This window comes from Homo sapiens, chromosome 20, assembly GCF_000001405.40.
Source record: "Homo sapiens chromosome 20, GRCh38.p14 Primary Assembly".
NCBI lineage: Eukaryota > Metazoa > Chordata > Mammalia > Primates > Hominidae > Homo > Homo sapiens.
In genome coordinates, this window is record NC_000020.11 from 56,338,466 (window position 1) to 56,620,355 (window position 281,890).

A 281,890-nucleotide genomic window follows, 5' to 3' on the forward strand; every position below is an offset into this window, starting at 1 on the left:
CATGGAAAGAAACAACCGGTACCCACCACTGCAAAAACATGCCAAATTGTAAAGACCATTGATGTTATGAAGAAACTGCATAAATTAATGGGCAAAAAAACCAGCTAACCTCATAATGACAGGAATAAATTCACACATAACAATATATTTTTTTTTTGAGACGGAGTCTCACTCTGTCACCCAGGCTGGATTGCAGTGGTGCAATCTCGGCTCACTGCAAGCTCTGCCTCCCAGGTTCACACCATTCTCCTGCCTCAGCCTCCCGAGTAGCTGGGACTACAGGTGCCCACCACCACACCTGGCTAATTTTTTGTAGTTTTAGTAGAGACAGGGTTTCACCGTGTTAGGCAGGATGGTCTCGATCTCCTGACCTCGTGATCCACCCACCTCAGCCTTCCAAAGTGCTGGGATTACAGGTGTGAGCCACTGTGCCCAGCCACACATAACAATATCAACCTTTAATGTAAATGGACTAAATGCCCCCAATTAAAAGACACAGACTGGCAAATTGGATAAAGAGCCAAGACCCATTAGTGTGCTGTATTCAGGAGACCCATCTCACATGCAGAGACACACATAGGCTCAAAATAAAGTGATGGAGGAAGATCTACCAAGCAAATGGAAAGTAAAAAAAAACAGGGGTTGCAATCCTAGTCTCTGATAAAACAGACTTTAAACCAACAAGGATCAAAAGAGACAAAGAAGGCCATTACATAATGGTAAAGGGATCGATTCAACAAGAAGAACTAAATATCCTAAATATATATGCACCCAATACAGGAGCACCCAGATTCATAAAGCAAGTCCTTAGAGACCTACAAAGAGACTTAGACTCCCACACAAGAATAATGGGAGATGTTAACACCCCACTGTCAATATTCGACAGATTAATGAGACAGAAGGTTAACAAGGATATACCAGACTTGAACTCAGCTCTGCACCAAGCAGACCTACCAGACATCTACAGAACTCTCCACCCTGAATTAACAGAATATTCATTCTTCTCAGCACCACATTGCACTTATTCTAAAATTGACCACATAATTGGAAGTAAAGCACTCCTCAGCAAACGTAAAAGAACAGAAATCACAACAAACTGTCTCTCAGACCACAGTGCAATCAAATTAGAACCAGGATTAAGAAAGTCACTCAAAATAGCACAACTACATGGAAACTGAACAACCTGCTCCTGAATGACTACTGGGTAAATAACAAAATGAAGGCAGAAATAAAGATGTTCTTTGAAACCAGTGAGAACAAACACACAATGTACCAGAATCTCTGGGACACATTTAAAGCAGTGTGTGGAGGGAAACTCATAGCACTAAATGCCCACAAGAGAAAGCAGGAAAGATCTGAAATCAACGCCCTAACATCACAATTAAAAGAACCAGAGAAGCAAGAGCAAACAAATTCAAAAGCTAGCAGAAGACAAGAAATAACTAAGATCACAGCAGAACTGAAAGAGATAGAGACACAAAAAACCCTTCAAAAAATCAGTGAATCCAGGAGCTCGTTTTTTGAAACAATAAAATAGATAGACCGCTAGCCAGACTAATGAAGAAAAGAGAGAAGAATCAAATAGATGCAATAAAAAATGATAAAGGGGATATCACCACCAATCCCACAGAAATACAAACTACTATCAGAGAATACTATAAACATCTCCATGCAAATAAACTAGAAAATCTAAAAGAAATGCATAAATTCCCGGACACATACATCCACCCAAGACTAAACCAGGAAGAAGTTGAATCTCTGAATAGACCAACAACAGGCTCTGAAATTGAGTCAATAATTAATAGGCTACCAACCAAAAAAAGTCCAGGACCAGATGGATTCACAGCCGAATTCTACAAGAGGTACAAAGAGGAGGTGATACCACTCCTTCTGAAACTATTCCAATCAATAGAAAAAGAGGGAATCCTCTCTAACTCATTTTATGAGGCCAGCATCATCCTGATACCAAAGCCTGGCAGAGACACAACAAAAAAAGAGAATTTTAGACCAATATCCCTGGTGAACATCGATGTGAAAATCCTCAATAAAATACTGGCAAACCGAATCCAGCAGCACATCAAAAAGCTTATCCACCATGATCAAGTGGGCTTCATCCCTGGGATGCAAGGCTGGTTCAACGTACGCAAATCAATACACGTAATCCATCACATCAACAGAACCAATAACAAAAACCACATGATTATCTCAATAGATGCAGAAAAGGCCTTCGACAAAATTCAACAGCCCTTCATGCTAAAAATTCTAAATAAACTAGGTATTGATGGAACATACCTCAAAATAATAAAAGCTATTTATGACAAAACCACAGCCAATATCATACTGAATGGGCAAAAACTGGACGCATTCCATTTGAAAACCAGCACACGACAAGGATACCCTTTCTCACAACTCCTATTCAACATGGTATTGGAAGTTCTGGCTGGGGCAATCAGGCAAGAGAAAGAAATAAAGAGTATTCAATTAGGAAGAGAGGAAGTCAAACTGTCCCTGTTTGCAGATGACATGATTGTATATTTAGAAAACCCCATTGTGTCAGCCCAAAATCTCCTTAAGCTGATAAGCAACTTCAGCAAACTCTCAGGATAAAAATCAGAAGCATTCCTTTACACCAATAACAGACAAACAGAGAGCCAAATCATGAGTGAACTCCCATTCACAATTGCTACAAAGAGAATAAAATACCTAGGAATCCAACTTACAAGGGACGTGAAGTATGTCTTCAAAGAGAACTACAAACCACTGCTCAATGAAATAAAAGAGAACACAAACAAATGGAAGAACATTCCATGCTCAAGGATAGGAAGAATCGATATCGTGAAAATGGCCATACTGCCCAAGGTGATTTATAGATTCAATGCCATCCTCAGCAAGCTATCAATGACTTTCTTCACAGAATTGGAAAAAACTACTTTAAAGTTCATATGGAACCAAAAAAGAGCCCGCATTGCCAAGACAATCCTAAGCAGAAAGAACAAAGCTGGAGGCATCACACTACCTGACTTCAAACTACACTACAAGGCTACAGTAACCAAAACAGCATAGTACTGGTACCAAAACAGATATATAGACCAATCGAACAGAACAGAGGCCTCAGAAATAACACCACACATCTACAACCATCTGATCTTTGACAAACCTGACAAAAACAAGAAATGGGGAAAAGATTCCCTATTTAATAAATGGTGCTGGGAAAACTGGCTAGCCATATGCAGAAAGCTGAAACTGGATCCCTTCCTTACACCTTATACAAAAATTAATTCAAGATGGATTAAAGACTTAACTGTTAGACCTAAAACCGTAAAAACCCTAGAAGAAAACCTAGGCAATACCATTCAGGACATAGGCATGGGCAAGGACTTCATGACTAAAACACTAAAAGCAATGGCAACAAAAGCCAAAATAGACAAATGGGATCTAATTAAACTAAAGAGCTTCTGCACAGCAAAAGAAACTACTATCAGGTGAACAGGTAACCCACAGAATGGGAGATCTTGGTTCACTGCAACCTCTGCCTCTCCAGTTCAAGCAATGCTCCTGCCTCAGCCTCCTGAGTAGCTGGGATTACAGGTGCCTGCCACCATGCCTGACTAATTTTTGTATTTTTAGTAGAGACGGGGTTTCACCATGTTGCCCAGGCTGGTCTCGAACTTCTGACCTCAAGTGATCCACCTGCCTCAGCCTCCCAAATTGCTAGGATTACAGGCATGAGCTACCACACCTGGAGAAGATTCTATTTTTAAACAGGACCAGAGATCATCTTGAACAAAGGAACTCACCCACTGGTACATATCTCAAGAGGAAAGCATAAATACACTGATGCACTTTGGCATCTTGAATTAATTTTTGTATAAGGTGTAAGAAATCATTCCATACACTCACATTCTATTAGTATTTATTCATTTACTAAGACTTACATATGCCAAGATTGCTGCAAGCAGCCAAACGAGATTCATTCCATTCTATAGACTTTATAGCAAGCTTGTCCAACCCACAGCCTGAGGGCTGCATGGGCTTTGAATGCAGCCCAACACAAATTCATAAACTTTCTTAAAACATTATGAGTTTTCTTGTGATTATTTTTAACTCATCAGCTGTTGTTAGTGTTAGTGTATTTAATGTATGGCCCATGACAATTCTTCCAGCGTGGCCCAGAGAAGCCAAAAGATTGGACACCCCCGCTTTATAGCATTGTTTGCAAACTGGTGATTGCCAGGGCCCCATGCAGCATTCAGAAATATTTGGTTTGACCTGTGGATTTTCTTTTTAAACTCACTGCCAACATTTAAAAATCAGGAGATTTTACATTCTTAAAACCCAGATATTCAGCTTGGATCAGTTAGCATTTTCTGTGTAACAACCAACCATTTACTCTCTCTTGTTTTTGTCATTCAGCAATTTGGGCTGGGCTCAGCCAGATGGTTCTGCTGGCCAGGGCCAGCCTGGCTGATCTCAGCTGGGCTTGTCCATGGGTTTGTAGTCAGCTGCCAGATCAGATGAGGCAGGCTGGCCAAGGGTGTCCTCGGCTGAGATGCTGTACGTGGTCTCATCTTACAGTGGACTAGTTTCTAAAGACAAAAGCCAAAGGGTGCAAGACATTTTGAGGGCTGGGCTCAAACGCACATGCCATCATTTCTGCTGTATTCTATTAGCCAGAGCAAGTGTTAGGCCAGCCCAGACTCAAGGGGTGGAGAAAGAGACTCCACCCTGGATGGGAGGGAAAGAATTTGTGGCCATTTTTGCAATCTACCATACAGTTATCTTAAGAGATCAGTGGATGTGGCCACCTTAGGCCACATGGCCAGCGGTATCCATGTGCTAGAGCCCAGAAGCAGCTTCCTTCCTTAGACGGGTGTGTTTCTCCTGCACAAGCCTTGTCCTCGCTGCTTCACTCATTTATACGACCATCTGGCCCCGTGGGCAAGGGAGGGCTTGCCATTCCTGATCCCAGAATGATCTCCCTCCTCAATGTATCCCAAAGCCATGCCCAGCCATGAACGCAATTGTTGTGCCATACCCAGAAATCACTTTTCACTTCTCAGAAAATCTCTCCCTCTACTTCCCCTATTTCCTTCCCCTGCCAATAGCTGGTGGAAGAATCTGCGGGAGGAGTAGGGAGAGGTTATTCAATAACCTGAGGATTTAGAAAAAGGGCAGTTTGGGAGCCAAACAGCCTTGGGTTCCATGTTGGTTCCACTCCACTCATAATCTCTCAGTTTCCCCATCTGTAAAACTACCTGCTGTGTTGCCATATTCCTCTTTGAAGATATTGTGTCAAGTCGTACGTAGTGCATAAATGGGGACTCATTTTGATGTAATGGAAAAAATTAAGAAAAAAAGAAAATAGAAGAGTAGTTAATGTCAGTTGCCTGTTTAGCTCTGCAGCGCCCAAGCCTGATGAATTTACGACAAGCTTCCAAAAAAGGCAATTGCGGCTTGCGGAGGGTCTAGAGGCTCAGTTGCCCGAGGCTGTCTTGAGGAGCTGCCTTTGGGACTCCGCGAAACCTCGAAGTCTTGGGCTGCGCCTCCCCTTGCGCGGTCGGAGCCTTGGCAGAGCCTGCGGCGCCACCTCGTGGGCGAGGCCGCCTGGTGCAAGGTCATCCGGTGCCGGGACCCGCTCCTCGCCCCGCCAGGACCCCCGCTCACCTCCAAGCTGGACGCCCGCGGAGCCCTGATCCCCTAACGCCCGCTTCCGAGGCCGAGCTCTGCAGCCCCCTGCAACCATCAGATCCAGATTGCCTTCCTGCACGAGCGCGCAACTCTCAGCCTCGGAGCGTGCTGGAAATGCTGATGGGAACCGTTTGAATGACCGGGCACGGGTCTGCAAGAAACTCAGCTCCCAGGCCAGCCGTGGCTCAGGAAGCCTCCCACGTCGGGTAGAATCCCAGGAATCCACCCTTGCCCCCATCCTCCCTTAACTTCCCCAAGCCTCAGTTCCTTCATCTGCAAAATCGAAATGGTGATAATTCCAACACCAATAGGGGTGTGACCATCTGCACCAAGCACTCAGAGCCTGGCATAGAAAGTGCAGCTCTTCTTATTAATTAGGCCTGAAACTCCTCTGCATAATAGTAATGTAATAATAGTAATGTAATAACAATAATAACAAATAGTAGTCTTCACTGTCATCATAGTAAATGGTAGCAGGTACATGGGCTATGCACTTATTATCTCCCAAGCACTAAGACTCTTCCGTGTATGGAATGTTTTTTGTTTGTTTTGTTTTTTTGAGACGGAGTCTTGCCCTGTCACCCAGGCTGGAGTGCAGTGGCACAATCTCAGCTCACTGCAACTTCCGGCTTCCAGGTTCAAGCAGTCCTCCTGCCTCAGCCTCCCCAATAGGTGGGATTACAGGCATGCACCACCGCTCCTGGCTAATTTTTGTATTTGTAATAGAGATGGAGTTTCACCATGTTAGCCAGGCTGGTCTCAAACTCCTGACCTCAAGTGATCCGCCTGCCTCCCAAAGTGCTAGGATTACAGGCGTGAGCCACCGTGCCCGGCTGGAACGTTTTTAAATGTCAAGCATTCCCATAAATTCAAGAACAGTGTTACCTCCATTTCACTGATAAGAAAATAAACTCAGAGATATTAAGTAATTAATCCAAGGTCAACTAGCAAGCAAGCAGGAGGACCAGAACTCAAATGCCAGGTTTTCTTCTTGGATACATATTGGCAGACCAAATCTCTCCCCACTTCCTGCCATTTTTCTTGGTTATCTATTAAAAAGGAGAAACTAAACTAATCAAGTGGCTTTGTTTCTTCTCCACCTGTCCCACCACTCCCGCCAACACCCTTCCATGACGTTCCTCATTGCCACGCTGGCAGGGTGGCCCTGGGTATTTGTCCCCATCTTATAGAGAGAACATGGAGAAGCTGAGTGGGGCTAAGGAGTTCAGATCACTCACTTGCCACACCCAGAAATCAGTAAGTTGTTGGGGAGTGGTGGGGGTCGAGCTGGAATCCAGAGCTCCAAGCCATCTCTCTCCCCAACACAGACCTGGGTCACAACCCTTGTGATCAAACCTGATGCTTTCCAAGGTATTGCCCTTTGCAACCTTGTGAGGCTGACTGAGGGAGGTTGCTGAGCAATGCTTCCAAATTGCTGAAGGATAAATGGGAGACAGGGCATACACACACACACACATGCACACACACACAGATATACACCACTCCCTGGTCATCTGAGAATCAACATCACCTTACAATGTCCCTGTGTCTGAGCATTGGCCCACAGTGTTGAGGAGCTGACTAGGATGTGATTTTAGAGAAGATTGGAGCCCTGGGTTCTCACCTGTTAGCTGCCTCCTGACACGTCCGCTGATGTCTCACACCAACCCTGGAATACAACTTGTCCAAAGGGACAATCTTGATTTACTTCCATATGGCAGCAATTCCCATAAATGCCTGACCATCCAGCTGGGTGCTCGGACGTGAAGTCTCTAGGGCCTCCGTGGGTCCTCCTTTCCTCGTCCCACCTCCAGGCCATCAACATTGTCACCACTAGAGCCCAAGTCACATCCTCTCTCACCCAGAATTCTGCACAACCCTCTCAATGGGTCTCCCATTTCCTGTGTTGCCTCCTCCAACTCATTCTCTACCCAGCAAGCGTCATTGGATTGTGTCATTCCCCTGATTAAAACCCCTCAACAGTTACCCCCTGCAGCTAGGCTGAAATCCACATGGCCATGAGGCCCTGCAGATCAGGCTTCTGGCAGTTTTTCCAAGCTGTCTCATGCTTCTTGCATCATTGCCACGCTGGTCTTCCCAGAGTGCTGCCCCCACCTCCCAATACGCCAAGTTCTCTTCTTCCTTTGGAAATGCGCCATGCCATCCCCATTCTTGGCAGCCTCTTCCCACTGCAACCCCTGTGCGCTCCTTCTCCCGCTGCACACAGCAAGTGCATCCTTCTGGATGAGGCCTTTCTGATCACCCAATGCCACCACAATTCATGATGCTTTCCTCACTTGGCTGTTAGTTTGTTGTGCATCACCCACACCCAACTCTAAGCTCCATAAGAGCAAGGGCCAAGCTGTCCACCCCATCACCCAGCGCCTGGCATAGCGCTGGGCAAATTAACAGACTCTATAAATACTTGAGGAGCGAACTAATGATACAACAGCTACAAGCCCTTATAGGAGAATCATACGTGCTGACAATCAATAATTCTTAATATATTTTATAATAATAATAGCCAACACCAATGTAGGCCTGCTCTGAGCCAGGCACTACCCTAAGCACTTTACATGTGTAAATGCATTTAACCCTCCCAATAACCCCATCATGTACCCAGTATTACTATACCCACCTTGGATATGGGGTGCTGGGTACATGATGGGGTTATTGGGGGGATTAAAGGCGTTCACACATGTAAGGAAATTGAGGCACAGGTTAAGTAACAGGCCCAGTGTCACACAGCAAGCAGGTGGTGCAACTTGAGTTTCAGCCCGAGCTTCACTCCAGTGTTCATGCCCTCAGCCTCTAGGCAACAGTGCCTAAATGTTCATCCACTAACGAAAGGGGTGAACCAACTCTAGCACAATGCAGTGCAGCCATGTAAAGAAAGATTAAGCTGCCGGGCACAGTGGCTCACGCCTGTAATCCCAGCACTTTGGGAGGCCGAGGCGGGTGGACCACTTGAGGTCAGGAGTTCAAGACCAGCCTGGCCAACATGGTGAAACCCCATTTCTACTGAAAATACTACATATATATATATATATATATATATATACACACACACACATATATATGTGTATATATACACACACACACACATACACACGTATATATGTATATATGTGTATATAAGTATATATACGTATATACATATATACGTATATGTGTGTATATATATACGTGTGTGTGTGTATATATATGTGTGTGTATATATATATATACACGTATATATACGTGTATATATATATACGTGTGTGTGTGTATATATATATATAGCCAGCCATGGTGGTGCGCGCCTGTAACCCCAGCTACTCGGGAGGCTGAGGCAGCAGAATCTCTTAAACCCAGGAGGTGGAGGTTGCAGTGAGCCAAGATCGCGCCCCTGCACTCCAGCCTGGGCGACAGAGCAAGGCTCCATCTCAAAAAAAAAAAGAAAGGAAGAAAGATTAAGCCCCTCTGCCTTTACCAGCATGGACAGATATCCCGATAGGACAGTGGGTGAATAAGCGAATAGAGATCAACATGTTTTAATCCCATTTGGGGGAAAAATCAAACAAAGCAACAACCAGGTATGATTGTTCATACGTAGCAACATGGCTGGAAACACACACCGCAAGCGGCTGACTGGCCACTGCTGCGGCCTCCCCTGGACCCTCCCTCCAGGCTCTGGGCAAGTGGTGCTCGCTCTTCAGTGAGACCCCGACTGCCCTTCAGAACATCTCCTGTCACGCTCCGGGCCTTTGCTCAGCTTCCTCATTATAGCACATATTTATTTGTTTAATTCCTGTCTCTGTAAGGGTGAATACAAATTGCGAAAGAAAAATAAAATTTTCTCTGATGTAAAAAGAGAAAAAGACCCCCTCTTTCTGTTAGAGCATTTCCTTGAGAAAACATGTAATTATCCATTCTTCCTCTGGCCTTTTGAGATGTAAATCTCTTTAAAGGCTAGATAAGCCTCTTGCAGGTTTTACAACCCAGGAATGTTTTTCTTACGGGTCTAAGAGCCTTCACTTTGAAATGTGAACATCAAGGAAGGTCGTCCTCCTATCTTCCAGTCTAGATGAGAATTAAATTTAGGTGACTAGCTGCAAGTTATAACTATGTCCTTGTCACAGAGATATAAGAAGTTTGTTATTCCTTTGAATAACGACAATTAAGAAGCACAAATCAGCCACCCCAATTACCAAGTGAATGTAAGATAAACTATGTGTGATAAATGTGCTGTCAAATCCCCTTGCTTGAGGGTTGCATATTGTTGATCTCGGGAACACGGATGTAATGGGTCGTATCTGCTTGGCTACATGAAAGGGTGAGATTTCTTGCTGTCTTTGCAGCTTTTGAGCAGATTGCCAGTGACGTGCATTGCATTCTGGCTTAATATTTACTCACTGATAACACTGTGTTCTTTCTTTTCTACTTTTGTGGAATGGCTTCCTGGCTTGGCAGGGGATTTTGTCTTTCATTATATTTCCTCAACATCTCTTCCTTAGTACAGCATAAGATCCATAGGCTTTTTGTCCTTCTTGTTCACAGCCGTCCCCAGCATTGTGCCTGGCATTGAGTAGGCATTCAAAACATGTTTATGGAATAAATAAATAAACCAACTCCCAATGTCGTTTGAATTTTTTCTTTAACAATGAGCAAGTCTCACTTATTATAATAAAAAAAATTGAGCTTTTAAAAACTCTACAATTGCTAATAGAACAGGAACTGGTTTGCTTTACAGATCAGGATTTCATTTCCTGTTAATCCCCATGCTTCTCAGACACGAGTCAGTATGCTTCAGATCGTTATTAGTAACTACTTCAGACATTGTCATTAGCAGCCTCTGCAGACATCATGCAAAATAAAGAATACCTTCAGAACTCACACTCCCAGTTACCTAGGTCCTTTCTAAGTACTGAGAATTTATCCCTTTCTATCTCAAAAGCACTGCAGAGAAGATTCTCAGAATGTTCAGTATCAGCACCTCAATCCTCCAATAAGCTACCAATTTTCAATTTTCACAGTGATGGGTTGTTTTTTTGTTTTTGTTTGTTTGTTTGTTTGTTTTGTTTTTGTTTTTTTTGTTTTTGGGATTCTTTGTGTTTTTTTTGTTTTTTTTTTTTGTTGTTGTTTTTTTTTTTTTGAGATGGAGCCTCGCTCTGTCACCCCAGGGCTGGAGCAAAGTGGAGCGAAGTGGCCAGTAGCGCTGCCCCGGCTCACTGAAGCCTCTGCCTCTCAGGCTTAAGTGATGCTCCCATCTCAGCCTCCCAAGTAGTGAATAGCTGGGGATTATAGGCGCCTGCCACCACGCCAGACTAATTTTTTGTATATTTGGTAGAGACGGGGTCCCGTCATGTTGTCCAGGCTGGTTTCAAACTCCTGAGCTCAAGCGATCTGCCCACCTCAGTCTCCCAAAGTGCTGGGATAACAGGCATGAGGCACTGCGCCTGGGCCACAGTGGTGTTTTTATAAGTAGCATCTCTCCCTGAGTGGTCTCATCAGATTGGACAGCTCAGGTCCTGTGCACTGCACCCCTGCACCCATCCCAAAGCCTTCCACACTCTTCTCAGAATGAGTGGATGAAGAAAACCAAAAATGGTCATAGCACATTCTATGGTTAGTTTCCAGAAGGCAGTGTGCACACCAGGCCCTGTACCAAGCACCTTAGGTGCATTAACTCGCTTAATTCTCACAACCACCCCATGAGTTGGGTACTATTAATATCCCCAGTTTACAGATGAGAAAACGGAGGCTCCAAGATGTTGAGTGACTTGCCTAGTCACATAGTTATTGGAGGCTAAAGTGGGGACACACTCTAGATGGCCTTGACCCCAAAGTCTCAGCTCTTAATCCAAAGCCATAAAATGCCCTTAGCCCCAAAGCAAGGAAACAAAAAAGAAAAAACTCAACCAGGCAGGAACCTGGCCAAGAGGAATCAGAATTTGTCTAAGTCACATTTTCTGAGTTCCTACCAAGTGCCAAGCATTAGCCTACACACACTAAAGATGTCACCCAATGCGAGCCACGCAACAGCACTGAGAGGTGTGTACTATAACCATCGTCATTGCAGAGAGGGGGCTACGAAGCTGAGCAAGGGAAAGGGATCTACTAGGGCATCACAGTGAGTTAGTGGCTAAGGCAGAATCCAATTCAGGTCTGTCCCTGTGGCCAATGTTCTTAGCCGCAACTCTCCCAAAGCAATGAAGGAAAACACAAATGACCATCCAAATCGGTCCAAGTTCAAACAGGGACAGAGCTCCCCCAAGGCAGGCTGCGAGGAGAAAGGGGTTGTCCTGAAGTGGGCGGTGGTAGTTATCACTGGTGATGTTCTCCACACCAGCTTAAGGGGCAGAGTGAGTCCTCTGTCCTGGCAATGGAGAAGCTCAAGGGTTCTTTTTGTATGCCATCTCGCGGACAAGGGCCACCGGCCTGTGTTCCTGCTCTGTCTTCTTTTGTGCCCAGCGCCTTGCAGATGCTCAATTAATAGTTGCTGAATTGCACACTGACCACAAGGAGGTGAAAAAAAATTTTTAAAATAGTTGCCGAACAAAGGAATAAATGTACATGTTCCCTTCTACAAGAGACCTATAGCTGGTGCTTCCACAGTGGCCAACTGAGAAGTGGTCTGAAGGGGCCTGGAATCCAGGTGTCCTCCTCTGCCCTCCTCCTTTCCATGTGGCCTACAAGGTCATTTGTGTGGAGAAGGATGAAGTGGGTCAAGGAGGAAAGCCTTGTGAGTGCTGATATCCTGCCTGTCCTGCACACATATGGTTGCTTTTAATCCTTGCAGGAAGCCACTGAGGCATTTGTCATTATTTGTATATTACAGAGTAAGAAATCTGAGGTTCAAGGAGTTTACATCATTTCCCTCTGGCCACTCAGCCAGTAGTTATGCCCTCTGGAAGGCAACTCTGACCCGTTTGCCTCCAAAGACCCTGCCAGTTAACCACAGAGGGAGAAGAATGAGTAGGTACTGCGTGATGGACACAAACCACACACATGATCAGCACACAGCAAGTATGTGGTGAATGAATGAATAAATGAGTGAACAAGAATATTTCAAGAAGAGGATTACTAACAGGATTTGTTATTACAAAACGTCATGAAAAATGGAGACTGGACAAAGTCTAGTAGATTTGACAGTTAATTTCAACTTACAGTAGCAAAAAAAAAAAAAAACCTGAGGAAATCACCTATATATCCATCTCCAGGAGATTAGATTAATCATGGTGTATCCATATGACAAAATGCTCTACAGATTTTAAAATAATGTTCCACAATTACGGTTTTGACAGGAAACACATTCGTGATCTTTAAAATGAAAACAGTGGCCGGACGCGGTGGCTCACACCTGTAATCCCAGCACTTTGGGAGGCCCAGGCGGATGGATCACTTGAGGTCAGGAGTTGGAGACCAGCCTGCCCAACATGGGGAAACCCCATCTCTGCTAAAAACACAAAAATTAGGCAGGCGTGGTGGCATGTGCCTGTAGTCCCAGCTACGCTCAGGAGGCTGAGGCAGGAGAATCGCTTGAACCTGGGAGGCAGAGGTTGCAGTGAGCCAACATCGCACCATTGCACTCCAGCCTGGGCAACAGAGCAAGACTCTGTCCTCTCTCCCAACTTAGCAGCTTGAAATGACATTTATAATCTCAGCTTCTGGGAGTCAGGAATCCAGGCATGGCTTAGCTGGGTGCCTGTGGCCCAGGGTCTCTCACAGGGTTGCAATCAAGGTGTTGGCTAGGACTGTGGTTATCTCAAGGCTCACATGGTTGAGGGGAGGGTTAATCTGATTAGCAGCTCACCTGAAGCGGCTAGCAGGCCTCCGGTCCTTGCGGGCTATTGCCCGGAAGCTGCTCTCTGTTCCTTGCCACATGGGGCTCTCCATGGGGCAGATCATGGACAAGAGAACCAAAGGGGGTGCCCAAGACTGGAGGAGCCACAATCTTTTGTAACCTCATCACAGTAGTGGCATTCCATCACTTTTCTGTATTTTATTTATCAGATGCAAAGATCTAGGCCCAACCTTGACCCAAGAGAAGGAGATTACACAGGTACATGAACACCAGGAGCTGAGAGTCACCAGCTTTAGGTTGCCTGCCAGAGAGCTCTGCCGGGCCCTGGATTTGGCATTAGCCTTGAGTGGGTGAGAGTCAATGGTCCCCCTTTGAATACCACTGAGAGTCCATCTGAGAGTTCAAGCCAAGCCAGACTCCCTGACTTCCTGGTGCTGATTGTCTGACTTGGGAAAATGATTTTCTCTAATGAAGTTTTCATGTTGCTTCTGTAAGAAAGAAAGTTGATTACCACTCTCAGCCATTGCTCAATTGCATTTGTGACATGGAGCTAATTTTCTTTGATGACACATTATTCTCTCACTGCCACGCAAGTGTGCTTCTCATTTGTAAAATGCTGTCACCTCATTACTTGGCCATTAGAGGGTTTTAAAAGTGGCTTTCTAGAAATTATATTTCAGTTTCCATTTCAAGTAAAAACGAGCTTAAGCATGAGACTTTAGTGATGCTATTTTCATATGCTTCTTTTGCCTTTCACCTCTAAAAGTCTTCCCAAGCGAGCTACATGTACTGCCTACACCTCAGTTTGGGTCAGTAGTTCTTTATTTCCTCCTTACTTCACCTTCCTCTCTGAGTCTATGTTGGACCAGATGCTGGGCAGCTGCAGAAATCTCATAGTATTTTCCTACATTTTTTCCAGGATGACACATAAAAGCCCAAGAGCCACGTGGATAACACACTTCCAGATACAGACAAAATAAGACACACACAAAATTACGGGATATAGTTCTTAACCACCACAGCAATAGTTCTTAACCACCACAGGCATTGATCACACATCAATTACAGATCAATTACAGATGCCCACTACAGGGTGCAGAGAGATGAAATGGCACATGTGGGTGTTATGGGCATGAAGTCTAATTGACCAGCTTCGTGGTGTATGAGCAGTCAGGATTTTTTTTTTTTTTGAAACTAAATTAAATCACAGTCATCTAATCTGTAATGGCCAAAAATTCCATCCCTGTACCATGCACCACCCTCCATGGGTCAAGCAAAGATGTTGGGGTTTCATGCTGGACAGAAGATTCTAGAATGATTCTGTCTGGACTCTACACCAGTAATGGTGGCACCAAGGGGTGATTTGAGATATGGGGGAGCTAATAGGTGTCTATTTTGTTATTACGTATATCTTAAGTATACACATATGCTATACATTATTTGTTTTTTTAAAACTGCATCATAAAATGTTAAAATTTTAAGATCAGTTACTATTTCAAAACCTATTATCCCATCTAGGTCCTCAGAGTCCCACCACTGTGCCCCTCAGCAGGTGCCCGCACACATGCATGCACACACCCACGCACACACACGTGCCCCTGCACACCCCCGGAGATTCAGCTCTAAGAAGTGAATAAGCCACTTCCCACCACTGTCCCTGCCTTAAACTGGAGGAACCCACCCCCTCCTGCTGCTCCTGCTTCTCATTCCCCAAAGGCACTGCCCTCTCTGGCTTTCTCCTTCCAAGACATCTGGAGTATTCTCCTCAATTTGCTTAAACTGCTGCAAAAGATAGCAAGAGGGACCATCTGTAAGCAACTTCTGCTTTTAGCTCCAGAACACAAAGAAGCTCAAAACTGAAAACTTAGACAATATAAAAGACTAGGCTGGGCAAGGTGGCTCACCCCTGTAATCCCAGCACTTTGGGAGGCTAAGGCGGGAAGATCGCTTGAGGCCAGGAGTTTGAGACCAGCCTGGCCAACATGGTGAAACCCCGTCTCTACTAAAAATACAAAAATTAGCTGGACATGGTGGCACGTGCCTGTAATTCCAGCTACTTGGGAGGCTGAGGCATGAGAATCGCTTGAATCTGGGAGGCAGAGGTTGCAGTGAGCCAAGATTGTACCACTGCACCCCAGCATGGGTGACAGAACAAGACCCTGTCTCAAAAACAAGAGACTAAATGACTACCTAACAAATAAGGCTTTTTCATGGCATGTGTCAGTATAAGTCTTAGAACTGACAAGAAAAAACCTTTACAAATGCACGAAGTATTTCAGCAGAAATTTCACAGAAAAATAAATCCAAATGGCCAAGAAATATACAAAAAGATTCAAGTACATAAGTAATCAAGTATGGTAGACAGAATAACTTTCCCCTAACAAAAGATGTGCACGTCCCAATCCACAGAAACTGCGAATGTGTCATGTTACAAGGCAAAGGAATGAAGGTTGCAGATGGAACCCTGTGACCTTCAAAAAGTTCCTTTTGGCCTGGCACAGTGGCTTACTCCTGTAATTCCAACACTTTAGGAAGTCAAGTCAGAAGGATCGCTTGAGGCTAAGAGTTCAAGACCAGCCTGGGCAACATAGCACCCATCTCTATAAAAACTAAAAAAATTAGCAGGATATGGTGGCATGCGCCTGTAATTCCAGCTATTCAGGAGGCTGAGGCAGGAGGATTGCTTGAGCCTTGGTGGTTGAGGTTGCAGTGAGCCATGATCATGCCACTGCACTCTAGCCTGGACAACAAAGAAAGACTCTGTCTCAGAAAAAAAAAAAATAGAAGGACACTGTTAAATAGGCAGTAAAAATCACCATGACAACTCAAGGGAGAGAGATTACGAAAAGAAGAAAACAGCTTCATATTTTAATACCTTGAAAGGCACTTCTTGCCTGCTTTTTTAATTATTATTTTTTATTTTACTATTTTATTTTATTTTGAGACTGGGTCTCACTGTCGCCCAGGCTGGAGTGCAGGGGTGTGATCATAGTTCACTGCAATCTCTGCCTCCTGGGCTCAAGCAATCCTTCCACTTCAGCCTCCGGAGTAGCTGTCACTATAGGCGCTGTCACCCCTGAGACAGCAAGAACAACCTTTCCTCTTCCTTTTCCTCCTCAGCCAGCTCAATGCAAAGATGACAAGGATGAAGACCTTTTTTTTTTTTCTTAAGATGGAGTTTCACTCTTGTTGCCCAGGCTGGAGTGCAGTGGCACGATCTCGGCTCACCACAACCTCCGCCTCTTGGGTTCAAGGGGCCTCAACCTCCTCCTCAACCTCCTGCCTCAACCTCCTGAGTAGCTGGGATTACAGGCATGTACCACCACACCCGGCTAATTTTTTGTATTTTTAGTAGAGACTGAGATTCACCATGTTGGCCAGGCGGGCCTCGAACTTCTGACCTCAGGTGATCAGCCTGCCTTGGCCTTCCAAAGTGCTGAGATTACAGGCGTGAGCCACCGCGCCTGGCCTTATATGGCTGCCTTTAATGTCAGATTCTCAAGTTAAGATCATAAAAGTCAGTCCTACATTTCTCTGCTAAAGACACCATTTAGAGTCGGGGTAAATAGACACTCTTGGCCAGGCGCAGTGGCTCATGCCTGTAAGTCCAGCACTTTGGGAGGCCGAGGCGGGCGGATCACCTGAGGCCAGGAGTTTGAGACCAGCCTGGCCAACATGGTGAAACCCCGTCTCTACTAAAAATACAAAAATTAGCCAGGCGTGGTGGTGCACTCCTGAGGTCCCAGCTACTCAGGAGGCTGAGGCAGGAGGATCACTTGAGCTTGGGAGACAGAGGCTGCAGTGAGCTGAGATCACACCACTGCACTCCAGCCTGGGTGACAGAGCAAGATTCCATCTCAAAACAAACAAACAAACAAAAAACTCTCATTTGCTGTACTCTGCAACCTTTATGGAGTGAAATTTTGCCATTTATTCAAATTTACAAATACACATATCTTCTCACTAAGCAATTTCACTTTGAGGAATTTATTACACAGGCATACTTAAACACGGCAAGTGACAGAAATACCCGCTGGTTCATCACAGCATGGTTTATGATCACAAGGACTGGAAAATACCCTAAATACCCTAATGGTCCACCCACAAGGGATTGGTTAAAGCATTACAGCACCCTGGAATACACTGGAATGCTAAGCAGATTTTAAGAATAAGGAAGATTTTTGTGTACATATTCAGAAAACTCTAAAATATAATGGAAGCAAAAAAAGTCCAGGTGAAGAACACTGTGTATACTATGCCCCACTTGGGTAAAAACAGCAATGAAAACCGTTCATAGGAATTTGCCTGCACACATGTAAAATTTTCTAGAAGGATATGCACAAGCAACGGGTAACAGTGTTTGTCTCTAGGGAGAAAAAAATGAGGAGAACTGGTCACTGGGATAGGAAGGAAGCTTGTCATTGTGTAGACTTTTTGTACCTTTAAAAATCTGAACCGTGAGAACACATTATCTATTCATGAAAATGAAGAAATTAAAATAAATATAGTTCATGCATGAGCTGCTGCTCTAGAGAGACAAAGAGAGCTGACACAATAAGAAAAAAACAAAACTGTCACAAGTTCAGGCAGGCAGCAGCTCCAATACATTTTGTTAAAAGCAAAAGTTTCTTCACTTTTAGAAGAAGAAAAAAAGAACCTAAAGTCTATAATTACAGTATTATATTTACTGTCAAATTTAAAGGGAAAAACAAAATTACCTTTTTCTCTTCTCTAATAAGCATATAGCATGAATCACAAACTCAACTGCCCATGAAGCCTGGGCAGGAAACTTAAATGAATGAAGAAGGCCTGGTGACAAGAAAATCACGGGCGCTTTGGGAGGCCGAGGCAGGAGGATCACGAGGTCAGGAGATCGAGACCATCCTGGCTAACATAGTGAAACCCCGTCTCTACTAAAAATACAAAAAATTAGCCAGGCGTGGTGGCGGGCGCCTGTAGTCCCAGCTACTTGGGAGGCTGAGGCAGGAGAATGGCATGAACCCGGGAGGCTGAGGTTGCAGTGAGCTGAGACCGCGCCACTGCACTCCAGCCTGGGCGACAAAGCGAGACTCCATCTCCAAAAAAAAAAAAAAAAGAAAGAAAATCATGGGAACCATGAGGAAGTCGAGATCAGATGCCATCTGGAGGTGGCACTGTCACCGGGTGACAGAGGGGCTTCAGGCAAGGCATCTCTACAACATCCCAGCTAACGTGTGTGCCCTCTCTGTGCACCAGGCACTGAGTGAAGCCCTTTCCAAGAACTGTGTCAAAGAATTATCTCAACAATCTCATGGGGGAAACTATTATTATCTTCATTTTACACATGAAAAGACCAAGGCTCAGAGAAGTTGAGTCACTACTTCCAAATCACACAGCTGGACTTCTAGGGCCAACCTGACAGACAATCTGCACCCTTAAGCACTCTTCCCCAGCTTCTTGCAGACACTTAAATGGAAGGATTCCCATCCAGGGGCACTTTAGGACCTCCCTCCAACAGACCCTGTTACTTTCACAGCTATAACTCCATCTTATGTAATAAATATTTTTTAATGCATATGTGTTTAATATCATTTCTGTGCCTGTGTAAGAGCTTGGTTGAGTTGAATTGCAGTTGACTAATAGAATATTACATCTTTTGTAAAATATATTTCTTTTTCTTTTTCTAGAGAGACAGGGTCTCGCTCTGTCACCCAGGCTGGAGTGCAGTAGCACCATCGTGGCTCCCTGAAACCTGGACCTCCTGAGCTCAAGCAATTCTGCGTCAGCCTCCCGAGTAGTTGGGACTACAGGTGCATGCCACCACACCAGGCTAATTTATTTTTATTTTTGTAGTGACAGGGTTTCGCTATGTTGCTCAGGCTGGTCTTGAACTCCTGAGCTCAAGTAATCCTCCCACCTCAGCCTCCCAACGTGCTTGGATTATAGGCATGAGCCATTCCACCCAGCCAGAACATCTTTATTGAAGTATAATTTACACAGCATAAAATTCATCCATGTTAAGTGTACAGTCCCACGAGTTTTAGTTACACAGCTGTCACCATCCCTACAATCTGGGTTTAGGATCCTTCCCTCACCCCAAGACGTTCCTCCCACTCCTTGGCAGTCAATCTCATTTCCCACTCCCAGCCCTAGGCCACCACGGATCTGTTTTAGGTCTCTGTGATTTTGCCTATTCTGGGCACTTCATGTAGCTGGAATCCTCCAGTGTGTGACTTTTGTGCCTAGATTTTTTCAATTGGCATAAGAGCTTTGAGATTCATTTATGTTGTGCATGTATCAGTAGTCTGTTCCCTTTAATTGTTGCATTGCGTCCCATTGAAGACTTGTGCCACAGTACGTCCCAGTTTATGGGCATTCCTAATTGTTGACTAATATTTATAAGATCTCTACAAACATTGGTGTCTTCACATTTTAGTCTTTGAGTGTCGAGCCTTTGTTTCTCTTGAGAAGCTACCGAGGAGTGGAGTTGCTGGGTTGTATGGTTAGTGTATGTCTAACTTTTCAAGAAACTGCCACACCATCTTTCGCTTTACATTCACGCCAACAATCTATGAGGGTCAGAGGACTTTTTATTAAACATGTACTAATATCAATTCTCATATTTATTTTCTTCTTTGGAGCTAACACGTAAACATATCTATAATTTTTTTTCAGATTTCACCCATTTCTGCAGGGAGAAAAGCTCATAAGCCACGGCCCTACGCCCACCTTTGTGCCCGCAGAATAAGGAAACCCGCCAACTACACACCACAGTTAGAAAGCCCAAGACCCTGAAAAGACCTGCACCCACCCCCAAAGGGGCGGGGCTGGTGGGCGGAGAGGAGGCGGGGCGCGCTCCTTCAGCCCCGCCCACCAGCCCTGGACTCCGGCTCCCGAGGAGCGGAGCTAGCGGGTGAGCCAAGGGGATGTGCACAGGCCTCCTCAGTCCCGCCCAGCGCGCGCGCGCGGCGGCGAAGCCGGCGGGCGGGGCCGGGGAGGGCCCTCGCCGGGTCAGCTCCGCCCACCCTCCCCGGCCTCCGCCCGCCTCCCGGGTCAGCGGCGCGGGTGCTGCGCCTAGCTGCGCACCATGGCCGGGTTGCTGGCGTTGCTGGGTCCGGCAGGCAGGGTGGGCGCCCGGGTCCGGCCTCGCGCCACCTGGCTCCTGGGCGCCACCGCCCCCTGCGCCCCGCCGCCCCTGGCCCTGGCCCTGCTCCCGCCCAGGCTAGACGCCCGGCTGCTCCGCACGGCGCGCGGGGACTGCCGCGGCCACCAGGTAAGCACCCCACCCCGACCCTGATCCCGGGCGGTGTCCAGGTCCCCAGACGTCCGCAGGGCCGCGCCGGGGTCCGGCCGCCTCCGCCAAGGACGCCTTTGCACTTGTAGCTGCCCGGGACCGAGCTCTTCCAGGGTCCCCGAAACCCCAAATCCCTGCAAGCCAAGGAAGCGATCCTCCTAGTTGACAGCCAGAGAAACTGAGGCTCGGGAAGGTGTGGCGCTCTGCCCAAGGTCGCGCAGTCTTCGGCCGAGCCCCGGGTCTGCAGAGCCTCAGCCAGGCTGGGGCGCAGCCGACTGACTTGGTCTGAACTTCCACACGTTGCCTGCGGAGTTGTTGTCCAGGCCTTCTGGCTGGGTCTCGCTGTGTTTTGAACACCTCCCGACGCTCGCTGCTCCTCCCTTTTCTTCTGAGTGGAAGAGCAGGCGTCCTCAGGGAAGCCGCGGGCAAGAAACCCACAGTGCTGTTTGTTATGTTTCATTTCCGTCACTTTCCATTGGTGCTAAGTGAAAACTGGTTTTCCTTCAGAGCAGTCATACCAGCTTTCCTTTCAAGAAATCTATCACTTTCTTCCAAGTGAGTCTTTTTAAATAAAAATAGTAGTAAATGAAGTCTGGCGGTCCAGGAATGGCAAGCCCAGACACGCGGAGCCGGCGTCCAGCCCGGAGCGCATCCGGCCTGGCAGTCTGGAGCCTCTTTGTTTGCCTGGGTGCAGACAGGGCCCCTCCATTCATCGCCCGGTGACCTCAGACCGAGTCCTGAAGGCTTTTGAGCTTGTTTTCTGACCTTTAGAGGGCCAAAAATAGCACCTTCCCAGCAAGAGTTTGGGAGACAACTCCATGAGCTGGTGCAGGCCTCAGCGGAGTGCCGCCGGCCCAGCGAACATCTCCTGACCGTTTCCTAGCTTTTCAGTAAGGAGCGGATGGGGATTGGACCCAGGCTTTCATCATGCCTCCTGCCCAGATCAACTTCCTTCCTTGCCTTCTCCAGTCCGACAGGTGGCACACAGGTCTTGGGGATCCTCTCCAGAGTGGCACCTTCTGCACACACCGTGCCGCCTCCTGATGATTCTTCAGGGCCCAGCCCAGCTGTTCCTTCCTCCGGGAAGCCCTCTCTAACGACCTGTGAGGTCTCGGATGCCTCCACTGGGCCTGCTTCCACCCCATGGCTGTGGGTCTTCTCTGCACTCATCTGGAATGGCCTCTTGTCCTGCCTGTCAGCCACATTGACCTTGTCCCCAGCTCAGGCCCTGGCACTGGAGCGGTGTGTGTGTATACAGTGGCAAAGAGTTGGCCTCAGACTCCCTGGATTCCTCTCTCTACTCACTTGTTGTTGACTTTGATCAAATTCCCTTCTCTCTATCTCAGGCCCCTCATCTGTAAAATGGGACGTTAATAATTCAGACTTCATAGAATATGAATGTAAAATGAGATATGTTCATACCTGGCATCTGGTGTGTCCTAAATTAAGGTTAGAAATGACTATAATTGCAGTAAATATATACAGTCACAAGGCCCCAGGGCCCCGTGAGCTGTCCTTGTTTCTTCTGCACCGTGGTAAAATCGGCAGAAACCCAAGTGGGATCAGAACCTCAAAGGAGATTAGGACAAAAGATAACTCATCTGCCTGAGAAAACGCGTCCCCAGCAGGGCCTGGGAGCAGTGCAGGGAGGGTCTGGGCTTGGCCAGAGCCCAGAACCTCCCCTGTCGTCTGTTCTGGCCGCCCACCCTCGTCGGGAGGTAGGAGTGTGCTGCCCAGCTGGGCTCTCCAAATTTGCCAGGTGTTTAATTAAGAGCCAAAGAGGCCCACCCACGCTGCCTTGGCAGGGGGTCTCTGTAAGAGGGGTAGGGAAAGCCACAGAAGAGACCTGCCTTTTTGTCTTAACATGATTCCATGTCCTGTAAACCGCCTAGCAGCCCCGCCTGCCTGTGCCACTTATTCCTTCCAGGGACGTAGGGGGAGTTCAGGCAGATGACTTGCTCTCCCAGAGCCCCAGTGTCCTTTTGTCTCCGTCAGTTCTGGTTCCAGTGGCACCTTTTCAGGGAGACCTTCCCTGATGGCCTTATTTAACATTCCTCCTACTCCCTGTCTCCCGCCCCATTGGTGTTTCTCTATGGCACTTGTCACAGGTAGCAGCCCTGGTATTTTACTCTTCTGTTTATTGTCCCTGCCTTCCCATAAGACCATAAGCTCATCGAGGGTGGGGTTTTGTCAGTTTTTTCCATTGCTCTGTCCCCTACACTGAGAACAGTGCCTGGCACAGAGGAGACACTCATGAATACACGAGGAGTAACATAGCATGGTTGTTCAGAGCAAAGGCCCTGGACCCAGACTCAGCGAGTTTGGATCCCAGCTCTGACAGTAATCCCTGTGTGATCCTTGGTAAATTACTCAACCTCTCTGGGCTTCTCAGATCCTCTTCTGTTAAGTGGGGTTGACAGTAGTCAAGGTTGTTGTGAGGATTATATGCATTAATATTTCCTTTTTTTAAAATTAGAGATGAGGCCGGGCGCGGTGGCTCACGCCTGTAATCCCAGCACTTTGGGAGGCCAAGGTGGGTGGATCACCTGACGTCAGAAGCTCGAGACCAGCCTGGCTAACATAATGAAGCCCCGTCTCTACTAAAAATACAAATATTAGCCGGGCATAGTGGCACGTGCCTGTAGTCCCAGCTTCTCGGGAGGCTGAGGCAGGAGAATCGCTTGAACCCGGGAGGCGGAGGTTGCAGTGAGCCAAGGTCGTATCACTCCACTCCAGCCTGGACGACAGAGCACGAATCTGTCTCAAAAATATAAAATAATAAAATAAAAGATATGTTGGCCAGCTTGGTCTTGAACTTCTGGCCTCAAGCAATCCTCCTACACCTCAGCTTCCCAAAGTGTTAGGATTACAAGCATGAGTCACCGTGCCCAGCCAATATTTTCAAAGTACTCAGAACAGTGCCTAGTACAGAATATACACAATATAGTGTTTATTATTAATATGATTTCTCAAGTGGAAGAAAACAGGTGTCACTCCAAACACTGCGATCGGCTTGGCAAGGTCCTTGGCTCATTCTTTAAACCTTCCTACCCCCTCTCTATTACAGGTTTTTGTACTTTAAAAAATGTTGGGGAGAGGCAGAAGGGGCATCTCACACACACACTGTCTCACACACACTCTCACACACATGTGCATGCATGCTGAGTACAGACAGAAGATGTGTCACGCCGTCCTGTGCATTCAGGACAGTGCCTAACACATCCCGGGTACTTACGGCAATGTTTCACGAAGAAATGAATGTCTAAAAATTTTCCATTGCCTGCAAGTCACGCCCTCATAAATTCTTTTATTTCAGCTTCTTTAGTCTCCCCAAAGGTTAGGAAGAAAAATGCGTGGCTCACAGTGCTTATAGATGGGTGTTTTTATCAAAACAAAAGGAATAAAATTGTCCAGTAACTGGGTGTTCTCTAGAATGTCAGAAGCCAACCGTGGTGCCAGCTAACCCGAGATTGTCCCTGTGTCTGAATGTCTTGGCCCTACCACAGTCTTGCAGTAGATTCTGCTCAGTTCTATAGCTGGAATCCTGGCTGCCTTTTTATTTTTATTTTTTGGCCAAAAGTCCTTTTGCCAAAATAAAGACTATAAAGAAGAGGGCCCTCGCAGAGACAGCTGCAGTCGGTCCAGTGATTGGACAGAATGGGGCCAGGTGTCAAGGGCATGGGTGTTTGGCCCTGCGAGGGGCTGTAGGTGGCCTCCTATCAGTCCCCACCACCTGGCTGCTGTCCCCTCTGCAGCCTCCCTCAGCAGCTGGAGGTGGGTGGGGCTTGTTTATCAGGAAGAACCGATGCCCTCCACAGCCATCCTGGCCGGGGGTGGCAGGACTAGTCAGAAGGCTTCAAGGAAACGGGAGGTCACATGTGCTGGCCAAAGAAAGGGGGGCTGATGACATCTTCCCTCCTCCCCTCCAGAGCCTGGACATTCTGGAAAAGTGTCTTCCTTTAAGAATGGTCATTCTGGCAGGACAGGAAAGGGGAGCCTGCTGAGTACCACAGAGGCTGAGGCCTGGTGGTCACCAGCCCAGTCACCAGTCCATGCTGCCAGTTAGCCGTCCCTCCCTCCTGAGCCTCAGTCATCCATCTGTCAAAACAGGAGCGACAAAGGTTCCTGGGTCATGAGGCAGTGAGGGATTTATGAAATGACGCCTTTGAAGTGGAAGCTCAACTCCTGGCTCAGCAGAAGGGACCTGTCATCGGGACACTGAGGGTTTTCCTCAAATGTTCTAAAAAATCTTATGCCTCTAAAAATAACAGGGTAAAAGTGGGCCAGCTGCAGAGCCCATAACAAGAGCTGACCTCCAGCCAGGTGCGCATCACCTGCCGGGACAAGCCCCAGGACTGTCCTTAGAGAAGTCTTTTGATTAAAGTGCTCTGTTATTGAGAAGTGGTTTTTTTCCCTCCCCTAATGTGGGTGAGGTTGGTATTTTTGTTTCTCCCACACATTCCAGGCTTGGTAGGTGCTCAGTAACTGTTAGCAGATGTCCCATGCAATCCATGATTTCTGTACAAGTCCTGGTAGGGCACTGTGCAAAAATCGCCCCCACTTTGTGTGTTTCAGATGTCAGGTGTAAATCTTGATTCTAGGAGTAAATCTGCCATCGCTTTTGCTGCATTAATTTTGTGCGCACCGTCCTTTTTTGATGGCATATAACATGGTTGTCACATGCTCAGGCTGTGGCCTTGGAGGGCCTGGGTTCTAATCTTGGTGACATCAGGCCAATGACCTCACCTCAGCAAGCCTGTGTTGCTCCTTTGCAAAGTGGGAAAAGCAGTAGTATCTACCTCTGAAGGTTGGCATGAGGATGGAAGGAGAAAGGGTTGGAGGACCACCTGGCTCAGAGAAAATGCTTGATAAAGGATCATTGTCCCCAAGCTTGTGAGCCCTGGTGTTTTAGTTACTATTGCTGCTGTAACAGATGAGCACATAACCTGGTGGTTTAAAACAATCCACATTTATTATCTTACACTTCTAGAGGTCAGAAGTCCAAAATGGGTCTTAATGCACTAAAGTCAAGGTCTCAGCAGAGATGGGTCCTTCTAGGGGCTCGAATCCATGTCCTGCCTTTTCCAGCTTAAAGCCGCTTGCATTCCTTGGCTCATGGCCCTTGCCTCCATAAGCCAGTAGCACCGCATCTTCAGCTCTCTCACTCTGCTTCTGTCCTCACAACCCCCTCCCCGACACTGAGTTTCCTGCCTCCCTCTCTTCACTTATAAGGACCCTTGTGATGACGTTGGTAATAATGTAGCCCAGGTAATCCGGGATCATCTCCCTATCTCAAGACCCTTAATCACATCTGCAAAGTTCTTCTGCCATGTAAGGTGACATATTCACAGATCCTGGGATTGGGACATCTTTGGAGTCATCATTCTGCCAGCCATACCTAGTTCCAGGCTTGCATTGCACTTAGTGACTAAGTTGGCTCAAACTCGGCTCACTGAGTAGGAAAGGGGTAACTGATCCACGCCTGTAATCCTAGCACTTTGGGAGGCCAAGGCGGGTGGATCACCAGGTCAGGAGATCAAGACCAACCTGGCTAACACAGTGAAACCCCATCTCTACTAAAAATACAAAAAATTAGCTGGGTGTGGTGGCACACACCTGTAATCCCAGCTACTTGAGAGGCTGAGGCAAAAGAATCCTTTGAACCAGGGAGGTGGAGGTTGCAATGAGCCACAATCATGCCACTGCACTCCAGCCTGGATGACAGAGTGAGACTCTGTCTCAAAAGAAAAAGGAAAGGGGTAACTGATCTCTCATCCAGCAGGAAAGAGTATAACATTGCATGCGTGTATAAAAGCCGGTAATGACTGCCCGTGCCTGCCCTAAAGCACCTCCTCTTCTCTGATTTGTACACAGGACCCCAGCCAGGCCACGGGGACAACAGGCAGCAGCGTCAGCTGCACAGAGGAGAAAAAGCAAAGCAAGTCACAGCAACTGAAAAAGATTTTTCAAGAGTATGGCACTGTTGGCGTGTCATTGCACATTGGAATCTCATTAATTTCCTTGGGCATATTTTACATGGTTGTGTCAAGGTAAGATTTTTGACAGTAATTAATATTTGTTTTTTACTGTCATGTAAGATTCTATGTGAATAAGAACGTGTTTGCTAAGACTTTTTTTTTAAGACAGGGTCTCACTCCACTGCCCAGGCTGGAGTGCAGTGGCATGATCACAGCTCACTGCAGTCTCGACCTCCCTGGGCTCAAGTGATCCTCCCACCTCAGCCTCCCAAGTAGCTGACACTACAGGCATGCACCACTGCACCCAGCTGATTTGTTTGTTTGTTTGTTTTGGGGGACGGACTCTCGCTCTGTTGCCAGACTGGAGTGCAGTGGCGTGATCTCGGCTCACTGCAAGCTCTGCCTCCCGGGTTCAAGTGGTTCTCCTGCCTCAGCCTCCCGAGTAGCTGGGACTACAGTCGCATGCCACCAAGCCTGGCTAATTTTTGTCTTTTTAGTAGAGCCAGGGTTTCACCCTGTTGGCCAGGATGGTCTCAATCTCTTGACCTAGTGATCCGCCCCCTCGGCCTCCCAAAGTGCTGAGATTACAGGTGTGAGCCCCCGCGTCAGGCCGATTGTATGTTTTTTTGTTGTGTTGAGACAAGAGTCTTGCTATGCTGCCCAGGCTGGTCTTGAACTCCTGAGCTCAAGCGATCCTCCCACCTCGGCCTCCCAAAGTGCTAGGATTACAGGCGTGAGCCACTGCACCTGGCCACTAAGACTTTTATTCATTCAGCTACTTCATTACATTTTTTAAAATACTGTAAATCTTATAGCCAAATCAATTTCTTCATTTAATCCCTTGCTGTAATAATTGTTTTCTTTGCTTCTTCCCCCCTAGTGGTGTGGACATGCCTGCAATCCTGCTGAAACTCGGATTTAAAGAGTCCCTGGTACAGTCAAAAATGGCAGCAGGCACAAGTACCTTCGTGGTGGCCTATGCAATCCACAAGCTGTTTGCGCCAGTGAGAATCAGCATTACGCTAGTCTCTGTGCCCTTGATTGTCAGATATTTTCGAAAAGTGGGATTTTTTAAACCTCCAGCTGCAAAACCTTAATGAACTCTTCAGTCGTACACACTGAAAACCTATTTCTTCTAAATTACATGATTTGGATTGGTTTTAGGGTTTTAGGGTTGTAGGGTTTCTTTTGGAGAGGTAGGGGGCTAATTGCTATGTTCTCATGGATAAACTTTGCCAGCAAAAATCAGGCTTTTGAACAATTTTAATTTTTTGCCTCATAAATTTTGTGAATGCTATTCATTATAGGGCTTGTATATATAATCTAAAATGTCAGCAAGGCATCGGAGATGGGTTAACATCTCAAAACAAAATAGCCTACAAATGTTCCTTGTGGGAGACTTTGGCGAGGGTCTGTGGGTAAAAGCACCAGGGGGTTAATCTTGGCTCAGTTTCCTAAAAAGCATTGATTAATTTAACTGGCTTTTAAATATCCCCTTCCGCTGATATTTGTTGTCAGCTGCCTACAGTTTAATATGCAGCGTTCACAAAACAGCTGCCAGTGCTACAATTAATGAAGCAAAACTTAATATGTAATCACAATCTAAATTAGCATCAATACTTTGACATTCATTACATTGGTTTGGGGGAAGAAAAGTAGTTCTGGTATGTTTCATTGATCCCCAGATACCTTCCAATCTGGACATGATGGGGCTGATTCCAGATGGTTTTTCTGAAATTTCATTAAGGTAGGTCAGCGTCATTTGTCTCTGTTTAGGTAAAATATAAAAACCCTGCCCAGTAGCAGTGGCATCGCTTGGTTCCTGATGCCCATGTTCCAGAGGAATTCGGATACCACAAACAGCTAAGACAATCTCAGCTTTTCTTAGACAATCTTCTATCTCAAACTTCAGACATTCCAGAATTGTCATGATGTTTACACTGTCTGAGTTAAAAATCCTGTTCAAGAAAAAAAAAGATTTTGTATCACTTCTTAAAAAGGAATATTCATAGCACTTGTCACAAATAGAAGGCAACCATGAGATAATACAAGCCAGGGAGAGGCTTGTATTACATGACAGGTGTAATTAGTCTGCTGAGCCAGCTTTACCCAATGAAGGGCATATGTGTTAGAGAGATTAGCTAAGAGTAGAAATTCGAGCATAGAGGCCAGGTGCGGTGGCTCACGCCTGTAATCCCAGCACTTTGGGAGGTTGAGGCAGGCGTGTCACTTGAGGCCAGGAGTTCGAGACCAGCCTGGCCAACATGATGAAACCCCGTCTCTACTACAAATACAAAAATTAGCCGGGTGTGGTGGCACACGCCTGTAGTCCCAGCTACTGGGGAGGCTGAGGCAGCATTGCTTGAACCCAGGAGGTGGAGGTTGCAGTGAGCCAAGATCACACCACTGCACTCCAGCCTGGGCGACAGAGGGAGACACTGTCTCCAAAAGAAAGAAATCCCAGCGTAGATCCAAACTGAGACACTGAGGCTTCGTCCTTATAGTAGTCAGGAGCAGGCGATTGAAGTAATTCTGTCCTGCGGGGTTCAGCATCATGCACGTTCCCCCTGGGCCATTCTCTGATGCAGGGCACTTGCTCCACACTCTGGGAACCCAGATTCACCAGTCTGCCCTGTCACGTAGTTGAAGGAGTTGCATTTATCTTTCTGGCTCCTAATTCCTTTAAAATTACATTTGTTGCAGAACCTCCACAAGGCTAAATAAAATTACATTTGTGACCATCAGAGAACTGAATAAACCATTAACTGGCCATCCTGGTTTTGCAGAGATCAGGTTGTTGACAGTTCCTGGTTGACCCACAGCTACCCATGTCAGTTATCTCCACTAACATATCCAAGAATCTTTGTAGGACAATTTCTCCACCTGCAAGGTCTTTCAGGTAGAACTCTTCTTTTAAGGCAATTAGCCCATTGCCAAAAGGTTTTACTGTCTTAAAGCTGTCTTTCTGAGATCTAATTCCAAGGACTTCTCCACAGCTAAGTGAGATGCCTCACACCATTAGGTGATGCTTTGGACAGAACAGAGTATTTTCATCTTGTGTTTAAAGCAATTCCTTGGCTTCGGCTCCTCACCACTTTCTATGCCAGTCTCCCATTTATGTCCCTAGTAATGCCTATGCAAAAAAAAAAAAAGAAAAAAAAGAAAAACTGATGGTGAAACCTACAGGTTTAAGGGCTTAAATCTCAAACTTTGTTAGGAGTAACAGGAGCGTGCTGAGCGGGCAAGCAATAAAACAAATCATACCAAAAAGCCACATTGCTCTCTCCTAAGCCCCAACCCCACTCCACTCCTGTGGCCAGGGGTCCAAACAGAAAATAACCGGAGAAGACAAGGAGGTCAAAGGATCAGGGAACTAAGCATTATGTGAATTCACCAGCAAGATGTACAGAACGCCTGTGTTTACATTGTTTTTATGGAACTAGCAGAATAAAACATCTATTTTAAAAATGAAAGCCATTGTTTCTCTAATTTATCTGACAAAGTGAGCAGCTTAAATTCTGTGAAACATCTTTATAGTTTATGAACTTTTTTATATTCCTTCTGGTAAGCCATGGTTGTTGCTGATGATGAAGTGGCACTGTGACCAGTGTATTAATGTGCTACTACAATGAGCTTTTTCTTTGCTTGTGTGGGATTGTCTGGGGAAACGTCCCAAGTCTCACTGGTGTCACTGGGAAAGTCAGTCACGTGATAATAACTATAGCTTGGGAGGGTGGCACATGAACTATTTGGGAAGGTCAAAGTCAGTTCAGCTCAAGACTATGAGAACCAGAAGCCCCTTTGTCCCAAGGGGGCTGGCAGCTGCAGTTTTACTGAGTCATGTTTTTAAGTTTCTCTATATTGGCCACTTTGTTATGACATATCCTGACATACCTGCTGTCCAGTTTCTTGCACTGAGCATTGGCCATGCAAGCAGATTTCTCTACTAGCTCTAAGTTCAACACTTCTACTTTTCCTTCATCACAGTCACTTTCACCGTATCTTTAGTCGATGGACAGATGACAAAGATATGACAAATATATAAACAATATATATAATGAAGTATTAGGAGTACACCCAACAGGAGAGACCAGAAGAGGCAGGACTAGATGAGGGCGAGACCTGCTCCTCTCAGCCCCTGCTCATTTCCAGGCCAACAATGAACAGATGGTGGAAAGAATTACACAGCACTCCACACAGACATAGATACTTATTTATTTGCATATTTAAAGTTTACACACATGCTATGACTCCAATGTTTTAAAAAAATAAGCCCTTAACAGCTCTGAGACACATGGCCTCTTCTGTATCCCAAGCAAATCCCTAAATGGAGGTAGAGCACGTGTTCCTATTTTTCACACTCTCATATGGGAGATAAGTGGTTAAGGAGGACTAGAAACCCAATCAGGCCTACCGGGGTGCCGGACAGACACACAGCATTCCTAAAGGAATGCCACCAGAGAAAAAATACAAGTCTGTACATATATCTTTATTTTCATACTTAAAAAGAATCACATACTCATTCCAACAGCTTTACCAGGCTTCGCCAACCCAATAAGTTACACACTCACTCAGGTACTAGGAAGGTTATTGCACAGCTCCTTAACTGATCGGGGTCAGGGCAGAGTGGTCACTTTCCCCACAGCCAGGCTCTGGATTTGCCTCCTGTGAAGACACCATGCCTAGCACAGGCTGACGGGGCGGCTGCAGTCGAACCTTGCCTCCAGATTATGAACCAGTATAAGTAGCACAATTCTCGTGGCTACTTTCACTTCAGAGTGTCATGTTTATTGATGTGGAGCTTTCTGAATAGGGAGGTTAAGGCACACCTGCTGAGTAAAACAAATATTTCTTGTGTAGCGTTCTAGATTGAGGGCAGCAGTCAATGGTAAAATAAACTTCAGTAGCATGTTCCTGTCAGGTTATATGGCAGCCCTGGCTCAAGGATTTCTCCCCCTGCACGATTCCTAAGACTGTTTGCTAGCTGATTCTTTGTTTTGGCAATTTGATGGTTTTGATGAATTTGCTGTGATCCAGGGGTGTTCAAGTACTTCTCTGAGCATTGGCCTCTGGCTGGGATTATGCTTCAACAGTCTTGAAATGAGGTCCCTGGCTCCCTCTGTTACAAAGTCAGGGAATGTGAATTCAACCTGGAGTACAACAAATGATAAAATATCACAAAACACAGGTTAGAGAGATCAAATAGTATAGATGTTCGGATCTTGGCCTGCAGTTCAGGCTGATAAGGAAAGAATTCCAGCAGATGTGCTGGGTCCTTTTCAGTTGCGTCTTACCCGTGATATTCTTTTGTAGGTCTCTTGGTATGTGTTTGCCTCAAAAGGAGGCTTCCCAACTAAAAATTCATAGCAAAGAACTCCAAGGCTCCAGAGATCCACCTTCTCATCATGCATCCGACCTTCAATCATTTCAGGGGGCAGGTAGTCCAGGGTGCCACAGAGAGTGGTCCTCCTGAAAACGGAGGGAGGCTCAGGTTGATGTGCTTCTCGTTTTATGATCACAACAGCTGCTAACAATCATTAAAGAGTCCACTAACACTGAGGTCTTCCCCTGGGCCAGATCCTGTGCCCTAGGAAGTAGCTACTATTATAAATTCCCATAGGAAACAGATGAAGCGAGGTGTGTAAGGTCACACAGCTAGCCATCAGGCTTAACCCCAAATCTGTCCAACTCCAGAACCTCCCTGAATAATCTAGAATGTAAGAAACTGAATGTATCACTACCATATAAAAGCTGCCATGCAAAGTTCTCTGTAAATACGATTTGGATTCTACATCTGCATGTGGATATTACAGATATGCTAAGAATCTTAAAAGCCTGGTCGCAATGACAATACACTAGAAACTGTCCCACTGTAACAGCACTGGGGTGGAGATGTAGACACATGCTGCCTTGTGATAGATACTTGGTACGAGTGATGCTGAAATTTTGAGGGTGGCCTATGAAGTACTCTTGCCAAAAATATTTAACCTGGCTGGGTGCAGTGGCTCATGCCTGTAATGCCAGCACTTTGGGAGGCCGAGGGAGGCGGATCACGAGGTCAGGAGATCGAGACCATCCTGGCTAACATGGTGAAACGCCGTATCTACTAAAAATACAAAAAATTAGCCGGGTGTGGTGGTGTGCGCCTGTAGTCCTAGCTACTCAGGAGGCTGAGGCAGAAGAATGGCGTGAACCCGGGAGGCGAGCTTGTAGTGAGCCAAGATCGCACCACTGCACTCCAGCCTGGGTGACAGAGCGAGACTCTGTCTCAAAAAAAAAAAAAAATTTTCTTAACCTGAATCTCTTCAGGACCTGAGACCTACATTCCAGTTTTCAGCAAATACGGGGAATAAAGGTCCAAGTTAAGTGGCAACACAATCAGAAAAGTCCTCTTTAAAGTGGGAGACTGGTCTGGCTTTAGACCACAGAGACAATCCAACCACAGAGACAGTCCAACCACAGAGACAGTCCAACCACAGAGACAATCCAACCACATAGACAGTCCAATACAAAGCATGGGCTTTGGTTGAGTTCTGATTTTACAAACCAGCTATAAGATGTCATGGACAATAGGAGAAATCTGAATGTGGACTAAATATTAGATACTGACAATGCTGTTAATTTTCTTAGGAGTGATCATGGTTCTAGTTATATAGGAGAATATCCTTATTTAGGAAATGCATTCTATTATAGTGCTTAAGGTTGAAGCATCATGATGTTTGCAACGTATTTTCAAGTGTTCACTAAAAAAGCAGATGCAGCCCTTCTGACTAAATGGGAAAAACTGCTGAACGTAGGCACTGTATAGACAGGTATGCCATCAACTACCAATTCCGCATTTTTATCGGTTTAGGTTTTTTTAACGAAGGTTGGAAAAAAGCTGGGAACAGCAGACAGCAAGCCAGAACAGTCTGTGTGGGTTCGTGTTGCTTTGTTATCAGCTGCTCTTCACCATGGAGGCTTACGTGGTCACAGCCCTGGTGCTGTGTTCAGCCAGGCCTGGCACCCACTGAGCACACAAACAGTCACTCACCACTGAATTGTGACGTAGGATTAAGAAGCTACCACTCTGGTCATCTAACCCCTCCATCAGCACCGACGGACTGAATCGGGGGTTCTCAAACTGAGGCAATAACCAGGAAATGATGATGATTAACATCTGGGATTTGGAGTGAAGTGACTATCGGTTATGTAAGTAATCTTTTCAAAAAGCAAGAAGCCATCTTTTCTATCACAATTCAACCGGTTAAGATACAGTTTAACTCTGCGATTCCATGAAGCCTGTAAGTCTTTATTCTGGTTTGTCTCACCAGATAACAGCTCCCACTAATGACAACCAGTTTAAAAAAAAAAAAAAAAAAAAAGACTGCAATAGCAGATTCAGTGCATTGCTGGAACAATTAGAAGTGCTCTGTAACAAAAGCAAAGGTTTTCTCCCTCATATTCTATTTTAGGCTATACTTTTTTTTTAACTAGCTTGATTTTTAAGTCATTTGGCTATAATTTGAGTCCTCCTCCAAAGTTGACAAAACTTCATCGGTAGATATATGTTTTAAAATGCCCCACTTCATGTGAAGTTTCAAAGCTTATTTAAACTCAAATTTAAAACAGTAAAGATATTGTAGTTCACTTGGAAAGCTAAGATTTGAATTGTTTTGAGACTGACATCTCTGCTTCAGCTGTGACAGGGGATAAGAAAGGACTATCCCTACTATTGACAGAGGCAGACTGAAGAGAATCTCTCACCACTGCCCTCAAAGCACCACCAAACTAATTTAGTGTTTCAAGTTCCCTGATATGGCCTGCACTCTGAGCTCTAGATCTTTGTCAGTGCTGTCCTCTGAACCATCTCCCCATCTCCTCATCCAGGAAGCAGCAGAGGTGAAGAGTTCCTCCCACTCAACATGTGGGCACTTCACCTCTGTCATATACGTGTCCTATCTGTTGACTCATTCATCCCTTCATTAGCCTCTAAGGACATTAAGCATCTTCAACCCTAGGCCTAGAACACTGCTAATAGCCCCAAATCTCCACAGAATAACACTTTCTTGCAAACCCTAGTTTATTATTAAGCCTAAATTACTCCAAAGTACTTCTGGGTTAGCCACCTACCCCTCTTACAGCACAAAATCTACACTGAAATATTTTACATTTAGCTCACGGTTAGCTCCCAGGGCTTTGGTAAACCAAACAACTTCCACCTCTAAAGTTACATACCTGGAAGATGGAGCATGTACTGACCACCCAAAATCTGCAATTTTAAGCTCTCCAGCTGATCCAAGAAGTAAGTTCTCTGGCTTAATGTCTCTATGAATAACTCTCTTCGAATGACAGTAAGACAGGGCATTTGCCAATTCTGTTATATACTGTTAAAACAATATTGAAAGCCTATGTTTTAGATTTTATATAACACAAGTTAATATTAGACATCTCTTCCGAAAGGAACACAACATAGATTTAACATGGTTTGCAGGTTTTGGCCAGGCACAGTGGCTCACACCTATAATCCCAACACTTTGGGGGACTGAGGTGGGAGGATCACTTGAGCCCAGGGGTTCAAGACCAGCCTGGGAAACATAGCAAGACTCCATCTCTACAAAAATTTAAAAATTAGCTGAGCGTGATGGTGCATGCCTGTAGTCCCAGCTACTTGGGAGGCTGAGGCAGGAGGATTGCTTGAGACCAGGAGGTCAAAGCTGCAGTGAGCCATGATCACACTTCAGCCTGGGTGACAGAAGGAGACCCTGTCTCAAAAAGGAAAAGACAAAACAAAAAATACATTTTGCAGGTTTTAAAGCAAGGATTGTAGAAATTATATAGGAGTCTACACACACACACACACACACACACACACACACACATCAACTGAACCAATTTATAGTGGTTAGCATGAAGTGAAATTACCCAATGCTTAGTCATCTCTGCTAATACAGCTGGTGTGATGTTGAAAGTCAGAAAAGACATTCAGCCAGTTAGAGCTAGCTCTTAGGCTGGTGCCATGTCAATGCAAAACACAGTTACTTTTGCACCAACCTAAAGTTACAACACCATACGGCAACAAATGGCCCTGCAGCCAGGAAGTAAGACAGTGCTGAAGAACTGGTACAAATTAAGGATTCAGATGTGTAAATACTGCCTTTTTCTTTTTTAGAAAAAAAAAATGAACTTTGCAAGTATAGTCAATTCCCTTTTTTAAAACCAAGGTCATTCTGTGACAGAAGAATTTGTTTAAAGCTAAAAATTTACTTCAAGAATATCAGGAGAAAAAATTATCCTGAACAATAAACAGAAACTAAAAAGCAGTTGCACTGACATATTAAATAGCATGTTAAATTTTGGGTTACACTAAGTCAGCATAGAAGTACATAAGAAATCAGTCCTTTTGTTAATTTTATTTCCTTAAGTTACTATCTTTTTTTTTTTTAATAGAGATGGGGGTCTCACTATGTTGACCAGGCTGGTCTCAAACTCCTGGCCTCAAGTGATCCTCCCATCTCAGCCTCACAACGTGCTAGGATTACAGACATGAGCCACTGCACCCGACCGAATTACCATCTTGTAAGAAAAGTTTTCCTGGCCAGGTGCAGTGGTTCATACCTGTAATCCCAGCACTTTGGGAGGCCAAGACAGGTGGATCACCTGAAGTCAGGAGTTCGAGACCGGCCTGACCAACATGGTGAAACCCTGTCTTTACTAAAAATACAAAAATTAGCCAAGTGTAGTGGTGCATGCCTATAATCGCAGCTACTCGGGAGGCTGAGGCAGGAGAATTGGTTGAACCCAGGAGGTAGAGGTTGCAGTGAGCCGAGATCATGCCATTGCACTCCAGCCTGGGCAACAAGAGTAAAATTCCGTCTCAAAAAAAAGCAAGAAAAAGAAAAGTTTTACAGTCCCTATCGCTAAGATTTAGCAAACAAGTCCAGTATGTATGTATTTACTTATTTATTTTTAAGAGACAGGGTCTCACTCTGTCACCCAGCCTGGATTGCTATGGCATGATCATACCTCACTGCAGCCTTGAACTCCTGGCCGTAAGCAATCCTCCCACCTCAGCCTCCTTCCGAGTAGCTGGGACTACAGGTGTGTGCCACCATGCCCAGCTAATTTTTAATCTTTCTTTTTTTTTTTTTTTTTTTTGTAGAGACAGTCTCCCCATGTTGCCTACGCTGGTCGCTAATTCCTGACCTCAAGTGATCCTCCCACCTTGGCCTCTCCAAGTGCTGAGATTACAAGCGTGAGCTACCATGCCTGGCCCAGAATTTATTTTAACATACAGATAACTGTTTGAATATTGAAAAAATATATTTAGCTCTGCCTAAAGTTTGAGAAGAGTTTGCTTTCTACAGCAATTTCTAGACAGGATTGAACATTATTTTACATCAAAAAGGTTTACTAAACAGATGAGTAAAAACCAAATGTCACTGTCAGAATAAACACTTTTCATTCTTTCAGCCCAAAACCGGAGATCAAAATTCAGACCACAATAAACTGAAGGCAAATACAAAGAAAGCTGCTCTTCTGACCACCAACTTTGAGTTGCTGATGCTTTAATTGCACACATTAAAGTTTGAGAGGGCAATGGATTTCACTCCTCAAATCACTTCCAGACAAGAAGCTATTAGTTTCATGATAGCCCTCTGGCACTGCCACTTCCTCCACACCTCACATGTTGTTAGATTGCAGATATGGATAGGTCACTGACATGTCACTACAATTAGTTTTATTTGAATTCATCTGAAAAGGAAAACAGGTACATGTGTATTCATTCTAACTGCTAAGGAATCTAGACAGAAATGATCTTTCATTTTCTTTCAAACAGCTATCTGCTTACACCAAAACTCCATCTAGATTGAAGCCTTGGGTGTAAGGAGAGAAAACAGAGAAGTAGTATAATGTGTAATTTTGTAGTGTTGGTATAAGGTGAATCTTTTAAAGTAGGATATCAATATCAGAAACTGAAGAAAAAGATTAACTGACCTGAAACAACAAACTACAACCCACCATAAGCAAGATTACCAGGAAAAAAACCAAGGGTAAAATGTGAGTACCTGAGGTAGAGTCACTACCATTAATGAGCATAGATTTACTTATTGATCTGTAAGAGAAAGTTGGCCCAAAAGATGAACTCAAAGAAATATTAATTGCCAATTAAATAAGAAGCTGATTTGTTTAGCTAATATTTAAAAAAGCAAATTAGAGATCTATTTCTACTTAGGAGAAGCACAAACATTTAAGATTAAGTCTTTAAAACAGCATGTCATTGTTGCAGAGACAAGACCAAAGAGCCATTTGTCCATAGTAGCATGATTTCATCAGATACTGAAAGTAAAATTACTTGAATTTAAATGCCATTTACATCAATGCCAAAAAGAGAACTAATGTCCACACTACCCGGAGATCTCCACCAAGAAACAGAAAAAAATCAAAGTAACCACCATTCAACATGCTTTATCAAGCTGCCAATCCAATAAGAAACGGCCCAAACTAAGACTCTTCAACTTCTTAAAACAAGTAATTTTAATCACATAAAAAAGGAGAAGCAAAAAAGCACAATCATGAAAGAAAAAACTGACACATTTGGACTTTTATTAAAAATACAGCCTGGGAGGCCGGGTACAGTGGCTCATGCCTGCAATCCCAACACTCTGGGAGGCCGAGGTGGGCAAATCACCTGAGGTCAGGAGTTCAAGACCAGACTGGCCAACATGATGAAACCCTGTCTCTACTAAAAATACAAAAATTAGCTGGGCGTGGTGGCTCATGCCTGTAATCCCAGCTACTCAGGAGGCTGAGGCAGGAGAACTGCTTGAACACAGGAGGTAGAAGTTGCAGTGAGCTGAGAACCAAGATCACGTCACTGCCCTCCAGCCTGGGTGACAAAGCAAGAATGCCTCAAAAAAAACAACCTGGGCAACATGATGAGACCGTGTCTATACAAAAAATACAAAAATTAGCTGGGCGTGGTGGTACCCACCTGTAGTCTCACCTACTCAGGAGGATCACTTGAGCTCAACAGGCAGAGGCTGCAGTGAGCAGAGATCGCACCACTGCACCCCAGCCTGGCTGACAGAGTGAAACCCTTTCTCAAAAAAATAAATAAAAAACAGCCTTGTGAAAGACACAGATAAGAGAACAAAAATACAAGGCACGGATTGGGAGAAAATATTTGCAAAACATGTGTGACAGATGACCTGCATCCAAAATATACAAAGAACTCTTAAAACTCAAAACTCAAAAAAAAAAAGAGCAAAAGATTTCAACAGGTGCCTCAAAGACGATACACAGATGGCAAATAAACACATAAAAAGATGTTCAAGGCCGGGCGCAGTGGCTCACGCCTATAATCCCAGCACTTTGGGAGGCCGAGGCAGGTGGATCACAAGGTCAAGAGATCAAGACCATCCTGGCCAACATGGCGAAACCCCATCTCTACTAAAAGTACAAAAATTAGCTGGGCATGGTGGCACGTGCCTGTAGTCCCAGCTACTCAGGAGTCTGAGGCAGGAGAATCGCTTGAACCCAAGAGGCGGAGGTTGCAGTGAGCCAAAATCGCACCACTACACTCTAGCCTGGTGACAGAGCGAGACTCCGTCTCAAAAAAAAAAAGAGACGTTCAACATCAAATGTCATTAGGAAACTAGAAATCAAAACAATGAGATACCACCACATGCCGATTAGAATAACTAAAATGCAAAACAAGAGGCCAGGTATAGTGGCTCACTCCTGTAATCCCAATATTTTGGGAGGCATGAATTACTTGAGACCAGGATTTCGAAACCGACCTGGGCAACAAGGCAAAACCTTGTCTCTACAAAAAAATACAAAAATTAGCCAGGCACGAGAGCACATGCCTGTAGTCCTAGCTACTTGGGAGGCTGAGATGGGAGGATTGCTTGAGCCAGGGAGTTTGAGGTGGGTGATCATGCCATTGCACTCCAGTCTGGGCGACAGTGAGACCTTGTCTCAAAACAAACAAACAAAAATCCAAAACACTGACATCAAATGTTGGCAACTATGAGAAGCAAGAGGACCTCAATTCATTGGTTCCGATACCACATTACCGTTGTATAATGGTATCAGAATTGTTAACCAGCTGCCCCACGGAAACCAACTTTATCAATTAGAGTGCTTATGTGCACTTCCTTTGGCCTTTGTCTTATAGACTCCACTCATCTCCAAAGCTGCTTGGATCAACACTTTACCCTCATGCCCTTTAGTAAGGTGATTTCCTACATTTGTAATGCAATGTAAAATATAATGTAAAAATCACTTTGGAAGACTGACAGTTCCTCACAAAGCAAAATATAGTCTTACCGTATGAGCTGGCAATAGCACTCCTATATATGTGCCCAACTAATTTGAAGACTTGTTTCGCAAAAACCTGCATGCAAATGTTGACAGCCAAAACATGATAACTGCCAAAAACCAGAAGCAGCCAAGATACCCTTCAGTAGACGAATAAACTGAGGTACTTCCATATAATGAAATAATGGAATATGATTTTGTGATAAACAGAAATGAACAAGCTCTCATGCCTCCAAAAATACACAGATGAATCTTCAATGCATATTGCTAAGTGGAAGAAGCCCACCTAAAAAAGCTACATACTGTTATGATTCCAATTACATGATATTCTGGAAAAGGCAATAGAGACAGTAAACAGATCAGTGGTTGCCAGAGATGGAAGGGTTGGAAGGGATGAGTAGTTGAGACACAGGATTTTTTTTTTCTTAAGAGCAGCGAAACTATTCTCTATATCATAATGGTGGATACATGGCATTGTGTATTTGTCGAAATTCATAGAACTTTACAGCAAACACACAAAAATCAATCTCAGGATATGAAAATGTAAATGATTCCATCCTGGGCATGCAGATTGTGACAAAAAAATCTCATTGCATTACAAATGTAGGAAACCACCTTACTAAAGGGCATGAGGGTAAAGTGTTGATCCAAGCAGCTTTGGAAATGAGTGGAATCTATAAGACAAAGGCCAAAGGAAGTGCACATAAGCACTCTAATTGATAAAGTTGGTTCCCACGTGGCAGCTGGTTAACAATTCTGATACCATTATACATGTATATTGGAATTGAATAAGTAAAAGGATGGTGGGCGGTGAAATCCAGGTTTCACACTTTTGGAGTGGGAGTTTACAGGTAAACAGGAGGAAGTTAGAATGAAACGTGGTAATGGATTCAAGTTGAAGACATCAGTATGAATTCATGGTATGCTTAATGAAGAGATAGATGGATAAATCTATACACAGATTACTATCCACATATATTCCCTTGCTGTGTCAGCTGAAAGCCTAAAAGTAGTGACACCATAGTAGCAATGAGTACACCAAGTGCCCAGAGCTTGGTTTCTAATAACATTCTCCAAGAAAAGGAAACAGGGCTCCTTGGAGAAGTGGTTCGATTCTAGGACTGGAGCAGGAAATATACACGATGAGGCCTGAGCATCTTGTATCAGAAAGTAAGGAAGTACAAGGCCAGGCGTGGTGGCTCACACCTGTAATCCTAGCACTTTGGGAGGCTGAGGCGGGCAGATTACCTGAGGTCAGGGGTTAGAGACCAGCCTGGCCAACATGGCAAAACCCCATCTCTACTAAAAATACAAAAATGAGCCGGGTGTGGTGGTGCATGCCTGTTAATCCTAGCTACTCAGGAGGCTGAGGCAGGAGAATCGCTTGAACCCAGGAGGTGAAGGCTGCAGTGAGCCAAGATTATGCCACTGCACTCCAGCCTGGGCGACAGAGTGAGATTCCATCTCAAAAAAAGAAAAAAAAAAAAAGGAAGTGTAAAAACAAACCAAAAAAAAACCACACACACGCAAGACAAAACTGCAATGATTTTCCCAGGAACCTGGTAAAACAAAAAGAGCAGGCCGGGCACGGTGGCTCATGCCTGTAATCCCAGCACTTTGGGAGGCTGAGGTGGGTGGATCACAAGGTCAGGAGTTCAAGACCAGCCTGGCCAATATGGTGAAACCCCGTCTCTACTAAAAATACAAAAATTAGCCAGGTGTGGTGGTGGGTGCCTGTACTTCCAGCTACTTGGGAGGCTGAGGCAGAAGAATCGCTTCAACCTGGGAGGCTGAGGTTGCAGTGAGCCAAGATAGCGCCACTGCACTCCAGCCTGGGCGACAGAGTGAGACTCCGTCTCAAAAAGAAAAAAAAAAAAAAAGAAAGAAAAAAAGTTCCCAGTGGCCAAAGTTGCAATGATCTGAACCACAAAATAAAGTATTGCATTATAGCTCAAGAGATAAAATAAATACCCAGGAGTCTACATCTTTAAATAAATAAATGATTAAATAAATAAGGGAGAACAGCCTTATCTCTGGCACAGAATTCCAGATAATTTATGGCAATACTCCATCCACTCTCTACTCCTTAAGTGTGGGCTATTCATAGTAACTTCCTTTGAAGAAATACAGCACGGAAAGGGGAAAAAATAGTAACTTTACAGTGGAGAAACCAGACAAACACTCTCTGAGTCAGAAGATCAAGCTGACATCCACAGTTAAAAGTCATAAGAGTTTACATCCCTGGTATGTGATAAGAATGCACTTTACCTCTGATCTCCCTCTCAAAAACCCATAAGCCCAATTTAATCATGAGAAAAACTAAGAAAATCTGAATAAAATGTGGACTTGAGTTAATAGTTATATATCAATATTGGTTCATTGAATGTGACAAATGTGCCATATTAATGCAAGATGTTAGTAGGAGAATTAGTAGGAAATTCAGTGTGGGGTATATGGGAACTCTCTGTACTGCCTTCACAATTTCTGTAAATCTAAAACTATCCTAGCCAGGTACAATGGTGTGCACCTGTAGTCCCAGCTACTCGGGAGGCTGAGGTGGAGAATCACTTGAGTCCAGCCTGGGCAACATAACAAGACCCTGTCCCTTTAAAAAAAATAAAATAAAATAAAAATTATTCTAAAATAAAACATCTATTAAAGAAAATGAGGGTGACTATCTATATACATTATATACATTTCCATAGAAAACAGCTGTGCAAACTAGGCACAAAAGCAGATACAACATTCTACCTGGTTCTAGACTTTATCTGTACATATGGTACAACTAAGCTATTTTGATTTTTCCACTTCAAATATTTGATATTAAGCTATCCTTACGTCAAGACAAAACCCACTCTACTATGATGAAAGGTACATTGCTATGGAGGACAGGTATAAAGGAAACACAATTAGCCTGGACAATAAATGAACACTTACAGTAGCAGTTCTCTGCTCATCAAACTTTGAAAGTTTCTGAAGTTCTCTATAAACTGTTCCAAGTGGTGCATATTCCAGAATTAGGTAGACTCTGGTAGCATCATGGAAATAACCATACAGTCTAAGAATATTAGGATGCCTGCAACAAAGGATAAACATTCTAACACTTGGTTTGGAGCTCACAGAAGACTATGTACAAAATGTCAAACAAACTCTTCATGTAAAACCAGTGGTGTTTCACATGAAACCACACTCCAAACCCCACTTTAGAATCTGAAACTATAAACCCACTCCAAGAAAAATACATACACCCACATATCATTTTAAAAGCACTTCACAGTATTAATGGACCTCTGGTTTAGTTAAGACTATTTCCTTCCTTTAGGCACCTTTATTCTTAGGAGGAAAATTCAGCTGAATATTAATTATCTACATATTAAAAAAAGGACATGGCCGGGCACAGTGGCTCACGCCTGTAATCCCAGCACTTTGGGAGGCCGAGGCGGGAGGATCGCGAGGTCAGGAGTTCAAGACCAGCCTGGCCAACATGGTGAAACCTCGTCTCTACTAAAAATACAAAAATTAGCTAGGCTTGTTGGTGCATGCCTGCAATCCTAGCTACTCAGGAGGCTGAGGCAGGAGAATCGCTTTAACCTGGGAGGCAGAGGTTGCAGTGAGCTGAGATTGCGCCACTGCACTCCAGTCTGGGCAACAGAGCGAGACTCCATCTCAAAAAAAAAAAGGAAAAAAAAAAAGGACATGGCATTGCCACAGTAGTTTGACACCCAGACACTGTGACAGATAAAAGCAGTGATCAGTAATGGCAGTAGATGGGTGCTGAGCAGACTGGGCAGGTGCAGACTGTGGCCAGCGGGAAGCAGGCAATGGGAAGCACAGCCCATGTGAGATGCCTGCCCCTCCCAGCCCCAGCCAGGTGTTGCCAGGCAGAGACACACCAGGCCTGATGTGGCCAGACTTGAAGTATTAGCATCTGATTCAAATTTGAAAAACACTGAAAGAAAAAAAGGAAAAACAAAAACCCACCAGCCGTAGTCAACCTGCAGGTAGCTGCTCGCAATTCCTGCATACCTCAGAATAAGGGGTGCCATTCCCCTTCACTGTCCACCAGAAAGACTTGCCCATATAAACTATTCTATTAACAAAACATTAAATCCTCAAGTGATTTTTCCAGGATCAGAGCACTTAAGTGCTCTTTGAAAGATGACAAATTTAATCATTTTTTGTGGTACTATGAAAAGCAGGCCCTCTAAAAAATAAATTTATACTTAAAAAAAAAAAAAGGAATACAATTTTATTTTAACATGCAGAGCATGGGAGAATCACAGGAGAATGCTTATAACCCAGTGCAGTACAGAAGCTTATCTAATCTTTTTCATAGGGGAGGGGGAGGTGAGGAACGGGGCCATGCATTTGAAGGCAGTGCCTCGTAAGAGGGAGTGAAGGGACCTGGGCAGTGGGAGGCTGACATTACAGGAGGGGGAGGGGTGCAGCATTGGTGAACATTCTTTTGAACATGAACCTGAAAACTCACCGAAGGTGGGACTGTATTTCTACTTCTCTTCTGAGCTGATGCTCCACTCCGGCTTTCTCCAGCTGAGCTTTAAATAACACTTTAAGAGCCAGAATAAACTTGCTTTGCTTTTCTCTTGCCAAATAAACATTACCAAACTTTCCTTTACCCAGAGGGCGACCAATTTCAAAGTCTTCCAAAGCCCACTGCCTCCTAGGAGGAATTTGAACACTTTAGAATGTGAAGAAAACAAAGCTTTTCTAACAAATTTTCAATGAGTAGCAGACACATTCTACAAATAATTTCGTATTCCAACTTCACTCAATATGCATCCTCAGCAAGAACCAAGGCAATAACCACTATCAAAGAGCTGCCACGACATGAAACCCTGACGTCCCTAGCTGCCGTCAGGTGTGAGAGTCAGTGACAAGGAGCAGTCTCGGGTTTTAGACCTGAAGCACTCTATGGGAAATGTCCCAAGCCCGTACTATGCTCAGAGGAACAGGGCCATGACAACGCTGAAGACCACAAAAAGGATAAGTGACCAGAGAGGGAGGAATGCTTCCAGACCATCTGGGGGCATGTTTCAAACTAACCCCAGCTGCTCCCTCCAGTCCCAGAGGTGCTAATTCTCTCTGGGTGGAGAACCACTCTGGTGGTGGAGACAGAGCCACTGTTACTAATGGAAGCGGGATGGAGCCCACAGGCTAGCTGGGGCATGAGAACCAGTGGATTTAGACTCTTAGCCTCTGTTAGACCGCTAAAAGCAAAAGAGTCTGTGGGTTCATTCCTCGCTCCTCCCGGTACATTCTAGAGTCCAGATAGTTCAGAGACTGAGAGGAGGCTTTTAGAAAAGCCCTGGGGAAGACATTACAGCCAACCTTTACAATAAAGAACTAAAACTATAATACTGTCAAAACCCTCAGTCATATATGAGTATATAGTTCTGCAACATATTCTATTTTTTAAAAACTTGCACTTTTGTACAATAAAAAAGTACAGACGCATAAACCATATGTAGTGGTTATTTCTAAGGACAGAGAGGAACTTCCACACATTTCTATAAAAGATTCATACAAGCTTTTTCTAAATTTGAAAGCCATTTTTTAAAGCACTTGAGTTCCTAGTAAAATACCTCATTACACAAAATTCCATTTTTTTTAAGATTGGAAATCTGGAAACATTTATATCCTCTAAATGCAAATAAAGGCCTCATTTTTTTCCCCAGAGTTCCCACAACGAAATTTGCAACGAAATAATATATTCTAGTAGAACAGTACAGAACTTTGTAAATAAGAAAGCTTACTTTTTTGATTCTTCATTTTTCTGTTTTGATGCCAGTTCCTCCTCAGGATTATTTTCTATATGGAATAAGTTAAAAACCTGTTTTTAGAATAACTATATAGGATAAGCTAAGCTGTGAATAGAGGTGAATCAAAGAATTGGTCACCAAAATATTAATGGTATGTCAAGAATGATAAATCTGTTTTTTTTTTTTAAAGTTTTCCTTATAGAAAAAAAGGACTACTACACCCTGACTTCCATCATGTGAAGCCTTTATAGAATTTCTAAAGATGAGCAGACGTATATATAGACAGGCCCTTCTCTGATAAATTAAAGGCAGACTATGCAGGCTCTTCTGAAGCCTCAGTTTCCAAAGAAGAGCTTTTGTGGCAGAAGTACCAATCTTCCCATGCATGACGAGCTGCCAACTCGTCACCTTTTTCCCCTTACTAGGTGGGCCAGCCAACAGTCCATACCCTACATACGAATTATCACCAACATGTAGCAAAACATAAGCCAGCCACCCTCCATTTATATTAGCTGCCAAGGGGAAATATAAAAATAAAAGCCACCAATTCAGCAAAATGCACAATGAACAGTTGTGCAGCAGAGGACTGGGGTAACTATTTCATCAGCCACAAGGACATATGAAACATTTCCACTGGTCTGTCTCCAACATAGCAAACTCGAACAGCACACAATGCTCTGCTCAGATATCTGGATGCTGGTCCAAACTCTTCCTCCAGATGCCCCTGTCACATGTGCACCCCTCAACCCCCAGGACACTCACTCAATTAATATCAATCTAATCACCATCCCTAACTCCTCTTTATTCATCTTTCAGGTACAATTTATTGCCCAGTTCTAATGAGTCTGCATCGTAAATGAGCTCTCAAATTTGTGTGCACCTCTCCATCCTGGCTTGTCTTTGGATAAGTTAACTGCTTCTGAGTCTTAGCTTCCTCCTCTGTAAAACTGAGTTAATAACTGGCTACCTTCATGAAGTGGTTACGAAGATTGAAAGAGATGACGTGGATGAAGCACGCACTTATCTCAGAGCCTGCAGGGAATGAGCACTCAACAGTTGGTAAATAATTGCATCCACTCTGCTCCACACAGAGCAGGTTATTGCCATCTCTGACCTCAACCTCCTTCCTGTCTGGTACTCCTAAATCCAGCGTTCTACTCCAATTTATTCAGTACTTCCACAGTAAATTTTTTTTTTTTTTTTGAGATAGAATTTTGCTCTTGTTGCCCAGGCTAGAATGCAATGGCACAATCTCGGCTCACCACAACCTCCACCTCCTGGGTTCAAGCCATTCTCCTGCCTCAGCCTCCTGAGTAGCTGGGATTACAGGCGTGCACCACCACGCCTGGCTAATTTTGTATTTTTAGTAGAGACAGGGTTTCTCCATGTTGGTCAGACTGGTCTCCAACTCCTGACCTCAGGTGATCCACCTGCCTCGGTCTCCCAAAGCGCTGGGATTACAGGCGTGAGCCACTGCGCCTGGCCTTCCACAGTAAACTTTCTAAAAGGCAGAGTTCCCTTCTGAGTTCAAAAAAGCTTCAGTAGCTTCCAAATGCCCTAGAGATGAGGCCCCATTCCTTAACATGGCCAGCAATGCCCATGGTGACCTCACCGCAGCCTGCCTCAGTTCACCCACTTCTCTGGATTTCCCCCACACTTTAGATCTCAGTCCCTTCAAGTCACTTACTGCAAGCACCCTACATCCAGACTCAGTAACAAGCAATCAAAAGGACACCAATTTATGCTGTGTCCTCCCTGGGTGCCCAACTCTTCCAAGAGGGTGAGAATCAGGTCTGTATTTTTAGCATAGGTCTGGCCCATGGGCAGACACTGTTACTTCAACCCAGACACCATATTTTCTCCCCATCCTCAACAGATATAAAAGCTAAGGCTCCAAACAATAAGTGCAAGTATATACACTGGCTTTTTTAGCAACGACGACAAAGAAGGACTATCCAATGAGTCTCAAAAGCTAGTTTACCAGGTGCCGATGGCAGGGGCTGCTTGCTCTTTTGGGTGTTATTCAGTGGCCTGGAGACAGGATGAGGTACACTGGTTGCCTGCAATTGCTTCTGCTTCTGATTCTGAACCGGCTTGTGACTGGAGACAAGCTTTTGTGCTTGCAAAGGAATGCGCTGGGAAGAATTTGAAGGACACAAGACCCGCTGAGCCTGGCCACTATTTACAGGTAATGGATTCTGACAAGGAAATTGCTGAGTCACGAGAACACGTTTTGGACCTCCAACTGGAGCTGTAGCCTAGAATGGAAGAGAAAATAAACTTTCTGGCATTCATGAAAGCAAAAGATGAATATATTGAGAATTTCACAAAGTTTGTTCTCTAGTATAGCAAAATAATGAATGTCACTGATAAGAGATGGAAGGTGAAAAGGTATTTTAATCAGTACCTCCAGAGGATAGTTAGTATGTGGCTAAGAATACCTGAATGATACCTTCTATCCCCTCCAATTCCTCACCCCTAAAAATCATGCTTTATTAACAAATATCCATTAATGAAGGAGACACTTTCTAAAATTTCTCAATAATTTGGAAATAGACACTACATTGCTATTTGGCAAAAAGCTATGATACAAAAACTTTATGCCAAAATCTCAGTTCCATTGAAATTTCTTTGATAATATACGTTTAAGAAAAAGACCAAAAAAAAATACGTCAAAACGTTCAACAGTGGTATTATCTTCATGAAGTTTTAGAAGAGTCTAAGTTTTCATATATCGAAGATTTTCCACAATAAGCTTATTACTGTACTATTGATTAACCAATGTTTCATTTTCCAAGTATTGACAAAATGGAATTGAGCAAAAAACTGACAAAGAGGAAACAAATGTAGACACTTCACAAAGTTACTACTAAAATGTATTATTATTATTATTTTTGAGATGGAGTCTTGCTCTGTCACCCAGACTGGAGTGCAGTGGCATGATCTCGGCTCACTGCAACCTCTGCCTCCCAGGTTCAAGCAATTCTCTGCCTCAGCCTCCCAAGCAGCTGGGACGACAGGCGCCTGCCACCACGCCTGGCTAATTTTTTGTATTTTTAGTAGAAACAGGGTTTCACCATCTTGGCCAGGCCGGTCTTGAACTCCTGACCTTGTGATCCACTCTCCTTGGTCTCCCAAAGTGCTGGGATTACAGGCGTGAGCCACCGCGCCCAGCCTTGAAATGTATTATTTATACGCCTGTAAGTACTGTATTACAACCTTAAATTGTTAAGTTAACTCTAACACCCTCAGCTAATCAAACTAAAAGGGGTAGGAGGGATGAGATTTCCTTCAGCTTCAACAGCTCATTGTAAGTGAGGGACAAGTGCTAGAAATGAAAGCCTCAAAGTCCATCCCCAGCTCAACGGTATGAGTGCTCTACAAAGAGAGGGTGTTAAGACTTCCAAATACAAAGTCAGTTACTCCTGAAATTAGCACACTGTCCACAACGCAGCAGGCATTCAGACAAAGACAAATAAAAAGAAACATTTTAAATATAGAGCAATTTTTTAAATGGCCGTTATCATAGGAACTTAGAATCAAATACAGTAATTCAAGGTAGCCTTTTTCTAATTATTTTATATTTATGGCCAATTTTAAAAGTTTTGAACTCCTGCCAGATGCATTATTACTATTATCCTGCATACAGTGGAGGGATATAGAAACTTAAGCAGCCGATTATAAGACAAAGCAGAACAAAAAAGCTACTCTAAGAAGCAGCAAAATGTTACTGAACACGAGAAAAGTGACTAATTCATATCCAGGATCACAGTAAGGGATCTAAATTTAAATCCAAAGTAAAGGCGGAAAGAATTCCCGACAAGACCAACCTCCATGTGGGTTTATAAATGTGAATGAGATTACAGATTATTCAATTTACCTTAACAGGTCCTGAAATGCAGTTTTCTTTAGATCGGTCCATGATGCCTGAAAAGAAAAAGAAGAACCTTTAATTTGAACAAAGCCACCTGCTTAAAGTGCTGTTGCTCGATAGGCAGCGTTACAGTTCCCCAATCAAAAGGCCTCCACAACACACCGGATTTTACATGTTTTGTCCAAATGAAGCTAATGAGGGAGGGACAGGCATGTGCTTTCCCTGCAAGGCCAACCTCCCCTTGGGCACTGCGTCCCATCCTCTGTCACGGAGTCTTCACTCCTGATGGTCTTGCTGCTCCATCATCTCTCCTCTAATGGATCACTTCCATCCCTGTGCAGCCTACTGGCATACCTGCTACCTTAAAAAAGTCCTCTTTAGGCCGGGCATGGTGGCTTACACCTGTAATCCCAGCATTTTGGGAGGCCGAGGTGGGCGGATCACCTGAGGTCAAGAGTTCGAGACCAGCCTGGCCAACATGGTGAAACCCCGTCTCTACTAAAAATACAAAACTTAGCTGAGCGTGGTGGCAGTCACCTGTAATCCCAGCTACTCGGGAGGCTGAGGCAGGAGAATCACTTAAACCCAGGAAGCAGAGGTTGCAGTGAGCTGAGATCACACCATTGCACTCCAGCCTATGGGAAAAGAGCGAGACTTCGTCTCAAAACAATAAAATAAAATAAAAGTCCTCTTTATTCTATTATCGTTGCTAACAATGACCCCCTCCTCTCCAACAGCAAAGCTCCAGAAGAACCGTCCACACTTGCCACCTCTACTGCTCCTCTCCCCTCCCCTGAGCCCATCCCCACCTGGCTTTTTTGTCTCCACCACATTGTCAGGCTCATGGCTGACACCTACTGCTGCCAAACCCAAGGGTCAATTCCACCTTCCCCGTACTTGCATCCTCAGCAGAATCTGACAAGGTTGATCACATCTTACACTTTTTTCTTCACTTCACTTCCAGGTTTATCTACCACCTAGTCGTCCTGTCTTTCCCTCCTTGCTGGGTCAGTCTCATTTTTGCCAGATCAAGGGTCTGGGGTGACTCAAGAACGAGTCCCTGGACCCTCCACTTCTCCATCTACACCTTCACCAGGGATCCATATCACCCAGTGCCTCAGCTCTAAATGCCTTCATGAGGACCACTCAAAGTGCGTCTTCTGCCCTAGTCTCTCCTTGGACTGTCAGACTTGGATATCCAAGGATTTGCCCAGGATCTCCCAAAAATGTCTGCCAGGCACCTCAATCCTAACATATCCAAAACTGAACCTCTTCCCTTCTCCACTTCTCACCTCCCTGTTCATGGGTGTGCCCTGAGCTCAGGCCTAGAATGACTTCTCCATCTCCAATTACTCCCTAGCCGAGTACATCCAGTCTCTTTGCTTTCAGTACCATCTACAGGCTGAGGACTCCCAAATATTCATTCTTCAGCCCAGACCTCTCCCCTGAACTCTTGATCTACATTTTCTACTTTCTATGCAACATCTGCACCTGATTATCTGAGCGGCATCTCCATTCTAACATGTCCCAAACAGAAGTCCTAATCTCTCCCCACTCTCACCTCCCCAAATCTAGTCTCTAGACATCCTCATCTCAGTGCATGGCAAACCCATCCTGTCAGTTGCTCAGGCCAAAAGCCTTGGCATAATAACCCTTTACGAGGTTCTCTCTCGCAAACCCTTCATTTAATCCACCAGCATATTCTGTAGGCTCTGCCTTCAAGATCACTGCTCACCACCTCTACTACTACCACCTGGTCAAACCATTATTCTCTCTCCCTTGAGTTTTTTCCAACAGCCTCCCAATGGCCTCCCCACTTCCACCCTTACCCTGTCATGGTCCATTCTTAACACTGAGGCCGGCAATCTCATTAACAAATCAGATGTGTTGATCCTCAGTTCAGAAGACCCCCATGGCTCCCAACTCAATCAAAACAATGCAAACTCCTAACCTGCATAGACAGGCCTATTGAAGTCTCACAGAACATGGACCCTAACTACCTCTCTGACTTCATCTCCTCTTCTTGTCAACCGTGTACCAGCCACACAAGGCTTTCTTTCTGCAAATAAGTCCCCTGCCATAAGCATTTGCACTTCTTGCTCCCTTTATTACGCTTTTCCCCCAGGTGTGTAGTTCAGTCTTTCATTTCACTGAGGTTTCTTTTTTTTTTTTTTTGAGATAGAGTTTGCTCTTGTTGCCCAGGCTGGAGTGCAATGGCGCAATCTCGGCTCACCCGCAACCTCCACCTCCTGGGTTCAAGCAATTCTCCTGCCTCAGCCTCCAGAGTAGCTGGGATTACAGACATGCACCACCACGCCCAGCTGATTTTGTATTTTTAGTAGAGACAGGGTTTCTCTATGTTGGTAGGGCTGGTCTGGAACTCCCGACCTCAGGTGATCCACCCACCTCGGCCTCCGAAAATGCTGGGATTACGGGCATGAGCCACCGCGCCCGGCCTTCACTGAAGTTTCTTATCAAATATCCCCGCACTCTGGCCTGGGCAATGGAGTGAGACCCTGTCTCAAAAAAAAAAATTAAGATTACCATTTTACAATTAAGCAAATAATTCCATGATGAAGCCAGGCCCAGACTACAGGCTGCAGCCCTTATAAAAAAACAGTGGGTAAGTAAAAGTTGATAAACAGCAACAAGGAAATGCACACTTGTGTTAATCAAATATTTAATTTCACACATGCTCTAATGCTTTACTTCCCTTACAATTCTAAGTAGCAGTCTAATGAGATCACATAGGCCTAACAACATTTATTCAACATTCTTCTGACAGAAGCTACAGGCATTTGCTCCAATTTATTCTACCTTTCTTTCTAGGGAAATTGAATAACAAGCAGAATGGAATAAGATTCTAATCCAGAATTCTGGAGACAACGCCAAGGAGACTGCCCTTCAGGTGACTCTAATCTGCAACCAGATTGAAGAACCAGATGACTTTCACAGGATCCATTCAGTTCAAACCAGAAGTCCTACTATTTTGAATAGAAAAGCTGTTAGGCTAATAGCGCAGGAGGTTTATACGGTTTATTCCTTCCTCCCTCAGACCTGTGCATGTCTGCAGAGATGAAGGGAAGGACGAACTGAGTAGGTTGCTGAAAAACGTTTAATTCAAGGGACAAGGAAGGTTACGGAAGAGGAAGAGACATTACGAGAGTTAAGGACAGTGGCTACGTCTACCTCAGCCGGATGGTTCTTAGAAATGGAGACTCTGAGGCCTAACCCCAGGTCTAAAAAAACAGATTCTGCATTTTAACGTCCCCAGACGATTTGTATGCACCGGTCTGCATCCCTAGTTCTCAATGAAACCTAAGAATCATCTGGAGAGTTTGTTAATAACTAGACACCTGGGTCCTACCCCTCAGAGATTCTGATTTACCGGGCTCTCGGTGGAGCTATATGTTTAACAAGCACTGCAAGTTATCCCGGTACAACTGCTCCAAGGTCTACGGTCTGAGAAGTACGGACCGGGAAGGCCTCTGCAAGGAGGTTCTCATTCATCAATTCACCCACTCATCCAGCCAGGACAAGGGCCTTCTTAGGCTATTCTATCTAAAGCGGCCCCCGTTAAACCGCACTCCTGCTTTTCCTCTGTAACACCCACCCCAGCTGCAAGTTCTCCGTACGCTTACCGTCTGTCTCCCCACCCACTAGAACGTGAACTCCAACACAGCAGAGACCTTCTGTGCTTTTCTTACCCAGGTGATCTCGGAGGACAAAATCCAATCTGAAGCCCACCCACCCCTCCCGCGCATGTCAACACCACTCAACAAACCCCTTGTACCTCTAGCTGTAATAAGTAACAAGCAGTATCCTACAGGGCGCCTCGGTGCCCAGGAGCGGATGCAAAGGCGCTGGGCGGGCACAAGGCAGCGCCAAGGACACTCAGGGACGGAGGAACCGACAGGGGACTTGACGCTCCGCCACTCCGACCAGCCGCCCCTTGTCCCCGCCGTCCTCGTCCGCCACTGAGATATCCCCCACGGTCTACCCACCCGTCGGCTCCCACCTGCGACCCAAGGACCCAAGTCTTCCAAGAGCTCAGCCGTTAGAATTCAAAGGTTCTTCTTTTTAAATAGGAGTTAAACCCTCTAGCTAGAAAGCCGATTGGCCTGCGCTCGAGCGAGGCTGCCTTGTGATTGGTTGACAACAAACCCGACGCCTTGAGTCGCGTTTAAGGGCGCACACCGCGCGCAGGCGCACTTGCTCCCTAAGAACCCGGAAGTGGTGGAGCCAACGGCCAGCCAGACCTGTGGCAGTCCCAGCCCCAGGGTGCTCTCCGCGGTCGGCCATTTATCGGTGAAGCAACAGCCCCTTGACGTCAAGCTTGACGCATTGGAGATAAAGTCCAAGGAGGTGAACTAACCTTTGAACGTGCCAGTAAGTAAGATGGCGAGAAAAGCAAGAGAGAGTGGGACCGATCGATAGCGCAGCGGTCGGCTTGGCGCCCTTTCAGCGTGCGCAGTGAACGTGCGCTCGGAGCGGTAGATTGGGCAGGATTCGCGCCTCCATTTTTCCAGGAGAGAGCGGGATACCAAGAGAACCGGACCAGCTGGTACTGGGACACGGGGAGAGTAGCTGGTGCGGTCGGCTGGGGCATTTAGAGAAAACCACAGAAACGACTGGGGCGAGACTGGAAGAGTCGAGAGTTAGCAAGGTGGCATGCGCCTCTACTTTGCGTTTCCTAAGTTGCCCGGCTTGGCCTGCACCCCTTCCTCTTCTCGAAGGGCCTCGCTTCCATTCCCACCCAGTCCTTAGTTCGCCTCTGCATCCAGATGGTCGCGGCGCATATAGTGAGGGGGCATCTGTGTTCTAGCCTTTCCAACTGCGATGTATCCGGTCCTGGATCGGGTTCTTGTCCTCGTGTGCTCACCTGCAAATTGGGGATAATTAGGCTTCTGTTTACCTGGCGAGTGAACGTTCTGTGGGAGTTGAGAAGTTAGGGGTGGGCCACTTAAAATATATATATATATACACACACACACACATATACATATATATACACACACATATGTGTGTGTGTGTGTGTGTATGTACACCCGGGATGTGCTCAGCAGAAGTGAAGAGACCGGATAGAACAGTGGTGTAGGGGAACCAAAAATGGCTTCCCTCCATCCTTCCAGGTACCTTATTAGGACTAAGAGTTAAATTCACATAAGACGAATTAACAGATTACTGCAGGGTAAACAGGATGTGCATGTAAAGCATTGAGCTAGCATACGGAAATTATTCGAGTCATATTAACCCAACGTTAACAGTAGAATCTCTCATCAACTTTTCTTTGCCAGACTACCCACTTGTGATTTTCATTCTTTATTGGTACTTAAGAATCTCCCATTTTTTTCGGGTAACTGAACATTGTCCATGGGAGAAAAACGATATTTAATTACGTACAGGAGTCCCACAAAATACGAGACTAAAAGTTGAAGTCAGATGATTAAAGCCTACATGGCATCCTGAGCTACTGAAAGGAATGAATAGAGAATTGGGGGCGGGGGGCGGGAAGCAGCTCTAACACAAGTTATGGGACGGTGAACGGAGGAAATGTATGGTGAATCAAGTTTGTTATGCAGACAGAATAGGTGATCTTCTGGGTGGTGTCAGCCTCTAATCTCTCATGTGATCCGAGTTAATCTTCCCTGGTTTATAAGGATTCGTGACAATTGAGGTATTTTTGGAGGGTCAGACTTTAGGCAGGTAAGGAAAGCACAGGGAAAGCCTCTTCCCGCCTGCTGTTCTCCAGGTGCCCTCAGTTCAAGGTAATCAGCCCGCCAAAGCATCTTGTTTTGGGCTGGCATTTCCTGAACTCCTTCAGTGGTTAAGCTCAGGGATCTGGAGTTGGCAATTCTGGTGTGCTTTAACCTTGGACAAGTAACTCAGCCACTTTTTACGTTGAGTAGGTGTCCTGACCTCCTTGAACCCATTTCATCATCTTTATTTGTGTCCCAGGATTTTCTACTCAAGCATAGACCTACTATGTTCATGTACTACTTCATATACTTGAATACATTGAATGATTTTATTCAGTGAACTGATGCTTACAAAGTACTTAGCATGACGGTATCTGGCATGCAGGAAGTGCTTAATGTTATTGGTTATTATTAACACCATCAGTGTCATACAGTGTGTAAGAAATCAGGCTCTGGGCCAGGCGCAGTGGCTCGCGCCCGTAATCCCAGCACTTTGGGAGGCGGAGGCAGGCAGATCACCTGAGGTCAGGAGTTTCGAGACCAGCCTGGCCAATATGGTGAAACCCCGTCTCTACTAAAAATACAAAAATTAGCCTGGTGTGGTGGCGGGCGCCTGTAGTCTTAGCTACTCGGGAGGCTGAGACAGGAGAATAGCTTGAACCCAGGAGGCGGAGGTTGCAGTGAGCCGAGATCGCGCCACTGCCCTCAAGCCTGGGCGACAGAGCGAGACTCCGTCTCAAAAAGAAAAAAGAAATCAGGCTCTGAGGTCACTTTTATTCTTTATTGCTGTCCCCAGACACCTGTAGCCTTTTAATCTTGGTCCAAACATACACATACATAAAGGCATTGATTTTTGGTAAGCAAATTATCATGTTGAACAGTTGGAGTTCTTTTTTGAATAAGCCAGAAACCATTTACAGTTTTTTGTCTCTTAAGACTGAAGGAAAACTTAGACACTTGTAAGTCAGTGCATGCACAATCCTTCCCGATTATTACTGTTTTTTTTTTCATTTTTATTGTTTTGACCTTGATTGGCAATATTTTATTGGGCAGCTCACCTTTGAGCCTTTCTAACGCATTTAACTCGGTTGGAGTTTTTGTAGTACAGTTGCTTTTTTTTGCTTCATATTTTGATTTACTGTCTAATTAGATTATATAATTACAGTAACAAGCTCAGTTGCCTTAAAACAGGTTTTGAGAATGAGCATAAAAGATTAGTAAACATACAGCTCAGCTAGTGGAACCAGCAGTCTAGATCTTGACAAAATAGCAGCTATCTTGCATATTGCAGGTACCAGTCAATGTTTAATTAACAGAAGTAATGGAAGATTCTGGGATAACAATAAAGAACAAAAATCATAGGTAGCTAGTTTGGTGGAGAAGAAAAGTTGGTGAGAGATTGTACCGTAAACACTGGCTAACATGACTTGAACAATTTCTGTATGCCAGGCACTGTGCTCAGGGCTTTATATGCACCACCGTGTTTAACTTCCAGTAACTTAACAGCTGAAGAACCTCAGGCTTAGAGAAATGAGGTCACTGACCAAAGATAATGCAGCTAGTAGAGATGGGATTTGAGTCCTGCAAGATTAAGTCTGACCAAAGAGTCCTATGTTGCTTCTGTGATTTACTAGAGCCTGTACCCTTCACCGTCCATTTTCCGTTTTTGCAGCTGGCAGGGAAACTGTCTTCCTTTTCTCCAAGATGTACAGAACCAAAGTGGGCTTGAAGGACCGCCAGCAGCTCTACAAGCTGATCATTAGCCAGCTGCTATATGACGGCTACATCAGCATCGCCAATGGCCTCATCAATGAAATCAAGCCTCAGTCTGTGTGTGCACCCTCGGAGCAGCTCCTGCATCTCATCAAACTCGGTAGATTGTGAACACAAATCCATACGTCCCATGGCAAGGTTTTAGATATTTTCATATGGCAGAATTTTTCAAGATTATTCTTGTTTTGTTTCAGTACCTAGTATGAGCCGGGTACTTCAGTAAGTAAGTAGTTCAGCATGAGTTCAGGAAGTAGCTCAGTAAGTAAGGGGTAAAGCAAAGTTCAGATTATGAAGACCTTAAGCTGGTTCTGGCCTGAGGGTCTTTGTACACATTATCTGGAACACTCTGTCAGACATATTACTGACTTCCTTCAGATTTTACATCAAATGTCATCTGAGTTCTCTTAACTCCTCCTAAAATAATCCGACCCTTTCGTGCATTTTCCCGGTTACCCTGCCATAGCGATCCCATTTGTTTTATAACAGTTGTTTTGAAATTTCCTTTATCATTTGGGCTGTTTCCCATGGGATCCTTACCTCCACACTTCCCACCTACTGCTGCCCCCTTGTCAAAAAAGACTACAAGTTGAGTAAGGATCAGGACCTTGTATTATTCAGCAGTATATCCTGGAGCCTACCTGGCTAATAATAGAAAGCACTCAATAAAATATTGAATTACCAAACATGTTAATACCCTTTGACTTGGCAGTGCCAATTGTGAGCATTTCTCCTGGGGAAATAAAATGGACAAACTGCAATGCCAACAACATGGAATTAGCTGTAAATTTTTAAATATCCATAAAAGTGAATACTATAACATAATTATATAGATGAATATTTATTAGCCAAGATACACTTTTGTTCTGCTTGATTAAGTGAACAAGTGAGTCACAACATGTTACACAGCATTGCTCTATTACTGTTTTGAAAAATAAAACAGCCGTGCACGGGGAAGGATCCCTAAGAATTTATACCGATACGTTAACAGTTATTATCTCTGGGTGGTAAAATTCAAGGTCATTTTTATTTTCTTGTTCATCCATAGTGTTAATTTTTCCTCTACTAATCAACATATTATTTGATTTGTCAAGTTATTTATAAATTTTAAATGCATATTCTTGATAAACCAGTTTTTTTTAAATAACTTTATTTCAAAAACATTTCACTAGCATTCATGTTAACAATGTAGCTAACTTAACGAGCATCAGAGCTGCTAATATATCTCAACCCTAAAAATATTAAAATTTGGAATGGAAAAAAATGGATAATTTAACTACAGAACTGCTATTTTTTGAGTTTCTGTAGTTGTAGATAAAGTAGTAAACTCTGGAGGCAAGAACCTGGGGAAATGACTTTGTCTATTGGAGCCTAACCTTCCAGCAACCCATGTGGCCTCACAGCGTGGTGAACTTTGAATAGCATGGGCAAAATACACAGTTTTGTAAAGTGTTAGGTGTCACGCGGCTCCAAGAAATAGGAGGTTGACACTGGTGAGCATCTTTCCAGTTTGGATCTAGAATTTTATCTTGGCCTTTTTAAGAAAAAACACTTGTTTTGTTACGCCCTTAATTTTGATTTCTTTCAGGAATGGAAAACGATGACACCGCAGTTCAGTATGCAATTGGTCGTTCAGATACTGTTGCCCCTGGCACAGGGATTGACCTGGAATTTGATGCAGATGTTCAGACTATGTCCCCAGAGGCTTCTGAGTACGAAACATGCTATGTCACATCACATAAAGGACCATGCCGTGTAGCTACCTATAGTAGAGATGGACAGTTAATAGCTACTGGGTCTGCTGATGCTTCGATAAAGATACTTGACACAGAGAGGATGTTGGCCAAAAGTGCCATGCCAATAGAGGTAAAAATTCCAGTCACATACTTATTGATTGCCTTCTGTTTTTCATTTTTGGAAAAATGAGAGTATGGTTGAAACCAGCTTTAGTTTGCTACAGTTGTGGATTGTGCACTTGGATTCAGACACATTCTGTGCCTTGAGCATCTCTTCTTGTTGGTCTAGGTCATGATGAATGAGACCGCACAACAAAATATGGAAAACCACCCAGTGATTCGAACTCTTTATGACCATGTGGATGAAGTCACGTGCCTTGCTTTCCACCCAACAGAACAGATCCTGGCTTCTGGTTCAAGGGATTATACTCTTAAATTATTTGATTATTCCAAACCATCAGCAAAAAGAGCCTTCAAATACATTCAGGTAGGAATCTTTAGAAAGGAGCTTTACATTTTTTCTTAAATACAATGAGCTATTGTACAACTATTCTCTTTTTAAAAGTAGTCTCAGTGATCATCCTGTAAGATGCGTACAGACCAGGATGCATGCCCGATGGCACATGGATCAGATTTTGTTGGCACATAGATCACATGCTATCATGTACCTGCTCCCTCTGGCTGGTCAGAGTTTATAATCTGACCCTTTGGAGGGTTTGGAATCCATATCACTCTCTAAAGGTTGTAGATCCCTGTTATAAACAAAACACGACCAGCTTCACTAATATATAACTTAGAGGAATAAAAAAAAAGTTCATTTGAAAGTATTAAGTATTTCCTGGCAAGGTGACATTCGGTACCCTATTTTGAATATGCATTGCAGAAATACTAATGTTTTAGTTGTGGCTTCTGTCTGTTTGATAATTAAACTAGGCTGGTTGCAGTGGCTCATGTCTGTAATCCCAGCACTTTGAGAAGCCAAAGTGGGAGGATCACTTGAGCCCAGAAGTTTATGGTCAGCCTGAGCAATGTAGTGAGACCTCATCTCTACAAAAAATTCTTTTAATCAGCTGGGCATGGTGGCACGCGCCGATAGTCCCAGCTACTCAGGAGGCGGAGGCAAGGATGATCATTTGAGCCCAAGAGGTTGAGCCTGCAGTGAGCTGTGACCATGCCGCTGCACTCCAGCCTGGGCGACAGAGCAAGACCCTGTCTGAAAAAAATAATAATAAACTTAATTTTTCACTCAATATTTGCAGCCCTAGAGCAAATTAAAGAAGCTCTTAGGTACAAGTTGTACTTCAGTTAACCATGCATGAATGTGTCATTGTCTGATAATACTCCATCCTTAGTTTACTCAGTGTTCATTTGTAAATAATGAAGCTCACTTCTGTAGTTTTTGGAATAATATAACCAGTAAATATTTAGTTTTGGAAATCTATTCAAAAAATACTTTCATATGTTCCAGAAAGCACTTTTTTTCTTATGATACCTGTGTAATATCTAATAATTGTTTTATAGATTCTTTTCATCAGCCAGATATTTTCCACATTTCCTCTGGATTTAATTGTTCACCAGTTGGTCACTTGTATTAATGTCTCTGTCCCAACAGGAAGCTGAAATGTTACGTTCCATCTCTTTTCATCCTTCTGGAGACTTTATACTTGTCGGAACTCAGCATCCTACTCTTCGCCTTTATGATATCAACACCTTTCAATGTTTTGTCTCTTGCAATCCTCAAGATCAACACACCGATGCTATATGTTCCGTTAATTACAATTCTAGTGCCAATATGTACGTAACTGGAAGCAAGGACGGCTGCATCAAATTATGGGATGGTGTTTCAAATCGATGCATCACAACTTTTGAGAAAGCACATGACGGTGCTGAAGTTTGTTCTGCCATTTTTTCCAAAAATTCTAAATACATTCTCTCAAGTGGAAAAGACTCTGTAGCTAAACTTTGGGAAATATCAACGGGACGAACACTGGTCAGATACACGGGTATGTGAGACGTTGATGTTACTTAACATTTCTGTAGTGTTTACACTTTCCAGAACTCTCTTTTAAGACCTCACAATAGAGCAACACAATATCTATGCATTGAGCAAGGCAGATGTTACCCTTTCTTAGATAAGAGGAAACCAAGACTTACAGGTTAAGTCATTTAGCCAAGGCTACACGACTTGGAAATAGAACGGTGCTTTCTTTGCTCTTCTGAGCACCTCACACCGTGGACTAGGGCTGGATTCCATGCAAGTAACATTTGAGAACCTGGTGATCCATTTGTAGACTGGCATGCCCTCTTCCCACAGAAATGTGAAAGCAATCCAGAGAAAAGTTTCCAATAGTAGATCTCAGTATTATTAATATATGTATTCATGAAAGAATGGCTGAGAGGGAAGATCTTATCCCATTCCTAAGAGAGCAGACCTAGCCCGCAAAGGAAACCACGTTAATTCTGAATGCAGATATAAAGTAGGCTCAGCAGACAGAAAAAAATTGCATCCACTGAATTCTCATTTATGTATGTTGGTCTCATTGGTAACAGTAGTGCCTGTGGAGTCTTTTTATAATGAAATCCATTTAAATTTATCCTATCACTAGTAGGGCCCAAGTCTGGTTATTTGATAATGAATGTTAAAACACTGTCTTCTGTTCCTTGTAGCAGCAAAGACTGTTGTTTGGTAGAAAACCTCCAGAAAATTTCTGATTGTTTCTTCCATTGTGAGATATGTTTGTATCATACACTAAAATTGGCATGAGCATAACTCAAAAAAAATCACAAGAAAACAGTATTGGAAGGGACTGGATTGTGTTTAAGTTTGCATTGAAGAGTCAGTGACATCTGACCCACTAGGGGGCAGCATAACTTGCCTTAGATTTGTCTCATTGTAACCAAAGTTCCCTTCCCCAGCCATCTTTCTGGCTTCTGGTACCACTAGCAAATCTTAGGAAGAGCCATTTTTATCATAATTCTTGGTGACTTCATTGAAACACTTGTATAAAGTTGTTCTGAAAAGTATTTATTATAAAGAACTACTTTATAATAGTTGTGTTTGTTGCAAAAAGAAGATAAAAAAGTGATCAGGGTAAATGTGAAAGTACTCCCCCTATAGAAGTTATAACTGTTTTAAGGAGTGTGCTGTATCTGGACAGATACACACCAGCCTACTGACAATAGCTTATATATTTGCTCTAGGAATGTTTTGGGTGTTTTATAATAGTATGAGGTTGATTGGCTTGTTTTAGTGGGGAATAGCAGTGTGGTTTTTCAAAAATGTGATTATGCTGAATTTATGCACAGATTCCCCTTTTCCTTTTTTCTCATTTCACAGGTCAAGCGCCTGTCATGTCAGCATGTTAAGATTTCTGTTCCCAGTTTTAATAATTAGTTAGAATTTGGGCCAGGCGCGGTGGCTCACACCTGTAATCCCAGCACTTTGGGAGGCCGAGGTGGGCAGATCACAAGGTCAGGAGTTTGAGACCAGCCTGGCCAATATGGTGAAACCCCGTCTCTATGAAAAATACAAAAATTAGCTGGGCTTGGTGGCGGGCGCCTGTAGTCCCAGCTACTTGGGAGGCTGAGGCAGGAGAATAGCTTGAACCTGGGAGGTGGAGGTTGCAGTGAGCCGAGATTGCGCTGCTGTACTCCAGCCTGGGCGACAGAGTAAGACTCCGTCTCAAAAAATGATAATAATAATAATTAGTTAGAATTCAGAGGGTTTTTGAAATGATGAAAAAGGAAAAACTATCAAAACTTTAGAAATTGGGATGCAAAAAATTAAAAACAATATAAATAACATACAGGACTGGGAGAAAATGGTTATAGCATATATACAGATGTTAGACATTGAGTTAACATCCTTAATCTATAAAGAGAACTCATATGGGAAAAAGATGAGTCCAAACTCGAGAAAAAAGGAGCCAAAGGACAGGGGGCTGCAGAAGAGAAAAATGGTCAGGAAATGTAAGAAAAGGTGGCCAGCCTTGCTGCAGACCCAAGAAATGAATATGGGGACCTGGTTTTGTTAATCAGATTTCAGGAGTCTTAAAGATTTATATTATCTACTATTGATAGAGATTTCGGGAAATCATATTTTGTTGGTCAGAGTCAGCTGGTAAAATATTTCAGCACAGTTTGGTGTCATATCAAAATTTTAAATACACGCTTTTTGACCCACTATATCTACTCTTAGAAATTCAACCTAAAGAGGTAATTGGACAGACATGCACATGCCCATAAAAGGATGTGTGTCCCAACATCATTTGGAGTGGCTGAAAGTTAGAAACAGCATAAATGTCCAATAAGAAGCACTGAGGAAATCTGTTACGCATCCATGGACAACATACACCTTTAAAAATAAGTATGCATGCTAACATGGGCTGAGCACTCGCACTCCAGAGCCTCCTTTGCATTCTCTTATTCTTAATCCTCACAGCCTTATGGGGTAGGTTCTGTAACTACTCCATGGAACAGATGAGAAAATTAAGGCTGAGGAATGTTAAGTAATTTGCCCAGGGTCACATTAGTGTTGAACCCACATCTGACCACACAGACTTTGTGTTTTTATCCACTAAGCTGTATTCTGTCTTTACAGATCTGCACTACATATGCTTGAATATTAATAGTATATGACAAATGCTCTGACTTAAAGAAGTTACAAATGAAGCCAGGGACTGTGGCTCACACCTATTATCCCAGCACTTTGGGAGGCCAAGGTGGGCAGATCATCTGAGGTCAGGAGTTTGAGACCAGCCTGGCCAACATGGTGAAACCCCATCTCTACTAAAAATACAAAAATTAGTTGAGTGTGGTGGCACATGCCTGTAATCCCAGCTACTCAGGAGGCTGAGGCAGGAGAATCTCTTGAACCCAGGAGGCAGAGGTTGCAGTGAGCCGAGATCACACCATTGCACTCCAGCCTGGGCAACAGAGTAAGACTCTATCTCAAAAAAAAAAAAAAAAGAGAGAATTTACAAGTGAGCACATAACACTTAGATATTTCGAAAGAGTATTCACCAAAGTATTGACTGTTACCTCTGATGGGTGCAATTATTAGGCAGTTTTTATTTTCCTTTTTATACTTTATTTGGTACTTTTAAACATAAAATATGTAATTTATAGTCATAAAAAGGCTTCCTTTTGGAAAGTAGATATTCATATACTTTGTCTCAGTAATTCTGTCTCTAGGAATTTACTCCTAAGGAAATAAAGCTTTCTGTACAAAGGATGTTCATTACAACATTACTTATAATTGATATAAACTAAATGTCAGGAAGTAAAAGAATTGTTAAACAGGCCGGGCATGGTGGCTCACACCTGTAATCCCAGCACTTTGGGAGGCCGAAGCAGGTGGATCACAAGGTCAGGAGATAAAGACCATCCTGGCCAACCTGGTGAAACCCTGTCTTTACTAAAAATACAAAAATTGGCTGGGTGTGGTGGTGTCCACCTGTAGTCCCAGCTACTTGGGAGGCTGAGGCGGGAGAATCACTCGAACCCAGGAGGCGGAGGTTGCAGTGAGCCGAGATCACGCCACTGCACTCCAGCCTGGCGACAGAGTGAGACTCTGTCTAAAAAAAAAAAAAAAAGATCACACACAAAAGAATTGTTAAATAAGTAATGGGGCTTCTAAACATGAGGCACTTTGCATCTAGTAAAAAACATGGAAAAATGTACTCAGCATAAAGTTGGTTAAAACTATAATAGAAAAATATAGTGGCAACAATTTTATATGTATTTTTAAAATGTGTTTTTTTATGCCTCAAAGTACATTAGGACAGTAACAGTATTGCTTCAGGTGATCTGGTGATCTCCTTTTTTTTTTTCCTGATGCAGTCTTGCTCTTGCTCTGTTGCCTGTTGCCCAGACTGGTCTTGAACTCCTGGGCTCAAGCAGCCCTCCTTCCTCAGCCTCCCAAAGTACTGGGATTACAGACGTGAGCCACTGTGCCTGGTTTGATTTTCTTTTTTGTACTTTTTTAGAGTTTCTGAAAGTGTACAAGGTGTATCACTGCAACAGGTTTAAAATGCTTTTACATTGAATGCTAGAACGTTCTGAGGGTCTAAGATGTGGACTTAGAAAGCTATCCCTCTTGCTCTCTGTGGCAGGCGCGGGTTTAAGTGGACGCCAGGTGCACCGGACACAGGCTGTGTTTAACCACACCGAGGACTATGTGTTGCTGCCCGACGAGAGGACGATCAGTCTTTGCTGCTGGGACTCGAGGACAGCCGAGCGGAGAAACCTGCTGTCGTTGGGGCACAACAATATTGTACGCTGCATAGTGCACTCCCCCACCAACCCCGGGTTCATGACGTGCAGCGATGACTTCAGAGCGCGGTTTTGGTACCGGAGATCGACCACTGACTGAGCCACCCTCTCCGTAGGGTTCTTTCTCGAGGACTCTACCCTCCTCCCCCACGTCCTGTCTCAGCTGCAGTCGTAAGTCCGTGCACCATCCTTGACGTTTTGCTGCCACCTCTGTCCACATTCTTCTTGGATTTGTATAAAAGAATCTTTTTTTACCTTGATGTAGAATCATGGTGGAAAAAGTTGGAAACACAGATCTGTGCAGTTCTACATTCACTGATTATTACAGTGTGATTTTCATCGGTTTTGTAAGTACAGGACTTGCCGTTTCTTTTGATCTCTTGATTGAAGGAGGATAGGGCATTAAAGTGCTTTTGACATGAGGAATTTTCATTTGGTTCTTCTGTCAACTTTCTTGCTTATTCTGCTGAACCCTCTGTGTATTTCCCTTCCAGGTATATTTGAACAGATAAGCAGGCATGCAGCTCTGAGACTCCTGAGTTTTATGCCATTATCAAAAGCATTTTCAAGAATCCCTCAATTCTATCCTGAAATGATGTTATTCTGATAATAAAGCTCAGATCTGCAACTTTATTGTTATATATTTTTCACTTCTGTAAAATTAATGGCCAGTTTTTCCTGACAATTTATAGGAACAGTATCTTTCAACATACTCCCTACATTATCCTTCAATATCTGCAATACTTGTCTTTAGTAACTGTATTTCTGGTAAGATTATGATTTCATGAGAAACAATTGAAAATATATCCGATCTAATTAAATTAGGTCAGCCTGCTATTGCTCTCAGGTGTTGCCTGTCTTCACGAATGATTAGTATCGATTGACCTCTTTCTTAGGTGGTTTTAAGTCTTCAGTTCTCGTCAGCATGAACTAACTTCTCATCATGGAGGCACATAGTAACTGCATTCTCAGAAGATTTATGCAGTTAACCAATTGATACAAGTTTTCTTTTTCTTGAATTTTTTTTTTTTTAATTGAGGCACAGTCTTGCTCTGTCACCCAGGTTGGAGTGCAGTGGCGTGATCTCAGCTCACTGCAAGCTCCGCCTCCTGGTTTCACACCATTTTCCTGCCTCAGCCTCCCAAGTAGCTGGGACTACAGGCACCCACCACCACGCCCGGCTAATTTTTTTTTTTTTTTTTTTTTTTTTTGTATTTTTAGTAGAGCCAGGGTTTCACCATGTTAGCCAGGATGGTCTCTATCTCCTGACCTCGTGATCCGCCTGCCTCAGCCTCCCAAAGTTTTGGGATTACAGGCGTGAGCCACCGCGCCCAGCCTTCCTGAAGCTTTTTAGAACATGACAGTACTTCTCTGGATTCAGCACTAGCAGAGTCAGAGAACTCTGAACTCCCCTTGTACAAACATAAACTTTGCTTTATATTTATCCCAAAAAACAAATACCTTATGATCTGCATAGGAGTACCTAGAAATATAATCTGGGATCATTTGATAAAAATAGTAAATAGATTGAAGTAAAAGTCATTGCTTTATATTATAGGAAGTTTTGTTTTGTTTTGTTTTGTTTGTTTTGTTTTTGAGACGGAGTTTCGCTCTTGTCCCCCAGGCTTTAGTGCAATGGCGCGATCTCGGCTCACCGCAGCCTCCGCCACCTGGGTTCAAACGATTCTCCTGCCTCAGGCTCCCGAGTAACTAGGATTACAGGCGTGCGCCACCATGCCCGGCTAATTTTGTATTTTTTTTAGTAGAGACGGGGTTTCTCCATGTTGGTCAGGCTGGTCTCGAACTCCCAACCTCAGGTAATCCGCCCGCCTCAGCCTCCCAAAGTGCTAGGATTACAGGCGTGAGCCACCACGCGCGGCCCCATCATACGAAGTTACTGAAGTTATTGCGTAAACATTCTGTTTTAGTCATCCTTGAGGATCGTTTTAACTCCTTGATCTGTAAAACTGTCTTAAGCATCTTAACATGTTACATCACAGGGTTTTAGCTCAGATTTCCAAAGAGCCATATTTTTTGATGCATATTTCCAGTTGAATTCCAGTGTGAATTTCCAGTTGTACTTTGCATTCTGATTCTTTGATATTTGAACTTGGCCATCTGTGGGTGCTACTCTCGTAAGACTAAAAGGCACCTACTAAATACGAACAAGGATAACCAGTTCTACCAAAAACATTACCAACCAAACCTCCCCTGTTCTTTTTTCAGACTTTCCTTTTGCTTTCAACCTCTTAAACTGTAAAGGAGAGATTTAATGTTTCCCTATTATTCTGCTTTGACTCACATACTAAAATGACCACATGGCACTCCATTGAATCTTTTCAGTTGTTCACGAATTAAAATAATGCCCATGTTTTACAGTTTTTCGAGTAGTCTCAGCAATGGATCTGTAGTTTCAGGACCTGTTTTTAAAAGATCAAGATACTTTTATGTGTTTCAGAAGTAGCTGTTTTTTCATTTTTTGTGGGTTTGTTTTTTTTGTGTTTGTTTGGTTGGTTGGTTTTTGGTTTTTTTGCTTTTTAAAGGTCACAGTGTTGTGAGCCTGGTGTAAATGCCAGGAATATTATATGGACTTAGTATCTGCATCTCGTTAATTGTACCACACAACACTCTGCCATTCAAATAATGAATATCTGGTCAGGATACGAACTTATACCCTCTGTGTGTTTTTTTTTTTTAAGATACGTGATTTCTGAAATAAACTTTATATACAATGATAAGCTAGTTTATTTTTTTTGGAACTTACTTTGAACATTTCCCACATTTGAACATCTGTTCTCAAACAGCAGTTATGACTTTGGTACTGTTCACCCTTTCTTTAGTGCTTTGTTCCAGAAGTCAGGTTTTTATAGCTGGATCACCTTTAGCTCTTTATCTTTGCTCCTCTGCTCTCTATGAATTTTTCTTTTTTTGAAACGAATTCTCACCCTGCCGCCCAGGCTGGAGTGCAATGGCGCGATCTCGGTTCACCGCAACCTCCGCCTCCCAGGTTCAAGCGATTCTCCTGCCTTAGCCCCCTGAGTAGCTGAGATTACAGGCGCGTGCCACCATGCCTGGCTAATTTTTTCTATCTTTAGGAGAGACAGGGTTTCGCCATGTTGGCCAGGCTGGTCTTGAACTCCTGACCTTCTGATCTGCCCACCTTGGCCTCCCAAAGTGCTGGGATTACAGACGTGAGCCACCGTGCCCGGCCGCTCTCTGTGAAGTTAAAGAACTTGAGTATAATTCAGTTTTTTGGCTTATTCAGAGAACGCTATCTTTGCTTACACTTTGGTTTTCCTTAGGAAGAGCAATGTGAGAGAGTCCAGTCTCAGCTCTGTTACTGACTTGGTAAGTAATAGGGCAAGTCATTTTTCTGGGATACAGCTTCCTTTTCTGCGATTAAAGGGCTTAATGAAAAAAATCTCCAGCATGCACTTCAACCTGTAAAGCTCTTTGTTTTCATGCCTGATGATACAAACAGACTTCAGGGAGGGAGGAAGCCATTGTTCCTAAGCGGGAGACATCTGTTTCTAAAAAGGTAACAAACCAGATATTTCCAGAGCCCTTTCAATTCAAACCTGGATAGAACTTTTTTTAAATCTCTAATAGTTAGCTGAGACAGCAAGAAAGAAGGAATTCCTGAGGGGCAGAACAAAGCACAAATCCAGAGGATTCGCAGTGCTGGAGCACTGAGTAGGTCAGTTCCTGTAACCTACTCATCTCTGAGCAGAAGTCAAAGCTCTGAGTCTTCATGGAGGAGGAACTTTGGTCAAGACCCAGAAAGCCTGGAACCCCAAAGGTGCCCCTTCAGTAAAAGGATGAACTTGACAAAAACCTGCCTCAGAGAAAGACGAGAAATCTGCCTGCTTGGTGCTGGCTCAGGGGTTTTCGGAGAGAGGGTGTCTGGTGTTGGCACAAGGGAGGGTCTCCTGAGAATTCGGTCCACGCACTGTTCCTCATGCAGGTTTGGAACAATTTACGCTACCTGTACTGCTCAGAGAAAATCAAATGGGGATCTTAAAGCAGTCTCCAACTGATGGTGGCCACAAGTATCTGGCAGAGGCCAGCACGAATTTTCTGTGCAAGAACACGTCTTAACCCCAGTCCTCCCTCTATCCCAGATAAACCTCTGAGGATCATGAACTCACAGTCAGGTACGTGAGGAAACAAGCCACCCTGATAAGAATCAGCAAAAATAACATAATCAGACTTGCAAGGACCTAGTGGAATTACCAGACACAGATTAAATTCAGAGAACTAAAACAGTAACTAAAATGGGACCAAGGGGCGGGCGTGGTGGCTCACGCCTGGAATTCCACACTTTGGAAGGCCGAGGCTGTGAGATGGCTTGAGGTCAGGAGTTCGAGACCAGCCTGGGCAATAGGGCAAAACCTCATCTCTACCAAAAATACAAAAATATTAGCCGGGTGTAGTGGCGCACACTTGTAGTCCCAGCTACTCAGGAAGCTGAGGCATGAGAATCGCTTGAGCCAGGGAGATGGAGGTTGCAGTGAGCCAGGATCAAGCCACTGCACTGCAGCTTGGGCAACAGAGCGAGCCTCTGTATCAAAATAAAAATGGGACCAAGGATTAAAAAACTTGCACAAGGCCAGGCGCCGTGGCTCACACCTGTAATCTCAGAACTTTGGGAGGCTGAGACCGGCGGATCACCTGAGGCCAGGAGTTCAAGACCAGCCTGACCAACATGGAGAAACCCCATCTCTACTAAAAATACAAAAACATTAGCCGGGTGTGGTGGCACATGCCTGTAATCCCAGCTACTCAGGAGGCTGAGGCAGGAGCATCGCTTGAACCCGGGAGGCAGAGGTTGCGATGAGCCGAGATCGCACCATTGCACTTCAGCCTGGGCAACAAGAGCGAGACTCCATCTAAAAAAAAAAAAAAAAAAACTTGCACAAGGGACTGGGCAGGTTTGAATTAAAGAATAAGACTTGTGGAAAACCTCCTATTGGAATGTTTCTCTAGTTTTCATCGTGAATTGCTTTGGCCTTTCCCTGGAGCTCTTAACTGTTGGCCTTCCTGCTCCCTGACTGGATATTTGACTCTATGAAGCCTCTTTCACAGGCGTCTTTTGGCCAAGCAACTCCTCGCCACTCTGTCTGCTCCCCAGTAACGACCGCTTGCCTGGGGCATCATTTTCTCTCTGGCTTTTTCTTGCTCTCCTGCCGGCATTCAGCCTTTCCCTCCAGCTTCCTGTCCCCACTCTGTCCCCAGAGCATTTCCTTTGCATCCTTGTTTTCAATTCTTGCCCTAATTCCTTTTCCCTCCCAACCTGGGGGTCAAAACTTGGGTGATAAAACTAATCACTAATAACTAGAGTGGCTGCAGATTCCCCAGCCCTCCCAGTATTATCCCTGCAGCAGAATATTTGGTGAATTTGTGGGCAATTCATGAAATTCTTTTTTTTCTTTTTTCTTTAAGACAGTCTCACTCTCGCCCAGGCTGGAGTGCAGCGGTGCGATCTCCACTCTACTGCAGCCTCCACCTCCCGGGTTCAAATGATTCTTGTGCCTCAGCCTCCCAAGTAGCTGGGATTATAGGCATGCACCACCACGCTCGGCCAATTTTTGTATTTTTTGTAGAGATGGGGCTTCGCCATGTTAGCCAGGCCTGGCCTCAAATGATCTGCCTGCCTCAGCCTCCCAAAGTTCTGGGATTACAGACCTGAGCTGTCTTGCCCAGCCAATTCATGAAATTCTGCTTTGGTCAAAAGAGCTATTTTTATGAGTAATCTTCATGAGATTACAGCCTGAAACTTCCCGCCAAGCCTTTAATGTTTTGAACATTGTAAGTCTGGTGTTCAGCTGTCCTTTATAATTCAAATATCGAGTGCCCAGTGTTTCACTACTACCAGTCAGGGAGCTTGATATTCACATGAAAACAACATAAAAGCATACAGAAAAACATGCAAAAGCAATTTTCCTCCCTACGCATGTATAAGGCACTATAGAAGTGAATTGGTCAGACTCACTTGTCTCAGAAAAGAAAATTCGGTCCAAACTACTGTTCTTGATAGCACATTTGCCAAGAGCATTAAGATTACCTCACTAGAGTCCTTCTGACGTAGTTCCCTTGAACTCCAGCTGTTTCAGCCTTCAGACAACCGGATATTATGCAAGCACCCAGTTTCCTAGACTAATAGTTCTTGCAATGTTTGTCCACATTAAAGGCTCATTTGCCTTAAAATACTAATGGATTGCAGCAAAATGTCTAAGGCAGTTTCTCACACCTTTCATTCAGAAAAACCATAGAGGGCTCAAATAACAGACCGAGAGGTCAAGTTCCTTATTCACAAAATATCAAACTAGGTATCTATGTAGGAGCTAGTTGATATAATTTCAGGGCCAAAGCCTATTACTTTTGTGTCTTACTTTTCTAGTTGAGGTTGTTTTCCCTAGAAAAAACAACTTGTGAATTATAGCATTCTGATCTGTATTATGAGCTTAAGGGCAGGCTCTTCAGTATAGGGAAGAATCACTGCCGGGAGTCTGCCAAGTTGATGGAAACCATCTGAACTTGAGTTACTGTGGAGTCTTTTCTAAGAGACTTGAATTCAGTTTCTGGGTCTGTTACTTTACTCTGTGACCTTGGGCAAGTTTATCCATCCTTCCTTTTCATTACAGAGAATTTCAGACATAAAAGTCAACAATACAGCAGAAACAGTGGTTTCCAGGGGCTGGGGGAAGAACAAGTAACTGCTAATGGGGTAAATGTCCAGGAATTGAAAGAGGATTACTTTTTGAAATGGTGGTTGCACAACTCTGAATGTACTAAAAACCACTGAATTGTATACTTCAAAAAGGTGCATTGGCCAGGTGCGGTGGCTCACACCTATAATCCCAGCACTTTGGGAGGCTAAGGCAGGTGAATGACGAGGTCAGGAGATCAAGACCATCCTGGCCAACATGGTGAAACCCTGTCTCTACTAAAATACAAAAAAATTAGCCGGGCATGGTGGCACGCACCTATAATCCCAGCTACTTGGGAGGCTGAGGCAGGAGAATCTCTTGAAACCTGGAGGTGGAGGTTGCAGTGAGCCGAGATTACACCACTGCACTCCAGCCTGGTGACAGAGCAAGACTCCGTCTCAAAAAAAATAAATAAATAAAGGTGAATTTTATGGTACCTGAATTATATCTTAATATAATATTAATATATTATTATTAATATAATTTATATCTTAATATCTCTATGGATCTCCTCCTTGAACCAAACTGTTCATTGCGTGGGGTCATTGTTCCCTCCCTGTTATCTGCTATCGCCTGCAGCATGCCAATTACTTGGCCCTGAAGTTAATTTCTAACAATGATAACATTTAAAAATGTGGACTGTCTCAGCCAGAAATCAGTCAGCTACTTCAATGGGTAAATACATCCTGGTGCCCAGACTTGTGGGGACGACACATGGGACAACCAGAGGACAAGACGCTAAGTGCTATCTGTTGAACTTGCCTCAGAGGTGTGGTAAAAGAAAAGAAAATTTAAAAATAAAAAATTAAAAAATGCTGTCTGACAAGAAGATAGCGGTAAGCTATCCCCCACAGCTGGTTGGGGATAGAACTTGAGCCTGGCTTGGAAGAATGGGCACCATTTTGTCTAAATAAAAATGCAGGCCGGGGCCAGGCGTTGTGGCTCACGCCTGTAATCCCAGCATTTTGAGAGGCTGAGGTGGGTGGATCACTTGAGGTCAGGAGTTTGAGACCAGCCTGGCCAACATGGTGAAGTCCTGTCTCTACTGAAAATACAAAAATTAGCCAGGCGTGGTGGCGGGTGCCTGTAATCCCAGCTGCTCTGGAGGCTGAGGCAGGAGAATCACTTGAACCCGGGAGGTGGAGGTTGCAGTGAGCCGAGATTGCGCCACTGCGCTCCCACCTGAGTGACAGAGAAAGACTCCGTCTCAAAAAAAAAAAAAAATGCAGACTTATTTTGCTCAGTGTCTGCTATGCTGTAGGTCCTCTCTAGAGATTGGATCTGAATTTAGGAAAAGTAAAAAGAGTTGGCAAGTGATGATAAACTGCATGAGCTAGCAGGGGTTTCAAGTACAACACACACGATAAGTTTATTTGATTTAAGAGAGAGAATACAGGTGCGGGGCTCAGCATAGCCCTCAGTGCAGAGCCAGTACCCAGAAGATGTTATTCATTAGGTACCATGAGCAAAGACCAGGAGATGAGCATGGGGTTCCGAGCAGGGTGAATGCACAACTGACAGGGTGGGTAGAGTGGAGACTGTGTCCTTTAAGGCAGCCTGTTTGACTGCTTTTATCCTGGCTGTCATAAGGCAAGTTTTAGGGAGCAGGAAGGAAGAAATGCTGACCGCTATCAGAAATTTGGCCTAGTGGCCTCTCATCAGGGAAATGAGCTTGGTCTGTTCGGTTGGAGTTGTTCCACAGAGTTCAAAGGACAAGAATGCTGTGTGTTCATACACTGAGCTCTTCGAAGTAGGAACTTCGCCCTATAAAGCAGAAGAGTGGTGTTTTTTTCTTCTTCTTCTTCTTTTGTGGTTTCACATAGCAAATGAGTGACAGTCTCTACTTACAGACAAAGTGAGACGTCAGGCATTGAGACGTGAGTGTGGCTTGTATTTCTGGTCCTCCCCTGCTTCACTGCTTTCATTTTACTCTTATCGTGCTTTCCAGAAAGTTTGCCTGCTGGGAGAGTCTTTTTGATCGTTTCCCATGTGTTGTCAGATAGCTCCATAGAATTCAGTTTCTGAGAACCAGCCAGAAGCATGCAGTGACATTGCACAATCTGCCTCTGAAGCTGGAGATACTAGCTGCAGAGCTCAGGGGAGCTGCTCCACATCACCGACATGAAGGGAACAGGCATCATGGACTGTGCGCCCAAGGTGAGTGATGTGGGGCTGTTTGAATGGGCTCTGGCGGGGAGCAAGCTGTGATGATTAAGGGTGTTGACCAGCTTTAGTTGTGACTTTCTAATAAAGGTTGAATACCAGTGACGTGTGAGTTGGAGATGGGAAAGTTTAACATAAGTTTAAGTGTGGGAAATAGATGTGTTGTAAAGCTCCTTACCAGTTTGCATCCAAGATGGGTGAAAATGACTTTGTAGTAGAAATCAGCTTACTTGGTTGACAGCGCCGTCCATCATTTTGCGTCCAGCAAACTCCTGAAGCAAGATGCGAGTCTGCCTCAGCCCCCGCTAATTCCTTCTTTCTCTGGACCCCAAAGACACTCAGTGCCACTCTAACTGTCCTATTTGGTTTCTGTGCTCACCTCCCAACAGCAGAGCCCAGACCCTTGCCTGCAGCCTCCCGTGCTGAGCCCACAGTGGGCACTTACATGTTATTTTCATGTTAACTTGTGCATTATGTGAGCAAAGCTGGAGCTTTCAGACAGACTTCATGCCTGTCATGAATCAAAAAAGATTCACTATTTAGAAAGGTGAAAGAAGCCAGGCACGGTGGTACATACCTGTACTCCAGCTACCGGAGAGGCTGAGGTGAGAAGATTAATTCAGCCCAGAAGTTTGAGTCCAGCCTGGGCAACATAGCGAGACCCCATCTTAAAAAAAAAAAAAAGAAAAGAAAAGTTAAAATGGCTACCATATTAAAAAAAAATTTACCCAGACATAAAGAAAGTGAAGCTCAAGGTTGTGTTTTCATCTTGCTATGCCCTTTTTAAATTTTAAGTAGAACAGGAAAAAAGAAATGAAACAAGCAGTAAATGGGGAGCTTGCTTATAAAAATCAATGCTTATTTTTCATTATAATAAAAGTGACTAGTGTGGCTGTCTGCGGTGGCTCACACCTGTAATCCCAGCACTTTGGGAGGCCAAGGCAGGTGGATCACTTGAGGCCAGGAGTTTGAGACCAGCCTGATCAACATGAAAAAACCCCATATCTACCAAAAATACAACAATTAGCTGAGCGTGGTGGCGCATGCCCGTGATCCCAGCTACTCGGGAGGCTGAGGCACAAGAATCGCTTGAGCCTGGGAGGCAGAGGTTGCAGTGAGCTGAGATTATACCACTGCATTCCGGCCTGGGTGACAGAGCAAGACTCTGTCTCAAAAAAAAAAAAAAAAAAAAAAAAAAAGTCACTAGTGGAATTTGTGACTGAGTAACCCATGACAGTCTCTCTTGTATAGATTATATGTAAATATCTTAGCTACCCTAGAATTTTGTCCCCAACTACTTACTTTGAAAAATTTCAAACCATTGGAAAAATATGGGAAGCGTGGGGGTTATTCAGTAAATCCCTGCATATCCTTCACCTAGATCATTGGTTTCTGGTACTTTGTCATATTTGTGTGCATTTATTTGTGTATATTTAGACACTGGAACACACTTCATTTTTATTGTTGTTGTTAAACTCTTTGAAAATAAATGGCCAATACAATGACGCTCCACCCCTAAACTTCATTATGTGTCTCCTAAGAACAAGGACATTCATCTACAGAACGTAGAAGAATATCTACATATCATCATACCCAAGAACATTTCACATTTATTTAATAATGCCTTTCTACTATTCAGTCTAATTCACGTTGATTTAATAATGCCATTCTACTATTCAGTCCACATTCACATTTTCCAAAATTATCCTTTTTAGCTTTTCTGGCTGTTGTTGTTTGTGTGTGTGTTTGTCTTTCTGATCCAGGTGGTGTTTGTCAATTCTCAGTTCTTAATCTAGAACAATCTACTACCTTTTTCTCTTTCATAACATTGACCTTTTTTCTAAACAGCCTAGATTTTTTATGATTTAGACTTCTTTTTATGTACTGCTTATTCTGCCTAAATAATTTATGTAGCGCTTTACAATTGGGTGGGGTTTTGTTATTTAAAAAAAATATTTTTAGCAATGGGGGTATCACTCTGTTGTCCAAGCTGGACTCAAATTCCTGAACTCAGGTGATTCTTCTGCCTCAGCCTCCCAAGTACAGGATTACAGGTGCACACCACCGAGCCCCACTGCAATTTGTAAATAACATGCATGTTTGCATAGAACATATAATTGATATTCCCAGCATCCCCATGAAATTCTGCTATTAATATTATACAGATAGGCCGGGAGCGGTGGCTCATGCCTGTAATCCCACCACTTTCAGAGGCTGAAGCGTGTGGATCACCTGAGGTCAGGGGATTAGCCTGGCCAAAATGGTGAAACCCCATCTCTAGTAAAAATACAAAAAAATTAGCTGGGCATAGTGGTGCACGTCTGTATTCCCAGCTACTCGGGAGGCTGAGGCAGGAGAATTGCTTTATATATATATATAAATAGTAGCCAACCCTTACCGATTGTCTACATGTGAGGCCCTGTGCTGAGTGCTCTACTTGCATTTTCTCACTATTACATCCTCACAACATCCTCATGAAGCAGAGGTATTATTCCCCTGTCACAGACGAGGAAACGAGGCCTCGCTGACTTGCCCAAGGCCATACAGCTAGTAGGTGGCAATGCCAGGAATCAACCCCAGGCAGACTAAGCTCAGAGCTCCATTCTTAGCTCATTATATTCTCTCCCTTGTACCAGGGGTTGGCAAACTCTTCATAAAGAGTCAGATAGTATTTTATGCTTTGCAGGCCAAATACAATCTCTGTTGCATATGGTTGTTTGTTTATGCAGTCCTTAAGATATGTACAGTCATTCTTCACTTATGGGTCATCCATCTAGATTTGGTCCACAGGCCCTTGTGTAGCAGCCTATGTCATCTCAGTTTACGTAGGCCACCCCCACCCACCCACGCAGTACCAGGAAACACCCAAGTTGTCGACACCTAGTTCAGAGGCATCCTCAGTTAACTGTTTCTTGGGTGTCCCTACAGAAACTATCAATGCATCTATAAGATACATGTTTTAAGGTTTTACACAAATAGGAGCTGTAAGTAAAGATCTGTTGAGCTTCTTGCCTTTAGCAACTACCAATACGTACTGGTGTTCAGTTCATATTAGTGCAGTTGATCCATCTCATTAATCTTAATGCCTACATTGTTGCTCAATTGCTTTATAAATGGTAGCACAATGCTTCAAGGGGTCATGTCATGTCAGTGGTCCTTAGCTTTGGGGCATTCGCCTTTAAAACAACCCTGCCTTTCATTCAGGGCCACCGCAGATAGCCTTTCAGACCCTGAAGTTCGCCTTTGTACATCGTATGGTAAACAGGGACTGTTCTCGCAAGCTGTTCCTAATTCTACCTGCTGGCCAGTAGCTCCGTTGCCAGTAGAGCTGCTTTCACCTTTGTGCATGGCAGATTTTGTGTAATATCCAGACTGATTTATTCTATTTTTTAAAAATTGTTTTATAGAACAAGGCGAAATTTTTTTAAAACACGTGATATTAGTGATAGGAAACACTGGCCTCAAAGGTGGTAAATTTAACACCTCATTCATTGGTTTGTGGAACTCTAGCCAACTAGTCAACTCCATTCAAGAAATACTAGAAATTTAGTTTTCGTGGGTTTTTTTGAGGTGGAGTTTCACTCTGTCGTCCAGGCTGGAGTGCAGTGGCATGATCTTGGCTCACTGCAACCTCCACCTCCCAGGTTAAAGCAATTCTCCTGCCTCAGCCTCCCAAGTAGCTGGGATTACAGGCATGTGCCACCATGCTCAGCTAATTTCTGTATTTTTAGTAGAGACGGGTTTTCACCATATTGGCCAGGCTGGTCTCGAACTCCTGACCTCAAGTTATCTGCCTGTCTCAGCCTCCCAAAGTGCTGGGATTACAGGCGTGAGCCACTGCGCCCAGCCAGAAATTTAGTTCTAAAAGAACTAAAATTGTCTAAAAGACAAGGAGGATAAGTGGGCTTATTATACGTAAGTTCTTATTTTGGATTTTTGGTAGTTTCAAGATGCCTTAGTTACGAAAATAGAGTCTGCAATGTACTTTAGTGATTCAGTCCTGTTTGCTATAAATTCTGTTTACTTCCGTGTGTGTGTGTGTGTGTGTGTGTGTGTGTATGCACACATGCCATTACAGGTAATATTGAAATTAGCATCTTCATACACAGCCCTTTTTTCCCCAATAACATGATTTTCTCACTGGAGTAAATGTCCAGGAATTGAAAGAGGATTTTACTGAATGAAATAAGCTTTGGCACTTATTTTCCATCATTTTCTGAGAATTTCTGATATTTGATTCTATTTTAAACCTACTTTCCCCAGTATTTTCTCTACAATCTGTACTTTCTTTTATAAAGACAGCTATGTGCTCATTCAGTTTTCTGAAGGCATTTTTCAAGCAAGCATCTTTACTATGTTACTGAAGAGTGGATGGTCCAATATTTATACTGTAAGAACATTTAAATGTGATTATCTTTCACATTTTAAATTCAGCCTCAATTAAAGAGCAAATCTTTTTTGTCTCTCTCCCATCTCAACTCTGAGTGGCATGGTTTTGGACCCACTCAAGAAGGATCAAGGTAAAAATGTAGAATTTTTTAAAAAATCTTCCACATCTCAAGGTTGGTTTAAACACGACAAAATGTGTTGGCTTGGAAGTGTGTACCACTTGCTGGGACTTGGCTTGCTTCAGTGCTTCTGGGCAAGAAAGCCTGGTGAGGCTTCGTTTGTGAGTGGAGAGCAGTTTTAGGTTCTCTTTGTACCTTTAGCAGCTCTGAGGTGGTGAGCAAGACATTTCAAACTCAGTCTTTGTTGAAGGGCAAATGGGATTGTGTGCAGAAAGCTGACCTGGCCCTTCAGGGCCCATTAGATCCCACTCCGAGCAGCTCTCCTGCCTCAGTTCCTTCCCCTTCTCCCCTGCTGTTCCCCGCCTTGGATTCTTCTCTCTCTAGCAAGCATCGCCTCACCCAGAGGCCTCTCTGGACCACGCTGTGCAAATCACTTCCCCCCTACACAGGCCCACCGCCAACACTCTCATCTATCTTACCTTCACTTATTAAGATCTGAAATTATCTCACTTTGTTTGTTCCTCTGTCTTCCTCTCTGGGAACGAAACTCCATGAGGGACAGACCTGGGCTTTCTTACTCAGTGCTGCATCTCCGGTGCCTACAACAGTGCCTGCACAAAGTAGTTGCTCAATACATGCTTTGTGGTAGTGTGTGAACGAATGGGAGCTTACAGGGAGTGCAGGTGGAGCCCTGGCTGCAGCCCCGCTGTGAGGATAGGAACAGCACTACTTTCTAGTCAGCAGGTGTTTGGCAACGGAGGTCATTCCTGACTCTCAGCTCTCTAACCCCTACCTGGCGTCAGCCTAAGCTGCCACTCAGCCTGTTCTCTTGACAATTGTCCCCCTCCTTGTCCATGGTCAGATGTTGCCTTAGATGCAAGCTGTTGCTATTGAAATCAAGGTCACAAAGACCTGTAGCCTCCCTCCAGCATTTCCCAGCAACTTCCTCCCTTCATCTATTCCACGAGGCAAAACAGCCCAGACACAACACCCAACTCGAAAACACAGCTCACCATCCATGCCTCAGCCATTCACCCAATGCATAGTTATTGGGCTCCGGGGGTTCAGGGTGATCAAGACAGAGCTGACATTCCAATGGAGTGAGCATGACAGTGAGTAAATAGACCCATGGTTTCAGGTGGTGAGAACTGCCAGAAAGAGGAGAAAACAGGGGGATCTGATGGAGGCGATGGATGGAAAAGGCCACTCTGAACACCCAAGAGATGGGAAAAGCTTTCCAGGAAGAGGGAACAGCAGATGCCAAGGGCCTGCAGTGGGAAGGTATTCAGCATAGTACAGGGCCCCTGTAAAGACCCATGGGGTCAAAGAAGAGTAAACCAAGAGAGAGAGGGGTCAGAAGTGAGATCTGAGGTGTAAGCAGGATAACATAGGGCCTGGTCGGCCGTGTAAGAGCTTTGAAGCCATTCTAATTGCAAAGGAAACCACCAGCCCACTTAAAGCAGGAGATGACATGATCTAATTTATGTTTTCTAGATCACTCAGGCTGCTGTGCAACAGATGGGCTGTAAGTAGGAAAGAGCAAAAGCTGGTAAACGTGGAGACTTCAGTGTAGGTGGCTTCATTTTCCACTGGGGTGGTACCCTGCTCTTCTCCATGGACACGAAGGAGAATCGTGTACTCTGTCTTTAAAAAAGTAGAACTTTTGATGTTTGAGACCGCTGGTCGCCGTGTCGGGTGGGGAGTGGTTGTGAGCAGAAAAAATAGTAAATCAAGGAGTAGATAGCTTCTATTTATGTGTGTTACGTTTGATTCAGGAACACAATGTACCTTTCATTCCGTCAACAAATATTGAATGCCTGCTGCACACCAGGCACTGTTCTAAATGCTTCCAAGTCCAAGTGCCTGGTCCCCTTTCTCCATATGTAGTAAATAATTATTATGACTAATAAAAAATCCATCACATACTCATTATTGGTTCCCCTGTTTAATCACCTGTAGTCTTTGAACATTTTATTTCCTATAGAGCACACTTGGGGGGAAAAAAAGCTAAGGAGAATGCCACCATCACCCCAAAACTTAAAAGGTCTGAGAATAGACAGGCATTGGCCGACACGATAATGGAATGGGGAAGCAACTGTAGAATCAAAACAGGGCCGTTTTGGAATTGCGATGACTAAGGGAGGAAATGACAGGGGCCTGAAGGGGAAATAGCTTAAAAGGAGGAAGGTGGGAGGCTGGTAAGAGAGCTGCCACGGAGGGGGAGATTAGAACACTCCAACTTGAGTTGCAAAAAAAGGAAATACATTTTTTAGGAACCATTTCCAAACATAACGCCTATGAAGTGTTTGTTCAGGGGAAGAGCAGCCTTGTACACACACCTACGAAAAGCATAGTCGACACTGAGAAGACTGAGAAGAATATGCGTGGCCTCTTGTTCCTGGGAAAGCATCCCCAGCTCTCAGTGTGGGAGATCCTGCACTTCCCCCACACCACCCCCGCTCAGGCTGGAGTACAGTGGCACAATCTCAGCTCAGTGCAACCTCAGCCTCCTGGCTTAAGTGATCCTCCCACCTCAGCCTCCCAAGTAGCTGGGGCTTCAGGCATGCACCACTGTGCCCGGCTAATTTTTGTATTTTTAGTAGAGGTGGGTTTTTTTTCACCATGTTGCCCAGGCTGGTCTCGAACTCCTGTTTTTAAGTGATTGGCCCACCTCAGCTTCCCAAAGTGCTGGGATTACAGGCGTGAGCCACCGTGCCCGGCTAGGCTCTGCACTCTTAAAACTCCTCTAGGAGGCCAGGCACAGTGGCTCATGCCTGTAATCCCAGCACTTTGGGAGGCCAAGGCAGGTGGATCATCTGAGGTCGGGAGTTCAATACCAGCCTGACCAACATGGAGAAACCCCATCTCTACTAAAAACACAAAAATTAGCTGGGCTTGGTGGTGCACGCCTGTAATCCCAAATACTCAGGAGACTGAGGCAGGAGAATCGCTTGAACCCAGGAGGCGGAGGTTGTGGTGAGCCGAAATCACGCCATTGCACTCCAGCCTGGGCAACAAGAGCGAAAACTCCATCTCAAAAACAAACAAACAAAAGAAAGCTCCTCTAGGAGATGAGTGTGGACTGTGAAAAAGTTATTCACAGGCAATTTGAGGCCACCTACCTGGCCACTCAGAGAGTTTCTCCACGAGTTTATGTTAGTGAATGTATTGTTCTTTTCCTTTGAACAACTGCTTCACCTTATCATCAAGAGCAGCTTTTGTTTGCTCTACATGTTCTGGACAGCCCAGGCAGTCTGTCTTTTGTGGGGTTAGGGAGGGACAGGGGGCAAAAGAGCAGTAGGGTCATCCCTGTGTCTTGGAGGTGTTTGCCATCTGGTTAACAGTAAGTGAAAAGTGCTTTGTGGAATGTTCACTTTGGGTTCAGAAATTTTCTTTTAGAGACAGGGTCTCACTTTGTCACCCAGACTGGAGTGCAGTGGCGTTATCATAGTTCACTACAACCTCAAACTCCTGGGCTCAAGCAATCCTCCTGCCTCAGCCTCCCAAGTAGCTGAGACTACTGGTGCACGCCACCATGCCCATCTAATTTTTTTTTTTTTTTTTGTAGAGATGAGGGGCTCTCCCTATATTGCCCAGGCTTGTCTCGAACTCCTGACCTCAAGCAGTCCTCCTGCCTCAGCCTCCTAAAGCACTGAGATTACAGGAGTGAGCCACCACACCCGGCCCAGGTTCAAAAGTGAGAGTCTCCCCACGGTTGAAAGGGGAATAGAAGCACAAGAGTCAGTAATCAATAACAAACAACTCAAGGTGCTCCTTCCTTACACTGGTGTTCCCCAAAGTGAGGTGAATTGCCAGCCACTGGGAGTCAGGGCCAGTTACATAAGACATTCTCGGTAAGCCCCCTTTGGGTATCCCAAATAAGGACTGGGGTGGGTTTATGTGTAGTCCATTATTAACAACTAAACGAACAAACCTAGTGAATTGCAATAAATTCACACCAACAGAACAAAAGAAGAAAAGCTTAAACAAAAGAGTGGCTCCTTGCTTTCCTGAAGCACCTCTAAAAATGACCATAGAAAGATGGAAAAGTTTGGTGAACAAGCCTGAACCTTCACTCATTTCTCTGTCATGCATTAAACAGCTTGAGCCAGCTTTGAATTCTTCCGGGTCAATCAAATGGAAGTGCCCTGACTGCAGGCATGCCAGAGGATTTCAAGTGTGGTGCACAGAACAGTTTTTGTACAATACTGGTGTATCTTGATTTGCATTCAAACAAACTAAAACTAGCTCATCAAACCTGTAATTTCATGGGTAACATCGCTGAGGGACAGTTGTTTTTTAATTGACTCAATTTGTTATTTTACCTAAAAAATTGTAGTGGCACGTGGATATGACAGGAAGCAGGCAGTTGCTAGACACAAAACCCTTTAGAAACACAGGCTGGGGGCTGGGTGTGGTAGTCCACGCCTGTAATCCCAGCACTTTGGGAGGCTGCAGTGGGAGGATCGCTTGAGCCCAGCTGTTGGAGACCAGCCTGGGCAACATAGCGAGACTATCTCTACAAAAAATTTTTAAAAGTAGCTGGGTTTGGTGGCTCATGCCTGTAGTCCTAGCTACTTGAAAGGCTGAGGTGGGAGGATCGTTCGAGCCCAGGAGTTCGAGGCTGCAGTGAGCTGTGATCGCGTCACTGCAGTCCAGCCTGGGTGACAAAGTGAGACCCTGTCTCTAGAAAAGAAAAGAGAAAAAGAAACACAGGCTTAGACAAAGTTTTCTTCTAATTGGTGTCGGCATAATTGCTTACGACCCATCAAATAACACAAAACTCCTTCTTTCTTTATGCCTTTCCTCACTTTTTTCCTTAAAAAAAGAAAAAAGGAAAGAGGGAAGGAAAGGAAAGGAAGTTAGAGAGAAAAGCACCTGCATGTTATTTTCTCTGTAATCCCTCAGATGGCTTTCATGAACTAAGAGGTAAGAGTAAGAGAAGAATTCATGGGAAATGTAGATTTTGCAGCTGGATGGGAACTTTGGCGATTGCCCTGGGAAGCTATCTCACTTTCAGGTGAAGAAACTGAAACCCAGAGAAGTTCTGTTACTTGCCTCCTCCTTCGGTGGGTTTTTCATGAGCAAGGGTGAAATTGTCAGCCCCTTGACTTGATCCAACAGTTCCCCAAACCAAATATCTTAAGCAATAACTCAGGGACTTAGCTGGCAAGGAATAGACTTGGCGGTGGCAGGCAGTGGCAAGGCTGTGAATGAACACACTACGATCTCTGGAGCACTTTGAGTTGGAGAATGCAGTCTGGTATGACATGGGCCCATCTTGGGCCACATCCATGATAATCAATTATGTGAAGGCCTGAGAGACCTTTATTGTTGCATCATTTCAATCCTGAGCTTAGATCAAGGAAACCAGTCACCTGTTCCCCCGGTGTATATTGTCAGACATACAGTAGGTGCTTGATAAATAATTGCCAATTCAATGAAGCCTTAAGTGCAGCTTAGCAAGGTTTCCATGAGTAGAGGAAGTATATTAAAGCATGTCGATCTGGGTAACACCCAAACCTGCTGGAAAAGCACAGTATTCAGGTATCAGGGAAGCAAATGTTTCATTTCCACTGGGTGGCTTTGGAATTTTTTTCTGGCCACAACCTCCTCCTCAAAGCCCCGTTAGTAGGCAGTGCCTCCTACAGCTGCGGAAGTTCCTTTAATGTGTGGCTTTTTCATCTGAATCATCAGGAAGAATTCAAAGCTGGCTGGGTCAGAGTTCAATGTTATCATGGAGAACCAGTTAAAGTTTGCGTTTATTCACAGCATGTGCCATTCTCCACGATTATTTTTAGAGGTCTTAAGAAAATAAGGAACTCTCTTTTCATTAAAGTTTTTCTTTTTCTCTCATATCCCTCCTCATATCCAAGTTCACCCGGTTCATTCACTTCTTTGTCCCTGGTTTCTCTGGATAAACCGGCCACAAAGGCTATTTGCATCCATTTGGATGGGAGGGAACCAATGGGAGTGTGGGAGAGAATGCGTTATGTAACCAGCCCATCCTTCCCCATGGCTGGGGTGGCAGGAAGGGCAGTGAGCCTCCCCCAGGAGCTTAGAGACCCACTGGCCAGATCCACAGGCAAGGACAGCTGCAGAGAAAGTTTAGACCCAGACCTCACAGCATTCCTGCACAAACTCCTACAGAAAGATTTCCCTTCCCAAGCGACTTCTGCTGGTGTTTTCCAGGATATGGATAGTACTTTTTAAAATAGTTTCTTTAAAGGATCAAGATGAAGGTGAATGTGAGTATCTGAGTTTCTGTCTTCTGACATCCATTTCCTACAACTCTTTGATTGTGTGGGACTCTGAGTTGACTATATAAAGGGGTCCAGAGCTTGTTATTTCCAATGCTCCCCACTATATTAAGGAAGTAGGTAATGATGGTTTCCAAATGACTGTCACACCATGGGAAACAATTGAAAGTTGCATCAGGTTTTGAAACCAAAAAGGGAGACCTTATATTTTTGTTTAGAAAGTTATATTCTATTCTATTAAGTTTTGTTTTAAAGCTTAAACATTACTTTATTTTATTTATTTATTTATTTATTGAGATGGAGTGTTGCTCTGTTGCCCAGGCTGGAATGCAGTGGCGCAATCTCAGCTCACTGCAACCTCCACCTCCCAAGTTCAAGCAATTATCCTGTCTCAGCCTCCCCAGTAGTTGGGACTACAGGCATGCACCACCATGCCCGGCTAATTTTTGTATTTTTAGTAGAGTCGGGGTTTCACCATGTTGGCCAGGCTGGTCTTGAACTCCTGACCTCAAGTGATCCGCACACCTCGGCGTCCCAAAGTGTTGGGATTACAGACATGAGCCACTGCGCCTGGCCTTAAATGTTACTTAAATATAAGAGTAGTTGGAAAAAGGGAGTTTCAATTCACACTTCCAGTTAAGTAACTTTCAGATCATTTTCTGCACATTCTGGAGCTTTTCATTCAATAATTTTCACCTTTTTCAAAAACGGGGCTGAAGCAGAAACTCAGTTCTTTTCCTAGCCTATTTGGCAAATTAATATTAATCACAAAAAAAGGCAGCAGTTTCCCTTCAGCATCTCTCACTTAACTACTTTGCTAAGTTTTTTTTAAACAGCTCCAAGAGAAACAACTGTCCTTTATGTGAGATGATGCAAGAAACTACTTAGCTATCACCTCATTAAAAGAATTCAAAATATTTCTGATAATGAGATGCAGATTATTGAAGCAAAGCTGTCTCAAGTTTAACAACCTCATAAACTAATTCTCTCACACATTAGGCATGACAAATTAAAGAGATAGTTTAATCTACCTGCAAATTCTTAAAGCAAGTTCTGGTTATGAAATATACCATTTTGCTATTTTAAGTGACAATTCCTCATAACTTAAGGAATTTTACTTTTAAATGTAAATATTGATATGGAAAGCCACTGCAATTCATGGGGGAAAAGAAAAGTTAAGATACAGCTTCGGCCAGGCATGGTGGCTCACGCCTGTAATCCTAGCACTTTGGGAGGTCAAGGCGGGTGGATCATCTGAGGTCAGGAGTTCGAGACCAGCCTGGCCAACATGGGGAAACCCCGTCTCTACTAAAAATACAAAAATTTGCCGGGTGTGGTGGCATGCACCTGTAGTCCCAGCTACTCGGGAAGCTGAGGCAGGAGAATTGCTTGATCCCAGGTGGCAGAGGTTGCAGTGAGCAGAGATCGCACCACTGCATTCCAGCCTGGATGACAGAGCGAGACTCTGTCTCAAAAAAAAAAAAAAAAAAAAAAATCACAGGTTCTTTCTTGGGTAACTATGTCAAAGGGGAAGGAGGCACAAGGGACAAAGAGAAGACAGGAATGAGCTGGCAAAAATGGAGGGAGGAAGGGAGAGAGAAATGAATGTTAGATGAGGGAGGAGGTGGCTGGTTGCCTGGTGCTCCCTTCTCAACTGCAGACCTCACAGCACAACTTCAGGAGTTGTAGGAGGTTTTCCAGGAGGAAAGTAGGGACATGGTTATTCTGAATGTTTTCCCCAACATCACACACATGCAACATGCAGCTACTGTGTCCTGATACTGCATATCCTAACTTTGGCCTTGGGGAACATGTCCCATCATGGGAGGCCCTCCTCTCTGGCCTGGGTCTTTGTACACAGTACTCAGATCATTCTGCAGCTGGCCAAAGGAGAGTTCAAGGATCACTGGGATAGCAGGAAGGGCAGCGAGCCTCCCCCAGGAGCTTTGAGATCCTCTCAGTGCCTCCTCAACTTGCCTGGACCAGGCCAGACAAATCTTTAAAACACTTTGAGTCTAAACTTCTGTGACTCTTAATGCACCTGCAGTTAGATCCCATTTAACAGTCATTCGTTGCCCTCTCTGTGTGGTTCCACTCTGTGGCCCTACTCTCAAGGAAGAGGTAAATGCTCACAAAATCAGCTAGTTCTCAGAAACCACTCAAGCACCTTTCAGCATCCTCCATGCTGTACACGGTCCAGGCCCTTTGAGGGATGGCCAGTGAGAAGTAGTTGACGATGTTTGGCATCCTGGAAGTTCAGGGAGGTAAGAAGTCTTCCTGCATGTGGCAAACTGCTTTTGGCCAAGATTAAGATGGACTCAAAGTCAAAATTCCTTTCTATCTAATCTAGGAGTAGAAAGGGCTTGCGTGGTAACGACAAGCAGCTGCTTAAATTCACCAGCGCAGGAGTCCTCTTCTTCCAATAGAACAGAATCCTTTGTAAATTAGATTTTTATATTGAAAAAGAATATTTACACATGGTTTTAGGAATTCCAACTGTACAAATGAACATGGACTCAAAGTGTTTTTATCTAATCCCAAACCTCTAACTCCCCAGACCCCTGTTTCCTACCCAGAAGGGACCCTCAGTGAGTGACATAATCTTCCAGAAAGATGCTATACTTATAAAAGCATCAATGCAGACCTATGCTCATCTTGCTCTTTTTAAAAAATTTAATACTACATTTTGGAGATTGTCCCGTTTCCATTGACATAAGCTCTACCTCATTCTTGTAATGGCTACATTGTACTCCATTATACAAATGTCTCCGTTTCTCAGCTTCATCTCCCTCTCCCAGGAGGCACTTTGCCATCTTGTATCTGCTAAGATGTCCACACCGTCTTGTGATAGAGTCTGTGCTAAGCAGAGTGGTTTGTAGGCTAAAAGAGCACACTCCAGACCCAAAACTGCCTGCATTCCAGTCCTGGCGTTGGCCCTTGATCGCTGAACTACCTTAAGCTACTTTCTCACCCTCTCTGTGCCTTGGCTTACTCATCTCCTAAATGAGATGTTAGTTATAGTACCTGCTTCATAAGGTTTTTGAATATCAAATGCGGTCATCAGTGCTGACTGCTTATCCCAGTGCCTGACACAGAGTTGAGAACCCGCGAGCTATCCTGATTCCCGAGGCGTTGGCTAAACAGTGGACAAGACTGACACAGTTCCTGCGTAGTTAGAGTGCGACAGACACTCCTTTCAGGGCGAACAGAATGGTTTTGTGAGGGGCTACATTGAATCTAAAAGATTAAAGAGGATTTTTCCCTCTTCTTCTTCTTCTTTTTTTTCCCCCTTCTTCTTCTTCTTTCCGCCTCCCCCTCCCCCGCCAAGACAAGGTCTCACTCTGTCTTCCAGGCTGGAGAGCAGTGGCACAATCCCGGCTCATTGCAATCTCCACCTAGCCCATGTTCAAGCCATCCTCCAGCCTCAGCCTCCCAAGTAGCTGGGATTACAGGCATGTGCCACCATGCCCAGATAATTTTTATATTTTTGGTAGAGATGAGGTTTCACCATGTTTCCCAGGCTGGTCTCAAACTCCTGAGTTCAAAGTGATCTGCTCACCTCAGCCTCCCAAAGTGCTGGGATTACAGGCATGAGCCACCGCACCCAGCCAGCTTCTCCCCCTTATTTGGTTAGTTATAGGAAAATAATACTAGCTGACACACACAGTGTGTGAGAAGTCTGTATTGTTATGTGGGGTTTGCAAAGTGAGGACACTTTCCAGATCATCTTTGCTGTAACTCCCTAAGCTAGGCATGGTGATGTGTGCCTGTAGTCCCAGCTACCTGTGAGGCTGAGGCAGGAGGATTGCTTAAGACCAGGAGTTTAAGGCTGTAGTGCACCATGATCATGCCTGTGAATAGCCACTGCATTCCAGCCTGGGCAACATAGCAAGACCCTGTCTCTTAAAAAAAAAAAAAAAAAAACCCTCTGTCACCCTTCTGGAGGTGACTTCACAGAATGTTGTTACCCACCAGAAATCCCTCCCAGAAGAAGTGTCTGTAGATACTTTGATTTTTCCTCAGGTTGTCCTTCCTCCTTCTCTGTCTTCCCTTTTTGGAGAATGTAGGTGGGAAAAATGTAGGTGGTGAGGGGATTTTTCTTACGCTCTTGGAAACTTTTTTTTAACATAATATCCTTTTAAAATGATGGAAAGTAAACATTCACAAGCCAACAGATAATACCCTTCTCTCTGCATTAATCTTTCCTAGCCTGTATTTGAATTTACATGAAATGAAATACTTCCAAGTACATTTGAAGGGAGACTATTTACTTGAAAGATGATCAAAGAGCCCTTTCTCCATTCTGCACTCTCTCGATGTTGAGTCTGGGCACAGCTACCTCATAAAAATGTATAACAGAATATGTCACTGATCTCAACATAAAAGCTCCTACATCCATGGAAATCCTTCATGAACTTCAGGGATTCACATTTCCCATGTATCAAAAGATCTGTGATATTTATAGTATATGCAGTTTTTAAAATGTGGTTTCTCTATAACTAACTATCCTTTCCTGGCCCTCAAAGGGGAAGTAGGAAGCATTCCATCACCTCGCCTGAATAGTAACTAAGAATTCTTGGAAGTAAGACATGGAATCAGTGAGAAGGAAGCCGAAATGCGAAACATGGACATTTTTCAAAGAAGGATCTTAGTAGAAGAAAAATGTCCTTCTTGGCCTTGGAGATCTACATCTTTGTACAGAGCAGGGGCCTAGACATCACTTACAGCTCTGGCTTCTTGCACAGTTACCATCTCCACCACTAGTTTGGGGAACTTCCTTATTTACCACCTCCCACTATGGACTGGTGACCTCACTGTATGATTTACCTTCCCAAAGAAAGAATGATATTCTAGGTTACTTGGATGGAAACGGTCTCATGATCTCTACTTTACTATCCCATAGTTACTACTGTTTTAATTTTAGGAGCATAAGTGTTTGGTGTCAGGCGGGCTGTGAAAGATAAAACAAGGAGGAAGCAGGATGGGGCCATGATGCTGCCCTGACCCCTGTGACAGGAAAGAGAGAAGGAGCTGGACAGAGTAGAGACAGCCTCAAACTGTGGGGCAGCTTAGACATAGTCTTGACAACTCAACAGGGGCTTTGGGGTAAAGATTGCCCATTCAGTGAGTCCTGCATTGGGCAGGAACACCCAGGCCCCCTGACTATTAACGTTGAGTTTGCAAAGGAAATCTGGATGGGGTCTCTAAGACCTCAGCTGCGGGCTGGACTCAGCAGCAGAATGCTTCACTGGGCCCAAGGAGTGATATTTTAAGATCTGCCTGAGCATGCCACAGCCTCCACCACACCCAAATGTCTTACGCCTGGCCTGTCTCACTCATGTATATTTCTTGCCCAGCTCCTATAATCCTTTGAGTTTGCTGCTTCTCCTTACAGCTGTCTTTAAACCAGCTCTTTCTGGATTTGCACACATTTGGATGTAAGAGTTAGCAGATTAGAGTAGGAAACAGACTTGGACTTGGAAAGGCCGTGCAGAGTATTGGCAATAGCAGGCTTCAGTCAGATGGATGCGAGTTTGAATCCCTGCTCTGCTACCTGCTGCTGCATGACCAGAGGCAGGTCATTAATCTCTCCTAGTCTTAGGTGCCACAAAGCACTAAAATGAGGCCAACAGAGCAATCAGTGTACCCCCCGACCTGCCCCCCAGCCCTGACATTCTTGAGTTTCTGCAGCTTTGCTCTTTTGAGTAAACTAAAGAGAAAGAAAATTGAAGGTAAAGCAGAGAAGCAAGCTGTGCATGTGGGCGAGTGCACGTGGGTGCAGTCACCCGGGCAGTGTGTCCACCCCGGCCTAGAGAGGGGATTTCCATCCCAGGAACAGGGACAATGAGGCAGCATAACTGAGGCTGCAGGAGCTGCTTCTCTCCCGGCTCATCTAAGCTGCTCCTGCCTAGAGCTGCCATGCCTGCGGATGTCTCTTATACCACCATGGATGATGAAAGTGTGCGGGCCAGTTCCCTCTCTTCTTCTTACTTTCCCTGGCCCATTCAGCAGTGCGTCCCTCCCTTCTCTGCAGTTATGCTCCTGCTCTTCTTCCAAGCATCACCTCAAGTTGCATCCAGTCCTTCACCAGCTCCTCCCCAAAACTAACAAAATCCAGCCTCTGCCCTCAGCCAAGCCACAGGCATCTCCCAGCTGGACCAGACAATTGACTTTGAATCGCCTCTCTGGCTTCCACTTGCTCCATGCACCCCATTTTCCACCCAGTAACCACCTATAAACAGCATCCGCTATGGAAATTAGGAGCCAGGGCCTTTGTTGATCTCTCTCCAGGCAACCTGGTCATTTTTCAGTTCCTCCAACTTTCCATGCGCCCCCAACACATACATACACACTCACTCATACTCACACACGCCCCCTCACCCACGCACTCCGGCCTCCACACATTCCTCTTCCTCTGCCTGAATGCTCTTTATCTGACTAACACTTTATCTGACTAACTCCTTATCTAACTCCTCCTTACCCCCAGATGGAAGCTTCCATGGCTGCTTTCTCAGGTAAACGTCCCTAAGCCCTCACCCATCACTACTTCCCAACTGCACTTATAATTTTTCATAACTTCCTGTATTTTTTCATAACTTCCTGTATTTTTTATAACTTCCTGTATTTTATTTCTCATAACTTCTTGTATTTTCTTTCCATCTCACTTACAAGAGATGGAAACCCTGTATTTATTTCTGTGATGATTTGATTAGAATTTGTCTCCTCCACTAACATGTACATGGCATGAGATCAGAAACAGTTTTGTTCACCACGATGCCTCCAGCAGAGCCCCTGGAATACACGTGATGCTCAATACAATCTTGGTGAATGAATGAATGAATGAATTGCTCCCCAGATTTCTCCAAGTGCAGCTAAGACCACTGTATCCTTGGCTGCTCGGGTTTAGATGAGCACATTGCACCTGCCAGCTGTGGAAAGGTCTCTGCACTGAGGTTATCATCAGCATGAAGGCAGTGAGTCTCTTATTCTTCACGTTTGTTTCCCTATCCTCCTCCTGTTCTTCCTTCCAAATGCATATTCATTTTCCTTTTCCCTCTCCCAGCTGTTGTATGAAGATGGGCATTTGGGGGAAATGTCCTTTTTGGAAATCGTTTAAGAACATTTCTTCCATTGTACCCAGAATCTAACTGCTTGTGTACCCACAAGGAACAAAAATGTGAACATACATCCTCCTTCACCTCTGAAATTTCTACACAAATATTTCCAAATTAACACTCTATTTAAGAATACCTTGTGAGTGGCCTCAGCAACCATTGCAATGGTTACTGGATGCCTTTGGAGTGGCCTGTCAACTGCTTCCATCTGTTATTCACAAAGAGCTCAGTGCAGCGCCAGGAACATGGGTGCAGGATGAGTGCTGGCTGCTGCTATTGCAATGTCCAGTGCTCCCTGCACGCCCAGCCTGACCATAACAGCCTGAGCCCAGCCAAAAGTGGGGTGGTCAGGGGCAGCCTCTGCAAAGGGGTGACTCGAGCTGAGACCCAGAGGAGGAGGATCTGGCGGAAGAGAGTTCTGGGCAGAAGGAACAGCAAAGAAAAGGTCTGAGGTGGAAGCAACCTCAGGGCATTTGAGAAAAGTAAGAAAACAATGTGACTGGAGGGAAATGAATGAGGGTAGAGCTGCAAACTGGGAGGCTGATCCTGCCTCGAAGCCACACTAGGAAGGTGACCTTTTGTTCTGAATGCAGTTCTAAGCAATTAGAGGTTTTTAAAATAAGAGACCAACAGGATCCAATTTTATGTGTATAAAATAAAATATTCTGGCTAGTGTCTGGAGAGTGGATTATAAGGTGAAAGAATGGATGTGAGGAACCAATTAGAATTTAAGTGACCTTGGACAAGTCATTTGATCTCTCTGACCCTCAGTTCTCTCATCTGTAAAATGGGGATAAGAAAGTCTGCCTCTGAGATTTCATAGAAATAGGTAATATTATGACTTCAGTGCATCCAACACAAAATAGGTTCTCATTCAGTATAATTCCCTGTTTTCCCTCCATTCCAGGTAAGGAACTCCCCAAGACTTTGCACATGCATTTCATTCGTCTTTTGTAACATTAATATTGATGGTCTTTGCTACTGAAACGCTGAGGCATAATTAATTGATTGCATGAGCTGTCCAGAGACACCCCTGTCAATTGTAATGAAACGCCATACAGTGTTTCATTCATATTGAGGGGAATCGTGTTATGGCAACATATTTAGAGTTTTCCTTTGCTGGGAGTTTACATCCTTTGAAGATGTGGTCTGCTGTCCTGAAGACAGCAGGTCAAAATTACAAAATAAATCATATATCAAGAATAAGACTGCTGCTATTCATCTTGGACAGCTGTGAGTGCCCAGTGGGGTGGATGATCATAAAAACCCCATTGTTCTCTGGGAAAAAGTCCTTACTTTTACAATAGGCAAATCCGCCAGCTAAGCTGCATTCAATCTGGACCCTTCAGGGCAGCTGCCATATTGCAACAACTGCTCTGTCTAAAGATATGCACTATCTTATTTCTAGACAAATGCAAGCACATTTCAGATGATCGGTTTTTAAAGATTGCTTTAAATGTATTTCATGGGAATTACGATGAAATATACCATAATTATTTCATTATAGCCTCTGCAAAGGCTTTTATTTTCCCTTTTGTTCCCAATGTAGATGGTTAAAGTACAGTTTTCAAAAAGGCAAAATTATGACTCTCATGCAAATATAAAATGAACTCATGTCAAAGATTTTAATCAATTTTGATCAATTAATAGGGAATCAATGAAATGTTAAAACTAGGTCAAAGATCGTTGAGGATACTTGTCCAACTTGAATGAATTTATTTTTAAAAAGAGATCATTGAGGGGCTAGGTAGGTATAGGCAATTTAATTAAGGCATATTAGAGTGTGATTGCAAGGCTAAGTATGAAACTGGTTAAAGTCCTACAAGATAATAAACCTTTCAGATTATTGTTTCAGATAATAAACCTTTCAGATAATAAAGCTTTCAGATTATTGTTTTTTACTGAACGGCAATTATTTGTCTATTTAACTGGAAAAAAAATCTGCAAAGTAGCATGTAAGTTTCATAAGTCCTTTTTTTTTTTTTTTTTTTTTTTTTTTTGAGAGACAGGGTCTCACTTCCTCACCCAGGCTGTAGTGCAGTGGCGCGATCTTGGCTCACTGCAACCTCCACCTCCTGGGCTCAAGCCATCCACTCACCTCAGCCTCCCCAGTAGCTGGGACTATAGGCGTGCACCACCACGCTGGACAATTTTTGTATTTTTTGGTAGAGACGGGGTTTCACCATGTTGGCCAGGCTGGTCTGGAACTCCTGGCTTCAAGTCATCCACACGCTTTGGCCTCCCAAAATGCTGGGATTCCAGGCATGCACCATCACACCCAGCCTAAGTCTTGACCTTTAATCAATACTCTTTATAAGACTCTAAAACTCTAGTCCCTTAAATACTTCATCACTGCTGGATTCTCCAAGCTCAGCACCCACATTCTTGTGAAACCCACTCCCAACACATTCAAGGGATAATGATTCCGTGTGCAGACTAGTTACGCCTTGAGGTTTATCTTCTGGACATGGCTGGTGGTCATTCTTACCGAAGGTCATCCAAAAGTGTGGGCAGGGGCGTCACAGAAATCTTCCCTCTTACCCTACTCCAGACAGAAATAGGAGCGCTCATCCTGGTGTTTGTGATTTCTTACCTCTTAAAGACTTGAAAATGGGGGCGTTATGTCACGCCTCTCTTTCATTCATTAATTCAACAAGTAGCTAAAGATCCCCTACTCTGTCCTGGATCATGGGACGCAGTCCAGAACAAGAGGGTGTGGCCCTCGCTCTCCTGGAGCTTACGTTCTTATGGGGAGACAGACCCTGGATGAGTTGAACCCTAATGTGACACGTACTGATGTGCAAAGGTGTTGGGCAGAAGTATGGGGAGAACTAGTTTGGTCAAGAGGGTGTCAGGGACCCTTTTTCTAAGGAAGTGACATTTAAGATAAGCCTGAAAGGATGTGTGGAATTTCACTGGGTGGAAAGCTGCTGACTGCTTTGGGGTAGAGAGAACAGCATGATGGAGGGACTCAAGCCCTCAGAAAGGGTGACACCCTGGAGGCCAGTGAGGAAGTGATACCTATGAGTCTGGAAGTGTGGGAAGAGGCAAAATCACACAGGGCCTTGATGGTTTGGGCACAGTTTGGGCTTTGTCCAAAGGGTAATAGGGAGCCACTGAAGGGTGGTAGAGAGGGGAGTGGCATGATCAAAATTTGTGTCCCTGAAAAACTCGAGGACGACAACAGTGCCATATGTAATAAACATTCCATAAATGTTTGCTGAATCTGTGAAGGAACAATTGGCTGACCCAGAAAGACACCCCATGGGATGCCTGACACCAGGAAGTACAGTCATTGTCCATCGGCTGTAGCTCAGCTCTCTGCTTTTCAATGTCATCTCATACACTCACTGGGCTCAGACAAGTGATAGCTTCATATCTTCCCTCTCACTTGAGGATTTCTGCTTCACCATGGAGAAGAGAGGAAATCTCTACAGGCAGGAATGCCCCTCACAATACACATGCCCCTAACTCCTTTGGGGACCTTTTTTCTATGGAAAAATGAGTTAAAAGTGGGTACAGCAGGGAGGTGACACATCCCCCGGGTTGCCTGCAAGTTATTCCCTCAGCGGCATGAGGGCTGCAGCTGATTCTGTAGTTTTGAGTAGTCTGGGTGTTGCTAAGAATGTGCTGGGAAACATTTCAAGTTTCCTTGACAAAGATTTCTAAACAAATACATCATCCAACAAAGAGGTAATGCACAGGGTAGATTAGGGTACAAGGAACTGTGCAGTCTCATTCACCGTGGGTGGAGGTGTGAATTGATTGAACTTTGCTGGAGGGCAACGTGACAGCATCCGGAGCCCTGATGGTTTCCACCCACCGACTTCCCACTGAAGAATTTATCCATGGAAATAAATAAGGGGAGTTGCAAATATTAGCTATAAAGATGATCATTTCAGCATTGTTTGTAATAGCTAAAACCTGCAATTAGCTAAAATGTCCAAAACCAAGAAGAAAAATTATGTTTCATCTGTACAATGGAAAACCAAGCCACTGTTTTAAAGAATATTGAAAAATGTTTATTGACACGGAAAGATGCTCACAATTTACTTATTTATTTATTTATTTGAGATGGAGTCTCACTCTGTTGCCCAGGCTGGAATGCAGTGGCACCATTTCAGCTCACTGCAACCTCTGCCTCCCAGGTTCAGGTGATTCTTCTGCCTCAGCCTCCCAAGTAGCTGGGTCTACAGGTGCACGCCACCACTCCCAGCTAATTTTTTTTTTTTTTTGTATTTTTAGTAGAGATGGGGTTTCACCATATTTGCCAGGATGGTCTCAAACTCCTGACCTCATCATCTGCCCCCTCGGCCTACCAAAGTGCTGGGATTACAGACATGAGCCACTGTGCCCGGTCCCACAATTTATTTTTAAGTGGGAAAAAAAAGCAGATTATAAAATTGTGTGTTTCATATTATGCCATTAGATTTTAAAACTTTAATGATGACTCTAGGTGTGTATGTGAACAACTATGCAAAAGAAAAGATCTGGAAACACAAAAACCGAAGGATTAACAGCAGTTACCTGTGGTGGCAGCACTGCAGGCATTTTAATTTTCTTCTGTTTGCTTATTATTATTTTTACTTTTTCTTTAATGAACTTTTATTACTTTTGTAGAAAGAACAAAATGTTTTATTTTCAAAAATTGTTCATGATCTCCTGGGATCTCAGCTGTATTAGATTTTGTGGGGGATGTTCAATGTCTTTCTGGGTGCGTGAAGGATCTGATTCTTCTTACGCTTTTTAGATAGACTTGTAGTAGTGTTTCCCCTAATCCACACAGACCTGCTTGTCTGGTTAAGATGGTATTTTTCAGCATTGGTCTTCCAATTCCATTTTTGTAACAGAATAGAGATATTAGGCAAGAAGCACAATAATTTTCAACAAACATAATGGAAGAGTTGGTCACTTTTGCTTTATTTATGAAAGTATGAACAAAGGTTAATGAGTTTAAAAGGTGTAATTAAATTTATTTAGAAAAATAAAAAACAACTGGAAGGATAAATACCAAAAATGGTGTGAATTGGTATCTTTTAGTGGTGGGATTATGGGTAATTTTCACTTCCTTCTTTTATTTCTCTCTTTTTCTGTAATGAACATGTATTGATATAAAAAGATTGGGAAAGGTGATTACTTTAAAACCTAAAGAAACAAGTTGCCTTCATGTAATTACAGTGGAAAGTTCAAATAAGAAGGGGGCTCGGCCATCACTGCCGTGGTAACAAGGCGACTTTTTTTAGAACTGTGTGGCTAACTGAAAGAGCATGGGTTGGAGAATTAGGAGACTGGGTTTGATCCTGGCTTTGTGACCGCAGGCAAGTCACTAACCCCCTAAGTCTTTTGTCATTCACTAGTTTTTCTTTTTTCTTTTGTTTTGTTTTTGAGACAGAGTCTCCCTCTGTTGCCCAGGCTGGAGTGCAGTGGCATGATCTCGGCTCATTGCAACCTCCGCCTCCAGGGTTCAAGCGACTTTCCTGACTCAGTCTCCCGAGTAGCTGGGACTACAGGCATGCGCTACTCTGCCCAGCTAATTTTTTTTATTTTTATTAGAGACAGGGTTTCACCATGTTGGCCAGGCTGGTCTTGAACTCCCGGCCTCAAGTGATCTGCCCTCCTCGGCCCCCCAAAGTGCTGGGATTACAGGCGTGAAACACTGCGCCCAGCCTCTTGTCATTCACTTATTAATGAACATTTACTGAGCATACTCTATGTACCTGGGTCTGGGCCTGACACTGGGGACAGAATAGCCAAGTGAGGTGTGGGCCCAGCAGTCACAGAACTGCCAATCCAATTCAGAAGGAAAATAGCAAAAACCAGACAAAAAGCAATCTAATAGTAATAACAGTCACAGCTGCCTGTACCAAGTACTTACTAAATGTCAGGCACCTGTACATGACAGAGAGAGAGATACCCATATGTATACACAATATATAATGGATTGCTATATATATGTGTGTGTGTGTGTGTGTGTGTGTATATATATATATGTATATATATATATATAGGATATATGTTGGGTACATATATATATCAACCCGTCATATATAGTGTGTGTGTGTATATATACATATATATAAATATCTCAACCCATTTAATTCTCACAATAACCCCATGAGGTAGGTATTACTATTATTACCATTTTACAGATGAGGAAACTGAGGCTCTAATAGGGTAGCTAATTTGCTTAAAGGTACACAGGTACGAATTTCTACCCCACTATGTGCGCTATGCTGCACTGAACTACATAACTACAAGGGTCATAATTTCCACAAATTAAAACAGGGCCATGACCCAGGAGTTGGAAACCAGCCTGGGCAATGGCAAAACCCCTTCTCTACAAAAATACAAAATTTAGCCCGGGGTGGCGGCACGCATGTGTAGTCCCAGCTACTTGGGAGGCTGGGGTGGGAGGACTGCCTGAGCCCGGGAGGTCGAGGCTGCAGTGAGCCAAGATTTCACCGCTGCACTCCAGCCTGGGCAACAGAGTGAGACCCTGTCTCAAAACCAAAAACAAACAGGGCCATGAAAGCATATTAGGACCATCCGACCTCGTCTCAGGATACAGGTAAGTCTGCCCTGAGGATGTGACATTTCACTTAGACCCCAAGGATGTGAAGGAACAAATCAAAGAGCAGGGACAAGAGCCTCTGGGGTGGAAGAAATGAAATGAAAGGGCATGATGAATTTGTATGAAGCTTTCTAAGAGAGTGGGATTGGAGTAGCAGTCACTGGCCACGGTGCTAACTGCAAATTCTCTTCTCCCCTCTCCACCCACAGGCACTCCTGGCCAGGGCACTTTATGACAACTGCCCTGACTGCTCTGACGAGCTGGCTTTCAGCAGAGGGGACATCCTGACCATTCTGGAGCAACACGTGCCAGAAAGCGAGGGTTGGTGGAAGTGTTTGCTCCATGGGAGGCAAGGCCTGGCCCCTGCCAACCGCCTCCAAATCCTCACGGAGGTCGCTGCAGACAGGCCGTGCCCCCCATTCCTGAGAGGCCTGGAAGAAGCTCCTGCCAGCTCAGAGGAGACCTATCAGGTGCCCACTCTACCCCGCCCTCCCACTCCAGGCCCCGTTTATGAGCAGATGAGGAGTTGGGCGGAGGGGCCCCAGCCCCCTACTGCCCAAGTCTATGAATTCCCCGACCCTCCCACCAGTGCCAGAATCATCTGTGAAAAGACTCTCAGCTTTCCAAAACAGGTACGCATACTTCCACCTACTAGACATGGGTTGAGGGGTATGGAAACACCCAGAGGCCTAACTACCTCTTGAGGCATGGGTGTCCTTCAGATCAAACACGCAAAACGGGAGCCCAGATTGCTGGCAATCACGCTCGGGGAGCTTGTGTGCCAGGTTGGGATGGAGAACTCAGCGGCCTCCACCCCCTTGTCGTTGACACCCTTGGCGCCACTGTGATTCCCCAGCTCTCCAAGGCTGGGCACACTCTGTGGGAAATGGAATGCTTAGCTGAGCTGTGTGGGAAGGCACTGAGGATGTTCGTGGCACCCTTTTCACAGGATGAAGGATCACCAGGACTGCCAGTGACAAATGGGAGGGTGGGGTTTCCATGGGTTCAGAGGCAAGAAGTTACACATCGCATTTAAAATGTATATTCCAGGCTGGGCATGGTGGCTTACACCTATCTATATTCCCAGTACTCTGGGGGGACGAGACAGGAGGATCATTTGAACTCAGAGTTCGGGACCAGCCTGGGCAACATAGTGAGACCCTGTCTCTACCAAAATTTAAAAATTAGCCAGCATAGTAGCACACATGTGTAGTCCCAACTACTTAGTGGGAGGCTGAGGCAGGAGGATCGGTTGAGCCCAGGAAGTCGAGGCTGCAGTGACCTATGATTGTGCCACTGCACTCCAGCCTCGGTGGCAGTGAGAACCTGTTTTCAAAAAAAAAAAAAAGTATATCCCCTTCAATGCAGAAATTTTATTTCTAGAACTGCTATGGAAATATACAAGCAGGCAAATATATGTCTGGATGAGGAGGCTGTAGCCATTATGGCATAGAAAACTCAAAGAGGCCTAAATGTTTATTAACAGTGGATTGGTTATACATATCTTGGCATATCACCACAACAAGCTGCTGTGCAGTTGTTTAAAAAAAGAATGAGGCATTTATAAGAGGGAAGAAAGATCTATTTAAACAAAAACCAAACAGATATAAACTCAAAAAAGAGGCAGGGCGCAATGGCTCATTCCTGTAATCCCAGCACTTTGGGAGGCGGAGGCGGGCAGATCACAAGGTCAGGAGTTCGAGACCAGCCTGGCCAACATAGTGAAACTCCGTCTCTATTAAAATACAAAAAATTAGCTGGGCATGGTGGCAGGCACCTGTAATTCCAGCTACTCGGGAGACTGAGGCAGGAGAATCACTTGAACCTGGGAGGGGAAGGTTGCAGTGAGCTGAGATCGCACCATTGCTCCCCAGCCTGGACGCCAAGAGTGAAACTCCATCTCAAAAATAAACAAACAAACAAAAAACTCTAAAAAGGAATTCTGTATGTGAGTGTGTATGTGCATGTGTGCTCTCACACTGAGACTGAGAAGAACATGCTCCAGGCATAGTTACCCCAAGGAAGGGGAACTGGTTAAAGAGAAAGGGAGCAGTAAGCTGGGGCCTTTATTTTATTCATTCCTGTGTCCTCAGCACGTGGGACCAGGCCTGGCCTGGGGTAGGTGCTCAATACATATCTGACAAACAAACAAATTAGGAAGTTGATTTTTATGTCATATTGAACATGTATGACATCTGTAACTTTTTAAAATATCAATTATTTTGTTTTTTTGAGACTGGGTCTCGCTCTGTCTCCCAGGCTGGAATGCAGTGGTGCAATCACTGTTCACTGCAGCCTCAAACTCATGGCCTCCAGCAATCCTCCTGCTTCAGCCTCCCAAAGTGCTGGGATTACAGGTGTGAGCCACCATGCCTGGCCTAAAGTATCAATTTTTAAAAACAGAGGAAAAAGAGCATTCATTAAATGTAGAATGGGCTAGGCTTGGTGGCTCATTCCTGTAATCCCAGCAGTTTGGGAGGCCAAGGCAGGAGGATTGCTTGAGCCCAGGAGTTTGAGACTAGCCTGGGCAACATAGTGAGACCTCATCTTTACTAATAATAATAAAAAATAATTAGGCAGGCGTGGTGGCAGGCACCTATAGTCCCAGCTACTCAGGAGGCTGTGGAAGGAGGACCCTTTGAGCCCAGGAGATTGAAGCTGCAGAGAGCTATTATTACTACGGCGCCCCTGCACTCCAGCCTGGGTGACTGACCGGGACCCTGTCTTAAAAAATAATAAAACAAATGCAGAATGAAAACTTTTTTTAATAAGGAAAAGAATTAAAGTAAGGAAGGAGAAAAAGAATGCGCTATTTCCCTCAAAGCCCTGGCCTTCATGAGGTGTTGAGATGTAGAGCAGATGTGCACAGGCCTCAGTCACTGCAGGCATTTCCTGCCATCAGATGCTTTGCTTTCAGCTCCCATGACACATCCCACCCGGCCACAGCTCTGGCAGAGGGTCTTGGCAAGGTCTGTGTGCAGGGAAAGGCCAAGCTCCCTGAGGCATGTGCTGTGGGGGCCCCAGGAATGTGCTACTCACCATTCAGGCCTTCTCCACACCAGCTTCCAAGGTTGTCTTCAAACAGGAAAGTGTTGATTCCTTAGAAGATTTTGAATACTTTACATTTTCTAACTCCCTGGGCTACAAGACATAGAACCAGACAGTTGTTACATAGAACAGCTGCCAGCACAGGCACTCGCTACAAACACCAGGAGGAAGCTGGTGGCGCCTTCTGAAGCAGTCAATGAGGTGGACACTAACTCTCTTTTCTGGAACAACTGGCCCCGATCTAGGCCTGGCATGCTCAGCTGCTGTCTGAGCAGCTGACTCGGAGCAGAGCTTTGCTGAGGTTTCTTCTAAGAACAACAAGTGACATTAACTGAAGTTAACTTGAATTTCTTCCAAAGCCATGAAAAGAAAAAACAAAAAATCAATAGCAATTCCTTCCTCTCCCTGAAAGGAAAACAGATGCGCTGTCCTCTGTTGGTTGACCAGAGGACCCTCGAAGACCACTTCACAATCAGTTAAGTTTTCTGATCCACAGAAAAGGCTGGCAAGGCTGGCACCTCCTCCCTGCTCATGCCACTCAATACAATGACAGGCTCCTACAAGGTACTTAGTAAATACCTGTTGCATGAATGAAATTGACCAAACACAACACAAGGTTTCAAAAACATGGAGTCCACTATCAACTGCTAGACTGACATCCGTGTGAAAGGAAAGATGAGTTTACTATTGAAACTTAACTTTGAAAAATGATCAGGGCATTAGCAATGAGATTTGTCCTTGATGTTAAGTGCATCAACCATTTGAGGCCTTGCTTGTGCAGGCTGTGGCAAACAACAGAAACCGCAAGGAAATTCAGGGGGGGTCCCTTTAACCACTGAGCAGAGTTCTTGAGGTGGCCACAGTAAAACCCCCCAGGGGAATTTCCTGCCTTGTTTTCCTTCCTTAAGTTCCCTCCATGTCTGCCCTACCTACAAGTTTGCTCCCTTCCTTCCCTCCCTTCCTATTTATTTACTTAAAAAAAAAAATTTTTTTTTTTTTTTTTGGAGGCAGAATCTCGCTCTGTCACCCAGGCTGGAGTGCAGTGGCGTGATCTCGGCTCACTGCAACCTCTGCCTCCTGGGTTCAAGAGATTCTCCTGCCTCAGCCTCCCAAGTAGCTGGGAACACAGGCTCCCACCACCACGCCTGGCTAAATTTTTTTTGTATTTTTTAGTAGTGACAGGGTTTCGCCATGTTGGCCAGGCTGGTCTCGAACTCCTGACCTCAGGTGATCTGCCCACCTCAGCCTCCCAAAGTGCTGGGATTACAGGCGTGAGCTACTGTGCCCAGCCTATTTACTTAAACATTGTTTTAATTTATTGGCTGGGTGCGGTGGCTCACACCTGTAATCCCAGCAATTTGGGAGGCCAAGGCGGGTGGATCACCTGAGGTCAGGAGTTTGAGACCAGCCTGGCCAACATAGTGAAACCCTGTCTCTACTAAAAACACAAAAATTAGCCATGTGTGGTGGTATGCATCTGTAGTCCCAACTACTCAGAAGGCTGAGGCAGGAGAATCGCTTGAACCCGGGAAGTGGAAGTTGCAGTGAGCCGAGATCACGCCACTGCACTCCAGCTTGGGTGACAAGAGGAAAACTCCGTCTCAAAAAAATAATAATAATTTTTAATTTCTTGCCTTCTCTGTGCTTGGAGTCTCTTAGCAAGAGATGTGGTCTGTGGCTTACAACTCAGGAGTGCCATCTCATTTGGCTTCTGGGGCAGCCAATGTTGCACTGGGTGATTGGGGACCTCCCAACACCCTTTGTGTTTCTCCTTCCTCCTCTGTATAGGGAGAAGGTTGGACCCCATCTTTTCTAAAGTCACCTTCAGATGTACCTTTTGGTTTTTCTAAATACTTTCTTCTTCCTCTACTCTGAGAAGGAAGGAGCTAGAAGAACTTGAAGACCAGTTAACAATCAGTTACACATTTTCTGATCCACAGAAAAGGCAGGCGTCTCCTCCCTGCTCATGTCATCTAGCCATTAACCCTGAGGCTAAACCCGCCCAGAAAATACATTCCAAATGGAAGCGGCTGTTGGTAGACGGGGCAACTCTGAGCCACGGGTTTTGAACTGTTTTCCCATGGCAAATTCACAGGCTTGGAACACAGCCTTTGTGAGGCACTTCACGGACTCCTTTCTATATCTGTGTTGACAGTCTGCAGACTAAGAGTGGCCCCAAATTAACATCCGAGAAGGTGGAAACATGTCATTTTTCTCAAGTTGTCCTAAGAGAGGCGTCTATGTGTCAGAATCAGACATCTCTATAGCTGGGTGCGATCTCTGCATATCTTTAGATTAGAACAACTCTTCATTTTACAGATGAGGACATTAATTCCCAGGGAGGTGAAACTGCTCGTGCAGCCACACAGCTGATGAAGTACGACTTCCATCACCCCCCAAAACACAGCCCTTATTCCTTGATCTTCTTTCACCTGACTCTGTGGCTGACGCTATTCTTTCTGATGAACACTTTACTGAAATTTCACCTACAGATGCTACGTTACAGCTCTGTAACTTATATCCAGACCACGAAACAACAAAACTACCACCCCAGAAGCCTCCAGTGCCTTCTCTCTGTCACTTCCCCACTAGGGTAACCACTATCTTGAGCTTTGTTTTACTTTTTATCCCAACTTCCTTAATATAATGTGCTGGCCTAATTTAAAAAAAAAACCCACCACATCAAGAGCATATTTGATTTCAGTTTAAATTCAGAAGGGACTCTTGTATTTCAAGAGAAAAGGGTCAGATTTCCTGGTGAAACTGCTTTTGGATCCACTAGTTCCTGAACTGGAGTTTCCTTCTGTCTCCCTAAACCTTTCGAAACTGTGTTTCTCAAACATGTTCCTTAACTGATTGCCATACTGGGCCTACGTTTTCCAAGAAGCACTGGGCATTTTTGAGCTGGCTTCCTTCCATCTGAAATGTCATACACAGGAAAGTCCCTTTGCTCTGTGGAGGTGCCCTTATAGGCAAAGGGGATCCCACAGTCAGCCATCAAAATAAAATGGGCCTGAAGTCATGGGGAGGAATGGGCCTTGGGACAGCATTTGGAAAGGGTCTGCGGGGGGAGAAAGCTTGGTGTGTTTCTGGGAGGTACCACTGGCGGTACAGCCAGTGGTCCGGGACACTCACTCAAGGTCCCTGGGTGTGGCGGGTGCATAGCTTGTCAGACCGGGTAAGCAGCTTGGATTTCTGGCCTGGCGCGGTGGCTCACGCCTGTAATCCTTCCACTTTGGGAGGCTGAGGCAGGTGGATCACTTGAGGTCAGGAGTTCAAAACCAGCCTGGCCAACGTGGTACTAAAAATACAAAAAAGTAGCGGGGTGTGGTGGCGGGCACCTGTAATCCCAGCTACTCGGGAGGCTGAGGCAGGAGAATCGCTTGAACCCGGGAGGTGGAGGTTGCAGTAAGCCGAAATGGCACCACTGCACTCTAGCCTGGGTGACAGAGCGAGACTCCGTCTCCAAAAAAAAAAAGAAGCTTGGATTTCATTCAAAATGCAATGGGAAACCACTGATGGGCTTGTCCACCTAGACCAATCAGCCTGAGACCATCAGGAACAAAGTCAGGTTTACTGAGTGTAAAGAGGGAGATCACAGAGCAGAGGAACCATGAGGCAGCTCACAAACAGGAAAAGGTAGCATCGTGATGGGATGGGGAAAGGCGGGGTTTAGGTGAAGTCTAAGCGAAGCTGTGTCTTGATAGGCTCTGTGCACAACACGGCAGCGTGCAGGCTGGACGAGGGCCGCTCTCCCCTTGGGAACCACGAAGCGGAGATAGAGGGGGAGTCCTGGACCCGGAAACCCCTTGTCTGAAGCGCTACATGAGGGCCTGGGAATCAAGGCTGCTTCTCTGTCAATGACTCAGATCCCCCAGGCGAGAGTGGGATGCTTCATTCTTACTGAGAGCGCTTTGGAAAGCTGGGCTTCGAGAGCCTAGGATTTCAGGGAACCAAGTTTCTCAGGGAGTAAGAAAGCAGTCGTCACTCAACGAAGGGGGCTGTTTTGACATGTGACAGCTGCAGCGTGTCCTTGGAAGAAATGTTCATCCTGTTCGCATTGCGGCTGCTTTGTCTGCATCCGTGAGTCTAGCCAGATGAATGGCGGGGTGGATTTTTACACTGTGTGCTAATGTTTACCATCCAAGCCGTACACATCCACTCACCAAAAACAAACAGATAAATCTAGCATGTACATTCCCAGTGCTGCATCCCGGGGACACCATGATGAATAGAGGGACCCTGACCCAGTCCTCAGAAACTGCTCCTCTGCCTGCGTTCCCCTCCCTCAGCTCTGCATATTGAAACCCTAACATCCCCTGAGCCAACTTGGAAAGCCCCCTACTGAGCAACAGCTCCTTGGGACGCCAGTGGGAAGTACACTCCCCCTGTCCTGGACTCCGGAGCTTCACCCTGTCCTCTCCTCCAGGCCCTGTCTTGCTTACCAGCCTGTGCCCAGCCTATATTCAGACCTCATTTCCCTCTTAGACTTTAAGCCCGTGGTAGACAGCATCTTCTACTCTAGAAAAATGTGCGCATTCCTAGTCCCCTCCTAGAGACGTTCTAGTTCAGGAGGTCTGGGTGGGAGACTTGGCAGCTGTATTATTTTAAAGTTCCCCAGGGGACTCGGATCCCTGGCTGGGTTTGGAAGCTGCTCTGTGGCACCCAGTGTGGTACCCACCATTGAGCCAACATCATTGAGCTCTGGAGGATTAACTTGAATCTGAAGTTCCCATTCACAGACCCAGGTTCCATGGCTGAGACCATGTTTCCCAAAGTGCCTTGAGCAATAACTGGCCAGGTGCTCTCAATAAAATATAAATCGGGGCCAGGCGCGGTGGCTCACGCCTGTAATCCCAGCACTTTGGGAGGCCAATGTGGGCAGATCACCTAAGGTCGGGAGTTCAAGACCAGCCCGACCAATATGGTGAAACCCTGTCTCTACTGAAAACACAAAATTAGCCTGGCATGGAGGCATGTGCCTGTAGTCCCAGCTACTCAGGAGGCTGAGGCAGGAGAATCGCTTGAATCCAGGAGGCGGAGTTTGCAGTGAGCCGAGATCGCGCCATTGCACTCCAGCCTGGGCAACAGGAGCGAAGATCCATCTCAAAAAAAAAAAAGGTTTATATGTATATAAATTGGATGGTCAATCCCATCCTTTGTAGGACAAAATTCAAACTCCTTCACTGACCTGCTCCCTGTTAACCTTTCCCACTCCACCTCTCCCTCCTCCCCTCCCTCGCTCCTCTCCATCACTTTCACATTGCCAGGTTCTCTTCTGCCTCCCACTGCTGCCAGCAAAAGCTGCCAGCTGCAGCTCAACTGGTCACCTCCTGCTTCCCTGCCTCAGCCCAGGTGACAAGTCCTTAGACAGCTCTCAGACCTCAGTTTCCTCCCAGACCTTGTTGGTCCCTCCACCTTACATTCTTAAAGTCCCCTCTGCCTATTGCGTGCACTTCTCCAGCCTCAGCCTAGCTAGATGAATGTAGACGAATAGCTCAGTATCAGAGTCACAGCCTCCTGGTCCCTAGAGAACATCGGAATCACCTGGCAAGCTTGTTAACACTGCAGGTTCCCGGCCCCCCTCGACACCCAGAGACTCCGTCCAACTCGCGTGGGCCCAAGAATCTTCATGTTAACCTGCTTCAGGTGAACTTCCCAGGTGAGGCAGGTAAAGAACATCGTGGGCCACGTGCGAGGAAGGCTGCCTCCACCGGGGAGCCTCCCACCCGTGCCCTGCTGTCTTGAGAGTGAAGAGCCTGCCAGCGGGGGTGCCGGGCGACCCCTTCAGCAGTATCCACCCAGCTGTCTCTGCTTTTGGAGAGATGACTTTGAACCTGATTGTGATCATCAGAGTGACATTTCCTTTTCCTCTTTTCTCCTCCTTTCTCTCCAAGGCCATCCTCACGCTTCCCAGACCTGTCCGGGCCTCACTGCCGACTCTGCCTTCCCAGGTGTATGACGTGCCTACCCAGCACCGGGGCCCCGTGGTCCTGAAGGTGAGCCTTGTTCAGGGGCCCCTCATCACCCAGACCTCTGCGCCCAGAGTCTGGGGTTCTTGGGATCATGCCCACATTGCATTTCAGCATTACCATGGCGGCCAGGGGCTCAGCCTCCAGAATACACATCACCACTCAGAGGCCAACTTCATAACCTCCTTTTTACCCATGGAGCCCAGTCCTGCTCTAGAAAACATTATGACTACTTGAGTTCTGAATATTTTGAAATTTTTACTTTTCATTTATAATAGATTGTTTTTTCTTTTTCTTGTTGAGATGGGGTCTTGCTTTGTTGACCAGGCTGGTCTCGAACTCCTGGCCTCAAGCAATCCTCCCATCTCAGCCTCCCAAAGTGCTGGGATTATGGGCATAAGCCACCGTGCCCAGCCATTATTTATAATAGATATTTAATATATGTATGTGTGTACATACACACACATTTTTTTAAATGATATTTTGAAGGATATGCACCACAGTCTTAACACGGATTATCACTGATTATCTTAACATTGATTATCTCTGGGGGAAGAAATTTTAGTTGTTTTTTTTTAACTTGTTTGTATATAAGTGGAATATCACATTTGTAAGACATGCTTCATGTGATCAAAAAATAGCTTTGCTCCTTTCTTAGCCCATCCAAATGCTCTGCGGTGGCGTTCTCCCCACCCACCTACCATTGGGATCAGTAGCTCCCAACTTTCGTTGTATGCAAAAGCATCTGAGAGCTTTAGCCATCCTGGTGCCTGTGCCCCAACCCCAGAGACTGTTGAATCAGGTCTAGATGGGGCCCAAACATCAGGATTTTTAAAAGCCCTCAGGTGATTGTACTGAGCAGCCAGGATTGAGAACCACAGTTCCAGTCTAAATAAAATTTCAAGCAGGCTCTGTGACTTCCTGGTCACTCACAGGTAATAAGTCACTTTTGGCCAGGTGCGGCAGCTCACACCTATAATCCCAGCATTTTGGGAGGCCAAGGCAGGAGGATCACTTGACACTAGGAGTTCGAGACCAGCCCAGCCAACATGGTGAAACCCCGTCTCTCCTAAAAATACAAAAATTAGCTGGGCATGGTGGTTCACGCCTGTAGTCCCAGCTACTAGAGAGGGTGAGGTGGGAGAATCACTTGAACCTGGAAGGTGGAGGTTGCAATGAGCTGAGATCACACCACTGTACTCCAGCCTGGGTGACAGAGCAAGACTCTGTCTGAAAAAAAAAAAAATCAAAATCAAAAATTAAAAAAAAAAGAAGTCACTTTAGCCTTGCTAGGCTCAGTTGAGAAATTTAATTGTCCAGGCAATAATCAAACTTTCTAGTTCATTTAAAGCTAAAGCTCCTGCTGCCCAGCTTGGGCCTGCCTGCTGGGCTGGGCTCCAGGGACTGGCTAAGTTCTCTGCTGGTTCACCATCTCAGGTTTCTACCCTTTCTCACTCACTGGGTGGTCTCAGACTCCTGCAGGGCTGCAAGAGGCAGGCAGGGACAAAGGTCCTGCTCACCTGGTTCTGTTGGCAGATGTGCTAATAGCAGTGGCCAGTATGGCAAGCTGATTCTTTCTCTTCTGGGGTATTCCTGTAAGTGCCCCCCACCTCCTACCCCTCACCTCCTTGCTGAGCATCTCTTACCTGCAAGTCCCTCCAGGTGGACAAATGCATCTCCTCTGGCTGCTGGCTCCTCCCTTAGCTCTGGGGCAGGCAGGTCATTTCCAGCCACATCCTCGTGACATTCCCTGAGCCATTCCTCCCTGGCTCTTGCTCCAGCTCTTGTGTGAGCCATGCCTGGTCCATGACAAACACACAAGCTCCCTTTGCCATGATAGACTCCAGGAGCACAGGCGCTTGCCTTGGGTGTAAAAGTTATCAATGGGCCGGGCGCGGTGGCTCACGCCTGTAATCCCAGCACTTTGGGAGGCTGAGGCAGGTAGATCACGAGGTCAGGAGGTGGAGACCACCCTGGCTAACGCGGTGAAACCCCGTCTCTACTAAAAATACAAAAAGTTAGCCGGGCATGGTGGCAGGTGCCTGTAGTCCCAGCTACTCGGGAGGCTGAGGCAGGAGAGTGGCGTGAACCCGGGAGGCGGAGCTTGCAGTGAGCAGAGATCGCGCCACTGCACTCCAGCCTGGGAGACAGAGTGAGACTCTGTCTCAAAAAAAAAAAAAAAAATAGTTATCAATGAAGACACACTTGTATGACTCATTTCACTCATCTTGCCCTAATCCCAGCCCCACTAGACCCTGTCTTTATGTAAAACTGTGACATTTTGTTCACCATGATTTTTTTGCATTATGATTTTTAAAAATATTGCATTTTAAATAGTATTTACTATGATGATTGAGTTTTTTGGTGCCCTCTTAATGTTGTGCCCAAGGCAACTGCTTTGCTCTCCTCCCCCTGGTCCTGACCCTGAGAACAGGCCATCCACAGCACGGCTGCCACCCTCTCTCTTTTCAACTTTCCCAAGCCAGAGTCAGCGCCCAACCACTGTGACCCCAAGCTCAGGGGATACAACTCAAGTCATTGAATGGTCCCATGGGAACACTTGATGGTTTGCTTTTGGGGAGTGAAAGGCAACCCCCGCTACACCGCACCCCATTTCCCAGCTGAGGAGAGCCCTCAGGAGACTCACAGCCCAACTCCCTCTACAGAAACCCCTTCCAATATCCAACTCTTTCTCTCTTTCTTTGCAAAACCTATTTTGGTGCTCTCTTGCCTTGCTTTGGAATTTGTAACCTGTTTTTTGTATCCTAATATATATGTTTTTTAATTACTGTACACATTACATATATAATATGTTATGTCATATATATATCTCAAGCCACTGAAGGAGTTTGAGCAGGGGAGTGACAATCAGATTTTTAGGAAGCACACATCATCACTGGCCGTCAGAGAAATGCAAATCAAAACCACCATGAGCTACCATCTCACACCAGTTAGAATGGCAATCATTAAAAAGTCAGGAAACAACAGGTGCTGGAGAGGATGTGGAGAAATAGGAACACTTTTACACTGTTGGTGGGACTGTAAACTAGTTCAACCATTGTGGAAGACAGTGTGGTGATTCCTCAAGGATCTAGAACTAGAAATACCATTTGCCCCAGCCATCCCATTACTGAGTATATACCCAAAGGATTATAAATCATGCTGCTATAAAGATACATGCACACGTATGTTTATTGCGGCACTATTCACAATAGCAAAGACTTGGAACCAACCCAAATGTCCACCAGTGATAGACTGGATTAAGAAAATGTGGCACATATACACCATGGAATACTATGCAGCCATAAAAAACGATGAGTTCATGTCCTTTGTAGGAACATGGATGAAGCTGGAAACCATCATTCTGCACAAACTATTGCAAGGACAGAAAACCAAACAACGCATGTTCTCACTCACAGGTGGGAAATGAACAATGAGAACACTTGGACACAGGGTGGGGAACATCACACACCGGGGCCTGTCATGGGGTAGGGGGAGTAGGGGGAGGGATAGCATTAGGAGATATACCTAATGTAAATGACGAGTTAATGGGTGCAGCACACCAACATGGCAGATGTATACATATGTAACAAACCTCCACGTTGTGCACATGTACCTTAGAACTTAAAGTATAATAATAATCATAAATTATTAAACTAATTACACAGATAAAAATAATAAATAAATAAATAATAAAATAAAATAAAATAAAAAAGATTTTTAGGAAGCACAGTGCCTGGCACTTAGGTCATTGCTAAGATGCACATTTATCAAATGAGTCTCTCATACCCTGTTTTTATTGCTGTCGTGATGTGCACAGTGTCATCCAGCTTCGTGTCTGGTCATTAGTGGGCACTCGTTGAATATTTGCAGAATAAATATGAATGATAAAACAGGAAAATTTCTACTGAGAAAAAGAAAGAAGACATATTAGGTCTCAGTCTCATTTATCCTCTGGCTTAATTTTAAGATGAACTCAAGATAAATTACCATTTTTAATTTAGGCAACTGCAGTTAAGGCTCTCTTGTTTGCCCCCCAACCTTTGGTTGAGAGGTCTTTTTTTTTTTTTCTTTGAGATGGAGTTTCGCTCCCGTTGCCCAGGCTGGAGCACAATGGTGCGATCTTGGCTTACCGCAACCTCCACCTCCCAGGTTCAAGAGATTCTCCTGCCTCAGCCTCCCGAGTAGCTGGGATTACAGTCATGCGCCACCATACCAGGCTAATTTTGTATTTTTAATAGAGTTCTCCATGTTGGCCAGGCTGGTCTCGAACTCCCGACCTCAGGTGATCCTCCTGCCTCAGCCTCCCCAAGTGTTGGGATTACAGGCGTGAGCCACCACGCCCGGCTGAGAAGTCTCTTTTTAAAGCACAAAGTCCATTGTTGAATGTATACCCTGTTATGGGAAAAAGGACTGTGATGTCCCCTGCGTTGCCTCAGACAAGGAAGGCGGGAGACCTGTCACCCAGATTTCTACCATTACAGCATCATGACCAAAAGCACCGAAAAGTCTTCAGGAATTTGTGTCTTCCTTTGGAAAAAAACACTGGAATAGGGAGTGTTCGTGATGTGTAGCCATTAGGAAAGAAACATTCAAGTTGTCTGCCTTTGTGGTCTTTCCCCAGGAGCCAGAGAAGCAGCAGTTATATGACATACCAGCCAGCCCCAAGAAGGCAGGACTCCATCCCCCAGACAGCCAAGCAAGTGTAAGTATGAAGAGGTGCTAAGGTGCGGTGTTATGAACACACAAAATCCTCTCAGAAATGTTATTAGCTTGGGGCCAGGCACGGTGGCTGAAGCCTGTAATCCCAGCACTTTGAGAGGCCGAGGTGAGTGCATCACCTGAGGTTGGGAGTTCAAGACCAGCCTGGCCAACATGGCAAAACCCCATCTCTACTAAAAATACAAATATTGGCTGGGTGTGGTAGTGGGCGCCTGTAATCCCAGCACTTTGGGAGGCTGAGGTGGGCAGATCACTTGAGGTCAGGAGTTCAAGACCAGTCTGCCCAACATGGTGTAACCCTGTCTCTAATAAAATACAAAAATTAAAAAAAAAAAAAAAGAAAGAAAGAAATGTTATTAGCTTGGTCAAAAATTAGAATGCAAATTCCTCATAACAGAGACCTTGTTGCATTTGAGGTAAAACCTCTCATTGCACTTGTGTTCAGGAATAGGACTAATTACGTGGTTGGGATAAGTCGTTTAACTTCTCTGTTTTTATGGGCTGGGAGTATTAAGTGAGATAATCCTGCAAAGGACCCGGGACAGTGCCTGGCATGGTGTGAAATTATGTAATGGCTTCTTCTTACGACAGACCTCAGGGGCGTGCTGTGATACAGTACACTTTTATCTGTGTTGGGCAAAGGACTTTATCTGAAATCTGTGTAATCTATGTTTATAATTGGATTCTACCACATGTGTCCCACAGACACACTTACACCCAAGGTCATTAGGGAACATCTTACAAGAAGGCTGGCATTTCGCCGTGTCAGGGGGATGCATAGGGGTTTGGTGGATGGAAAAGAAAGGGTTGCCAAGGGCATTTAGAGCAGAGAAACCAGTTTGGGTAAAATTAAATACACTGGCATGAGTCAGTGTTCTGAGTTCAGGGGAAAGTAAACAGCTTGGGTGGCTGGACCTGTAAGCAGATGGTGGCAGACCAGGTGGGGTCAGCGTGGTGGAAGTCGAAAGAAATGAGGCTCAAAAGAATCCTGAAGGACCTTGAGTGGTAACAGAAATGGGGAGCCACTGAAGGAGCGGCGGAGTGACGATGAGATTTAAACAACGCACTCGCGCCCTCTTTGGAAAGCTACTAACCCGGCAACTATGTGTGGTTCTCCCACAGGGGCAGGGTGTTCCCCTGATATCAGTGACTACCTTAAGAAGAGGCGGTTACAGCACATTACCAAATCCTCAGAAATCGGAATGGATTTATGACACTCCAGTGTCTCCAGGAAAGGCCAGCGTCAGAAACACGCCTCTCACCAGCTTTGCGGAAGAATCAAGGCCCCACGCTCTCCCCAGTTCCAGCTCCACTTTCTACAATCCTCCAAGTGGCAGATCCAGGTCCCTCACTCCACAACTGAATAACAATGTGCCCATGCAGAAAAAACTCAGCCTTCCAGAAATTCCTTCTTATGGCTTTCTTGTACCCAGAGGCACATTTCCTTTGGATGAAGATGTCAGCTACAAGGTTCCTTCAAGCTTTCTGATTCCCCGAGTGGAACAGCAGAACACCAAGCCCAATATTTATGACATCCCTAAAGCAACGTCGAGTGTTTCTCAGGCTGGGAAGGAGCTGGAGAAAGCCAAGGAGGTGTCAGAGAATTCCGCGGGCCATAATTCCTCATGGTTCTCCAGACGGACAACTTCCCCATCTCCTGAACCGGACAGATTATCAGGTTCCAGTTCTGACAGCAGAGCTAGCATCGTTTCCTCGTGCTCCACCACATCCACCGACGACTCCTCCAGCTCTTCCTCGGAGGAGTCAGCAAAGGAGCTCTCCTTGGACCTGGATGTGGCCAAGGAGACAGTGATGGCTCTGCAGCACAAGGTGGTCAGCTCTGTCGCTGGCCTGATGCTCTTTGTCAGCAGGAAGTGGAGATTCCGAGACTATCTGGAGGCCAACATTGATGCAATCCACAGGTCCACTGATCACATAGAAGAATCTGTAAGAGAATTTCTGGATTTTGCCCGAGGAGTCCATGGGACTGCCTGTAACCTCACTGACAGTAACCTTCAGAACAGAATTCGGGACCAGATGCAGACCATCTCCAACTCCTACCGCATCCTGCTTGAAACAAAGGAAAGCTTGGATAATCGCAATTGGCCTCTGGAAGTTCTTGTGACTGACAGTGTCCAGAACAGCCCAGATGACCTTGAGAGGTTTGTCATGGTGGCACGGATGCTTCCAGAAGACATCAAGAGGTTTGCCTCCATTGTCATTGCCAATGGAAGGCTCCTTTTTAAGCGGAACTGTGAAAAGGAAGAGACTGTGCAGTTGACCCCAAATGCAGAATTTAAGTGTGAAAAATACATCCAGCCTCCCCAAAGAGAAACTGAATCACACCAAAAGAGTACCCCTTCCACTAAGCAAAGGGAAGATGAACACTCTTCTGAACTATTAAAGAAAAATAGGGCAAATATCTGTGGACAGGTGAGTTCAGAGTTCCAAGTGATCGAAAAAGGGGCTTCAATTGTTACCTGGAGTAGTGGCTACTAAGATGCTGAGACTCTTTCCATAGTGTATAGGCTTTGGGGAGACACTGGTTCCATTTTCTAGAAAATAAAATTTATGAAAGTAAAATTCTTGATGAAATCTTATTAACAAGTCAGATAAAGATAGGTCAGCATAGGCAGATAGGTCAGTTGATTTGGATTTCTTCCGAAAACTTTTGGCGTTCAAGTTTACCATATTAGAATTAAAAGGGATTTTTAAATTTCTTAAAAATTTATTATTTGAGTAGATTTTTAAAACCTCACCACCAAGTCTCCTTGCATTTTTGAAAGTTATAAATTTAGTCATTCTCAGTGTGTTTCTTAGCAACGAAAGAGGAAGTAGAAACATTCTTTCAAATTGCCCATGGTCTGATCAGCCCCCAGACTTCAGCTACTCTTAGAAATACTTTTCTGAGGCTGGGCCTGGTGGCTTATGCCTGTAATTCCAACGCTTTGGGAGGCCAACGCAGGAGGATCCCTTGAGGCAGGAGTTTGAGACCAGGCTGGGCAACATAGTGAGACCCCAGCTGTACAAAATTTATTTTTAAATATCCAGGTGTAGTGGCTCATGCACTTGGGAGTCTGAGTGGGGGTATCCCTTGAGACCAGGAGTTTGGGGTTGCAGAGAGCTATGATGGTGCCACTGCACTCCAGCCTTGGTGACAGAGCAAGAGCTAATCTCTAAAAAAAAGAAAAGAAAAAAAAGAGTTGGGATATAGTGGCTCACTCCTGTAAACCCAGCACTTTGGGAGGCCAAGGCGAGCAGATCACTTGAAGTCAGGAGTTTGAGACCAGCCTGGCCAACATGATGAAACCCCATCTCTACTAAAAATACAAAAATTAGCTGGGCATGGTGGTGTGCGCCTGTAATTCCAGCTACTCAGGAGGCTGAGGCAGGAGAATCACTTGAACCCAGGAGGCAGAGGTTGCAGTGAGCTGAGATTGCATCACTGCACTCCATCCTGGACCACAGAGCAAGACTCTGTCTCAAGAACAACAACAACAAAAAAACAAAAGACAGAAAGAAATACTTTTCTGGATGAGTTCAGACATTATAGAGCGAGATGCTTCAGTTCAGGGATTGTGAGCCTTAAGAGGCCCAGAAGTCACTTGGGGGCTGTGTCAAGGAGATAATTTGCTACTTTCAGCCCCGACCTTTGTGTTCTGCTGAAATGCCTGGTGGTGTAGGAGCTTTAACATGTTCTAGAAATTTGGATGTTTAAAATTTACATACACATATATATAACTTTAAACAAACCATGTGGGTCATTATATCAGGCCATGTTGATAGGCAAAATTCAGCCTTTGGGTGGCCAAAGTCTCCTTTGGTTGAGAAAAGGAATCAGTAGGCAGAACCATCAACAGAAAATATGAGAAAGAATGCTCAAGTCTAAAGTGAACTTAAACAGTTCCACTGTAGTGTAAAACACCACTCAATTTGGTAAGTTGAAGGGATTTTATTTTTCAGACATTGCCTAACTTAGAAGAGAAAGATAAACCTATCTTGGAATAAAGGTTAGATGAAAACAAAGACTTAGGAACCATGGTAAGCTATAGCACTCACTCTCTAAAGCTTCTGATTCATACGCTCTATTGCTAGATTCGTCTCATCATGCTACGGATAGCTCAACATTACAGCCATGACCCACATGGGCGAGAGTTCGTTTTTGTGATTCTTTGTCCTTTATTTTAGCAAGAGAGTCCTGGAGATCACTGAGTCTAATGAACGAACCCCAGGGAATGAAAGTGAAGCATTAACCATTACTGAAATGACTGTAGGGGCTCTGCAAGGTTGTTGTGGGTGGTACTGACAGGGCTAAATAGGACTGACTCCGTTCCTCTTTGACATTCTGATTTAATGTTTCTGATTACAACAGCAAATCTTGATTTGGGGCTTGTATATCTTCAACACCTCTTTTACACTTGATGTTCTTCCTTTTTTAAAAAAAAAAAAGTCAAAGATGTTATCGTTGTGCTTATTTTTATTGGTTTCCTTCTATTTGTGGTCAATGACAGTAGTTTTCCATTTACCATTTTTCACAGTTTCCTTTAAATTAATGTAAGTAAAAACAATGGGTCCATTTAAAGGAAAGGAATGAAGCCAGTAGAAGTTAAGAGGAAGGTGGAAAGAGTATAACTTGTAAAGGTTGTAAAGGTTGTCTCTGAATAACTGAGCTTGGGAAACTTACCTAGGTTATAGGGCAGATGGGGTAGAGGGTGGAAGAAAAGGATGTCCAATGATAGGATAAGGTCATGTACCTTCTCAGAGGCAAACTAGGACAAGAATTCAGGCCTCCTGATGCTCAGCTCCCTGAACCCCAAACACTAGTCTTTGGGCCTGCCATATTGCTGACAGTTATGCTATTTTGTTCAACATTAAGTAGGCCTTAGACTAGTGGTTCTCACATTTGAGTGTATCACAATCACCTATGATCTTTGTTAAAACTCACATGGCTGGCCGGGCATGGTGGCTCACGCCTGTAATCCCAGCACTTTGGGAGGCCGAGGCGGGTGGATCGCCTGAGGTCAGGAGTTTGAGACCAGCCTGACCAACATGGTGAAACCCCGTTTCTACTAAAAATACAAAAAATTAGCTGGGCATGATAGCGGGCACCTGTAATCCCAGCTACTCGGGAGGCTGAGGCAGGAGAATTGCTTGAACCCGGAAAGCAGAGGTTGCGGTGAGCTGAGATCGCACCACTGCACTCCAGCCTGGGCAACAAGAACAAGACTCTGTCTCAAGAAAACAAACAAACAAAAACAAACAAACTTGCATGGCTGGGCCCCGCTCTCAGAATTTTTGATCTAGTAGGTCTGGGGTGCAGCATAATAATGTGCATTTCTAGCAAGTTTGCAGGTGACGTTGATGCTTCTGGTCCAAGGACCTCACTTGGAAAGCCCCCGCTTTAGACTGACAGCACTTCTCAGTGGAGGCCCGGGGCACCGTTGGCCACCGGGTGGACAGTTCTCCATTGCGTGGTGAACCGTTCAGCATCCCAGAACCCCTGCCCGCTCACTGCCTATAGAAGTCCCTAGTCAATGCGATAACCAAAACTATCTCCACACATTTCCAGCACCCCATGTTAAGAATCTTAGTACATTTTTCACCTCCCTACGGTTAATATTTTCACTTAAGATGCTCATAATCTGATGCCTACCTCATTACTTCTCGTTATTTCTAAACTCTTCTTTTTTTTTTTGAGACGAAGTCTTGCTCTGTCACCCAGGTGGGAGTGCAGTGGCGTGATCTCAGCTCATTGCAATCTCCGCCTCACAGGTTCGGGCGATTCTCCTGCCTCAGCCTCCTGAGTAGCTGGGACTACAGGCGCCTGCCACCACACCCGGCTAATTTTTTGTATTTTTGGCAGAGACAGGGAGTCACCATGTTGGCAAGGCACATCTCAAATTCCTGACCTCAAGTGACCCTCCTGCCTCAGCCTCCCAAAGTGCTGGGATTACAGGTGTGAGTCACCGTGCCCAGCTCCCTTTTTTATTTTATTTTTTTGAGACAGTGTTTTGCTCTGTTGCTGAGGCTAGAGTGCAGTGGTGAGATCATGGCTCACTGCAGCCTCCACCACCCAGGTTCAATCGATTCTCCCACCTCAGCCTCCCAAGTAGCTGGGACTACAGGCCCGCACCGCCATACCTGGCTAATTTTTGTTTTGTTTTGTTTTTGGTAGAGACAGAGTTTCGTATGTTGCCAAGGCTAGTCTCAAACTCCTAGGGTTAAGCGATCCTCCTGCCTCGGCCTCCCAAAGTGCTGGGATTACAGGTGTGGGTCACTGCACTCAACCTGCTTCATTCTTATACTCCCTGCTTCCAAGAGTCCATGTGAACTGACATTTCAATCTTTCCTTCACTTTCTATGACAAAGACAATCATTGTTTTCATTTTCCAAATATGCAATTCTAATAATGAAGGTGCTTCTTCGAAGTATGCCTTCCTCTTCCTTGTCTAACTTCCCCTCCAACCCTACTAGGAGACATAACCCCCTTCTGAAAAAATCAGTTTTATGCCCTATCTGTCTGAATGCTTCCGGGCTATGAATTTTGAGATAATAGGTAAATGCGAGCGTGTGAAATTTAATGGAAAGAAAGCAAGTTTCAGACCTAGAGCTCCAGATCTCTCATGTGCTAATGGAATAGCCGGAGGCAGCCTTTTCTCTTCTCTGAGCTTCACCTTTCAATTGTTACCTGGAGTTGTGGCCACTAAGTTAGGTACTGAAAATCTTTGAGAGTATGTAGGATTTGGGAGAAGTTGGTTCCATTTTCCAGAAAATAAAATTCATGAATGTAAAATTTTGATGAAACCTTATTAGCAAATATGATAAATATTTTAATATTAAGGCAAAAAATAAAATAAATAATATTAAGGCAGATAGGTCAGGGTATTTAGTTGCTTCTGGAAATGTTGAGAGTTCTGATATATCTCTGATACTGAAATCAGAGGATTTTTGGCTTTTTAAATGTTTTTAAATCTGTTCTTTGAGAAAATTTTAAATCTCATCAAGTTTTTGTGCATTTTTAAAAGTTACAAATTTAGCTGGGTGCAGTGGCTCACCCCTGTAATCCCAGCACTTTAAGGAGGCTGAGGTGGGCAGATCATTTGAGATCAGGGGTTCAAAACCAATCTGGCCAACATGGTGAAACCCCATTTCTGCTAAAAATACAAAAATTAATTGGGCATGGTGGCAGGTGCCTGTAATCCCAGCTACTCAGGAGGCTGAGGCAAGAGAATTGCTTGAACCCAGAAGGTGGAGGTTGCAGTAAGCTGAGATTGCACCATTGCACTCCAGCCTGGAAGATAAAGGAAAACTCTGTCTCAAAAAAAAAAAAAAAAAAAAAAGTTATAAATATAGTCATTGCCAATGTGTTTCTTAAAATGGGTTTCTTGTAGTTGGTTTATTGAGATGATTGAATAAAATTATATATGTATGTATTACAATATAATATTGTATATATTATATATTACAGTGCTTTGAAAACATTAATTTGTTAGACAACTGTTGCAGTATTGGGCTTCCCAAACCAAACCATGCTTTTTTAAAAAAAATAAAAAGTCTTGCAAATCTAGCCAAAACAGGAAAGGGCAGACAGCCACAGCCCATTGATTGAATCTCCTATCTATTTTCTTCCTTCCCTTCTTTAGAATCCTGGCCCTCTTATACCTCAGCCTTCGAGTCAACAGACTCCTGAGAGGAAACCCCGCTTATCTGAACACTGCCGGCTCTACTTTGGGGCGCTCTTCAAAGCCATCAGCGCATTTCACGGCAGCCTCAGCAGCAGCCAGCCCGCGGAGATCATCACTCAGAGCAAGCTGGTCATCATGGTGGGACAGAAGCTGGTGGACACGCTGTGCATGGAGACCCAGGAGAGGGACGTGCGCAACGAGATCCTCCGTGGCAGCAGTCACCTCTGCAGCCTGCTCAAGGACGTAGCGCTGGCCACTAAGAATGCCGTGCTCACGTACCCCAGCCCTGCCGCGCTGGGGCACCTCCAGGCGGAGGCTGAGAAGCTGGAGCAACACACGCGGCAGTTCAGAGGGACACTGGGATGAGGACTGTCTACCTCCCTTCCTCCTCTGCTCACCTCTCAGCTTCACACCCACAACTTGTGCAACTCTGCCCTATGGGAAAAGCCAGCCGGGGCATACACCAATGAGCTGAAACAGACCTGGTGCCCAAAGCTGGTAGTACCAAGTGGCTAAGCAACCCCAGGGCATTGACTTACCCCGCAGGGGGTCAGGAAAGAGAGTCAGGTATGAGGTAAAGACCTTGTGAAGTTTAGCATATATGGAGTATGCAGTATCAGCTTGAAGTGACTTCGCAGAAATAATATTTTATATTGATTAAATGTGTGCATGTTTTGTTTGTTTTTTGAGACAAAGTCTCACTCTGTCACACAGGCTGGAGTGCAGTGGCGCGATCTCAGCTCACTGCAACCTCCGCCTTCTGGGTTGAAGCAATTCTCCCGCCTCAGCCTCCAGAGTAGCTGGTACTACAGGTGTGCGCCACCATGCCCAGCTAATTTTTGTATTTTTTTTTAATGAAAGGTCTCACATATTTATTACTGAACCCAGCCAACCAATGCATTCATAACAGATTCAGAAAGAAAAAATATATTCCCAATAAAACATGTACAATTCTCCAGAGAGCGGTGACATTTTCAGCTTGATGTGGTAACATGACTGTGACCTTCAGACAGCATAAATATGTGTGCCCTCTCATGTGCAATTCCTTATAGGGCTAGCTTGGTTCTTCTTCAATGTCTCCTTTTGGAGTTGTACCTGATTTTATTACCAGTTTTCATCTGAATCCACTGGGGAGTGGGGCGATTTTGTTTTAATTTCTCGGTCAGGAATCACTTAATCCTGGAAGTCTTATGAGAAGACATGGCAAGAAGCAGAGTCAAGCACACACCACAATGGCAGAGAAAGGAAGAGCTAATTTTTGTATTTTTAGTAGAGTCGGGGTTTCACCATATTAGCCAGGCTGGTCTGGAACTCCTGACCTCAGGCCATCCCCCGCCTCGGCCTCCCAAAGTGCTGGGATTACAGGCCTGAGCCACCATTCCTGGCATGTACGTGTTTTAAATTCACTCATTTAACACTTATGTATTGGATGCCTACTACATGCCAAGTTCTAGGTGCTGGAGACATAGCAGTGTTTCAGAGGGCTTGCCCTCTTGGAACTTATGATCTAGTAGGGGAGTCAGGCAGTAAAGCGGTGAAGAAATACATACACAGTATAGCAGGTGCCAGGAAAAACGTAAGTAGGGGAAGTGCAAGAGAACTTATCTTCAAATGGTTAATTTTTATTGCATCCATTAGATAATAGAGTAAGTTTTTTGTTGTTTTGAATTGAATTAGTTCTGTGAGATTGGTACAAATTATGTATGTGTCTTGCACCCATAAATATATATTTTTGCTATGTTACTTTAACCTAAAGATAGATGTTATATTTACAACATAACATGATCTGTTGGGTTCTCTATTAATTTATTTCATACATTATAGATTCTGGGTTGATAAATTCTGCTCAATTTGAAAAATTTTATATTTTGTCTCAAATCTGTTACAATTTATATTGGTTGGTGCAAAAGTAATTGCGGTTTTTGCCGTAGACAGTAATGGCAAAAACCACAATTGCTTTTGCACCACCCTAATAATATTAAATATAATCATGACTTTAAACATCATTTGCAGCATTCTTTTTTTGGAAAAGTCTTTGATCTGTGTCACCCAAGTGAAGCCTCCGATGTTTACTTTTGTCACTCCAGTGCTTCTCCCTGAAGTCTGCAGAGAGATGGAGTAGAGGCCCTGCTCTTAGGCACCGGATTGGTGCTGGAAAACAAAGCCATCACCTGTGGTGGTGCAGACAGGAAGGCGTGGTGTGGACAGGATGCCCATCATTGGGCACAGATATGAAAGTGGCACAGAGCTCCCCTCAACTCAAACCACCTCCTCTTCCTCTCCTTGTAGCTGAGTCCTCAGCTCACGTTGCCATGGTTACATCATCACTTCATTTTAAGTGATGGTCTGGGCCTCCTAAATGCATAAACACCTCTACAGCTTGGAAGAGCATCTCCAGGCTGTAAGTCACCTGAAATGATACCAAGTCCAACTCCTATCTGCTACTCTTTCCTTGGTAGGCACTTGTAAAATGTTGACTGCTGGAGGCTGGTTATTTTTATTAAGTTAGTCTCAGGGTCCTTAAAAAAAGGATCCCATCTTTGTGAGGCTTGGTTCTCTACAACTGGACAGAGGCCCTCCAGGGGGCCTATTCTTTGAACAGCCATGATCTGCATCAGTTAGGACTTCTCTTACAAGGGATAGAAAATCATACCCAATCTGTCTTAAGCAGTAAAGGAAATTTATTAACTCATATGTCTTAAAATCATCCAGAGGCAAACTAGCCGCAAGGCTGGCTGGTTTCAGGGGCTCCAACAGTGTGATCCAGGACCAGTTTCTCGGTCCCACTTGCTCTGGGTTAACCCCCATGATTGCAAGGTGGTTTTCCCAGGTTACACTCTTCTTGATTCTTGGCCAGAGGAGAAGAAAAGGACTTCATTCGGCTTGGACTGGCTTAGATCAGGTGCTGCTCCTGAAAGCTCCATGATAAGCAGGGCATGGAACACCCAAGTTAATTTAGATCTGGAATTCCTACCCACCCCACACTCACTCTCCCATGGGTCCTGAGAGGTAACGGGATTGCTCTTTCAAGCACTGTGATGGGCCTGAGGTTTCATCTTTGAAATTAACAAGTTAACCTGTCACCATTTCATGGATGCAGACAGAAGATCTAAGATTCTGGGATCAGAGACTATGTCAGTGGTCCCCAAGACCACCTCCAGGTCCAATGAGTCACTAGGAAAATTCACAGGACTCAGAATACAGTCATATTCACAGCTGTGACTTACTACATTGAACAGATGCAAAGTGAGATCAGCAAGGGGAAGAGGTACCCGGGGTGAAATCTAGGGGAGACCAGGCACAAGCTTCCAAGAGTTTTCCCCCAGTGGAATCACACAGGACACGCTTAATTCACCCCAGCAACACTTGTGCCAACATGTGTGAAATGTTGTCAACCAAGAAAGCTCATGAGAGCCTCAGCAGCCAGGGTTTTACTGGGGGCTGATCAGGTGGGAAGCCTCTGTCTGGCATGAACCAAATTTCCAGACTCCCAGAAGGAAAGCAGGTGTTCAGTATGAATCACGTTGTTTGTATAAACAGTTTAGGCACAATGAGCCATTCTTATAAATTCTGGCAATGGTGGGAACCCTCCCAAAATCCAAGTTTCCATGCACCAACCGAAGGTCAACCTTGCAGGCAGGCCTTCATAAGGATATTTGTCAGGCCTGCAGTGTTCATCCTTTTGTGCATGGAGACAGAGGACTCTTTCTCCTGGCATTGCAAGCAACTTGGCTTCACCTTCACATCATTTCCCATGTCCTCCAAGTCCCAGGGGGTGATGCAGTGGTGGGCTCAGGTGGATGCTGAACACATAGGTTTGTGTCAAAGACAAGGAACCTTAGCATAGGAATCCCCAATTTTTTATAACGGGCTCGGAGCAAATCTGACAAGGCTTGGCCTCAGAGGGAGACATCATCTTTACTATATATTTATATATGTAATATATGTTATAGCTATGCAATATAGATGTTAGATATGTAATATAGATGTTATATATGTGAGAGATATATATATATATATTCGGATAGGGTCTCGCTCTGTCACTCAGGCTGGAATACAGTGGTGCAAACATAGCTCACTGCAGCCTCAAACTCCTGGGCTCAAGTGATCCTCTTGCCTCAGCCTGCAAAACTGCTGAGGTTACAGGTGTGAGCCATCGTGCCTAGCCCTCATTTTTAATATACTGCATACCAAACAAACCTGCCCTCTGCTCTGGAGGGAGACACTATCTCTATATTCCAAGGCTGTTGGAAGATGGTTAAACAACATCCTTTAAAAGATGGTTCACAACAAAATGCCATTGGTGCCTCTGCTCTGAATATGTGCAGAAAGGCAAGAGACCTATGGAGAACTGTGTCCCGAGAGGATCCCCTAATAAAAGTCAGGAATATTCTTGGAAGAAGGAGGGATTAGGCCAGGCTTGGTGGCTCATGCCTGAAATCCCAGCACTTCGGGAGGCTAAGGCAGGAGGGTTGCATGAGCCCAGGAGTTTGAGAGCAGCCTGGGCAACAAAGCAAGATGCTGTCGCTACAAAAAATACAAAAAAATTAGCTGTGCCTGATAGTACACACCTGTAGTCTCAGCTACTCAGGAGGCTACAGTGGGAGGATCTCTTGAGCTCAGGAATTCGAGGCTGCAGTGAGTGAGCCATGATTACACCACTACACTCCAATCTGGATGACAGAGTACGACTTCATCTCAAAAAACAGAAAATTAAAAAGGGGAGGGATTATTGTGAGGAGGCCAACAATAAATTTGTATTGCAGTGGATAAAATTATGTTTTACGCTTAATAACAGTGGCATATATTTATTAAATTATTACTACATTGCTACTAAAGCACTGTTCTAATGCTTTATATTCTTTAACTTAGTCGTTCATAAGTGAGTCTTTCATGGTGTTCTAATAGGTAACGAAAAGTCCTTTTTTTTTTTTTTTTTTGAGATGAGTCCAAATTGAAGACCTTTGTCAACAAAGTACAAAACCACTGGGTGTAAAATAATGAAAAATGCTGCTGCTAGCTAAATGTGTTTCCTTCCTTTTTTTGAAACAGTGATTCCAGGGTGAATTTCCACTGATTAATAAGATGATTACCTCTGAAAAAAACTTTAAAATAAAATTAAACACAATTTTTTAGCTTTTGGTAACTTTGTGCTGAGTATTTTTGCTTAATGCCTAGAATTCTGTATGGTTTCCTCCCAAGGAAGGAAGAGGAAATGGTGCGTGGTGTGGTGGTAGCAACTTGACCTCAACTAAGTCAAATTTCATCAGGAGGCTGGAAGTGGTGAAGAGCCCATGTTAGCGATCCTCCAGTTTGACAAGTTGTGGGGAGTTGTGTTTGTGGTTTGGTGGCAACTATGTTTTTTATAAACATCTTTTTAAAAATGTTATGTTTTCCCTATGTATGCGCCCCAGTTCTCTGAAAGTTGCCCATTTGTATGTGCACTTATAAGGAGGTGAATCAAAGCCACTTGCTGATGCCCTTTTCCTTTCGTTCATTCATTTCTCAAATAGTCATTGAGCAGCTCCTACTTGTTCAGGCCTTTGCTGATCACTAGAGATGCTGCAGGAAACAGAACAGAAGCTCTGGAGCATGGCGCTTTCTTTCCAGTCGAGGGAGATGAAAAACCAGGCAGGAGGTGGGAGAGGAGCTCTTATGGAATGCTAACTATAAGGCGGTGCCCAAAACACTGTGTATCAAGATAAATAATATGTTGATGCAATTATTTTTAAGAAATAAAAATCAATGCAAAAAACTCCATGGTGAACAAAATGTCCAAATTTATATTTATAACATGATATTTGCGTGATAAATGCAAAGAAGAAAATAAAGCAAGATGGGGTAATGTGATGGCAGAGCAGTGCTATTTTGGATGGAGAGGTCAGGGAAGATGGCTCCAAGGAAGGGTCCCAGGAGCAGAGGGCTGGATCCCTTGAGGGGGCCAGCTGGGAACACATGAAGAGAAAGCGCGTCCCTGGAGAAGGATCAGCAAGACATGTGCACAGAGGTAGGAGAAGAGGGTGGCCAGTGTGGCTGGAACCTAATAAGGAAAGGAACAGTGGCCAACATTAGCTGGGAGGGGTGGCCAGGGGCCAGTTCATTCAAAGCTTTGTATATTGCCAGAATATTTTGAATATTTCCCTAAAACTGCAAATTAAAAGTAATTTTTGTCTTGAATTATCTCAGGACTTGCCTCAGTTTTCTACTTTGTTTTAACCTTCTTTGGGACACCTTCCTGTGTATGACCTTAAAGGATGGTTGCAAAGTTCTTCAAACATTTTTCATATCTACTGTCTTAGTCCATTTTTTGCAGCATTAACAGAATAAGAACAGATTTATTTCTTGCAGTTCTGGAGGCTGGGAACTCCAAGGTCAAGGGGCCTGCATCTGGCAAGGGCTTTTGTGCTGCATCATCCCAAGGTGGAAGGTGGAAGGACAAGAGAGCAAGAGAGGGCCGAACTCAATGTTATAACAAGTCCACTGTCTCGATCACTAACTCACTCCCAAGATAACAACATGAATCCAGTCATGAGAGCAGAGCCCTCATGACCTAATCACCTCTTATTAGGCCCCAGCTCCCAACACTGTTGCATTGGGATTAGATTTCCAACACATGAAATTTGGGGGACACACTCAAACCATAGCAGACAGTTTAAAAAATGTTTAATGCCAACTCTTAAAATGAGTTATGGTAAGCTGCAGCTACGGAAGAGCATATGAGCAGAGCTACCAGGAAATCAAACCTGCCATGGCTCAGAAGTCTGAAATGGGCCGGGGGCAGTGGCTCACGCCTGAAATCCCAGCACTTTGGGAGGCCAAGGCGGGTGGATCACAAGGTCAGGAGTTCGAGACCAGCCTGGCCAACATGGTGAAACGCCGTCTCTACTAAAAATACAAAAAATTACCTGGGCGTGGTGGTGTGCGCCTGTAATCCCACCACTTTGGGAGGCCAAGGAGGGCGGACCATGAGGTGAGGAGTTCGAGACCAGCCTGACCAACATGGTGAAACCCCATCTCTATTAAAAATACAAAAACTTAGCCGGGCATGGTGGCATGTGCCTGTAATTGCAGCTACTCAGGAGGCTGAGGCAGGAGAATCGCTTGAACATGGGAGATGGAGGTTGCAGTGAGCCCAGATTGCACCACTGCACTCTAGCCTGGGCAACAGGGTGAGGCTCCATCTCAAAAATAAAAAAATTATATAAAAAAAAGAAGTCTGAAATATTTGAGACCTACTGTAAGGACTTACTATAACAGCATTTAAAGTACTGGTTCTTAGCCTGAGGTTCAGAAGGCTGTGAGTAAAATACAAACATGTATACGCTATGTGAAATGTCGTTATGTGCTAATCAATACTTTTCTGGAGATTTAGTTCAAAGTTTTCATCAAATTCTCAAACAGGTCCAATGACTCCCAAAAGGTTAAGAAATACTGGTTTTACTAGAGGGTAATGATTTTCCTTTTTATCATTTCATTCCTCTGCTTCCCCAAAAATCCATGGCTTGGCTAGGACAAAGTTGTCTCCGAAGATGCTTGTAAGGGAATAACCTTTATTAGTTCATTCAACAAGGCAGTGGAAGAAGAAGCAGACAATGATGACATCTGCTTCCCAGTAGAGCCGGGAGAATAAAACGGCTCAAGTCCAATAAAGCGCTGAACACAGCACCTGACATGGCAGCCAGCTCTCAACACATATTTGCTACCAATGATAATAAACCTCACAAAAGTTCTAGCTGCGTATAGTCTGAGGCACAGAGTAGCCTAGAGACCAATATTCTAAAAGAGGAAACCAATGAGGAAGAGAAAAAAGTCCAGCTGCCTGAGCTAGAACACCAGCACAGCCGGTACTGCTGGGTTTTATCAGCAGCATTTGGGGAAGCAGTTAAGTCAGACGGGCCTCATCGGAGACAGCCCCTCATCTTATACTCCTTTTACTCAGCAGCTATGAGACTCTGAACAAAGACAACTTGCACATCTGAGTCTTGGGGTTTTCATTTGTAAAACAAGAGGGATTATACCTTCTAACTCTTAAGGTTATTGTGAGCCCAAAGTGAAAAAATGCCTACAAATCTCTCAGTGCACGCATGGTCATGGCTTAATAAAGAGCCGCTATTTTTGTTTTTTCTTCCCCAAATGAGAAAAGAACACTGGTTTGAGTCTTTCTAAAGATGCTGGTGTTTCTGCTCTTCTGTATTTGACTTTCTTTCCTTTGCTGTGAGAAAGAACTAATCCTAGCACTCATTCCCGGGTCTCTCACTGCCTATGTGACCTTGAAGGAGTCATTTGATCTTTCCACGCTTCTGTTTCCTCACCAGTAAATGGAATTCTAATAGTACTAACCAGTTTTAGTATCTGCCAAAACTAGGCTTTTCACCCCTTTCTCAATGAATCTGTACTTTCTTTTGGTTTACTGAGGAAATGTACTCATATATTGAGTGTGCCAAAGACTCTTCTAGGCACTGATGATACAATGTGGAATAAAAGTCCTGGCCGGGCTTGGTGGCTCACGGCTGTAATCCCAGCACTTTGGGAGGCCGAGGCAGGTGGATCACCTGAGATCAGGAGTTTGAGACCAGCCTGGCCATCACGGTGAAGCCCCGTCTCTACTAAAAATACAAAAATTAGCCCAGCATGGTGGCGGGCGCCTGTAATCTCAGCGACTGGGGAGGCTGAAGCAGGAGAATCGCTTTGATCCTGGGAGGTTGAGGTTGCAGTGAGCCGAGATCACATCACTGCACTCCAGTCTGGGCAACAGATCGAGACTCTGTCTAAAACAAAACAAAACAAAATGAAGTCCCTACCCTCATAGAGCTTACAGTTATTGTGGTTAGCATAGAAATAAATCATAAATCAATCAGAGACCAACTAATTAAAGGGATTATTTTTTAAAATTCTCATTAATCACAGTAACAAGTACCCCAAGCTTACATATAGCCCTTGAAGTTTCCACATCCACGTATTTTCTGGGCAACTCTTCCCAAGTAAAAAATATTTTCAGCGTTTTTATGTTTCACGTAGGTCAATAGGGTAATATCCAATCATAAAGATCTGCCTTCTTGGCAATGGAGAAATTTTCCCATCATATATATGTACAAATACATACATACATACATACATACATATTAATGACAGAGTCTTGCTCTGTTGCCTAGGCTGGAGTGCAGTGGCATAATCATAAGCTCACTGCAACCTTGAATTCCTGGGCTCAGGCAATCCTTCCTACCCCCTCAGCCTCCGGAGCCGCTAGGACTACAAAAGCTTACCACAACGCCTGGCTAATTTTTCTTTTTCTTTCAAGATGGTGTCTCACCATGTTGTCCAGGCTGACCTGGAACTCCTGGGCTCAGGTGCTCCTCCCGTCTCGGCCTCCCAAAGTGCTGGGATTATAGGCACTTTCCCATAATATTTATAATAATTAAAGGAACAAACAGAGAGATAGACAATCGCCTAAGAGCAGACAGACAATCATGAATTTTTAGCAAGGGATTTGTGTTCTTATAGATAAAATACAGCCTGACTCTTGGAACGGGCATGGCAACATCAGTGTATATTTTATAAGAACTATTATATCGTCTATTAATGATACTTGATTGTTAATAAAATTTTTTTAGCCTGGGCTTCAGGAAACTGTGAATGAAATACACACACGCACAAACTGTATGCAAAATTTCACACACATGCCATCTACAATATGCATGGCAACACCAGAAAGTTCCAGGCCTTAAGGGAGGGTCTTACTTCCTAGAATCTGTTGTAACATCACTTCACAAGATTTGTTGTGAGTGCTTGAGTCACAGTTGGCGCTCAAGAAAGATGCGTTCTCCTTTTAAACACAAAAATGTCCATTGATACAGCAGATTCCGTTCATAGGCATCCTTAATCGCAGAAACAGGAGGGCGGCCCTTTTCCTCAAGGCGCTCTCAGTCCAGGGATGTGCCCGCTCCGCAGCCACACAAGCTGGCGTGGGATAGGGTCAAAGAGCGGTGGATGCGCACGGGCCGCCCACGCCCTCGCTGCCCTCCCGGAGCGTGGGCGAGTGATTCCGATTGTGCAGCAGAAACCCAGGGTCTCACGGGAACGAGGAAACCCGCCCACGCCCAGCCTCCAAGCGACGCTCTCCATGACAACCGGCACTTGGTAACGGCCTCGCCCTGCCCCGCTACGCCGCGCCTAGCGTGCCGCCCCGCCCCGCCCCGCTACGCCACGACCAGCGTGCTGCGTCACGGCGGTGCGCCGGAAGTGGCTGCGGATTTCGCCGGAAATCCCGGAAGTGACAGCTTTGGGGGTTTGCTGCTGGCTCTGACTCCCGTCCTGCGATGGGTTGCGACGGGGGAACAATCCCCAAGAGGCATGAACTGGTGAAGGGGCCGAAGAAGGTTGAGAAGGTCAGTGATGTGGGCCGGCTCTTGGCGACCGGGGGTGGTGGGAATTTGACGACCCCAGAAAACGAGAGGAAGTAAGAAGGGGGAGCCAGCGGAGTTCCAGACCTGGCTGCGGTCTTTTATTCCATTCAGAGGACTCAAAATTAACAACAGTATTAAGAGTGGACATTCAATGGGTGCTGACTATTGCCATTCACTGGACAGTAATCTTAACAGGGGGTATCTCATGTAATTATCACAATAGCCCTATAGCTACATACTGTTGTCCTCATTTTCAGACATGGAAGTTGAGGCTCAAAAGGAGAAATTTGCAAAGCTAGTAAATGGCAGAGCCAGGATTTGAACCCTACCTGCGACTAGTAGCAATAATACAAATACCTAGTGTATACTGAGTTTTGTATACACTAACTTCATTTGCTCAGAGAAGCCTTCCCAAACTGTTCCCTTACCACATCCTTTTATAAACTGTCTTAGCCTGCACACGGCTGTACGTGGTTGATTTGTATCAAGTCTTCCCCGCTAGACGGTAAGTTCCTGATAGCAGAGGCTGTACCCTTTTTTTCTCTGCAACTAGCATGGTTCCTGGCACACTAAATATTTCGAATAAACAAATGAGTGAATAATCCCTGATCTCACAAGTAATCGAGGAAATTATAATAATTTCTTTGCTACTGACGGGGACATTGAGTCCAGGGATATTAAGGTGACTAAGATCACACAGCTGGTAGGTAGTGAAGCCAGGATTCCCATCCACTTATTTGGGATTTCAAAGTTAGCACAAGTAATTACTTTTTAATGATAAAATATTTGTAAAGCACCTAGTAGAGACTTCTTTACAAAAATATTTGTAAAGCACACGTGGAGACTTCATGTATTCTGATTCAGGAGCTGGAGAGCTTGTTTAAAAGGTAAACCCCTTAAGTCACTATTGTATTTGAAGCATTCCAGTGGCTTCCCATCACATTAAGAATAAAATCTCGTCAGACCCTTGAGCAGACCTTGCCTATGTTTCTGACCTCATCTTCTGCCCCTCTCCACCTCTTTCATACTGTTCTAGCTAAACAGGCCTCTTGTTCTTCAACCTGGAGTGTGAGTTCATCAATCTGAAATACTCTTCACTGAGATTGTCACATGATGAGTTTCTTTACTTCATTCAGTTTTTTACTCAAATGTCATCTGTCCACTGTAACTGAAATGTGCCTCACTTCCAATATTCTCTCTTCTCTTCTTAACAGTGCCTACCACTGTGTTGTTTATTGTCTCTTTCCCACGTAGACAGGAACCTTGTGTGTCTTACCTCTGTAACCCCTACCATGTGTCAGCCACATAATAGACACCTAATAAGTATGTGTGAATATGGGAATGAATGAATACCCAAGAGGATGAAGTGTACCCTCTGATCATACGTACATGTAAACAGGCGAATGCTGGATAATTAGCATTCATGAGTGGTTTTTTGGCTTTCACCAAAAAAGTGTTTAGCTCAGTTTTGTTTTCTTGTGCCCAGGGCTGAAAAGGAGTAGCTTAATGAAAGGCTTGACAAGAAACAGGTGTCGGAAGAGGGTAGAAAAGAAGGAAGAGCGATTCAAAAAAGCCAGAATGCCTAGGCAGGATGGATTTTTATTATAACTATTCACACAACAAATGCTTAATAAGTGGTTACCATATATACATTGTTGTAGGCCCCAGGGATATAGCAGTGAACAAGGCAGAGTCTAGCCCTGGTGGAGCTTACATTTCGGATCAATATTGTGAAATCTGCCCTGGTTCCTAACGCAGAGCACCTAAATTCCTTGTAATTTCCTGGGTGACGGGATCATCTTTTGTTCTAATAAGGCAATTATTGGTGGGCTCCTGGATGGGGCCTGGTCACCAGAAACACCAAGCCAAGATTAGAAGCCTGGAACTTTCAGCCCCACCTCACCCCCATCCTTCAGGGAGGAGAAGAGGAATTGGACATGGAGTTAATAATCCATCATGCCTACGTGGTGGGGTCTCCATAAAGATCCCTGAAGTTGAGGGTTTGGAGATTTTCTGGGTTGCCGACAACATCCACATGCCAGGAGAGTTACCCCAACTCCATGAGGACAGCCCTGCACTTGGGACCCTTCCAGATTACTTCTTTATCTGGCTATTTATTTGTATCCTTTAAAATGTATTTGTAATAAATCAGCAATGGTAACTAAACTCTTTCCCCATATCTGTGAGACACTAGCAAATCATCAAACTGGGCGGGGGGATCGTGGTAGCCTTTGATTTATAGACAGTCAGAAGTGCAGGTGACAACTTGAACTTGTGATTGGCATCTAAAGTCGGGGTAGGGACAGTATTATGGGACTGAGCCCTTAACCTTTGGGATCTGAGGCCATATCCAAATAGGTGGTATCAGAATTGAGTTTAATTGTAAGACACCTGGCTGCTATCAGAGAATTGGTTGGTGTGGGGAAAATCCCATACATTTTGTCCGAAGTGTTCTGGAAGTATTGAGTGTTGTGAGTGAAAGTATAGAAAAAACACTTGTCTGGCCAGGCGCGGTGGCTCACGCCTGTAATCCCAGCACTTTGGGAGGCTGAAGCAGGCGGATCATGAGGTCAGGAGATCGAGACCATCCTGGCTAACACAGTGAAACCCTGTCTCCACTAAAAATACAAAAAAGTTGCCGGGCATGGTGGCAGGTGCCTGTAGTCCCAGCTACTCGGGAGGCTGAGGCAGGAGAATGGCGTGAACCCAGGAGGCAGAGCTTGCAGTGAGCCAAGATAGCGCCACTGCACTCCAGCCTGGGCGACAGAGCAAGACTCCGTCTCAAAAAAAAACAAAACAAAACAAAACCACTTGTACTTGTCTTTCCAGTACAGATATGTAAAAACTTAAAAGAAGAAAGACCCTAGGAAAGAAGAGAGACCCTGGTAAACACATTTTTTACTGCTTTTTCGGGGGAAACAATTTTCAAAGCCCTGGATAAGGAGTGATTTGTCACTTTTCTCCCTGTCCCCAACTCTCTGAGGTGCTTTTTGAATATAACCTAATCTCTTGGTGCCTCACTTTCCTCATCTTCAAAAGTAAAAATACTAACTCATAGAGTTTTTCTGAGGATTAAAAAGTTATGGAAACTGCTTAGCACAGTGCCTGGCACACAGTAAGCACTTAAGCAGTTTTTACTTTAAAAATTAAATTCAGAGGGCCAGGTGTGTTGGCTTACGCCTGTAAACTCAGCCCTTTGGGAGATCGAGGCAGGAGAATCACTTGAGCTCAGCAGTTGGAGAACAGCCTGGGCAACACAGGGAGACCTCTTAACAAAAATAAAATAAAATTAGCTGGGAATTGGCGCTTGCTTGTAGTCCTAGCTACTTGGGAGGCTAAGGGGGAGGATTGCTTGAGCCCAGGAGAATTGAGGCTGCAGTGAGCTGTGATTGTGCCACTGCAGCCCAGTCTGGGCAACAGAGCAAGACCCTGTCTCAAAAAATAAATTAATAAAATAAATTCAGCAGGATTGTTTTTGTCTTCTTTTTTTCTTTTCTCTTCCTATTTTCTTCCAAATGTGCTGTCCTGTTAAATTATTCAGATTTGGCATTTGAAGAATGGGAAAGAGTGGTGCAGTCTACACAGTGAAGGAAAAAACAAGAACGGGAAGGAGTGGGACATGGAATATGATGTATGTGAAAATGTCATTCGAGGGCCAGGGAGGGTCTTATGTCTGGATTTTCATACTGGGGATAAAGTTTGATGTATCCCTTAGTGAATAAGCCCCAAAACACTTATTTCTGTTAAATTGAACATTTTATAAAGAATTATGTAGTCTTTGTTCTGAACTTTAAAAAAAAAATGCTTGTCTTCTCAGTTCTTAAGTCTTTAAATTCTGCCGCAACTTAGCAGGCTTTCCCATTGTTAGAAATTAATCTAACACACTTTTTTTTTTCTCTTTTGTATGGCCTCCCTAAGTTATTATTAAGATTCAGATGTTAATATTTGTATGTGGCTTGCATAAACAGTTTAATAATTTTATATAATCTTCTTTTTCTTTGTACATGTCATATTTAGATGGGCGTTTATTTGATGTAGTATTAATTACTTGTGACTTTTAAAATCCTGACTTCAGCCAGGCACAGTTGCTCATGCTTTCAATACCAGCAGTTTGGGTGGCTGAGATGGGCGGATCATTTGAGTCCAGGAGTTTGGGGGCAGCATGGCAAAACCACGTCTCTACAAAAAATACAAAAATTAGCCAGCCCTGGTGGTGTGCACCCATAGTCCCAGCTACTCCAGAGGCTGAGGTGGAAGGTTTGCTTCAGTCCAGGAGGTGGAGGTTGCAGTGAGTGAAGATTGCGCCACTACACTCCAGCCTGGGCAACAGAGTGAGACCCCGTCTCAAAAACAAACAAACAACAAACCAAAAACCCAACTTCCTATGTCATTATCTTTGATTTAAAAAACAAAAATCATTACAGTGCGGTATTACTGAATATACTTTTATATGTAGAATTGTGAACCATGTGTCTTTCAGAGTTGAAAATTAATTGAATTTTTTGTTTTTTATTAGGTCGACAAAGATGCTGAATTAGTGGCCCAATGGAACTATTGTACTCTAAGTCAGGAAATATTAAGACGACCAATAGTTGCCTGTGAACTTGGCAGGTATGGTTTTTACACTTAATCAAGATGAGTTTGTTAAGTGATTTTGAGAATTTTGATGTGTAAATGCAGTTTTCCATTCATCAAGCGTGGATTATCCCAAGCAAATTTGTGAGGCATAGGCTGTCGTTCCCTGTCTCTGAACATAGTTCTGTACTCTTCTAGTCAGTTTGGTTTATTTAATCCATGGTTTGAAAACTGAGGGGCTGGGCTGAGCGCAGTGGCTCACACCTGTAATCCCACCACTTTGGGAGGCTGAGGAGGAAGGGTCACTTAAGTCTAGGAGTTCAAGACCAGTCTGGGCAATGTGGTGAAACCCCACCTCTACAAAAAAATTAAATTAGCCAGGCACCTGGTGGCTGGCATGATCCTGTAGTCCCAGCTGTTCAGGAGGCTGAGGCAGGAGGATCCTGTGAGTCTGGGAGGTTGAAGCTGTAGTAAGCTATAATTCCACCACTGCACCCCAGCCTGTGCAAAAAAAATAGCAAACTCAGGGGCCAATAGAAGCTAAATTATAAGCATAAACACATGAAGGAGCCATGTGAGGAACAGGAGAGAATGGCAGGGAATGGAGAATACTGGAGGGTCCATGTGCTGTCCAAAGCGGGAGCTGCCACTCAGTTCCAGCCAGTTTTTACAGCTCAATGGTGTTGGCCTAGTGATTCCACACCTTCTGGTTTTAATTTTTTTAAAAAAAGAAGAAATACGTACTTATACGTTAAATTTCCCAATTAAAAAAAGCCTTGTTCAGGTTACATTCAGCCTTCTGACTGCCAGTTTGCCACCTTTGATTTAAACTAATTTCTGGCTGGACCCATTGGCTCATGCCTGTGATCCCAGCACTTTGGGAGGCTGAGGTGGGTGGATCACCTGAGGTCAGGAGTTTGAGACCAGCCTGGCCAATATGGTGAAACCCTGTCTCTACTAAAAATATGAAAATTAGCCAGGCATGGTGGCAGGCGCCTGTAATCCCAGCTGCTCGGGAGGCTGAGGCAGGAGAATTGCTTGAATCCGGGAGGCGGAGGTTGCAGTGAGCTGAGATTGCACCATTGCACTCCAGCCGGGGTGACAAGAGTGAAACTCTCTCTCAAATAAATAAATAAATAATTTCCTTCTTTGTATGCTCTGGAAATAGTTGAAACAGGGTTAAATTTACTTTTTAATAATTCAGGGTATTTCTCTTATCAAATGTAAACGACTTTTGGATTGTGTTCAGTTTATTCTTCCTTCTTTGGTTATTTGAAAGTCGCTTGTTGACATAATATTCTAATACTTACTATTGCAGACTTTATAACAAAGATGCCGTCATTGAATTTCTCTTGGACAAATCTGCAGAAAAGGCTCTTGGGAAGGCAGCATCTCACATTAAAAGCATTAAGGTAACACGAGTGATTCTGAAGTGCTGTGAGGGTCTGAACAGTGGCTGAGGTTTATTTTATAGAATTTATACGCCTTAAAGACTGAACTCAGAAATTTGGGATTCCATTCCCACATGGCCATCTAATACAGGTATGATCTTGAGAGGTCACTTAAATCTCAAGCCACGAGTTCCACCATGCATACTTCCTACATTATAAATCTGTTGTAATTTCACCTGTGTGTTGTGCTTTGAAAATTTTGATGTTCTCTATTAATGTTAGGAGGCATTATTTTTGTAATTAAGATTCACCTACTTGGATTTTGGATTTGGAAGATACTTTTGTGAATTAGATAATTTTATGGATCACTGTTAAATCACGTGGCTACCATCTGGTGATTAGAGGTTCTGATTGGCAGTTAAAGTTCTTTCATAAAAGTTGAAAAAACAAGTTTTTTTAATAAGGGAAATTTCTTGAGAGGACACAACTTTTTAAATATGGTCAGTGGGGAAAAAAACTTGGAAAGGTAATGAAGAATTTGAGAACCATCAGGCTAGTCAAACCCTTCATCTCACTGTAAATGACTCACTTGAGGCCCCATGGCTAGCGAAGTACTTAAACCAGAACCAGATCCCCTAACTCCCAGTCTAAGGCTCTAGGTTTTGCCTTCTTTTTCTTTCTTTCTTTCGTATTATTAGGCTTTTTGTTCAAATGCTTGGGGTTGATTATAGGATATGTTCATTTCAGGCAAATTCATAATTCTGAAATGTAGCTAATGATAGTGCTCTAGAAATTATTCTGATTTTAGTGGTCTTTTACCTTGTGGAAGAGAATTTATTCCTGAAAAACCTGTGGTAGTATGAATCATCTTACATCAAAAATGTGATAAACGATTCTTTAGTAGTTCATAATGCTATGATTGGGTTTCCATGTGCACATGTAAGATGTGCCTCTCTCAAGCCTTGTTGTGACATCAGCACATTACCCATCTGATGAGAAAAAAAAACAGTTATTGAAATTAATTCATACAGTTCTATACTTAAAATACTTGTAATATTCAGTTTTATGTGGTTGAATATTTAATGGAAAAAAACTCCAAGAAATTAGAACAGTAAAGAAAAAAAGCATACAAATAAAACAATGCTAATACATAAGATTGTCATTACCGTCAATTGATAGTCCACAAATACTCGGAGCAGAGAACTCAGTGAGACGTGCTCATTCTCGACCAGGAAGCTGATCGTATGAATGGTGATTTGCCTTTCAAGACACTCACCTGCTCTCTAGAGTATTGAAGTCAAAATGGTCTCATTAAATATGAAGAAATGCCTCGAATGCAAAAGTAGAGTTACTGTATCAAATTCCTTATAAAGTTGGGAATTCTTGAAAACCTGAATAGCTGTGTCTTGGAGTGTGACAGTATTTTCTGGCTAATATTCTGCCTTAGCTCGTTAGACCGTGGCCTCAGATTTTACTGTCTATTCAATGATTTTATATATATATTTTTTTGTTTTTGCTTTTTTCAACGATTAAATAAATGTAGATAGTCAGTAACATGAAGCAGCCTCAGAGAGGATTCATCACAGGGAGAAAGCATTCCCTTCTGGGTGGAACTCATGCAGAGCTTTCTGTTAGTGGAGTAATTTTTTATGTAAGAGGGTACTTTTCCTTAAGTTAAAAAGATGTGGATAGTAGAAATAACTGATTTACTTGCTAGTCAGTGAATTGAAAAAAATCTTGTTTTCTGTTTTCTTTTTTTTTTTTTTGAGACGGAGTTTTGCTCTTGTTGTCCAGGCTGGAGTGCAGTGGCACGATCTCAGCTCACTGCAACCTCCTCCTCCCGGGTTCAAGCGATTCTCCTGCCTCAGCCTCCCGAGTAGCTGGGATTACAGGCATGTTCCACCACACCCAGCTAATTTTGTATTTTTAGTAGAGACGGGGTTTCTCCATGTTGGTCAGGCTGGTCTTGAACTCCTGACCTCAGGTGATCCGCCTGCCTCGGCCTCCCAAAGTGCTGGGATTACAGGCATGAGCCACCACACCCGGCCTTGTTTTCTGTTTTCTATATATGGTTTAATATTATATCCATGTTTCTTATGGACCAGAGGAAAGTAACTGTGAGGGAGAGGTTTTGATGGGAAGGGCTGGAATAACAATTTGTTGACTTACGTGGTTAAGGCAAAGGATGATCTGTTTATCAAATGAATTGTTAAAATATTAATGGTTTTTCCCAGAATGTGACAGAGCTGAAGCTTTCTGATAATCCTGCCTGGGAAGGGGATAAAGGAAACACTAAAGGTGACAAGCACGATGACCTCCAGCGGGCGCGTTTCATCTGCCCCGTTGTGGGCCTGGAGATGAACGGCCGACACAGGTTAGTGACGGACCTGGGACAGATGATGTGGGAGGCTGGAGGAATACTGCCGGTTTTGGTGGCAGTGGTGCCGGAGCTTAGCAGTCATGTGGCTTGCTTTCTGGTGTCCTTGGGTTTGGTGGCGCCTTGGAGGAAATGGTGCTTGGTCATGAGCACGTTCATTTCCGTCAGCCATTGCTACGGGACTTCCAGCGAGATCCAGCCTGGTCTGCGGCCTTCCGTTCTTGAGGTGGGGAAACAAAACCTGAAGTGAAGTGGGATTCTGAAAAGTTCTCATGTGACGCTTATGAAACCTGAGTTTAGTTCTTAGATCATCTTTTCCTGTGGGACAGAAAGCAAAGAGCAAATGTTTCCTATCAAGCAAATCCCATTTCCTTCCTGTTACTAATTTTTAATTTTTATTATGTTTTATAGTTTTATTTTTATCCTTTTTTTTTAAGTAGAAATAAGGTCTCACTTTGTTGCCCAGGCTGGTCTTGAATTCCTGGCCTCAAGCGATCCTCCTGCCTCAGCATCCCAAAGTGCTGGGATTGTAGGCGTAAGCCACCACGCCCGGCCACTAATTTTTATTTTTGTAGAGATAGGGTCTCCCTATGTTGCCCAGGCTGGATTCAAATTCCTGGCCTTTAACGATCCTCCCAAAGCGCTGGGATAACATGTGGGAGCCACTGCACCTGATTACAAATGCCAAAAGTTATGCAGTAACAGGCAGAGTTATAGAACCTGTGGTTAATCAGTCAACCAAAGGCTCAAAAACATGGTAATTTGCCTTGAATTTGTAGCTAACAGATTCTCTGGCTGTAGCACTGGGAATCTTATGGTTGAGATGTGTGTAGCAAATGTAAGCAACCTGTATATTTTCCTCTTTAAAAAATACGGACGGTTGAATGGGTTAGTACATGCTTTTTCATAGGATGTCTCACTAAGCAAAAGCGTTAAGCCCTTTCCCCCACTTTTGAGAAGTACAGTCATACCTCGGAGATATTGTGGGTTCTATTCCAGACTACCACAATAAAACAAATATTACTGGAAAGCAAGTCACACAAAATTTTGGTTTCTTAGTACATATAAAAGTTGCCTTTAGCAGCTCACAGTGGCTCCCACCTATAATCCCAGCACTTTGGGAGGCCGAGACAGGAGGATTGCTAGAGGCTAGGAGTTAGAGACCAGCCTGGGTAACATAGTGAGACCCTGTCTTTACGAAACAAAATTTTTTTTTAATTAGCCAGCCATGGTGGCATGTACCTATAGACCTCGCTACTTGGGAGGCTGAGGCAGGAGGATTGCTTGAGCCCAGGAATTCAAGGCTGCAGTGAGGTATGATCATGCCACTGCAGAGCCTGGGTGACAGAGTGGGACCCTGTCTCAAAAAAGAAAGTTATGTTTATACTATAGTCTAGTCTTTTAAGTGTGCAATAGCATTATGTCTAAAAACAAAGTACCTATCTTAATTAAAAATTATTGCTAAAGAATGCTAGCAATCACCTGAACCTTCAGCGAGTCATCATCTTTTTGCTGGTGGAGCCTTGATGTTGCCTTGATGTCGATGGCTGCTAACTGATCAGGATGGTGGTTGCTGAAGGTTCGGGTGGCTGTAGCAGTGTATTACAGTAAGACAGCAATAGAATTTGCTGCATTGATTGACTCTTTCATGAAAGATTTCTCTGTATGTAGCATGTGATGCTGTTTAATAGCATTTTACCCACAGTAGACCTTCTTTCAAAATTGGAATCAGTTGTCTTAAACCCTGCAACTGCTTTATCAATTAAGCTTATGTAATATTTCAAATCTATCATAACAATATTCACAGCATCTTCACCATGGGCAGATTCTGTCTCAAGAAACCACTTTCTTTGCTCATCCATAAGAAGCAACTCTTCATCCATTTGGGTTTTATCGTGAGATTGCAGTAATTCAGTCATCTTCAGGCTCCACTTTTCTCATTCTCTTGCCATTCTACCACATTTGCGTTACTTCCTCCACTAAAGCATTGAACCCCTCCAAGTCGTCCATGAGGGGTGGAATCAGCTTCTTCCAAACTCCTATTAATGTTGATATTCTGCCCTCCTCTCATGAATCACAGATTTTTTTTGTTTGTTTTTTGTTTTTTTGTTTTTTTGAGACGGAGTCCAGCTCTGTTGCCCCGTCTGGAGTGCAGTGGCACAATCTCGGCTCACTGCAACCCCCACCTCCTGGGTTCAAGTAATTCTGCTGCCTCAGCGTCCCGAGTAGCTGGGATTACAGGTGCCCGCCACCGTGCCCAGCTAATGTTTATATTTTTAGTAGAGACAGGGTTTACCATATTGGCCGGGCTGGTCTCAAACTCCTGACCTCAGATGATCTGCCTGCCTCAGCCTCCCAAAGTGCTGGGATTACAGGTGTGAGCCACCACAGCGGGCCAAATCACAGATGTTCTTAATGACATCTAGAATGGTGAATTCTTTCCAGAAGGTTTTCAATTTACTTTGCCCAGATCCATCAGAGGAATGGCAGAGGAAGCCTATGGCAGCTATAGCCTTATGAAATGTATTTTTAAATAAGACTTTAAAGTCAAAGTTCCACCTTGATCCATGGGCTGCAGAATGGTTGTTGTGTTAGCAGCCATGAAAACAACTTTAATCTTGTACATCTCCATCAGAGCTCTTGCGTGACCTAGGTGCATTATCAATGAGCGGTGATATTTTGAAAGGAATCTTTTTTTTTTTTTTTTTTGAGCAGTAAGTCTCAACGCTGGGCTTAAAATATTCCGTAAGCCATGTTATAGACAGATGTGCTCTCATTCAGGCTTGGTTCTTCCATTTCGAGAGTACAGGCAGAGTAGACTTACCATCATTCTTAAGAACCCTAGGGTTTCCAAACGGTAAATGAACATTGGCCCAACTGAAAGTCACCAGGCACGTTAGACCTTAGTGAGAGTCGGCCTGTCCTGATGCTTTGAATCCAGGCATTACTTCTCCTTTTTAGCAGTAGAAGTCCTGGATAGCATCTTCTTTCAACACAGGGCTATTTTATCTACACTAAAAATCTGTTGTCTAGTGTACCCATCTTTATTAATGATTTTAGCTAGATTTTCTGGAGAACTTAATGCAGCTTCTCCATCAGCACTTGCTGCTTCACCTTGCACTTTTATGTTATGGAGACGCCTTCTTTCCCTAAACCTCATGAACCAACTTCTTCCAGTTTCCACCTCTTCCTCTGCAGCTTTCTTGCCTCTGTCAGCCTTCATAGAATTGAAGAGAGTTAGGGCCTTGCTCTGGGTTAGGCTTTGGCTTAAGGATCTGTCACTGTGGCTAGTTTGATCTTCTGTCCAGGCCACTAAAACTTTCTTCATATCAGCAATACGGTTGTTTCACTTTCTTACCATTCATCTGTTTATAGAGTGGCACTTTTAATTTCCTTCAAGAACTTTTCCTTTGCATCCACAGCCTGGCTAAGTGTTTGATTTGAGAGGCTGGATTTTGGCCTGTTTTGGCTTTGGGCCTGCCTTCCTCCCTAAGCTTAATCATTTCTAGCTTTTGATTTAAAGTGAGAGACATGCAATTCTTCTTTTACTTGGACACTTAAAGGCCATTGTAGGGTTCTCAATTGGCCTAATTTCAATATTGTTGTGTCACAGAGAATAGGGAGAACTGAGAAGGAGAGAGATGGGGGAATGGCCAGTTCATGGAGCAGTCAAAACACACACATTTATTAATTGAGTTTACCATCTTATAAGAGTGTTGTTCCTGGCACCCCAAAACAATTACAAAAGTAACATCAAACGTCACTGAGCACAGATCACCGTAACAGATGTAGTAATCATGAAATCATTTGAAATATTTGAGAATTACCAAAATGTGACACAGAGACATGACGTGAGCACATGCTGCTGGGAAGATGCTGACACACCTGCCAGATGCAGGATTGCCGTGAACCTTCAGTCTAAAATAATCACAATATCTGCAAAGCGCAATAAAACAAGGTATGCCTATATCCTTAATAGCTGGTAGTCCAGACTGCCCTCTGGAATCTTCTGTTAAACACACAACATACTGAAAGGTAGCATTTTTTATTACTTTCATTCAGGAAAGGGGTGGGGCAAAGCATCTCGAGTAAGTAAAAATGGTTTCATTGAACTTTAAACAGCAGTATTTAATCCTGAGCATTCTGGCACATTGGCGTCTGTTTATTTAACAGGTGTACATGGACACCCTCTCAGTGTGCCAGGCCGTGTTGCGTGTGGCAGACTGTGCGAGGGGAACTAACTGTCCTGTTCTGAAATGGAACAACGAGGGGCTTCATGGATTTGGAGAGAAGTACAGTTTAGGGTCCAAGGACCTTTTGCTTTTAAATATTACACTCTTCTTCAAATAATCTGAATTTAAACCGCTTAGGGCTCTCTTTTAAACCACCATTGGGGTCAAGTAAGACATATTCTGGGGAACCAGACTCATTTACCTAACCATGTCCCACTTCTGTATATGTGTGTGTATGTGTGTGTGTTTGCATATATATATACACACACATATACACACACGTATGTATATGTTTGTATTTCAGGTGAAAGTCACATAAAATTGGCCATTTTAAAGTGTATGTTTCAGTGGCATTTAGTACATTCACAGTGTTGTACGGTCACCACCTCTATCTGGTTCCAGAACATTTTTATCACCCCAAAAGGAAAATCCTCTGCCCATTACATAGGTACTCCCCATTGCCAGTCTGTTTCTGTCTCAATGGATTTACCTCTTCTGGATATTTCATATGCATAGAATCATACAATATGTAACCTTTCGTGTTTGGCTTCCCACTTGCTTTTAAGAAAACTAGCTCACCCCAGAAGAGGAACTTAGCAGAAACGAGCTCCACAATGGGGTCTCGAGTAGGAGTCCCCTGCAGCCTGTTGCTCTGATTGTGGCTTCCCCTGTTGTTTCTCCTTTGGTTTGCTGGTCAGTCTCTTCTCCTTTTTCTCTTACCCAGTGAATTGAGCTTTGCTTATTTTGACTTTGTCCATCTGTTATTGATAAGAGCCTCCACACTTGAAATTGATGATTGGATTAGTTTGTGTATGGTCATCCCTTGATATGTGTGGGAGATTGGTTCCAAGACCCCCTGTGGATACCAAAATCCATGGATGCTCAGGTCTCTGATATAAAATGGTACAGTATTTGCATATAACCTACACACATCCTCCTGTATACTTTAAATCAACTCAGGATTACATATGATACCTAATACAATATAAATGCTGTGTAAATAGTTGTTATACTGTATTGTTTAAGGAATAATGACAAAAAAGTCTGTGCATGTTCAATATAAATGCATTCATTTTTCCTCCCAAATATTTTTGATCCGGTTTGGTTGAATTGATAGATGCGGAACGCATGGATATAGAGGATATAGAGGGCCAGCTGTATTTAGTAAAGTTTGTATAATAAAGATTTAAATATATAGAAAAATGGAAATAAACTGTTAGTGTAATAAAAACATTGGGCCTTTGTAAAAAGAAAAATAGCTTCCTAATAATTTGTAAGTATCTATAAAATAGGATTTTAAAAATTCTAAACAACATTCAGTGAATTTAGTGCAGTGTTATGAACTGGATTTTGGTTAGGCCAATCTGCGTCTGCTATAATCCCTGGGAAATTAGAGAAAATTTGTCCTTTGGCATTTTTCAAGGAATGCCTAAAGTGAAATATGAAAGTGCTTTATGCTGCTCTCCAGCCGCGGTGGAGGCATTATTCGTTGTTTGATGTTTAATGCTCCCTCCCCCACACCACACACCCATATCCACGCTTCTCCACGCCTCTGCATATAGACGTAGAAATCGACACGTATTCTTCCCAAACTCTCATGGGGTCACATTATATGTATTTAATAACCTCTTTTTTTCTTTCTGTTCTGTCCACCTTGGACATATTTTCACAACCTTGAATACAGATTTACCTTCTTTTTAATAGCCGTTTGGGTGTTTATAATTTATTTGACCATTTCCCTACTGAGGAACATGTAGGTGGCCTCCTTCCTTTCCTTTTTACCTTGCTATACTACACAACTTCCTGAGCACACATTTGTACATTTGCACACTTGTGGGCATGTTTCTGTAAGAAGAAACTCTTAAAAGTCACACTTTACTTGATACTGCCAAATTATCTTCCTAAAGTATTGTACTGTGTTGTATCCACCTGACAACAAATGTGCCTGTATCCTCAGTTTCCAATTGGATACTTTCAATCTCTTTTTTTTTTTTTTAAAGCGACAAGCGACAGAATCTGTCCCAGTTACCTAGGCTGGAGTGCAGTGGCGCTATCATAGCTCAGGCCATCCTCCCACCTCAGCCTCCCTAGTAGCTGGGACTGCAGGGACCCACCATCACACTTGGCTAAGTTTTTAAAAAGATTTTTTTTTAGAGATAGGTTCTCAGTATGTTGCCCAGGCTAATCTCAGACTCCTGGCCTCAAGTGATCCTCCCATTTTGACCTCCCAAAGCACTGGAATTTACAAGTGTGAGCCACTGTGCCCAGCCCCAATCTCCTGAATTACTGCCCGATAGGTAAAAAATGATGTGTCCTGGTTTCAAAAGGCATTTCTTTTAGCATTTGAGGTTAAGAATCCTTTGGTCTTTATATATTTTTTGTACGAACTGCATGTTAGTCCTCTTTGGCCATTTTTCTATTATAGTGTTGACTATTGCTGTATAAGACCTTTTTGAATATTCATAAAATAAGCTCTGAATCTTATATTTATTGAAAATATTTCCTCCCTGAGTTCCTGTTCTTTTGACTTTTGATGTTTGTGGTTTCAGTTTTGATCTTTTTTTTATTTTGGATATAACTGATTTATTTCTTTTTTTCCTGCCCCTTTTCTATGAGAACGTACTGATTTTTTTAATAGAGTAAAATGTAACTATTTTAATCTTTGTGGTTCTTGGCCTTTGTATCAACCGAATAAATGTGAATTGATCATGTGATTAATACAGTCCTTCCCCCACTGGGTTATTTCTCCAGGTTCTGCTTCCTTCGGTGCTGCGGCTGTGTGTTTTCTGAGCGAGCCTTGAAAGAGATAAAAGCGGAAGTTTGCCACACGGTGAGTTCCTGACATGTACCATTTGTTCCTTCTCTGTAGCTGAGGAAATCAGATGGTTTAGGGTCCTTTCCCTCCATTTGTTCTTTCTGAAATCAGCTCTCATAAGTTGCTTTTCTGCTTCCATGGCTCTTGGTTGCTGGAAGTGCAGAATCCACTGGCCTCTTGTCACCTGACCACTGCCTGCCAGTCCAGGTCAGACCACACGAGGGCTGTTTCCTGAATGTGCTGCTGCCTCAGTTTCCTCTAGCAGACCTGCTGTCCTGGAGGGCCTGCTCCCCCATGAGCCCCCATTCCATAGTTCTTACTTCTTCCGTGACTCCCTGGTGCTAAACCTCCTTCCACATTCCCCAAGCACCTTGTTTTCTCACTCCTCCCATCGTAATGTAATTGCGTATGTATGTGTCTGCTTCCCCACCGGACTTAGTTTTTGAGGGTAGGAAACAAGGCTTGTTCATCTCTTTATCCGCAGGGCATATTCTCTCCAGAGCACGTAGCGTGCCCTCAGTAAATGCTCGCATGGGTGGCGAGTAACTAGACATGAGAGCTAGCCTCAGCTCACGTGGAGGAAATACTGATGCTTTGCTTTAATGGCGCTGCTGCTGCTGAAGCCAGAATGTGTGTGTGTCTTGGGTGTACTGCTGGCCCATCGAAAGCGTGCTGCTTCATTTAACGTCATGGATGCCGGCAGCTTCTGACTGTATTTTCCTGTATCAACCCTGTTTGTATTTCATTCCCCTCCCCACTGTGTTGTTGCTCCCTGTTGTGAAAGCCAGCAGCTTTCACTGAGTGATGGTTAGGGGCCATCGTCTCTTCTAGGCACTGATCTGTGGGAAAGCATACTGAATAAGATCCATGAAGGCCCTTGCCCTCCTGCATCCCACATTCTGATTGGAGAGAGAGACCCTCAAGTAGATGAGCAAGGCAGAATCGATTGTGACCGATGCTAGGAAGGAAACACATGAGGCCATGTGATGGAGGGAGAGAGGCTGGCGTAGTGGTGGTCGGCAGAGGCATATCTGGAGGTTTGAGCTGAGACCCGAAGGGCACGAGGGAGCCAGCTGTGCACAGCCTGAGTAGCAGCCTCTTCGGCAGCAGGAACAGCATGTGCAAAAGCTCAGAAGTGACAGAGGACTTTGCGAGTTCAGTGAACAGAAAGTGTGAGAGTGGAGGGCTGGTGAGGGGAGTAGATGAGATTAAAGAGTTAGGCAGGGGTCATCTCATGCAAGGCCTGGGGGCCACACTGGGGCTTATGGATGTTATTCGAAGAGCAGCAGGAAGCCAGAAGGCAGCTGTAAGCCGGATGGGATGTGCATTAATTTTGTTCTAAAAATCCTAGACGTGGAGGAGGACTGGGTGGCTCCCGTTACCTAGGCCCGGAGGCAGGCAGAGGTGAGTGGGGAAGAGGTCAGTGGGGGCGGTGAGTTATGTCCAGTTTGGGGTGACTATGAATAAAGCCTTCATAGAATGAGGAGTCTGTCTTATTAAGCTTTCTTTTAAGAAAAGAAATTCAAATAAAACATTTGGGAATTGGTTGATATTCAGCCAGAAGTATTTATTGTGGCTCCCGTATTAAGATGATGGCATAGATTCCAAGGGAAAATAAGATTTGGATGACATGGTTCCTGCACTCACGGAGATTGCAGTCCTGCAGGAATCATGTTATGTGAGACATCACACTCTATTTTGCTTTTTGAGGCCAGGTACCAAACAGATGGTAAAGATATTGGCACTAAGGGGCCAGAGAACTTTTTTTTGTCTACTGGTAAGAAATGGCTTTATAAAGGGAGGGGCATTTGTTCTGGGCCTCAAAGGAAGAGCATGGTTATTGGTTGCACTCCCGGGGATGGAGAGATTGCTGGTGGTAGCGGTGCTGCTCTGGGGAGGCGCACAGCCAGGTACTGGGTATCTCTGTAAGGCGTTGTCTGGCAGGACAGTGACGCCCATTTTGCTGTCCTTCAGACCTTCTGCTTGCTTTCAGGAGAAAGTCTCCCTTTAATCTTCGTACGTTTGTAACACTCTCTTAACTGCCTAAGAAAGTAGACTTTAAGCTCAGAGCTTTGGCAGGCAGGATCTAGCAAAACTGTTTGGTATTCTCTGCATTTTTATGGTAACTTGATATTTATGGCAAAGAGTACTGTTTCTCTATATTTAGCCTAGGAATATAAAGTTAACTGTTAGGTTGGGCACAGTGGCTCATGCCTGTAATCCCAGCACTTTGGGAGGCCAAGGCGGGTGGATCACCTGAGGTCAGGAGTTCAAGACCAGCCTGGCCAACATAGTAAAACCCTGTCTCTCCTAAAAATACAAAAATTAGCTGGGTGTGGTGGCACGCGCCTGTAATCCTGGCTGCTCGGGAGGCTGAGGCAGGAGAATTGCTTGAACCTGGGAGCTGGAGGTTACAGTGACCCAAGATTGTGCCACTGCATTCCAGCCTGGGTGACAGAGTGAGACTCCATCTCAAAAAAATAAATAAATAAATAAAAAATAAAGTTAGCAGTTAAAATTAAGCAGAAACAATGGGTAGATTTAAATAAAAATATTAAGATATTGACAGTACAGTTGGCAGGGGAATGGCTGAAGTTTGCAAAACACTGTTGTAAGTCCTGCTGGGACTGTGATTGGTTAGTGGGGGAAAGAAAGGCAGCAGCAGTGCTCATGGGGCAGAAGCAGCCGGGCAGCCATACTGAGATGAGTGGCAGGTGTGATCGAGGCCTGGTCCTGTCAGGACTGTGGGGTGGGGTACAGGAGCAGGGAGAGAGGCCGAGGTGTGAGTCGGACTGGATTGGGGAAACCTTCGAATGCCAGAAGGAGGAGCAGGAGTTCTAGTTCTTAAGAGTTCTCAGAATCATTTTAATGGGTCACCAGGTTTGGGGGACCTACTGATCTAAAGCAATCCAGTTTTTTCTTACGCCCATAATAGTACCCATCTGTTAGATGGGTGCACAGTTGTCCTTTGCGTTGGTTGGCCTAAAACAATCATACTAATAACCATGATGACACGTATGCAGTAAAACCTCACTGTCTGCCGAGCTTCACAGAGAAGCTGATTCTGTTGCATGGAAATACAGCGTTACAAGGGAACTCTGAGATTATATCGTTGGTGCTTGGGAAGTTTTACTGAAAGCTAGTAAGCTTTCAACAGTCTGTACCTTGCACTTCAAGAGAAGGGAAGGAAGCAGGAGGAAAGAGGAACAGAGCCACGTCAGGATTGCACAAGGGACAGTAGAGACCAGGTGACGAACAGGAGCGAGCGTAGGCTCCTCCCGGCTCCTCGTGGAGGCCACCTTGGCTGTTGCGACTTTCTGCAGTTATGACAGGGCACTGGTTGAAATTCAGGAATACCTCAGGAAATTGTCTTAAAGATACATCTGTTGCCAACAAAGAATGAACGAGATAATGAATTATTTTTACTTTTATACTGTACATCAGAGTTGCCTTTGCAGAACTGTGTTGAATACTCTGTGCTAGTTTGTTGGGGCTGCTGTAATTAAGTACCCAAGCCGGATGACTTACCGGAAAGTCATTGTCTTATAGTTCTGGAGACTAACGTCCAAAATCAAGGTGTCATCAGGGTTAGTTTCTTCTGAGGGAAGGATCTGGTCCAGGCCTCTCATTGGCTTCTAGACGGCCTTCGCCCTGTTCACATCATCTTCCCTCTATCATGTCTGTCTTTGTGTCCACATTTTCCCTTATTAGGACACCAGTCCCGGTACTGGATTAGGGCCCAACTTAATGGCCTCATCTTAACTAATTACATCTGCATTGACTGTGTTTCCCAATAAGGTCACATTTTGAGGTACTAGGGCTTGGACTTCAACATATGGATTTTGCAGGGGGGCATAATTCAACCCATAATACACAATTTAGAAAATAAAATCATAGAGCGTGGGGCCAGACATGGTGGCTCACGCCTGTAATCTCAACACTTTGGGAGGCTGAGGTGGTTGGATCACTTGAGGTCAGGAGTTCGAGAACAGCCTGGCCAACATAATGAAACCCCGTCTCTACTAAAAATACAAAAATTAGCTGGGCTTGGTGGTGCATGCCTGTAGTCCGAACTACTTAGGAGACTGAGGCAGGAGAATTGCTTGAACCTGGGAGGTGGAAGTTGCAGTGAGCCAAGATCACGCCACTGCACTCCAGCCTGGGCGACAGAGCTAGACTCTGTCTCAAAAAAAAAAAGTGCCAATGTAGAGTACTGGAGTTGTGATCCGTAGCATTGGACTTGCTACCTCTGTGGCTTCATTTATGTAGGCTTTGTAGATAGGTGAATGGGGTGTGTGGATGTTTTAAAGTTAGAAGTCAAAAATATATATACTCACACTGTCTACCTGCTTTTCATGGAGGGGGTGGAGTAGAAAGAGAAAAAGTTAAGTTAGGGAAAAGGAGTGTCGTCAGAAGTGGTCAGTGCAGCTGATTCTGGTTTTCAGGCTTTGGCCTTCTTCAGAGTATCTTAGGTTTCTGCCATCTTTATAGTCTTTGTGAATATTTAGCCTCAAGGAATCAGATAAGACACAGCATAGGCAGCCTTAAACTTTCACATGTTCATTTTGTTCTTTCACTCTACCCATCAACAGACTGAGGGTCTGATAAGGAGAGAGTGAGCCTAGGCTTCTTGTTCTCATGCTCACGGAAGCTGCTGCTTTCCCTTGGCCTCCCTGGCCTGTCGCAGCTGCCTGTCTCAGCCTCCCTGCCTCTCGGCCTCCCTGCCTCTCAAGCCTCCCTGCCTCTCGGCCTCCCCACCTCTCTGACTCTTGGCCTTGTTTTCCATTGCTGTCCCCACTCTCCACTGAAGCCCAGTCTCAGGCTTTTACATTCCACATGCATTTAGTGTACTTTTATTATTCTGCTTTATCCTGCTGTTACTGAAATGATTTTTTTTTTTAGATGGAGTCTTGCTCTGTTGCCCAGGCTGGGGTGCAGTGGTGCAATCTTGGCTCACTATAACCTCTGCCTCCCAGGTTCAAGTGATTCTCCTGCCTTAGCCACCCGAGTAGCTGGGACTACAGGCGCCCACCACCATGCCTGGTTATTTTTTTTTTTTTTTTGTATTTTTAGTAGAGGCAGGGTTTCACCATATTGGCCAGGCTGGTCTGAAACTCCTGACCTCGTGATCCACCCGCCTCAGCCTTCCAAAGTGCTGGGATTACAGGCATGAGCCACCACGCCTGGCCATACTGAAATGATTTGTTCAGGACATGTCTTCATTATAGCATTAAGCCTGTTGGGGGCAGGTGTTTGTTTCAATTTGTGCTTCTTTGTGTGACGTAAGGTCATGTAGCTACCTGGGACTCAGTAGTCACACTGCAGAGTGTAGCTGCCTGGTCCAAATCCCAGCCCCACTTTCCCAGCTGTGTGGTCCCAGGAACATCCCATCATCTCCCTGTGCCTCGATTTTCTCATCCGTTAAAAGTGTCAGCCATTCTTCTGAGCACTTCCCCACCCAGGAGCACCCATGTCCTCCTAACGGTGCTGGTGGGCGGATGCTTTTACAGGGCCCCCTTCACGGTATGTGACTGGGTGTACCACGGGTTGACATTGGAATGAAGTGAAGGCAGGCTTATGTTTTAAGTAACTTGAAAGATGTAATCTTTTTTATTGTTCCTTTAATGGGGTTTACATTCAGTTGCTATTGAGTTATAAAATACCGGGGACATAATCGTGGCTAATCTGAGCTTTCTGAATGAACAGCCTGTCAGCATGTAGCCAGCTATCGCCTTTGGGGGCGCCGTGTTTGCCTGTAGAAATGTGTGGGAAGGTGGTGGTGGGCTGTCATGGGGCTCTTGTGTTCTTTTTGAAAGTCTTAATATTTTCCATATGTGCTTTCCTTGGATTAGATATCCAAGGGGAAGAAAGATTTGTTTAAACAAAGGTGTTACTTTTCTGTGGTTCCTTGATGTTTGATTTGTGGGATCTGTCTTCCAAATCCCTTTTCCTTCTGTCTAGCAATGATGTTTTCCCAGGGCTATTTCACACAGTGACTTGACTTCATTTCTATGCGTGGGAAGCTTCCATTTACTGAGGTGCTTACACTTTGCGTTGGAATTATGTTTCTTTAATTTCCTCTCCTCTGGTTCCTGTGTTCCCATCTTTAAATCTCTTGTATGTTGTGCTGTTTAATTGTCACGCACTTCAGTTTCATATGATGCTGTATGAACTCTTTTAGAGAAGGAGGATATATATAAAGTTCTCCACAACAGCAGCGGCAGCAGCAAAGTCGTGGACTTTCTAAGGGAGGAGACCCAGATCTGTGAATAGAGATAATCATGGCCATTCATGTCTCAGATCTGTGCTGTTCAGCATGGTACAATTAGCCACATGTGCCTATTTAAAGGTAACTTAAGGCCGGGTGCGGTGGCTCACGCCTGTGATCCCAGCACTTTGGGAGGCCAAGGCAGGCGGATCACCTGAGGTCGGGAGTTCGAGATCAGCCTGACCAACATGGAGACACCGCGTCTCTAGTAAAAATACAAAAAAATTAGCCAGGCGTGGTGGTGCATGCCTGTAATTCCAGCTAGTCGGCAGGCTAAGGCAGGAGAATGGCTTGAACCTGGGAGGCAGAGATTGCGGTGAGCCGAGATCGTGCCATTGCACTCCAGCCTGGGCAACAAGAGTAAAACTCCGTCTCAAATAAATAAATAAATAAAGGTAACTTAATTTTTAAAAATTAAATAAAAATAAAGATTCACTTTTGTAGTCGCTCCAGCCATGTTTCCAATGCCCAGGAGCCCCTGTGGCTGTGGTGAGCAGTTAGACAGCTCAGCTGTGGAATGTCCACCATCACAGAAGGTGCTAGGAGACGACATGTCAAGACCGCAGACACTTGGGGCACCCTTTTTAACAAGCTGTGTTTTCTACTCCAGATGAGCTCTGTTTTACCCAGAGAAATACACTCTTCATTATTTTTCTAGGACCGCCAGAATAGGGTTACATTGCTTGCAGCCAATGAGGACTGTTTCAGATAAGCATATTTTCATTTTCACTGGGAGTCTGTTCTTTCTTAGTATCTCATACACAGTAGTATCTGGGTCTTCAAAACAGGCTGTGTCGTTCTTATTCCAGCTTGAGCCTGGATCCAGGTGTTTGGAGAATTTGGGTTTTCAGCAGCTTTTTACTGAAGCATTTGGCCTTCTAAGTGCATTGCTATATGTCACCAGTGGTAGCTTGAGTTTTTTTGTCTTGTGATTTCTTTCCCAAAGCTATAAAAGTGGCCTGTAATCAATAGTAAAGTCTTGTCAATAGCATGTTTCTGAATTCATTTTAGGAATAGTTTGTATCAAGGAATCATTTTCCCACTTCTTTGGTTCAATGTTCTCTTGTTTCAAGTCAAGGAAACAGAATGATACCAGTAAGAAAGCAAACACTCCCTAGCGGTTCAGTCTCATATTGAAATGACTCTGCTGTTGAAAATGCCAGTGTGGCTCTATAGGAACTTCTGCCTGCCTCAGCACTTGAAGTCTGTGCCGCCGCTCTAAGCAGGTAACCACAAGCGGGTCTGTCGAGGGTTCGAATTTGTTGGCAAACAGAGAAGGCGACTGAATGAGCCACGGCAGGTCTCCTGGTCCGTATACGCAGATGTCTTCGACGTAGCGGCCTGCAGAAAGAAACACAAAAACCTAGCTGCCTTTGTTTCCTCACCCATTTTATTCACACACAGAAAGTGGCGCATGCTCCGTCCGGTGTCAGTGGTGAGCCTCAGCTTCACCAGAGTTCACATCAAACAGCATTTCCATGATTGCCTTGACAGGGGCTTTTATGTTGAATTTTGAACTTACGGTGGAAAGGCGCACTTTCATTCTTTTAGTGATTTCTGAAATCTTTGTTAGTTACTGCTTTAGGTGAATACCATGGGATTTAACTCACCACGCGCACACGAGAGATAAGCTAGCGCTCATTTGCCTGCTAAAATCTCAGTTCCGATAGATTCTGAGTTCCATGAACTTCTAAGTCTTTTCATTGGTTGTAAGTAGTTCATAAGAATGGTATGGATTTTAAATAAGTCATTGCTTCTATATTTTTTGGGGACCCCAGACATGCACCACCATGCCCAGCTAATTTTTGTATTTTTTATAGAAACGGGATTTCGCCATGTTGGTCAGGCTGGTCTCAAACTCCAGGGCTCAAGTGATCTTCCCACCTCGGCCTCCCAAAGTGCTGGGATTACAGGTGTGAGCCACTGTGCCTGGCACTGCTTTTTATTTGTTTTTCAGAGTGAACATTTGATACAAACATTGAGGTGGGAATTACAGGCCAGGCACGGTGGCTCACACCTGTAATCCCAGCACTTTGGGAGGCCGAGGCGGGAGAATGACTTGAGCCCAGAAGTCTGAGACCAGCCTGGGCAATAGAGTGAGATCTCGTCTGTAATTTAAAAAAAAATTTTTTTTAAAGTGGGAATTAGAGTTGGAATCCAGTGGTGACTGGATTCCTTGGAGACTCAGTGACACTTTTTATGTGCTTTTGACAACCGTGTTTGGCTCTTTCTGCTCTTGCTTTTAATTCTCACAGTAACACTCTGAAGTGGATTCCATCATCATTCCCATTTTGCAAGGGAGGAAACAGATTAGCGAAGTGAGGCCTCAGCGTATGTGTGAGAGGGAAGGAGGTCTGTTTATTTCAGAAACGTTGCTCTTTCTCTGCCCAGCTCCTTCCTGCTCTCTTTCCTCACACCAGCCCAGTAATCCTACTTTTAAAAAAACGTATCTTGGCTGGGCGCAGTGGGTGACACCTGTAATCCCAGCACTTTGGGAGGCCGAGGCGGGTGGATCACGAGGGCAGGAGATCAAGACCATCCTGGCCAACATGGTGACACCTCGTCTCTACTAAAAATACAAAAATTAGCTGGGTGTGGTGGTGCGTGCCTGTAATCCCAGCCACTCAGGAGGCTGAGGCAGGAGAATCGCTTGAACCAGGGAGTCAGAGGTTGCAGTGAGCCGAGATTGCACCACTGCCCTCCAGCCTGGTGACAAAGCAAGACTCCATCTCCAAAAAAAACCTATCTTAAGGAAATACTGTTTTTAAAAGGGGCAGGGGGATGTATGCACAAAATGTCCAGTGTTGTTTCTAAGACTATGTAAGTGGCAGCTGTTACCATGATTTAACAAATTTTACCTGATAGACATATTTGCTACAATGTGCTAGAATCTCAGTAGAGTTACATTTAACTACTTTAATATTATAAGTATGGGCCAGATGCAGTGGTTCATGTCTGTAATCTCAGCACTTTGGGAGGCCAAAGTGGTAGGATCACTTCAGCCCAGGAGTTGAGGGCCAGCCTGGGCAGCATAGTGAGACCCCATATCTACAAAGATAAAAAATTAGCTGGGTTTGGTGGCTTACACCTGTATTCCCAGCTACTTGGGAGACTGAAGTGAGAAAATCACTTGAGCCCAGAAAGTGGAGGCTGCAGTGAGCTATGATCATACCACCTGCACTCCAGCCTGGGTGACAGAGCGAGACCCTGTCTCAAAAAAAAAAAAAAAAGACTACAAATATGAAGACTATCAGTGGGAGAAACTTAGGACATAAGTGAAAAGCAACTCAGCTACACCTTGATTATAATGATACAGCTGTGCCATTTAGACACAGATGAAGTTGAACTAGAAGGGAATACAAATAAATGGACCATTTTCAGAGCTGTGTTAATGATATTTGAGTGATTAAAAATAAACCCTTTGTTGCTGGTTCTAATGGGATAGCTGTTCTTCTGCATGCAGAGTCGGACTGGGAGCTTGCCCATTGTAGTGGTGGCAGGCGGTTGCTCCCAGTCTGAGCCCCAGCCCTGCCCCTCCTCCCTGTGCCTGTGGGAGTGACTTCACTTACCTGAGCCTTGGGTTCCACATCAGTAAAGGGTGAATAATGATTGTTTCTACCTGAGAATTGTTGTGAGGATTGAGTGCAGGCCCAAAGCTCGGACCCGGAAGATTTACCACCTCCCTACACACCAGGGCTTGGCCTACTTAGGGTGCTGACTCTGAATGCTGGCCATGGATGGCCACGCTACTGCCTAACTGTGAGTACCGTTTTCATACTGAAGCTAGTGATGTTAAGAACTTTCTGAAGTATTTACTTTTAGGGAATGAGGACTTTGTTAGGATTTATACTAACTAGGGTTTTTTTCAAACATTGTTGAAACATTCTGATTTCATTGAGAATTCTGAATCATTACTTTATTATTGATAGTATCAACCCTTTATGACTTCTTATACCATGTGCACACCTGAGGGGCTCCTGTTTTCAGGAAGAATCTGAGCCCCCTGCTTTTTCTGAGCATTTACTGACTAGTCCTGACAAACCCAAGTGTGTAATGACAGGGAGCCCCTGCTTTCTAAAGAAAGGGCAGAGCTCTTGTTAACCTGTTGTTTACCTGTCACCTTTCTACCATGTGAATGGATCCCTAATTGAATCATATCTGCTTTTGAAAAAACCCCTTCACTAGAAAATTGTTCCAGCTCTCTAACCTGGTCCCTCTGCTTCAGGAGGGTGGCTGTGCACATTGGCAGCAGGATTTACTTGTCTTTGAACTAGTCTGGTATTTGATTTACATTTTTTGTTTGTCTCCAATCTGTTTATTTTAGGCCAGTCTTTTAAACAGCTGAAAAACTGGGTAAACCTAGTTTATTTTTAATATCTAGTCTACTGTATTCAAACCCAAGGTCTCTACCCAAAATCACTGTTAAAATCAGTTATTGTATCTCTGTGCAGTAGTTCCTGCCACTGGGTAGGAAGCTGTGTGGAGACATATGGCAGGGCCTAGCTGTTGGTGCAGAGGGTATATTTACTTTGGGAAATTTTATCAACCTGTATTTTTTGTGATTTGTGTACTTTTCTGTATGAATCTTATATAAAAAGTTTTTTTAAAAAATTGACTCAACCTATACTAATTGGATCATCACTAATTCCAGATTACTTTAAACATGATCCTCCGTCTTGCCCACTAGGATTGAGGCAGCAGTTTTATAGTTGTTGTAAAATTTGAAGCCTTTTTTGTTTTGTTTTGTTTTTCTTTTTACCTTTACATCCATCATGAACATTTCCTTCCTCACTTTTCCGCTTAATGGCTCGAACATTTCCTTCCCAGCCAGCGTTTGGTGTAGCACCTGGAGCATCTAAGAGGAAAACAAAACCAGCATTCAGTGTGGAATCTGCTTCCCAGTTCTTTTAGTACAAGTTCTTCTGTGCTATCATTTCCATTTCCTCTAGATGAGGTAGTCAATGAGAAAAGTAGAGGGGAAAGTCCAACCTTCCTTGAGATGTTTCACTTGTAACATCGGATCAAAGGCTAGTGCTTTTGGGGGTGGGAGCATGTACTACGCTGGCAGTAGCATCCAGGTGGACCAAGGTTGGGGATCCCCATCTTTGTACTTGGGTTTCATTTTTCAGCCCTTTCTCCACCCCTTGTTACTCCCTTGCTGTATGCAGAGTACTCTTTGTGATTCTCTTGGGGTTCTTTGGATTGTTTTCTCTGTAACAGCCCTCGGAGATTATTTGAAAATCAAACTTGCAGTGGACATGAAATTATATTAAAAAAACCCCAACCAATGTCTACTGGACTCATCGTACACCACTGTCTAGGCTGATTAGCTTAGTTGTTCAGGCTTGAAGCCACACTCCCTATAGAAGCCAGTCCACCTTTTACAAAGAGAAAATACTGAAGTCCACTTAAGGATGGTATCTGATTTCCCTCTACCTCTCAGAGAACCCATCTGAAGTATCAGATTTGCCACAAAATCATTACTAGCTTTAACATTTTCCATCTTACAGAGAGCCCTTAGCACAATGCCTGACACCAGTAGGTATCCAGTAGTATTTATAAAATAAATGAAGAACTTTCTAAAGATTTATACTCAGAATTTTCCAAAGTCTCAGGAGATGCAAAATGCCAGTACTTCTTTCTAGAGAGGGAACAAAAGCAGCCAGACTGGTTTGGGAACATCTTTCAGCTAACTTCAGACCCCTAAAATCAGAGAACTTCCTGTTTCCCTAAGTGGAAGGTCTTGCAAAATGTAGAACATTTACAAGGCCAAAGAAACATAGCTGAATTGAAAAAATGTTCAATTTTTTCAATAAATCTTATGGCCGGGCGTGGTGGCTCACACCTGTAATCCCAGCACTTTGGGAGGCCGAGGCAGGCGGATCACCTGAGATCGGGAGTTCCAGACCAGCCTGACGAACATAGACAAACACTGTCTCTACTAAAAATACAAAAATTAGCTGGGCATGGTGGTGGGCGCCTGTAATCCCAGCTACTGGGGAGGCTGAGGTGGGAGAATCGCGTGAACCCGGGAGGTGGAGCTTGCAGTGAGCCGAGATCGCGCCACTGCACTCCAGCCTCGGTGACCGTGTGAGACTCCGTCTCAAAATCAGTCAGTCAATCAATCAATCAATCAATCTATCTGCTGCTGTTGCTGCTGACTGCACAGGCATCCATATCGGTGGGTCTTTCTTACCTTTTAGTCGGTTCAGGGTCACCCAGTAGTGTTGCTCTGGGCTGCGGATGTCTTTGGACCACTGAAGCATGTCTTTTGCATGGATGTCAGTCAGTATGAACTCTACAAACTTCCTTGTAAGTACATAGTAAGCACTTCCAAAATAAATGGTTAAGTTATGGGGTGGTTTGTCTTTGAATCTGTTATTTGGAGGTGCATAGATACTTCCTTTAGGAACGAATTCGAGATGACTTTGACTTGTCTTGGATTTAATGTGCAATGGTTGGATTACTCCAGGAGTAATATTTTTATCACTCCATTTGCTTCTGATGTAGTGTATGATTTCTCTGTTGGTTTTGATGGGAAAATCCTGTCCACAAAGATTGATGACATAGTTCCATTGAAATTTAGAATGCACTAGAACTTTCATACAATTAATATCTGCCTGTAGTCTTGTAAAGCCAGCATAAGCCACCTTCTCTGTCTTGGAGGAAATAAAAACGTTTTCAAAACAGTTAACCAAGGTTTGCACAGCAGTCTTATACTTCATTGGGGCCTTTTCATCAACATGAATACAATAAACATTTTGAGGTACATAAATAGCTCTGAGAAGCTGCACAAACATGGCCAGCTCCTTATGAATAGTTATAATATATGCCAAAGAGAAATCGCCCTCTTCTGCAGACAGGGGTCTGGTTATGAAATGCAGCCCCCGAGAAATCCTGGAGCAGTTTCCTGGTGTGTGTAAATGAGCATGTATTTCAGATTTATGAGGGGTTTTGCAAAATTTTGCAATTTAGGGGGCCGCCCCTTTCCCTTCAAATAAAGCGGAACACAGTTCATCTGGGTAAAAGCCACATTCTACTACTTCTGGTTGGGCAGGTTCTTCTTCTGATTCTGCAGGAGTTGGATTCCTTAAGTAAAGAAAAATGAAGATGCAAATGACTGCCCTCACGACAAGTCCAGACTTTGTGGCTCGAAGCTGGCTCATATCTTGAGCTCCAGGTGCATTCTTATTACCATAATTTAAGTATTTTTTCCTTTAAGCTTCCTAAAAGAACAACAGATACAATTTAGGGTGTTGTAATTCTCCCCCCCAACTTTATTGAAATACACTAAACTACATATACACACCCATGAAACTGTCATTGCAATCAAGATAACAAGCATTTCCCTCACTCTTCAAAGTGTTCTTATGCTCCTTTTTATCCTCTTTCTTTCCATCCACATCTCTGGCAATTGCCGATACGCCTTCTGTCACTCTAGTTTGTCAGTGTGTAACTCTTTAAGAAACTGCCAAACTGTTTTCCACAGTGGTTGTACCAGCAATGTATGATAGCCATTTATTATATAGCCTCTGGCATACTTGCTGTGGTCAGATGTTTTAATTTTTACCTTTTAATGAGTGTGTAATGTTAGTTCCCTGTAGTTTTACTTTGCATTTCCCTAATGACTAATGATGTTGAGCATATTTTCATGTTATTGCCCTTATTAGGGAGATGAAAAATCTCAAATACTTACTTTGGACATAGACACCGTCCTGTTCTGCCTTATTCAAAGTTCATTGTGTGCCATTATTCTGCATATAAGACTAATCTTTCCAACAGAAGAAGTGACAAATTAAGAGGAATTTGATGATTATACACTTAAACCTGTTGAAGTGAGTTTCTGGGCCAGGCATAGTGGCTCATGCCTGTGATCTCAGCACTTTGGGAGGCCAAGGCAGAGGATCACTTGAGCCCAGGTGTTCAAGACTAGCCTGGGCAACATAGTAAGACTGTATCTCTATAAAAAACTTAAAAATTAGCCACATGTGGTGGTGCCCTGATTATCCCGTTGCACTCCAGCCTGGGTGACAGAGTGAGACCGTGTCTCCCAAAAAAAAAAAAAAGTTTCTGAATTATTTTTAGGAAAGATGTCATAGATTAAAAACAAGGTATCTTTATCTAATAACATTATTTGATAATCATGTAGTTGTTTGTCTTGAGTCTACAGAGGTACATGAATAGGTGTAGCAATAGCAAAAAGTGACCAAAAGGTTTCAGTTAATTAATTATTACACGCAAGGATCATTCTCTGGAATTTAGGGAAGAAGATTGATAGGTAACATGTCAAGCTTTATATTGTTAGAAAGTATTTGTTTTTCTTGTTTATGAATCTTGACTTGGTTTCCATTAAAAGTTGCATGTTATTCCTACTTCCTGTTTTTCAGAAGACCATGTACGTGTGACTGGTATTTGAGCTCAGGTTGGACACTGGTCCCTTGCCTTTCCACATCATTTTTACAAATGCTGTTTGGATAATGCCTCAAACAGGCAGCATTTTTAGTTATCCTTGTGTTCTTAAACTCTGAGCCAACAAAAACTGTTAACATTGACTGTGGATTTTAAAGATGTTGTATTTATTTTCATCGTACAGTTTATTTCTACCCATCATGCTTCCAAAATAAATAGCAGCCACTGCCGAGGTATGTCAGGCCGCAGTGTGTTCCACTGGTTCAGTAAATGGTTTCTGCCCCAAACATGGAACCTTACAGCCTAATTTAAAGACATTCTTATAAATTATGTAATACTTATCTTTTTTTTTTTTTTTTTTTTGAGACGGAGTCTTGCTCTGTAACTCAGGCTGGAGTGCAATGGTGCGATCTCGGCTCACCACAATCTCCGCCTCCCGGGTTCAAGCGATTCTCCTGCCTCAGCCTCCCAGGTGCATGCCACCATGCCCGGCTAATTTTTGTATTTTTTTAGTAGAGACAGGGTTTCACCATAATGGCCAGGCTGGTCTCAAACTCCTGACCTCGTGATCCACCCGCCTAGGCCTCCCAAAGTGCTGGGATTACAGGCGTGAGCCACCACGCCTGGCAATACTTATGTTTATAAACATGAAACCATCATAATTTATACATTTTATATGAGATTTCTAAATTAAATTAAACCTGACCATAGAAATTGAATAGGAAAGAAAAATGTTCTTGAAATGAAAGTAAAGCTTTTTACTACTTCTCCTATAAGAATTTTGATTAAAGATAAACCAGATACCATAGTTTGTCATATCTTCCCCTGTATTATGACTTTAGTATAGGAAGAAGGGTTTGGGTTTTGTTTTTTTTTTTCTGTTGTCCTTTTATTTTGTTTTTTGAGACAGGGTCTCACTCTGTCACCCAGGCTGGAGTGAAGTGGCGCAGTCTCAGCTCACTGCAACCTCTGCCTCCCCGGTTGAAGCGATTCTCCTGCCTCAGCCTCCTGAGTAGCTGGGATTACAGGCATGTGCCACCACGCTAGCTAATTTCTGTATTTTTAGTAGAGATGGGATTTCACCATGTTGGCCAGGCTGGTCTTGAACTCCTGACCTCATGTGATCCACCCTCCTTGGCCTCTCAAAGTGCTGGGAATTTTTAGGTGTGAACCACTGCGCCCGGCCTATTTGTTTTTTTGGTTTTCTGTTGTTTTTTTTTTAGGAGGAGTTTCGCTCTTGTTGTCAAGGCTGGAGTGCAATGGCGTGATCTTGGCTCACTGCAACCTCCACCTCCTGGGTTCGAGCGATTCTCTGGCCTCAGCCTCCCAAGTAGCTGGGATTACAGGCATGCACCACCACACTCAGCTAATTTTGTATTTTTGGTAGAGATGGGGTTTCACCATGTTGGTCAGCCTGGTCTCGAACTCCTGACCTCAGGTGATCCACCTGCCTCAGCCTCCCAAAGTGTTGGGATTACAGGCGTGAGCCACCTCGCCCAGCTAGTTTGTTGTTTTTAAGATAACTTGTGAAAGCGTTCTGTTCCTCCTGTCACAGAAGTGAGTTAGCCCCTCATCACTGCCAAATGATACCCCATGTAAATTTGGCTGTGCGCCGAGCCCAGGAGATTGGGTATTTTCAGTAGTTTATAATAATTAAATGAAGAGAGGCCCCAAGGGTAGCCATTGTCCTTTGGGAAAATACCCAGGCTAAGAGTTTTTCCCTCCCCTGTATAGAGACAGGGACATGGCCAGTTCAGTGTTAACCTGCTGTGGCCTTCTACCTTGGTTCCATCAGCACCAGCTTTCACTGTGGCCCAGTTAAATCTTCCCTCTGGCTTAGATTCACTGTGAAACTTCAGAATGGATGCCTGCTGGACTGCCCTGCTGAGTGGGAACCAAGGTCCCCAGCAGTTTAGTTTGTCATTGTTTCAACATAAACTTTTTTTTGAGACAAGGCCTCACTCTTATCACTCAGGCTGGAGTGCAGTGGTGTGATCATGGCTCACTGCTGCCTCAACCTCCTGGGATTTGGTGATCCTCCCACTTCAGCCTCCCCAGCAGCTGGGACTACAGGCATCTGGCTGATTTTTTGTAGAGACAAGGTTTTGCCACACAAGCTTTTTTTTTTAAAAAAAATCTTTTAAAAATTGATACATAATAATTATATATGTTTATGGATCACAGAGTAATGTTTCAATACACACAATGTATCAGCACAAGCTTTTTAAGGCAGTCAGGCCCTCTATTGTAAATGTAGCCTTTGGAGATCTCACTGCTGTTGCTGTCACTTGAACATAACATCTAGTGGGTAATATGAAAATTCCTGGAGGAATAAACTTTTCATGGCCTGACTTTTTTTTTTTCCTTTTAAGATAATGGTGAACATTATTTTCAGTTTTGCAAACATTTCCTAGCAATTCTTAGTTTTTGTTGTGGCTGTTTTATTTCTATATTGTGAAGTCAGCTATTTTAATGAAAAAATAATGAAGGTTTAGTTACTAAACATGAGATTTTCTGTCACTAAATTAATTTCCAGTAAATGTAGGTGCTATTTTGTAAGTGCGGGGAATATGCCTCTCATAAAAAAGTGTTCTTACTGAGTTTTTGAACCATTTTTTCCTCCATAGAAAGATGTTTAAGATACTTCTTGTAAAGGCTGTAGAAAGAGTGGCTGTTACCCTGTGTATTATGTATGGAGTAGGTATGCAAGTTCTTTGTCTGGAACAGACCTATTTTTAACATTCCAGTGTCCTATTTTCCTTGTGTATTACTAGATCACAAACAGTTTCTAAAATTTGGGGGTTAGCCTGGGCGATGTAGTGAGACCCCTTCTCTACCAAAAAATAAAAAAATAATTAGCCAAGTATTAGGGGTCCCAAAATTAGCCAAACCTGTGGTCTCAGCTACTCAGGAGGCTGAGGTGGGAGGATCATTTGAGCCAGGGAGGTTGAGGCTGTAGTGAGCCGTGATCATGCCCACTGCACTCCAGCCTGGGCAACAGAGTGAGTGAGACCCTATCTCCAAAATAAAATAAATTTGGGGGTTTGTGTGTGAGAGCATTTCAAGGCTTTTTTCGTGCACTGTCTTTCCTTAAATTGTCTTTCCTAGACCTGGTATATTTTAATAATCTTTTAGCCCTCCATATCTGCAGCCTTTGAAAGGTAGCATTGTTAAATATGTATATAGTGTACAGTGGAACAAAACAGCTTCCAAGCCATGAATAATGTTAAAAGTTAACCATTCAGTTGACTGAAGCCATCTAGCATCCAAGAGATACAGTAGAGTATCTTTCAGTGGAAATCATTGTCAAACTTATGGTCAAGGATGGTGGTTAACTTTTTTCCCGTTTATGTAGTGCCAGAATCTGCACAAGAACAGGAATGATTTCCAGTTATAATTCTCAGAGTGGAATTATTTTACATTTTATGTTTTTGTCCAGGGTTAAAGTACTTCCAGGGAGTTGTTTCAAAACACATTGCTCTTCTAATTAGAGCCAGTGCCTGTGTTCTTTTTTTCTTGTAATTCTTCTACAGTCTTCCTCTCCCGACTCCCAACAAGCCTTCACAGCCAGTAGCAAAAGTCAGCAATATGGGTTTGATATCGCATTACCTCCAGAACAGTTCGTTGAAGGATATAGTCTTTGAGAATTTGTTAGGATGGGATTTCATTTGTGGTAAAGACTTTTTAGGGTGAGTTGGCAGCATCCCATATATACTCTTTCGTTGCATTTTTTATATGTATATATTTTAAAGGAAATTCCTATGAGTAAATAGATAATGGATGGGAACCTTTAAAGGTGAACCCGAAGTATTTTGCCATATATTCTAGCATATTACCATTTTAAAGCATTAACATTAATTTAACCAGCATAAGCAGTTGATTTAGCACCCAAAGTTTCTGAGAGCTTTACTTTTCAAAAAGGGTGGGGGTTGAGGGAGGCTCAATATTGCATTTACCTTATTAGGAACCTCATATTTAGCTTCAGGAAATGGGCTTTGAATCAGGGCCCCAGTGTTAGGCTCACAGCCCTAGCACTTACGAGTCTGTTGGGCAAGTGACGGAAGCTCCTGAGTGTCCATTTTCTTGACTGCGGATGTGGTGTATGGTAGTGTCTGCCTCACAGGGACACTGGGAGGAGGTGTGGGAGTGAAGGATGTGAGTTTCACACTGAGCCTGGCCCTAGGAGGTGCCCTGTGCTCACTGGCACTCACCCTCGGGGTAATGCGGCCCCAAAACTGTAACTGCAGGTGCTGTCTTCACTTGTCCTAAAGTCTCTGTAGCCACACATTGAAAATGTGGTGTCTCTTTCTCTCTGAGCTCAGAATGCTGTCCAAAGCAGCCTCAATGTTAGCACAATGTTTTCTTGAGTTACTTGAGATGAGTTGGACAAATTTTGAATTCAAAAGCTGTCTAACTGTCCAGTGAAATGGATGCCTTTCACAAAATGCCTATTCCTAAAACATGTATAAATTATTTTAGCCATTTTGATGGAAAGAAGAAAACTTTATTTTAGGATATCCACTCAAAACAACGACAAGAAATAAAACATTCTAGTTTACAAAATGAGAGCTGAGGATTTGCACGTGGCCTTGAATCTGCCTCTCATGTGAGGGGTTAACAAATGGTAGCATTTTATATTTAAAAATCTAGTTGATGCCATACTGGGAAAATATTCTACTTTTATTTTCTTTGGCTTAAACAAAAAGTGGGGGCTATTTTTGAGAGAAAAAGACACCTGCAACACCGACATTTCAAATATTACTCATATTCTAATATTTTAAAACCACAGAGCAAAGAAAAACATAATTTACTTCAAAAAGTATACCTGTGGCCAGGTGTGGTGGCTCACACCTGTAATCCTAGCACTTTGAGAGGCTGAGGTGGGTGGATCACTTGAGGTCAGGAGTTTGAGACCAGTCTGGCCCAACCCAACATGGTGAAACACTGTCTCTACCAACAATAAAAAATTAGCTGGGCATAGTGATGTGTGCCTGTAATCCCAGCTACTCTGGAGCCTGAGGCAGGAGAATCGCTTGAAATCAGGAGGCAGAGGTTGCAGTGAGCTGAGATTGCACTGCCACACTCCAGCCTGGGTGACAAAGTGAGACCCTGACACACACACACACGCACACACACGCACATGCACATATACCTGCTTAACCTTTGCCATTGGTGGGTCCTGCATAGCTATTGAGACGCTTACCAGGAGAAGCCCCCTGGTTCCTGGAGGGGGAGTCCTGGCGGTGTCAGGGCCCAGCCTGGCCTTTCTCTCCCATCGGTTCCTCCCCGGCAGCGGCGCCTGCTTCAGTCACTTGAGTAGAGTTGCTTGGCAGGTTTTGTTGCCATCTGTCCCTGGAGAGTTTTATTCCTGTTGGTTCTGACCTGCAGATTGAAAAGTTGCTGCTTTTGCTTCTCTGAGTATTTCCTTGGGACCAGATCCTTCCTGAAAAACAAAATGAGACAACAGAAGACGCCTGACCCAGATGAAGGGCGCACAGTCACTCACATTGAGAAAACTGCAGGATGAAATCGTGGCATTCATGGGTCAGCGTCTTGAAATTATTTTAAATACAGGAGGCATGATTTAGTTATCAGACCCTCTCTCATTAAGGAGATAAATAAAAGTCACTTAAAAATCCTGTTTCTCCATAAATAGCATTCAAAAAAATCCAGACATTTTACAAGGCAGGGGCTGAGCCTTCTCTGTGCTCTGTGTCGCCCCCAAGGGTGAGTCTGCGCCATAGCATGTGGTGAAGGTGGGGTCTGACTGCACCCCTTCGCTAGGCTTTCCTCTTCCCTTCTTTCTCCACCTCTGGGTACTTTTCTTAACATCCTTTCCTTTTCTGGTTTTAAAGGTTCTCTGCTTGCTGGTACTCTCTGCAGGCTTGCCACAGACAGCTCTATTAAGAATATCGGCACCAAGAGACATAGATCACACACCGTAGAGATTTCTTATCTTCTATGTGCCTTGACGCCTAAGCGGGATGTGTGGTCAGATGAATACAGATTCTCTTCACCTGCTCATGGGGTGCCTCTGAGACACATGCTGCTTTTTTGCAGAACAGATGTTGCTGTTGCCAAAGCACAGAGTATTAGAAAAACACTGAGCAGACAGAATGTAGTCCCCATAATCTTCAGGGGTTGTGGCATTCATGTGGCCTTCCAGTGGGGAGACCCCATACATTTTGTTTGTGTGATGTTCAGAGTCCGTGAGTTAAGGTTCTGATTTGATCTAGCAAGAATCAGAAAAGGTTAGGTCCTTTTATGTGTGGGAGAGTCACATTGCCAGCTTGTGAGGTCTTGCTGTGCCTCTCTTCCCCTGCATCTTGAATGCTTGTTTTGAAACATGTCCTTGCTGGGTGCAGTGGCTCATATCTGTAATCCCAGCACTTTGAGAGGCTGAGGTGGGAAGATTGCTTGAGGCTTGGAGTTTGAGACCAGCCTGGAAACATAGCAAGACCCCGTCTCTACAAAAAATTCTTAAAAATTAGCCGGATATGGTGGTGCGCACCTGTAGTCCTAGCTACTTAGGAGGCTAAGGTGGGAGGATTGCTCGAGTCCAGGAATTTGAGGTTACAGTGAGCTAGGATCATGCCACTGCACTGCAGTCTGGGCAACAGAGTGAGATGCCATCTCATAATAATAATAATAATAATAATAATAATATTTGCCCTGTGGGTGCACCTGGACTAGACGGCAGATCTGCTCACACTGGCCCATTCCTGGGGGTCGAGGGTTGGTGCTGGGTTTCACTTCTTGTCTCACATTCTACATCTGGAAGGAGGAAGCCATTCTAAGCCAAATAGCAGTGGAAGAAGCAACTGAGGAAATGCTGGGGAGTGTTGCCCACATTAAACGTTACACTTCCACATTGCTGCGGGAAATGCCAACACAAGAAGCAAACATACTAGACGAGCTGAGCCACCCATTTCTATTGGTAATAAATGGACAAAGGGTAAATCGGCTTTATGTATAAACCTCTTATACAGATTGACTAAAACATTTAAAAAATGAAATCCCTAATAAATAAAAGGACATACGATATAATTTACAAAACAGGTGTCGTGAATACAGTGGGGTTTTTTTATGTTTCTTAATCCAAGCCAAAAAGGAGCTATCTCCCTTGCCATTCAGATTAGCATAAGTTTTCCTTCAAAACATACGACGTGATGGGCACCGTCACGTATGGGGATGTATATTTTCATGCAAGCTTTTGGGAGAACTGCTTGGCTTTAAAATCTCATCTCCTTTTATACTACTTTGAAATATTTCCTTAGGCTCTGTTCTTATTCATTCATTCAGCAGTTATTCACTGTGTCCAATGTGGGCAGAACCCTAGGCTCCTCCCGCCATGGAACATGAAGACAAAATGCTTCCTGCTTGGGGCTAACAGTGTAGTGGAGGAAACACACTGTTTCAAAAGTCAGTACAAACATGCAGACATACACTCATTTACTCTAAGCCATGGGGTACTGCACAGGAAACAAAAACAGGATTCCGTGATAAGAGAATGACCATGTCTCGGAAGTGGAATTCCTAGGTCAGAGATGCATGCAGTCAGCTGTTCATTGCTAATATTATTGTAAGCACAAAGATTGGGAAGCCACTGTTCCATTTGTTAAAGTGATATAAATATCTAGATACATTAGCATATTGCTCCTAATTTGACCACTGTTCCCCTCTTGGCACTTCCCCTACTGGCCTTTTTAAAAATACTTTAAAAAAGCATCCAGAGGGCATATGAATATAAATATACAATTACTAGTTTGCTTTTTCGTTTAACTTATGATAAGCATTTTCTACATTGCCCCAAACTCTAACCATATAATCTTCCTTTTTGGGAATGTATTATAATTTTTTTTTTTGAGAGAGAGAGTCTCGCTCTGTCGCCCAGGCTGGAGTGCAGTGGCACGATCTCGGCTCACTGCAAGCTCCGCCTCCCAGCTTCACGCCATTCTCCTGCCTCAGCCTCCCGATCAGCTGAGACTACAGGCGCCCACCACCATGCCCGACTAATTTTTTGTATTTTTAGTAGAGACGGGGTTTCACCATGTTAGCCAGGATGGTCTCGATCTCTTGACCTCGTGATCCGCCCGCCTCGGCCTTCCAAAGTACTGGGATTACAGGCGTGAGCCACCGCGCCTGGCCGTATTATGATTTTTTTAACCATTTCACCCATTCTTTGGACATCTGAGTTTCAAGCGATAAAAAGGATGAAGATACAGTTTTAAATGGATGTATAATTTCTACCGTACAATAGCAGTACTCAAGAAAAATGCATTAGCAGGAAGATATGGGTGATTTTCTGTTGGTATAATACATATTATTTACTAAAGAGGTGGGGAGCAGGTCCCTGTGGACCAGCTGTGACTTTGCGGCAGCCCCACTCCCCATCTCCGCAGTAGCCCCTACCCTTGTTTTCCCTCATCCTTCAGGGATGAACCACTGCACTCAGGTCTCTCGGGTCAAGCACCTACCCAGAACGAGTGATGGGGCCCCTAGCAGTTGGGAGGACTCTGCCCAGTCTCCAGGGGCAATTCCTACCAAGGTTCAAGCCATTGAGGCCCTTGAGGGTGTGGGTTTGGTGTTAATGGATCTTTTGAATTTTCGAGAGAAAGAGCAAGATTACTCAATTTCTAATGTGAGGGGTTCCTGACTTCTTATTGTCAGTGGCCAATTCAACTTTAAAAGTACAATAAGTCTGGGCACAACACAACACAACTGTATGCAGAATAAGGTCCATGTCCTCTGAACAGTCTGATCTAGAGGAAGGAGACCGCTTACCCCAACACTGTCGGAAGGAGGGGCAGCAAGGAGTGATAGAAAGAAGCAGCAGCAGAAACCCAGGAGGAGAGAAAAAGAAAGGTGGGGGCAGCACCCACAGGGAGCAGACGCTGGGTTCCTCCCCACCCCTGGGCCCTTTACGTCATAGCCACAGCTCCAGGCCCCACTGGGCCTTAACTACCACCTGGTTCTGTTCCTGCAGATTCTTTTTCATTCCAAGGAAGAGACCATCTTCCAGAGCCAAGGGAAAGCTCTACTCAGACCTCCCATAGCGTGAGACTTCCCAGGGAACCTCCTCTAGCAGAGCAGGCTGTCCCTCCTCCTGTAGGCCCAGCTCTCTACAGTGATGGCTAAAAACAAGCTCCTTTTCTTCAAGGGTTGTACCAGTTAAATGCTAGATTGGGCACGTGCTTCAGTCATTCATATAACTTCTCTATGGCACCACCCTCAGGGATTTGTGGGTCAAAAAGGTATCTTCAGTCACGAAAATTTACCAGACCCACCCTAGAAAAAAAGCTGATCTTAACCTGAAAATCACTGTTGGAGACAAGAACCACATTAAATAACCCAGCTAAGGCAGGGGCTGAGGAGAGTCAGCAAATGCTTGTTGGTATCTTCTGTGCATTTGGGAGATTCTGGAAAATCTTTGGCAACTTCAGGAAAAAAAAAGTACTTTTATGGCTTTTCTTGTGCTGATAATGTTTTCTACAAAAGAGATTCCGGGCATAGTATGTCTGTTATTGCTCTGGGCACAGTAGGTCTGTTAAAATTACTGTTCCAGTTGTTGAAAGAATTTTGTTATTATTTGGTTGCCTGCCTTTATGTTTTTCAAAGGCAGTGTCTTATGGAGTAACTAAATATTTTAGTTAATAACAGACCTTATCTGGCATACTTTTAAACATCTATGACTATAACATTTAATAGAGTTTTTCATAGATATTAGAAAGATAAATTTTGGTTGATCCACTCAATATGTGACTCTTTGAAGTCATGTTACCTACACTAATCAAGATAGTGTGGTGCTGGCATGAGAACGGGCATATACATCAATGGAATAAAATAGGGAGTCCGGAAATAAACCCTCACATGTATGGTCATTGATTTTTGACAAAAGGGCCAAGTCAATTCGATGGGGGAAAGAATAGTTTTTTCAACAAATAGTGTGGGGTAACTGGATATCCACATGCAGAAGAATGAATTTGGACCCTTACCTTACATTGAATGTAAAAATAAACTCAAAGTGATCACAGACCTAAATCTGTAAGTTTTAGTTACAAACCACTTAGGAGAAACGCAGGAGTAAATCACAATCTTGGGTTAGGCGATGACTTACTAAATATGACACCAAAAACGTAGCAGTAAGAGAGAAAATTGCTAAGTCCAATTTCATCAAAATAAAAAACTTTTGTAATTATCCAGTGTAAGATATTTTGTCATAACAGTCTTGGACTAAGACAGAACTTATATCCAGAATATGCTGTATAAAGACCTCTTAGAACGCAACATCAAAGAGACAAATAATACAATTAAGAAATGGACCAGGGATTTAAGCAGACATTTCTCCAGAGAAGGTATACAGATGGTCAGTTAGCACGTGAAAAGATGCTTAACATCTCTGGTCATTTGGGAAATGCAAATTAAAACCACAATGAGACAGCACTTCACTCCCATTAGGATGGTTATAACTAAAAGGAAAAATGGGCTGGTTGCAGTGGCTCACACCTGTAATCCCAGCACTTTGGGAGGCAGGTGGATCACCTGAGGTCGGGAGTTCAAGACCAGCCTGGCCAACATGGTTGAAATGCCATCTCTACTAAAAATACAAAAATTAGCTGGGCATGATGGCGGGGGCCTGTAATCCCAGCTACCCAGGAGGCTGAAGCAGGAGAATCGCTTGAACCCAGGAGGTGGAGGTTGCAGTGAGCCGAGATCATGCCACTGGACTGCAGCCTGGCGACAAAGCGAGATCCCATCTCAAAAAAAAAAAAAAAAGAAAAACGATGACAGGTGTTGGGAAGGATGTGGAGAAATGAGAATCCTCAGGCATTGCTGGTGGCAATGTAAAATGGTGCAGCCTCTTTGGAAGTTCATCATTTGAGGAGAGGCAGTTCCTCCAAAGGTTAAACATAAAGTTAACTTATGGCCAGTCATCCCAATCCTAGGTATCTACCCAACAGAAATGAAAACAACTGTCCACAAAAGACTTCCATGTGAATTTCTTAGTCTGAAAGTGGAAACAACTCTGTCAGCTGATTCATAGATGAAACTTTATTTGGCAATAAGAAGAAATGTAGTTCTGATCCATACTATAACATGGATAAATCTTTAAAACATTATGCTAAAATCCAGTCACAAAAAAAAAAAACATGTATATTGTATGATTTCATTTATAGAAATGTCCAGAAGAGGCAAATTTGTAGGATGGAAAGTAGATTAATGGTTGCCTAAGACTGAGGAAAGGGGAATGGAGTGAGTGCCAGTGGGTATGGGATTTCTGTTGGAAGTGATAAAAATATGCTAAAATTAGATTATGGTGATGGTTGCACAACTCTAAATATACTAAAAGCCATTGAACTCTATACTTCATTATGTTATGTAAATGAGATTTCAGAAAACCTGTTTTTTAAAAAGGCGAGTTAGGTAGCAAATGCACGTGGTGCTGAAGCTGTTCCTTTTAGAGCCGGCTCTTAGCATTCTGTGTCCTGAGCATTGTGCTGTGAGCTAAGAGATAGAACATGATTTCTGCTTCCCCCACCCCTAAAAAAAGGTTTGGGAGATCAGAAGATGTAAAACAGAAACCCAGAATGCTCTTCTAAGAGTTAGCTACAGAGTAAATAAAAGTTTGAAGAGACTTCCTCAGGCAGGGGAAGACAGAAGTTTCATAGACAAGATGATAATAGTAAGCTCACTGCTCCATTTTTTATTTTTAAAAACTTGCCACCCAACTCATAGGGGGCAGAGACTATGTCTTAACACAGGGCCTACCAGCTTCAGGGTAAAATCAATGAAATCTTTAAACTGAGGCTAGGCATGGTGGCTCACGCCTGTAATCCCAACACTTTGGGAGGTTGAGGCGGGTGGATTACCTGAGCCCAGAAGTTCAAGACCAGCCTGAACAACATGGCAAAACCCTGTCTCTACAAAAAATACAAAAATTAGCCAGGCATGGTGGCGCACACCTATAGCCCTAGCTACTCAGGAGGATGAGGTAGGAGGATGAGGTGGGAGGATGGCTTGAGCCTGGGAGGTGGAGGCTGCACTGAGCCATGATGGCACCACTGCACTCCAGCCTGGGTGACTGAGTGAGACCCTGTCTCAAAGAAAAAAAGTTTACATGACTATGAGTATGTTCCATAAATGAATCCTTTGAATGTTATATATGCTATGAATATTTCACTTAGCCTTTGGCTTATTGTTTTTTGTTGTTGTTGTGACATTGTCATGTAAAAGTTTGTAATTTTTACATGGTAAAACTTATTTTTTTAAAATAAGTTTTTAAAGTTTAAATAAAAATTATTTAAAATAAGTTTTAAAGCTTTAGATCACAGGTCCCCAACCCCCATACCGGTGACAGTCCGTGGCCTCTTAGGAACCGGGCCACACAGCAGGAGGTGAGCCACAGGCGAGAGAACATTAGTGCCAGAGCTCCATCAGCGGCATTAGATTCTCTTAGGAGCACAAACCCTGTTGTGAACTGCGCACGTGAGGGATCTAGGTTGCGTGCTGCTTATGAGACTCTAATGCCTGATGATCTGAGGTGGAACAGTTTCATCCCAAAACCTTCCCCCAACCATCTATGGAAAGATTGTCTTCCATGAGACTGGCCCCAGGTGCAAAAAAGGTTGGGAACTACTGTTTTAGATGACATTTCCTACCCTAGTTATAAAACACATTTTCCTATAAATTATTCTTCTTTCCTTTTTTACATTTAGGTGTTTATAACCCTAGTCCAGGGCTTCTCAACCTCAGCACAGGGGCATCTTGGCTGGGTAACTCTCTGTGGGGGGGCCATCCTGTGTACTGTATGATGCTTGCTGCATCCCTGGCCTCTACCCACAAGATGCCAATAGCACCTGCACCCCAGATGTGACAGCTAAAAATGTCTCCAGACATCGCCGAATGTCCACTAGGGAGCAGGATCAACCACTGCACTTGCGTTAGACCCCAAGTGGTTAGAGAGCCACTGCACTTGGGTTAGACCCCTCTTTTTTTTTTGAGACGGAGTCTCGCTCTGTCGCCCAGGCTGGAGTGCAGTGGCACGATCTCGGCTCACCATAACCCCTGCCTCTCGGGTTCAAGCGATTCTCTCACCTCAGCCTCCCGAGTAGCTGGGACTACAGGCATGTACCACCACACCCAGCACCACCATACACAGTTTTTGTATTTTTAGCAGAGACGGGGTTTCACCATATTGGTCAGGCTGGTCTCGAACTCCTGACCTCAAATGGTGATCCGCCCACCTCGACCTCCCAAAGTGCTGGGATCATAGGCATAAGCCACCGCGCCCAGTCTTAGACCCCTCATTTTTGCAGCTGAGGAAACTGAGGCCCAGAGAAGTGGTGTGGCCTGAGCCAGGTGGCCTAGACAGATGGTGGCAGAAATCTCAATTCAAAATGCAGGACTGGGAACCTCCACTCCTCGTTCTCTTTTTTTCCCTGTTTTTCCTGTCCCCAGCCGTGAGCACCTCTGCTGTGCTAGGCACTGGGTAGCTGCTGGGGCCACAGCAGGGAAGAAAACAACATAGACAAAGTGATGAAGACAAGACTCCAGGTCATGATTAGTGCCATGGAGCCAACACAGAAAGAGTGCTGGGATCCCACCAGTGACAGCATGGTCACAGGGAGCCTCTGCAGAGGTGGCTCACTCACTGACAGCTCTGTGAGTGTGGGCATGCCTTTGGTGTGTATGTGTGCGTTTCTACCACCACAACACTGTCAGGATGGTCTAGACCCTGCTCGCAGTCTTGTTCTGCCGGGGTGTGTTGGGCGCCCCCAAGGCTGCCGTCATGCTTGGGGGTTTTCTGAAAGACTTGAGACTTAGCATATGGTTGTATTCAACTAACATTCACTGCAGCAGCGTGGTATGGATGCACAGCTGGGTGTTAAGGGAAAAGGCGCATGTAGCAGAGTCTGGAGGAATCCACGTGGGGCTTCCTTACGCGCACTCCCTCCCTCAAGGGGTTGTACGAAGTGAATACTTCCCCCCGCAACGAAACTGCAACACGTGTGATGTTTTTGCCCAGGGAAGCAAATGAGAGACTCAGTACCCAGAGTTTTGGCTGAGGGCTGGCTTTATACCCTCGGCCCAGCATGTTCCAGAATTCCACACTCCCATAAGCAGGTAGGTGTCAGCATAGACCACGTTGTTCATACAAAAGGGTCTAGGCACGGTGAGCCAAGCTACTCTTGTCAGTTAAAAAATGGCGGGAACCCTCCCAAAATCCAAGTTCCCAGACACCATCCAGGCACCAGCCTTGCAAGTGATAGCACTCTTAACCTGCTACGCTGACACTTTGCTGTGTGCGGGAACTTTCCAAACCAAGGCTTTGACCAGAAAGCCGGTAATAGGAATTTACTCGGAGCCTGGGGGCCACTGCTTGGGGCTGAGAGTGGGGGACTGAAGCGTGGCCTCCCCATTGACTGGTGATGGAATCTGCCCTCTCTTGTTTGCCCTCTCCAGTGTGGGGCTGCCTTCCAGGAGGATGATGTCATCATGCTCAATGGCACCAAGGAGGATGTGGACGTGCTGAAGACAAGGATGGAGGAGAGAAGGCTGAGAGCGAAGCTGGAAAAGGTAATGGGAGTCTTCAGGTTCCGCCCAGCCCCCATCTCTGCTCCAGAGCCGACTGCAAATCACTGAACTGAGCTGGCAGCTGCTTAGGGGTTTGCATGATCAAGGCGATTTTTATAACCTAGAAGGGCCTGGACTGTAGAAGCAGATTCCAGCTGAGGCCCAGGCACTGCCTTGCTGTGGTGAGCACGGCGGCTCTGCTCTTCCCCGCCGAGCTTTCTCATCAGTGAAGTGGGGTAGTGACAGCATGCGAGGGCACGGAGCTGTCAGCAGGCTCCAGAGACCATGGCCATAAAGCACTGACACTGACACGGCCTCAGCAAGCCCTTGGGGAAGGGCAGCCACCACCGTTGCTGCTGCTGTCACTTACTGTTGCTGTTGATTTAAGGCAGTACATACTCAGGTCTCATAGCTTGTAAAACAAAGGAAAAATGAAAAGTCACCATCATCCCAGCAAAATGTAAGGCTCCCCTGCTGCCCAGATTGGAATGTGCTCGGGAGGGCCCTGGCAGTCTGGGCTCCAGCAGGCCTGGGTGGGCCTGGGTGCCTGTGCGTCTCACCCACTCCCAGGGCGTGTGGATGCAACTCCTCAGGGTCACACTTTGAATAACAAGGAGCTAATGAGTAGCCTTCCCAAAAATGGGGGCCAAATCCCTCACCTTCCTGAGCCCTCCCACGGGGAGAGGGAGGGTCTTTTATGGAGCGTGGTGCTTCATGCTTCATCGTTCAGAAGGGAGCGTGGTATCCAGAAACAGGGAAAGCATTGCTGAGTAACGTGGCGGAGTGAGCAGGCTCCAGACAACGCATCCACCAAGAGTTCTTCCATGCGCTGGTGATTCCCCATCCAGCAGTAAATGTTGTTCATGTTTACAGATGATAGCTATGGAATACAGGCCTTTCGTGAGTGGCAAATTTCTTATTCTTTAAAAAAAAAAAAAGTTGGGTTCAGGATAAGCTAGGGAGAAAACTTTATGTGATCAGAACTAAGGCAAAAGAATGCTTGAAGTACTAGAAAATTAGCTCCAGTAGGCTGAGGACATAAAATTATGAAACAAATCGCCTGCCCTCGCGTGGGTGTGCATTTTACCAGTGCCAGTCCGAGGCGAGAGTGATGGAGTACCTGAAGATTTTTCAGAGGTTTGGGGTTTTTAAAAAATCATAACAAGACAGGACCGTATCACCCTGGAATAATGTGTAATTCGTGGTTGTGAGGCTTTAAAAAGCCGAGGCTTGAGCACATGGTAGCAGTATTACCATTATGCATGGATCCAGAATGATCAGAAAGAGCCAAAGGCATTTGTATTTTCTCCCTTCATCGTTTTACTTAGGTAGAAAATAATGTCTGAAAATGGCTCTGTAGTTCAAGGAACGGTGCCCAAACTCTGAATTCAGATGCGAGTAGAAATACTCCGTGGAGCAATATTATAAGATGTTAATACAACATTCCTAACAACTGTTTAAAGAGTCACTTGGTAGGCGGGCGTGGTGGCGTGTGCCTGTAATGCCAGCTACTGGGGAGACTGAGGCAGGGGAATCACTTGAACCCGGAAGGCGGAGGTTGCAGTGAGCCGAGATCGCACCTCTGCACTCCAGCCTGACAGACTCCCTCTAAAAAAAAAAAAAAAGCCGCTTGGCCATTGAAATGCTGTGTTCAGGTTGAAAAGTAAATACATGTGTATCTTATATAAAGTGTGTTAATTCTAAGTTGGTTTTCTAAATTACTATGATTTCATTATTGTAAGAGAGAAAAAAAGAGGGAAACTAAGTTTGAGGTCTTTTTAACTAAGGACAGTTGCCAAAAGCCATCTCCCTGTTCTTAATTGCTACCATTGATCAAGCTCAGTTTTAAAAAACACAAAAGGGCAGCCGGGTGCCGTGGCTCACACCTTTCATCCCAGCACTTTGGGAGGCCGAGGCAAGCAGATCACTTGAGGTCAGGAGTTCGAGACCAGCCTGGCCAACATGGTGAAACCCCATCTCTACTAAAAATACAAAAATTAGCTGGATGTGGTGGCGTGCGCCAGTAATCCCATGTACTCCAGAGGCTGAGGCGGAAGAATTGGTTGAACTTGGGAGGCGGAGGTTGCAGTGAGCCAAGATCGTACCACTGCACTTCAGCCTGGGCAACAGAGTGAGATTCTGTCTCAGACAGAGAGAGAGAGAGAGAGAGAGAGACACACACACACACACACACACACACACACACACACACACACAGTGAGATTCTGTCTCAGACAGAGACACACACACACACACACACACACACACGGAAAAAATGCATTTCAAAGGAAACTACTAGAAATGTTCATATTCCCTTTGACCATTTTGCTTTCGTGAGTTTTCTCTGTCACAGGTTTCCTGCCAAGTTAATTCAAAGCCCAGTGGGACTAACATGCTCCTCTCTGCAAAATATTCTCCAGAGCTTCTGGGAATACCTCATAGCTACTGCTACCAGGATACCAAAATATTTCCCAAATACACTTGCAGCTGGAAGCAAGATATAACATTTCCTCTCTAACTCCTTCTTGCCTGTGCTTTTCAAATAACCTCAGCTGTGAATGGAGGGCTTAGAAGTAAACAGTTGTCTCTTATTTGTTTGAAGGACCGAGTATCAGTTTTCACAGATGTGAATGCTTGCATTGCATGTGTGAAATGCACAGAAGGTCTTTATGTTCTGTTATAAATCACACTGCATGTATATGTTAGAAATTCAAGGCCTGAGAGGTCTTTCTTTAATGCTCAGTGCTGGGAGATGGCTGAAGTAATCAGGCTGCCTATTTTTAGTGCCACCTTTTGGATGCTTAGGAAATTGACATTTTAAAGTAAATTAAATGAACATAGTCCTACTTGTCATTTCTGCGATTAAATCAATTCCAACGCAGCTGTGTGACCGTAGAATGGTTTGTTTTATTATTGCTGATCAAAATAACTATTATGAGTAGCAGAATTCTAGTGCCTGGAAATCTAACAAGAGTAGTTTTGAGTTTAGAAGAATTAGCTCAACTGTCTTTAATATAAACTTCAAGGCCTTACACTTGAATAACAAATACCAAAGCAGTTTGACAGCTTTGAAAAAAAGTTAGTGGAATGTGCAAGATTTAGTTGGTGTTTATGCTGGCTGGACTTCACATACCCATATATACTCTGTGTTACTCATTTAAGTGCGCTTTTGTATACAGTTGTCACCATCAACATTGGCCCTTATTACTGAAATCTGTCAGCCTCATTTAAATTTTTGCAAATGTGATTTGGGAGATGTAAATATAAAAGTGAGCAGCTCTGTGCAGATACATTTTTGTGTGAGGCAGAAGTGCATGACTGGTGTCACATGCAGAGGGTGAAGGCTTTAGGAGTTACGGAACATCAAAAGCCTTCTTCAGAGTGACTGTCTGTCTCATGTGACTAGCATCGGTCAGTCAGACAGGGCACCCGGGACAATGGGCAGCCACACTGACGCTGAAGTGGAGTGAATCTGAGCACAGCCTCCAACATTCTCTATCTTTTTGTAGAAAACAAAGAAACCCAAGGCAGCAGAGTCTGTTTCAAAACCAGATGTCAGTGAAGGTAAGATCCTTCAAGAGATCCTTATTTTAGCAAAATGCGACTCTAGGGCAGTCTGCTAATATGTTCATGCTTTGTTTTGCATTGTTTTTGCTTTGCCTACTTTGTTTCTTTTACAGAAGCCCCAGGGCCATCAAAAGTTAAGACAGGGAAGCCTGAAGAAGCCAGCCTTGATTCTAGAGAGAAGAAAACCAACTTGGCTCCCAAAAGCACAGGTGGGTCCTGTTGTAGCTACAGGGAGCTGTTTCGAGAAGGCTGGAAACCCAGGTGGCCGAGTCCAGGTTTCACTGGAGTGGGTGGATGGGAAGCCCAAGCCTGTCCTATGTCATGTCTCTAGAGAGTGCACTGAACTCTCTTTAGGGGGGTAACTAAGAAATATTGAACACACCCTCATCAGGAGCCGTGGCAGGAGTGATGGGGTCTGGGCACAAATGCTGGTTGTTTAGATTCCTGTCGAGTAAGTGCTTGGTGCCAAGCAAAAGAGGTTGCGCTGAGAACTGGCTCAGATGTTGCACAGAGACTGTCAGATGGACTGTGGCTCAGGGCCTGCGGGGAATGCCCCCAGTTTCTTTACTCTTGGGGCTTTCATGGGCTCCACGTGTGGCTCTCAGAGTCCCCTCTCTGCTGCCTCTTGACCAAGGATCAGTTTCTCCTAAAACTCACTCTCTGTAACTCAAAGAAAATACCATTTATTTCACAAAAAGAAAAATACAGATTCATTGTTAAGAGTGTGTGATCTTGTGCTCTAAGTAGCATCCAGGGTGGCTGACAGGCTCCCATCCCGGCTCTACATGGGACAGCCACTCAGGTTCCTGTGCCCATTTCCTCCCCTGGAACGCAGGCCCTGCCTCATCAGGACAATCTAAGTCATTCACGGGGCTGGGACCAGTGTCTGCGACAGAGCAAGACAGTAAATGATAGATGTGTTGTGCTGTGTCTGCTTTGCTGGAGTTGGCAATTAAGATGACGTCCGCCAGCACTCACACAGCCAGCAAGAGAACGTCTGGGACAGAGTGACTGATGGGCTTCCCTTCTGAGGATGCGAAGTTTAGAATCATCTTTATCCCAACCCTGACAGTTTTGGCTCTTCATTTTTCTAGCAATGAATGAGAGCTCTTCTGGAAAAGCTGGGAAGCCTCCGTGTGGAGCCACAAAGAGGTCCATCGCTGACAGTGAAGAATCGGAGGCCTACAAGTCCCTCTTTACCACTCACAGCTCCGCCAAGCGCTCCAAGGAGGAGTCTGCCCACTGGGTCACCCACACGTCCTACTGCTTCTGAAGCCCGCACTGCCACCGCTCCTGCCCCAGAAGGTTGTTTAGTTTCCACGTAGGCAGGTCGCTTTGTGCCTCTGAGTGCGCTGCTGTGTGTTCTCTCTATAGTTCTGTGTCATAAAGCTGTCCTGGCCAGCCTTCAAGCTGGTGTGGCCACTCTTGATGTGAGGCGTGTCGGTTCCAGGGGGGACATGGGAGGGGCTGCACAGTGGCCCGAGGTCATGCTTGCTTCCACCTGCAGGTGCATTTGGTCCTTTCCATGGCCAGGAAGCCCTGTGGGCTGCACTTTTTATGCTTGCAGTAACAAGAGACTCCAGAGTCCTCACCGGTGCAGAGTTGGCACATATTAATTAACTAAAATTCTAATGATCTTGCTACCAGCAATAAATCAAGTAGGCCAAGTGAAACTGGGCTTTAAAAAGGATGGATTTCAAATACACTGTGCCCACTAGAAGCTTCGAAGGGCCTCGTCCCTCTGCTACAGCCCTGGGAGGAGCCAGGATCCTTGTTGGTCTAGCTAAATACTGTTAGGGGAGTGTGCCCCATCTCATCATTTCGAAGATAGCAGAGTCATAGTTGGGCACCCAGTGATTGGGTTCAAAAATAAAGCTGGTCTGCCTCTTCTCTCCTCTGTGTTTTTATCTTTTCTACCTTCTGCTCATGCTTGGGTAAGAACATTGCAGCCGTTGCATTGGTGATTACAGGAGTCATTCCATGAAGTCAGAAGAACCCACCCTTCTCTCCTCCAGCAGATGGTAAAGGGAGAATCGTACCCAAAAAGAGGTGCATTTTATCTGCCTATAAGTTGTGTTGACGTCAATAGCTAGTGAAACTTCTCATGAGACTCCTAATGAAGAACCAAGAGCCACAGGCCTCTGCGTGGCTTTCTGCACACGGTGGTATGACTGAGATAGTGACTGGTTCTCTATACAGACCCCGGGGCCCTGGGTTTCCTTCAGAAGCAGAAGGAGCTGTGGGAGGTGAATGGTGGGAGGTGAACAGGCAGGTTCTGTGGGAGACACAGACACGTGGGCAGAACTCCAGGGAGAGGCCAGCAAGGGAGAACCATGTGTGGCCCTGCTTTTTCTCAAACCCTGTGTGGTTCCCGGCTTCACAGTTGATGGGAAGGTTTGGCCCCAAGGATATTTTGACATTGTGAGTATAGAGCATTTTAATAAAAATTAAGTGATGCGTTTTTGTCATGGACTTTTCCAGAACAAACCTGGATTAGCCATTTAATTTCCCCAATTTTCTATACAGCCAAACTCAACCATTTTCTCATTGTTTTTATTTCCCCCTTTTTTTTTTTTTTTTTTTTTAAATTTTGAAACAGGGTCTCACTCTGTCATCCAGGCTGGAGTGCAGTGGCATGATCATGGCTCACCATAGCCTTGACCTCCTGGGCTCAGGTGATCCACCCCCCTCAGCCTCCCGAGTAGCTGGGATTATAGGTGCGCACTACCGCACCCGGCTAATTTTGCTATTTTTTGTAGAGATGAGGTTTCGCCATGTTGCACAGGCTGGTCTTAAACTTCTGGGACCAAGCAATCTGCCCGCCTCGGCCTTCCAAAGTGCTGGGATTACAGGCGTGAGCCACGCTGCCTGGGCCCCCTTTTCTTTTAATGACCATTATTTTTACCAGGTTCGGTTTTCTGAATGTTAGCCTGAATCAGTTTTATTTTGCATTGAATGTATTGACTGTGTCCAGTTTTTTCTGGTAACTGAGTCACAGCATCCTCAACACAAAAATTACAGCATCTCAAAGTCCTCTGCTTTGGGCCTCTCTGAAATAAACAGGCTGTGGGCCTCCCTCCAGCTGCCCTCAGGACCATCCATGCAGGAGGGATCAGGGTTTCCTTGGAGATTTCTAGCCAGCCTTTAATATTTTGCTAAGGCACCACTCTTCAAGGCTCCTGGCCAGCTTGAGGGAAGAAGGTATCCATGATCTGTGCTCCTGCTGGGCATGAGGCCTCAATACACCAACGGCTGGGGAGGGCTGATCATTCGCATTATTTTTAGGGCTCACTGAGCAGCCAAGCACTTGACAGGCTTCTTCCCCTGGGACTCCCCAGCCACCCAGTGCAATGGGAAGATGGCCATCCCCCACTTTATAGGTGAGGTGCCTGAGGCCCAAAGCAGCAAGGCGAATGACAGTTCTGCCTGGCCACACCGCACCTTCTCCCCATTCAGTCCGTACCAAATGAAGGAATCAGTGGCGGCTGGGGCAGGCTCCCACCCAGGCGCCGAGACCACGGGTTCAGGTGCTGTGCCCAAGAGGAAAGTGGGGCATCTCCTAGCTCTCCCTCCTCCTCCGTCCACCTCCAGGACCCAAGCTGCTTTCCACCAAGGAGGGAGCTGGGAGGAGAAAATTGAAAAGATGTTGAAATTCTCCAAAATAGCATCTATTCAATTTCCCACAGTATCGGAGGAACCAGCCCCCAATATTTCAATGTAGGTTCTTTTCTCTTTTCCCTAAGCATCGGCCGGTCTGAGAAAGAGTACAAAAGAGAGAAATTTTACAGCTGGGTCTCTGGGGGTGACATCACGTCAGCAGGTTCTGTGTTGCTCCCGAGCCGCAAAACCAGCAAGCTTTTATTAGCAATTTTCAAAGGGGAGGGAGTGTACGAATAGGTTGTGGGTCACAGAGATCACATGCTTCAAAGGCAATAAAATATCACAAGGCAAATGGGGGCAGAGCGAGATCAAAGTCCAGGGCAAAATTAGAATTGCTGATGAGGTTTCATGTCCCACTGTGCACGCATTGTCATTGATAAACATCTTAACAGGAAACAGGGTTCAAGAACAGACAACCGATCTGACTAGAATTTCACCAGGCTGGAATTTCCCAATCCTAGCAAGCCTGGGAGAGCTGCAGGAGACCAGGGCGTATTTCATCCCTTATCTACAACTGCATAAGACAGACACTCCCAGAGCGGCCATTTTAGAGACCTCCCCCTGAGAATGCATTCTTTTCCCAGGGCTGTTCCTTGCTGAGAAAAAGAATTCAGCGATATTTCTCCTATTCGCTTTTGCAAGAAGAGAAATATGACTCTGTTCTGCCCGGCCCCGCAGGCAGTCAGACCTTAAGGTTATCTCCCTTGTTCCCTGAAAATTGCTGTTATCCTGTTCTTCTAGGATGCCCAGATTTCATATTGTTCAAACACGTTTTACAAACAATTTGTACAGATAACGCAATCATCACAGGGTCCTGAGGCGACATACATCCTCAGCTTACGAAGACGACGGAATTAAGAGATTCAAGTAAAGACGGGCATAGGAAATTATAAGAGTATTGATTGGGGAAGGAATAAATGTCCATGAAATCTTCACAATTTATGTTCTTCTGCCGTGGCTTCATCCAGTCCCTCCATTTGGGGTCCCTGACTTCCTGCAACACCACAGCACTTCATTTCCAACAAATGAAATGAAAGCTGTGCCAAAATGAATGAAAGAAGTGCCGCCCCACCCCACAGCCCAGACAAGTTTGGCTCAAAGATCTGGTCTGCTTACCCACTGGTCCTGCTCTATTGGAGAGTGCTGTAGACTTTTGAATACATATAGGAAAAAGTGATTCCCATTATTAAAGACTGAACATTTCCAAATAACAAAATCACATGTGGCAAAACTTGTGAGCATTTCTGTTGTTTGGGGCCATTCCTGTAAACCACGTCTGTTTGCCCCTTACTGCTCCATCGCACCACAGCCACCAAACTTCCCAGCCGACTTAAGACACGGGCTGACTGAGCACTGTGGCTCCTGTCTGCAGTCCCAGCACTTTGGGAGGCTGAGGCAGGAGGACTGCTTGAGCCCAGGAGTTTTGAGACTAGCCTGGGCAACACAGGGAGACCCTGTCTCTACCAAAAATGAAATAAAAATTATCCAGACCCTGTCTCTACCAAAAACAAAACAAAAAAAAAAACAAAAATTATCGAGGCTGCAGTGAGCCAAGATCATTCCACTGCACTCCAGTCTGGATGACACAGCAAGACCCTATCTCAAAGAAAAGACACAGGCTGTGTATGGACATGGGGGCCTCTGAAAATAATTAGCCATCCCTCAAAGCTGCTGGAATGGGGAACACTGGGGACAGGGAGCCGCATGATGCCAAGGACAGGCCTCCAAACTGAGGTCACAGGGTGGCCCAAGGCCCTGGAAATCAGGGCAGCTGCCTCTACAGTGGGTGTAATTCCAGGCAGTAGCTGCCAAGCTGAGTGGGCCCCTGCAAGAAGAGAAGTGCCCGTCTTCTGGTCAACCTGGAGATTTGCATCTCTCCATCGTGCCCAGTCTCTGGCAGGAAGCCCCACTCCCCAGCCGACACTGCACCATGCTCATGGAGGAAGAAGCTGTGCAGCACAGCCCAACAGCGTTTTCCCCTTTCGGTTTTCTAGAGTAGTCTTGCAGAACTATTTTTTGGTTTTTTTTTTTTTGAGAGAGTCTCACTCTGTTGCCCAGGCTGGAGTGCAGTGGCACCACCTCAGCTCACTGCAACCACCGCCTCCTGGATTCAAGCGATTCTCCTGCCTCAGCTCCAGAGTAGCTGAGATTACAGGTGTGCACCAAAACACCTGGCTAATTTGTTTTTATTTTCAGTGGAGACAAGGTTTCACCATGTTGGTCAGGCTGGCCTCAAACTCTTTGACCTCAGGTGATCTGCATGCCTTGGCCTCCCAAAGTGCTGGGATTACAGGCATGAGCCACTGCCCCTGGCCATAGTCTTGCAGAACTACTTTGTCACTCCACAGAGATCAGTAGTTTAAGGCACAGCGAAGGTGCCCAGCTGAACTTTGATTATTTCCTGTGCAGCATAAAGTTCTGCTCCTCGGGAGTAAATCTGCAAATCAGAGCCTTCCTCAGGAAGATAGCTCTACAGATGACCCAGGGGAACAAGTACAAGCCGTGCGTTCCAGCACCCAGGATTTCTTGTTTCATGTCATTTTAAAGAACACATGGTTTCGAGTATACTATGGAGTCCTAGGTTTATTCCCAGCCTTGGCCTCAGTTGTCAAGCTAGCTGTTCCTTTTTACTTGGGGGATTCAGCCCCTTCCCATTTTACCCACCAACTCTTAATCATCTCCCCTGCTCTACTCAACCATCTTTTTCTGGACACTCTTCCTGCTTCCTGCATAACCTAGTTTAGAGCAGTCCCCTTATGCTAGTCTCTAAAGCTTCCTGTTCTTATCACAATTTTAATCAAAGTATACTCTCTCTCTTTTTTTTTTTCTTCCTGAGATGGAGTCTCACTCTGTTGCCCAGGCTAGAGTGCAGTGGTGCGATCTCAGCTCACTGCAACCTCTGCCTCCCAGGTCCAAGTGATTCTCCTGCCTCAGCTTCCCAACTAGCTGGGCCTACAGGCCTATGCCACCATGCCGGGCTAATTTTTGTTTAGTAGACATGGGGTTTCACCATGTTGGCCAGGCTATTCTCCAGCTCCTGACCTCAGGTGACCCACCTGCCTTGGCCTCCCAAAGTGCTGGGACTACAGGTGTGAGCCACCACACCCAGCCCAAAGTATACTCTTAACCCAGGGTGGGCACACACTGCTACGATCAATGATGGTGTGAGGTAATAGTGAGTGGTGGGGACTGTGGAGGGAATATGGCCACCGAAAGGACGGTTTCACTTGGCTGCAGCAGAGAGACTGGTTCCATGAGGGTGTGCACTCATTGTTTCTGGACCTCCCATATTTTCAAAGGAAGCCAGAATGTGGAGTTTTAAAGTGAAATGCCCCCCAATATTTAAGTACTGACAATTTTTAAAAACAATGTAGGCCAAACAAAACACATAGGTGGGCCGGGCGCAGTGGCTCATGCCCGTAATCCCAACACTTTAGGAGGCCGAGGCAGGTGGATCACCTAAGGTCGGAAGTTAGAGACCAGCCTGACCAACATGGAGATACCCTGTCTCTACTAAAAATACAAAATTAGCCAAGCGTGATGGTGGATGCCTGTAATCGCAGCTACTCAGGAGGCTGAGGCAGGAGAATGGCTTGAACTGGGAGGCGGAGGTTGCGGTGAGCTAAGATCATTGCACTCCAGTCTGGGCAACAAGAGCAAAATTCCGTCCCCAAAAAAAAACAAAAACAAATTTTTTGTTTGTTTAGTTTGAGCCACATAGGTGGCTCCAAATTTGTAGGTAGCCTGTGGTTTAATATCTTTCTCTCCCGTTTAACTCAGCTCCACGGGGCACATGGCATCTCCCTCTGCTCATCACAATGTCTGGATCAAACAAATGAAAAACAAAAACATGATGGCCTCTCCCAGCAAAGCTCCAGGGTTGGAAAGAGTCCCCTGGCAGGGAATTGGCACCCCGTCGTGCCCATCCTCTCTCTCTGACTGCCTGCTGGAAATGCCCCCATCTCCCTTTGAGTCCTCCTCCCGGGCAACCCCTGTGACCTGTAACCTCTGTCCTGAAATCATCACAATGGCCAGAGTGGCCTCAGCTCAGGGCCTCTGTGACATCACCAAGGGCCTGGCACCAGGTGCCCAGTCTCCCAGTTGCGAGGGCAAGCAAACCCGTCATGAGCAACTCCCTTCCCCATCTCTGCTCACCATGTGGACGCTGAAATCGTCCCTGGTCCTGCTTCTGTGCCTCACCTGCAGCTATGCCTTTATGTTCTCTTCTCTGAGACAGAAAACTAGCGAACCCCAGGGGAAGGTGCAATACGGAGAGCACTTTCGGATTCGGCAGAATCTACCAGAGCACACCCAAGGCTGGCTTGGGAGCAAATGGCTCTGGCTTCTTTTTGTTGTTGTGCCGTTTGTGATACTGCAGTGTCAAAGAGACAGTGAGAAGAATAAGGTAAGGATGGCTCCATTTTTTTTACACCATATTGATTCAATCTCAGGAGTCTCAGGGAAACGGATGTTCTAGTGAGTCTAGACGGCACCGTTGGGTATAATGAACCGACCTCATGGTCCTGGGCAAAGCTGGCAAATTCACTTCCTGATGTATCCTTAGTGAAGACAATTGTCCCCAGATCCACAGATACTGGGACAAAGAGTGGAAAGTGACCTCTGCTTACTGGCTCACAGATTTTCTGGTTAGATGGATTTTTTCAAATGTAGGATAGATTCAAGAACTTATGGTGTGTTTCAGAAAGTCAAAATTATTCACAGGGCCAGATTCACTAGCCCCTGTTTTTTAAATTCTTGCTAGTGTTTGACTTACTACAAAATCCTGAGCTAAATGGAAATGATATCATTATCCCAACAAAATATGAGACTTGTGCTGAAGAGATAAAGATGTAAGGTAGTTTGAGCTGGTCCTCAAAGTGACCACAAACAACTCTTTCAGGTAGAAAAGGAAGGGGAGAGAAAGTGCGTTCTCCCCTAGAAAGACCCAGCACTTCATAATCCTGTGCCCAAACTGATGAGAGCAGGGATCGGCAAACCCTTCCCGTAAAGGGCCAGGGAGGGTGCGAATATCTTCAGCTTTGTGGGCAGTATGGTCTTCTTGCAACTACTCAAGTCTGCTGTTGTAACACGAACTGTGTCAAAACCAACAAAGTTCACAATATTACTGACCTTGAGTATCTTTCCTGACAGGAGCAGAGTCCTCCTGGCCTTCGAGGCGGCCAACTTCACTCTCCATTAAAGAAAAAAAGAAATGCTTCCCCCAACAAAGACTGTGCATTCAATACCTTAATGGAACTCGAGGTGGAGCTTATGAAATTTGTGTCCAAAGTGCGGAATCTTAAACGTGCCATGGCAACAGGTAGTGGCAGTAACCTCAGGCTTCGAAAGTCAGAGATGCCTGCAGATCCATACCATGTCACGATCTGTGAAATATGGGGAGAAGAAAGCTCTAGCTGAATGGATTTGTGTGTCAGGAGAGAAAAAAGTTGAGTGTTGACAAACTGTATGCAAACTAATAAAACTATTCTGAAGAAAAGAACTTCCATGTTTGAGAGCTTGCTTCTTTTCTTTTTTTCACTAGAAGAAAAAGTGAATGGGAGACCAGTAGCCATAGCAGTGATGGTTTTGTTTTTGCCTCTCTCACGTCATCTAGAGCTGTGGGTGGTGAGAAGAACACCGAAAGCTACATAATAGTACGTGATGAGCTCGTGCTTCTGTTCAATGGCCGCGGGTGGACGATGGAGCTAGGGAAATCTGGGATAAGATGCTGACGTCACTTCCATACAAACTCTTGCTCTCTATAGCATCTATTTGTGCAAGATGCAGAACTGCTTTTTATCTTTGATTTATTACAAAAGACAGCATTAATGATAGTTTTAAAATGGTAAAATGATTCAATTAGGAGGGGTGTATTCTAGAGTTATCTGATTCTCTCACCACAAGAGTCCTTTCACTCATTCCCTGTCAAAGGTTCCGTGTATATTGACTTTTCCTTCTACCACACTAGCAGTTACATTTGTCAATAATTGGATTTAAAAAAAAAAAAAGGGGGATGAGGCAGGAGAATCGCTCAAACCCGGGAGGCAGAGGTTGCATTGAGATCGCACCGCTGCACTCCAGCCTGGGTGACAGAGCGAGACTCCATCTCAAAAGAAAAAAACAAAAAGGAGAGGCCCGGCATGGTGGCTCACACCTGTAATCTTAGCCCATTGGGAGGCCGAGGCAGGAGGACTGATTGAGCCTAGGAGTTTGAAACCACCCTGGGCTACATAGTGAGACCCCATCTCTATTATTTTAAATTAACAAGAAAACGGAGAAAAATTCATTCATCCTATGCCATTGGAGTTTTGGATACAAGTGTGCTAACCAGGGGCTCCCAGATTAATTGACATGTTCTTTATCCTACTTATTCAAAATGTGGATATTTTACATGTTACTGTGGCTGATGGCATCTCTGTACATACTTAGGTGCTTGCCTAATGGTGATTTCTATTTTCCTCTCTCCTACAGTGTTTATTGATTGGAATTCTGCTGTAAGAAGAGCTGTTCCTTCGCCGATGATTGATGGATGGGTTTCTGTATGGACTTACAGGTGTGTTTTTTTTTTTGGATTATTTTCTGGCTCCACCTTTCCCACCTTTGGCGTTAGGAGCTGCTTCGGGTTGGCACTTGTGTTCTGTGAGCAAGCCCCTTCCTCTTTTGAGCAATTCCTTACTTTCTGGCAACCCAAGATGCTCCATGCTCATCTGGTTCATTGCCTGCCTTCATCCTGGAATCAGCCACTTCCCCAAGGGGCCAGGTTCCCTTTCTTGGAGAATGGTGACCTGCCCTCCTGCAGCCAGGATCATGACTTATCTTAAAATCCTTCATTTAATTCATCTGCAAAATGTCTCTTGCCACATGAACTGCAGGCCCACAGGTCCCAGGAATGAGTGCATAGGCATCTCTGGGGCCGGTACCCAGTTGACCAGTGCTGTCACCCTCACAAGCATCAAAGTCACCCAGGGCGCAAGGAAGACCAAGACCATGAGGCAGGAGGCCATGGCTTCTGCGGCTGCAGCAGAAGCAGGAGAGGGAGGCAGGGCAGACAGCAGCCCAGATGCCTGGGGCCTCAGGGGAAGGAGGCCCTGCCTCGAAGGCATAGGCGTCCCTCAAGGGTCCCAACCCCGGGCCCTGAAGGGTGGGCAGCATCTTCCCGGGAAGAATATGGTGGCTGGGCATGGTGGCTTATGTCTGTAATCCCAGCACTTTGGGAGGCCAAGGTGGACAGATCACCTGAGGTCAGGAGTTCAAGACCAGCCTGGCCAACATGGTGAAAACCCGTCTCTATCAAAAATACAAAAATTAGCTGGGCATGGTGGAAGACACCTGTAATCCCAGCTACTCAGGAGGCTGAGGCAGGAGAATCACTTGAACCCAGGAGGTGGAGGTGGCAGTGAGCTGAGATTGCACCACTGCACTCCAGCCTGGGCAACAGAGCTAGACTCTGTCTCAAAAAAATAAATAAATAAAAAGAATGGTTACCCAGGTGCGGTGCTGTGCACCTGTGGTCCCAGCTACTTGGGAGGCTAAGGTAGGAGCATCTTTTGGGTCTGGGAGGTCGAGGCTGCAGTGAGCCATGATTGCACCGTAGTGCTACAGCCTGGGTGGTGGCGTGAGACCCTGTCTTCAAAATAAAAATAAAAATAATGTTTGGGGGCTGGGCAAAATGATTCTCACTTGTAATCTTAGCACTATGGGAAATTGGGGAAGGCAGATCACTTGAGCCCAGAGGTTCAAGACCACCCTGCACAACATGGCAAAACCCTCTCTACAAAAAAAAAAAAAAAAAAAAAAAATTAGCCGGGCATGGTTGCATGCACCTGTAGTCCCAGCTACTCAGGAGGTTGAGGTGGGAGGATCCCCTGAGCCCAGGAGGTGGAGGTTGCAGTGAGCTATGATTGCACCACTGCATTCCAGCCTGGGTGACAGAGCCAGACCTTGTGTCCAAAAAAAAAAGTTGGGGTGCTTTAGTCCTTAGGAGTAGTCCTAGGGAAACAGAATCTCTCTCTCTGACTTTCTGTCCTCCTTTCCCTGCCCAAGGTAGGACTCTAATCAGATTGGGAGCCCAAAGACCTCATTCGAGAGGGTCATGCCGCATACCCTAGAGCAAGGAAAGCTGCACAGAGAGACCAAGAGGAATCTGGACAGGCCCTGATGGGTTCCCCAATCAGTCTGTTAATATGAGAGCATATTAATTTTTGGCCCAATCACATTTCTTCATGATTGTGTATCATCCCTGTTTAATGAAGCTGCCATTAAAACCCAAAAGAAGACCCGGCATGGTGGCTCACACCTGTAATCCCAGCACTCTGGGAGGCCGAGGTGGGTGAATCACCTGAGGTCAGGAGTTTGAGACCAACCTGGCCAACATGGTGAAACTCTGTCTCTACTAAAAATACAAAATTAGCCGGGTGCAGTGGTGCCTGCCTGTAATCCCAGCTACTTGGGAGGCTGAGGCAGGAGAATCGCTTGAACCCAGGAGGCGGAGTTTGCAGTGAGCCAATATTGTGCCATTGCACTACAGCCTAAGTGACAGAGTGAGACCGTATTTCAAAAAAAAAGAAAACAAATTATTCTTAGGCTGGGTGTGGTGGCTCACACCTGTAATCCCAGCACTTTGGGAGGCCAAGGTAGGCGGATCACCTGAGGTCAGGAGTTCAAGACCACCCTGGCCAACAAGGTGAAACCCTGTCTCTACTAAAAATACAAAAATTAGCGAAGCATGGTGGTGGGTGCCTGTAATCCCAGCTACTTGGGAGGCTGAGGCAGGAGAATTGCTTGAACCCTGGAGGCGGAGGCTGCAGTGAGCTGAGATTGTGCCATTGCACTCCAGTGGGTGACAGAGTGAGACTCCATCTCAAAAATAATAATAATTAAAAAATAAAAATACAGGCCTGGCACAATGGCTCAGTCCTATAATCCCAGCATTTTGGGAGGCCGAGACAGGTGAATCATCTGAGGTCAGGAATTTGAGACCAGCCTGGCCAACATGGTGAAACCTCATCTCTACTAAAAGTACAAAAATTAGTTGGGTGTGTTGGCGTGTGCCTGTAATCCCAGCTACTCAGGAGGCTGAGGCAGGAGAATCTCTTGAACCCAGGAGGTGGAGGTTGCAGTGAGCCGAGATCACGCCATTGCACTCCAGCCTGGGCAACAGAGACTCCATCTCAAAAAAAGAATAAATAAATAAACAAATAATAAATACAAATACGAAAATTAGGCAGGCGTGATGGCATGCACCTGTAGTCCCAGCTACTCAGGAGGCTGAGGAGTGAGAATCACTTGAACCTGGGAGGCAGAGCTTGCAGTGAGCTGACATAGTGCCCCTGCACTCCAGCCTGGGCGACACAGCAAGACTCTGTCTCAAAACAACAACGACAACAAAAATCCACTCAACCACCCACCCACCCACACACCCATCCATCCAACCATCCACCCATCCATCCATCCATTCATCCATCCACCCACCCACTAACCCATCCATCCATCTACCCACCCACCCATCCACCCTCCCACCCACTCATCCATCCATTCAACAACATACTGAGTATCTACTGTATGCCATTTTGGCAAGGAGCAGGAATGGAGGACAAAGTCATAGGCAGGAAAAGGATTCTGGAAAAGTGGTCCAGGCAGATGTCAGGACAAAGGGAAGAGTTTGCTCAAGTTTGTCATGTGGAGGAGCAGAGAGGACGCTGGCAGGGCAGGTGGGAATGGAGGAAGTTGGGTTTGCTGGGTTGATAAGGGCCAGATCAGACATCATTTTACAGAAGGATTCATTGAACAACTATGGTATGTACCACATGTGTTCTGTTCTTTTTCCCCTAGACTGCTCAGGAGAATTTATTCATTTTTTTTTAGAGACAGAGTCTTGCTCTGTTGCCCAGGTTATAGTGCAATGGCATCATCTGAGCTCATTGCAGCCGCAACTCCTGGGCTCAAGCGATTCTCCTGCCTCAGCCTCCCAAGTAGCTAAGATTACAGGCATGCACCACCACACTCAGCTAATTTTTTTTTTTTTTTTTGTATTTTTAGTGGCGACAGTGTTTCACCATGTTGGTCAGGCTGGTCTCGAACTCCTGACCTCAGATGATCTGCTCACATTGGCTTCCCAAAGTGCTGGGATTACAGGCATGAGCCACTGCCCCTGGCCATAGCTTGTAGAACTTCTTTGTCACTCCACAGAGCTCAGTACAATTTAAGGCACAGCGAGGGTGCCCAGCTGACTCTTGATTATTTCCTATGCAGCATAAAGTTCTGCTCCTCGGGAGTAAATCTGCGAATCAGAGCCTTCCTCAGGAAGATAGCTCTACAGATGACCCAGGGGAACAAGTACAAGCCGTGCATTCCAGCACCCAGGATTTCTTGTTTCATGTCATTTTAAAGAACTCATGGTTTCAGGTATACTGTGGAGTCCTAGGTTCATTCCCAGCCTTGGCCTCAGTTGTCAAGCTAGCTGTTCCTTCTCACTTGGGGGATTCAGCCCCTTCCCATTTTACCCACCAACTCCTAATCATCTCCCCTGCTCTACTCAACCATCTTTTTCTGGACACTCTTCCTGCATAACCTAGTATAGAGCAGTCCCCTTGTGCTCGTCTCTAAAGCTTCCTGTTCTTATCACAATTGTTTTTTCTTCTTTCTTTGTTTTTTTTTTTTTTTTGAGATGGAGTTTCGCTCTTGTTGCCCAGGCTGGAGTGCAATGGCACAATCTCAGCTCACCGCAACCTCTGCCTCCCAGGTTCAAGCAATTCTCCTGCCTCAGCCTCCCGAGTAGCTGGGATTACAGGCATGCACCACCATGCCCAGCTAATTTTTTTGTATTTTTAGTAGAGATGGGGTTTCTCCATGTTGGCTTGGCTGGTCTCAAACTCTCGACCTTAGGTGATCCACCCACCTCACCCTCCCAAGGTGCTGGGATTACAGGCATGAGCCACCGTGCCCGGCCTCTTACCACAATTTTAATCGAACTATACTCTTTTTTCTTTTCTGAAACACAGTCTCACTCTGTCACCCAGGCTGGAGTAGAGTGTCTTGATCTCAGCTCACTGCAACCTCTGCCTCCAAGGTTCAAATGATTCTCCTGCCTCAGCCTCCCAAGTAGCTGAGATTGCAGGCGTGCATTGCCACACCTGGCTAATTTTTGTATTTTTAGTAGAGATGGGGTCTCGCTATGTTAGCCAGATTGGTCTGGAACTCCTCCTGACCTCAGGTGATCTGCCCACCCTGGCCTCCCAAAGTGCTGGGATTACAGGTGTGAGCCCCTGCCCCTGTGCCTGGCCCAATGTATACTCTTTTTTTCTTTTCTTTTCTTTTCTTTTCTTTTTTTTTTTTTTTTTTGAGACTGAGCCCTGCTCTGTTGCCCAGACTGGAGTGCAGTGGCGCCATCTAAGCTCACTGTAACCTCTACTTCCTGGGTTCAAGTGATTCTCCCGTCTCAGCCTCCCAAGTAGCTGGGATTACAGGCACATGCCACCATGCCTGGCTAATTTGTGTATTTTTAGTAGAGATAGGGTTTCACCATGTTGGCCAGGCTGGTCTCAAACTTCTGACCTTGGGTGATCTGCCTACCTTGGCCTCCCAAAGTGCTGGGATTACAAGTGTGAGCCACCAGGCCTGGCTCCAAAGTATACTCTTAACCCAAGGCAGGCACACACTGCTGCTGTCAATGATGGTATGTGGTAATAGGGAGTGGTGGGGACTGTGGAGGGAATATGGCCACAGGATGGATGATTTCACTTGGCTCTAGCAGAAGACTGGTTCTATGACAGTGTGGGCCCAGTGCTTCCAGAACTCTTCATATTTTCTTTTCTTTCTTTTTCTTTTTCTTTTTTTTTTTTTTTTTTTTTTGAGACAGAGTCTTGCTCTGTTGCCAGGCTGGAGTGCAGTGGCGTGATCTCGGCTCATCACAACCTCTGCCTCCTGGGTTCAAGTGATTCTCCTGTCTCAGCCTCCCAAGTAGCTGAGACTACAGGCGTGTGCCACCACATCCAGCTAATTTTTGTATTTTTAGTAAAGACGGGGTTTCACCACGTTGGACAGGATGGTCTCGATCTCTTGACCTCGTAATCTGCCCGCCTCAGCCTCCCAAAGTGCTGGGATTACAGGCGTGAGCTGCCGCGCCCGGCCACGCTCTCATATTTTCAAAGGAAGCCGGAAACCTGGACTTTTAAAGTGAAATACCCACCCCCCACAACATTTAAGTACTGACTAATAATTTTTAGAAACAACATAGGCCAAACAAAACACATAGGTGGCTCCGAGTTTGTAGGTAGCCTGTGGTTTAATATCTTTCTCTCCCATTTAACTCAGCTCCACGGGGCACATGGCATCTCCCTCTGCTCATCATAGTGTTTGGATCAAACAAATGAAAAACAGAAACATGACGGCCTCTACCAGCAAAAGCTCGAGGGTTGGAAAGAGTCCCCTGGCAGGGAATTGGCACCCCGTCGTGCCTATCCTCTCTCTCTGACTGCCTGCTGGAAATGCCCCCATCTCCCTTTGAGTCCTCCTCCCGGGCGACTCCTGTGACCTGTAACCTCTGTCCTGAAATCATCACAATGGCCAGGGTGGCCTCAGCTCAGGGCCTCTGTGACATCACCAAGGGCCTGGCACCAGGTGCCCAGTCTTCCAGTTGCGAGGGCAAGCAAACCCGTCATGAGCAACTCCCTTCCCCATCTCTGCTCACCATGTGGACGCTGAAATCGTCCCTGGTCCTGCTTCTGTGCCTCACCTGCAGCTATGCCTTTATGTTCTCTTCTCTGAGACAGAAAACTAGCGAACCCCAGGGGAAGGTGCCGTGTGGAGAGCACTTTCGGATTCGGCAGAACCTACCAGAGCACACCCAAGGCTGGCTTGGGAGCAAATGGCTCTGGCTTTTGTTTGCTGTTGTGCCGTTTGTGATACTGCAGTGTCAAAGAGACAGTGAGAAGAATAAGGTAAGGATGGCTCCATTTTTTTTACACCATATTGATTCAATCTCAGGAGTCTCAGGGAAACGGATGTTCTAGTGAGTCTAGGCGGCACCGTTGGGTATAATGAACCGACCTCATGGTCCTGGGCAAAGCTGGCAAATTCACTTCCTGATGTATCCTTAGTGAAGACAATAGTCCCCACATCCACAGATATTGGGACAAACAGTGGAAGATGACCTCTAGTTTCTTGGCTCAAAGTTCTTCTGGTTAGATGGATTTTTTCAAATGTAGGATAGATTCAAGAACTCAGCCGGGCGCAGTGGTTCATGCTGTAATCCCATCACTTTGGGAGGCCAGGGCAGGTGGATTGCCTGAGGTCGGGAGTTTGAGAACAGCCTGGCCAACACGGTGAAACCCCATCTCTACTAAAAATACAAAAATTAGCTGGGCATGGCGGCGTGTGTCTGTAATCCCAGCTACTCGGGAGGCTGAGGCAGAAGAATGGCTTGAACCCTGGAGGCAGAGGTTGTGGTGAGCTGAGATCACACTACTGCACTCCTGCATGGGCGACTGAGACTCTGTCTCAAAATAAAGAACTTATGGTGTGTTTTAGAAGGTCAAAATTATATTATTCACAGGGCCAAATTCACTGTTCCCTTGCTTTTTACATTTTTCCTAGTGCTTGACTTACTGAAAATTCCTGAGCTAAATGGAAATGATATCATCCCAACAAAATATGAAACTTCTGTAAGGAGATAAAGGTGTAGGCCGGGCACAGTGGCTCATGCCTGTAATCCCAGAACTTTGGGAGGCCGAGACGGGCAGATCACTTGAGGTCAGGAGATTGAGACCAGCCTGGCCAACATGGTGAAACCTCGTCTTTACTAAAAATACAGAAATTAGGCCAGGCGCGGTGGCTCACCCCTGTAATCCTAGCACTTTGGGAGGCTGAGGCGGGTGAATCACGAGGTCAGGAGTTCGAGACCAGCTGGGCAACATGGTGAAACCCTGTCTCTACTAAAAATACAAAACCTAGCTGGGCGTAGTGGCGGGCGCCTGTAATCCCAGCTACTCGGGAGGCTGAGGCAGGAGAATCACTTGAACCCTGGAGGCAGAGGTGGTAGTGAGCCGAGATGGAGCCACTGCACTCCAGCCCAGGTGACAGAGTGAGACTCTGTCTCAAAAAAAAAAAAAAAAAAAAAAAAAGCTGGGCCCAGTGGCTCATGCCTGTAATCCCAGCACTTTGGGAGGCCGAGGCGGACGGATCATCTGAGGTCAGGAAGTTGAGACCAGCCTGACCAACATGGAGAAAGCCCGTCTCTACTAAAAATACAAAATTAGGCGTAGTGGCGCATGCCTGTAATCCCAGCTACTCGGGAGGCTGAGGCAGGAGAATCGCTTGAACCCGGGAGGTGGAGGTTGCAGTGAGCCGAAACTGCGCCATTGCCCTCCAGCCTGGGCAACAAGAGCAAAACTCTGTCTCAAAAAAAAAAAAAAATACAGAAATTAGCCAGGTGTGGTGGCACACCCCTGTAATCCCAGCTACTCGGGAGACTGAGGCAGGAGAATCACTTGAACCTGGGAGGCAGAGGTTGCAGTGAGCTGAGATCGTGCCACTGCACGCCAGCCTGGGCGACAAAGTGAGACTCTGTCTCAAAAAAAAAAAAAATTAGCTGGTATGGTGGTGGGCACCTGTGGTCCCAGCTACTTGGGAGGCTGAGGCATAAGAGTTGCTTGAACCCCGGCCGGGGGTGGTGGCTCATGCCTGTAATCCCAGCAATTTGGGAAGCCGAGGCGGGTGGATCACCTGAGGTCAGGAGTTCGAGACCAGCCTGGCCAACATGATAAAACCCTGTCTCTACAAAAATACAAAAATTAGCCGGGCATGATGGCGGGTGCCTGTAATCCCAGCTACTCGGGAGGCTGAGGCAGGAGAATAGCTGGAACCTGGGAGGCAGAGGTTGCAGTGAACCGAGATCATGCCACTGCACTCCAGCCTGGGTGACAGGGCAAGATTCCGTCTCACAAAAAAAAAGAATTGCTTGAACCCAGGAAGTGGAGGTTGCGGTGAGCCAAGATCACACCAGCCTGGGTGACAGAGTGAAACTGTGTCTCAAAAAAACAAACAAAAAAAAGAGATGAAGGTGTAAAGTAGTAACAGCTGGGCCTCAAAGTGACCATAAACAATTCTTTCAAGTAGAAGGAGAAAGGGAAAGAAAGCGTATTCTCCCCTAGAAAGACCCAGCATTTCATGATCCTGTGCCCAAACTGATTAGAGGAAGGATTGGCAAACTTTTTCTGTAAAGGGCCAGAGAGTGAATATTTACAGCTTTGTGGGCAGTACGGTCTTCCTTGCAACTACTCAAATCTGCTGTTGTAACATGAAGCAGCCTTAAACAATATAGAAATGAGTGAGCATGACTGTGTGCCAATAAAACTTTATTTACAAAAACAGGTGGAGGGCCAAATTTGGCCATAGTCTGCCAGTGCCTGCACTCGAGCACTGCTAGAACCATCTTTTCTTAAATGAGCCCAACTGTCTTGGAACTGTGTCAAAACCAGCAAAGTCCATGATATTATTGACCTTGAATATCTTTCTTGACAGGAGCAGAGTCCTCCTGGCCTTCGAGGCTTCCCATTTCGCACTCCACTAAAGAAAAATCAAAATGCTTCTCTTTACAAAGACTGTGTATTCAATACCTTAAACGAACTTGAAGTGGAGCTTTTGAAATTTGTGTCCGAAGTGCAGAATCTTAAAGGTGCCATGGCAACAGGCAGTGGCAGTAACCTCAAGCTTCGAAGGTCAGAGATGCCTGCAGATCCATACCATGTCACAATCTGTAAAATATGGGGAGAAGAAAGCTCTAGCTGAATGGATTTGTGTGTCAGGAGAGAAAAAAGTTGAGTGTTGACAAACTGTATGCAAACTAATAAAACTATTCTGAAGAAAAGAACTTCCATGTTTGAGAGCTTGCTTCTTTTCTTTTTTTTCACTAGAAGAAAAAGTGAATGGGAGACCAGTAGCCATAGCAGTGATGGTTTTGTTTTTGCCTCTCTCATGTCATCTAGAGCTGTGGATGGTGAGGAGAGCACCGAAAGCTACATAATAGTACGTGATGAGCTCGTGCTTCCGTGCAATGGCCGCGGGTGGACGATGGAGCTAGGGAAATCTGGGATAAGATGCTGACGTCACTTCCATACAAACTCTCGCTCTCTGTAGTATCTACTTGTGCAAGATACAGAACTGCTTTTTATCTTTGATTTATTACAAAAGACGGCGTTAATGATAGTTTTAAAATGGTAAAATGATTCAATTAGGAGGGGTGTATTCTAGAGTTATCTGATTCTCTCACCACAAGAGTCCTTTCACTCATTCCATGTCAAAGGTTCCATGCATTGACTTTTCCTTCTACCAAACTGGCAGTTACATTTGTCAGTAGTTGGATTAAGAAAAAGGGAGAGGCCAGGCATGGTGGCTCACATCCGTAATCTTAGCACTTTGGGAGGCCAAGGCGGGAGGATTGCTTGAGTCCAGGAGTTTGAAGCCACCCTGGGCAACATAGTGAGATTCCTTCTCTATTATTTTTAAATTAGAAAAAAAAAAAAGGGAAAAACAATTCATCCTTTCTATATCATTGGGGTTTTGGATACAGATGTGCTAACCAGGGGCTCCCCAATCAGTTGATATGTACTTTATCATACTTATTTAAAATGTGGATATTTTACATGTTAGTGTGGCTGACTCTGCACACACTTAGGGCTGTAAGTCTCCTACTGACCCCTGAGCCGACCTTCCCTCATTTAAAAGGCCAACCTGTGGCCGGGTGTGGTGGCTGAAGCCTGTAATCCCAGCATTTTGGGAGGCTGAGGGGGCAGATCATGAGATCAAGAGATCGAGACCATCCTGGCCAATGTGGTGAAACCTCGTCTTTACTAAAAATACAAAAATTAGCTGGGCGTGGTGGCAGGCGCCTGTAGTCTCAGCTGTTTGGGAGACTGAGGCAGGAGAATTGCTTGAACCCAGGAGGCGGAGGTTGCGGTAAGCCGAGATCATGCCACTGCACTCCAGCCTGGCGACAGAGCAAGACTCCATCTCAAAAATAAATAAATAAATAAATAAAAGGCCACACACACTTGTGCGTGGCTGGAGAGAACAGTTAGCTGTGGGACACCATGGAAATTCCTTTATTTCACTTCAGTCCAAACTTCTGGTGCCTGACAGAGAAGTCCTGAATCTCTGCCACCTTCCTTTATTTGTCCGCTCCCATTATTTGCACAAGGCTTTCAGGATCCTCCCTGAACATGTGATTTTCTCCATGTGTAGGAGGTGGACCTCTTGTAAAATGTCCTTGAACATTTTGCTTTTTGTCTTAACTCTCAGCTTTCAATATGGGGGAAATGGAAGGAGCCAAGATTACTCCTTTTGCCTTCCAGATTATTTATGAGTGTTTTCAAGCAAACCAGAGTATGTGAGTTATTGTCACAGCCCACTCTGAAGAAATCCAGATAAGAAAAAAATTGGTTTTAACCAGTAATCTCAAGATGGGGCAGGTTTTAGATTGTCTTCATTTAACCAGTAGCTATTAGATCTGCGGTCAGCAAGCTACAGCTCACAGGCCAATTTGGCCGCCTGCCTATATTTGTACAGCCTTGTGAACTAATAATGATTTTTATATTTTTTCGTGGTTAAAAATATCAGGCAGGGTGTGGTGGTGTGCACCTGTAGTACCAGCTACTCTGGAGGATGAGGCAGGAGGATTGCTTGAGCCCAGGAGTCTGAGTTCAGCCTGAGCAACATAGTGAGAACCTGTTGCTATATATATATATATATGGCAACATATATATATATGGCAACATATATATATATAATATATATATTTGAAGACATGAAACTCACATAAAATCCAAATTTTAGCACCCATGAAGTTTTATTGGAACACAGCCACATTCTTTAATTTACATATTATCTATGGCTGCTTTTGTGCCACAGAATTTCCACGTTGTCTATGGGTCTAGATTTTGTGCTTACAGTGGCACGCTTGAATTATTGCAACAGAAAACAATATAGCCCAGAAATATTTACTAACTGGCCCTTTACAGGACAAGCTTGCCAACCCCTAATTTATGCTAATCTCATATGTTAACAAGCAGAAGCTGGGCGCGGTGGCTCACATCCGGAATCCCAGCACTTTGGTAGGCTGAGGTGGGTGGATCACTTGAGGTCAGGAGTTTGAGACCAGCCCAGCCAACATGGGGAAACTCTGTCGCTACTAAAAATACACAATTAGTTAGGCATGGTGGTGGGTGCCTGTAATCCCAGCTACTTGGGAGGTTGAGGCAGGAGAATCACTTGAACCCGGGAGGTGGAGGTTGCAGTGAGCCGAGATCGCAACATTGCACTCCAGCCTGGGCAAGAGAGCTGGGCAAGTGTCTAATTTTTGTACTTTCAGTAGAGATGGGTTTTCGCCATGTTGCCCAGCCTGGTCTCTGACTCCTGACCTCAGGTGATCCGCCCGCCTCGGCCTCCTAAAGTGCTGGGATTACAGGCGTGAGCCACCACACCCGGCCCCACCTCAGCCTTTCTAGTTGCTGGGACCACAGGCATGCACCACCTTGCCAGGCTATTATTTTTAAGATATTTTTTGTAGAGTCTGTTGCCCAGGCTGGTCTTGAACTCCCAAGCTCAAGTGATCCTCCTGCTTAGTCTCCCAAAGTGCTGGGATTACAGGTATGAGCTACCACACCCAGCCTATAAACCACATTTTTGTGTATAGCTCCATCCAGGGCACTAGCAACTAAAGATGGGGATCCTCCGAAAGGGGAAATTGTCAAAACTCCTTAGAGCAAGTGCACCAAGGATGTAAATTAGAACAAAATCTGCTGTACATTTGGATTTAACAATTCCTCAAAAATGGTATCCTCCATGTCTTTGGCCTAGCTTAATACACACTGTGCAGACCACAGTTTTGCCTAGAAAATAGTGTTTTCTCAATCCAGTCAATTTCATGCAGTATTTTCATGCTAAAATGCATTAGATGTATTTTTGGAGCCATATCTTAAAGTTACTCAACTCTACTGTCATAGCATAAACTCAAATTCTGTTACCACACCCTGTGGTTTAAAAAGAGAAATTGAGGCCTGGCGTGGTGTCTCATGCCTGTAATCCCAGCACTTTGGGAGACCAAGGCAGGAGTATCCCTTGAGTCTAGGAGTTCAAGACACTCCTGGGCAACATGGTGATACCCTAACTCTATAAAAAATACGCAGAATAGTCTGGATAATGGAGCCTTTGGAGAAAAAGTCTTAAAAAAGAAAAGAAAAGAAAAAACAAAACAAAAACAAGCAAACAAAAAAAAACTGGTCGAGCATGGGGGTGCATGCCTGCAGTCTCAGCTACTAGGGAGGCTGAGGTGGGAGGATCACTTGAGCCCGGGAAGTCGAGGCTGCAGTGAGCCGTGATACCACCACTGCAGTCCAGGCTGGGTGACAGAGTGAGACCCTGTCTCAAAAAAAAAATAAGACCAGGTGTGGTGGCTCATGCCTGTAATCCCAACACTTTGGGAAGCGGAGGTGGGTGGATCACCTGAGGTCAGGAGTTCAAGACCAGCCTGGCCAACATGATGAAACCCCGTCTCTACTAAAAATCCAAAAATTAGCTGAGCATGGTGGTGTGCATCTGTAGTCCCAGCTACTCGGGAGGCTAAGCCAGGAGAATCGCTTGACCAGGGAGGTGGAGGTTGCAGTGAGCCGAGACGATGTCACTGTCCTCCAACCTGAGCAACAGAGTGAGACTCCATCTCAAAAAAAAATAAAAATTTAAAAATTTAAAAAAGAAAATGAAAAATAAAAAGAGAAGCTGATGCATAAATGATAACTGCTGATCACTGTAGTTGCCTAAATCCTAATAAAGTGTTTATCAGAGCAGGCTGACAGCTCAGACTGTCTGCAGAATGCATTCCCTTGCAGCTGTAGGACTCGTGGCATTTCGCATCTTCAGAGCCAATAAGGAGAGTAAGATTCTAGAGTGAGTCACTCATACAACAGGGGCCTCACAATGTGATGTCATCATGGGAGCCATGGACATCAGCTCTGCCATGCTCTACTGGGTGGAAACAGGTCACTCACGGTTTGAATACCAGGAATGGGACCCAGCTGCAAAGACGCTGCTCCAGCATGAGGTGATGGAGGCGTCGTGCTGCTGCTAACAAAAAATTGAGCATTAGACAGGAGGGGACATGGTCACTGGACAGGGCCTTGTTCATGAACCTCGATGCGGGTGGTGGGCTGAATTCTAAGATGGTCCCGAGAGGCACTCACCTTTTGGTTTTTGGGGGGTTTTTTGTTTGCTTGTTTTTGTTTTTGAGATGGAGTTTTGTCTTGTCACCCAGGCTAGGGTGCAATGGCACAATCTTGGCTCACCGCAACCTCCTCCTCCCGGGTTCAAGCGATTCTCCTGCCTCAGACCCCGGAATAGCTGGGATTACAGGCATGCGCCACCACACCCGGCTAATTTTGTATTTTTAGTAGAGACGGGGTTTCTCCATGTTGGTCAGGCTGGTCTGAAACTCCCGACCTCAGATGATCCGCCTGCCTCGGCCTCCCAAAGTGCTGGGATTACAGGCGTGAGCCACTTGCCCCCGGCTGGCACTCACCTTTTGTAATCTTTCCCTTGAGTGTGGTGGGAGCTGTGAAGACGATGACATTGTCTTACGTAAGACCCCATAGTAGCCACGAGACTTCCCTGGCAGCCTGAAGATGGAGGCTGCGGTATTGTGAGACCACGGGGGTTCCATGGTAGGGACATGAGGGTGGCCGCTAGGACCCGAAAGAAAGCCTAGACAACAGCTGGGAAGAAAGCGTGGCCTCCAGTGCTATAGCTGTAGAAATGCATTCCACCAACAACCAGTGGCTTGGAAGAGGGAGCCTAAGCCTCAGATGATAGAGCAGCCATGACCGACACCTGATTTCTGCCTGGTGGGACCCTAAGCAGAGACCCCGCCAGCCTTACGTGTACTCCTGACCCACAAAAACTGTGTGATAAGTGGGCGTTGTTGTAAGCCACTACACTTATGGCCAAGTTTTTACACAGCAATTGAATACATCATGCATACACACACAAACACACAAAATGTTTCCATCTGCCACTTCTGATACCACAGCTGACACGTCCACCTTGCCCTTTGACCTAGTCACTGGGTCTCTGAACCAGGGAAATGAGACCAAAGAAACAGCAGCCATGGATCAAGAATGAGAACACCCAGTCCCTTGAAAGCAGAGGCTATGAACTATTGGCTCAGACACCAAACCTCCCCTGCCCATACCATGTTTGTTTGGCCCACAGTAATTTTTCTTAACTTTTTCTTTTGAAATAATAGTAGGTTCACAGGAAGTTGCAAAGGTGGCACTGAGAGGTCCCGTGTGCTCTTCACCCAGTTTCCTCCTGTGGTTGCGTCTTAGGTAAGTCAATCCCAAAACCAGGGAGGTGACGCGGAGCAACGTGTGTTTGCAGAGCTCTGGGCTGTTTTATCCCCCGCATGGATTCTGGTAATCACCACCACCAACAAGATACAGAAGGGCTGGGCGTGGTGGTGCACGCCTCCCAGCATTTTGGGAGGCCTAGGCGAGAAGATCACTTGAGCCCAGGAGTTTGAGACCAGCCTGGGTAACATAGTGAGACCGTGTCTCTGCAAAAAATACAAAAATTATCTGGGCATGGTGGCTTGCACCTGTAGTCCTAGGTATTCAGGAAGCTGTGCAGGAGGATTGCTTGAGCCTGGGAGGTCGAGGCTGCAGTGAGCTGAGATTGCACCGCTGCACTCCAGCCTGGGCAACAGAGTGAGACCCTGTCTCAAAAATTTTTTTAAAAAATGATCTTTATGTTAGGGCTATGTAAAAACAAAGAAGGAAAAGAAGATACAGAAGTGTCCTGTGCACCGAGCTGCCTTCCCCCACCATCCCTAACCCCCGGCAACCACTAATTTCCACCTCTGTAATTTTGTTGTGAGAGTGTTCTATAAGTGGAATCATACAGTCTGCGACCTTTTGAGAGGGGCTCTTTTCACTTAGCCTAACTCCTTTGAGGTCCCTGGTTGTTACCCACACCATGAGTTCAAGTCTTTCTGTCACTGAGTACCACGTGTCCCACTTTGTTGAACCATCCCCTTATGGAGGGACACGTAGGTTGTTTCAAAAAGCTTTGGTATTATAAACAGCTGCTATGGAGAATCACGCACAGGCTCTCGTGTGGACACGAGTCTTCATGACTCTGGGATAAATGCCCAGAAGTACAATTTCTGGATCATGGAGTAAGTGCATTTCAGCCCACAGTAATTTTTTTGAAAGTTTGAATTAGAGGCTGATAGAGTCTGGCTCTGTGTCCCCACCCAAATCTCATCTTGAATTGTAATCCAAATTGTAATCCCCACGTGTTGGGGGACAGACCTTGTGGGAGGTGATTGAATCATGGGGGTACTTCCCCAGGGCTGTTCTCATGATATTGACTGCGTTCTCATGAGACCTGATGGTTTCGTGAGGGCTTTTCTCCCCTTTGCTCCGCACTTCTGTCATTCTCCTCCTTGCTGCCACCATGTGAAGAAGGATGCATTTGCTTCCCCTTCTGCCATGATTGTAAGTTTCCTGAGGCCTCCCCAGCCCTGTGGAACAGTGAGTCAGTTAAACTTCTTTCCTTTATAAATTACCCAGTTTTGGGTATTTCTTTATAGCAGCGTGAGAACGGACTAATACAGTGGCCAACATTTTACAATGAAATTTCACATTATATTCTAATGTATTCTAATGGGAGAGATAGATAGCAAACCATAAGTACCGATAATATGCAAATAATTACAATGGGGGATGTATCACAATGGATTTAAACCCTTTGTATTTTCCCACTGTGCTCACAGTGGTGTTCAATCCCACTCCGCTGGCCTGCAGGTGCCCACAGGTCCTGGTCCCCTCCTAGCTCTGTGAATAGTCCCCTCCCAGCTGCATGTGCCAAGCTCATTTCTGCCTCAGGGACTTTGCACAGGCTTCCTTCCCTGGCATGTTTCCTCCAGATACCACATTGCTGGCTAGTAGGCTTGTGACTTTGGTCTTTGCTCAGCGGTCACCCCTCAGGGTGGCTCTCCCTGGCAACCCAGCTAACGGGGCCCCTCCCATCTCTCCTATCACATCCTCCGACTTTCTTTTTTTTTTTCTTTCTTTTTTTTCTTTTTCTTTTTTTTAATTATACTTTAAGTTTTAGGGTACATGTGCACATTGTGCAGGTTAGTTACATATGTATACATGTGCCATGCTGGTGTGCTGCACCCACTAACTCTTCATCTAGCATTAGGTATATCTCCCAATGCTATCCCTCCCCCCTCCCCCCACCCTCTTTTTTTTTTTTTTTTCTTTTTGCAGCACCTATTACTATGGGACATTATGCTTTCTGTTAACCTGTTTCTTGTTTCTGCCTTCTCCCCATAGACAGGGACTGTGATATTGTAATTCATAATCAGAAATAAATATTTGGTCTTCATCCCTCCCCCTGTCCTGGCATCCAACTCCTAAACCCCTTGGAATTTCCCAAGTGATGTCTGGTGGCTGAGGGCACTTGGACAGCCTCGGGATGGAATAACCTGTGATTTTTTTAATCACAGGTTAAAAAATCTGTGATTGGAGGGTTGGAGCTTTCAGTCCCACCCTTCAACCTCCGGGGAGGAGAGAGGGGCTGAAGTTTGAGTCGATCACCATTGACCAGTGATGTAATCAGTAATGCCTATGTAATAAAGCCTCCATAAAAACCCAAGGGACAGAGTGTGAGGAACCTCTGGATAGCTGAGCATCTGGAGGTTCATGGAAGGTGGCGCTCCTGGGGAGGACATGGAGGCTCCGCCCCCTTCCCCCTCGCCATGCCTTGTGTACCTCTTCCGGCTGGCTGATCATCTGTATCCCTTGCAATATCCTTTACAATAAAAAAACAAGGCGGCTGGGCGTGGTGGCTCACGCCTGTAATCCCAGCACTTTGGGAGGCTGAGGCGGGCGGATCACGAGGTCAAGAGATTGAGAACATCCTGGCCAACATGGTGAAACCACGTCTCTACTAAAAATACAAAAAATCCCAGCACTTTGGGAGGCCAAGGTGGGCGGATCATGAGGTCAGGAGACCGAGACCATCCTGGCTAACACAGTGAAACCCTGTCTCTACTAAAAATACAAAAAATTAGCCGGGCGTGGTGGTGGGCGCCTGTAGTCCCAGCTATTTGGGAGGCCGAGGCAGGAGAATCACTTGAACCCGAGAGGCAGAGGTTGCAGTGAGCTGAGATTGCACCACTGCACTCCAGCCTGGGCAACAGAACAAGACTCCATCTCAAACAAACAAACAAACAAAAAAACATGACTAGTGTCTCTCTGAGTTCTGTGAGCCACGGTAGCAAATTAATCAAGCCAGAGAAGCAGGTCATGAAAACTCTCAATCTCTACCCGCTTGGTTAGAGATTCAGCCTGGGACTTGTGGGTGTTGCCTGAAGTGGGAGGCAGTCTTGGGACTGAGTCTTCATCCTGTGGGATCTGATGCTGTCTCCAGGTAGGTAGTGTCAGAATTGAATTGGAGGACCCCCAGCTGGTGTCTGCTGGGGAATTGCTTGATGTGTAGGAAACAGCCCCACTGACACACACGTATACATTATAGTAACCAAAGGTAGAATGTGGTGAGTGTGAGAGCATGAACAATGGTTTTGTTTCTCGTCTTCTTTTTTTTTTTCTTTTTGAGACAGAGTCTCACTCTGTTGCCCAGGCTGGAGTGCAGTGGCGCCATCTCGGCTCACTGCAATCTCCGCCTCCTGGGTTCAAGTGATTCTCCTGCCTCAGCCTCCTGAGTAGCTGGGATTACGATTGTGCACCACCACGCCCGGCTAATTTTTGTACTTGTAGTAGAGACGAGGTTTCCCTGTGTTGGCCAGGCTGGTCTTGAACTCCTGACCTCAAGTGATCCGCCCACTTCGGCCTCCCAAAGTGCTGGGATTACAGGCATGAGCCACCACACCTGGCCTCTCTTGTCTTTCACAGGACAGTGTCTATTGTATTTATTGCCATATTCTCAGCATCTGGGACAGGGCTTGGCATGTAACAGGTACTCAGTATAAAGTTTTAATTTTTGTTGTTGTTTTTTGTTTGCTTGCTTGCTTTTGAGTCAGAGTCTGGCTCTGTCTCCCAGGCTGGAGTGCAGTGGTTCAATCTCAGCACACTGCAACCTGCTCCTCCTGGGTTCAAGGATTCTCCTGTCTCAGCCTCCCAAGTAGCTGGGATTACAGGCACATGCCATCACGCCCGGCTAGTTTTTGTATTTTTAGTAGAAACAGGGTTTCACCATATTTGTCAGGCTGGTCTCGAACTCCTGACCTCAGGTGATCCACCTGCCTTGGCCTCTCAAAGAGCTGGGATTACAGGCGTGAGCCACCGCGCCTGGCCGAGTTTTAAAAACTGTCAGACTTGCCCGGCGCCGTGGCTCACGCTTGTAATCCCAGCACTTTGGGAGGCCGAGGCGGGTGGATCATGAGGTCAGGAGATTGAGACCATCCTGGCTAATACGGTGAAACCCCGTCTCTACTAAAAATACAAAAAAAAAAATTAGCCGGGCGTGGTGGCGGGCGCCTGTAGTCCCAGCTACTCGGGAGGCTGAGGCAGGAGAATGGCGTGAACCCGGGAGGCGGAGCTTGCAGTGAGCCGAGATCGCGCCACTGCACTCCAGCCTGGGCGACAGTGCGAGACTCCGTCTCAAAAAAAAAAAACACAAAAAAAAACCTGTCAGACTTACGGAAAGGTTGCAATAGTGCAGAGTTCCTGTGCCCCTCTCATCCAGCTGTCTCTGAACTTAACATCCTACACAACTGCAGTACAATTGTGAAAACCAAGAAATGTGATATTGGTACAGCACTGTTAACAATTTTATTTGAATTTCCTTCAGGAATAAAATTCACTCCATGAATGTGCACCCAGAATGCATTGACTTATCCCTCCTTAGTCTCCTCCAGCCTGGAACAGTCCTCAGTCTTCCCTCATCTTCTATGACCTTGATAGTGATCAGTTGTTTGGTACAGTGGAACCTCGAGCAACACAGAAGTTAAGGGTACCCCTAGCCCCATGCTGTCGAAAACCCATGTTTAACATTTGTTTTTGTTTTCGTTCTGGAGACAGTCTTGCTCTGTCACTCAGCCTAGAGTTCAGTGGCGCGATCTTGTCTCACTACAACCTCCGCCTCCCGGGTTCAAGCAATTCTCTTACCTTTGCCTCCCAAGTAGCTGGGATTACAGGCATGCACCACCATGCCTGGCTAGTTTTTGTATTTTTTGGTAGAGATGGGGTTTCACCGTGTTGCACAGGCTGGCCTCAAACTCCTGAGCTCAGGCAATCCACCCTCCTTGGCTTCCCAAAGTGCTAGGATTACAGGCGTGAGCCACCACACCCGACCACCATGTTTAACATTTGGTTTTTGTTGTTTCTGAGACAGGGTCTTGCTCTGTTACCCAAGCTGGAATGCTGTGGTGTGATCTCAGCTCACGGCAGCCTCAAGCTCCTGGGCTCAAATGATCCTCCCACCTCAGTTTCCTGAGGAGCTGGGACTACAGGCATGCACCACCACGCCCAGCTACTTTTTCAAAATTTTTTGTAGAAACAGGGTCTCATTATGTTGCCCAAGCTAGTTTTGAACGCCTAGGCTCAAGTGATCCTCCCACCTCAGCATCCCAAAGTGCTGGGGTTATAAGTGTGAGCCACTATGCTTGGCCCATGTTTAACATTGGACTCCCCAAAAACATAACTACTAATAGCCTACTACTGACTGCCTTACTGATAACATAAACAGTTGATTAATACATGTTTTGTATATTATATGGATTATATACAGTATTCTTACAATAAAGTAAGCTAGAGAAAAAAATTATTCATAAATCAAGAAAAAAATACATTCACTGTTCCCAAAGTGGAAGTGGATCATCGTAAAGGTCTTCGTCCTCGTCATCTTCACATTGAGTTGGCTGAGGAGGGAGAGGAAGAGGAGGGGTTGGTCTTGCTGTCTCAGGTGTGGTGGTGAAGGAAGAAAATCTGAGCATAGGTGGACCCGCAGTTCAAACGTGTGTGGTTCAACAGTCAATTGTACAATGAAGAATGGCGATCGGCTATTCAGTAGAATGTCCCTCGATGTGGGTTCGAAGGGTGTTTTCTCATGATAGGAACGCGGTTGTATGTGTGTGGCAGTGATGCTGGGGAAGCGCTGTGGTGGCCTTCTCAGTGCCCCGGACCAGGGGTTCATGTTGTGTTTGTGCCCCTCACAGTGGACATTAGCTGTGCTCATTGGACGATACTGGTGTTCACTGGGCTATGATGGGTGTCTGCTCTGGAAGGGTATTTTTCCCCGTTGTTGTTAATAAATGCATTAGGGGAACTACTTTGAATTTGCACCAATCCTGCCTCCTTAGCCTTCCACCCACTAAGCTGAGCATGCATCGGTGGGCCTTGGCTGCAACAACTATTTCCGCAGGGTTTGGTGCTTACCTAATGGTGATTTCAATTTTCCTCTCCTTCTACATTTTTTATTGATTGGAATTCTGCTGTAAGGAAGAGCTGTTCCTTCGCTGTTGATTGATGGATGGATTTCAGTATGGACTTATGGGTGTTTATTTTATTCTATTAAAATCTGATGTTTTTGTTATTTTCTGGCTTCAACCTTGCCACCTTTGGCATTAGGAGCTCCTTTGGGTTGGCACTTGTGTTATGTGAGCAAGCCCCTTCCTCTTCTGAGCAATTCCTTACTTTCTGGCAACCCAAGATGCTCCATGCTCATCTGGTTCATTGCCTGCCTTCGTCCTGGAATCAGCCACTTCCCCAAGGGGCCAGGTTCCTTTTCTTGGAGAATGGTGTTTAGAAGCCAGGACCTGGTTACTGGGTGTGCTTGTTGCTATTGGGCTGCTATTGCTCTTAGGCCATCTTGTAGGAAATATAAATGGGTGTATGAAGCCTCTCCCCGAACACAGCTATGGTTCTGCATCTGTCTGGGTGTATGAATGTGAAATACCATGATTCTATGCTGACCTCTCCATTCTAGAAAGACACTTCAGGTTCATTCCAGCCATCCTCCTTCCCCTTCTTTACAGCTTCTTTCTCCAGCAGCAGGAAACCTGGCTTTCATGATCTATATTTACTTATATGTTTGATATAGTTTGGATCTGTGTCCCCGCTGAAATCTCATATTGAAGTGTAATCCCCCATGTTGGAGGTAGGGCATGGTGGGAGGTGATTGGATCATGGGGGTGGATTTCTCATGAATGGTTTGGCACCATCCCCTTGGTGCTGTTCTCATGACAGTGAGTGAGTTCTTGTGAGATCTGGTTGTTTAAAAGTGTGTGGCATCTCCCCTCACCCCCTTGCTCCTCCTCTGGCCATGTGACGTAGCTGCCCCTCCTTTGCCTTCCACCGTGACTGTAAGTTTCCTGAGGCCTTCCTAGAAGCCCAGCAGATGCCAGCACCATGCTTCCTGTACAGCCTGCAGAACTGTGAGCCAATTAAGCCTCTTTTCTTTACAAATTACCCAGTGTCAGGTATTTCTTTATAGCAATCCTAATATAGTGTTCAATTCTAGTACACATACAAAGAGTTGCAAACCCATAGCCCATTAAGAACATATGTATTAACTAGATTGCACATTTGGGGACAGCTCATTTCATCTTGAGCCTCACAGTATCCAGTCACGATGTTATCTTCTAAAGTTACTCAGTGTGGCTGGGCATGGTAGCTCACACCTGTAACCCCAGCACATTGGGAGGCCAAGGTGGGGGTGGATCACTTGAGGTCAGAGTTCGAGACCAGCCTGACCAACATGGTGAAACCCCATCTCTACTAAAAACACAAAAATTACCCAGGCATGGTGGCACGCACCTGTAATCCCAGATACTCAGGAGGCTGAGGCAGCAGAATCACTTGAACCCGAAAGGTGAAGGTTGCAGTGAGCCGAGATCGTGCCACTGCACTCCAGCCTGGGTGACAGAGCGAGACTCAGTTTCAAACCAAAAAAAAACCCAAAGTTACTTAATGCGTTTTTCCTTCCCTGGCCCCTTTAGGTGGTTGTGTTACTTATTTGTTGTTTGTAGTTTTGTGTGTTTTTTAGAGACACTGTCTTGCTCTGTTGCCCATGCTGGGGTGCAGAGGTATGATTATAGTTCACTGCAGCCTTGACCTCCCGGGCTCAAGCTATCCTCTTACCTCGGCCTCCTGAGTAGCTGGAACTACAGGTGTGCAACACCACGCCTGGCTATTTTTTTTTTTTTTTATTTTTTGTAGAGATGGGGTCTCATTTCATTTGTTATTTGTTAGGTTCATTTGTTAGTGTTTGTATTTCATTTTGGGTTCCTTTTGGATATGGCATGAACAGTAGATACTATGGGCCTGCCACGGTGGCTCACGCCTGTAATCCCAGCACTTTGGGAGGCCGAGGTGGGTGGATCACCTGAGGTCAGGAGTTCAAGACCAGACTGGCCAACATGGTGAAACTCTGTCTCTACTAAAAATACAAAATTTCGCTAGGCATGGTGGCACACGCCTTTAATCCCAGCTACTTAAGATGCTGAGGCACAAGGATTGCTTGATCCTGGGAGGCAGAGGTTGCAGTGAGCCAAGATCTCACCACTGCACTTCAGCCTGGGCAACAGAGTGAGACTCCATCTCAAAAAAAAAAAAAAAAAAAAAGAGTAGACACTATGGATATTCTTTTGGACTTTGCTCTTTTTCGCTTGGCAGTGTGTCCACAGGTTACTACTCCATGTCAGCTCACAGAGGTCTTTCTCTTCTTTTTTTCCAGTTGTACAGAACTTCATTGTGTGAACGTGCCATAGTTTACACAGCTGTGCTCTCAGATATGAACACGCAGGGAGCATCCAAACATTTGAAATGACAAACAACAGTGCAGGGCCTAACCTTGTGCCTGTGTATTTTGGTATTGCTGAAGCTGTAATTTCAGGGTAGATACCTAGAAGAGTGATCGTAGGTTAGAAAGGTAAGTGCATATGCAGTTGTGTTAGGTATTGCCAAATTTCCCTTTAAAAGGATTGTGCCAATTTGTATTCTCACAAGAGATGCTAGTACAAGTGTTGAGACTGATGTGTGGCTAGATGGCTGGAGAGCTGGCTGACATCTCACCCCGCAGCATCAATGTTAGAACCGGTGCTTACGCGGCTTGCAGTTACTAGAGAGAGCCACTAGATGGCAGATACAGCCCATCACAGACAACAGTGAGCACACCTTTTTCCAGATTTTGCTTCAGGGGCCTTTGATAACAATTGTGTAAGTTGAAGTAATAGAATGTTTCTAAATGACTAATAGCACAACAACTAGCTGTTTTGTAGGTTGTTTTTTGTTTTTTTGAGACAGTCTCGCTCTCTTGTGCAGGCTGGAGTGCAGTAGCTTGATCTTGGCTCACTGCAGCCTCTACCTAACCTCCGAGTCCAAGTGATCCTCCTGCCTCAGCCTCCCGAGTAGCTGGACTACAGGCACATGCCACCATGCCCAGCTAATTTTATTAATTTTTTGTAGAGACAGGGTTTCACTATGTTGCCCAGGCTGGTCTCAAACTCCTGGCCTCAAGTGATCCTCCTGTCTCGGCCTCCCAAAGTGCTGGGATTACAGGCATGAGCCACCACTCAGGCCACAACTAGCATTTGTAATACTAGTAGGAACAGTAACATTATTTTTATTAGCAAGTAACATTTTTCATTTGATTATTCATTCATACAGTAAGTGTATATTTGTTCTATGTGCTGTTATAGGCACTGGGATGAAGAGATTTAAAAACAAACACAACCATCAGCCTGCATAGAGCTTTCATTCTCCTGGGGGAGAGAGACAGTAAGGAAATACAAAAGCCAAATACATAGTCTATTGGGGAGCGTAGGTGCTATGGAGAAAGCACAGAAGGGGAATAGGGTGTGTGTGCGTGCCTGTGTGCACATATATGTGCATGCGTGCATGTGTGTGTGTGTGTGTGTGTGTATGTGGTGAGCAGGGTAGTTAGTTTACAACCTTAAACAATGTGATCAGGGAAGGGCTCACTGAGAAGCAGCTGACTGAGAGAGGAAGCTGTAAGGACAAGCTGGGAGGGGAGGGTGTACGGCAGGAGGAATGGGCCAGCAGAGAGCCCGCAGCAGGAGCAGCCTGGCATGATGGAGGTGCCAGTGCAGGGAGAGAAGGCGCGAGCAGCGTTGGAGCGGGGTGTGGACCTTGGAGACCCTGTAGGCTACTGAAAGGACTTTGGATTTGTCCCCGTGAGAAAGGAGAGCCATGGGAGAGTAAATCAAATCCCTCAGAAGCCCAGAAAGCAGCTGTCCTCAGCTCACTCCTCTCACCGCAGATCACCCATTCACCAGGTACTTACTGATGGCTACCATGGGCCAGATGTGATCCCAGGATTTGATCGTGAGAGGAGCTTGTGTCAGAGTGTGTGAACCAGAGCAACTCCATCTTAAACAGGAGCTGGGTAAAATGAGGCTGAAACCTACTGGGCTGCATTCCCAGATGGTGAAGGCATTCTAAGTCACAGGATGAGATAGGAGGTCAGCACAAAATACAGGTCATAAAGACCTTGCTGATAAAACAGGTTGCAGTAAAGGAGCCAGCCAAAACCCACCAAAACCAAAATAGCAAAAAGAGTGACCTCTGGTCATCCTCACTGCTACACTCCCACCAGCACCATGACAGTTTACAAATGCCATGGCAACGTCAGGAAGTTACCCTATAGGGTCTAAAAGGGGGAGGCATGAATAATCCACCCCTTGTTTAGCATATCATCAAGAAATAACCATGAAAATGCACAACCAGCAGCCCTCGGGCCTGCTCTGTCTATGGAGTAGCCATTCTTTATTCCTTTACTTTCCTAATAAATTTGCTTTCACTTTACTCTATGGACTCACCCTGAATTCTTTCTTGCACGAGATCCAAGAACCCTCTCTGGGGGTCTGGATCAGGACCCCTTTCCTGTAACACTTGGACTCTGGACCCAGCGGGCTCTGACAATCTGGGAGTGGCGGGCAACAAGCCTTCCTTCCCAGAAAGGGCACACGTGCAGTCAGGTAGGGCTGTGTACCACTCTGAAATGGACCAGAAGGTCTGTGGAGGCCATTGGCAGAAAACTAGCCTGTGCAGGGTGCCCTTCAGGGGGTCCTCAGGCTCTGATCATGTTTGAGCTACTTAACAGTTCTGTAGGCTGGGCGCAGTGGCTCATGTCTGTAATCCCAGCACTTTGGGAGGCGGAGGTGGGCAGATAACCTGAGGTCAGAAGTTTAAGACCAGCCTGGCCAACATGGTGAAACCCCATCTCTACTAAAAATACAAAAACTAGCCAGGTGTGGTGGCAGGCACCTGCAATCCTAACCACTCAGGAGGCTGAGGCAGGAGAATCACTTGAATCAGGGAGGTGGAGGTTGCAGTGAACTTAGATCACGCCACTGCCCTCTGGCCTGGGTGACAGAGTGAGACTTTATCTCAAAAATAAAAAAGAAAAGAAAAAAAGGGAACAGAAACTGTGTGACTTGGACAGTGGGCACAACTTTGGGTTCCCCACCCTGCCCATTCAGCCTGGTCTCAGCCCACCTACCTTGCCAGACATCCATTTGTTCTCTAAATATTAACTGACTCCCATGAGCCAAGCAGGCTCTCAGCACTGAGCATGCAGAGGTAATAGAATCCTATGAGTTGTCAGCCTCTTAGAGGCTGTTAGACAACGGGGAGCAGACAACAGCAATGACACGGGAATATACAATAGCATGTCAGGAGAAGATCAGCCTAGAAAGAAGGATGCACCAGGAGGAGGGGCTCCTGGGCTTCATGGTCAGGGAAGACCTTTAAGAGGACACTTTGGAACAGAGCATGCACAGAAAGTACAAAGGTCCTGAGCCCCGCTCCTGCCTACCAAGGGTACACGCTGCCCTTAATTACACATTCATTACCATTGCGACTGGGTTTCTGACTCACAGCATTAAAGGAGAAGCTTCGGGAGGGCACAACCCACCACCATCGGGTCTCCACTGCCAAGCCTAGGCAATGCCTGGCTCACAGTAAATGCTTAACAAATGAGTTATTATAATAATACAAAAATATAAACATGAGTTATTATCATAACTCATTTATTATATAATATTATATATTAGTTTTATATATTACATAACTAATACAACAAATATAACTAATAATTTCACAATGTGACCTTGAAACATTAACCAAATTTTTTTGTTTTTGTTTTTGAGACAGGGTCTCGATCTCTCACCCAGGCTGGGGTACAATGATGTGGTCTTGGCTCACTGCAGCCTTGATCTCCTGGGCTCAAGCGATCCTCCAACTTCAGCCCCCTGAGTAGCTGGGACTACAGGTGCATACCACCACGCTGGGCTAATTTTTAAATTTTTTGTAGAGACGGGTCTCACTTTGTTGCATAGGCTGGTCTCAAACTCCTGAACTCAAGCAATCCTCCTGCCTTGGCCTCCCAAACTGCTAGGATTACAGGCATAAGCCACTGCACCTGGCCACTCAATACATAAACTAAGATATTAATTTGCATAAGCCAACCTTACTATATTAGCCCTTATCTTCCATTAGTTCTCCCATTTCCTGGTCACTTTCCTACAGTTTATCATTGCTTGAAACCCAAACCTTATTTCCTTTGTTAAAATGCTATATAAGGTCAGGCACAGTGGTTCACGCCTGTAATCCCAGCACTTTGGGAGCCCAAGGGGGATCATCTGAGGTCAGGAGTTTGAGACCAGCCTGGCCAACATGGTGAAACCCTATCTCTACTAAAAATACAAAAATTAGCCGGGCGTGTTGGCGGTGCCTGTAGTCCCAGCTACTCCGGAGGCTGAGGCAGGAGAATGGCTTGAGCATGGGAGGCAGAGGTTGCAGTGAGCTGAGATCACACCACTGCACTGTAGCCTGGGCAACAGAGCAAGACTCTGTGTCAAAAATAAAAGTTATATAAGCCTGAATCTAACCATTTCTTTGAGTTTTACTTCTTTTCTATAAATTCTCATGCATGTAAATATTAACAAAAATTATATGCTTTTTCTCCTGTTAATCTGTCTTTTGTTACTTTAATTTGCAGATCCCAGGTACCGAACTGAAGATGGTAGAGGAAAAGTTTTTCCTGCTTAACATATTCAACTCTCTACCCTCAATATATTTGGCTGTTATTATTCTGGTTTACATGTATCATAATTTAACCAGTTCCCTACTGGTGGATGTCTAGGTTTCCCCGATGTTTTGCTATTAAAAACACACATGGTACACGTTTTTCTAGATCGGGCAGGGTTTGCCCATCTCCACTTCAAGCAGCACAACCACCATCTGCCAGTGTTGGGGTTTACTCTACAGTCAGCAAACACTGTTGGCACATCCAGTCAGAGAAACTGAAAACAGAAAGCAGAAATGGCTTACACTGGACTAATTTTAGAATTTCTAAGTACATTTAAGTGATGACTCATCCCACTTAAATTCAAAGCTGTTTGTTGTGCCATCTGGCTCATCAGAACATGAAAGACTTCTCCTGCAACCTGGAAAAAGGCCAGAGAGGAAGACGAATGGAGGAGTCAACCCCATGGGAATGCTGACTGAGTGTTAGCTCCCCGTGGACAGGAATGTCACTGCATGAATAGGCTGCAGTATGTCTGGGCCTGTTTTTTTTTCATAAAATGTTCCCCCCCTGTTTTTTTCTTATTCCAAAGCAATGCAACAAAAAGCACAAGAAATCAAAAAGGAAAAAATAGATATTGGACTTCATCAAAATGAAAAACTTTTGTGCTTCAAAGGAAATGGAAAGAAAGTGAAAAAACAACTGAGGGAATGGAAGAAAATATTCTCAAATCATCATCTAACAAAGGTTGTGTTAGTCTGTTCAGGTTGCTGTAACAAAATATCATTTCAGGTCACCAGGTGGCTTAAACAACAGATTCAGTTGGCCCTCCGTATCCATGGGTTTCAGGCCTTCGACTTCAACCAACCTCAAATAAAAAATATTTTTAAAACCCAATACGGCCGAGTGCGGTGCCTCATGCCTGTAATCATAGCACTTTGGGAGGCCGAGGCGGGGGGATCACTTGAGGTCAGGAGTTCAAGACCATCCTGGCCAATACATAGTGAAACCCTGTCTCTCCTAAAAATACAAAAATTAGCTGGGCATGGTGGCGGGTGCCTGTAATCCCAGCTACTTGGGAGGCTGAGGCAGGAGAATCGCTGGAACCCCGGAGGCAGAGGTTGCAGTGAGCCGAGATCGCACCATTGCACTCCAGCCTAGGAGACAGAGCCTTCTGTCTCTAAAAAAAAAAAAAGAAAGAAAAAGCCAGTACAGCAATAAAAAATAATAAAAATCTTAAAACAATGTAGCATATTGTTTTAAACTATTTAAACTACAATTACTTACATAGCATTTACATTTATAAGTAATCTAGAGATCATTTAAAGTACACAGGAGGATATGTGTAAGTTATGCGCAAATACTACACAATTTTATATCAGGGACCTGATCATCTTTGTTTTTTTTGTTTTGTTTTTTGTTTTTTGAGACTGAGTCTTGCTCTGTCACCCAGGCTGGAGTGCAGTGGCATGATCTCAGTTTACTGCAACCTCCACCTCCTGGGCTCAAGCAATCCTCCTGCCTCAGCCTCCCGAGTAGCTGGAACTACAGGCATGCGCCACCATGCCTGGCTAATTTTTGTAGTTTTAGTAGAGAAGCGGTTTCACCATGTTGGCCAAGCTGGTCTTGAACTCCTGGCCTAACGTGATTCGCCTGTCTTGGCCTCCCAAAGTGCTGGGATTACAGGCGTGAACCACTGTGTCAGACAGAGTAGACTCCGTCTTAAAGAAAAAAAAGTTTTGGTGCCATTCCATGCAACGTGGAGAGAAATGTCGCATTCAGGAGGGAAGGCTCCCAGACACTTAACTCTCCACTCCAGGCCAGCTTTCTGGAGGCACCAGGGCTTTGTCAACGCATAGATGAGGAGTCAGCCATTGAGTGTGACAGTGTGAGGCAGTGGAGAAGGCATAGAAGCTGGAAGCTGGAAGTCCTGCCTTCCTAAACCACAGCTGCTTCTTACCAGCTGTGTTACCTTAAGTAGGTCCCTTAACCTCTCTGAATCTCATCGCAAAGTGCTTTTCGAATAGAGCAGGATCATTGAGAGGATTCAGTGAAGTATTTACTCTTGAAACCCTTAGCATGGAGCCTGGCAAGTACCAGGTGCTTAGGAACAATCCTTCATTATCACACCAAAAAAGGTGCTGTGGACACCCAAGGAAACAAAATCCCTTCGATAAAGAATTTTAAAATTTTAGTCTTATGAACCGTGCTATGTATTCTCCTGCCTTTTTGACAGAATAGACTGAACATCCTTTAACCTTTTTTGATGGTGCAAGATCATCTCTTATAAGACAAAAATTCAGGCCAGGCATGGTGGCTCATGCCTGTAATCCCAGCACTTTGGGAGGCTGAGGTGGGTGGATGGCTTCAGTCCAGGAGTTCGAGACTAGCCTGGGCAACATAAGTGAGACCCTGTCTCTACAAAAAATACAAAACTTAGCCAGATGTTTTGGTGTGCACCTGTGGTCCCAGCTACTCAAGAGGCTGATGTGGAAAGATGGTTTGAGCTCGGGAGGCAGAGGTTGCAGTGAGCCAAGATTTTGCCACTGCACTCCAGCCTGGTGACAGAGCAAGACTCCATCTCAAAAAAAGAAAGGCAAAAATTCCCTCAGAGTGCAAAGCTTGCCAGTATTTAGAAATCCAACATTAGTCTTCATTCAGCAACCAGTCATTCATTTGCCAAACATGAACTTTCCCTAGAACTCCATACTTCTTTGGACGTGTGAGACACTGCCAGAATAATTATTCAAGCACTGTGTGGGCCAGGTGCGGTGGCTTACGCCTGTAATCCCAGCACTTTGAGAAGCCGAGGCAAGACGATTGCTTGAGCTCAGGAGCTCGAGACCAGCCTGGCAACATGGTGAAAGCCTGTCTCTATTTAAAAAAAAAATTAGCCGAGTGTGATGGTGCCCTCTTGGAGTCCCAGCTACTCAGGAGGCTAAGGCGGGAAGATCATTTAAGCCCAGGAGATGGAGGCTGCAGTGAGCTGTGATCTACCACTGCATTCCAGCCTGGGTGACAGAGCAAGACCCTGTCTAAAAAAAAAAAAAAGAAAAAAAAGAAAAGAAAAGAATGAGTGGGAGGGCGAGGCGCGGTGGCTCACGCCTGTAATCCCAGCACTTTGGGAGTGGGAGGTGGGTGGATTACCTGAGGTCGGGAGTTCGAGCTCAGCCTGGCTAACATGGTGAAACCCCGTCTCTACTAAATACACAAAATTAGCTGGGCGTGGTGGCACACGCCTGTAATCCCAGCTACTCCGGAGGCTGAGGCAGGAGAATCGCTTGAACCCAGGAGGCGGAGGTTGCAGTGAGCCGGGATTGTGCCACTGCACTCCAACCTGGGCGACAGTGAGACTCCGTCTCAAAAAAAAAATGAAGTACTGGTACCTGCAACAGACACAAAAGCCACATATTATATGATTCCCTGTGTGTGAAATGTCCAGAAGAGGCAAATCCATAGAGCTGACAAGTAGAATGGTGATTACCAAGAGCTTAGGAGAGGAAGGGCTAATGGCCTTGAGGTTCTTTTTAAGGTGATGAGCATGTTTATTTGGAGACAGAGTCTCGTTGTGTTGCCCAGGCTGGAGTGCAGTGGTGTGTTCACAGCTCACTGCAGCCTCAACCTCCTAGGCTCAAGTGCTCCTGCCATCTCAGCCTCCCGAGCAGCTTGGACCACAGGGCTGAACCATCACCCCCAGCTAATTTTTTCTGTTTTTTGTAAAGGCAAGGTCTCACAAAATCCCAACATGCTGGGATTACAGGCGTGAGCCACCATGCCTGGCCCCTACTCATTCTTTTTTTTTTTTAAGATGGAGTCTTGCTGTGTCACCCAGGCTGGAGTGCAGTGGCACAATCTTGGCTCACTGCAACCTCCACCTCCTGAGTTCAAGCAATTCTCCCTGCCTCAGCCTCCCGAGTACCTGGGATTACAGGCGCCTGCCACCACGCCCAGCTAATTTTTGTATTTTTAGTAGAGATGGCGTTTCACCATGTTGGCCAGGTTGGTCTCGAAATCCTGACCTCAGGTGATCCACCCACCTTGGCCTCCCAAAGTGCTGGGATTACAGGCATGAGCCACCGCGCCCAGCCGCCCCTACTCATTCTTAATCACACCACCTGACTTTCTCCACATTGATCACATTAGGATATTATCTTGTTTATTTACAGAAAATCTGTGTCCCTCTTCAGTGCACTGGACTCTTCGGTGCACTGGATGCTCAATGCAGGCACTAAGTTTTGTCTGACTTACCACTGGTTGTATGCCCTGCTCACAGCTGGTGAATGAGTGATTGGAAACACACCTGCTCCCTTGATTTAGGCCTCTGGGAAACAAGGGCAAGGTAAGTTCAGGAAGAAGAAAGACCTCGTAATTTCCAGGTAGGAAAAATCCTTTGGTGTGGCCGTGAGACACTGCATTCTTCTTGGCCACAGCTCCCTCTGCTTTGAGAATCACATAATCAACTTTATCTTTCTCTGAATCGTTCACATAAAAGGGAGGTGTTGGAACACAAGGTGGAAATGGGTGTGTTGGCGGTGGCTGAGGAAGTCGGGGCAGGAGGAGCCACTGTTTCTGGGAATGAATTCCTGAAACTTGCTGGTCCCACCAAGATGCAAATCTTGCGGCAGTTTTTACAGTTATCCTGTGGAAGAAGTGAGGATCCCACTCCAAGCCCAGGTCAGAATGCTGATAATCCCCTCTGATCAGGTTTTTTTAATTTTATTTTTATTTTTTGTGGTTTGGGGAAGATTTGCCAACTGTATCCTCTTTTCTGGCAAGGAAAATTTATATCTGCCCAATGAAATCAGGAATTTAACTTCATTCATTCAACAGTTATTTAATTCTATCCTCTACTAGATTCCTACAGCTGCTGTAACCCTAAAGTACCACAAACTGGGTGGCTTGAAACAACAGACACGTAGCCAGGCGCAGTGGCTCACGCCTGTAATCCCAGCACTTTGGGAGGCTGAGGTGGGCAGATCATCTGAGGTCAGGAGTTCAAGACCAGCCTGGCCAAAACGGTGAAACCCTGTCTCTGCTAAAAATACAAAAAAAATTAGCCGGGCATGGTGGTGGCGCACGGCTGCCATTCCAGCTACTCGGAATGCTGAGGCAGGAGAACCGCTTGAACCTGTGAGGCGGAGGTTGCAGTGAGAGCGAGACTCTATCTCAAAAAAACAAAACAAAAAACCCCAACAACAACAGACATGTATCCTCTCACGGTTCTGGAGGCCAGAAGTCTCAAATCAAACGATTAGCAGGGCCATGTTCTCCCTCCACAGGCTCTTGGGGAGAATGTTTCTCTGCCTTTCTCTTCGCTGCTGGTGTTGCTGGCAGCTCTTGGCACTTTTTGGGTGTAGGCTCATCACTCCAGCACCTGCCCTGGGGTCACATGGCTCTCTCCTCACTGTGCCTCTTCTTTTTTTATTTTTGAGACAGGGTCTCATTCTGTGGCCCAGGCTGGAGTGCAGTGGCACAGTCTCAGCTCACTGCAACCTCCTCCTCCCCAGGCTCAAGTGATCCTCCTACGTCAGCCTCCCAAGAAGCTGGGACTTCAGGCTCATGCCACCAAGCCCGGCTAATGTTTTGTATTTTTAGTAGAGAGAGCAGTTTACCATGTTGCCTAGGCTAGTCTCGAATACCTGAGTTCAAGTGATCTACTTGTCTCAGCCTCCCACAGTGCTGAGATTACAGGTGTGAGCCACTGGGCCGGGCCCTCCTCTTTTTTTAAAAAAACAAAACAAAACAAAAACATTTATTTTAAGTTCAGGGGTACATGTGCAGCTTTGTTATACAGGTAAACTTGTGTCACGGGGGTTTGTTTTACAGATTATTAATTTCATCACCCAGGTATTAAGCTAGTATCCATTAGTTATTTTTTCTTTTTTGTTTTTTTTTTTTTTTTGAGACAGAGTTTCACTCTTGTTGCCCAGGCTGGAGTGCAATGGTGCCATCTCGGATCACTGCAACCTCCGCCTCCCGGGTTCAAGTGATTCTCCTGTCTCAGCCTCCCGAGTAGCTGGGATTACAGGCATGAGCCACCGTGGCCAGCCTAGTTATTTTTTCTGATCGTCTCCTTCCTCCCACCCTCCACCCTTGGCCAGACCCCAATGTGTGTTGTTCCCCTCTATGTGTCCATGTGTTCTCATCATTTAGCTCCCATTTGTGAGAATATGCAGTATTTGGTTTTCTGTTCCTGCATTAGTTTGCTAAGGATAATGACTTCTAGCTCCATCCATGTCCCTGCAAAGGACATGATATCATTCCTTTTTATGGCTGCATGGTATTCCATGGTCTATATGTAGCACATTTTCTTTATCCAGTCTATCACTGATGGGCATTGAGGTTGATTCCATGTCTTTGCTATTGCGAATAGTGCTGCAGTCCTTTTCTTCTAAGGATACCGGTCATATTAGATTATGGGTCCACTCTCATCCAGTATAACCTCATCTTAAATGATATCTTAATTATATCTTCAAAGAAGTAAGGTCACACTCACAGGTACTGGGGTTAGGACTTCAACATAGGTTTTTTGGGGGAAACTATTCAATGCCTAACACAACCTCTCCAAGAAAAAAATCTTACTGAAATTTTAATTGGAATTGTATTCAATTTATATCATAATTGGGGGATTTTGACTTTTGTGTTTTTTTTTTTTTTTTTTTTTTGAGACAGAGTCTCGCTCTGTCGCCCAGGCTGGAGTGCAGTGGCACGATCTCAGCTCACTACAACCTCTGCCTCCTGGGTTCATGCCATTCTCCTGCCTCAGCCTCCCATGTAGCTGGGATTACAGGTGCCCGCCACCATGCCTGGCTAATTTTTGTATTTTTAGCAGAGACGGGGTTTCACCATGTTGGTCAGGCTGGTCTCAAACTCCTGACCTCAGGTGAACTGCACGCCTCAGCCTTCCAAAGTGCTGGGATTACATGCGTGAGCCACCATGCCCGGCAACTTTTTCTTTTTCTTTTTCTTTTTCTTTTTTTTTCTTTTTTTTTTTTTGAGATGGCGTCTTGCTCTGTCACCCAGACTGGAGGGTAGTGGCGCCATCTCAGCTCACTGCAACATCTGCCCCCCCGGGTTCAAGCGATTCTCCTGCCTCAGCCTCCAAGTAGCTGGGATTATAGGCACCCGCCACCATGCCTGGCTAATTTTTGTATTTTTAGTAGAGATGGGGTTTTGCCATGTTGGCCAGGCTGATCTCGAACTCCTGACCTCAGGTGATTCACCCACTCCGCCTCCCAAAGTGCTAGGATTACAGGCATGAGCCATTGCGCCCAGCCAAATTTATTTCTAAGTGTTTCATAGTTTTTGTCTGCATGCTGAATGAAAATGTTTCTTATTTAAATTTCTAGGTGTTTATTGCTACAGTGTGAGAAAACTATTGTGTGGTTTTTTTTGTTTGTTTTTTGTTTTTTTTTAAGATGGAGTCTTGCTCTATCGCCCAGGCTGGAGGGCAGTGGCTTGTTCTGGGCTCACTGCAACCTCCGCCTCCTGGGTTCAAGTGATTCTCCTGCTTCAGCCTCACTAGTAGCTGGGATTACAGGTACCCACCACCAGGCCTGTCTAATTTTTGTATTTTTCGTAGAGATGGGGTTTTGCTATGTTGGCCAGGCTGGTCTGGAATTCCTGACCTCAGGCGATCCACCCACCTCCGCCTCCCAAAGTGCTGGCATTACAGAAGTGAGCCACCACGCCCAGCCTTGTTTGATGTATATTTATCCTGAGACTAGCCATCTAACCAAACTTTCTTATTTATTCCAGTGTTTTGAAAAAATAACTAGTATGTTTTGAGTTTTCTAAGCACACAGTCCTATAAATAGAGAAATGATTGAATGTTGCATCTTAGAATATTTTGCAGGATAGGAAAAATAACCTAGGGCTATCTATCAGCTGGCCATGACAGCTTTCCACAAGGTAGTGTTAACTAAGGAAAGCAAGATGTAAGAAAGAATGCTTAATATAATCTCAGTTTTGAAAAACAATGAGTGGGCCGGGTGCGGTGGCTCTGCCCTGTAATCCCAGCATTTTGGGAGGCTGAGGCCAGCGGATCACGAGGTCAGGGGTTTGAGACCAGCCTGGCCAACATGGTGAAACCCCGTCTCTTCTAAAAATACAAAAATTAGCTGGTGTGGTGGCACGCTCCTGTAGCCCCAGCTACTTGGGAGGCTGAGGCAAGAGAATCACTTGAACCTGGCAGGCGGAGGTTGCAGTGAGCCAAGCTGCACCGTTGCACTCCAGCCTGAGCGACAGAGCAGGACTCTGTCTCAAAAAAAAAAAAAAAAAAAATCAGTAAAAGGCAATATGTGTGTATTAGGATATATGGTTTTTTCTTTGGTTTTTTTGTTTTTGTTTTGTTTTTTGAGACAGAGTTTCGCTCTCGTTGCTCAGGCTGGAGTGCGATGCGCAATCTCGGCTCACTGCAACCTCCCGCTCCCGGGTTCAAACGATTCTCCTGCCTCAGCCTCCCTAGTAGCTGGGATTACAGGCATGCACCACCACGCCCAGCTAATTTTTTGTATTTTTAGTAGAGACAGGGTTTTGCCATGTTTGTCAGGCTGGTCTTGAACTCCTGACCTCAGGTAATCCGCTCACCTCGGCCTCCCAAAGTGCTGGGATTACAGGAGTGAGCCACTGCACTCGGCCAGGATATATGTTTTGTATATGATTTCACATTCATAGAGAAAATACAGAATTTTAGGTTAACATGAGCCACTTTGTGTAGGTGGGGAACTAACATGGGGGCAGAAAGGAGAAGAGAAGGAGATAAGCAGAAAGTGAAATTAAACAACCTGCCAAAAGATCCAAAATCATTATGACATGGTCACATTTATGCATGTATGTAATTTATGTGTGTGTGTATACATATATATTTGTATATGTTCATAGAAATTTAAAATAATTTCTTTTTTTTTTTTCTTTTGGAGATGGGGTCTTGTTATGTTGCCCAGGCTGGTCTCAAACTCCTGGGCTCAAGCAGTGCTCCCACCTTGGCCTCACAAAGTGCTGGGATTACAGGAGTGAGCCACTGCACCTGGCCTAAACATTTTTTTTTTTTTCAGATGGGGTTTTATGCTGTTACGCAGGTTGGAGTGCAGTGCTACCATTTCAGCTCACTGCAACCTCTGCCTCCCAGGCTCAAGTGATCCTGCCACCTCAGCCTCCTGAGTAGCTGGGACCACAGGCATGCCCCACCATATGTGGCTAATTTTTTGTATTTTTGGTAGAGACGGTTTCACCATGTTGCCTAGGCTGGTCTTGAACTTCTGAGCTCAGGCCATCCGCCCACCTCAGCCTCCCAAAGTGCTGGGACTACAGGCGTGAGCCACCATGACTGGCCCTAAAATAATTTTTAAATGAACACAAAAACAAGCAAACAAGCAAAATGTAGATAAAGTGGCTGTTGAAGACAGGCCTTGGCTGGGTTCTGGAATAGCCGAGATGAGGAAGGCTGCACCCTCAAGGACACCCCACAGAGAACCTCTGACTGCTGGTGACAGGAGGAATGCAACGACAACGGAGGGTCCCACTCACCAGCATCCGTGCCCTGTGTTGTCACAGCAGCCCAGTTTTCCTTTGGGGAACCACCTCATCTCCCCATCCCTTCTCTATCACCTGCACTGTGTATCATCTTGGTGGGACCATCAAGCAAGACACTGCCCAGTGGCCCCGTGCGGTGTGGCTCACGCCTGTAATCCCAGCACTTTGGGAGGCCAAGGCGTGCAGATCACTTGAGGTCAGGAGTTCGTGACCAGCCTGGCCAACATGGTGAAACGCCGTGTCTACTAAAAATACAAAAATTAGCCGGGCATGGTGGTGGGCACCTGTAATGCCAGCTGCTCGAGAGGCTGAGGCAGGAGAATCTCTTGAACCTGGGAGGCAGAGGTTGCAGTGAGCCGAGATCACGCCATTGCACTCTAGTCTGGGCAACAAGAGCAAAACTCTGTCTCAAAAAAAAAGAACACTATGCTCAGCCCCAGCAGAGGTGGCTGAGTCTTCAGGGCAGCCAGCCAGATGCTCCTCTGGAAATGTGACTCAGGAATGAAGGGCCAAGCACAGTTGAGCCCAAGCTCTCAACATGAAGGCCTCTTGGTCTTGCTCCTTAAAACCAGGAGGCCGGGCACAGTGGCCCACGCCTGTAATCCCAGCACTTTGGGAAGCTGAGGCAGGTGGATCACCTGAGGTCAGGAGTTCGAGACCAGCCTGACTAACATGGTGAAACCTTGTTTCTACTAAAAATACAAAAAGTTAGCCAGGTGTGGTGGTGCACACCTACAATCCCAGCTACTCGGGAGGCTGAGGCAGAAGAATCACTTGAACCCAGGAGGCGGAGGTTGCAGTGAGCTGAGATTGCACCAGTGCAGTCCAGCGTGGGTGACAGAGTGAGACTCCGTCTCAAACAAACAAACAAACAAACAAACCACACTAAATAATTATGAGAATGCAAAGTGAAAGCTGGAGCAAGCAGAATTAAGGCTCAGGAGGAGGGTGGGTCTGGATCTGGGAGGATCACAAAAGCAAGCCAACTCCCCCAGGCCTAAGGGAGACCAGCTTGCAGTTAGACACAACTGAGGGAAATGGGCTGACATTTCCTGTATCTTCCAGGTGTAAGCCCCAGAGAAAGCAAGTCACTGGATCAGGAACCATGGTCTCCTGGATCCAAATCTAGGCTTTTCTCCCAGAAAGGACATCTGCCAGGGATGCCTGGTCCAGGTGGTGGAGGCTGGGTGGCTCACCGTTCTGTGGTTTCCGTCTTCGTGGAGAGTTTATTCCCTCACGTTGATGATGACGGAAGGGCAGGGCTTCTTCAAGGTGGCTGCTTCACTGGTTTGTGATCCACCCAGTGTACTCGGAGAGCTTCTCGCCACACTTTTTCTGTAATTTGCCAGAAATAGTAAATATTTTAGGCTTCATGGGCCGTCTGTTCTCTGCCACGGTGCTAGACTTTGTTGTAGTGACAGCAGCCATACTGTTTACATATTATCTGTGGCAGCTTTTGACACCATATGGAGTAGAAAGCCTACATTTTGCTATCTGGTTCTTTACAGAAGAAGTTTGCCAACCCTGTCATATAGTATGAACATCTTTCTTACCACCATCTTTTTTTTGAGATGAAGTCTTGTTATATTGCCCAGGCTGGAAACAAACTCCTGGGACCAAGAGATCCTCCCCATTCAGCCTCCCAAGTAGCTGGGACTAAAGGCACATCACCAAGCCCTGCTGCTTACCACCAATTTTTTTTTTTTTTTTTTGAGATGGAGTCTCTCTCTCGCCCAGGCTGGAGTGCAATGGTGCGATCTCAGCTCACTGCAACCTCTGCCATCCGAGTTGAAGCAATTCTCCTGCCTCAGCCTCCCGAGTAGCTGGGATTACAGGGGTGCGCCACCACGCCCAGCTGATTTTTGTATTTTTAGTAGAGACGGGGTTTCACCATGTTGGCCAGGCTGTTACCACCATTTTTAATGGCTGCATTTTGTTTCCCTTCCACCAATGCTTCCAAAGCTGCTTAGTAATGACATTCAAAACAGAATCTGCCAAGATAAGACACCTTTTGAATAGCAATAGGAAAAGTATCTGCAAATCCTGACTTCTCAACCAGCCCTGCCCTAGTGTCTAAGCTCCGACGGGCTGAAAAATGGGCATTTTCTAAGTCATTTCTCCTGATCCAAGATCTTGAAACTCTTCAAACTTATAAATTAGGCCACCTGCTGAGCAATCCTGTAGGCCCTGTCCTAAGATGACTCAGGGCAGTCTCTTCTTTTCCCTGTAACCTGGTCCTATTCACGTGAAGCTATTTTTCAGCTATTTGCAAAAAGCTCCTTAAAATCTATTTTTCCCTTTAATTATAGTTTGCAGCTGGTCTTTCTGAAAGCAAAGAATTTATTGCTTGCCAAGGGCCATTAAAGATCAAGCTGGGTTAGGGGGTCTCCTTGCTGAATCCAGGGAGGAGGGTTCAAGACAGAGGCTATTTCCGAACCAGTTTTTCTAGTTCCCAGGCACTCTCCGGATTCTTCTCTGGGTTTACTTTTCTTAGGTGGAAACCCTACCTAGATTTGCAAATGACGTGGAGCTCTTTGTCACCCAAGATCCCTTGGGGCTCATGGGTCAGTCATTGTTTGGAAAGTGTTGCCTCTTAGGCTTTTCTATTTTTATAAAAGAGGGATTACTGTCTTTGCTCCCTGTAACCTTGGACTACTGCCAAGTTTTCTTGGTGGCATTTTCACTTGATAAATATGAGCCTTTCTGCTCCTGACCCAGAAGAGTGCTTCTCCTAGCAGTCTCAGGAGTTTCAGACCTAGTTATACCCCTGCATTTATCGCCTCAGACATGTCAAATGCAGATGTCACCTCCCAACCAACTTTTAGACACATTGGTGGAGCCAGAAAGATATAAAAGATTATCATTATGCTAATTTTTTAAATGTACAGAACTGCCCTTTTTAATCTTTAATTTTGGAGTTTTAGCCACAACTCCTTTAAAATAAAATAATATAATAATTTTTTTTTTTTTTTTGAGATGGCGTTCGCTCTTGTTGCCCAGGCTGGAGTGCAATGGCGTGATCTCAGCTCACCACAACCTCCGCCTCCCGGGTTCAAGCGATTCTCCTGCCTCAGCCTCCCTAGTAGCTGGGATTACAGGCATGTGCCACCACACCCAGCTAATTTTGTATTTTTAGTAGAGGCGGGGTTTCTCCATGTTGGTCAGGCTGGTCTCAAACTCCCAACCTCAGGTGATCCACCCACCTCGGCCTCCCAGTGTTGGGATTACAGGTGTGAGCCACTGCGCCCGGCCTATAATTTTTTATTATTAAATGATCATTAGAGAATAAATAACACTGTAGGACAAATTTTCCCCTTCCATTTTTTTTTTTTTTTTTAGATGGAGTCTTGCTCTGTCACCCAGGCTGGAGTGCAGTGGTATCACCTCGGCTCACTGCATCCTCTGCCTCCTGGGTTCAAGCAATTCTCATGCCTTGGCCTCCCAGTAGGTAGGATTACAGGTGTGCAACAGGCCCAGCTAATTTTTATAATTTAGTAGAGGCAGGATATCACTATGTTGGCCAGACTGGTCTTGAACTCCTGACCTCAAGTGATCAACCCGCCTCAGCCTTCCAAAGTGCTAGGATTACAGGCATGAGCCACTGTGCCCGGCCCCCCCGCTTTTTTTTTTTTTTTTTTTTTTTGAGAGTGTCTTCTTCTGTCGCCCAGGCTGGAGTGCATTGTTCCATCATGGCTCACTGCAGCCTCGACCTCCAGGACTCAAGCAATCCTCCCACCGCAGCCTCCCCAGTAGCTGGGATTACAGGAGTGCACAACCCCTCACCCAGCTAATTTTTGTATTTTTTGTAGAGACAGGGTTTTGCCATGTTGCCCAGGCTGGTCTTGAACTCCTAGGCTCAGGTGATCCTTCTGCCTGGGCCTCCCAAAGTGCTGGGATTACAGGCATGAGCCACCGCACCTGGCTAAATCCAAGGATTTTTGTATCCACGGGTGGATCCTGGAACCACTGCGCCAGGGATACCGAGGAATGATTATACAGAAAAAGGAAATTTTCTGTATACAAGGAGAACCCAGTTGGAAACACCTCAGCATTTGCCTTATTTGAACACAGTTTAAACATTTGGCTGCCTGCAACTAACTGAAGCTCAGCTAGCTATTGGTTAAAAGAATATACTCCTAATTTAGCCTCTCAGTTAATTTATGTGTTATGTTAGGTTACAGTTCATTACATAAAGGCCAAAGTATGGAAGCCTCCTCAGGCCAAATTTAGTTTAATTTAACAATTCCTCCCTTTTGGTCGGTCTCAATTTTGAGAGACTGACCAAAACCTTGACACTACTCTCTGTCACCATCATCCGACTAAATACGGAACTTACTTAGTCTCTGTATACAATTCACAAGTCACAACAGTTGAACAATTCTTTATCTTCTGGCAGATCTAGTTCAAATGAGACCGTTCAACATTTGACGAATGATTGTATACAAACATTTAAGATGTGAGAGGATAGGATACGGTGCACCAGGAGGACTATTATAATGGCTGTCAGGAGGGTTACACCAAAAAGACTGAAGTGTACTCCTTAACAAAAGCTTGTAGGAACTGAACCCATCCAAATCAAAGTTCAGGCAATATAGACAGCTCAATAATATTTGGCCATGGTCTGTATTCTGGATTTGATGGCAATTAAGGACTATAGTTTGGTGTAAAATGGCCTGATTTAAAGAGGTATCTGTTTTTGTTGTTAGCCTGATAATACAGGCTGTAGCAATCTAGAGACTTACCAAGAGAACAAGATGAGAAAAGCTTGGAAACACCAAGCTGGCCATCCACCGCTGAGGAGGCCCGTGGACCAACTGGTGGCTGCTCCCATAAACACATCATCTGTTCCTTTTCCTTGAGAAATTCTCTTTTTTATTGTTGTTGTTACATTGGCAATTTTTTTTTTTTTTTTTTTTTTTTTTAGCTAGAGTCTCGCTCTGTCACCCAGGCTGGAGTGCAGTGACGCGATCTTGGCTCACTGCAAGCTCTGCCTTCCGGGTTAAAGTGATTCCCGTGCCTCAGCTGCCCAAGCAGCTGGGATTACGGATGCACACCACCATGCCTGGCTAGTTTTTGTATTTTTAGTAGAGACAAGGTTTTTGCCACGTTGGCCAGGCTGGTCTCGAACTCCTGGTCTTAAGTGATCCTCCCAACTCGGCCTCCCAAAGTGCTGGGATTACAGGCATGAGTCACTGCACTCAGCCATGTCTTGAGAAATTTTCTTAGTGTATTTGGTAGCAGTGTCTAAAGAAACAACAGTATCAGCCACCTTTTTTTTTTTTTTTTTGGAGGGGTGGACAGAGTCTTGCTCTGTCACCCAGGCTGGAGTGTGCAATCTCAGCTCACTGCAACTTCTGCCTCTGGGGTTCAAGCAATTATCCTGCCTCAGCCTCTTGAGTAGCTGGGATTACAGGTGCACGCCACCATGCCCAGATAATTTTTGTATTTTTAGTAGAGACGGGGTTTCACCATGTTGGTCAGGCTGGTCTCGAACTCCTGACGTCATGATCCGCCCACTCAGCCTCCCAAAGTGCTGGGATCACAGGCGTGAGCCACTGTGCCCTGCCTTCAGCCACCTTTTTAATTAAGCTTTCTGTAGTAGGAAAATCAAAAGAAAAATAGATACAATATTCCGTTTTCTTAAAAACCATATACAAGGCTCCGACTTGAGACAGAAGGAGATCTAAAGCAGGATGCTCTGCTAGGTGTTTTTGTTGAACACATGTATTATCACCCACTTTTTAGAAAGTGGCTTCTACCCCTCTGAACAGCAGGGAGGTCTGGCTGACTGCAAGGTCCAAGGTGTTTCCCCAGTTTACAGATGAGTGTCAAATTCTATACTACTAGTGTCCCACAACTGCCAAGAGTGAGCCTCCAGAAACCTCACTGGAATCTTTCCTCGATGAAACTAACTTGTCTTCATAAACCCCATAATTGCTCAGGTTTTTGCTAAAGCATAAACCTTAGCTAAGGCCATTCATAAACTATGGTTCCATGGATTTTCCTGGAGAGTAAAGGAAAGGATTAAGACAGCAAAAAATGAAGAAAAGAAAAAGAATGCTGGGTGTGGTGGCTCACGCCTGTAATCCCAGCACTTTGGGAGGCCGAGGTGGATGGATCACCTGAGGTCGGGGGGAGTTCGAGACCAGCCTGACCAACATGGAGAAACCCCCTGTCTACTAAAAAAATTAGCTGAGCATGGTGGTGCACGCCTGTAATTCCAGCTACTTGGGAGGCTGAGGCAGGAGAATTGCTTGAATCCGGGAGGCGGAGGTTGCAGTGAGCTGAGATCATGCCATTGCACTCCAGCCTGGGCAACCAAGATTGAAACTCCGTCAAAAAAAAAAAAAAAAGAAAGAGAGAGAGAGAGAGAAGGAGGGAGGGAGGGAGGGAGGGAGGGAAGTAAGGAAGGAAGGATGGAAGGAAGAAAGGAAGGAAGGAAGGGAAGGAGGGAAGGAAGGAAGGAAGGATGGAAGGAAGAAAGGAAGGGAGGGAGGGAGGGAAGGAAGGGAGGGAGAGAGGGAGGGAAGGAAGGAAGGGAGGGAGGGAGGGAAGGAAGGGAGGGAGGGAGGGAGGGAGGGAATAAGGCTTTCCTGATGGTAGAGGAGCCTTGATCTTGGAAAAGCCGTCCAGGTCTAGAACACCATCTGCTTCTGGGGAGAAATTTTCCCCAGCTAGCTTTACATTAAAGTCTCTAACGGAGGCCAGGAGCAGTGGCTCACACCTGTAATCCCAGCACTTTGAGAGGCCAAGATGGGTGGATAACTTGAGGGTCAGGTGTTTGAGACCAGCCTGACCAACATGGTAAAACCCCACTCCTGGTATCAATTTTCTGTGTTAGTTTGTTCTCACACTGCTATAAAGAACTACTTGAGACTGGGTAATTTATGCAGAAAATTAATTTAACTAACTCACAGTTCTGCAAACTTAATGGGAAGCATGACTGTGAGGCCTTGGGACACTGACAATCAGCAGAAGGTGAAGGGGAAGCAAGCACCTTCTTCACAATGGCGGCAGGAGAAAGATATAGTGAAGGGGGAACTGCCACACACTTTTATTTACTTTTTTTTTTAATTTATTTTTTTGAGACGGAGTTTCACTCTTCTTGTCCAGGCTAGAGTGCAATGACACAATCTCGGCTCACCGCAACCTCCGCCTCCCCGGTTCAAGCGATTCTCCTGTGTCAGCCTCCCAAGTAGCTGGGGTTACAGGCACATGCCACCACACCCAGCTAATTTTTGTATTTTTAGTAGAGACGGGGTTTCACCATGTTGGTCAGGCTGGTCTCGAACTCCTGACCTCAACCTCCCAAAGTGCTGGGATTACAGGCATGAGCCACTGCACTGGGCCTGAATTTACTTTAATTTAACAGAATGCAATTATGGGCAATGAGATAAAGAGGAAAATGTTCTGACATTTCTAGAAATTTGCTCACACCTATATGAAATCTTACTTTCTTTCATTATCTCACCTGATACTCATAAAAACTTTGTGCAAGGGATTTTGAGGAGTACTAATATTTAGGAGAGTTGGGCAGATGAACAACTAACAAAGGTAAACAATCGAAAGATCCAAGAAACCAAGTGACGTTATTGTTTCAAAGAGGCACCGCTCCACAATTTCAAAGGCTGCTGAGAAATTAAGAATAAGAAGGTGACCTGTGTGTGGCTGATAGATGAACAAAATGGAAGCTATTAGTGAGCTTGGTACCTTTCTTGAGCCGTATTGCTTATTCATATCTCATTCCATTTGTCTTGATATTCTGCCCAGAAGCTGGGACCATGCTTTGCACATGGCAAGTGCCCATTTTATGTCTGTTAGTAGCAGTTTTGCTGAGTGACTGAAACCAGAGACTTAGCAGAGATGGGTGTGCTCAGAGTTGGCCTCCACTCTATTCCCATTACAAAGCAAAATACAATACAAAGCAAAATACAAATACAATACCAATACAAAGCAAAATTCCCATTACAAAAACTCATCGCCAGACAGTTCTACTTACAGGAATTTGTCCTAAAGACAGTTCCCCCAAAGCCTGAGATGCTCTACTTACAAGGATATTAATTGCAATGCTATTTGTAATAGCAAAAGGCGGGAAACCACCTAAATTCCACCAACTAGAGATTGTGCAATAAGCTGCAAAGCATCCAGTCAGTGGGGCAATAGGATGCCCCTTTAAGAAAGAACAAGGCTGGCCGGGTGTGGCGGCTCACACCTGTAATCCCAGCACTCTGGGAGGCTGAGGCAGGCAGATCACCTGAGGTTCAGGGGTTCAAGATCAGCTGGGCCAACATGGTGAAACCCCATCTCTAATAAAAATACAAAGATTAGCCTGATGTTGTGATGCGTGTCTGTAATGCCAGCTACTTGGGAGGCTGAGACATGAGAATTACTTGAACCTGGGAGGTGGAGGGTGCAGTGAGCTGAGATCATACCACTGCATTCCAGCCTGAGGGTGACACAGTGAGAATCTGTCAAAAAAAAAAAAAAAGGACGGAAAGAAAGAGCGAACGAGGCTGATGCCTCTGCACTGAGATGGTCTCCACGATGTATTTGAAAAGTGGAGAGAAAAGAGGGCAGAACCTTACGGAGGGAAAAAAAGACAATTAAAAGAACAGCTGGGCCAGATGCAGTGGCTCATGCCCATAATCTCAGCACTTTGGGAGGCCAAGGCAGGTAGACATCTTGAGCTCAGAAGTTCAAGACCAGCCTGGGCAACATAGTAAGACCCCCTCCCCCCAACCATCTCAACAAAAAATACAAAAAATAGCCAAGCATAGTGGCATGCCTGTAGTCCCAACTGCTTGGAAGGCTGAGACAGGAGGATTGCTTGAGCCTGATTGAGGCTTCAGTGAGCCATGATCGCGCCACTGCACTCCAGCCTGGGCAACAGAGCGAGACCTTGTTTCAAAAAAAAAAAAAAAAAAAAAAAGGAATTATTTCAATGGATCTTGCAGTATTGACTGGATAGAAGGCTGGAAGCCAATAAAGCAAAGAGAATACAAATAGACTGACTGTTCTAGAAATTCTATGGGTAAAGGAAGAAGGGATTAATTAGAAAGCATACATTTATTTATGTATTTATTTATTGAGATGGAGTCTCGCTCTGTCACCCAGGCTGGAGGGCAGTGGCGCAATCTCGGCTCACTGAAACTTTTGCCTCCTAAGTTCAAGTGATTCTCCTGCCCCAGCCTCCTGAGTAGCTGGAATTACAGGCACCCACCACCCTGCCTAGCTAATTTTTGTATTTTTAGTAGAGATGGGGTTTCACCATGTTGGCCAGGCTGGTCTCCGGACCTCAAGTGATCCGCCTCCCAAAGTGCTAGAATTACAGGTATGAGCCACCGCGCCCGGCCAGAAAGCATACATTTTTTATTTAGATTGTATGCTTATCTGGCGTGGCTTGATACGGGGGTGCTGATGGGGATTGGGAGGTAGAGAAATACCCTCCCAATAATAATAGCCAAACGCAACATAGCACTTGTGATATTTTCTGTGAATTTTATTAGTATGAACTCATTTCAACCTCCTAACAACCCTGTGGGGCAGGTCCTTTTCATACCCCCATTTGTGAGGACACAGTGGCCTTTCTAATATCACACACCAGCAAGTGTCAAAGCTTCAAACCCAGGCAGCCTGGTCACAGAGAGTCACATAACTGCTCTGCAAACCTGCCTCCCTCTGCTTCAGAGGGGCTCAGATTCGGGGTTTACCTCTCACTAGCTGGGCAAGCTTAGGCACTGGCCTTCTCAGAGCCTTGGTTTTCTCGCCGCAGAATGAGGGTAACTGCAGAGTTGTTGAGAAGCATTTGAAGCACCTGATTCTTGGTGCTCAATACAGGGAACGTGTGATAGTTACTGCCGACTTAGAGCAGAGCTTAGGCAGGCACTGCACCAGGATTTGACTATTGATGCATCTCCAAGCTGAGCCTCGGTAGGCCTGTGGTCCCATGCTAGAGAGCAGCTGCCAGTGCCTCCATCTGCTGCAAAGCTTGGCTGTGTGTGGATGGGTGGGACAAGTCACTCCAGAAGCTTCTCCCCTTAAGACATCCTGACATTAAGGGATCTTCTTCCTTTGCTCCTCTTTCTGTCCTCCCTGCCCCCCTTCCTCCCTCCCTTTCTTCCTTAAATGCCCAAAGTCAGTTGATACCTTTTCTTAAGTAACTCAATAAGCAATACAGGCAGTTTGCTCATGGTTGGCAGTGGGCAGGATTAAGGGAGGATTAGGGCCCTTTGTCAATGTCTCATCTCCTGTCTGCAGAGACAAGACCTGAAGGATTGCTAAAGAATGCCCTTGGTAACAACTGTTTCTCCAGGACCTTGTTTGGCTTCCCCCTGGCTGGGTGGAACCCGCTGTGTGCAGCCTTCGCAGGGAGGTGGGCCGAAGGCTGCCAACGTTGGAGCAGGTGAGCTATGGCATTTGCATTGGGCTGGGTCTCCATTCTTGGGCCAAATCAACTCACCTCTTGGGCGAGTTGCTTCAGACTTCAGAAACAAGCCACATCATGCCGAGAGGCTTTCCCCCCAGTTCCAGGGCCCAAGGGTGCAGGCACATAGCCAGCCCAGCCTTCTCTTCCCTGTGTGTTCCCTTCTCCCCTGGGTTTCTCCTCCCTTGTGAAGAAACAGCACACCTGCTTTTACACAAGGCCAGTCCTCCACGGGCGCCCTCATCCCACCCCTTTTGACCTTCTCAAGGACTACAAGTCTCTAATGATCCTCTCCCTCTCCTGACTCATCCATCTCTCCCTCTCCCTTGTGACTCAGCAGTGTACAGACCTGCTTCTAGATTAAAACAAAAACAGAAACCCCTCCGACCACCCCCTCCACCTTTTTTCCTGCTTTTCCTCAGAGACAAACTTCTCAGCACCCCCTGCCTCCTTTCCTCAATTCCCGTCCATTCTCCAGCCCACTTCCAGCTGGCTTTGGCACCCACTGTCCCTCCTCTCAGATTCACTCTTGTCAAGGTCACCAGGAATACCCGGTGCACAGTACAACAGGCACTTCCATGTCCTCGCGGGATGGGTCTTCCCAGCTGCACTTGACGCAGCTGACCCAGGGTGCTCCCCTGCTTCCCCTCCTGGGGCACGCTCATGGCTTTCCCGCCTCCTCCCTCTGACCCTCCTGCCTCCTCCCTCTGATCCTCCTGCCTCCTTCCTCGGACCCAGGGCGCTCTCCTCCCTCCTCTCCTGGAACACGCTCATGGCTTTCCCACCTCCTCCCTGGCCATCTCTTCTCAGTCTTCATTTCCAACTTTTCCTCTTTCTGTTCTCTGAATGTTGGCTTTCTGCATGGCTAAGCCCTGGGTCCCCCTCTAGCTAGACTCTCATGGGATGGTCTCATCCATGGCCAAGGTTTTTAACATAATCTAGAAGCTGAGACTCCCATATTGCATCTCTGGTCTTGCTGTCAACTCACATGTCCGTGGCCTGCTGGATACCCCTGTTCTGTCTCTTGGGCATTCCACACTTAGTGTTTCCTAAATCAGACTGTCCAGGGCCTTCCACATTGGTTTGCTCCCAGTCTCCCTTGGAGCCGGCACTGGTGCCACCCTTCCACCTGGTGCCTGGCTGCCAAGCTTGATTCCCTCCTCCTCCTCCCTAAACCCTCCCCTCCTCAGACCTCACTTTTTCCATCCTCACATTGCCACCCTAGGCCAGGCCACCATCAGCTCCTGCCTGGACACTGTGACAGCCTCCTAAGTGATCGACAGCCCCCATTTTTCACGCTGCTGCCATTGAGATCTTTCTAGAATAAAAATCAAATCAAGCCAGTCCCTTGCTTAAAACCATTTCACGCTCCCTATTGCTCTTCAGGTGAAGCTAACCTCCTTAACTTGGTTTACACAGCCCTTCCCAGCCAGCCCCTCCCTGCCTCTCCCACCTCCAGTGCCACCCCCAGACCTCAAGTGATCCACCCACCTCAGCCTCTCAAAGTGCTGGGTGGTGGCTCACACCTGGCGTCGTCCTCTTCCTCCCTTCCTCTTCCCCTGCCCCTTCCCCTTGCCCTCCTCCTCCTCCTACTCCTCCTTCTTCCTCCTCCTTCTTCTATGAGTGGTCAGTTATTCCAATGATAGATTACAGAATTGGCTTCTGCCTTTCAAAAATTAAATCATAACCCATCTCCTGAAGTTTGAACACAGCCTTGCCTAATTTTGTTTCATTTATGTTATTGTTATCACTACAGTTATTTGGGGTGGCCTGAGGACACGGCTGGAGCTGGAGTGTGGCTGTGACCTCCTCTTGACATCTTTCTGCACCACTATTAATGGTATCCCAAGTGCTGGGCACAGAGGAGGAGATAGATCAATATTTGATGAATAAATGGCTGGGCGTGGTGGCTCACGCCTGTAATCCCAGAACTTTGGGAGGCCTAGGCAGGTGAATCACCTGAGGTCAGGAGTTCAAGACCAGCCTGGCCAACATAGTGAAACCCCATCTCTACTAAAAATGCAAAAATTAGGCCAGGCGGGGTGGCTCACGCCTGTAATCCCAACACTTTAGGAGGCTGAGGTGGGCAGATCACCTGAGGTCAGGAGTTCGAGACCAGCCTGACTAACATGGAGAAATCCCATCTCCACTAAAAATACAAAATTAGCCAGGCGTAGTGGCACATGCCTGTAGTCCCAGCTACTCAGGAGGCTGAGGCAGGAAAATCGCTTGAACCTGGGAGGCGGAGGTTGCAGTAAGCCGAGATTGCGCCATTGCACTCCAGCCTGGGCAACAAGAGCAAAACTCCGTCTCAAAAAAAAAAAAAAAATTAGCTGGGCATGGTGGGGCATGCCTGTAGTCCCAGCTACTTGGGAGGCTGAGGCAGGAGAATTGCTTGGACCCAGGAGACGGAGGTTGCAGTGAGCCAAGATCACGCCATTGCACTCCAGCCTGGGCGACAAGAGCAAAACTCAGTCTCAAAAAAAAAAAAAAAGACTTTGATGAATAAATGAATGAACGAATGAAATCACTCTCAAACCAGAGCTTCAAGTTTCATGTTATTGGCCTGGAGCGGTTAATTTTATCAGCATACACAAGACTCTCAGTCTCCAAATCATGGAACTATAGGATGGCAGGATGGGAGAATCCCTGGACCACCCAGGGCCCAACCTCCAAATTTATCAGTTGAGCCAGCTGAGCCATTGCTCACCCACAGTTGTCCCGGAGCAGGCAGGCTGCCTGCAGGATGGAAGAACGTGGAGGAGGAAGGGTGTGCAGGGGCCAGGTCTTACCTGGATTTGTTGATTTTATTCTCAATATGATGAGAAGTCCCGAGAGACTTTAACATAATCCCTGATCTTATTTTATTTTATTTTATTTTATTTTAAAGATCATTGCAATCCCTGCAAAACCAGATTCAGGACTGGAGAGAGAAAATAAGGTATGGGCTGGGGAGTCAACACACATTTGTGCCTCTTTGATGGCAAGGCCTAGGAACACATGCCTGGGGTCAGCTTGCCATCATGTGGCCAAACCTAAGGACTGCACATCTCCCATCTTGCTTTCCCAGGGCTCCGTGTACTTGTGGAGACAGGATTTGGACCCAGGTCTCTCCTCCCACCAAAGTTCAGGGTCTATAGGCCTGAGTTCAAGTCCCGGTTCCTGCACTCCCAGCCATATGACCAAAGAGGATTCAGGTTCTGTATCCGACTCATGGGGACAGCAACACACTCATCTCTCACAGTGAAGACCCAGTAAGAAATGGCAGCTGTCAGCCAGGTGCAGTGGCTCACGCCTGTAATCCCAGCACTTTGGGAGGCCGAGGCAGGCGGATCACGAGGTCAGGAGATCGAGACCATCCTGGCTAACACGGTGAAACCCCGTCTCTACTAAAAATACAAAAAATTAGCCAGGCATGGTGGCGGGCACCTGTAATCCTAGCTACTTGGGAGGCTGAGGCAGGAAAATGGCATGAACCCAGGAGGTGGAGGTTGTAGTGAGCTGAGATCGCACCACTGCACTCCAGCCTGGCGACAGAGTGAGACTCTGTCTCAAAAAAATAATAAATAAAAGGCCAGGCGCAGTGGCTCAAGCCTGTAATTCCAGCATTTTGGGAGGCCGAGGCGGGCAGGTTGCCTGAGCTCAGGAGTTTGAGACCAGCCTGGGCAATATGGTGAAACCCCATCTCTAAAAAAAAAAAAAAAAAAATTAGCTGAGTGTGGCGGCGTGTGCCTGAAGTCCCAGCTACTCAAGAGGCTGAGGCAGGAGAATTGCTTGAACCCGGGAGGCAGAGATTGCAGTGAGCCGAGATCGCACCACTGCACTCCAGCCTGGGTGACAGAGTGAGACTCCGTTTCAAACAAACAAACAAACAAAAAAAATAGGGGCTGGGTACAGTGGCTCACACTTGTAATCCCAGCACTTTGGGAGAGGATTGCTTGAGGCCAGGAGTTTGAGACCAGTCTGGGCATCATGGTGAGACCTCCATTTCTATTAAAAAAAAAAAATTATAATAAGTAAATGTCTAACCACCTTATCTTAGGGAGGAAGAAACTGAGGCTCAGAGAAAAGCAGGTAGAAAGCAAGATTTCTCGGGCCAGGCACAGTGGCTCACACCTGTAATCCCAGCACTCTGGGAGGCCAAGGCAGGCGGATCACCGGTCGGGAGTTTGAGACCAGCCTGACCAACATGGAGAAGCCCCGTGTCTACTAAAAACACAAAATTAGCTGGGCATAGTGGTGCATGCCTGTAGTCCCAGCTACTTGGGAGGCTGTGGCAGGAGAATCACTTGAACCCGGGAGGCGGAGGTTGTGGTGAGCTGAGATTGTGCCATTGTACTCCAGCCTGGGCAACAACAGCGAAACCCCGTCTCAAAAAAATAATAATAATAAAAGAAAGAAAGCAAGAATTCTCAAGGCTCTGTTCAAAATGCAGGACTTCCACTCCCCAGGTCAGCAGTGAGCCCAAGGCTCTAGCTCCAGCGGAAGGCTGGACAGTGTTAGGGCCGGAGGTGCCAGGCAGGCACCCCAGAATGAGATGCAGAAACGGCCAGTGAGGACAGAAGCCATGGTGCTTTGGAAGCCCAGCTCCTTCTTCCTGCTGATGAACAGGCATCCAGAGAGCCTGTGAGCGGGGCTGTGTGCTCCAGGTCATGTCCCAGGTGTACAGAATTTCAGGAATTTAGTGGAGCTCTCGCCCAGCAATTTTTTGCTTTACAGGAGAGGAAGCTGAGATCCTGAAAGAGGTGGGGCCCGGCCCAGGGTCACTCAGCAATTTTCAGTAGCTGCTCCCTACTGGGGAACTGTGTGTCTGAGGTCGTGGCCATCTGTCCAAAGAGCTTCTTCTGACCAAAGTGCTCATTTTCATAGTGTGACCACAGAGGTATGTATTTTATAACCTTACCTCATTTCATCATCCCAGCAGCCTTGCAGGGAGGTTTATTTCCATTTTGCAAATGAGGACTCTGAGGCTCAGGGAGGTGACGTGACATGCGCAAGGCTGGGAGGGGTGGGTGAGGACTTGCCCTGTCTCCACTGGCCTCCAGACCCTGCGCTCACAGCTGGTCCCGTGTGGCATTACAAGAACATTTGAGCTTCTCAGGAGGGTTAATAAAGGGTGTAAGAAAGGACAGATCTTTAGGAGGGCCGTCTTCAGAGTTTACTTCTCTGTGTTCTAGAGAGAACCAACGACCCTCATGCATTGCTTTTTGGCAAGGGAAATGAAGGATTCAGGACAGTGGGCACTGGGCACCCACAGGGTTTATTCAAGCAGCCGAAGCTCCTGCTTCAGAACCTTGGCACGGTTAGGGCCCAAATAAGGGTCTTTTCCTTCTCACTTTGAACACAGCCTCGCCTAATTTTGTTTCATTTATATTATTGTTATCACTGCAGTTATTTGGGGTGGCCACCCCCATCCCACAGCTGCTCCCACCCTTCTCTGCTGTAGAAATGGAGGAGGGAAGGCCCAGTGGCTCCAGTGTGAGGGGAAGAGACCTGACTGCACCTGGGCTGTGTCTTCTCCGTCCACAGTACACCCGTGGGAAGAGGAGTCGGGGCATCCCTTGCTGGAAATACCCCAGCCCTGAAGGTTGCTGGCAAAACCACCATTTAATTCAGAACAAAAAGTCTGCTCCAGGAGCCCCTGAGAGCGTCAAAAAGAACAAGGTGGGTGGGTTGGGGGGAAACATCACTGAGAGGCTACCTAGGCCTGGATCCCCGGCAGATGCAGGTCCACAACCCGACGCCGACCACTGGCCGGCCCTCCCGAGTGTCTGACTGCGGGACTACCTGGCATCCACTCGAAGAGACCAGCCTGGGGCATCCCTCCCTGCGCCCCAACCCCTGTGGACACTCCCTCGGGAGCATTTCTAACTAGGCCTGGGTATGTGAAAAAAGAGGAATCCTTTCGCAGAAGGCAGGCTGGACCTGGGAAAACAGTTCTCCATGGATGGAGAAGTGAGGGGATAAAGGATGATGAACTTAGCTGTTTTCTTTCCTGTCCACATTGTTTCTAGGTTCTTTGGAACCAGGGGTCATCTTTTATCTCCCACAGTAACTCATGTCTGCCTTAGACTTATTTCCAACCCCTCAAGATCAGTTGAAGATCTTTGTAGGATCTACACATTCATACTTTACTTACTGACACCCCACAACCTGTAAACCATAACAAAATGCACCTGCTGCACACATCTGAAAGGTTTTCTTTTTTTTTGTTTTGTTTTGTTTGAGACAGAATCTTGCTCTATTGCCCAGGCTGGAGTGCAATGGCGTGATCTCAGCTCACTGCAACCTCTGCCTCCCGGGTTCAAGTGATTTTCCCCCCTCAGCCTCCCAAGTAGCTAGGATTACAGGCATGCACCACCATGCCCAGCTAATTTTTGTATTTTTAGTAGAGACAGGGTTTCACCATGTTGGCCGGGCTGGTGTCGAACTCCTGACCTCAGGTGATCTGCCCGCCTTGGCCTCCCAAAGTGCTTGGATTACAAGCGTGAGTACCATGCCCAGCCAACATTTTCTTTGCTATAAAATGTTTTAAAATGTATAACTGAGTTTTGCCAGCTGAATATAGTTCAATTTGTTCTTGTGATTCAAACTTTATTATGTTTTTATATAAAGCTATATCAAGAATCCAAAAACATTCTATACATTTGGAAGTTTAAAGACAAGCCTCTAAATAGGTCACAATCAAAGAGGAAATCACAATGTAAATGGGAAAATACCTAGAACTGAAGGACAATGAAAACCCTACCTAGTTAAATGCGTGGGAGGCAGGTAAGGTTGTACCTAAGAGAAAATATATGGCCTTAAATAAATGCACATATATAATCAGGAAGAAAGACCAAAAAATAATGAGTTAAAGTTTCAACTCAACAAATTAGAAAAGGACACCAGAGTAAATCCAAAGAAAATGAAAGAGAATGATAAAAATAATAGTAGAAATTAATTAGAATGCACTCAGAGTATCAACAAAACCAGAAGTTGGCTCTTTGAAAATGAAGACAAATAACTAAGACTAATAACTAAGACAAATAACTAAGATATTATTTATGAAAAAAAAGAAAATTATACATTTTATGAATGGAAACAGAGGCACTACAGACATGGTAGAGATTAAAAAATAAAAGGACAAGCCAAGCACACTGGCATGTGCCTCTAATCCCAGCTACTTGGGAGACTGAGACAGGAGGATCACTTGAGACTAGGAGTTTGAGGCTGCAGTGAGCTGTGATCATGTCACTGCACTCCAGTGTGGGTGACAGAGGGCGACCCTGTCTCTGAAAAGTAAATACACAGAGATAAGAGAACACTTTGAAGCAGCTATATACCAATGAATTTGAAAATTTAGAAGAAAACGACAATTTCCTGGGAAAACACAACCTACCAAAATCACTTTTGAGGACTGCAGTACACCTACATTCATTATATTGAATCAGTAGTTTTACATGCAGCCAAGAGACTCTACAAAACCTCTGTGATTTTGCAAGAAAGTCCTAACAAATAAAAAACAGATAATCCTTGTATTGTTCCAGAGAATAAAAAATGAGAGAAAACTCCCTGTGCTAGTCTGTTTTCACACTGCTATAAACAACCTCTCTGGCCGGGCGCGGTGGCTCACGCCTGTAATCCTAGCACTTTGGGAGGCTGAGGCAAGCGGATCACCTGAGGTCGGGAGTTTGAGACCAGCCTGACCAACATGGAGAAACCCTGTCTGTACTAAAAATACAAAATTAGCCAGACATGGTGGTCCATGCCTGTAATCCCAGCTACTCGGGAGGCTGAGGCAGGAGAATCACTTGAACCCAGGAGGCGGAGATTGCAGTGAGCCAAGATCACGCCATTGCACTCCAGCCTGGGCAACAGAGCAAAATTCCGTCTCAATAAAAAAAAAAAAGAACTTCCCTGAGACTGGATAATTTATAAAGGAAAGAGATTTAACTGACTCACAGTTCCACATGGCTTGGGATGCCTCAGGAAACTTACAAACATGGCAGAAGGGGAAGCAGACACATCCTACATGGCAGAAGGCGAGAGAGAGCGTGTGTGAAGGAGGAACTGTCAAACACTTAGAAAACCATCAGATCTCCTGAGAACAGCATGGGGGAAGCCACAGCCATGATCCAATTTCCTCCTCCCCTGACACGTGGGGATTACAAGTTTCTCCCTTCCCATGTGGGGATTACAATTTGAGATGAGATTTGGATGGGGACACAAAGTCAAACCATTTCACTCCCCATCTCATTTGTTTTTCTTTTGAGACTGAGTGTCACTCTGTCACCCAGGCTGGAGTGCAGTGGCGTGATCTTGGCTCACTGCAACCTCTGCCTTCTGGTGTCAAGCAATTCTCCTGCTTTAGTCTCCCAAGTAGCTGGGATTACAGGCATATGCCACCACATCTGGCTAATTTTTGTATTTTTAGTAGAGATGGGGCTTCACCATGTTGGTCAGGCTGGTCTCCAACTTCTGGGCTCATGTAACCCACCCACCTTAGCCTCCCAAAGTGCTGGGATTACAGGTGTGAGCCACCTCACCCAGCACCCATCTCATTTAGTGAGGCTAGATTCATCTTAGTACAATACCAGAGAGGAGAGAAACAAACACCATGGCCAGTATTGCTTAGGAACACAGTTCAAAAATACTACGTAAAGTATCATTAAGCCAAATGGAACTAAATATGGAGAACATATATTTTGTGTGCCCTCTGTGGAAGTCCCTGGGACAGGGTGGGGCAGCAACCTGGCAGGGAGCTGGTGCTCATATTGTCAGGGTGCCTGGGAGATCCAATGGCCCAGTAGTTGAGGAGATTTGCTGCACACAGGGTGACGGAGAAAATGAGTCAATATATGGAGGATTTCAGGGATCCAAGTTTCTTACTTTCTTTTTTTTTTTTAAGAGACAGAGTCTCACTCTGTTGCCCAGGCTAGAGTGTAGTGGCGCGATCTCAGCTCACTGCAAGCTCTGTCTCCTGAGTTCACGCCATTCTCCTGCCTCAGCCTCCTGAGTTGCTGGGACTACAGGTGCCCACCACCACGCCTGGCTAATTTTTTTTTTTTTTTGTATTTTTAGTAAAGACGGGGTTTCACCGTGTTAGCCAGGATGGTCTCGATCTCCTGACCTCGTGATCTGCCCGCCTTGGCCTCCCAAAGTGCTGGGATTACAGGCATAAGCCACCACATCCGGCTCAAGTTTCTTATTTTCAGAGAAAAAAAAAGTCCAATTATGGAAGGAGGAAATGCTAGAATGAATCCTGGGGAGCTTTTTGGAATGGGAAGAATTAATATGAATGTGTTTTTCCATATAAATATATAAAACAATCAATGTAAATGTGTACACACACACACCCATACCCCAGTAGTAATGAGCACACTTAGTAGTCAGATCTTTGTTTCTAAACACCACCTTCCACTAAAAGAAACCAGACCTTTGAGAGGTCAAGGCGGGATAATCCCTTGAAGCTAGAAATTTGAGACCAGCCTGACCAACATGGTGAAACCCCGTCTCTACCAAAAATACAAAAAAATTAGCTGGGCAAGGTGGCGGGCGCCTGTAATCTCAGCTACTCAGGAGGCTGAGGCAGGAGAATTGCTTGAACCCGGGAGGTGGAGGTTGCAGTGAGCCGAGATCGCACCACTGCACTCCAGCCTGGGCAACAGAACAAGACTCTGTCTCAAAAAAAAAAAAAAGAAAAAAGCCACTAGGTTTTGGGTAATTTGTTTACACAATAGATAACTAATGTGCGTGGAAATACAAGTGACCAAGGAATTGCTTATTGCTTTTTGTATGATCTTCATCTCTCCCACTGCTCATTCCGCATCATCCCCCGACTTTGGCCATCTGCACCCCAGTTGCCCTCAACCAAAGTCAAGCTCCACTCTCTAAGCTGGGCTTGTACTGTCGGGGTTCCCTTGCTGACGGCTCTCCTCATGAGACTCTGATTTTCCCCAAGACAGACCTTCCCCCTCCTTTTCCTTTATATGTTGAGCAGCAGGGTCCCTAGTGTTGGGCAAAGACCCTGGCAGACGGTGGGCGGTTAGGAATTGTCAGTGGGAGGAGTTATACCCAGTCATAATTGAGGACCCAGTGATGGTTGGATTTATGATGACTGCCAGGCACCGTGCTGAGTTCTGCAAACCCTAAATTCTAGACCAGGGGTTCTCAAAGTGCACTCCCCACCCGAGCAGCATCAGTATCCCAAAATTCCTGGGCCTCACCCCAGACCCACTGAATCAGAAACTCTAAGGGTTGATCCTAGCAATCCATGGCTTAACAATTTCTCTGGGTGGTTCTGGTCCACATTTACATTTGAGAGCCACCGTTTTGGAGTTTGAGAAGACAATGAATTAGGGCAAATGGGTCAATTCCCAGCAGAGAGAAGCAAGAATCTTTTCTGAGGCCCACACTGAATTCCAGCTCTTTCCTGGGCTGATGTTACCATTGTCCTTCATGGGGTGGGTCCACATTTCCAGTCGCCCACCTGGGGAGCTGGTGCAGCAGAGAATGTGCTTAAGGCTCAAATCCCAGCTTTTTTCCTGTTTTAAATCTCGGCTTTATTTACTTTTATTTCTCCAAGTGGGACTTCATGTGACTTATGGGGGAGCTATTTTGTTTGTTTGTTTGTTTGTTTGTTTTTTGAGACGGAGTCTCGCTCTGTCGCCCAGGCTGGAGTGCAGTGGTGCAATCTCGGTTCACTGCAAGCTCCGCCTCCTGGGTTCATGCCATTCTCCTGCCTCAGCCTCCCGAGTAGCTGGGACTACAGGCGCCTGCACCACACCTGGCTAATTTTTTTGTATTTTTAGTAGAGACAGGGTTTCACCGTGTTAGCCAGGATGGTCTCGATCTCCTGACCTGGTGATCCGCCTGCGTTGGCCTCCCAAAGTGCTGGGATTACAGGCGTGAGCCACGGCGCCCGGCCTGAATAAGTAAATTTAAAAAAAAAGAAAAAAAAAAGAGGCCGGGCGCGGCGGCTCACGCCTGTAATCCCAGCACTTTGGGAGGCGTAGGCAAGTGGATCACGAGGTCAGGAATTCAAGATCCGCCTGGCCAAGATGGTGAAACCCCGTCTCTACTAAAAATACAAAAAATTAGCCAGGCGTCGTCATGGGCTCCTGTAATCCCAGCTACTAGGGAGGCTCAGGCAGAGAACTGCTTGAACCCGGGAGCTGGAGGTTGCAGTCAGCCGAGATCGCGCCACTGCACTCCAGCCTGGCGACAGAGGGAGAGACTCTGTCTCAAAAAAAAAAAAAAAAAAAGAGCCAGGTGTTGGTGGCTCAGGCCTGTAATCCCAGCACTTGGGAGGCCGAGGTGGGTGGATCACCTGATGTCAGAAGTTCAAGACCAACCTGGTCAACATGGTAAAACTCTGTCTCTACTAATAATACAAAAATTAGCTGGGCATAGTAGTGAACACCTGTAATCCCAGTTACTTGGGAGGCTGAGGCAGGAGAATCACTTGGACCCAGGAGGTGGAGGTCACAATGAGCCGAGATCACTCCATTGCACTCCAGCCTGGGTGACAGAGAGAGACTCTGCCTCAAAAAATTAAATAAATAAATAAATATCTTATCTAGAGGCAGGGCTCTGTGTGTGTGTGTGTGTGTGTGTGTGTGTGTGTGTGAGAAGGAGGAAGGGACATAGGCCAGGCACGATGGCTTACGCCTGTAATCCCAGCACTTTGGGAGTCCAAGGCAGACGGATCACCTGAGGTCAGGAGTTCAAGATCAGCCTGGCCAACATGGTGAAACCCTGTCTCCACTAAAAAATTAGCTGAGTGTGGTAGCATGTGCCTGTAATCGCAGCTACTCGGGAGGCTGGGCAGGAGAATCACTTGAACCTGGGAAGCAGAGGTTGCAGTGTGTGAGATGGGGCCATTGCACTCCAGCCTGGGCGACAGAGCAAGGCTCTGTCTGAAAAAAAAAAAAAAAAAAAAAAAAAAAAAAGGAGTGGGGGGCGGGGGACAGAGAGAGGCAGGCTACTTTATAGAATTCCCTTTCTCTGTCAGGTGTTTGGAGCTCATTTTTCATTTTATTTTATTTACTTATTTATTTATTTTTGAGATGGAGTCTTGCTCTTGTTGCTCAGGCTGGAGTACAATGATGCGATCTCAGCTCACTGGAACTTCCACCTCCTGGGTTCAAGTGATTCTCCTGCTCCAGCCTCTGGAGTGGCTGGGATTACAGACGTGCGCCGCCACCCCCGGCTAATTGTTTTGTATTTTTGGTAGAGATGGGGTTTCACCATGTTGGCCAGGCTGGTCTCAAACTCCTGACATCAGGTGATTCACCCACCTCAGCCTCCCAAAGTGCTGGGATTACAGGTGTGAGCCACTGTGCCCAGGCTGTTTTTTATTTTATTTTATTATTATTGTTTTTTTGAGAAGGAGTTTTGTTCCTGTGGCATGATCTCAGCTCACTGCAATCTCCGCCTCCCGGGTTCAAGTGATTCTCTTGCCTCAGCCTACTGAGTAACTGGGATTACAGGCATGTGCCACCACGCCTAGCTAATTGTTTGTATTTTTAGTAGAGATGGGGTTTCATCTTGTTGGCCAGGCTGGCCTTGAACTCCTCACCTCAGGTGATCCGCCTCGGCCTCCCAAAGTGCAGGGATTACAGGTGTGAGCCACTGCGCCCGGCTGGTCTTTAGAGCTTATTTTCAAGCCCATCACAAAGTCCACTCCTCCTCACCACCCCATGAACTTTCTCGTTGTTCTTGCTGCTATCTAGAGTGCCATTCCTGTCTTTCTCCTTCTCCTAGAAGTTTTATGCAATCCATAGAACAATGCAGAAGTGACGGGGGGTTGGGGGAGGATTAGGAGGAGGAGGAGGAGGAGGAGGAAGGGAGAATGAACTGCTCCCAGTTCTCTGGCATGTATCCTGCCCCTTGCTTCATGCTCATGAAAAACATTTTATAGCATATTTACAGCTGCTTAGATGTAGGTGCAATGTATCCATGGAAATAATCCTTGCAGGATATACAATTTATTGTGTAAGTTAAGGAATAAAATGTCAGAAGGATGAATTATGTGCCCAGTGACATATAGCAACGGCATGGCTGAGATTAGCCTGGTTATCCCAATCACTCCTGCTCTTTCCCAAAAAAATGAGTGAGGAATGTGCCCCAGCTCCTCCATGTCTAACCTCCGTGCTGAGATGTGCTGAGCACCTACTATGTGCCAGGCACCGCACTGAGCTCTTTATACAATTAGATCTCATTGTTTCACCACCACATTGCAAGGCAGTTACTGTATCATCCTGATTCTATAAATGGAAACAGTAAAGCTCAGAGAGATACTTTAATAACTCAACCATTGTTACCCAGCCTGGGTGTGGCAGGGAAGCGATCTGAACCCAGGTAACCTAGCTTCGAGACTGTGGGCTTCACCACTGCTTTCTATTGGCAACCTTCAGATAGTTTCTTTCTCTTGAATATTTAGTATATTCGTTTCTATTGCTGCTTCAACAAATAAGCACAAACAACACAGATTTATTCTCTTACATTTCTAGAAGGCAGAGGTTTAAAATGGATTGGTGGGACCGGGCGCCTGTAATCCCAGCACTTTGGGAGGCTGAGGCGGGCGGATCACGAGGTCAGGAGATGGAGACCATCCTGGCCAACATGGTGAAACCCAGTCTCTACTAAAATAAAAAACTTAGCTGGGCATGATGGCACGCGCCTGTAGTCCCAGCTACTTGGGAGGCTGAGGCAGGGGAATTGCTTGAACCTGGGAGGCGGAGGTTACAGTGAGCTGAGATCATGCCACTGCACTCCAGCCTAGCAACAGAGCAAGACTCCATCTCAAAAGAAAAAAAAAAAGGATTGGTGGGACTATATTCCTTCTGGGGTGTTAGAGCAGGATCCATTTCCTTGCCATTTCCAGCTTTTTTTTTTGTATTTTTAGTAGAGACGGGGTTTTACCTTGTTAGCCAGGATGGTCTGGATCTCCTGACCTCGTGATCCGCCCGCCTCAGCCTCCCAAAGTGCTGGGATTACAGGCGTGAGCCACCATGCCCGGCCCCATTTCCAGCTTTTAAAAGCCGCCTGCATTCCTTGGCTCCTGGTGGTCACCTCCATCTTTCCAGACATCACTCCAGCCTCTGCTTCCATCTTCAGCTCTCCTCCTCTGACTCAGATCCTCCTGCCTCTCCCTTCTGGAAGGCGCCCTGTGATTACCTTGGGCCTGCCCAGATAATCTGGGATAATCTTTCTATCTCAAGATCCTTAATTTACTCCTATCTGTAAGATCCCTTCGCCATGTTAGGTAATATATCCATAGGTTGCAGGGATTTGGATGTGGACAGCTTTTGGGGGCTATTATTGGTTCTACCACATTTGGCTGTTTCTATTTTGTAGACTAATAACAAAAAACATTTTTGAATGCCTTCATAGACTTTAATTCCATTAGCTTAATTCCACCTGAAAAACCTGTTGATCGAGCAAAACTAGGTTATTTGGACTTCCTGCAGTAAAGGAGAACACCGTCAACAGATTCAAATTAGGGAAATTAGGGAATGGTATTTATGGGTTTTTAGGGCCCTGGCTGGGTGATGTTAAAGCAAGTCTTGCAAGGCAGGAAACTGGTTGCGATTGGGGAGTTTCTGACATAAGAGCTTTGGAATGGTGGGCCCAGGAAGACAGGGTTTTGAACTCACATCTGATGCATAATCTTATCTTCCAGAGCAGGTATTTTTTTGGAGCAAGAAGTGAAGTGACTTTTGCCTGTCTTGATATTGCTTAACCCAAGGATTATGTTGGTTTTAGCCCTTGCTAATTACAATAATAGTATTTTTTTGAGACTGAGTCTCACTCTGTCACCACGCTGGAGTGCAGTGGTGCGATCTCGGCTCACTGTAACCTCCGACTCCCTGGTTCCAGTGATTCTCCTGCCTCAGCCTCCCAAGTAGCTAGGATTACAGGCACATGCCACCATGCCCAGCTAATTTTTTGTATTTTTAGTAGAGATGGGGTTTCACCATGTTGGACAGGATGGTCTCGATCTCCTGACCTTGTGATGCACCTGCTTTGGCCTACCAAAATGCTGGGATTACAAGCGTGAGCCACCATGCCAGGCCATAATTTCCATTTTTTAGAGCACCTCCTACAGGCCAGGCAATTTTGAATACATTTTGACAATTACAACAACCCTACAAGGCAGGTATTTCAACTTAATCTCAGTATGGCGCAATAACTCCCCTCTTGGATTTTGGAGTCAAAAAGTCTTGGATAAAAATCCGGGCTCCTCCACCTACCTGCCAGGTGAATAGGCAGGTAAGTTCTCTGGGTGAGTCTCCATGTCTTCATCTGTAAAATCAGGATAATGCTTCCCACTTCGAGTGTGTAGGAGTGTGCACACTGTGTGCCCACATGAGTAAGGGGACCATGCTTCCCTGTCATTGTTTTTGTTTTGTTTTGCTTTAAGACAGAGTCTTGCTCTATCGCCAGACTGGAGTGCAGTGGCGCAATCTCAGCTCACTGCAACCTCTGCCTCTCAGGTTCAAGCGATTCTCCTGCCTTAGCCTGTCTAGTGGCTGGGATTACAGGTGCATGCCACCAGGCCCAGTTAATTTTTTATTTTTATTTTTTTTGAGACAGAGTTTCGCGCTGTTGCCAGGTTGGAGTGCAGTGGTGCGAACTTGGCTCACTGCAACCTCGGCCTCCCGAGTTCAAGTGATTCTCCTGCCTCAGCCTCCCGAGTAGTTGGGACTACAGGCACACGCCATCACGCCCAGCTAATTTTTGTATTTTTAGTAGAGATGGGGTTTCACCATGTTGGCCAGGATGGTCTCGAGCTCTTGACCTCATGATCTGCCTGCCTCAGCCTCCTAAAGTGCTGAGATTACAGGCATGAGCGACTGCACGAGGCCATTTTTTTTTTTTTTTGTATCTTTACTAGAGACGGGGTTTCACCATGTTGGCCAGGCTGGTCTTGAACTCCTGGGCTCAAGTGATCCACCTGCCTCAGCCTCCCAAATTGCTGGGATTACAGGTGTGAACCAGTGCACCTGGCCCCCTGTCATTGTTATCATTGTTAGTAGTGTCCTTTTTTATTTTTTATTTTTTTGAGGCAGAATCTTGCTCTGTTGCTTAGGCTGGAGTACAGTGGTGCAATCTCGGTTTACTGCAAACTCCGCCGCCCAGGGTTCAAGCGATTCTCCCGCCTCAGCCTCCCGAGTAGCTAGGATAACAGACGCATGCCACCACACCCGGCTAATTTTTGTATTTTTAGTAGAGACAGGGTTTCAGCATCTTGGCCAGGCTGGTCTTGAACTCTTGACCTCGTGATCCAACCCCCTTGGCCTCCCAAAGTGCTGGGATTACAGGCGGGAACCACCACGTCCGACCATGTCCTTTTATTATTCCCCAAAGAGTCCTTCCTTAGATGATGAATTATATGGGCACAGTTCCAATATGGTGACACTATGCTTATTACTTTTACTCAGTAGGTGAAAGGGGATGGATCAGTGAGCTTAGGTGACATGCTTAGGGCTGCACGGCTAATTGGGAAGAATTCTCCAAGCTAAAGCTGCATAGCAGACCAGGTGCTATCCTTCTGCCTGGAACAACTCAACACAATGCCAGACTTTGTAACTATGTATTTGTGTGATTTGTTTCGATTTTGATGTTTTTAATTGAGACAGAATCTTGCTCTGTTGCCCAGGCTGGAGTGCAGTGATTGGTTCACTGCAGCCTCAACTTCCTAGGCTCAAGCAATCCTACTCCTCAAGCCTCCCAAGTAATTGGAACTACAGGCATGCATCACCATGCCCAGCTAATGTTTGTATTTTTTGTAGAGACAGGGTTTTACCATGTTGCTTAGGCTGGTCTCAACTCCTGGCCTCAAGCAATCCACCCACCTCAGCGTCCCAAAGTGCTGTGATCACAGGGCAAAGCCACTGTGCCCGGCCCATTTATGTTATTTTTAAATGAAACCTGTCTTCCACCAGGCTCAGTGGCTCACGCCTGCAATCTCAGCACTTTGGGAGGCTGAGGTGGTCAGGAGTTCAAGACCAGCTTGGCCAACATGTTGAAACCCCATCTCTACTAAAAATACAAAAATTAGCTGGGCGTGGTGGCGTGCACCTGTAGTCCCAGCTACTCAGGAGGTTGAGGCAGGAGAATTGCTTGAACCCGGGAGGCAGAAGTTGCAGTGAGCCATCACGCCACTGCACTCCAGCCTGGTGACAGAGCTAGACTCTGTCTCAAAAAAAAAAAAAAAAAAATTGGTGAGGAAGAGATCATTCATCATTGTCACTGTATTTGATAAACATCCATCTCCCACAGCTGGGCAGACATAAGAGCGGGGAGAAATTCTGGCCATGCACTGGGCGCTCTCAGGTATGGTTTATATGCCTGGCTAGGGCCTGGCTCCAAATGTCCCCCAGCAAACAGGTTTGTTTTTTTTTTTTGTAATTACCATACTTTGGGCTTGGCCCTCACAAGATTATCTCCCTTGAATTAGATAGGATTTTTTTGGACACGATGAAAAACCGTGCCTCCTCTTAACAGTTACTATATTATAATGCTATGCCTTGGTCTTTACTGCGGGGGTCTCCTAGTTCCAGGAGGATATTAACCCACACATATTTGTGTATTTAGATGAAGGTAATATATGGTCCTGGTATTAAAACTTCAATCACTATAGAAGAGTTTTTAACAAGATTTAAAATATGTGCAGACCCCATGACTCAGCAGTTTGAACTCCAGGAACCTCATCTTTAAAAACATGCAACCAGCAGGTGTGCAGAGGATACTTCTTTTATCTCTCTTTGTAAAAGCAGGAAAAACTGGAATAACCTAAGGGTCTATTGAGGAGAGAGGGGTTGCTGACTTACACATCAGGGTCTATCCATACAATGGAATGCCTCTCAGGTGTCAAAAATAAGGAGGCTGAGCTGAAGATGGTATCAAGGATTTGGCATTAGAGAACAAAGCAAACATTAACATTATGTATGCTTGCACAGAGATAGATACTCATATAACTGCCTAGACAAGGGCCTAAAAATGCAAAGTACTTAAATCTGTTACCTCTTTGGCATTTTAAAAAGATTGTATTTAGATAATATTGAGGTCATTTTAGAAGACACACACTTACTGCATTAAAACAAGCAAAAGTTGAACAAAAAGGTAATAACGTTAAGCAGGTTACAATTCCATTGTAAGTAAATGGTGGTGTTAATAGTTCAAGTGCTTCCTTGGTCACTTTAAGATTGTTTTTCCAGAGCTGGGCAGCAGGAGAAATAAGTTAAAATTTCATTCCGACATCCCCCTGCCAAAAAATAGCCTGAAAATTCAGCCTCAGCTCTGGTCTGAATCCGGTGACAGGACTGACTACCAGGAGATCTCTCAGCCTCTGCGCTGCTGACTTTGGGGTCTGAGTCATTCTTGGTTCTGGGAGGCTGCCCTGTGCATTGCACGGTATACAGAAGCTTCCTTGGCCTCTACCCATTCGATACCTGTATCACCCCCTCCCAGTTCTGACGACCAAAAATGTCTTCAGACCCAGATATCCCCTGAAGTGCAAATTGCCCATCCCATCCCCACCTGTGGTTGAGAATCACTGGAGTAGGATGATGGACGTCAGGGTTTCCTGGGATCCACCTGGTTGGTGTCTCATGAACTGAGGAAATTACTAACTGCGCCCCCTTTCCTTCTGTAATAAACCACATGGTCACTCTGGCTCCGGCCCTTTTTCCCTAGAAAAATGTACCCATGCTTGTGGCATCATAATCCCCATGTCTGTCATTCTCGTCAACACTTCTCATGGTTTTTGTCACGCGCGTCCGTGTGAAGAGACCACCAAACACGCTTTGTGTGAGCAATAAAACTTTTTAATCACCTGGGTGCAGGCGGGCTGAGTCTTGTATATGTGCAGGTCACACAGGGGATAAGATGACTTAGCTTGGGCTCAGAGGCCTGACAGTTTTGGTCGTAGCCATCTTCGTGGATGCATGATATACCCTTTTGAAACTTCTTCCAGAACTTTTTTTCTTTTTCTTTTTTTTTTGGAGACGGACTCTTGCTCGGTCAACCAGGCTAGAGTGCAGTGGCATAGTCTTGGCTCACTGCAACCTCCGCCTCCTGCGTTCAAACGATTCTCCTGCCTCAGCCTCCCGAGTAGCTGGGACGGCTGACACACACCACCACGCCCAGCTAATTTTCGTAGATTTTGTAGAGACAGGGTTTCACCATGTTGCCCAGGCTTGTCTGGAACTTCTGGGATCAAGCAATCCTCCCACCTTGGCCTCCCGAAGTGCTGGGATTACAGGTGAGAGCAACTGCGCCCGGCCTTCTTGTCTTAGATTTGTTTTACTCAAAGCCCTGTGGCTTACCTTTATATGAAGTTCCAAAGAAGGACATTTTAACACTCCTGTACTTAAATCACTACAGAAGCATGTTTGGGTGAGGAAACTCTATGAACTTGGTTTCTAAAGAAGGCCTTCCAGCCACGGGCACGCTACACAATGTGGGGCCATTTATTTTGCAAATCAGTAAGACTTCAAAATTTAAAAAATAATAGTATAAAAATGAGGATGGACCGGGCGTGATGGCTCATGCCTGTAATCCCAGTACTTTGGGAGGCTGAGGTGGGTGGATCACCCGAGGTCAGGACTTCGAGACCAGCCTGGCCATCATGGTGAAACCCTGTTTCTATTAAAAATACAAAAAGAGCTTGAACCTGGGAGGCAGAGGTTGCAGTGAGTGGAGATCGTGCCACTGCACTCCAACCTGGGCGACAGAGTGAGTCTCCGTCTCAAAAAAATAAAAAATAAAAGAAAATTTAAAAATAAAAAATAAGTTAAAATTTGGATGAATTGCTGGGGGAATGGAGAAATCAATTTCTATTTTTGGTCCTTCTGCCCTGTTTTTGTTTGTCTTCTGGGCCATGCAGATGTCTTGTTTTTATAATTAAAAAACTAGGCGGGGTGCAGTGGCTCACATCTGGAATCCCAGCACTTAGGGAGGCTGAGGCAGGAGGATTCCTTGAGCACAGGAATTCAAGACCAGCCTGGGCAACATAGCCAGATCCCATCTCTACAAAAAATTTTAAAAGTTAGCCAGGTATGGTAATGCACACCTATGGTCCCAGCTACTGGGGAGGCTGAGGCAGGAGGATTGCTTGAGTCTGGGAGATCGAGGCTGCAGTGAGCTACGATACCAGCATGGCCCTTTAGCCTGGGTGACAAAGAGAGACCCTGTCTCAAAACAAAAACAAAACAAAGTATTTTATTATACGTAAGTCCAAACACATTAGCACAGGCCCTGAAGAACAGCAGAAATTGCACCTAAATCTCCTTCTCCCCATGTACATATCCAACCCCACCCCTTGTTCCCATTTGTGCTCAGCTGGGGTCAAGGTCTCACCATCAGAGCTGGCTTCCGAAAGGGCTCCTTTCCCTACAGGTTTCCCCCACTGGACTTTACCTCCAGATGCCCAGGACATGGGACATCATGCAAAGACCTAGCACGTGGTGAGCATTTAGAAAATATTTACAGAATTATTCACAGTATTTGTTGAGCACCTACTGCTTATTCATATCAGTTATGATCTGCTGTGCACTGCTGAGCACTGGCAGAAAGAGAAGACCCTGAGCATCTTAAATTCACGGCAGTTGCCAGCTGGAGTTCCCATCTGAATTTCCTGGAGGAAGGCAGACCCCATCGCGACTTTCTTTCTTTCTTTTTTTTTTCTCCTTGAGGCTGAGTCTCGCTCTGTCGCCCAGGCTGGAGTGCAGTGGTGCTATCTCAGCTCACTGCAACTGCCACCTCCCAGGTTCAAGCAATTCTCCTGCCTCAGCCTCCAGAGTAGCTGGGACTACAGGCGTGTGCCACCACGCCTGGCTAATTTTTGTATTTTTAGTAGAGACGGGGTTTCGCTATGTTGGCCAGGCTGGTCTCGAACTCCTGACCTCAGGTGATTCACCAGCCCCAGCCTCCCAAAGTGGTGGGATTACAGCCATAAGCCACTGCGCCTGGCCTCTTCATTTTTTTGAGACCAAGTCTTTCTGTTGCCCAGGCTGGAGTGCAGTGGCACGATCTTGGCTCACTGCAGCCTCCACCTTCTGAGTTCAAGCGATTCTCCTGCATTGGCCTCCTGAGTAGCTGGGACTACAGATGCCTGTCACCACGCCCAGCTAATTTTTGTATTTTTAGTAGAAACGAGGTTTCGCCATGTTGGCCAGGCTGGTCTTAAACTCCTGACCTCAAGTGATCCACCGGCCTCGGCCTCCTAAAGTGCTGAGATTACAGGCATGAGCCACTGTGCCCATCCCCCACCGGGACTTTCTAATTCAGGAATTCTAGAGTGGGACCCTGTAATTTGCATTTCTTTTTAAAATTATTTTTTGTTCTTTTCTTCCCCGCCCACCCCACCCCGCGCCCCCCACCCACCCAGCTTTTCCTGACTGGAGAAGAACGGGGACAGAAGGCCTGATTTGCATTTCTACTATTTCCCAGGAGATGTTGACGTTGCAACAAAGAGAACCACTCAAAGAGAATAGCTCTGTGAGAACCAATGTTCTAGAGTTTAGGAAGACCATCAATTGGGGTAAATGAGCCAATTCCCAGGAGAAAAGGGGAAGGACCTTTTCTGAGGCATGATCTGAATTTCCAGGGCTGATGTTGCCCTTTGTTATTTCCACAGGGGATCTGCGTTTTCAATCGCTCACCTGCAGAGCCGCCAGATTCTGGCCAATCTCGGCTTTTTTCCCTCTCACTGTGGGTTCTTCAGAGCCCCATGGTTTAGACACAACGGTGGATTCTCTTGTGCCCCAATTACCACATGCGTCATGGGGAGAAGAGCTTGAACCCCCCAGAGGGTCAGGTCCAGGTGAGAATTGAGGGTGACACTGAGAGAATTTAGCTAGGTGGGCGCTGTGTACCGCATCATTGCCTGCTCCTTTCGCAGTTTTGCATTTGTGTGTTGTACAGCTACGTGTCTCAACCTAGAAGGATCTCCAGGATGTATCCTTGGGTGGAAAAATTTAGGTACTAGAATCTAGGCCGGGCGCGGTAGCTCACGCCTGTAATCCCAGCACTTTGAGAGGCTGAGGTGAGTGGATCATGAGGTCAGGAGATCGAGACCATCCTGGCTAACACGGTGAAACCCCATCTGTACTAAAAATACGAAAATTAGCTGGGCACAGTGGCATGCACTCGTAGTCCTAGCTACTCGGGAGGCTGAGCCAGGAGAATCGCTTGTACCCGGGAGGCGGAGGTTGCAGTGAGCCGAGATTGCGCCATTGCACTCCAGCCTGGGCGACAGAGACTCCTCCATCTCAAAAAAAAAAAAAAAAAATTAGCCGGGTGTGGTGGTGGGCGCCTGTAATCCCAGCTGCTACTCGGGAGGCTGAGGCAGGAGAATCGCTTGAACCCAGGAGGTGGAGGTTGCAGTAAGCCAGGATTGCACCACTGCTCTCCAGCCTGGATGACAGAGCAAGACTGTCTCAAAAAAATAAATAAATAAATAAATAAATAAATATAAAAATTAAAAAAATTTTAAAAAAGAAATCTATATTGAGTTTTGTACCTACCTATGATTCATGGATACCTACCAGGGAAAAAGCAGAATAAAAACATGCACAGAAGGAAATATTCCAAATTGTGCTTGCCTGGGTGGTAACTTGCTATAATGTTTTACTTCTGTAATGGGAGGGAGTACACACGTGGCTATTCTATTATTCCTCCCATGTTTTCCTATCTGAAATATTTCATATTTTAAATGTTTATGTAATAAATTTTGTCAACCTCTTTCTTCAAGTCTTGGTGTTAAAATCATGTGTATTACTAAATCTTTTTTTTTTTTTTAAATTTAAGAGGCAGGATCTCACCCTGTCACCCAGGCTAGAGTACAGTGGTGTGATCATAGCTCAGTGCAGCTTCAACCTTTTGGACTCAAATAATTCTCCCACCTCTGCCTTCCCAGTAGCTGGGAGTACACGTGTGAGCCATCATGGCTGGCTAATTATTTTTATTTCTTGTAGAGATAGGATCTCACCACGTTGCCCAGGCTGCTCTCAAACTCCTGAGCTCAAGCAATCCTCCTGCCTTGGCCACCCAAAGCGCTGCGATTACAGGCATGAGCCACTGCACCTGGCCTTAAACACTTTTTCTTCCTAATATATTTTTACACCTTCAGCTGTTTGCTATATCTAACGGCCAGCCCTCCATATCCATGGGGTCCTCATTCATGGATTCAAGCAACTGCAGGTGGAAATTATTAGAAATAAAAAAGGATGGTTGTGTTTGTACTGAACATGGACAGTTTTTGTTATTATTCTCTAAACAATACAGTATAACAACTATTTACATAGCATTTACATTGTATTAGGTATTAAAGCTAAAGACTGCACAGCAGGTCCTCAAATAACTTTTTTTTTTTTTGATGGAGTCTTTTTTTTTGATGGAGTCTTGCTCTGTCACCCAAGCTGGAGTGCAGTGGTGTGATCTTGGCTCACTGCAACCTCCGCCTGCTGGGTTCAAGCGATTCTCCTGCCTCAGCCTCCCAAGTAGTTGGGATTACAGGTGTCCACCATCATGCCCAGCTAATTATTGTATTTTTATTAGTGACGGGATTTCACCATGTTGGCCAGGCTGGTCTGGAACTCCTGACCTCAGGTGATCCGCCCGCCTCAGCCTCTTAAAGTGCTGGGATTGCAGGCATGAGCCACTGTGCCTGGCCAACATTCTTTCATTTAACATTGTTTCATTATATCATTGATGAGAAAACAAATTGGTTTTGTTTATACATCCTTTCCCTTTAAGTCAAAGTTTCTAAGAATCTTAACTGTATACAGAAGGATGTATGGTTGGTTACATGCAAATTCTCCATCATTTTATGCAAGGGACTTGAGCATCCATGGATTTTGGTGCCTGAGGAGAGTCCTGGAACCAATCCCCCATGGATACTGAGGGACAACTGTAATCTTTTTTGGAATAAGGAATTAAAAATTTCCCCAAAATGCTTCTCCTTAATGTCATTTATTGAATAACTTGTTATTTCTCCACTGATGGGAAATAATACCTTTTACCATTTACCAAACCCCCATATATATGTGGATGGAATTCTAAACACCTTATTCTATTTTATTAAGTTTTCTGATTACCCTATACCAGTACCAGATCACTTAATTAAAATTGGTATTATTATCAAGAGGACACGTGCTTCTGGTAAATGATGTTGAGACAACACCTAGAGAGTTTAATTTCCCACCTCTCCTAACCGCACTTCCCAGAGACAAAGCTCTGGGTTAGGGTTCGCAGCAGGATTAAGGAGCAAGAGCCCAGCTGGGGTGCTGGGGAGCATGCAGGGCCTTAGGACCAGCGAAGGGAGGTTGCAATTATTTCCCCAGGGTTCTGGGTGGTCCCTGTTCATTAGCTAGAAATGATGCACCTTTGGGGCTAGCAATGCGCTGTGGTTGTTAGTACTTTATTGATGAAAAAAATGAGGTCATGAGTGGCTGTCTAATCCAAAATCATACTGCTAGGGAGTAGGTGAAATTCCTCAAGTTAAAGTTGCATAGCAAGACACATGCTGTTTCTTTTATTTGGAATATCTTCCCTCCTCCATCACTCTTTCACATGTTGTAGCACATATATGTGTATATATATGGTGTGTGTATATATATAGTATAAATATATGTATTTATTTTATATATTATATATACACATATATTATATATATGTATGTGTATATATATAATATATATCACATATATTTTATATATATGTATGTGTGTATATATATATGTATGTGATATATATATATATATGTATGTGATATATATATATATATGTATGTGATATATATATATATGTTTGAGTCAGGGTCTCACTTTGTCACCTAGGCTGGAGTGCAGTGGCACAATCACGGCTCACTGCAGCCTCAACCTCCTGGGCTCAAGTGATCCTCCCCACTCAGCCTTCTGAGTAGCCACGACTAAGGCATGCAATACCACATAGATATTTGATTGCTGTGTCCCCAGTAGACCAGAAACTCCAAAGTGTTGGGCACTAGGTCTATTTTGTTCACTGCTCTATGCGCAGTGCCTGTAATTGTGAGAGTGTATGGTAGGTGCTCAATGGATGTTTGTGGATTTACAGGAAAACCCTTATCCTGGTGCCTAGGAAAGGGTTAAGACATACTAATAATTTCGGGCCTAGTGGCTCATGCCTGTAATCCCAGCACTTTGGGAGGCTGAGGTGGGTGGATCACCTGAGATCAGGAGTTTGAGACCAGCCTGGCCAACATGGCAAAACCCCGTCTCTACTAAAAATACAAAAAGTAGCTGGGCGTGGTGGTGGGTGCCTGTAATCCTAGCTACTCAGGAGGCTGAGGCAGGAGAATTGCATGAACCTGGGAGGCGGAGGTTGCAGTGAGCCGAGATTGCGCCATTGCACTCCAGCCTGGGTGACAAGAGTGAAGCTCAGTTTCAAAAGGGGGGAAAAAAAAAAAGGCTGGGTGCAGTGGCTCACGCCTGTAATCTCAGCACTTTGGGAGGCCGAGGCAGGCGGATCACCTGAGGTCAGGAGTTTGAGACCAGCCTGGCCAACATGGTAAAACCCCAACTCTACTAAAAATACAAAAATTACCCGGGCATGGTGGCACGCACCTATAATCCCAGCTACTCCAGCTGAGGCAGGAGAATTGCTTGAACCTGGGAGGTGGAGGTTGCAGTGAGCCGAGATTGCACCATTGCACTCCAGCCCGGGCGACAGAGCAAGACTCCATCTCAAAAAAAAAGAAAAAGAAAAAAAGAAAAAAAGACATGCGAATAATTATGTGCCAGAGGGCTTTTGATCACAGACAGGCTCAGTCTCCAAATGTCTAGTACAGAATCCTCTAAAGATGTTCGCAAGTCCAGCGACATGGTGTGCATTCCAGTAACAGAAAAGCCTCTGCTTCCATCAATTATCTGTGTAGGTGCTGTGACCCCGTGCCTGAGTAACCCAGAGTCTGTGAGTAACAGAGCAGTCCTCATTTTGGTTGCTTTTATTTAAACATTGGTACCAAGCCACCTTTCAATAAGTTAGACCCGGCCAGTGTGGTGGTTCATGCCTGTAATCCCAGAATTTTGGGAGGCTGAGGCGGGCAGATCATGAGGTCAGGAGCTCAAGACCAACCTGGCCAATATGGTGAAACTCCATCTTTACTAAAAATACAAAAAAATTAGCCGAGCATGAGGGCACGCGCCTGTAGTCCCAGCTACTCGGGAGGCTGAGGCAGGAGAATCACTTGAACCCGGGAGGCGGAGGTTGCAGTGAGCGAGATTGTGCCACTGCGCTCCAGCCTGGGTGACAGGAGGCTCCGTGTCTAAAGATAAAAATAAAAATAAAAATGTAAATAAGCTAGACCCAGGAAGCAGAAATCATGCCCATGCCCTGGGTTGTCTTGGTTATGGTTTATGTGCCAGTGCTTTTGTTACCTGTCTCCTGGATGGGCTATTCAGGCTTACAAGACTTTCCCTTAATCACCACACCTGGGGAGTGGGGGTGTCTCATAGATTTGCTGCCACCTGATAAAATGAAAATTCTAAATTCTCCTGGAATATTTTCTTGTTTACTAGAATAACATATCCTACAAATCTTGGTCTCCTACCACAGGAGAAAATTATTGTTTTTATGTATCAACTAACTTACATTCCTTAAGGTGGACTTTTCCCCAGATGTTAAAAAATGCATGCTGGGCGTGGTGGCTCAAGCCTGTAATTCCAGATACTTGGGGGACTGAGGTGGGAGGATCTTTTGAGCCTAGTAGTTGGAGGCTGCAGTGAACTATGATGGTGCCACTGTACTCCAGCCTGGGAAACAGAGCAAGACCTTTTCTGTATTTACAAAAAAAAGAGAAAAGACCGGGCATGGTGGCTTATGCCTGAAATCCCAGCACTTTGGGAGGCTGAGGTGGGAGGATAGCTTGAGCCCAGGAGTTCAAGACTGGCCTGGGCAACATAGAGAGACCCCGACTCTGCAAAATATAAAAATTAGGGCCCCAATGTCTACGCACACCGGAAGACAGAGGTCCTCTTTCCTTGCCTAATGCAGCCATGGCTCGTGGTCCCAAGAAGCATCTGAAGCAGGTAGCAGCTCCAAAGCATTGGATGCTGAATAAATTGACTGGTGTGTTTGCTCCTCATCCATCCACCAGTCCCCACAATTTGAGAGAGTGTCTCCCCCTCATCATTTTCCTAAGGAACAGACTTAAGTATGTCCTCACTGGAAATGAAGTAAAGAAGATTTGCATGCAGCGGTTCATTAAGATCAATGGCAAGGTCCGTACTGATATAACCTACTCTGCTGGATTCATGGATGTCAACAGCATTGACAAGTCGGGAGAGAATTTCCGTCTGATCTATGACACCAAGGGTCGCTTTGCTGTACATCGTATTACACCTGAGGAGGCCAAGTACAAGTTTGTGCAAACTGAGAAAAATCTTTGTGGGCACAAAAGGAATCCTTCAAATATATATATATGTGTGTGTGTGTGTATATATGTATATATATTTATATATATGTGTGTATACATATGCATATATATTTATGTGTGTATATATGTATATATATTTATATATATGTATGTGTGTATATATATTTTTTTCCCAAAGGAAAAAGAAGACGTGAGCCACCGTGCCCAGCCTCCACAATTGTATTATACATATATCAAAACATGTTGTACACTGTAAATATACATAACTTTTATTTGTCAGTTTCAGCTTAACAAAACTAGAGGAAAAGGCTAGTAGAGAACAAAACGAGATACGGGCATAGATAATAATGCAGAAGAATGGACAAGTATATTGCCAGGTGGTAGATTTATATAAAATTGCAAAGAATAAGATCCTCGTTATAAAAGCTGTATGTGAGGCCAGGCGTGGTGGCTCACGCCTGTAATCCCAGCACTTTGGGAGGCCGAGGTGGGTGGATCACCTGAGGTCAGGAGTTCAAGACCAGCCTGGCCAATATGGTGAACCCTCATCTCTACTACAAAATACAAAAATTAGCCGGATGTGGTGGCGGGCACCTGTAATCTCAGCTACTAGAGGGGGCTGAGGCAGGAGAATCACTTGAACTCGGGAAGTGGAGGTTGCAGTGAGCCGAGATGATGCCACCGCACTCCAGCCAGGGTGACAGAGCGAGACTCTACCTCAAAAAAAAAAAAGCTGCATGCAGATATATGTACTTAAATATATAGAAAAGGGACTCACAGGATATTTACCATGTTTCCTTCTGGGGAGAAGCGAGGCAATTCCTACTTGTTGGTATGGGAAGAGCACCTACCAGGGCAGAGTCTGAGAGAAATATCCTATTAACCTCAGGAATAATGTTCAATTCTGGGAAAAAGCCAGGAAGATGGACATTTATGTGTTCCATGGCAATACACGTATACATATTTTAAGAGTATTTTATAACCAAAATGTACGTATGCCTTCCTGGATTTTAAAAATACATTAATACCAAAAGCTAACAAAGTTATCAAGTGGAAAAAAATGCAAGTCTCTGTCTTTACCCACCCACCACTCACCTGCCTTCCCCACTTCCAGGCAGCCACCATAAACAATGTTCCCTTAGATGTGGAATTGTTCCTTTGTAAGTAAATATTGTTGTTAAGAGAAAATGCTAATAGCAAGGGTTTTCTGCAGCGAATTTTGATGGCTATGCATTGGGTGTGGTCACGGGAGGAGAAAGAAATTAAACCATCCCTCCAATGGAGGGGGAAAAAAGGAAAGAAAGGAAGAAAGGAAAGAGAAGACGATGACCCACAAAATGAGTACCTCTGAGTCTGATCCGAAACCCTTCTACACATAGTGTACAGGCACAACAGTTGACCACCAGGCCTTAATTATTATTATTATTATTTTTTTTTTTTTTAAAGCAGAGTTTCGCCCTTGTTACCCAGGCTGGAGTACAATGGCACAATAGCGGCTCACCGCAACCTCTGCCTCCCAGATTCAAGCGATTCTCCTGCCTCAGCCTCCCGAGTAGCTGGGATTACAAGCATGTGCCACCACGCCCGGCTAATTTTGTATTTCTAGTAGAGACATGGTTTCTCCATGTAGGCCAGGCTGGTCTCGAACTCCCGACCTCAAGTGATCTGCCCGCCTCGGCCTCCCAAAGTGCTGGGATTACAGGAATGAGCCACTGCACCCGGCCAATTTTTATTATTTTAAAATTGTATGTAAAGATGGAGACTCACTATGTTGCCCAGGTTGAACTCCTGGGTTCAAGCATTCTTCCTGCCTGCCTAGGCCTCCCAAGTGCTGGGATTACAAGTGGGAGCTACTGCACCCAACCCTGCCCTTTAAATAATATTGATGTTAATTAGAATAAGAGCAGCAGCTATTGTGCTTGATCCTGTTTCTTTTTCTTTCTTTTTCTTCTTCTTCTTTTTTTTTTTTTTTTTTTGAGACAGAGTCTCCCTCTATTGTCCAGGTTGGAGTGCAGTGGCACGATCTCTGCTCACTGCAACCTCCGCCTCCTGGGTTCAAGTTATTCTCCTGCCTCAACCTCTGGATTAGCTGGGATTACAGACGTGCCTCATGCCCGGCTAATTTTTGTATTTTTAGTGGAGACGGGGTTTCACCATGTTTGCCAGGCTGGTGTTGAACCCCTGACCTCAAGTGATCCACCTGCCTGGGCCTCCCAAAGTGCTGAGATTACAGGTGTAAGCCACCATGCCTGGCCCTTTTTCTTTTTTATAAATTGAGACAGGGTCTCGCTTTGTCACCCAGGCTGGAGTGCAGTGGCACAAACTCTGCTTGCTACAGCCTCAACCTCCTGGGTTTGAGCAATCCTCCTGCCTCAGCCTCTCGTGTAGCTGGGACCACAGGCACATGCCACCATGGCTGGTTAATTTTTAAATTTCCTGTAAAGACGGGGTCTTGTAGAGAACAGCCTAGGCTGGTCTGGAACTCTTGGGCTCAATCAATCCTCCTGCCTCAGCCTCTCAAAGCGCTTGGATTACAGACGTAAGCCACTGTGCCTGGCCTACCCATGGGGGTCCCAACTGCCACATTTTCTGCCGCTTGGGTTCACCCATCCCTCTCCTCCACCCGTCCCTCCTTTCTCAGTATTGTAAAACACACCCCGACCTCATATCATTTTACCCAGAAATATATCAGTGTCCATCTAAGCAGATAAAGGCGTTCTTGCTTGTTTGTTTTTCTAACGCCCAGTGTGATCGTCACTCCCAGTACACGTTAATAAAAATTTCTGGGCTGGGTGCAGTGGCTTGTGCCTGTAATCTTAGCACTTTGGGAGGCCAAGACAGGGGAATGGCTTGAGGCAAGGAATTTGAGACCAGCCTGGACAACAGAGTGAGACCCCCATCTCCACACACACACACACACACACACACACACACACAAATTAGCGCGGCGTGGTGGTGGAAGGCTGTGGTCTCAGTTACTTGGGAGGCTGAGGTGGGAGGATTGCTTGAGCCCAGGAGGTTGAGGCTGCAGTGAGCCATGATTGTGCCACTGCACTCCAGCCTGAGTGACAGAGTGAGACCCTATCTCAAAATAAATAAATAAGCCAGGCACTTATTAATTCTGTGACTCCCATCTGTAATCATAGCACTTGGGGAGGCTGAGACAGGAAAATTGCTCAAACCTGAGAGGGGGAGGTTGCAGTGAGCAGAGATCATGCCACTGCACTCCAGCCCGGGCAACAGAGTGAGTGAGACTTCATCTCAAAAAATAATAATAATAAATGAATAATAATTTCTTACCATCTAACAACAGGTCCCCTTTTCAATTCTGTGCTTTTAAATGAGACCAGAGGAAGAGCTGGAAAGCTTTGGAAACTTGCCAAACATTGTAAAGCACTTAAATGAATGTCTTCAAGGGCTGTGCTCAAAGTGTGATCCCCAGGCAGGGCCACCAAACCACCCTGGAGCTTGCTAGAAATGCAAAATCCCAGGCCCAGGGCCCCAGATCCAGTGGAACTGAACTACCGCTGGACCAAAACCAATGGATCATTAAAGTTTAAGGTTGGCTATCTCCACTGTGTGGAAGGCAGTGGCTGGTCCTCTCTGAATTAATCTACTTTTTCTTGAGGCCTGGATCTTGCTGGTTGATAGCAGCTTCACTGAGTCTTCCCACCAGCAGTGAGAGCCTGCCATGTGTTAAACATCAACCAGGCCTATGGGGACAGTTGAGGTCACTGCCGTTGACAGGCTCCTATTCTAGTGCAAGATACAGACAAGAAGCTAATAAATGATAAAGAAATAGAGTAATCCCAGGTTGTGATTATTAACATATGAGTTGTGCGAGGCCTCCCCAACAAGCCTATTGAAATTGCACCAGCAGAGCCAGGTGCGGTGGCTCACACCCGTAATCCCTGCACTTCAGGAGGCTGAGGTGGGCGGATCACCTAAGGTCAGGAGTTGGAGAACAGCTGGCCAACATGGTGAAACTCCGTCTCTACTAAAAGTACAAATATTAGCTGGGAATAGTAGCACCTGCCTGTAATCTCAGCTACTAGGGAGACTGAGGCATGAGAATCTTTTGAACCTGGGAGGTGGAGGTTGCAGTGAGCCGAGATCGCACCACTGCACTCTAGCCTGGTTGACAGAGCAAGCAAGACTCAGTCTCAAAAAAAAAAAGAAAAGAAAAGAAAAAGAAATGGTTCCAGCGCCTAAGGTGTCCTCCCCCTCTGGCTTTACTTTGCCCTGTGGCCCTGTTTCCAGATGCTGGGCCATGCATCTTACTACTTATTTGCTCATTGCTTTTCTCCCAGGCCAGGAAGTAATCATCACACACAGACTGCCATATACCCACCCTTAGGACACAGAAGGAGTAGGAGAAATACTTGTTGAATGAAAGCTACTATGACTTTTCAAACAATGAGAGTGCCTAAAAGTGATCAATACCTGATTAGCGATTGTTTTTTAATACATCTGATTCCTACCCATGGGAAGAGTTCCTATGTGGAATGAGGCTACAATTCTTTCACTGAAAATAAATTGCACCCTATCCTGGGTGCTGCTCCAACCTCACCTCAGGGCTGGGAGCCTGGTGCTGCCACACCCTTGCCCTGAGCAGAAGAATCCGGAAGAAGCCTTTGGCCAGAGCCGCAGGTGAGTCATTTGAGGACTCTATGCCCTTGTGGCCATCCTTCGGTCACCTGTCTGGAATTTTATTTTTTTTAGCCCCCGGGCTCTGCACCAAAGAGCTGGCTTTTTTTGTTGTTGTTCCAGCTATACCTAAAAGGGACCAGCCTCATTCATATAAAGATCTCAGATCTCTCAAAAGGCATCTACAAATTAAGAGTAATTCTGCTCAAAATTAAAGGAAAAACATTTTTTTGGCGGAGGAGGGAATTGTGTAGAGTTGAAGAAATCCAAGAGATTGTAAAGTTCTTGTGGAGGGTGGAGTCAGTGAGAGGAGGCAGAGAAACAAGGCGAAGGCCTTTGCGCTCCATCTGGTATCTGTGTCCAATAGATGGTTTCACCCACAGCATGGCAGAGTCCAGCAAGGATCCAAGAATATGCAGGAATCAGGGAAATGATGAAGACAGCACTTTAAATGGGAGGGATTTTTAAGTAAATGCTATTAGGCCAATCAACTGGAAGTCTATTCATTTGCAAACAGTAACATGAGGCTTCCTCCTCAAACCCCAAACACATATACACGCACATTCCACAGTTCCACACGGGCTCAAGACCCAAACCAAAAAAACAAATTCTATGAGAATGCTTGATACAAGACTAATAAAAAGAAGACTGGGCCAGGTGCGGTGGTGGCTCATGCCCATAATACCAACACCTTGGGAGGCCTAGGCAGGAGGATCACTTAAGGCCAGGAGTTTGAGACCAGCCTGGGCAGCACGGTGAGACCCCCGTCACTACAAAAAATACAAAAATTAGCTGGGTGTGCTCGCATGCTCCTGTGGTCCCAGCTACTCACCGGGCTGAGGTGGGAGGATCGCTTGAGCCCAGGAAATGGAGGCTGCAGTGAGCCCCGATTGAGTGATTGAACCTGGGTGACAGAGCATGACCCCGTCTCAAAAAAGAAAAAAAAAAAGAAACTACACTTTCAGGGATAATTTCTATAGTTGGTTACTAGAGAAGTTTCTTTAAATATGTAGAGCACCATTTAAACAGAATAATAAAAAGGCTGTGAGCAGTGGCTCATGCCTGTAATCCCAGCACTTTGGGAGGCCGAGGTGGGCAAATCGCTTGAGGCCAGGAGTTCGAGACCAGCCTGGCCAACATGGCAAAACCCCATCTCTATGAAAAATCCAAAAATTAAGCCGGGTGTGGTAGCTCATGCCTGTAATCTCAGCACTTTGGGAGGCCAAGGCAGACAGATCACCTGAGGTTGGGAGTTCAAGACCAGCCTGGCCAAAATGGTGAAACCTCGTCTCTACTAAAAATACAAAAATTAGCCAGGTGTGGTGGTGCATGTCTGTAATCACAGCTACTCAGGAGGCTGAGGCAGGAGAATTGCTTGAACCTGGGACGCGGAGGTTGCAGTGAGCTGAGATTGTGCCACTGCACTCCAGCCTGGGTGACAGAGCAAGACTCTGTCTCAAAAAAAAAAAAAAAAAAAAAGAGAAAGAAAAATACAAAAATTAGCCGGACTTGGTGGTCCACACCTGTAATCTCAGCTGCTCGGAGGCTGAAGCGGGAGAATCACTTGGACCAGACCCTGGAGACAGAGGTTGCAGCGAGCAGAGATTGCATCACTGCACTCTAGCCTGGGCAACAGAGTGAGACTCCATTTTAAAATAATAAGAAGAAGAAGAAGAAGAAAAAGAGAAAGAACACTAAAAAGATAGTGCAATGGTAACATGAGCAAAGAGCTTAAACAGGTAGTTCACTGAAGAAGGAATACAAGTAAATACAGTAAATACCAGAAGAGTTGTCATCACCATACCATTTCTACCATCAGGGCGCACAGATACTAAAATGACAAACAAACAGAAAATGAGACATAGCTGGAGATACCGTCGAAGAAGGGCCAAGAATGTTGCTTGGCAAATTCATGTAAAAGAGCAGTAAGATCTTCTTTAAAAAAGCTGTGTGCAGAAATATGTACTTAAATACAGTATATAGAAAAAGGACTCAATGGCTACAGACTTCTTAATCCTGGTTATTTCTGTGGAGAAGCTAGGGAGTTCCTACTTGTTATAGTGTACCAAGTGGAACATCCATTGCAGGTGAACTTACCAGGACACAGGCTCTCTTCTTCGCTGTCGGCAGGGGTCTAATTCAATTGATGGGAGCATTTGAGAACCTAAATGTAGCATTAGCTAAAAACTCTTGGACACTACACCCTCCCTTCTTGCATTTACCCTATAGCATGTACCTGTATGATTCTGTAAGTCCTATAGATACTATGGGGGATGGATCCATTACATTCTGTAGCATTGAACTTCCCAAATGCTCACAGCCCTTAGGTCCTAAACAGCCTGTGGGGTGGCTTTTGCTTGGGCCACAGGCTATATTAAAATATATTGCAATCAAGCAGGGGAATAGTTTAATCTTAAAGCAAGTGGTTTAGCACCTGGTGTGAGAATCTCGCTTGAGCCGCCTGCCTGGCCCTAAAGGGGACATCTCTAAACATCTGCCTCTGGGGTTCTGAAGTGTGCAGTGGGGAGTCACCTTCACAGAGAGGACTTGCTGTGACCTGTAAGACACCATGCCTCTTCTCTTTCCTTCCGAGTGCTGCCTGACAGTGTCCTAAGTATTTGTTTGTGGTGGTTTATCCTCCCCAATCATGGTAAGCTTTGTGAGATCAGGGGCTTTGTTGCTTTTGTTCCCCGGGGTCCCCAAGCCAGGCCTGGCATCTGGGAGGTGCTCAGAGTGTATCTGTTACAGGAACAAGAAAGTCTTATCCACCGCCCATGCAGCTTAAGTAAAGCATTGTATTTACTAAACACTCGCTGTGGTCCAAATGCTTTGTTGAGCAAGGTAGATAAGAGGATGGATGTTTGTGGACTGAAAGAACCAGCTCCTGACCCCACCCTTAGTGCTCCAATTCTGGCTGAGCTCTGGGTGCCCCAGGGCCTTGCTATCCCTTCCCCTCCCCCTGCTTCCTCTAAGAATCTTCTCCATCCTTCAAGACCCTCAGGATTGCTGCGAAGCTCTCTCACCCCTGGACTGGACCAGACCACCCGTAGCCTCCCATAGCACCCTCCTGTATCACCTCTGTAAATGCTGGGCTGGTTATGGAACTGTCCACCAAGTGCGAAGGTTTATCTCCCACTGCTGATGGGAAGCCCCCTGAAGATGGGGATTTTTGGCCTCTTTTTTTTTTTTTTCTTTGAGACAGGGTCTCGCTGTCGCCCAGGCTGGGGTGCAGCTGCACAATCATGGCTCACCACAGCCTTGACCTCTCAGGCTCAAGTAATTCTCCCACCTCGGCCTCCTGGGTAGCTGGGAGCACAGGCGCGTGCCACCATGCCTAGCTAATGTTTCTATTATTTGTAAAGACTGAGTCTTCTTATGTTGCCCAGGCTGCTCTGGAACTCCTGGGCTCAAGCGATCCTCCCTCCTCAGCCTCCCAAATTGTTGGGATTACAGGCGTGAGCCATCACGCTAGCCAGATTTTGGCCTCTTTGGTTGAGTGTCAGCTCCCCAGCACAGGGCCTGGGAATCTGTGGAATGAATGCACGAGTAGTACCAGACTGACAACTGGGGCAGAGGTGGGGAATCCCAGCATGGAGGGACCTGGGCAGACCTGGGTGGCCAGTCTGAAAGGTGATGCATGTGATTCAACACCTGGCCCGAGAGGGGACCACTTAGGCCTTCCCGGGTGCTCATGCCACAGACACATGCAGACCCTGGGCACAGCCTGAATGAGGCCTTTGTTAGGATGAAGGGTTTGGCTTTCCAAGCCCCCCAAGCGCTCTGCAGACATTACTTTTCACTTATCTCTCCCCCATATCCCAAGAGGTTGAGACTATCATTTTCATTTTTTTTTTTTTTTTTTTTTTGAGACAGAGTCTTGCTCTGTCACCCAGGCTGAAGTGCAGTGGCTCGATTTCGGCTCACTGCAACCTCCGCCTCTTGGGTTCAAGCGATTCTCCTGCCTCAGCCTCCCAAGTAGTTGGAATTGCAGGCGGGTGTCACCCTGTCCCGCTAATTTTTGTTATTTTTTTTTTAGTAGAGATGGGGTTTCACCATGTTGGCCAGGCTGGTCTTGAACTCTTGGCCTCAAGTGATCCACCCACCTCAGCCTCCCAAAGTGCTGGGATTACAGGTATGAGCCACCACGCCCGGCTATCATTTTTATTTTAAAAGTGTGGAAACTGAGGCACGGAGAGGTTAGGTCGCTTCCAGTGAGGGATGAAGGTGGGTTGAACCTGGAGCCCTGGGACCCCAGGTCAGTGCAGCCTCACATGGAGCCAGCTGCCTCGGTCCTGGTTGCACTTGAGGCCTTGCTGGCTCTGACACTGACAAAGTTTGAAAGTTCCCTCCTAACCTCCCTGAGCCTCAGTTTCTTCGTCTGTAAATAGAAATATGCAAAGGACCCATTTCACAGGGCATCGTGAAGCTCAGATGACCTCGTGCACAGGGCCCAGGTCAGGTGGGGTTCCTGCTGTGCGGGGCTGGCCATTCGCATCCCTGACCTCCTGGCGGTGCCTGTTCCATGCCCAGCGAGCCCCAGAGGAACAAATCTTTCACTAATGCTCATTACGGGTTAAGCTGAACCCCACCTTTCACATGCAAGAGGCCTTCCCTTTCCTGTGGGAGGCAGGAGGGCATCCTGATTAGCACCAAGCTCTGGACCCAAGGTTTGAGGTTTGGCTCTGGGGCCTTGGACAGTCTTCCAACTTCCCTGTGGGTGAAATAGTCAAAACCCATGTTTCCATCTCAGGGATGTGAGGAGGATCTTATCTAGATCAATGCCCAGAAATCATAATGCACTGTGCCTGGCACAGAGTCGGTGCCCAGGCAGGGTCTCAGCCTCATTATCGATGCCACTCAGCCCTCCTGCCCTCCTCTGTGGCCTGGCTTAAAGTCTTCCTGGTGGAATTAGGCGCCCAAGCTCAGAAGTTTCACCTGTTCCACCAAGGACTCCAGAGATCTTCATAGGGATCCCCCAAGTCTTCGCTTGGACATTATGATGTTTCACCTTAGGTGTCAAGATGAAGGCACACGTGGTGCCCAGACATTAGTCAAACATTATTCTGGTCCAGGCATGGTGGCTCACACCTATAAACCCAACACTTAATCTGTGCATTTTATTTTATTTTATTTTATTTTATTTATTTTATTGTTTGAGATGGAGTCTTGCTCTGTCACCCAGGCTGGAGTGCAATGGTGCGATCTTGACTCACTGCAACCTCCGCCTCCCAGGTTCAAGTGATTCTCCTGCCTCGGCCTCCTGAGTAGCTGGGATTACAAGCGCCCACCACCATGGCTGGCTAATTTTTCTATTTTAAGTAGAGACAGAGTTTCACCATGTTGGCCAGGCTGGTCTTAAAATCCTGGCCTCAAGTGATTCACCCACCTCAGCTTCCCAAAGTGTTAGGATTACAGGAGTGAGCCACTGCACCCAGTCAATCTGTGCATTTTATACTTTGTAAACTAGATCTCTATAAGGTTGATTTAAAATGTTAAAAAAGAAAGTAAGCAGCTGGGCACGGTGGCTCATGCCTGTAATCCCAGCACTGTGGGAGGCCGAGGCAGGTGGATCACCTGAGGTCAGGAGTTCAAGACCATCCTGGCCAACATGGTGATACCCCGTCTCTACTAAAAATACAAAAATTAGCTGGGCGTGGTGGCAGGTGCCTGTAATCCCAGCTACTCAGGAGGCTGAGGCAGGAGAATCACTGAAACCCAGGAGGCGGAGGTTGCAGTTAGCTGAGACCCAGCCTGGGCAACAAGAGCAAAACTCCATCTCAAAAAAAAAAAAAGAAAGAAAGAAAGAAAGTAAGGCCGGGCGCGGTGGCTCACGCCTGTAATCCCAACACTTTGAGAGGCTGCGGCAAGCGGATCACGAGGTCAGGAGATCGAGACCATCCTGGCTAACACGGTGAAATCCCGTCTTTACTAAAAATACAAAAAATTAACTGGGCGTGGTGGCGGGCGCCTGTAGTTCCAGCTACTCCAGAGGCTGAGGCAGGAGAATTGCTTGAACCTGGGAGGCGGAGGTTGCAGTGAGCTGAGATTGCACCACTGCACTCCAGCCTGGGCGACAGAGCGAGACTCCGTCTCAAAAAAAAAAAAAAAAAGAACGAAAGAAAGTAAATATATATCCATATATGGAAAAGGCTAATTTTATGGAGGTCGTTGTGATTCTAACCATTGTAGAGGGTACCTAAGAGGAAAGGGAGACTGATCCTAACAACTCGGACCTGACCCTGGCATGCTGCTCAGCCTCACTCAGGGTGGGAAGCCTGGGCACTCCCACACTGTGTCCTGTGCTGCCTTCATTGAAAGAAGTCAGAAGAAGCCTTAGGCCAGAGGCACAGGTAAGTCATTTGAGAACTCTATGCCCTTGTGGCCATCCTCTGGGCCACCTGTTTGGATTTTGATTTGATAACCCAGGGTTTCTCAACCTCAGCACTGTTGACATTTTGGACCAGATAATGCTTTGTTGTGGGGACTGTGCTTGTAGGATGTGGAGCAGCATTGCTGGCCTCTACCCACTAGATGCCAGGGGCACCCTCCCTAGTCATGACAACCAAAACATATCCCCGAACCTAGCTGAATGTCCCCTGGGGGGTCGGGGGCACTAAATCGCCTTGGTTGAGCTACTGCTTTAATATAAGACTTCTGCCCCAGGGCTTGCCCTTTCTAGACTGAAAAGAGACCTTATCTCAGCCTCATTAGTAGAAAGATATCCAGTCTTTAAATCTACCCATTCTGAGTAATTCCACACAAAATTAGAGCAAGATTTGTTTATGTGTTGGAAGGTGGGGAAGAACAGGACACATTGGTTCTATAACCTTACTGGAAGACTTGAACGAGGGAGATGAGGCAGAAATTGAAACAAGGCTGAAAGCTACAATAATCAAAACAGTCTGGCCTCAACATAGGAATAGACTCAGTGGGACAGAATCATAGGAATAGAATCAACTAAACAGGTAAGAGGGTGCAGAAGAAGGCACATGGATAGAGGTCAGCTCATTATATGATTAAAGGTGACATTTCCAGGCCAGGTGCCATGGCTCTTGCCTGTAATCCCAGCACTTTGGGAGGCTGAGGTGGGCGAATCACCTGAGGTCAGGAGTTTGAGACCAGCCTGACCAACATGGCGAAACCCTGTCTCTACTAAAAATACAAAAATTAGCCGGGCGTGATGGTGGGCACCTACAATCCAAACTACTCAGGAGGCTGAGGCAGGAGAATTGCTTGAACCCGGGAGATGGAGGTTGCCATGAGCCGAGATTGCGCCACTGCACTTCAGCCTGGGCGACAGTGTGTGACTCCGTCTCAAAAAAAGAAAAAAAAATGCATATCAAATGTGCACTTTGTTTTGGAGTGGATTATCTTGTTGGCAAAAAATTGAGGACTGGTAAAGTAACTCTCCTCCCTACAACATCTGGATTTAGCACTTTTCCTGCATTGCTGTAGGGAAGATGAGGGAGTGGGACCTTTTAGAGACTGTAGTCTCCTACAGCCTTACCCTGGCAGCCCCCAGGCCCTAAATAGCCTGTGGATGTGTTTGTTTGTGCCACAGGTTACTTTAAAAGGCAGCTTGACTCAGCTTGTTAGGGTGTGTGCTCAGCACCTAGTGTTCACACATTTTTGACACCTGCCTGGCCCTGAAGGGTGAGTTACTAAACCACTATGTTCCCTGGTTCCTTCAAATGCAAAATGAACATATAATCCTTCCTACCTCACAGGGTTCATACAAGGATTAAATGAACTAGTACATGCAGAGGGCTGGTGAGGAACATGCGGTAGGCCTGTTAGCCATGCGGCATATGAAAAAAGCCTAACAAAAGTGAAAAAAAAAAAAAAGGCCAGGCTCAGTGGTCCCCACCTGGAATCCTGTCACTTTGGGAGGCTGAAGTGGGAGAACTGCTCGAGGGCCAGGGGTTCAAAACCAGCCTGGGCAACATACTGTGACCTCGTCTTTGAAAAATAATAATAATAATAATAACATAACAAAAAAAATCCTAACATCCTAACACGGCAGTTATTATCTTTTTTTTTTTTAAGATGAGATCACGGCACTGCACTCCAGCCTGAGCAACAAGAGCGAAATCTCCGTCTCAAAGAAAAAAAAAAAAATTTATGTTGCTATGTTGCCCAGGCTGATGACTCCACTATTGTTATTAAAAAAGAATTTGGCTGGGTGCGGTGGCTCATGTCTGTAATCCCAGCACTTTGGGAGGCTGAGGCGGGAGGATCACCTGAGGTCGGGAGTTCGAGACCAGCCTGACCAACATGGAGAAACCCCATCTCTACTAAAAATACAAAAATTAGCCAGGTGTGTTGGTACATTCCTATAATCCCAGCTACCCAGGAAGCAGGAGAATTGCTTGAACCCGGGAGGCGGAGGTTGCAGTGAGCCAAGATCATGCCATTGCACTCCAGACTGGGCAACAAGAGCAAAACTCTGTCTCAAAAAAAAAAAAAAATACAATTCATTATGAGCCAGATGTGATAGCTCATGCCTATAATCCCAGCACTTCGGGAGGCCAATGCAGGTGGATCATTTGAACCCAGGAGTTGGAAACCAGCCTGGGCACCATGGGGGAAACCCCCTCTCTGCATAAAATACAAAAATCAACCGGGCAAGGTGGCATGCACCTGTAGACCCAGCTGCTCGGGAAGCTGAGGTGTGAGGATCACCTGTAGTCCCAGCTACTCGGGAAGCTGAGGTGGGAGGATCACCTGAGCCTGGGGAGTTGGAAGCTGCAGAGCTGTGACTGCACCATTGCACTCCAGCCTGAGTGACAAAACGAGACCCTGTGTCAAGAAACAAACAAATATTATTGTTTTAGCCGGGCACAGTGGCTCACACCTGTAATCCCAGCACTCTGGGAGGCCGAAGAGGGTGGACAGATCACTTGAGGTCAGGAATTTGAGACCAGACTGGCCAATGTGGTGAAACCCCATGTCTACCAAACAATACAAAAATTAGCTGGGCATGGTGGCATGTGCCTGTAATCCCAGCTACTTGGGAGGCTGAGGCAGGAGAATCGCTTGAACCCAGGAGGTGGAGTTTGCCGTGAGCCGAGATCACGCCACTGCACTCCAGCCTGGGTGACAGAGCGAGACCCTGTCTTAAAGAAAAAAAAATTCTGTTTAATGTTATAGCTTTAACGTAACATTTGTTATGTTTTCTATATCATAAATCATACAGATTATGACTAGAAAAAATGTAGAATTATACTTCTGTGTTCTAGTAGTTTTTATCTCTGTGAATGGGAGTGTGGGGAAATTGGAGACTATTCTATTTTGTCTACTTCCTTTGTGATTGCCTTTTTATTTATTTATTTTTTTTGAGTCAGAGTCTCACTCTGTCACCCAGGCTGGAGTGCAGTGGCGTGATCTGGGCTCACTGCAACCCCTGCTTCCCGGGTTCAAGTGATTCTCCTGCCTCAGCCTCCCGAGTACCTGGGACTACCGGCGCCCACCACCATGGCCGGCTAATTTTTGTATTTTTAGTAGAGACAGGGTTTCCCCATATTGGCCAGGCTGGTCTCAAACTCCTGACCTTGTGATCCATCTGCCTCGATCTCCCAAAGTGCTGGGATTCCAGGCGTGAGCCACGGCGCCAGCCTGTGCTTGCCTTTTGAGCATTCAAGTCTCCACTAAAGACTGTCTCCTTTACCTGAGCACCTCTTCGTAATGCCCTCTCTCCCCGTGGTTTCTCAGCCCTTGGCCTTTCTTCCTAGCACTGTCTGGCCTGAGGGTTTTATGTACATGGTGCTTCTGGTCTTCCTTTCAATGCTTCTTGAGGGCAGGGACTTAACCTCTCTTTTGCCACTGTCCCCTGGCACAGGAGAGGGGCTGGCAAACTGCCTGCTGAGTGAATGAGGAAATCCACTCACCACCTGGTGAGATTATCAAAGGATGGAACAGCATTTTCCTTCCTAAACATCTACTCTGGGCCAAATACTCTGGAGCTAACATGTGTTGAGTGACGCGTGCATCTCAGCTCCCAGTTCCTGTGGACAATGGAGCCCCTTTCAGAAGATGAGCTCTCTGTCTCTGGGTACGCCAGGACCTGCCACACCCTTCCCTTTCCTGCCCCTTGGCTTCGTGTTAGGATCTCCTTCTTCCATCCTCCCCAGTTCCAAAGTCAGCTGTTCAGTCCAGCCTGACGGTGCAGTCCAGCTGTTGGGAACCCCTAGCTAGCCTAGCCCCTCCCCAGGCTGTGTTACAGACACGCACAGCCACGTGGCTCCCTGGCCTCTGCTGAAGCCTTTGTCCTCTCAGCATTTCTTCCCTCTTGCTCTCCCTTCTTTCCTTCCTTCCTCTTTTTTTTTTTTCCCATTAAACTGATTTCTTTTTGTTTTTGAGACGGAGTTTCACTCTTGTTGTCCAGGCTGGAGTGCAGTGGTGCGATCTTGACTCACTGCAACATCCGCCTCCCAGGTTCAAGCGATTCTCCTGTTTCAGCCTCCCAAGTAGCTGGGATTACAGGCACCTGCTGCCACGCCCGGCTAACTTTTTTTTTATTTTTAGTAGAGACAGGGTTTCACCATGTTGGCCAGGCTGGTCTCGAACTCCTGACCTCAGGTGATCCGCCTGCCTCGGCCTCCCAAAGTGCTGGGATTACAGGCATGAGCCACTGTGCCCGGCCTATAACAGTTTCCTTACTGCTTACCTCCTCCAGGTCAACATAAGCTTCATGAGTCTGGGGATGTCATCAGTTTTGTTCCTGTTCTGTATCCCAGCACCTGCAATAGAGCCTACCACAAAGTAGGCCCTGAAAAAAACTGTTGACTGGATAAATGAGTGCATGCCCTCCTGGACTACAAGCTGCAAGAAGGCAGGTTTCCTGCTCGTTGACAGCCTAGCAGAGGTCCCGACTGTTGAATGAAGGAATGAGTGTCTTAAGCTCCCCTCATTTGCCGATTCACCTGAGGACTACTGACCTGGCAGATGGACCTAGGAGGTGGACCTGGCTGATGAGGGGTGCAGGGAGGTGGCTCAGTGTAGGGCTGGGGCACCTGACCCTGGAGGCCTGGGGGTGTGGGGGATGGTCAGCCTCAGAAATAGGATTCAGTCTGGGTCAGAGAGCCCCTATGCTATGAGAATGAAGAGAATCTCAATGACAATAGTAACAGTTATGCTCGAACACCTTTTTTTGCTATTACTGTCTAAACACTCTATCTACATTTTCTTCTTTAATCCTCAACCCTATGAGATAGGCACTATTGTTTTGTTTTGTTTTTTGAGACAGAGTCTGGCTCTGTCACCCAGGCTGGAGTGCAGTGGCGCAATCTCGGCTCACTGTAACCTCCACCTCCCGGGTTCAAGTGATTCTCCTGCCTCAGTTCCCAAGTAGCTGGGACTACAGGCGCGCGCCACCATGCCCAGCTAATTTTTGTATTTTTTAGTAGAGACAGTGTTTCACCATGTTGGCCAGGCTGGTCTCGAACTCCTGACCTCAGGTAATCCACCCGCCTAGGCCTCCCAGAGTGCTGGGATTCCAGGCATGAGCCACCGCACCCGGCTGGCACTACTGTTGCTTCCATGTTGTTGAAGAACTTTGATTAAGATATGGCAGAGTCAAAGTGTGGACTAGACCTGGCTTCCAACCTGTGATCTTAACCACGAGCTTCAGGGACAAGAGTGTGGTGCATTCTGGGAAAGGCAGACACCACCTGCCTTCCAGCTCCACGGGCAACTCTCAATAAAATATGACATTTAAGGCAGTTGAGTCCCCTATTTTCTAATGCTGAGTGCCATAAAGCATGGCCCCCACCTTTGCTCTCTGTCTTCAGCCCCCCACTAGAGCAGGCCGTAGCTGCCAGTGCCTTGTAGAGTCCGAGACAAAGAAAAATGTGCGCCTCCATATGCATTTACCAAAGAAGCCTCCCAAGTGGAAACAGTTAATAAAAACTCAACATCAACAACAAAATGACTCTGCCGGGCATGGTGGCTCACACCTGTAAATCCCAATACTTTGGGAAGCCAAAGTGGGAGGATTGCTTGAGCCCAGGATTTTGAGACCAGCTTGGGCAACATAGTGGGAGCTCATCTCTGTTTATTTGTTTGTTTATTTTTTTGAGATGGAGTCTCACTGTGTTGCCAGGCTGGAGTACAGTGGCACGATCTCGGCTCACGGCAACCTCCACCTCCCAGGATCAAGCAGTTCTCCTGTCTCAGCCTCCCGAGTAGCTGGGACTACAGGTGTGCACCACCATGCCCGGCTAATTTTTGTATTTTTAGTAGAGACGGGGTTTCACCATGTTGGCCAGGATGGTCTCAATCTCTTGAGCTTGTGATCTGCATGCCTCAGCCTCCCAAAATGCTGGGATTACAGACGTGAGGCACTGTGCCCAGCCTCATCTCTATTTAAAAAAAAAAAAAAAAAAAAGCGGCCAGGCACAGTGGCTCATGCCTGTAATCCTAACACTTTGTGACGCTGAGGCAGGCGGATGACCTGAAGTTAGGAGTTTGAGACCAGCCTGACCAAAGTGGAGAAACCTCGTCTCCACTAAAAATACAAAATTAGCTGGGCATGGTGACGCATGCCTGTAATCCCAGGTACTTGGGAGGCTGAGGCAGAAGAATCGCTTGAACCCGTGAGGTAGAGGTTGCGGTGAGCCCAGACTGAGCCATTGCACTCCAGCCTGGGCAGCAAGAGCGAAATTCCATCTCAAAAATATAAATAAATAAATAAATAAATATATATATTTTTAAAAAAAGCATGACTCTGGATAAAGCCCCTTCTTGCCCAATCTGTTTGCTCGCCATTGTCAACTCCTATGACAGCAAGGGTAGGGGACAAAGAAGGGCTTGGAACTTTGAGCTGATTGGAAATAACTGGGGTGGAGGGGAAAATAAAAGGAAATAACTATTTCCATTGCACAATAATACAGGGCAGTGAAACAAACAACAGTCTGTCTTTTTTTTTTTTTTTTTCTGAGACAGAGTCTTGCTCTTTAGCCCAGGCTGGAGTGCAGTGGTGCGATCTTGGCTCACTGCAACCTCCGCCTCCCAGGGTCAAGCGATTCTCCTGCCTCAGCTTCCCAAGTAGCTGGGACTACAGGCACATACCACCACATCTGGCTAAGTTTTGTATTTTTAGTGGAGATGGGGTTTTACCATGTTGGCCAGACTGGTCTCGAACGCCTGACCTCAAGTGATCCACCTGCCTTGGCCTCCCAACGTGCTGGGATTACAGGCATGAGCCACCACACCCAGCCAAAAACTATTTATTTAAAACAAAGTCAAGGTCTTAATGAGTGGTGTTGAGTAGGGTAAAGTTATTGTGTAAAAGCCTAATTTGTGATAAGATTAAAGAACATCCTTCAGCACAAAAAGGGTTCACAGATCTGAGTCACAGTGAGGGATAAAGAAATCCCTATTCTATACAGTTATAGTTTTGGAACACGCAGGTTTGATTCAGTGTACACAGTTTTAAAGTCTCACATATGAATAGGAGAATAAATAATATCACCCTTGTTTTCATAGCAATCATTTATGCCAGTGGGTCTCAAACTTCAGTGTGTTCCAGAATCACCTGGAGAGCTGGTCAAGGCACAAGCTGCCGGGCTCCACTTACAGATCTTCTGATTTCAAGGGGTCTGAGGTGGGGCCTGAGAATGGGGAGTTCT

General features: G+C 45.4%; 7 protein-coding genes, 2 long non-coding RNA genes, 1 other non-coding gene and 3 pseudogenes across 37 annotated transcripts, besides 14 other annotated features; 10 read left to right on the forward strand and 3 right to left on the reverse strand.

Moving 5' to 3' along the window:
• Positions 5,488-5,782: a silencer, noted in NCBI's record as "tiled region #10041; K562 Repressive non-DNase unmatched - State 4:PromP". NCBI's record gives its function as "represses a minimal TATA promoter and a strong SV40 promoter by Sharpr-MPRA in K562 cells {active_cell/tissue: K562}" and the evidence as "EXISTENCE:reporter gene assay evidence [ECO:0000049][PMID:27701403]".
• Positions 20,186-20,785: a silencer, noted in NCBI's record as "silent region_13057". NCBI's record gives its function as "represses an Ori minimal core promoter by ATAC-STARR-seq in GM12878 lymphoblastoid cells {active_cell/tissue: GM12878}" and the evidence as "EXISTENCE:reporter gene assay evidence [ECO:0000049][PMID:35858748]".
• FAM210B (family with sequence similarity 210 member B) lies at positions 20,509-30,198 on the forward strand. Its single transcript, NM_080821.3, has 3 exons — positions 20,509-20,726; positions 26,622-26,797; positions 27,606-30,198. Exons 1-3 carry the CDS (start codon positions 20,541-20,543, stop codon positions 27,820-27,822), a joined length of 579 nt encoding a protein of 192 aa, NP_543011.2. The 5' UTR covers positions 20,509-20,540; the 3' UTR covers positions 27,823-30,198.
• Positions 23,752-23,941: a silencer, noted in NCBI's record as "fragment chr20:54937273-54937462 (GRCh37/hg19 assembly coordinates)". NCBI's record gives its function as "represses an EF-1alpha promoter that drives an FKBP-Casp9 reporter gene in an ReSE screen in K562 erythroleukemia cells {active_cell/tissue: K562}" and the evidence as "EXISTENCE:reporter gene assay evidence [ECO:0000049][PMID:32094911]".
• Positions 24,508-25,008: an enhancer, noted in NCBI's record as "H3K4me1 hESC enhancer chr20:54938029-54938529 (GRCh37/hg19 assembly coordinates)". NCBI's record gives its function as "activates a minimal SCP1, AML or CMV promoter by ChIP-STARR-seq in primed H9 embryonic stem cells {active_cell/tissue: H9 hESC(primed)}" and the evidence as "EXISTENCE:reporter gene assay evidence [ECO:0000049][PMID:30033119]".
• On the reverse strand, positions 30,925-53,750 carry AURKA (aurora kinase A). 13 transcript variants are annotated; one of them, NM_001323305.2, is made up of 11 exons: positions 53,703-53,750; positions 52,091-52,200; positions 50,222-50,319; positions 49,691-49,737; positions 47,792-48,068; positions 45,805-45,859; positions 44,520-44,711; positions 42,968-43,106; positions 34,943-35,091; positions 32,020-32,194; positions 30,925-31,875 (listed from the first exon to the last, which is right to left on the reverse strand). In NM_001323305.2, the coding sequence occupies exons 4-11, from the start codon at positions 49,730-49,732 to the stop codon at positions 31,693-31,695; spliced, it is 1,212 nt and encodes a 403-aa protein (NP_001310234.1). In that variant the 5' UTR covers positions 49,733-49,737; positions 50,222-50,319; positions 52,091-52,200; positions 53,703-53,750; the 3' UTR covers positions 30,925-31,692. The 13 variants fall into 13 exon arrangements, with proteins under 13 accessions (NP_001310234.1, NP_001411347.1, NP_001411348.1 ...); NM_001424418.1 differs by having other exon boundaries at positions 49,847-50,319; NM_001424419.1 differs by having other exon boundaries at positions 49,847-50,319; positions 53,689-53,750.
• Positions 47,621-48,820: an enhancer, noted in NCBI's record as "BRD4-independent group 4 enhancer chr20:54961142-54962341 (GRCh37/hg19 assembly coordinates)". NCBI's record gives its function as "activates an origin of replication core promoter dependent on BRD2, P300/CBP, MED14 and CDK7 cofactors, and independent of BRD4, by STARR-seq in HCT116 cells {active_cell/tissue: HCT116}" and the evidence as "EXISTENCE:reporter gene assay evidence [ECO:0000049][PMID:35650434]".
• Positions 53,896-54,135: an enhancer, noted in NCBI's record as "active region_18142". NCBI's record gives its function as "activates an Ori minimal core promoter by ATAC-STARR-seq in GM12878 lymphoblastoid cells {active_cell/tissue: GM12878}" and the evidence as "EXISTENCE:reporter gene assay evidence [ECO:0000049][PMID:35858748]".
• On the forward strand, positions 53,914-67,897 carry CSTF1 (cleavage stimulation factor subunit 1). Of its 4 annotated transcripts, none has more exons than NM_001033521.2 (6): positions 53,914-54,073; positions 57,056-57,256; positions 58,742-59,019; positions 59,179-59,376; positions 60,502-60,892; positions 65,003-67,897. In NM_001033521.2, the coding sequence occupies exons 2-6, from the start codon at positions 57,088-57,090 to the stop codon at positions 65,260-65,262; spliced, it is 1,296 nt and encodes a 431-aa protein (NP_001028693.1). In that variant the 5' UTR covers positions 53,914-54,073; positions 57,056-57,087; the 3' UTR covers positions 65,263-67,897. The 4 variants fall into 4 exon arrangements, with proteins under 4 accessions (NP_001028693.1, NP_001028694.1, XP_011526902.1 ...); NM_001033522.2 differs by lacking the exon at positions 53,914-54,073 and adding an exon at positions 54,180-54,350; XM_011528600.2 differs by lacking the exon at positions 53,914-54,073 and adding an exon at positions 54,180-54,274.
• Positions 67,898-73,570: 5,673 nt separating this feature from the next.
• CASS4 (Cas scaffold protein family member 4) lies at positions 73,571-121,917 on the forward strand. 5 transcript variants are annotated; one of them, NM_001164116.2, is made up of 7 exons: positions 73,571-73,749; positions 73,872-74,029; positions 98,699-99,121; positions 107,435-107,536; positions 112,134-112,214; positions 113,354-114,664; positions 119,875-121,917. In NM_001164116.2, the coding sequence occupies exons 2-7, from the start codon at positions 73,994-73,996 to the stop codon at positions 120,280-120,282; spliced, it is 2,361 nt and encodes a 786-aa protein (NP_001157588.1). In that variant the 5' UTR covers positions 73,571-73,749; positions 73,872-73,993; the 3' UTR covers positions 120,283-121,917. The 5 variants fall into 5 exon arrangements, with proteins under 5 accessions (NP_001157588.1, XP_006723894.1, NP_065089.2 ...); XM_006723831.4 differs by having other exon boundaries at positions 98,699-98,959; NM_020356.4 differs by lacking the exon at positions 73,571-73,749 and having other exon boundaries at positions 73,795-74,029.
• On the reverse strand, positions 120,770-121,167 carry RPL39P (ribosomal protein L39 pseudogene; annotated as a pseudogene).
• Positions 121,918-130,161: 8,244 nt separating the features above from the next.
• RTF2 (replication termination factor 2) lies at positions 130,162-180,984 on the forward strand. 6 transcript variants are annotated; one of them, XM_017027872.2, is made up of 11 exons: positions 132,161-132,286; positions 133,149-133,204; positions 133,861-133,950; positions 134,836-134,930; positions 136,213-136,306; positions 138,520-138,659; positions 145,646-145,724; positions 174,850-174,963; positions 178,470-178,524; positions 178,641-178,736; positions 179,622-180,984. In XM_017027872.2, exons 3-11 carry the CDS (start codon positions 133,939-133,941, stop codon positions 179,798-179,800), a joined length of 864 nt encoding a protein of 287 aa, XP_016883361.1. In that variant the 5' UTR covers positions 132,161-132,286; positions 133,149-133,204; positions 133,861-133,938; the 3' UTR covers positions 179,801-180,984. The 6 variants fall into 6 exon arrangements, with proteins under 6 accessions (NP_001269964.1, NP_057491.2, NP_001269965.1 ...); XM_047440189.1 differs by having other exon boundaries at positions 132,236-132,476; NM_001283035.2 differs by lacking the exons at positions 132,161-132,286; positions 133,149-133,204 and adding an exon at positions 130,162-130,301.
• LOC124904979 (small nucleolar RNA U13) lies at positions 137,178-137,280 on the forward strand. The gene has a single exon (XR_007067770.1). It is a non-coding gene; the product is annotated as a small nucleolar RNA U13 (small nucleolar RNA).
• GCNT7 (glucosaminyl (N-acetyl) transferase family member 7) lies at positions 153,027-187,460 on the reverse strand (annotated as a pseudogene). Its single transcript, NR_160308.1, has 7 exons — positions 187,318-187,460; positions 175,620-175,840; positions 175,331-175,372; positions 165,590-165,829; positions 158,174-159,203; positions 156,737-156,832; positions 153,027-153,318 (listed from the first exon to the last, which is right to left on the reverse strand). The product of NR_160308.1 is annotated as a glucosaminyl (N-acetyl) transferase family member 7, transcript variant 1, non-coding (transcript).
• Positions 162,255-162,455: a silencer, noted in NCBI's record as "peak4281 fragment used in MPRA reporter construct". NCBI's record gives its function as "represses an SCP1 promoter by STARR-seq MPRAs in K562 erythroleukemia cells {active_cell/tissue: K562}" and the evidence as "EXISTENCE:reporter gene assay evidence [ECO:0000049][PMID:32103011]".
• Positions 172,988-173,796: an enhancer, noted in NCBI's record as "H3K4me1 hESC enhancer chr20:55086509-55087317 (GRCh37/hg19 assembly coordinates)". NCBI's record gives its function as "activates a minimal SCP1, AML or CMV promoter by ChIP-STARR-seq in primed H9 embryonic stem cells {active_cell/tissue: H9 hESC(primed)}" and the evidence as "EXISTENCE:reporter gene assay evidence [ECO:0000049][PMID:30033119]".
• Positions 173,797-174,604: an enhancer, noted in NCBI's record as "H3K4me1 hESC enhancer chr20:55087318-55088125 (GRCh37/hg19 assembly coordinates)". NCBI's record gives its function as "activates a minimal SCP1, AML or CMV promoter by ChIP-STARR-seq in primed H9 embryonic stem cells {active_cell/tissue: H9 hESC(primed)}" and the evidence as "EXISTENCE:reporter gene assay evidence [ECO:0000049][PMID:30033119]".
• On the forward strand, positions 186,279-195,125 carry FAM209A (family with sequence similarity 209 member A). 3 transcript variants are annotated; one of them, XM_047439965.1, is made up of 6 exons: positions 186,279-186,592; positions 187,339-187,633; positions 187,730-187,841; positions 188,659-188,740; positions 192,439-192,591; positions 194,958-195,125. In XM_047439965.1, exons 1-2 carry the CDS (start codon positions 186,344-186,346, stop codon positions 187,603-187,605), a joined length of 516 nt encoding a protein of 171 aa, XP_047295921.1. In that variant the 5' UTR covers positions 186,279-186,343; the 3' UTR covers positions 187,606-187,633; positions 187,730-187,841; positions 188,659-188,740; positions 192,439-192,591; positions 194,958-195,125. The 3 variants fall into 3 exon arrangements, with proteins under 3 accessions (XP_047295921.1, XP_047295920.1, NP_001012989.2); XM_047439964.1 differs by lacking the exon at positions 192,439-192,591; NM_001012971.4 differs by lacking the exons at positions 187,730-187,841; positions 188,659-188,740; positions 192,439-192,591; positions 194,958-195,125 and having other exon boundaries at positions 187,339-187,687.
• On the forward strand, positions 194,781-198,055 carry FAM209B (family with sequence similarity 209 member B). Its single transcript, NM_001013646.4, has 2 exons — positions 194,781-195,125; positions 197,707-198,055. The coding sequence occupies exons 1-2, from the start codon at positions 194,877-194,879 to the stop codon at positions 197,971-197,973; spliced, it is 516 nt and encodes a 171-aa protein (NP_001013668.2). The 5' UTR covers positions 194,781-194,876; the 3' UTR covers positions 197,974-198,055.
• Positions 198,056-215,452: 17,397 nt separating this feature from the next.
• LOC124904971 (uncharacterized) lies at positions 215,453-217,146 on the forward strand. The gene is made up of 2 exons (XR_007067758.1): positions 215,453-215,493; positions 216,223-217,146. It is a non-coding gene; the product is annotated as an uncharacterized LOC124904971 (long non-coding RNA).
• Positions 216,371-216,420: an enhancer, noted in NCBI's record as "active region_18143". NCBI's record gives its function as "activates an Ori minimal core promoter by ATAC-STARR-seq in GM12878 lymphoblastoid cells {active_cell/tissue: GM12878}" and the evidence as "EXISTENCE:reporter gene assay evidence [ECO:0000049][PMID:35858748]".
• A 21,951-nt stretch (positions 217,147-239,097) lies between the features above and the next one.
• LINC01716 (long intergenic non-protein coding RNA 1716) lies at positions 239,098-257,661 on the forward strand. The gene is made up of 6 exons (NR_136537.1): positions 239,098-239,147; positions 239,277-239,485; positions 240,926-241,088; positions 241,736-241,870; positions 256,598-256,665; positions 257,589-257,661. It is a non-coding gene; the product is annotated as a long intergenic non-protein coding RNA 1716 (long non-coding RNA).
• Positions 246,213-246,845: an enhancer, noted in NCBI's record as "H3K27ac-H3K4me1 hESC enhancer chr20:55159734-55160366 (GRCh37/hg19 assembly coordinates)". NCBI's record gives its function as "activates a minimal SCP1, AML or CMV promoter by ChIP-STARR-seq in primed H9 embryonic stem cells {active_cell/tissue: H9 hESC(primed)}" and the evidence as "EXISTENCE:reporter gene assay evidence [ECO:0000049][PMID:30033119]".
• Positions 257,091-257,682: an enhancer, noted in NCBI's record as "OCT4-NANOG-H3K27ac-H3K4me1 hESC enhancer chr20:55170612-55171203 (GRCh37/hg19 assembly coordinates)". NCBI's record gives its function as "activates a minimal SCP1, AML or CMV promoter by ChIP-STARR-seq in naive H9 embryonic stem cells {active_cell/tissue: H9 hESC(naive)}" and the evidence as "EXISTENCE:reporter gene assay evidence [ECO:0000049][PMID:30033119]".
• Positions 257,683-258,275: an enhancer, noted in NCBI's record as "OCT4-NANOG-H3K27ac-H3K4me1 hESC enhancer chr20:55171204-55171796 (GRCh37/hg19 assembly coordinates)". NCBI's record gives its function as "activates a minimal SCP1, AML or CMV promoter by ChIP-STARR-seq in naive and primed H9 embryonic stem cells {active_cell/tissue: H9 hESC(naive and primed)}" and the evidence as "EXISTENCE:reporter gene assay evidence [ECO:0000049][PMID:30033119]".
• RPS4XP3 (ribosomal protein S4X pseudogene 3) lies at positions 263,183-263,649 on the forward strand (annotated as a pseudogene).
• Positions 267,810-269,009: an enhancer, noted in NCBI's record as "P300/CBP strongly-dependent group 1 enhancer chr20:55181331-55182530 (GRCh37/hg19 assembly coordinates)". NCBI's record gives its function as "activates an origin of replication core promoter dependent on BRD2, BRD4, P300/CBP, MED14 and CDK7 cofactors, with strong dependence on P300/CBP, by STARR-seq in HCT116 cells {active_cell/tissue: HCT116}" and the evidence as "EXISTENCE:reporter gene assay evidence [ECO:0000049][PMID:35650434]".

What these genes read in the sequence shown, in the direction of transcription:
- FAM210B (NM_080821.3), top strand. Translation starts at nt 20,541, where the DNA reads ATGGCCGGGTTGCTGGCGTTGCTGGGTCCGGCAGGCAGGGTGGGCGCC. An exon ending in GGGACTGCCGCGGCCACCAG is followed by an intron (nt 20,727 to 26,621) that starts GTAAGCACCCCA and finishes ATTTGTACACAG; the next exon opens with GACCCCAGCCAGGCCACGGG. An exon ending in TTTTACATGGTTGTGTCAAG is followed by an intron (nt 26,798 to 27,605) that starts GTAAGATTTTTG and finishes CTTCCCCCCTAG; the next exon opens with TGGTGTGGACATGCCTGCAA.
- AURKA (NM_001424418.1), bottom strand. Translation starts at nt 49,943, where the DNA reads ATGGGACGCAGTGCCCAAGGGGAGGTTGGCCTTGCAGGGAAAGCACAT. An exon ending in GCCCCTGCCATCGGCACCTG is followed by an intron (nt 45,860 to 47,791) that starts GTAAACTAGCTT and finishes TATTCCATATAG; the next exon opens with AAAATAATCCTGAGGAGGAA. An exon ending in AAAAATGAAGAATCAAAAAA is followed by an intron (nt 44,712 to 45,804) that starts GTAAGCTTTCTT and finishes AATTCCTCCTAG; the next exon opens with GAGGCAGTGGGCTTTGGAAG.
- CSTF1 (NM_001033521.2), top strand. Translation starts at nt 57,088, where the DNA reads ATGTACAGAACCAAAGTGGGCTTGAAGGACCGCCAGCAGCTCTACAAG. An exon ending in CCTGCATCTCATCAAACTCG is followed by an intron (nt 57,257 to 58,741) that starts GTAGATTGTGAA and finishes GATTTCTTTCAG; the next exon opens with GAATGGAAAACGATGACACC. An exon ending in AACACTGGTCAGATACACGG is followed by an intron (nt 60,893 to 65,002) that starts GTATGTGAGACG and finishes TCTCTGTGGCAG; the next exon opens with GCGCGGGTTTAAGTGGACGC.
- CASS4 (NM_001164116.2), top strand. Translation starts at nt 73,994, where the DNA reads ATGAAGGGAACAGGCATCATGGACTGTGCGCCCAAG. An exon ending in CCCCAGACAGCCAAGCAAGT is followed by an intron (nt 112,215 to 113,353) that starts GTAAGTATGAAG and finishes GTTCTCCCACAG; the next exon opens with GGGCAGGGTGTTCCCCTGAT. An exon ending in GGGCAAATATCTGTGGACAG is followed by an intron (nt 114,665 to 119,874) that starts GTGAGTTCAGAG and finishes TCCCTTCTTTAG; the next exon opens with AATCCTGGCCCTCTTATACC.
- RTF2 (NM_001283035.2), top strand. Translation starts at nt 130,233, where the DNA reads ATGGGTTGCGACGGGGGAACAATCCCCAAGAGGCATGAACTGGTGAAG. An exon ending in AGTGGGACATGGAATATGAT is followed by an intron (nt 133,951 to 134,835) that starts GTATGTGAAAAT and finishes GTTTTTTATTAG; the next exon opens with GTCGACAAAGATGCTGAATT. An exon ending in AAGCGGAAGTTTGCCACACG is followed by an intron (nt 145,725 to 174,849) that starts GTGAGTTCCTGA and finishes TGCCCTCTCCAG; the next exon opens with TGTGGGGCTGCCTTCCAGGA.
- FAM209A (XM_047439965.1), top strand. Translation starts at nt 186,344, where the DNA reads ATGTGGACGCTGAAATCGTCCCTGGTCCTGCTTCTGTGCCTCACCTGC. An exon ending in GAGACAGTGAGAAGAATAAG is followed by an intron (nt 186,593 to 187,338) that starts GTAAGGATGGCT and finishes CTTTCCTGACAG; the next exon opens with GAGCAGAGTCCTCCTGGCCT.
- FAM209B (NM_001013646.4), top strand. Translation starts at nt 194,877, where the DNA reads ATGTGGACGCTGAAATCGTCCCTGGTCCTGCTTCTGTGCCTCACCTGC. An exon ending in GAGACAGTGAGAAGAATAAG is followed by an intron (nt 195,126 to 197,706) that starts GTAAGGATGGCT and finishes CTTTCTTGACAG; the next exon opens with GAGCAGAGTCCTCCTGGCCT.